The sequence below is a fragment of the Saccoglossus kowalevskii genome, chromosome 21 (assembly GCF_978046115.1).
Source record: "Saccoglossus kowalevskii chromosome 21, keSacKowa6.1, whole genome shotgun sequence".
Taxonomy (NCBI): Eukaryota; Metazoa; Hemichordata; class Enteropneusta; family Harrimaniidae; genus Saccoglossus; species Saccoglossus kowalevskii.
In genome coordinates, this window is record NC_140661.1 from 28235031 (window position 1) to 28523388 (window position 288358).

Here is a 288358-nt window from a genome sequence, read left to right on the forward strand (position 1 = left end):
ATGCATTCCAATATTGGGTAGAACAAACATAATATCATTTGTTACAAGAAATACAATGTTTATTGTCAATAATGCACAAATCAAATAAAAAGGACATTTCCTGCTTATACACAACAATCGTGTCATAAATTGCATTTGTTATCATTTGACCAGAATTCAATTTACCAATACAGCTGTTAAGAGTACTGAGATTTGCCATAAACATTGCAGTTATGATGGTACAAACGATTATGTTAAACACGCTGAATAAATCTACAATATTGATATTGAAATATTGGTTGCTGTGATTTGTATGGATGTCTTTTATGGAAATTTATATATTATTTATACAAAATTTGCCTTGAGAGACCCTCTTCATTCAAATTCAACGAAAACGCCTTTATTGCCTGTATTACTGCCATGCACGCATTGACTCGTGATTGATCAAGTTTTTTTCCAAGCGTAATTTGAAAAATTCATAAAACAGTTTATATAAAAAACATTTATCTTTCATGAAATTCGCTATACTAATTTAAATATAACATGAACTTTCCATCATAATAAGCAATTATCATACACTGACATTGTTATGCAAATTGGTTATTTGCATATTGCCTATTTTGCAAATATTTATTAAAGCAGAAGTCCCAAGCAATAACAACACATGCTGAGAATGCAAAGGCTCATGGGTAGATGCTTGTCTGTAAACAATGACACGCTATGGCCACCTGATGCATGCGTAGGTGACGACAACTCTGCTTTAAATTTGTACTGAATAAAAAGTGGCTCAAAACCATTTGTAAAGTTTACTGTGAGTGGTCTTTATGTTGCCCTTACTTCCCCACATTTAAAAATGTTATACAAAATAATGCAGCATATGGTTGCCACACTTAGTAAAACTTAGTATAAAGTATACATTTGAAATACAGTGACAAATGAGGCGATAAAAGCGAAGATTGTAAGGTTGCTTCTTATCCAACATCCTGTGCATGAGTCATTAGGGTCAACTTGAAAATGCTTGTCATGGTCATTACACAGATCGGTACCACAGCAATCATTGCATTTTGAGTCTGTTAAGATACAATTATTCATATTGACTGAGGAAATTTATATAAAAACTATCAGACTCAGGTTAGCATATAGAATGCGCTTTTGTGGGTAAACAATGTAGACGTGGATCTTTATGAATGACCCATGGAGATAAACCAGGATATTTATTTTGTGAACCATAGAAGACGGGGATTTTTATGGACCATAGAGGTAGACAGGGATTTAAATATGAATGGACCATGGAGACAGACATGGAAATCTGTAAGGGCAAACAAGGTTCTCTATGAACTATGGAAATGGACAATGATCTATTTTTTCAAACTAGTGGGATAGACAGGAATCTATAAACCTTAGAAATAGTCAAGTATCTATATGAACAAACCATTAAGATGGTGGGAATCTCTGTGAACCATGGAGATAGATAAGAATCTCTACGGACAAACCATTGGGGTAGACAGGAATCTCTATGCACCATGAAGATAGATAAGAATATATATTGGCAAACCATTGAGGTAGACAGGAATCTCTATGGACAATGGAGATAGATAAGAATATATATTGGTAAACAATTGAGGTAGACAGAGATCTCTATGAACAATGGAGATAGACAAGGATCGATATTGGCAAACCATTGAGGTAGACAGGAATCTCTATGAACCATGGAGATAGACATGGGTCGATATTGGCACACCATTGAGGTAGACAAGAATCTCTATGAACAATGGAGATAGACATGGGTCGATATGGACAAACCATTGAGGTAGACAGGAATCTCTGTGACAATGGAGATAGACAGGGATCGATATGGACAAACCATTGAGGTAGACAGGAATCTCTATGAAGCATGGAGACAAAGATCTATATGGACAAACCATTGAGGTAGACAGGAATCTCTATGAAGCATGGAGACAAAGATCTATATGGACAAACCATTGAGGTAGACAGGAATCTCTATGAACAATGGAGATAGATAAGAATATGTATTGGCAAACCATTGAGGTAGACAGGGATCTCTATGAACAATGGGAATAGACAGGGATCGATATGGACAAACCATTGAGGTAGACAGGAATCTCTATGAACCATGGAGACAAAGATCTATATGGACAAACCATTGAGGTAGACAGGAATCTCTATGAACAATGGAGATAGACAGGGATCGATATGGACAAACCATTGATGTAGACAGGGATCTCTATGGACAATGGAGATAGACAAGGATCGATATGGGCAAACCATTGATGTAGACAGGGATCTCTATGGAAAATGGAGATAGACAAGGATCGATATGGACAAACCATTGAGGTAGACAGGAATCTCCATGAACCATAGAGACAAAGATCTATATGGACAAACCATTGAGGTAGACAGGAATCTCTATGAACAATGGAGATAGACAAGGATCGATATGGGCAAACCATTGATGTAGACAGGGATCTCTATGAACAATGGAGATAGATAAGAATATATATTGGCAAACAATTGAGGTAGACAGGGATCTCTATGGACAATGGAGATAGACTAGGATCGATATGGGCAAACCATTGAGGGTGGCAGGGATCTCTTTGAACAATGGAGATAGATAAGGATATATATGGGCAAACCATTGAGGTAGGCAGGGATCTCTTTGAACAATGGAGATAGACAGGGGTCGATATTGGCAAACCATTGAGGTAGACAGGAATCTCCATGAACCATAGAGACAGGGATCGATATGGACAAACCATTGATGTAGACAGGAATCTCTATGAACAATGGAGATAGACAAGGATCGATATGGGCAAACCATTGATGTAGACAGGGATCTCTATGGAAAATGGAGATAGACAAGGATCGATATTGGCAAACCATTGGGGTAGACAGGAATCTCTATGAACAATGGAGATAGACAAGGATCGATATGGGCAAACCATTGAGGTTGGCAGGGATCTCTATGAACAATGGAGATAGATAAGGATATATATGGACAAACCATTGAGGTAGACAGGAATCTCTATGAACAATGGAGATAGACAGGGATCGATATGGACAAACCATTGGGGTAGACAGGAATCTCTATGAACAATGGAGATAGATAAGGATATATATGGACAAACCATTGAGGTAGACAGGAATCTCTATGAACAATGGAGATAGACAGGGATCGATATGGACAAACCATTGATGTAGACAGGAATCTCTATGAACAATGGAGATAGACAAGGATCGATATGGGCAAACCATTGATGTAGACAGGGATCTCTATGGAAAATGGAGATAGACAAGGATCGATATGGACAAACCATTGAGGTAGACAGGAATCTCTATGAACAATGGAGATAGACAGGGATCAATATGGACAAACCATTGATGTAGACAGGAATCTCTATGAACAATGGAGATAGACAAGGATTGATATGGGCAAACCATTGATGTAGACAGGGATCTCTATGGAAAATGGAGATAGACAAGGATCGATATTGGCAAACCATTGAGGTAGACAGGAATCTCTATGAACAATGGAGATAGACAAGGATCGATATGGGCAAACCATTGATGTAGACAGGGATCTCTATGGACAATGGAGATAGACTAGGATCGATATGGGCAAACCATTGAGGTTGGCAGGGATCTCTTTGAACAATGGAGATAGATAAGGATATATATGGGCAAACCATTGAGGTAGGCAGGGATCTCTTTGAACAATGGAGATAGACAGGGGTCGATATTGGCAAACCATTGAGGTAGACAGGAATCTCCATGAACCATAGAGACAGGGATCGATATGGACAAACCATTGATGTAGACAGGAATCTCTATGAACAATGGAGATAGACAAGGATCGATATGGGCAAACCATTGATGTAGACAGGGATCTCTATGGAAAATGGAGATAGACAAGGATCGATATTAGCAAACCATTGGGGTAGACAGGAATCTCTATGAACAATGGAGATAGATAAGGATATATATGGGCAAACCATTGAGGTAGGCAGGGATCTCTATGAACAATGGAGATAGATAAGAATATATATTGGCAAACCATTGAGGTAGGCAGGGATCTCTTTGAACAATGGGAATAGACAGGGGTCGATATTGGCAAACCATTGAGGTAGACAGGAATCTCCATGAACCATAGAGACAAAGATCTATATGGACAAACCATTGGCGTAGACAGGAATCTCTATGAACAATGGAGATAGATAAGAATATATATGGGCAAACCATTGAGGTAGGCAGGGATCTCTATGAACAATGGAAATAGATAAGGATATATATGGGCAAACCATTGAGGTAGGCAGGGATCTCTTTGAACAATAGAGATAGATAAGAATCTATATGGACAAACCATTGAGGTAGACAAGAATCTCTATGAACAATGGAGATAGACAGGGATCGATATGGACAAACCATTGAGGTAGACATGAATCTCTATGGACACTGGAGATAGCGGAGGTCGATATTGGCAAGCCATTGCATAAGACAGGGATCTCTATGGACAACGGAGATAGACAGGGGGTTGAGAATTTTTTTATATTATAAATGACAAAATCTCTGAATTATACGGACAAATCATGGAGGTAGACTAGGTGGATTTAAGCAAGGATCTATTACTATATGGATGAACCATGGCGGTAGAAAGGAGTCTCAATATATGCGGATGAACCATGAAGATAGGCAAGGATTTCTATGAATAAACCATTGAGGTAGACGCAAGGATTGGTTGAAATACTACACGTATGTGTCCCGTTTCCTCGATCTCCATATAATTGGCAATAAGTTTAATAATGCTGGCATTATTTCATTTAACCAATCACATTGTTAGTACTTTGATCGAAATTCTTATAGTTTTTTTAGGATCTCCGAAAGCTCCTAGTAGATTCTAGTCTCGCGAAGCGTCTACTGAACATGCCACGTAGCAGTCTAGCTTGCGTGAGAGAAAAATCTAACTTACAACTTAATCAAAGAAGGCGAGGGCCACGCAGGCAAACCTGCATTCAGTTCAGTCTAGTAGTTGTTTTTGATTTTTTTTCAATAAATTCATATATTATGTGAGTGTATAATGGCGAAAGCTGGGTTACCAAGAAACAACTTATTTTTTGAAAAAATAGCGAAAAAACAAACTGTAGAAAGAGACTGTATGCAAGTCTAAGGGTCAGGTTGTAACTTCACACAATTCTTTAACAATAACTTAACAATAAAAATAACTGAAAATTCTGATTATTGACAATATTTAAATTAAACGATCACTTTTCTACTGGAGGATCTGGAAATAACAATACTGAAAAAAGTCTACTTACTGTCGCCTCCAACTTGTTTGCTACATCCACAAACACATCGAGTTTCGGAGATACATCCACGTTTGAACTCAAAGGGTTCATCCACTCTATAGGTCTAAAGAGAATATAACAAATATCCGCTGCTTTCATTGTTGTTATACTTTGCGATATAGTCCTTATATATAACGTGCGTTCCTTACGTAACAAAATGTCGTGTTGTCATGACTACGTTGGTACACATTATATGAATAGGTAAAGCGATTATTTACGTACTGTAAAAAGTATTCTAAATATTCTAATAAATAATAAATTCAATTTGTCTTTGCTTACGTAACAAAAGTCCTTGTCACCCGTATACTCTTGACTGAACTTTTCCAATACAGTTCTATTTTTCTCCAGACAGTCGTTATCGTGGTCTACGTTACACACATAACACTTGAAAGCTGAACCAAATCGCAAGTTGATCACCAACACTATGAAAACCCAAAATATGTTGATATTTTAATAAGTGTTACGTAATATTATAGTAACCAGTGTCGATAATTAAAGCTATAAAGTACATTCTCGTAGTTGAGTAAAAAAAATTAATTACATTTTATACTTACATCCACAGACCAAAATAGTGTACAAATTGTTCATTGTAGATTACGAATATAGTGGCTATAACTTGGTCAGACACCTTATCTGTCTTATGTACGTATAAGTGCTTGTACGCCCAACTGACTATATACCTTGGCCAAACACCTAATGTATGTATCGCCTGAATACTACTACGGACCCTGACGTTTGGTCTAACAATCACCAATTCATCACAGTATTTATTTTAGCAACATAGACGTCGGTAAAATTGACAATTTATTGATTTATGCTCGGATTGCTTCAGTTGTCTGAGACTAAGAACATACCTGTATCCTGGATCAAGACCGCTGTGTCTCCTTCACGTCTTAGTGAATGAAATATTATTTTGTTTTTACTCCGTCATATAATACGACTTGTTGCCAAGTGTTTGTTTAGAGTTACCAAACACAAAATATTCTCAATAAATAATAATAAGCACCGACATTAGTTAACTAATACACGACAAAGTTGTATAAATTCGTACTACTAGTGCTGTCCAATAGAAACCTCTCGTTTCAGTATGAATTGTGAAATCTAGAAATATTTATAAAAATCAATAGTTTCATCAAATTGTACCACAGTGGAAGGTATTTGGATACTGAAATAAAAATAAAATGTGTACAAATGCCTTTTTCGCATCACTGACAATGTAATAAGGCTTTAGATAGATGTCCATCATTTTTGAAAACTATTATTTTTGTCTTATCATTCATTCTCCATTTGTCGCAATAGATGTTTAGTACATCGTCATCCACAAAATTTTAATAGCAAACGGAAAAGTTCCTCTAAATATTGGAAGAGTTGGACACCATGCTGATCAGTTTGTTCAAGCCCCCTAACTAAAATGAAGATAAACACGGGCTCAACATACAATCTTGTCGTACAACGATGGGTCATTCAAAATATTCAGTAAGCCAATTTCCTGTTCTCGCGTATTTTTTGTAATAAATTGTTGTACAATTGATTGTTGTGTCAAAATGCTGTCAAAAGCAGAGTAGACTTGTCTAAACTCTGACTGTGCATCACCGGTGTTGCTAAGGACCTATGCCAAAAACAACAATAACATAAACGCCTGTTTAAAATAGACGTGAAAACTCTATCAAAGATACTGAGTAGTGAGCCCATTTGTGTATATCGGAACTACTATTGCTTCAGCACATAGAAAACGTGGAGAACTTGCTGTGCATATGTGATTTAGATTATGTCTGGTATTTTCAAGAAATCAGTGACATTAATTGATTTATTTATATTTCCTTTGGAAAATTTAAAATCCATGCGCTATAAACTATACTTGTATCGTGACTTCAAAACGTTCGTTGTACGTAAGAATTGGCGCGATCAAAAGAGTCCAACGAATCTGCCAACTTTGTTATTTCAATCAAATTGAAGACGAATTTCATTTTCTCTTCGCACACTGTATCTCCCCTCTCCTTCTATTACAAACCATCTTTTGACAAATATATCCAGTTAATGAAAACAAAAGATGATGTAGTCTTAAAACAATTAGCAATTTATTTTTTCAATTATCTTTTTTATTCATTGAAAATCATACTCGAAATATCAGACTTGTATTTAAATCAATTAGTATTTATTTTTTCTTCATTTTTTGACGCACACTTACCATGTATGTATCAACTTCTATGGGTCAACAATAACCATAACGCCATATGGCCTGATTTTGCGTTGTCGATTAGTGTATACTGTATTTTCTGTGAGTGGAATGCAGAAATCTCGACTTGCAGATAAGTATTGAGGGTCTTAAAAATCAGACTAAAATATATCAAAACTTACTGAATTGACACGTATTATGTATTTTTAACGGGGCATTATTTTTAGCGTAGGTGTAACTGTAATACGTATAAATATGTGATTTCACATAGACCTGCTTCTCTTTTGCGATTCACGGACTATATTGACAAAGCGCCCTCTAGTGTCAAGCATGGTGCTGCACTCAAGTTTTTTTTTACATTTACTGTATGTGGCGATGAGGATGCAAGTAATTTAAGCATACACTTTTCAAATTTTGTTATCAAATAAAAGTGTTCATTTGGGTATTATGTAAACATTTGTGTCTTGAAGACAGTTTCCATGGAAAACAAAAATAAAGTATTATTCAATTTTATCAGTCACACTATTGTTTCACCTTATGTGACCACGCACACTTCTGAGATATGAGAAAATGATTTATTTATTTATTTATTTATTTATTTATTTATTTATTTATTTATTTATTTATTTATTTATTTATTTATTTATTTATTTCAAACATTTTTCCGAAAAACATTGATAGTTTGATAACTTCCAACTCTTTTTATATCTTAAATTCATTGCGTTGGATTTGAGTACTTTATAATGAAATTAGGTCAAAACAATAATTGTATCGATTGGTTTTCATATTCAGCATCTCCATCTTTGTGATTGATTACTTGGAAACACGAATATGAGCATAAGATCAATTAAATCTACTTTTCATTAATGGAGGTTGCGATTGCTTGAGTAATCCCAAAAAAATCACGGTACATGAATCTGTTTTATAATTGTTTATGGACGGGTGCAACTGAATGTATAAACTATTTCAGAGTTTATACTGTTACGCATACATATATGATTTGTCGAGTCATTTGTTATATCACAGTCCCTCTACGGTTATATACACACATTCTTCATTTCGCCCACAATCACATGCCATTCAAACTTTTATAACACATTTTCTTTTACTGTGAACGGCAAATACACAATCGAACACCTTCCATGATCAAAACTAATGCCTGAAGCAACATTTTGCTAAAAGGCCGGTGGTCATCCTGGGTGGTCGTCGCGCCGCGTTCTGTTCGATATGGGACGTATACAACGAGTGCAAAATACTTTGTTTATTTACACCATGGAAGGTACTAACGGAAGGAGCTACGACAACTTTCAAGTGACCACTTAAGCCTCTTAACTGGATTATTTCCTTTTGTTTCAACCCAAGTTAATCCTGATATGTTTACACGAAATTCGAACACGCGCTGCGTTGCGACCACGACCCTTTAATTAAAGTTCAATAATCTTACTTCTAATAATTATATGCGTTTGATAATAATAATTAACATAACTTATCCACCAGACAAAATATCGCAAATTGTTTAGTACATTAAAACATGGAGTATACCTCCATGATTAAAACCAAACACTCAACTTTTTCAGTTCTATATATGGTGGGAGTCCTTTGAAACTTTGATCGTAATATAAATATATAAATGATCAAAAGAAACCATATAAGCCACAGTTATGAATTATATTAATATTTACCTAGATTGTTTCAAAACTTTTATAGAAACGCATGCCGACACGTATTGTTTATGTGCCCTCTTGTTGTCACCAAGAAGTACCCGCGACACAGCAAGTGGACGAGGATAGAACTAAAGAAATGACGTCATAACATGGCGGCTTTTCATATGGACGGAAGCCGTCTCCAATATGCTCACCGAGTAACGTGAATCTCCCGTCCATTTTACTGTAGGAATACTTTTATAAAACCCATTTCAGTAGGTAAGGATATGTTTTCTTGATTCCATGTATTGTTTCCGCCTTGTGTTCAACCGATTTGCTCTGATATATAAAACATGTTTGCGTTTTTGCGGACCCGGACTTTCATCGGCACCGTTCTCCGAATGTCATTCTCTCGCATCGCCATTTCCTGTCGTGTCGACGATATCTCAGCGATGTTTAGTGATTTATCTTAACTGGTATGATCTTATTACGCGACAGTGGCTGTGGAATATTTCAACTGTTTGAGAAAAAAACTGTTAGATTTTTCTGACGTACCAGCCAATAATTATTTCAGTCGAAAAATCATTACAGAATCCGCCTTATTCCAGGTAGATATACCTTCTCCCATTTATTTCAGCTTTCAACCATTATCCAAGATATTTTGTAATATCTGAAATATAAAAAAATGTATATATATAGTTATCTAAGCAATTCCAAACGTTTTCATATTATTTGTTGCTAATATTTTTGTGTGAGAGCATGTTTTTCGAGTGAAAGTAAAATATTGCGCGACGTTTTTCTATTCGCTTTGGGGATCTTGTGTTTTCAAGGTGAAGACAACGAAGAACCCTGCTGTGGCCTCTTTTATTTAGCGCACTATGCGTCATTGATATCACGGAATTTTCTTCTTCACTCCTGTTTTGACTTGAATTTTGATAACAAATTATAAGATATTTTTAAATATATTTATTTGTATTTTTTCTTGTTTATTTGTGTGGCAATTATTTATTTGAAAGTAACACCCCCACAAAAAAAACCAAAAAAACAATTTAGAACTCCTCTGAATTCCCTTCGTTTTGTATATATACATGAAATATTTCAAATTGTCAGAATTTTTTTTGCTATAAATTTGACTACAATAATAAAATATTGCCCGGTGTATTTTTGATGGATAAATTGCTCAATCATGCAGATTATTTATGATACATATCTGGAGTGATGTGTATTTACTGTTATTTGTGTAGATTATATAAATTTTATTGTGAAGTGGTTTTCTTTCCTCTTGCTGCAAGAAAATAGAGCAAAAAGCCCACCATATTGTAGTTTTCAGACGATTGACATTAGACACTGTTGATAAAATATCTGTCTACTTGCTCTAGCTCACCACTTTAGTAACATTATACTTAACATTTTTGTGGTTTACGCTCGGAATCTGGCCACCACCTCAATTTTTTTACATATGATTATTATACGTGTTATAAACATCCTACTGTTTTGGAAAGTACCCTAATTAGGTTTTAAGGCATTAAATAAAAATGATTAGAAGTCATTAAACAACGATGCAGTGATAACCCGTCATAATAACTTTGCATTGTTCACAAATGATGTTTTTGGTGGAGTGAATATTTCTGTTATTGTTGGTAAAAAAAAGGGCTATCTTTCTTTTAAAAATAACTAGTCAGATTGCTTTGATATTGTATATACGTAGGGTGGACCTCTTTCAGTTTTATTGATTTGGTGTCAATAACTTCCATTCTCTACTTTTAGTGAATAGTTTTGTCATTTTTAGTAAAAAAAAAACTATTTCTGATGTCATTTTGAAAATAACATGTATAGATACATGTATCTTTGATGGACCAAAAAATCGCAAGAAAAACATTTAAAAAAATACTAATTGCATGATTCTGTGAAAGAATTTGTTGTGTGTGTGTGTTTGCTTTTGAGTTCAGTTTATGCAACTGAACATTTCCTAGCATCAACTGAGTTCTGTGATGCGATTGGCTAATAAAATATGTTTCACTGATGTACATTTGAAACGCACAATATTTTGTGAGGTAGATATTAAAGTTGTATACTCTTATCTTATGAATCTTTGATGTTTCAAAATAAATATTAATAAACAATTGTGTCTCTATGGTTACAATATAATTCTTTTCACTTCACAGGGATCACAATAATGAAGTGAGATGTTTGTCAGCAATAACATGTTCGTTGTCAATGGAGACAATGGGAATCTTCCCAGTGGCCAGATATTACATGAGTTGGGCTACAAGAATGAACATCATGAACTCCCTACTACTCAAATACATGAAAATCGTTCCTTAGAAATTATTGAGAGTACTTACGATCCAGACAGGAATATTGGTGCTGACAGATCCGGATCGGGTCCAGTTGCTATCCCGTACAAAATAAATATGGAAATGGATGTAATGAATAACGATATTTTGGATTTATCCAAACCAATAAGGGGGTATCCATTGAGAAAAGGTGTTTCCAATATAAGTTTAGACAGTTTAAATGATAACTATATGGATACGGTTGATACGCTTAAGACGATGTCTCAAGGTAGCGGCTCTCGTGAAGGTAGTCTGGAAAATTTACTGGAGTTAAGTCGGACGATCCAAGATTACCATACAGCTGAACAGTTCTCAGAATTTGAAAGATGGAACAATTTGGTGAATCTTAAAAAAAGTGCAACTAATTATGTCGCTGATGATCTTCATTGTGATACTGCAAGCGAAGACACAAATTTTGTTGACCTTGCCAATTCTGAGGGGCCTTGCTTAGAAACTGCACGTGAATCACTCGCCAAAAAAGAACCCCTTTTTTTTGGTGATTTTAACCAGACACAGAAATGTAGAAGTATTTCATCGCAGATACACCATCAACTTTATGGTCCACTCCTCCATTCTGCGCCGGTTGAAAATTCTTTCAGCAATTCTACTATGAGTATTACAACAACCAGTTCGCTTAAATCTGCTGATTTTGCATCAAGTCCTGAAAGCTACGAGATGCTGTACAAAAGTTTTGAGATTGCTGCCTATATGGATGAAGAGGATCGGAAGCAAGGGAGGCAGTTGTCACCTTCTGTTCCAAACATTGAAATGTTATCGCCCAAATTACAAAGACTTCGGCAAATGTGTGACGGTATGCCTACATCTCCTAAACCTAATTTTTGTTCACATCGTGAAAGTCTAGAACGGTTTGAAGAGGAAGAAGCAAAAGCCGAATTAGCTAGTCGTAAGGTGACATTTGCTGATTTAGCTCAGCAAAAGAAAAAACAAGAACAAGAAGAAGTCAGACCACAGTCACTGCCTTTCCAACCAAGCCAACATTGGACAGAACTTTTAAGTTCTTCTAGGACTCCAGACTATGCAATGCAATTTCACCAAACTGACGGATTGTCTCCAAGACGACCACATACACTTCCAATCGGACTGAGGCATGTTACAAAACCTTCCAGTCGACCCTTTCCTAAAGATGTTACTCCAGAATGTGTAAAAAGCCAGGAAAACGTTCATTGTGACAAACTAGAGTCTAGAGTATCTAGAACGTTTAGTGCCCCGGAAGGATTTACTCAATATAACCAAGACTATGGCGTAAAGAACGAAAATGATAATATGTATCATTGTTTTGAAAAACCTGGTAAGTGCCTCTACATAATTTATTCATTTATATTACCCAGTACACCCTTTTTGATGTATAGCCAGCTTTAATGGAACTGATTTTGATATAGGAGCAAAAACTAATCAACTCCAGAGAGGTCTCTTAAAATCTTCAATTACTGACTTAATAACTGCAGTTTCGCTGTGTTTTTTATGTTAAATTTATTCAGCAAGGTGTTTTCATGTATTCTCGGAAAATGCATTTTTAGTAAATCCATATTTCATGGATAATCAATACCAATGAGTGATAGAACATTTATAGCACTTAAATCGTCTGAATGTAAACAGAAATTTTGAGTGATAACAAAAACTTTGGCACCTTTAAAGCAGGAGGGCAGTCATCTGCGCACACGCGGAAATTGAATTCCAAGCGACGATAACAACACATGCTAAAAACGCAAAGGTTCATGGGTAAAACGCTATGGCCTCCTGATGTATGCGCAGGTGACGACTCCCCCGCTTTAATATACAAAAGATACTTCTTTATTGTTTTTCACAAATAAGATCCGAAAATACATAAAATTGTGGCAGAAAATTTTAGAGGGTTACTCTGTCGTTTTGCAACAGTTAACGTTTGTAGCATACCATTTTATGCTAAGCTATTTTTATCAAGAAAAACAACTGAAACATGCATGAGGATGATATATATTTAAATGACAGTACTGTACTCATTTAATGATTCCACTGGGAATAAAAAGAATATTAGCATAATCTAGCATTGCAATAAAGGTTTATATTGTCATGGCAGGTGGCTATAGATAATTTCATAATTAGATAATATATGAAGTTTACTAATTTTGTTCAAATTAGAATAGTCGTGGATATATAAATCCATGCATCACATTTGCATATAAAGTTGATTACTTGAGCTGTTTAAAATTATTTATTTTGATGGAAATAAATTAAAAATTAAAATACAGTGAAAGTCAATTACATTATGAAGTAATAAACAAAACTCAGTGTGTGTAAATTTTAGTTGAAATTAAATGATCTAAATTAAGCTGCTAAAAATAATTACTTCAATTTAATCCGAAAATTATAATAACAAAGTATTTTAGTTAATTTTGTTGAATTTTTCAGTTTTAAAATAGGATGTATAAAATCAATTTTAATCGAAAAAGTAATTAACGTTGAAAAGGAAATAAGGAAACAAAATGTTTATACTGATTTATTTTAGAGGAAGAACACTATGGCAGTGAAAGGATTAAAACATTATAGATTCTGAGATTGAGGTTGAGGTTTATTGGTTTATTCAGTCATCACAGCCCGAGGGTTATTAATGTACCTTACATCATCTGTACTTCAATTGACTTCAATATGTCAAATGCCAAAGATGATCTTCTAATGCATCATTTCAGTTTTTATTTCTCTCATATTTTCTCTATAATTATTGCTTTTTATTTGGTATACAGATACTTTTACTAAACATTTAATTTGGCAAAAGATATATTTTCATTGTTGAAGACGGCACTTCCCATGGAATGAAATTCCCATTTGAGTTAACTCATAATTCCTCCATGGTATTTTGTTTATAATAATGTCTAATATAATTTATTGCCAATGGAATATAGGTGGAATGTTCCCAGTTGAAACATTTCACAAGGATATTCACACGGTATTCATTTTTGGTAAAGACCGTAAAATTATGTTTGGAGCCATTTTATAGACAAGCATTGGTAAATTTATCTTTTAAACTTTACACATGTGCATGACAAGTTATATAACTTAAAATATGGCTGACTGGTGGCCATTTTTTACAAAATGTTAATACTAGTATTTCCCTAAAATATTCATCAAGAACTGCAGACAAAAAGAAATTATGTTCATTTGGTTCAGAATAGTGCAAAATATTATAGAAAAAAAACATAAAATAAGCAAGTTTTTGGCAGGAAATGATGGCCCTCAAATATGAAAATAATGCTGCATTTGACTGGCAATCTCAGTCATTGATGTACCTTAGTTACATGGTATCTGCATTTTACTTGGTGATACAGACATGGTGATTGGATATGAATTATGCTCTTACAATATCCCAATGTCAATAATTGTTTACTAGCTTCCTTTTTTGAATGGCCACACGTAAGAATATTTATCTACATTGCTGTTGCATGAGGCATTGGTGTTTGAGTCTAAACTACTTTTTGTGGGATGGGTACTAACTTGAGCGCTACAGCAGCCATGCAGTGTGAACAAGCAATGTATTTTACAAGCGTTGTATACTGTCACTATGAGTCCCATATCAAACATGACACAGAGTGTCAACTGTAGTGCTTTAACAAACAATAATATTATGATTTATCATAATTCAAGGAGCCATCATATTGTCAGCAGTCCCTGTATGACTTCATAGAAGGATATGTGAACAGGGGTTTGTCGAGAAAAAATGAACAAGAGGGAGCACACACAGGCGGGGGAGCGGAGTGAGAGTAGCTAGCACAGAAACAACATGGTGGATCGACCTTTAAACGCCATATCTGAAGGTTTCTGCGCCGTTTTAACGGTGTATCTATCACCATTGACATTTTTTTGGAGTAATTTTAGTGTATTTAGTGTCCAGACACATTGTCAGCTAGTGTTGTTCATGGAGAAAAATGTATTTGAGAAAAATGTCATGGTGTACGGCAGCACAGAAGTGCATGGCTCAAGAAATATATATATGACTTGAAAGTTCAATCGACAATTCGGTAAGAGAGTGCCAGCCGAGAGTATCAAGGCGCTGTGCCCCTGTTCCCCGGTTTAGAAAAACCCCTGTGTGAGTGCGATAACAGTTTATGTTTGATTAGACATAAACATAATATTTTAATTGTATGCTTGCTGTGAATCATTTCCCTCTTGATTCAAAGTAAAATACAGAATTCATCAGGTCATTAAACCTGATAAACAATTAGCTTTAAAATAACATGCTTTCTGGCTTTAGGGTTCAGCAGATCTTCTAAATAATTCTCAAAAAAAAATTTATGTGTGACCTTGCTTGGTTAAAAGATTTATAAATAATTGAATTAAAATATCAGCCAAATTGCAATCTCTGAAAATATGCCTCCCATGGATACGGGAAACATAAACAAATTGATTGTTAAAACTTATCTCAGTATTTCTAAAAAGTACACTAATCATTGGAAGATCTTTTCCTGGTTCTAGTCTAAAATTCACCAGAATTTAGTATTCCATTAAAGGGAACCTCAATCCGAACAACATAATGACCCCTAAAGAAAAAGCTCCACAAATGTAGGAGAATGCAATTTACACTTTTTTTATATCAGTTTTCATTCTCTAGATATTCAACTTTTCATCGTTATTAAGTAGTCAGCCATCTTGATTCTCAAGCAAAGGATTATGGGTAAAGTATGACATCATAGAATCTGTTGTCAGAAATTGAGAAAATTATTTCATCTATAACATGAGAAATACTGATGCGAATTAGTTCAAATTTTTGTTGTGCATATTACTCATGTATATAATTATAGTAATGGAAATTGGAATTTTACAAATACACATAAAGTGAAGATATTGTTTAAAACGTTAAAAAAATAAAAATCAATATTTTAGTTGTGAAATATAGAATGTCACTTTTTTGTCCCCTTTTTGTGCTCAACATGTGATATATCACCTATATAACCTACTGACGTTGGTAAATTGTATACAATATAAGGAAATTTTAGCATTTGGTAGAAAAACATAAAAATAAATATTTTCAGTTCTGTTTCCATGACAACTATTTTATAAGCATGGATGGCACCAGTACGTGTATGCTACCAATTTCTAAACTTTCAGCCAATTTGAAGTTCAACTTTTGAAGTTATAGATGAAATCATTTTCTCAATTTCTGACAACAGATTCTGTGATGTCATACTTTACCCATAATCCTTTGCTTGAAAATCAAGATGGCTGACTACGTAATACTGATGAAAAGTGGAATATCTAGAGAATGAAAAGTGATACAACAAAACTGTAAATTTCATTCTCCTACATTTGTGAAGCTTTTTCTTTAGGGGCCATTATGTTGTTTGGATTGAGGTTCCCTTTAAGCCTTATTTATAATATTAAAAAACTTTCTCACTAAAAATTGGACATTATGAGAAACATTCCTGTTAATTTTTTTGTGTTTGATTTTTTCCAATTTGCCGAAAGGTCATCATGCTGCATCCTGTTCGATATGGGATTCATAGCAATGTAAACAACACATGTAAAATGCATTATTTGTTTCTAGTTTGTAAATGTCATTAACAATTAATTTGTTGATTTGCCAATGAGATAATATTCATGGATTTTATTCCCCATGCTTTTAGATATGTGCTGTAGATGCCAAATGTATAAACATCTCAAACTCTCCCTTTACATGCCATCTTAGCAAGGGTAGGGTGGGGTTTATGTAGTAACAAATAACTTCAGATTCTCATAGGTGAATTGTCATTATGTTATGAGACAATACCTAGTGTAGTCCCTTTGGAGTTTACTTCAGTATATGCTTTAAAAATGCATTTGGAAAATACTGGCCATTCTGTGCTCCTTTAATTTTAAATCTTCAATTCAGTATCACAAAAACATGAATCATAAATACCGGTAATACCTAAATATTAATAATAATTACTGCTTGGTGTGTCTGAAAAAAGGTGATCATTAACATTGGCCCAATTAATATGTAACATTGTATTGTTAATTAATGTCGTCAGTTGCAATATACTTGTAACTGTTATATAATAGGATAATTTAATTAAAAATGTACATGGAATATTGTTTCGATGGTATTTACTAATTAATTATGCAATGTTGATATCAAACTGAGGACACTTTCATATTTTTCATAAATGTTGACGAAGACTTGTAGACAATGAAAAATCATGCCCTTTTGGTCAAAAATCAACAAAGAAATTATTGAAAAATGCCATCAAAGTTGCACCAAAATGTTGGTGTTAAAATGTGGCCCTGAGAAGAGCAGGTATTGTATGTTAGACAGTCTTATATGTAGTCATGACATGAATTCAAAGACTGTACATTCATAGTGAAAGCAATATCCTTAACCTGGGCCCCTTACATACTAATAACGCAATTGAAAAATGGGGGTATATCAATTCACTCGGATTTTTTTTCAATCAGGAATTTTAATTAAATTTTTTTGTTCAGTTTTGTTAAATCTGTAATCCTCGATGTATGTTTTTCAATAGAAATATGAAAATGTATTATTTTAAATTAATGCGTGGTTCAAGTTATTTTTAGAATACATGCACAGTATGCAAGATTAGTATTTGCTAACATATTAAGCTCAACTATTACTCTAATTATTGCAATAAATTAGAAAATATTGTTTTGTAACAATGTTTTTGATTAATATTATGATGTTGGATTTAAAAAGGCTCATTGTGCTGTAGCTACAGTGTTCAGCCATAGTTCATGTAGGAAACAGGAAGGCAGGTGACTAATAGGATATTGAAATCTGATATGGAAGTTATTTCTGTGCAGTCTTCATAAAGAGCTCTTTCAATTAATCAATTTTACATGGTTCAAACAAAAATGTTTATTGAAATTTATCTATTAATTGCCCTATAGACATTTTACATGTAAATAGATTGATCTATATTTATGTATGTACAGTACATATTGTGGCCCCAGTGGCTGAATAATGTCTTAAATTGAGACCTCCTTCCCATATATTTAATTGCAGCACCTTAATAGTAGGTTTTAAAAGGGAAATAAAAAAATTGGAGTCTTCATACAAACTCCTGGGCAAATTTTAAGAAAATTTTTAAGATTTATAGATGCGCAAGAATTTAGCAGAATTAAGGAAGATGCCACCTAGCCAGTCTAACTGTTTCATTTGGATTTAAATGATGCTGATTTTACATGAAAATGGTTGAGTTTATAAATATTTAATTTGATCAAGCCATGTATGAATTATGTCAGTTTGGTTCAAATTATCATTTAGAAATTACATTTAGGGGAGGTTGTCTTTTTTGCATTTCATTTGATAATCATTTGATATGAAAAATAAGGTGATATGTCTTGTTTTCTTATATATATTTATTCGCTTTATAAGGTCATGTTTTACTAATGATAGAGCAAATATTAGAGAAACATTCATTTTAATTTCTTTAAATTTTCATTTATTCAAATACACTTGATTCAAAGTGGTTTTTGAGATGAAATCATAATATTTTTCAGTGGCAACACTAAGTGGTTATTAAGTTGCAATGCTGATTGTAGTCGCTGTATTCTAGTTACCTTCTAGCTGTCTCAATTTTTATCTAATATATCAATAACGTGAAAAAGTAAAATGTTCTTTATAAGTTTGATAAAAAGGGTTATGTTGGCTTGTCCTTAGTTTTTGAAATTTGTTGCATGTACAAAGGGCACTATGTTCCAGACGACCATAACTTTTCTTCTACATTAACATTCATATCTTTATAAAGTTTGTCATTTTTGGAGAAAAATAGGCTCTGCCTCAGATTGTAGCATTATTCTGTCACTCTCTCACTTGCTAAATTATATTTTGACCACCCATGGTAAATTCTGACCATTCTCTACTTTGTGAATTGCTGGTACTTAAATCATGTCCATTAAAATAAATTATTCTAAGCCAACAGAGAAATGCTTTTAACCTAAATGACACTGCATTTTATTGTTTATGATGATTGGGTTTAACGGCCAGCACACATTATCATGAATTACAACACTACATTTATTGATGGGAATACCAGAGGTGTAATAATCACTGGTTCTACTGTCATTATTTTCCCACACTTAGGGAAGATAAGGTTTCATTACAGCCCTTAGGAATAACAAAGTTGATTTTGTACAATTCTCAAATAAAATTAATTTTGGTGCAGCGCTTTGGATATTTTTCTGCTGGTGAATGAAATGAAAATGTGTATAAAAAAATTAAACATGTATGAGATTTGTTTGGTGAAAATTGACAAATGTTGTTGCTCAAAAGGTTAAAGAGATACATATACATATAAATTGAAAATGAATTGTACTTTGTCTTCATACTTACACTTATCAACACGTAGGAGTTTAATTTATAGATTACATCATGTGTATACTGCGCTGTGGCGTCACTGTTATTATGGTTGATGTCAAAATTTGTGTTGCCAGACAATTTATAGCGAAACAAGTGCCAATTTGAAAGCTGTTTTGGAAAATAGTTTCATTTTTATTGTGTTTTTGTCTTTTTTATTTTGGCTTGAATGGGAAAATTGTTATATAATAATAGTAATATTATAGTTTATTGTATTTTTAGAATACAAGTTGTTATTGATATGAATTACAAATTATCAAAACATTTACATGAGTTTCTAATATGATAATATTTCTCATTTTATTCAGTAGGAATTTCATCCCTATAGTGCACTGTTACATTCTCAGTAACAGGAGATGTGTGAGTTTAGTTTATTGAGATCAGAGGTCAGATAACCCATAAAATCTTTAAAAATGTCTATACATCAACAAATCATGTCAAATCCTCATAAGCAGTCTCCAGGATATGTTTATTTATTTGGGGTGACCACCCTCTCAACGTACCCTCAATCAAGCATTATTACTGTAAAACAGTATTTTTCATGTATTGTAAGTGTAAATGCATTAATTAGTCACTGGGTTTTAGTTTTCCTGTAATTACTGATGAGTAAAACCTGCTTAATTAAATCCATATAAACTCGTTGTTTTCATGGCAAATTTCATGGAATTAAAAAAAATTAAATGGCATTGAAAATGAATGGTTTTACAATATAAGTACTAAATTGTCTCCAGTAAGATGTTCATGTCCTACTCCCACCCCAAACAAAAATTCTCTGTAAATTTGTAAACATTTCATTCAAAATGTCTCAAAACCAAAAGCAGTCACAGCGACTTTCTCAAAATGTCTTCCTTTCAAATGCTATATCATACTGTCAATTGCAAACAGAACTATTAATCATTTAGTATTGGTGAGATTAATGTTAGATGTGCATGATACTTGTACTAACAGCTCTTTCACCTTCAGCTTTTTGCTAACTTTCTCTTCGTATTTTATCTTACTCCCAGCCTTCTTCTCAACATCTTGTGACTCTTTAACTGAAGTTGATAATAGTAATAATAACAACTACAATGGCTTTCTGGAAAATGGTATCGTTAAGCACACTATCAAGAAGATTCCTCCTCTCAACTTTCCAGAAAACATCTCTCTTCCACCGCCACCGCTTCCACCACTTTCTTTTCCTGCCTTTGAGGATGATTTCAGTAACTGTAATTTGTTTTTGAATATGCAAGATTCCAACTCTATTGAAACAAGAGATGAGGCGGAAAACACTTGCGTTGTTCGTATAAGTCGAGGTACAACAGTTTCAAGTGCGGAATTTATGAAACCGATGAAAGTAGGACTACATCGGATTGATAGCTTAGAGGAGGAAGAGGAGGAGGATGAGGAGTCAATCGCCGTAGCAACACAAACTGAACCGACAACAACTGATGAGGGTACTCAGACTATTAAGAAACGAGTCACTATTGTACTTCCTAGAAACGGTGAAAAAGAGAACAAAACATTAAAAAGTACACCAAAATTAAAAACTAAAACTGAGGGGAAAACACAGAGGAAAGAAACTGATACTGAAACAGTTTTTACTTCAGGTATTAATAACTTTGCTTCTAATTCAGCTTTCTACGCTGCTGAGAACTGCAACCCAGTCAAAGTCAAACAAAGCCAAAAAAATCAAATTCTGGAGCAGGATTTACTGGGAGAGGTCGTGTACGTACAAAACAAACCACTCAAGCCTATTTACATGGTGGATGCCGACTACAACAGACGAAAAGGTAAATTATCATTAATTGTTTTGTTCAACATTTCTTAAGTTTATTGCATCATCATCATCTTTATTGCATTTTTAAAAATACAAATTTCTATTAGCAAATAAAGAATTAAAAAAATAATATAAGTGTAAAAATATAGATAAATGAAAACTGGATGAGATATATTGTGTTTTAAAGTGTAAGTAAACAAATAAACATACATGGTTTTTCATCGTTCATCACAAGTGCTTCTAGTGTTCTGCACATAATGTCTGTAAAATTTAAAGTGTGGCCTCCACTATGGTTGCTAGATATGAGCATGTGCATTTGAAATGATTTAGGTGAAAAATCTTTATTGGAAATTTGGTAATTTTTTGCCCACTTATTGATAACAATATTTATGAAAATGTATTTATCTTAGAACTAAATTAATTTGACAGGACTCTCTCCTCCACCTGGCCTTATCTCAGCACCAGTTCCAATACCATTACCACAACCTATAACTGGATGTCAAAAACCAGCTCTGCCTCCAAGTATTGATTATGCCGATCCACCAACTTTCTTTGGTTATGACGTCCCACCAATTGATATCCCAATCTCTGCGTATGAAGAGTTTGATAACTGCATTGAGATTGATATCTCACAGAAAAAAGGTGAGTTGTTATACAAAAAGTTATATTAAAAATTTAAAATATTTAAAGTTTTATTGTCGATAAAATTGTGGTTGAAACTTTTGACATGTTTGGGTATGTGATTCACAAAATATCTGTATCGCCAATAGCCGAACATCGCCCAGCAGTTTCGTAGCCCCGGTTGTGATTGAGTTTTCATCATCTTAGGGTGTCATCAAGTCACTGAGTTTTCATCATCTTAGGGTGTCATCAAGTCACTGAGTTTTCATCATCTTAGGGTGTCATCAAGTCACTGAGTTTTCATCATCTTAGGGTGTCATCAAGTCACTGAGTTTTCATCATCTTAGGGTGTCATCAAGTCACTGATTCATACACTAGATGCATACCACACTGTTGAGTTTTCATCATCTTAGGGTGTCATCAAGTCACTGATTCATACACTAGATGCATACCACACTGTTGAGTTGTTCTCTGAATAGCGATTAGATCCATTCTATTTGAATTTATAGGATGAATATTTTACTCGTGTTGCCACAATGTCCGACCTCAAACATCATACTTCATAGGTTAATTGTGTTTTGTTTGATTCCAAAGAAGAAATCAAACAACAATAGTTATTTTTGTGAAGACAATAAATAACAGTGGAATACATCAGGTTTTGATCAGTATATCTCTTGAATGCTATAACTGTCAGATTTGATTTGGGGCCAAGAATTTTCTTTTGAGTGTGATTGTACATTTGTACCTATTTATCTGACAAACTGTGATTATAAATATACACTTGGACATTTTTTGATGACAATGATTCACTCATTCTACTTAAATCATCAAATGATTTAACAAAGGAACTTCAATTTTTTTCAAAATCTTGTGTCTTATTTCATTTCAGGATTTGTATCTGCCATGAATTGTGCTGTGGATATTGTTGTAAATCACTTTGGTAAAACAAGAGATCCTCTTGAAAAGGTACTTCCACTTGTTATATGCCATCTTGCTGTTACCACCATTGTGGTGATTTAAGACAACCCCCAGTACCTTGACTATCAGTGATTGACCTGTGACATTGTGGGTTAACATGTCTGCCCAGTGGAGATTGCAGGTTGGGTTCCTGTGGTAGGCTGCCACACTGCTTTGGATGGTACACTGTACTTGGATGCCTACGAAAAAAACTTGCAGCATTCATATTTGGTGAAACTGGTGTTCAATCACAGTATCCACTGAGTTGCAAATTCCTGTTGTTTAACTGGAGTCTGCTCTGATCATGTTAATGTTTTATACTTTCATTTGACTTTTTTGAACTAAATAATAAAATATTGCATATTGGAATGCTTGAAAATGTAGCTCAAAAATGCCAGAACTTAGATACCTGTCAATGTTCCCAAAGTACATGTATATTCAATTTTCCATAATTTTGAGACAATTTAAGAAACATTTCTTGTATTCAAATTTCTCTCATTGGAAGTAACCTTTCTCAGTGCCAATTTTTTTTGCTTTGAACTCTAATTTTGAAACGAATCTTGAGACTATAAAAATCTATTTTAACCATGGTGTTATTTTGAAGAGGTGCATGTTTACATGCACGTTTATTTGCATGTGTGCTAGGAATATTAATTAGTCAACAAGGGTAGGTGGTTTTTATGAATTGGTTATGTTAAAGGTTGTTGAAAGTTGTCAGTAGTGTGAACTGTATTCGTTGTCTTCTTTAATAATAGAAAAAGCTGTGTATACATTCACTATGAAAAACAGAGCCAGCGGGAGATATTGTTAAGAAAATCTAACAATGGTTGGTGTGATCATAGAAAACAATCAAAGTTCTATGTCTGTCTGGGATTCTACAAGTCCAGTTACTTTTGTCCAGAAGCTTGCATGAACAAAATAACTTCAAATTCTTCAGTGAAGCTTGACACTTGGTACATGGATCACAATTGACTTAATTATAGATGAAAGTATTCAGTGTTTGGTGGATCTTTTAGGCTGGAAGTTCAGATTCTGATTCAGCTTGTCTCAATTCAACTCAGACATATTGATTCAAGCTAGTTCTACTACTGCATGTCAGTATCCTGATGTTCAAATAGTGTCTAGACGCAATTTTAATTGTATATCACACAATTCAAGATAGACATATTGACTACTTCAGTGGTTATGAAAAGAAACGTTTTTGAAATTAGGTCTCAAGTAAGCCCGCTCTATGTAGTAGATTTATTTATTAGAAAGTACATACACTCATGACCCTCCTGTTGTGTAGGTGAGTGGTGCTTTTTAATAAATTATTCACTGGAATAGTTCTAACAATCAAACTTTGTTGAGGATTTGATAGGAATCTAGGTTGATATACTGATTGATTCAGTAGACTACATGGTTGTTGTGTGTCCAAACACCATGCACCTGATGTCCATATTGTACAATACAGTGATAAATTATCATTAATAACCACATTCTTTATGTCCATATAATTATGAAATTATCATCTGATATCACTTGATTGTTGAGCTTATTGATACGAGTATTATCCACAAATCAAAGGTGTCCAGTATTTTCAATAAAAATATTATACTTATTGATATATTTTTTCAAACTAAAGTTTCATTTGGCAGTATTAAGAGTTATTGTTTTTGTATCATGTGAATAATTTGAATGTGATGAAAACATAACTATTGTATGATTATTTTTTCCTGCCTACTGTCTAATTAAGATGTGTAATATAACTATCATGATGTTTATCTCACCTAATCAGTCGTGATACTTTATCCTCCTTTATCATGTGATACATCTTTGTATCAATACCAGTTATCTTACTGAATTTCCAAGTTTCAAATTATTATAATAAACTAGTCTTTAAAAATTAATATTTTTGGACTATTTTAATTAACCTTCGAAATGTGAACTCTTGAGTACTTTATATGAACTTTTCTCTTTGAAAACCAATCTTTTTTCAACTTTCACAGAATAAAACTCCAAAAACAAATTATGACATTTAGTCAAATGTAAATTATATCCATTTGAAATTACTATGTACCGGTATGTCCATTGTTCCAAAATTAAGAAAGAAATTATGGAAAAAAAGGGCATGGAAATATGATTGCATGCAAGCTTAATTACACAGTCAACATGAATTGTCTGAATTGTGTTACTCAACACATTACCTAAATAGTTTCACATTTTATTTTAGTTTGTTTTTTAGCCCAAGAATCATCGCATACTGTTTTTGTAACCACTGATTTTTACTCTAAAAATTGGATGAATTCAACAGAGTATTGTATTAAACAAAATTTTCTAAATTTTATTTTTTTATGGTACTTCTGTTACAGTACTCATTCAACTGAAACCTCAAAGTCCATCTAAAATGCTAGAATATGCTATAAAATATTTTGTTTTGTGTTTCAGCGCAAACTTGGTGATACAGAATGTACCCCTGACATTGGTCACATGATACTGCAGTATGTATGTCCTGGAATTGCTTCCATACTTACTGATGGTCTCCAACCCTATGGACGAAGTGTTATAGTTGGGAGAATTAAAAATAACATCTGGAATGTCGTGGAAGCCACCACTAAGTTAGGTATGTTGAGATCATACTCATAAAATCTTCTGCAGGTTCCATGGTTTTGTTTGAAAGCGTCTTATTCCATGGACATGCCTTTATGTCCACAAAAAATTGAAGTCTTTCTTTTGTTCTTAATAATAATTATATAGTGTAGAATACTTTATTTTCGCTTGGAATTTATTTTCGCTATTTTCGCTGAAGGAATGATTCTGTGAAAATAAAATCCGGCAAATATACTTTTTTTCCTATATTTCACATTCAACTCATCAAGAATCAGTGAAAATAAATTCCAAACAAAACCTTTTCAGTGAAAATTAATTCCAGCTAAAATAAAGTATATTTTACAGTATTTTGCATATTTAGAATGCATATGTATCAAAAAACAAAGTTAAATTCCTTCAATTATTCACTTGCCAATTTGGAAACAACCTTGTGAGAAAATTTAAATGAAACCATGGTTTTTGTATTCATGCAAGCATATGGTATGTTACAAAATAGAAACTAATTTTAATTGCCATCCCAGCTTTCTGGACTGGTTTTTAAAATTACCACACATCAATGTAACATAATCATCAAAACACTTGAAACCTGTAGACTAGAACTGGTTAAATTTTGAGTATTAACTTTTATCTTAATTTTCTTAAACTTTTTTTATTTTTGTTACTGTTTTTTAAATTTATTACATAACAGCCTAAAATGATTTGTTAACTTTCATTATGGTTTAATAAATGAAATTATTATTATTATTATTATTATTATTATTATTATTATTATTATTATTATTATTATTATTATTATTATTATTATTATGGAGTGTTCATATAGGCCGTTGCACTGTTCACATTCTGCATGTGTATAGGTGCATGGGTGCAGTAACTGGCTGGCAAGAACTGGTTGTTTACATTTGAAGATAAAGTAAAGGCATTGTTAGCTACTGCTATTATTAATTATACATATCTGTGTTCCTGTTAATAAAACAACTGTGTCTGTGTTGATCAGTGAGCGACATTTGTTATCACACATTGACATGCTGGTGGGCTAAAAAACATATAACATCACTGTCTAACGGCATATAGAGAACTAGCGTATCTGCTTTGTGACTGTGGTGTGTTATTTGCCCTGAAAGGTAAACTTAGAGTAATCTGCAAGTCATGACAAATGACTTAGCACTAATGTGATGCGCTATGACTTATTGTGGACATGTCCATCCATCATGTACAACTACATGGCATTGACAATAGAAGCATTATTTACACCATATCCATTGGACATGTGACCTGATGGTTGCCCTAGAGATATGCTAAGGATTCCTGTGCTATGTGTAATTACTGAACAATTCATGATACTGAATCTCATCTTCAGATATTTGAGATTTAAGTGTTCAGTTTCACGTATAGTGTTATTAGTGTGCTGTCTATAAAGGAATTGTATAAAAGGTTTGTTTTTAAGACCTGAAAAGTTTCTCCTTAATCTGCACCCATTCTAGCTACACTGAGAAACACAAATTTTTAAATGTTTTGATGGGCCGCGCCTTCCCTACTAGGCATAATCCTTTCTCAAAATCAAACCACCATAGAAATCAAATTGCACTTGAATTACATTGCCGTATAATTACCCTCTTTAGTGAGAATTAAATCCATGGTGAATGGTTTCCTTATGTAGGTTCCCACACTGATTGGTTCACTGAATGAGATGATAGTTTATTTGAGCTTTGTAATACAGCCTCTTCCAAGCACTTTTTTTGAAGTGATAGTTGAAACAGTACAAAAGTCCCTGTGTTTTCCACAAAGGGTTGCAATTTTTTGCCATCCAACCTCACCTACCTTCCAAAATTATTCAAATATGCAAATAACAAAACTATATTATTGTCATGCAAATTATATGTTGATTTCATAATATCTAGCATTTAATTTATCATCTTAATGGTGTGTTTAATCAATAATGCAGAAATTACCGTTGAACACTTTTTCTAAATGCTCTTGGGTATTGCTTAAAATATTTCAATTCATGCATATATTCCTTCAATGAAGCTTAATAAATAAGCGTTTATACTAACAATCTTGGAAGGAATTTATAATAGACATTTATTTGTGGTAAACTGAGACATAAATATCCTGTAGTACTAATTATGTGTGTGATGTTGGTAGACTGCCAACACATTCATCTTTGACTTTCCTAGTCCTGTATAGAAGCAGGTATCTGTAATATGATAGGCTAAGTATTGTTCTTGTCTGTCATACTTTGTTTGCTCTTGTACAAGCATTTCATTGTACATGTATACTGACTTGCAGGATCTTCACATGTCTAGAAAACATGAGATTTGACTCAGAGTTGATTTCAACCCACTGTTATTCAAAAAAACATGTGTGAACTGATTAACCAATTTGTATAGCTTACCTCATGTTCTGCATGGTCTTGAGTTTGGTAACTCTGAGATGAAATTTGTGTGAACAAGTTTCCTGGATTTAAGATATGCCCTCCAACAGAAACTCAGTGGTTGTTGAATAGGGAATGAATGGGTGTTAAAACCACTGCAACATATGTACCTATGATAAGGAAGATTTACAAAACAACATAACCCTTCGATTGTCAGCATGTTATGAACACAGCTTTAGCAAAAGTTAAACCATATAGAAAAACCTCTGTTATTTGTGTGCTAGAAAGTGCTAGAAAAATGGAAATACAGTATTTAAAAACATTTTTGAGTTTTATTGAGTTTCAAACTGCATTAACAATTGTTTTCTCTATTTGTTTATTCCATAGGACCAGGCACTAAACAGTTGAATGATGTTGTAGCACATATAATTAACCTAAAAAACCTGACAGATTCTATGGTGAAGTTTAATGCATTCATCTTTGGTTTACTAAAGTAAGTTGACACAAATCAGAGTTTCCACTTTTCTAAAGCCGTATCTTATGATACGATATGATAATACAATATTTTCATTAGAAAGTAGAAAATTTGCAGAGCAGTATTGCTGCTCAAATTTGATCAAGACATGATGTTGAATAATAATAACTTTATTACACAACTGAACCGTCCATGGGTGCTGTATGGTAAGGATACAGATCAGAAAAAACAAACAAAAAAACAAAAGTTTCAAAATTACAAACATAACAAATAGTGAAACAAAATTATACCAAGAAATTGTTGAAGTATAAAAAGAATAAAATTTATGTTTTTTGTCATGTAGCACTGGATGTCTGGAACAGTGGCTGCTGCATTTGAATTCAAGGGAAGGTATGATTAATTAAAATATATTAGAATATATGTAAAGTTATTGGCTAACATTCAAAAATTACGTTTGATAAAATGTCAGCGTCAATATGGTTTTGATTTGTAGTCATCCAACAATGAAGTTTATATTTTCAAGATATTTTACTCTACTCCAGATGGCGTGTGACTACACAACCATACACAGTTGTCTATTTGAACGACACTGCTTTCATCCATATTTGTCATTTAGACGCGACAGAAGCACTCTGTCGCTAGAGGGTGCAATTTATGGGAATGGATTCATTGGAAACTTACTTACATTCTCATTATCTTTTCACTAGATATCTTGGATGGTTTTTACAAACCTGATGCCTTTTTGGTCCTCTGCAAATCACCATTGAAACAGCTATTTGATGACTTGGTCTTAGCCATTCTACCATTAACAATCCTACCTTTCAAACTAGACTATAAGTTTGAATACAACTACATCCAAGAGATGAAACTTCGAGACAAAGGCAAACAGAAATTACAAGAAGAGTTTGAGAAGGCAAACACCTTCTCGCCATTTCAACTGATGAAGAAGATGACACAGAAGACAAGACAGAAAATTGCCCAGTCATCGAAACAAGGTTGCACCATGCCAGATAACTTCTCAGCTAGTGATGCTAACTCTGGTGCTGGGGGAGGATGGTCTGTTGGATGGATGAAAAGCTTGGTATCATCAGGATGTAAGGAAGATGACGTTAGTCAGAAGTATCCCCCAATCACAGCTTCACCAGTGAAGAAGGGAATGTGTCTACCTAGACTAAAGGTTGATACTTCTAGTAAGATGGATCAGACACCAAAATGGAGTTTATTTGGACCAAGGTATGTATATGAACTCTGTTGATGATGGTAGATTTGTTGGGTGTTTTTTAATTGGATGAAACAAGTCACTCCTTGTGTACAACCGGCAGTTGTGTGAATGATATATGGCGGTCTTACTATTTAACGCCCGGACACGCGAGGGAGTGTTCGGGCACGCGCGGAGGCGAACAGGGGGGAATACCTAACGCGCCTCGCGTGTCCGGGCGTTAAATAGTAGGACCCATATATGGTTCATATAAGTATGTACATGTAAAACAATCAGACAATCTTTGTGTTGTTCTAAAAGGCTTTATTGTTGTTAGGAAAGTACAATTATGATTTTTGATCAGCTCGCATAAACAAACAAAATGTCTTTCTTGATTCTTTGAGAAATATGAATAAATTTAAAAACAAATATTTGTTTTACGGAAAATAATATGATCATAGTACAAGTAGATGTAAATAATTATAAGTTTTGAACAGATTTTATTTGATTGCTAAGCTACACCCTGTTCATTCACTACACAATTTACTTTTTAGTTTCAATTAGACGACAAAATTATTAGTAGTTATAAAACATGCAAGATGACATATTGTGACTCCTAAAATATATTATTGGCGATGATGCGGCAAAATCACTCCTGTATGTCTATGAATGTCAATATGTTAAATTCTTAGGTCATAAAATAACTATTATTGTTTGTTACAATTATATTTTACAGTGTTGCCAAGGCACTTAATAACATAAAAGATGACACCCCTACACTAGGCATGAAAAGTATCTTATCACTCACACCCCGTAGCAGACGCAGGATGCTTGGTAAGGAAAAAGCCATACCAGATCATTTTGCAGAAGAACTGATGGGACCACGACCTGACCCTGCGGGATCCTCTGACGGTTACTCATCGTCGCCAGAGTGGAACATATCATGTACACGCAAGGTTTTAGTTCGAAGAAAAACCAGGTCTAAGACAGCGAGGGTCGTTTAATGTTATCTTCATGTTAATACAGTGTATGCATGCATTCTTATATTTGTGTCGATATTCTGAGTACTTTCATGGGTAGTTCCTATGTTTGCTATAAAGTGAGCTTTACAACACATTAACCGGTATACAAATTTTCTCCATGTTATCGGCATGCAATGTCTTCATTGTCAGATGTAAAAAAAAATACAACTTTAAGCCTGAATCCTAATGTCATCAACTCATTAACATCTCCTGTAATAACCACTATTATAAATGATATTTGAATATAATTATATATATAACTGTTAGACAACCAAGTAGTAAAAAATACAATAATTTGACCGTGATATCTAAACTTCACCTAAGTGATGAACCCAGTGAAATGTTCACGGCTACAAACTCACGAAATCACAAATGAGAAAATGTTGTAGCGCAGTCAACATTGTACAGTAGCACATTATACTTCATTGGGCAGAGTTATGTATGTTTCATACTAGTTAGGTTCAAGTCCACATCCGTGATCATAATATCAATTTGTAGTTTTAAATAAATAATCGTAAACAGGAATATTGAGGCAGTTAGCAAATTATACTAACTATCTGGCAATTTAGTTGACATGGCAACGTGAATAAATTAACATATGTAATGAAAACTATTTTTATTATGAATATTAATGATTATGATGATTTTTTATTCCAAATGGTCCATAATTTTATATCAAATTTTTTCAAAATTTGGTTTTATGTGTTATATGTTTTGAGACAAGTGCAGGATATTATAAAATACTTTATTTTAGCTGGAATTAATTTTTGCTGAATAGAACTTTTTGGGTGTTTTGTATGGAATTTATTTTCACTGATTTTTGACGAGTTGACTGTAAAATGTAGGAAAAGAGGTATATTCACTGGATTTTATTTTCACTTCAGCGAAAATAAAATATGTTACAGTATTTATTTATGTATGACATTTGAAAAGATATTTGCTTGTACTTTGCTCTAGAAGACAAGATGATCGATGTAAATGTACATGTGTGTTGGTGAGATCGATGTGACTTTCAACTCCAAGGTGAATCATAGTACTATTCTTTATTGAGTACATATTTTGCTATGCTATGTCACCCTGTGTTGTAAGTTTTCTTGTTTCAAACAACTAATTCATGCTCTGTCCTATTGTCAGATCTTGTGAGCAAATTTAACCACATGGTTTGTTCAACTGTTATTTTATATTGTATATATTTAATGTTTCTTTGAAAGACTCAAGTGTAGGTGTTGAAGTAGTCCTCAAAATTAAGTATTAATGATATTATCATAGCAAAGAAAGAATTATGATAAAAAAAATCCCAGTACTGTACATATTTGTCTTGAATAGTAGAAAATATTAAAATTTGTTGAAATTATGTATTATTATTATAATCTGTATTCATAATTATGGTATTCAATTGAGTTCTTTTTAAATATGAATATTCAATTTCAGTCGGCGTATTTCTGAGAGTTTACTAGATTTCAATTCAATAATTTATAATGATGATAACCAGTATCATGGTAATAGCACAATTAATCAATAAATCAGCTGTGGTGATATCAGTCAGTCCCTATCATCGTTTAATAATCACATGATAAATTATTTCAGTTCATTAACATTAATTACTTTTCTTCCCTCTTAAATATTATCACAAAGTAGTTACATTTTGCAATCAAGATTTCCTGTAATGGTTGTCAGTTTCCCAAACATTCCTCCCATTTCCACTGACTGGTGTAATTTGTGAAAATCAGCTTAAACCATATACAATCAAAGTATCTCAGGCTTACCTATTTTTTGTCGAGAATATTCTCAAAAAGATTACACACAAGTCTGCTATCACGTAGAACTTTTCACTGTAGAAACTTTGTTCTTTCATAACAATAACTCATGTTTTCGCGATTATAAACAATTTATTCAAAACCTACTTTTTAATTTTACAATGTCACAATTAGTGTCACCACTGTTGAATTTGGCACTTGTATTTAGTGCTTGCTTCACTGCCAGAAATTTACTTTTGAGATTTCATGCCCACTGTTTCTGACTGCCCGGACAGCATGCTAACACTTCTCCTGGTGAAATACCCCATAGATAGTTAATATTAATATTAATTGTATATAAAAGCATCGTGATATAAAAAATTGAAATATTATTTGCTCACATTTGTATGGATATTGTCATTTATAATAATATTAGTGCTGAATTGACTATCAGGCACAGTTGCACCTGAACTTGAGATTCAATATTTTCAACACAAGTTTTGTTTCTCTACCTTAAATTTTATTTCAAATAATGCAAAAACATATTTTTACCTTATCATATTGATATTTATTCTTATTATTTGCTATATTAGTTTAGCTATTTATTAAACCCGAGTCTGACTTTTTTTAAATGTAAATAACAACAATGTATATTTTGTAATTTGTTATTTTAATTTACACTTTTTAAGAACCCAGTCACTATTTACAATTATTTGTTTCACTTACTCCTAGAGTTTCCGAACACTTTTTAATAATCTAAACAAAGAATGTATCAAGTGTGCATGTAAGAACTGTTATTAATCAATGAAAGAAATTAGAAAACCTCAAAGTTGGCGACAATTGCGTAAATTGCACTTTCGTGTGACAAAATACTTCTGATGATATGAATTGGTGAAATAAAGAGTGGTCACAGCATTTCCAGTAAAAAAAATAATGTTTTTGAAACATTTTTTGATTTCTGAATTAACGACTCACAACCAAAGAGTTTTCTCTTTGAACGGCATTATTTTCACTCATCTACAACATTAAAATTGTTTTGTTGTCAGAGGTCAAATTATTTATGTCTTATCTGTGATTGATATAACATTCAGAGATTCTAGTGGTCATAGCTGATAATATCACATTAACATCTTAACCAAGCCAAACAAATTTGTAACACAATATAATGCCTTGGCAACACAAGAAAATTATTTAATTTTTGTCTCTCTCTCTCTCTTCGTATGTATTATATTTTTGTCATGTAATGGCCAGATATTATTTTATGTATTTATTTTTTTTACGCAGTATGTTTAATAATATAACTGAAGTGTTGTAACTGATCTAATCCAAAGTAGAAATACTATATATATTACTGTGTTACTTTGATATGTGATGATGTTACACAACGAAGAGCAACTTCCTTGTGAGCATGAGATGAATACATTTCTAACAAACAGCATCACAAAATGCAGTGAAAGCTTGGAAAGGTTTGATTACATAAATAGGAATAAAAAAGATTATGTAGTACATACTTTACAAATAAGCAAGAACTCTTGCAAAACTATTGGAAACAAACACAACCAGTTCTTTCACATTAGTATTTTTAGAAATGTAATTTGTTTGTCTATTTGTATGATTGTATGATTGTCTCGCAATTCGTATGATGAATAACTCTTCATTTCTCGGGAGATTTTTATCTCGTATCACATCGTCATTTTTACACCAAATATGAAAAATGTTCATTTTGAATTTTATTTATTGCACATAACAATTCAGCATACTATAATTGTGCTATTTCCTGAAAACTAGTTTTATTAGGTTATAGCATAGATTGCAATATTGTCCATGGTTGTGACTTGATTTAAATGTCAACAAATTATAATTATGTCTTTCAGCCTATTAATAAACAGATGAACTCGAAAGCTAATGTTTTTTATGATTCTCAGTGTACGATTGTAAGTAGTTTAGCTCACTGCTGATTCAGCATAGGGGCCTAGAAAAAGGATTGAAAAATTATATCCTACTGTTAAGTAATCAGTATGCCTAGACATAGTTAGACTATGAGTCACTTCACAATTTTATCCAAGTCCCAATAGAGATGCTGACACAATACAGTGTTATTGCATCCCTATGTCATTGTTATTTATGTATTTGGAAATGGGAGTTGTCTGATAACTGTTGTGTAACACCTGTCAATCATAATTAAATGCCTGCTTTGATGACAGTCTTAATTGTTTTTGTCAATAAAGTGTGTTCTGTCGATGTTGAGAGTATTATTTAAATAAATCACTAGTCAATAAGCATCATGAGTTGACTTCATTTTCTTAGTTGTCTGTTATTTGAAATAACAGTGGGTGAGGGGGGGGGGCAGTGATGAAAGTGTTCCTTCTATGAATGATTAGTGAACGAATATAATCTTGGAAGGGTGGTGGCAGCAACTGTAAAAAAAAATTTTCTCTGTCTGAAATTGTCTATTGTTCCAGTAGGAATTTTAGGAACCACCCTGAGTTATACATGGTTAACCCTTATTGAAATGTGTAAAGGCTATTCTTTTTGGCCATGTATTGACTAGAACCAATTTAGTCTAGTTCTTATGTAATCATTTGATGAGACTTGATTTCAATGAAAATGAGTTCTTTGTGTATGTGCCTGAATGCATGTTTTTACCATCGTCACTCACAATTGTTTTTATTCTTATAAAACCGAGGTCTGTAATGTTAATAAAAACACACAACTGGTAAAATAACACTGAATGTGTGTGAGGTAATGTTTATTTGTTTTACGTGTATTTTTGAGTAAAGGGAAATAATTCACTAGAAAGACTTGGAAAGTTCTTGAATGTTCTATGTGTGGGAATCTGTGTTTTTTCAACAATGTTCAGAATGCCGTGCCATAACCTTTGGGTCAATGTATGGTCAAAGACTTGACAGGTGTCATAGTCCATTTAATAATGATCTGTGGTACTTTGTTATTAAAGGGGCTAGAACATACAGCCGTTTCATGGTATCCATGTCAATAAACTGTATTCTGACAATCATTCTGTGATATTGCGTTAAAAATATTCCAAGCTGTATTCTTGTAACGAGGGTCTAATTTTGCCCATTAACTTGGCTAACAGTTGGTTGTCGTTGGTGTTGGCCATTATCCCATAGTGTCCCTCTCTGCAAGATGGTGCGATGCGTCTCTCTTTCATAAAAACAAGGGCATGTGTAGATTTGCTGCATGATGGCGCTATACATATTACATGTCATTATGTCAACACAGGTGGCGCTATTCAGCACAGACGGTTTGCGGCGATCTGCGTGTCAATGATTACATGTGCATACTCTGCACCCATCATGAAGGAATCTATAGTTCACTCAGTTTACAATAAAATTCTTTTGTGCACAAAAATGTAAGAGTGAGAACGTTTCTGAGATTCTTTTTTTATATTGATAATGTACAAACCACAGTCCTATAGAGAGACTGCGCACTAACAAAAAGACAAGAGCCGCATTAAAACCTGGGAGGTGTTGTCTAGATTCAAAACCGATTTTCAAACAATGGCCTAATGTATTGAATAGGATAAATTTATTGAAATTTTTTGATATTTTACCTGCTTCTATAAATAGAAGGTTTCTTTGTTGAGCATAGGCAGAACAAGACTCATTACCTTCAATCTGATTTGTGTTACAGAAAAGGCATACTCGTACAGTTTCTGGCAATTGAGTATGGCGTCCTATTCCAATCATATGATGGTTATAGTACAAAGACGAAACTTCTATTGTCATTATGTCATTTTTCCGATGTACTGAAAATGCATGTGTTTTAGTTTTTATTAATGTTTTTCAATGTTGCTGATGTTATTGGATCGTGTGAAACTATTAGTGCTTTATAATTTGCATCATTGAAAATTGATTTCATTTTCATGTATGTTCCTGGAGTTGGCTATTCTATTGAAACATTGATTTGCCTATTTTTGAATGAACAATGAAATGAATCTCTACACAATTCTCTGTAAATAGCCATTTAGATTGCCATTTTCAGAAAAATCCGAGGTGTATATTGAGACATCGAACTTTCGTCACTTCATTCCTCACAACCATATTTCTAGGGTTTAGTTGAATGAGCTTGGTTATTTTTTTCTTTTAACGGAACAATGCTTTAAGACATTTTTCTTCAGTGATTTTAGTCTTTGTATTTTCTATTTAGAGTTATATTTAGGCGGGGATTTAGTGAAATATTCAACACCAATCTCATTTAATATTTCTAATATTAAGGGGCCCAGCCTTTGTTGAAAGATGTGTGAACTCTTAAAGCGCCTTTTTTCTATGAATGAGTCTTGCTAAAACTTTTTAGATCCGGAAAGTAATTACCGGTAGTTTGAACAGTTAATTAGCTGATTCAGTAACTTTGGAACTTCTCCGATAAATCGCGCCCTCGCCGAGTAAGCAATGCCGTTCATACAACATTGGCTGTTGGGTTGTGTACTCAATTACAATATAGTGAAAAAAGTATTCTGTTGATGGACGACCATAAATCAAAACATCAACGCTGTGCATCGTGTTATTTACTCCCATTTTCGCAACCGAAGTGCTAAACAATTAACATGATCTAACGGTGTATCGGTATTTGTAGAAGCAAACAAACTAAATGTACGTTGAGTTACATGTGGGATATATTTCACTGATATATCAAGTTTCTACATTCTATTGTATCAGTTTACTTATTCCCGAGATAATTTCCAGATTGATAAAGGCCATTTTTTATTGGAGAACACGCTATTGACAAGTCCCGTCTCTTCTATATTGATTGTGGTAAACGGTATTATTCAAAGTTTATTAAAAAATGGCACAGATGTGTCATTTGAATGGTTTATAAAGTTGTTAAAAAGAAAACGAATTGTACAATTTAATAGTATATATTCAATGTACAGTTCCACAAGGTTCAATCTTACGTCTTATTATAAATTTATCATATATGTAATTTCGATTCAAGTATTTGCAGACATTTTTTTTTTTTTATGTTTCTCAGATTATTTCTTTTTTTGTTTAAAAGTCATGCAGAACAGATTGATGATATATTGATAATATGAAAATTGAGAGTTGTAAGTATGGTAGATCAAGTAAATAAATTGTGGATTTCAAATTAACTTGAAAATTACAGATTCAAAAAGTGATGAAAAGTATCACACATAATTTGTATTAATTCTATTAGTTCTATCACATCTATAATAGATATTATCGGTATCGAAATCAATTTCGTGATGATCTACAATTATCTCATAAAATAGTCATACTTGCATGTACTCTACATCCTATAGAAGAGTTTTATTCAAACATTTTCCAAAAATAAGAAGAACTGTGAAGCACTGTGAACCACCTTCTTGGAAAATTTTGCATTTACAGTCTATGTACACTGGAATGTTAATATTTGATCTGAATTTTAAGAACATTTCAAGAGTTATTTCACTCATGGCCAATAAATATAGTAGTCAATAGTTATTTAGTTTAGCTATTGATTTCTCACAGGTTCGTTCTTTCATATGTAGTATAACAGTAATACTTTATGATGTAATATAAATACACTACGCCACACTACACTACATTACGCAATATACGAGTAGTTGTGGGACTCAATGTCGCCGAACCAGCTGACTGGAAAGTTTAATGTTTACATCACGTGATGAGTGACGTGATCTGTCAAAACATTCAAAATGGCGGACAAGCAGGGTGAGTATCCGTGGACTTTGTCTAGTTTTATGAACACTGTCCGCTTACCATTTCCGTCAACAGTCTACACTTTACAGTTTGACAAAACGATACTCACATAATTCGCATGATCGTGAAATAATTGATATTGTTGCAAAGAAAGTTGTGATTTTTCTTGTTGTATGATCGTTCGTTCTCAAGAAGACCGACCAATTCACAATCGCAGTATTCAATGTTAAGGTTTCAGAAGCTGCAAACGCAAACAGGCCAAACAGAACTGGTAAATATGTCTGTGACGAATAATTGACATATATGCAATACCTTACTTTTCTCTGAATTAATATTATAACATCTCAGTGAGTGTATTGTTATTTCGATTTTGTATACATTTACATTGCCATAGGAATCCCAAGAAGGAGTGACCGTGAATTCACTCTCGACTTTGTTTCAATGGAAACCCAAGAAACATTAAATCAGTTGAAAAAAAACTAAACTAAACCTATTGAAAACAGACTAACTTTAAATATTATGTATTTTCATAAATAGACTAGTAAATAGACTAATTTTACGTTTTTGTTTGCCAACTTTAGAGTCTCTCACCATGGCTACTAAGAGTTCAATAGAGACACCGTCAGAGCTTCGACCAAGCAGCGGTGGCGATAGAAACCAGAAAATGGAGAACCTGGGGCTTGTTATTGACATTAACAAACAGACAGGTGTGTTAAGAAGACCAGATCATGCAATGGAAATACTTCAAAACTTGAATGATCTCAGACAAAGCAGTGAATTTACCGATATTGTAATCTGTGTTGAGCAAGACATGTACCCCTGTCATCGGGCTGTGTTGGCTGCAAGCTGTTTGTATTTTAAAGCGATGTTCAAAAATGATTTACGAGAGCGTCATCAGGATCATGTAACTCTGACATCAATGAAATCAAACATTGTAAAACTTCTAATTGACTACTCGTACACATCAACGCTTACAGTGACGGTGGACAACGCGCAGGATCTTTTATCTGCAGCACAATTTCTACAATATGAACCTGTTGTACAGGCATGTTGTGAGTTTCTGAAAACTCAAATCCACCCCTCAAACTGTTTAGGCATTCAGTTTTTTGCTGACACCCATAATTGCCTGGACCTAGTGGAAGAGGCGAGAACGTGTGCACTCATAAACTTAGTAGACGTGGTTAAGCAGGAAGAGTTCTTTGATCTATCAGTTGAACAACTGATAAGCTATGTTTCTAATGATGAGTTGAATGTTAAAAGTGAAGAGATGGTATATGTAGCTGTGATGCAGTGGGTGAGGCATGACGTTGACAATCGTTGGTCAAAATTACCTGTCATTTTAGAGCATGTTCGCTTACCACTTATCAGCCCAGGATTTCTGATGAACCACATTGAGAATGACCCATTGGTTGAACATGATAAAGACTGTAGAAATTTAGTTGAGCGAGCTAAAACCATTCAGAAACAGGTGTGGCAGGGTCATGATGTGAGGGATCCATCTTTGAGACCTCGGCCTTCAATGATGACTGAGGTAATGGTTGTTGTTGGCGGTATAGATTCAGTTCGTCATTGGCAGCGGGATATAACTTTCTATAACCCAATTGAGAAGAAGTGGGATTCCTTACCTGATATTCCATTTTCACAAACTGATTACAGTGTCACATCATTGGATGACAACATTTACGTCACTGGGGGGTACCTGAATGACGACGCAGTAGCTGATGTCTGGTGCTTTGAACCAACTTCTAATTTCTGGATGTGTGTAACACCAATGCAGAATGCCAGGTTCAACCATGGATCAACATCTACTAACGCATGTATTTATGTCGTTGGAGGAGAGAATGATGAGGGTGATTTACAGGACATTGAGGGCTATCACCCCTTTGATGATAAATGGGATAGTCTTGGTTCAATTTATCCTACTGAGAGTAACCTAGCCGTCACTGGGATTAAGCGTAATTTATTCATTGTTGGGTGGCTTACTTACGAAAAGACATGTGCGATACAGTGTTATAACCTAGACACACAGGATTGTTGGGTTACAAATACTGTTGAACTCAATCGCCATTTATTTCCGATTGCCAGCTTGAACGGCCACGTGTACATCCTTGGCGGAAACCGTATTAAGGACACTCAAATCTATGACCCTGAAGGAGACCGTACTTGGCAAGTTGCAGATATGCTATCCAAGCGTAACCATCCTAGTGCCGCCGTCATCGATCGTAAGATATACGTTAGTGGAGGTGAACTGCGACACTACTCTGATCGAGTAGAAATGTATGACTCCTCATTGGATAGCTGGACAGTAGTTGCGGCAATGCCAAAGCCGCTTTGTTTCCATGGCTTTGTCGGTATTCGTAAATATATTGGCCCACCATATATATAATGCATGGTCTATAACAATCTGTGTCAATAACTTGTTAGGTTTTTGTGTATTACATTTAACCTACATTGGTTATTCATAAAAGATCATGCATCTTATTATTATTACTCAACAAATAAATGATTCATTGAAGATATTCACATTTGACTGAATAAAACACTCAATTCTGGCCCAAATACCATTCTATAAAAAGTCCTTAAAGGTTACTAAGTTTGTTTCAAATAACAAGTGTTCATTTCTTGTATCGGAAGTTTTCAGTTGACTTGTGTAAAGTCTTCCCCGCTTAATGCACCACATCTCAGAATATCATATAAAACATTTGTTGTATTTTACTTGAGGTGTATGCAGTTTCCAGTCATCAACATGCGCCTAATCATTTTCTGCCACAATTGAGTTTGAATATTCTTGTGCTGCATGTGGTGAATGTCTCCAGGGCTACTCTAAAACACTAGAAGTACCGGTACAAACATTTTTACCTACCTTAACCAAAACATGTTTATTCTGCTTTGTTTTCTGTGCTTTATTCAGATCCTTTTGACAGAATTACTTTGCTAATCACATTCACTCATTTCTTGTGCTGAATGTTTCATAGAAAGCACCAGTACAACACCTTCACAACATTGTTCTCACAAGTGTAGTTACTGTTTTTTTTTTGGCAATGTTTTCGTGGCTATTATTTTTTTATATGCGTTAAACAGCAATATTCAATGCTTGGAAAGATGCTACTTGGTGCATTGACTCAAACTTAAATTGTTCATATCAGAGAAGTTCTTCTGATGGAGAAAATACAGTATTTATGGATGTTACTTGTTTGTTGAGTAAATATGTATATACTGCCAGATTTCAATTTGCGAAAGGCATTGGCTTGAAAAATATTTTATATAAATAAAAAAGTAAGTCATTGCGTGTAGACAAGTCTTTAATTTAGACAGCTCTCAAGCTTAGCCAAGTCTCTTAGTTTAGAAAATTCTCCAGTTTAGACGGGCCTCATGTTGAAGAGGTCTCTAGTTTTTCCCAAGTTTCAAATAATAGACTTGTTTGCAGTTTACAAATTTTATTACCAGTTGTGTAATTACTGCTGTATCATTATGTGCTGCATTTCAATCCATGTGTTGAGAATCTGTAAATATCTCATGGTACAGTGCTCATGTTTGTGTATTACCGTACAAGTTTTTTTACGCATGTCGCATATCTATACCATATAGAACCTATATCGAACATGACACTATATGACAATGTATGTGCTTAAACTATGGCTTCCAAGACGAGAGAGAAAATGGAACAATGTGGTCTTCAATCCCCTAACCTAATCCCCTGTGTATAGCATGTACATTATACAGTGCAGTTTTTTAGAGAAACATTTTTTGTGTTTCATTTTTATTTTTTTGTGATATTATGGCTGCTTACAAATTTTACAAATTGAGGTGTAAACTATGTAATGAGTAGATTTTCTCTTTTCTCTTCTCTTTATAAGGTCTTGCTTCATTAATAAAGTTATTAAATTCTAAATAAAGTTATTAAAAATTATAATTCATATAAATTGCGAAATCTGATGCATGTTATTTGTCTCTATCTGATGTTTTGGATTTTGTGTATTTCCAATGTCATTGACTCCCATGTGCGAAGCACAAAATGGGAGTCTTTGCGGTTAGTGTGTCTGTATGTGTGTGTGTGTATGTGTGTCCGTCTGTTCCACTGGTATCTCAAGAACCATACATCAGTTTTTGATGAAACTTGGTGCATAGATGCTCTGGGCTAATGTGCAGATTTGATTAGGTTTTGGTAAAATTTCATGCATATTAATTACCTAATTTGCATGATAATAAGCTAATTTTTAGCTGTTCCATTGATATCTAAAGAACCACTTATTGGATTTTGATGAAACTTGGTACATGGATGCTCTGAACTAATGCTTGGTTTTGATTAGTTTTTGGTAAAAATTACCTAATTACTAATTACCTAATTTGCATAATGATTAGTCAATTTTTGTTTTTTCCACTGATATCTCAAGTACTAATCATCACATTTCAATGAAACTTGGTACATAGATGTCATAGGACACTGCACAGACCTGATAGTTTTTAAGGTAATGTCAGTGCATATTAATTACCTAATTTTCATAATTAATAAATTTTCAGCTTTTGATGTTTCAAGTAGTAAGCATTACATTTCAATGAAACTTGATACATAGATCCTCAAGGACTATGCAGAGATTGATTGTTTTGGGATAAATATTTGTGCGTATTAATTACCTAATTTGCATAATTAGTTAATTTTCAGCTTTTCCACAGATATCTCAAGTACTAATTATCACATTGCAATGAAACTTGGTACATAGATCCTTTAGGACTATCAAGAGACCTGATTAGTTTTAGGGTAAATAATTGTGTATATTAATTACCTAATTTGCATAATTAATTAATTTTCAGCTTTCACACTGATTTCTCAAGTACTAATCACATTTCAATGAAACTTTGTACATGGATGCTGTAGGACAATAGACAATTGTGGGTTAAAATCTGTACATATTAATTACTAATTTACATAATTAACCACTTTTAAGCTATCACACTGATATCTAAAGTACTAATTATTCCATTTCAATGAAACTCAGTGCAAAGATGCTATAGGACAAACCTGATTAGTTTGGAGTTAAAATCTGTTTATATTAATTCCCTAATTAGCATAATAATTTATAAATTTTTTTGGTTCCAATCACATTGCAATAAAACTTGGTACATAGATGGTCTGTTACATTGTGCAGACCTCATTAGTTTTCCATTAAAATCTGTTCATATTAATTTTCTGATTTGCATTATTAGTTTTCGGCTTTTCCATCACTATCACTATCTATGACAAGTAATTTTGAATTATATTTAATGTGTCTCCAATACTCTCAGCACATGGGAGTTCTTTCTAAGCTTTCTTTGATTTTTCAGATGTGGCTAAATCGTTTTAGTTGGTAGAAACACATAATTGTATTCATATACATGTCAATTTGTTTTGTTGTTGTTTATCTTTGACGACTGGTGGCCATTTTTTGTCAACATTTCAACACGTCATCAACCGCTTCTCTGATATGCTTAGGCTGATTTCATTCAAACGTAGTATTGACATCACACCCGTTGAGATGTTGATGTATGTCATGTTTCGCAATTTGATTCAAGACAACAAACTGGTGTCCTAGCCATTTCTCAAGTACATTTTTACAAATTTTATTTAAACTTTAATACAATAATGATATACATAGTAGTTGTCCTAACCGCTTTAGGGTCTGTTATTGGACCATTTATTTCAGGCTTGTTTAGCGTACAACATACTCATATGAGTACAGATGGTTCCAACAGCTTATTGTAAATAAATATCTTTTACCTGGTACCATTTTATATGTTGTGTCACAAGTTGCCTTTTAAATATAAATATCACGTTGACCTCTGTGTGCGATATGCACATTGGGAGTCTTTGTGGTTACCTGTCTGTCTGTCTGTCAGTCTGTTGCACTGATTTATCAAAAGCCAATTATAGGATTGAAATAAAATTTGGTACATAGTTTCTTTAAATTATTCACAAACCTGAGTAGCTCCAAGGTCAAATTCTTGAATGTATGCATTGTAAGTGACCAATTTTAATAGAAAAAAAAGACACCACTATATTCACTGTTACATGTAATTGCTGTGTAGGTGTTCTGGAATACTGCACAGACCTGATTAATTTTTGTTCAAAATTTGCATAAGTTAGCTAATTTTAGTTTTTGAATAGATCAACATTGAGTAGATTTAAATGAAACTGGAACAGTTGCTCCAAGATTATCCACCGCATCCACTTTGACACTGCATATCAAAATGCAGCCAATGGACATCTTGTTTAACAGTTTAATATTTAATTCTTACATATTTTTTCATGCATTCAATCGTTGTTTTTTATCACACAGGATGATCATTGTCTATGATTATTGATAGAGTGAAACAAACGAAGAAAAACAAGTGATTTATTGTAACATACTATAGAGAGCGACATACAGAGTATGCATTCTTCTCGTAGTTGCGGCGAAATTTGAAAAAAAAAATTACCCTGAACGAAAGCTTTCATAAAATACATTACGAAAAGCAATGACTTTTTGAACAATGACTGATCCTACATTGGTAGCCATTTTGAATTGAAAATTAGTCAAAATGCATACAATTAATTTACTGGATATAATTGATATTACATATGGTGGCATACATATGGAGATACATACACATTTTATATGGGAAAATATTCACTTATGATATGGCGACACGGGAATGCATACTTATTTTATTGAGGGCCAGATACGTTAGGAACACGGACAGTTCTTATGACGACAATCACCATCACGCAGGAACACGTACAATTTTTGTCTACAGCTAACTCGTCGACGAAGGTAAGACACGTCTATCACCACCAGAAAAAGGCGCACATATTTAGCAGTATATTGTTGCTGGATTATTTTGATAATATTTAAGGAGTAACCTCTGGGAACTAAAAATTTCTTTTCAATTATTACAACTGTCACCGCTGAGACCGTTAGAACTCATCAAACAGATTAAAACGACCTTCAATTCATCTCAGTAACTACCTGTCCCACGTGACCTATGTAGTTATGGAATGAAACGTCATAGACAACAATGTTTACGTCACAGTACCATAATTTTATTTGTAATTTATGACGGATCAGGGTACAGAATGAATTGCTGTATATATAACATATCAAGTGCAATACTCTGACCATTTCTTTATCAGTGTCTTCATTACAGTAAATGCAGATGATACAAAGACAAATAAATATACAAAATGTAAAAATTAAAATGAGTAAGGCTAAAAAATGTTTCTTGTCATTCTGAAATTTTCATTAAATTCATGATGTTTCATGAAAACAAATGAAAAAAAAACGCCCACGTTTTATACTGACGCGCTACTATTGTGAAATTCTCAGTCCACCAACAGCCACAGTCGCCGCTTACTTTAAAGGGCGGTGGTCGTCACGCCGCGCATGCGCGAGATATGGGTCTTGTATGAACAAAGATTGCGACTTTGACTATTGCGCACACCAACGAGTACTGAGACGTTATCAAGCTTTAATTAGGTATTTGGAAGGTATCGAAGGAGTCATCGACGGTAATTAGTGCACGTCGCACCGAGATCAAAATTCGTACTCGTGATTCCCATTAGAAGAGCCCATTGGATTGTGGGAAAAGCAATGTTTATCAACACAAATGTCGCACATGCGCGGCGCGACGACCACAGCCCTTTAAACTAACCACGTAGTTTACATTCGTTATACATGTATATATCGCATAGGACTGGGACATCATTATAACTATCCACATCGTGTTACATCATCTGAAAATGTTAAAGCGCGGTGGTCGTCGGGCAGCGCGTGTTCGAATTTCATGTAAATAAACAATGTATTTTACACGCGTTTCATACGTCGCTATGAGTCCCATATCGAACAGGACGTGGCACGACGACTGCCGCCCTTTAATTAACTAAAATAATATTCTCGCTAAAAGGACAAGTTTTGCAGTGTGCGCCCTCTAGCGGGAACGAAGCGCGTCTGTGAGATCAATACGACACTGTTCACAATGTCGATATTGTTTTGATCTATCGTAGACTATCTATAAAATGCAGTTTTTTTTCAGATTTTCTGTATTCTAGGTGACGAAATTGCCATTTTGATGGACATAGCTTATAGTCAAAGACGCGTTTTGTCGCTTGAGAGCATCAAATTATTCTTTAGAACTAGATCGATATTTAGAGTTCTTTTCGTATGAGAATCGCAATCGCTTAGATGTAGGTGGGTAATTAATACGCAGCATACTATGACGACGTAAATAAGTGGGTAATACGTAGCGTACAATTATATGACGACGTAAATAAGTGGGTATTACGTAGCGTACAATTCTATGACGACGTAAATTAGTGGGTAATACGCAGCTAACAATTCTATGACGACGTAAATAAGTGGGTAATACGTAGCATTCAATTCTACGAAGGCATAAATTAGTGGATAATACGTAGCATACAAATCTATGACGAAGTAAATAAGTGGGTAATACGTAGCATACAATTTTATGACGACATAAATAAGTGGGTAATACGTAACATGGACTGTGCATTATTTCAAAAATCTTCATGATCCATAAATATAATTAATATTTCTGCTGTATATTGCTTGGACGGATATCATCTACAAAATCCGACGTATACCGAGAACACCCGAGTACTAGAATTAGACTTGGATACAGTCTCTTGTTTATTTATTGGTGTTTTTTTCAATAAAATCAAATAGATGTATACGGGAGTGTGTAAATGGCGAAAGCCGGTTTACCGCGAAATAAACAACGGTATATTTCGCGGTAACCTGACTTTCGCCATTTATACACTCCCATATCTTATTTTATTGAAAAACATACCAATAAATAAACAAGAGACTGTATGCAAGTCTACCCGACTGTATAATAGAGTTATAAATAAACTGGCACTTTTTCCTGTGCGATTTGCTGAAAGTTGTATGACACACTCACCACAAGAAATAACTAAAAAATGGAACATTGACATATAGTGTTTTTTATGAAATTTTGCTGATGAAACACGACAACTTGTGCTGAAGTAACTGTTCGTGACCAAATTGTGATACTTTATTACCATGGTTTTGAAAATACGTGTGTATCCTACCGCGATTGAAAATGTGACAATATCATTATGAAGGTAATTTAAAATCGTCTTTCTGAATTATTTCTGGCCAAACCTTGCACTTTGTTGTTTCAAAATAATCAGCGGAAAACATTAATACATCATTCAACACAAGTGGTCCATGTCTTCTGTTCTTCTGTTCTACGGTCTGTGAATTACACTGTCAGGGGGTTTGAAATTGGGAATGCGATCTAACGTTGCTTTGGTCCTGGTCTAATGTTGAAATTTACATTGTTTACCATTCCAGTGAAGTGATAATGTTTTGTTTTTTATTTTCATCAACTTACAAGTGAATAATTACAGTTTACTACGTCAATGAAATCTAAATCAAACTTGTAGTTAGTTCATTGGGGAGATATACTAATTTTATTTTGATGACACAGTAAAGTCTAATTTGACCAAAACAAGATGTAATAGGTGATTTTCCGTACAGTTGCGAGATCTCGCGAGATACATGAAAGACGCGCGTCGAACGTCTGCCGCAAAAATCGAACGATTTGATTTTGAATTAGAATTTCTTTATTTTGTAGCTTACATTGACCGGCCGATCTTCGACAGAGGAATATTGTTTCCGAATACCCTTAATTAATCGAAATTGCCTATCATCAAATGTGGACTGCACATTATTAAGCATGGAAATGTCCCCGAAATACTTTCGCGTTTGTCGAATCCCACGCGATGTTTGACGCGACTACGACGCTATGACCTTTGTTTGTCCTGTTTTTACGTTCGATTTCACGCATAACGCGTGATTCTCGCAGTGAACGGAAAATGGTCTATTCGAGTCATCTTTAAATTGTGCTGATAACTTGCTCATATATATCTGACCATCGCAATGGGAGATGTCGTTCTCACGATTGATCAACTATGATGAAATACCGGACAAACACCGCGTACATACAGCACGACGTTTATGCATAGATTTCACAATAAAATTGAAGAGAGAGAAATACATACTAAAAAACCAAAACTTTTAATAAGATTATATAATGGTGTAGAGATGGGGTTTATTAACATACCACAAGTCCAGCTCGTCGTTTACTGTGTATATTTTATCACACTTTTATACACCGGCCACGTGATTGCTTGCGCGAGTATCCAATCAGAGTCTGCGTTACATCTAGCAGTTTTTTGGGAAAAACCATGGTGTTACTCGTCATAATTACCTACTGCAAAGTCTAAAACAGGTGGCCTGAATGTCTAATTGTTTTTTTGAGAGGTTGGAGGTATTTCATGCAGCGAAGTTGTTAATCAGAAGTGGTCCGGCTTCTGAATGGTCATGATGATGGAAATTAGAGAATGATTTGTGGATAAGGAAATTGTGTTCACCTTTGCCTTACTAGTACTCCAATTTAAAACAGCCAAGGTATGTAGCTTACACCACGAGACATCGGAGAGTTGTTGCGGGCCACGTTCTCACATTACTTCTCTGTTCCGTGGTACTGTGAAAAATGTTGAAAAAGCGACATGCAATTTTAGCGAATTGTGGTAAAATGACGTACCGGTAATAGCGAAATGTTGATTTAGCGAATCTCTCTTGTCATTATTGATTTCCTGTTTTCACAATACTTGTCTGTCGCATACTTAACAAATGCGCAGTTATCATCTCCATACAAATAAAGAAAAACTGTCAAGTGTAATTAGGGAGCACCCAGATTTTTATGTTCCAGATTACTGTATACAAATCCTCAAGCCTGAGCCATTTTGAATTTATTTTTGAATCTTGAATTAGCGAATCAGTTCTCTCGCTAAATTCGCTAAAAACACAGTCAACTGGCGCACACGTGATAATAAAATAAATACGATATTTACTATATGGGGCCGCCATCTCGAATGCTGTGACTGTGGCTAAAAAGACATGCTCGCGAAAAAGACATGTTTTACAGTATTTCCTACACTTATTTTACAACTTCCCGTAGTTCAATACACTGACTACTCGATATATTTATGAATATGTTTAATTACTAATGATTCGCTACAAGAGTGAGACTTTATCTCGGATTATAATTTGCATATTATAAAGTGATACTGGTATTTGCCGTGTTAATTTAATAGCACAATACCTTGCTAAAACCCATGAAGATATTTAAATAATTATGTATTTCGTAGTTACATTACAAAAGTACATATATTACGTCATGTCACGTAAACATGTGATTGGTCCAATCAGATAGCAGAACCGACGAATATTTAACGTGTCATAGTCTTTAGTACATTTTTCACGATGTCTTTCGAATTTCTTGAAAGAAATGAACACATGCGACCAGAAATAATACATGACGGCAAACTTTGGGAAAATTGTGTTTCTATGATGACGCAATTCTACTCAAGCACTGCTGTTGCCGTTTAGTGCTTTCTGTAATTTGTAATTATTATATGACGTCACTATAAAGACTAGAAATGCACTTAAAACAACTAATGTAGCCCCAACAATCTCAAACGGTTTGACATTGTTGTGGATGAACAAAAAGTCTAGTAAATACGAAACTACCACTTGAATATTGATCAATATGGCGACAGTGGAGGCATTCTCTAACTGCAAGCTCCGATAGATGGCGAACATCGTCAGGGAATTGAGAAGAGATTCGGCAATGACGATTCCAAGTCCCTCTGGACTGTAGACGAATAGCGGCAGTCCTTTTATAAGTAGACATATGTAGGCAATTACAAACGAGAATACAGAACGATAGAGCAGCATCACCGGAATGTTTGTCCGGGCACCGACGATTCGTCCCATCACGATTGTCAGGGAGTAAAAGAAAGCGCCCGCTATGGCAGCAACGTAGGCGAAGATCTCAGCTTGTTCTTTGGCTGAGTGGTGACCAGGCTGACTTCCGAATATGAATGTAGGGCAGGTGATCATTATAATACCGACAACATTGATCAAGGTACTTACGGCGTCAATGACCTTCCATTTTTCCCGTAGAAAGCAACATGCAAGCAACGGGGTTATAATCGGATTGCTGCCACTAAATATGGCGTTGATGTTACCAACAGGTGCACGCGTCAGCGAGTAAAAATGGAGCATTTTAGTAGCTAGACCCGGGATGGCGTTCACTATTAGCAGTAATTGTGTTCTGTTGTCCGTTACCAGTACGTCATGTCGATAATACATCACCCAGACAATAGAAACCATGGAGAGGGTTATTCCTTCAAAAAAGATTATTTGAAACTCGGAAACTCCGTATACTGTTGCTATGGCAACAAGCCCACTGACCATAGCATAGCCAGACCCATGTAAAACAGCAAGAGAAACCCCTAGAATTGATTTGACGACCTTGCAGCTAACGCATTTGAATTTTCTTGGCGCCTTTTTCGGAGGATCTTCGTTTGCAAACAAATACTGCGTGTCACTAGCTGACGTCATCTCAAACTCTTCCGTTGCCATACTGGCAGATTGTTTTGTGTGTTCTGGCCCTGTATATGTTAAACCATTTGCAAGTTTCGAATCTGTGAAAGAAAAGAAAAATGGTAAGTTTCGTTGACACGATTTGGAATATAAATTAGTCTGAGAGAAATGCAATATTACCTAGAAAAATAGTCTCGACCTCATCAGAGAAAATTCACTGCCTGTTTTTGAATAGTGGCAATATGGATTTTTTTATTCTTGCTCTGAAAATACATGTTCATAAACTACATGGATACGCGCCTGCGCTTTGAATTATTGGTACGTACTAATAACTTGAAAGTACATGCTCATTGGCGCTGTTTATCAAACGTATTTATTTTGTGGGGTATATTTTTAATAAATCAAAATATAGTGAGTAAAACAATATCGAACAAATAATCAAGATATCTATTTTTGAATCTTTGTAATTACTAATTTCTATTAAAATGTTGTCATTATTATTTTTGTCTTTTTTTTTCTGTCGTATCCCGGGGTGACATTATGAAGCGAAACGCAATTGCACGGGTGCACCTGTGCCGTCAATGTATATAGGGACCGGTCGATGGAATTTTTAGGAAGTAATTGTGTTTTTGAAAATAGATACATACATGTTGAAAACGACATCACCACCAGAATGCTAGATTTTGTTGTTGATTCAGCACATATTTGAAAAATGAAAAAAAAAAAACGATGTTGGCTTCTTAACTTCTTTATTCGTACTGCACAGACTGCCTTCAAATAGGTATAATGCTAATATCGACAATTTATATAGCTGCGTAAACATTATTCTCAAGACCGTTTTAAATATTTTCTTAGCAACCAACTACACATAATAATTTAAAAATTACAATTCATTTATTGGGGTTGGTGAAATATTCAGATACCTTACGGATGGGTGGAGATTAGACCTCGTATCTAAAGCAATAATTCACCCAAGCAATCTCGACCATTGTGAACTATTTAAAATATTGATTATTAGTTTTAGCTATTTTCAGTCACTTTCAAGCTTTTCACGAGTATTCATCGATATTAGGAATTAAATACAGATATATGTATTAGTTTGTCATCAGACTAATGGACCATAATGTACTGATACACGGTGATGATATAATCAGAGATCGTAGCAAGATATTAAATGAGCACGCCAACCCCCACTCCACCTCTTTCCATAGTTCTACGTAGTGAAACTACAGTGAAGAGCCCCATGGGCCGAAGGCGCGATCTTACTAGGAGGGTCCAGGGGCATGCTCCCCCTTAAAAAAAATGAAATTTAGACCCTCTTTTAGAGGTGCGACGCCCCCAACATTTTTTCCGAAGAGGCGAGAACCCTTTCATAAAACAGGATTTGGCGAATTTTCATTTGTTTTGGTATAATAGCAGCTACCTAATTTGCATATAGTGTGGTTAATATCCCAAGCATCATAAGTTCACATTCTAGCCACGCAATGAAAATATCATGAGAGGTTCGGGAGGAGGTTTTGGCGATCTGAGCAATCCAGCACAACGATTGTTTACAAATACTCACCAACCAGGTATATCGATGAAACCAATGCACACGACTATTCAGGTAGTCAACACAAAGTGGGGACCGCTAAGAATATTTCAATTAACCCCTCAATACGTATTTACCCATATATATATATACGTCTAAGTTAGTGATAAATGATGTCGGTATGAAATGAATTGAATAGATCATATCGAAAATGACAATTGAATATGATAATTACTTTATTACTTTAATTATTTAATAATAATTTCGAATCTAGCAATTGTGATTTTCTTTGATGTGGCTCGTCTAACGTTGTGTTTGTAATAATGAGCGTATCACCTTTGTGGAACGCCGTCATACTCTGAATGGTTAGGTCAATCACAAACGCCGTCATACTCTGAATGGTTAGACCAATCACAAAAGCCGTCATACTCTGAATGGTTAGGTCAATCACAAACGCCGTCATACTCTGAATGGTTAGGCCAATCACAAACGCCGTCATACTCTGAATGGTTAGGCCAATCACAAACGCCGTCATACTCTGAATGGTTAGGCCAATCACAAACGCCGTCATACTCTGAATGGTTAGGCCAATCACAAACGCCGTCATACTCTGAATGGTTAGGCCAATCACAAACGCCGTCATACTCTGAATGGTTAGGCCAATCACAAACACCGTCATACTCTGAATGGTTAGGCCAATCACAAACGCCGTCATACTCTGAATGGTTAGGTCAATCACAAACGCCGTCATACTCTGAATGGTTAGGCCAATCACAAACGCCGTCATACTCTGAATGGTTAGGCCAATCACAAACGCCGTCATACTCTGAATGGTTAGGTCAATCACAAACGCCTCTCCCCTGGCCAATCACATTATTAGCTTACTGACGAATTGTAAAACGATTAACATATACGCAAATTTGTTGCCGGTTGATGCCCATTTCTTTTTTATATATCGTTTCCCCGTCTTCTGAAAACACTGCTACATACAACATATTTTTCTTACAATTTCTTGTTATTTTAGTTACTTGAAGGACAACAAAATAAGACAATGCGTACACAACCAAAGCGCTAACCGAGATCAGTTCTGTCCAATCACGAACGACCGAGTTGATACTTGGCACGCAGAATAAAACCACTAAACATAAGGCACTCGTTTTGCCATCCGGTCAGTATATAAAGTATGTATTCAAACCGATCATGGACGATTCGAATTTAAATTTTACTCAATTAAATACATTACTAAACATATGTGCAACGCACCATGGGTGAACAACTCAAGTCATGCATCTACTGAGCATATGTGCAAAGAATCATGGGATAGAATGGATAATGATATAATGGAACAATATTATTTCACTGGAAATTAATTATGATTCCTATACGAACGCTTGGGGAATTACGAAATAAGACAAAAATACAAAAACAAAGCTGTTATTTACCATGACAGTTCAGATTCGAGTTTCTTGGAAATTTATTTGGCGACCTCATATTTTTTTTAATTTTCTGTATCTTGATGACATAATAACACACTAAACAATAATAACACAAGAAGAAAATTACATATTAAGTCCGAAATATAACTAACTTTAACATCGCATTGTCACTCTCAGGCTTATGAAATTAAGCATGTTGATAAGAAGTTTAGCAATCTGCAAATATATCACATATTAACTCGGACAAGACTGTGATTTATTATTAACAAAATATGACTCGCTTTAGATTACTACAAACATTTACTTCACATTAATTAATTTCCATGACAAATTCTACACGAAGTTGAATTTGAAAAAATGTACATCAAACGATTTGATTTTGATTTTAAATTAAATTAAATTAAAAGTTAGTTTATTGTACTACACCTAAATATAATATAATATTTATGCATATTTCATTACAATCTCCATAATACCCAAATTAGTATAAATACAATTAGCACATGGCCAACAGCCCTCGACCAATCAGAGTCGCGATAAAGTGTGGTTCTATTTCACCACGAATTCACTTAGATCACGGCTGTAAAAACACTAGAAAACAAAGGATTTTCATTGCAACAATTTATTTATAACACGAAGATCAGATACGAAGTATCCACTGAGTTACGCTCAATTCAACTGACACTACTGGCAGCACGTAGGCCATCGTTGTAACATTTTGACAAAATGTAACATAATGTACTAAAATGTTATTTCACAAGTTTGATTGGCTAATACGAATCTTTTCTCGAGCTGATTGGCCAGTACTAAGTCGGTTAGATCACGCCTACGGCCCTCGTTCTAATTATCATAGTCACCTCGGACCGTGATCTCACCTATACTTATAACTTCTAAATGTATGCAATCGGGCCAAAACTTTGAATCGGATGAAGAAAATGATTACTAGTAACCATAAATTCTCCATTTTGTGGAAATATCGTCCTAAGAACTCAGCGTATCTGGAAAACCACGTTCAGATAACTTTAACAATTGAAACAAAGATAGATAATAATAAAAAAAACTACTAATCAGAATCAAGTGTCGGAGCGTAAACAAATATCGATTTTCAAAATTACTGCACAAAGATAAAAATGTTAGCATGAATATTTCATGATCACGTGTCTAATGTATCTAATCGTCCCATCATCAAAATGTCTATATTTGTCTATATTTAGTGAATAATTAGAGACATCATTCCTTTGTGGATTTAATAATGTTTATGGAAAGTAATATTTCACGATAAGGACACGCCCCCAGACGCTAACTACACGATTTATCTATTCAAATACAATGGTCTACATGAACTGTTAGATTGGCTGTCTGGATGGACTATACAAAGTTGGAGACATAGTGGCTGTACAAAATATTTACTTAATACATCGTTTTTTTTGGAAGTAGGCAATATTTGCTTTCAAGTATTCGTGATGTCAACTCCGTGCAAAATAACGCCTCACTTGCCGCTCAAAGCAGAAATAATTATCATTATATGGTACTTTCATCTAAGGTGTACCATTTAAAGCGGAAGGGTCGTCACCTGCGCACACACGGGAATTGAGTCCCGCAAGCGAAGATAACAACACACGCTAAAACGCAAAGGATCATGGGTAGACGCTTGTTTGTAAACAATGACACGCTATGACCATCTGACGCATGCGCAGGTGACGACTCCCCCACTTTAACCTTTCCTATGTCGATATAAGCGTGCTTTAGCTACGTTATTTACTTCCTAGTGAGTCCGGGTATACGGCATGGATCGGACTAGATTGATTTATCCTACAATTTTATATATTTCCTCAAAATATTCTTAAGAAGATTGTCTTTCATTTATTATAATTCATTTATTATGTGCAAGCGTGGCTAAGAAATTGCACGAAAGTTACTGGACACATAAACCACACATGTGAATTGGTGTAAGCATGGAGGTAAAAAGAGATCTTTTTACCTCCATGGTGTAAGAGACAGCACAGAATAGGGTCAAACTATGTGTAAATATGTTCACACGGCAGCATTCTATCGGAGCCGAACTACTGCTCCTCCCACGGAATAACAGGAGATTATCTACAATGCGTTCATACGGTCGGGAGCCGAACGAGAGCCGAGATCTGCCAGAGTTTGATTCAGTTCGAACAGAGCCCTCGAATAATTAGTGACTGAAAACGATTTTAGTGTCGTGCTTGTGTTTTTTCTTTACATGGCACGATGCTGTTGAGCTAGGAGAAAAAAGAGCCTGAGCATGGAGGTAGAAGACACAATGACTGGTATTATGATTTAGGTACTAGTATCTCGAATAAACAGGAAACACGGCAGCTAAAATGTTCGCTCAAGTTATTGTCATGCAAAATAACCATTTTGTAACTATTCAACTGTAGTGATACTAGTATCTAAACTACTAGGAAGAATCACAGATTCTCTCTGTATATCATAGAGGGACTATGGAAGAATCCAAACCTACCAGGAACACGTCACCGTACCGCGACCGCTTCTACGATTTTTATCTTTAGTGTCTTTAAATAGTTTCCGTTCAGTCGTTCTTTCAAGTTTTTGTCGCATAATTTCGTACGCCTTTTTTTTTGTTTCCCGTTGAGCTATCAATCTATTGCAATAATTCGTTACTATATATTAGGACGCGTATCTCTTCGTCAAGCCGGGAATTGCGTGATATTAAAGATGTTGTCTCCGCCATAATTGAAATGAGAGGTTACTCAAAGAAGACGATTGAGGGCGTGATTTCGGCTCCGATAGTTGGGCCCGATGCGTTTACACGATCGGAGCCATGTCGGGACTCAACCCCATCGGAGTTCAACCCCGAGGGTTTAGTGAAGCCGAACTTGGCTCGAGCCGGCTCGAGCCGAACGCGTTTACACGGCCATTTTTGCTGGCTTGAGCCGGCTCGAGTCGTTGGGCTCCGATAAAATGCTGTCTTGTGAACATAGCAAATATGAACGGTATGAGGCAATCAGGAGGGAACAAGTGGTCATGGTGGATGTGTAGACAGTGAAGGGAAGTGTTGAAGAGAATAGAACTTTTTAAGAGGATGAGGGGAGACAAATGGTCATGGTGAATGTGTAGACAGTGAAGGGAAGTGTTGAAAAGAGTAGAACGGTATGAGGCAATCAGGAGGGGGCATGGTGCAGATGTAGACAGTGAAGGGAAGTGTTGAAGAGAGTAGAACGATACAAGGGAACGAAGAAGGAACAAGGGGCGTGTCGGAGTTGTAGACAGTGAAGGGAAGTGTTGAAGAGAGTGGAACGGTAAGAGGGGATGTGAAGGGGACGAGGGGACATGGTTGGGTTGTAGACAGTGAAGGGAAGTGTTGGAGAGAGTAGAACAATACGAGGGAATGAAGAAGGAACAAGGGGCGTGTCAGAGATGTAGACAGTGAAGGGAAGTGTTGAAGAGAGTGGAACGGTAAGAGGGAATGTGGAGGGGACAAGGGGACATGGTTGGGTTGTAGACAGTGAAGGGAAGTGTTGAAGAGAGTAGAACGATACGAGGGAATGAAGAAGGAACAAGGGGGCGTGTCAGAGATGTAGACAGTGAAAGGAAGTGTTGAAGAGAGTAGAACGATACAGGGAATGAAGAAAGAACAAGGGGGCGTGTCAGAGATGTAGACAGTGAAGGGAAGTGTTGAAGAAAGTGGAAAAGTATGAGGGAATGAGGAGGGGACATGGTTGGGTTGTAGACAGTGAAGGGAAGCGTTGAAGAGAGAAGAACGGCATGAGGGAATGAGGAGGGGACAAGGGGGCATGGTTGGGTTGTAGAGAGTGAAGGGAAGTTTTGAAGTGAGTTGAACGGTATGAGGGAATGTGGAGGGGACATGGGGCATGGTGAATGTGTAGACAGTGAAGGGAAGTGTTGAAGACAGTAGAACGGAAGAGGGAATAAGGAGGGAACAAGGGAACAATAGGACATGGTGGAGTTGTATACAGTGAAGTAACGTGTAGAAGAATGTAGAACGGTATGAGGAGGGAACAAGGGGACACGGTGGAGTTGTAGACAGTGATAGAAAAGGGACGGAGTGGAACGTTATGAAGGAATGAGGAGGGGACATGGTGGATTTGTGAATGACCGTGTGACTGACAAGGGATGTAGGAAGATAAAGAAGAATTGATGGGAAGGAAATGATAAGATTAAATTGCGAGGAACCAATGTAACAGAGAAACGCTTGGAGAGTCGATCACAATAAACCAAAAACAACTTTTTAGAAAAAAGAGGTAACCATTTCCACTTGTTCAGATTGATTGACGCATCTCCCAAAGTTTATACTACCTACCATGCAATGAGGGCGATTAATTGGGAACTCAGGTGTCGGTGATGTCTGACATTTGACGCTGTCCACCTGTGCGTGGCACGTGCATGGCATACAAAATAAACTCCATTCACCTTAAGTTGAATCGAGCTCTAATCACTCGCCAAAAAAAAGACCTCTGCCATTTCCCTATGAACATCACTAAAAGAAACCAAAATAAAAAAGTCCTACCGTATTTCAATCCTATGCGTAGGTTAAGCTGTGGATTCGGTGGATGGTTGGTTACACTGAGCCGCGCACCTGTGAAATGAAGTAAAGTCGACGCAGTGTACGAATCAGATCTATCCCATGATAATGACTGCCCATTTGGGACACACCATGTATTCATTGATTACTTTACTACGCTGTCTTTATTTTACAATAATGGCAGGGTCAATATTAGACTGGATAATTTAATACGCTCATAGTGCATTGATATTTCATATCCAATTACCATTGTTACGGGAGTCCCAATCCCTCCTTTAATTAATCCTCTCTCAGTGGTTAAATTAAAATCCACTGCAAATGAACATCGCGCTATCCATTTACTCCACAGTGACGTCATCACTCTAATGACGCCGACCATTTATAATTTTGCATGCATATTTTGTGTAATAATTTTCGCGACGTTGCCATGGTCACGAATAACCCTGCAACTTTTGATCTGATAATTGTGTAGGGGTTAGATTTTGCCTCTCAATTAAACAGTTATTGTTATTAACGTCCAATATACTAATTTATCGATAACTGATGAGAAATGCATCTTCTGAATTCGAACTCTTAGAACTTATACTTCAGTGTTAATACTGCGTATGGTAACTTTCAAACTGTACATATGCACACATATATTGACAAATCGGAAACGAAGTATTAAGGTATACACATACATTTTAGGTGGTTCTTGTCTGGGTATATAAATATATTAAGCGAAAGGCGGTGCTAAAAATTAATAAATACATGGATGAACAAACAAGTAAATATATACACAAACAAAATGAGATTAATAAACAAATGAAGTTTTTAAAAGTCAAATATTTCATTTTTCATGTTGACAACTAGATTGCGTATAATGTCTCAATTACAAAACGCTGAGCGTCGGTCGATACTCCCGCTGTACTGTCTTCGTGCATCATATGATACTTTTCGGTATCCTCGTAATAACCTCATATTATCGCTAAAACGTGTATAGATAACACGCTTCGAAAAAGTGAAACGAACCCTAACGAAGTGGTTTCTTGTACTATTAAAAAAGATATTTTCTTGCTATTTATATATTATGATTGCTGGGCGACAGGATTGTGACATACTTATTGACTCGACGATGAAGGTATTTGTAGTTATCGTGTTGCTCTTCTTTTATCAGTAATCTTCTCTTCCGAGTCTCTTTAGTAGAACTCATGATAAATGCAACTACATGTTTTGCGATTGTACGCACAATCGCTCAGACGACTACTCAAAAAATAAGCGCGAGATACCAATTCACGTCGTCAGTTTCCATGGTTGCGTCTTAAGAAATTACTCTCGTCAATATTATTTATTTCAATAAAGTCTGAACAAATAAACGTATGAAATATTTAATAGCAGATAAGCAATAATTACATTTAATAATTTAATATCATATCGGTTGAATGGTGACATTGAGTCGACAGTAATCATTTCACACAAACTGTGGTGTATTTTACTCGCCAGATTTTAACATTATTTCAGAAAATTGATCACACTCACACTGTGGCTGTAAGCGTATATACCGTTAATATTGTTGGTGTCTTTCTATTGTAATGGATAACACAAGTACTTCTTGCTAGAGTGACCCCTCAAGCTACTATTTATTTTTATATATTTTCCTATGGGATGGGACTGACTTTGGGCATGTATACATGTACATTTTGCTTTTGACCTTTTGACATTTAGTGGGTACATGCACCATACATGTACATGTGTATTAGTCTTCTGCGGGCAATACCTCAACTTTGCAGTGTGTTACCTTTCCTACGGAGTTAGCTTCGGCTAACCTTTTCGCGTGTCGACTTTCCTATTGAGGTGTACATTGGCTAACATTTCTGTGTGTTGAGTGAACCCTGGTTCTACTAATATTCACAAATGTATTTCGCAGTAAGACGTATGTAATCCTAATTATACACTCTCTATTTAATTGTTAAGCAACAAATTGGAAATTAATACACGAGTTTAATATTTTTATTTTGTAGTCACGAATCCGATATTTCCTTTATCTCATATATACGCTGCTAAAAGCTACATCGAAGAGGTGCTGACTTATTGGCATAAAGGTTTGCTGTTCATGAACACCAATTATCATTCGTTTACCCTTAGCATATTTTAGTATTTTGCATCTTTGCTCATTTCTTAGTTTGTCCATTGGCGTATTTTGTGATAATCAACTATGATGTCAACAGTTCAATCTTCTCGCATGGACCAATCAGATTACCGGGATTTGTATTGCATCGTACGGGATATAAACAAATATTACACTGTTTTATTACACTATTATGTGGAAACATGTCATCTTATTAAAATATTCACTTCTCCGTTGACTATCGTGTCTCTCTAGCCAGCAGAATTAATTGAGATCATTAAATTTATATCACCTACGGGTAATTCTTAGCATCATCATTGCATACTGAATCTGCCATGTTTGATTAGCTTCAACGATTAGATATAACAATTAATTATAATGTAAATAACTTATTCAGTTTTATTTTTATTGATTGTATTACTAGTTGGTGCTTCATAACTTCCAACTGTTCTCTCATACCTTTTCCGTTTTATTAATGAGCATTCTTTTCCATTCATTCGATGTCTGTTAATATATATTTATTCAACCATTCATTCCTCACTTAAAAGTTTATGTAAATAAGCATTGTTCTTACAAAAGAGTGATTTTTATATTAAAGCGGGGAGTCGTCACATGCGCATGCGTCAGATGGCCATAGCGTGTCATTGTATACAAACAAGCGTCTACCCATTAGCCTTTGCGTTTTTAGCGTGTGTTGTTATCGTCGCTTGGGACTCAATTCCCGCGCATGCGCAGGTGACGATCCTCCCGCTTTAAACCCAACGACGGAACGAAGAGTCACTATTGCTGTTGAAAAAAACACCCTAGAGTAGCATGTAATCCTGTCGTGCATGCACTACACATGCAATGAATCACAGAACAAGACAGAACGAGATCGGTAGAGTGTAATAATAACAATTACAGCAGAACTGAGATAAAACAGTTGTACTCTTCGAAGATAACGGTTCCGATGTGACTCTATACTTATTAGATGTTTGCACTAGTAATCTCCCGCATATAAACGAGTCAATGTAATTAACAGTTGATATAACCTGACCAATCACAATCTCTAGTCCACAACTATCTGGATTGTTGAAACATTGCTAGTTACAGAAGAATTACTGAATCAACTTGACACTAACGGAGTAATGGTTCGGGTGGGGAACGGTAAATTGTTGATTTAGGCTGGTTCGTTCAGATTTATTTCCAGCAATCGAAAAACTGTTATAAGACTTACAATGCGTGTACGTGATACACGGGTAGTCTTATCAGTAATCTTACTGCTGATGTTTTTTTTATGGCGCTGAAAAGTGATAAAATATTAGAGTCATCGCCTGTGCGGATATTTTTAAAGAGAATTTTACGTGAGGACAGCGTCTAACGTTTCATACAGTTCAAACGTTAATACATCAGTCTATTCAACGATGACCACCGAGTAATTTTTTACAAGTAAACCGAAAATTATGCCCAAGTCAACCAAAATTGGGATATTTTAGTACCAATTATTCCATGCACTACATATTACTCTAATGACGTCACTACTTCGAAGCGTTTAACAAACATGCAAGGTCCATATACTTTCGATTCAGAGTTACTGTAGGGCTAGGACAAGGAAGGAAATGGTATTGGTTGAACGGTCGTCACGTGACACATACATGCCCTTATATGGCTCGTGAGTAAGATACACATTGTTTCAATAGTTAAAGGGGAACCGCTCAATCCCATGGATTGCACCAACGAATCATGGGACACTATTGTTTATGTTGTTTACAATGTTAATCTATCTTTTGTTATCCATTGTTATTTTAATCCAGAAAGTAAATTTGTTGTGAAATTAATCTTAACTGGAAGGTGCCCCTTTAACCGTGATGCACGCGTGTGGTTAGGACACCATAACAACATCATATTTCTCTAGAAAACTGTTGAAACTTACACGATGATAGTTGATATTGAACATCTAAATTGGTGCAATCGTCGCGGTAGTACTTTGGACTTTATTATTAAAGGAGAAATTTACAACCTTGCCTATTATGAAAAATGTTCAAATATGTTGGGAGGGTATACTTTTGATAAACACAATTGTGTTTGATTTATTTTGACTACAAACACAGCATAAGTGTAATGAAAGCGTTAGAACACATGCTCCCGGATTTATTTTGTTTCACGATAAATCTGATAATATAATTAACTTTTGGTTACTGGTAATTATTATTAATTCAGAGTTCACAGTTATGAGTATTTCCATGTGTGTGTGTGTCAACATGCAAAAAAGGCCGTGCTTTCTAAAATAATAATATATCAATAAATCTTTGAAATCTATAAATCCACCAAATATCGTTTAAATGTACCAATTATTATCGGAAAATGATACATATTCCTTAGAACACAATTATACAGTATTATTTTAATTAAAATGCACAAAGTGTCTTGTCAGTCACGGTACTCGTATATAATTTGTTGATTTATGTCAGCGAGTTGTGACTGAGTGCACGGAAGCACAAATAGAGGAATTTTATTACAACAATAGTTTTCATTTTTGAGTGAATTATGAGTAGGCTCTGTTTACCTCGTTACCGTGTTATGTGACATCACGTTTGAAGTCACCAAAGTGCGAATACGTAGACAATTTACGATCAAAGAAGTGCGAAGTTGCTTTAAATTACTACGCGATTTTACGATGATAATATCCTGCTAATAAATTACACGAAGCCCACGCCATGTCAACAATATTATGCATTTTAGTCACTAACAAAAACTTTTAAAATCGTAAAATTTTCTGTTTGACGCAGTTTTGGCGTCGCTGTTACCGGGAATTGAGGGCTACTTGTTCATTGTACATTGTAAAGTTGTGTATGTTCGCGCTGAATGATGTCACTAAATGTGAAAGGCGGATTGATTTTTAATTTGGCCTATGCAATCATAGCCTGGCCCGGTACATAAAACTATAGAGTACTTCGTGCGCATGTATCCCATGGACGAACAGTAAAACAATTCTTCCAAAAAGATCTCAACCACGAAGAGAAAAGAAAAATAATATTTTGTCCAATGATTTATATTTATATACGGAATATCCAATATACGGAATACATATTTTAAAACAATTTATGAAGCGGCAGGCATTTTAATAAAATGAAATAAAATTTGGTTAGCATAAATGGAGATGACGAAAGAGACGTACCTGTTTCATATAGCTGTAGATCTGGGAGTGGATGAGATGTAACGCGTCGACCCAACCCCTACAGGGCACGTCATTCATAATTCAAAAATCAATCAATACCATATTAAATATTTGTTTCCGATATACGGTGCTTCAAATGACTATGGAGTATCGTCCAATTAAATTCTTTCATCTGTTCACGTGTGAACTATTCTCATGCATATTCATGGTATATTGACGTAAATGAAAACGGATGCTTCTCAGTTGTATAGCAATTTTCGCCTAGCCTGGATTATAATGTTTCAACTGAAAATCGCTCTTTGTTCGTGCTTTAGTTTTGCTCTGGAATCGTGCCGCGTATTTGTTAAAATGTTCGTTCCGTCATTAGGATTTATTTAATTTTATTCAACATTTAGCTAAATTATTATTAAAAAGCCGTAAGTATGCCGCATTGGGGTGCATGGCTAGTTGTCATCCTAGTTGATATTAACATGTTAAAAGGAGAACGCGCTCGTGTTAATCGCTTTTCGTATTTGAGGCTGGATTGTCTGCATAAACTACCACATAGTTGTTACGTTTTCAAGTATTGCCACGATAGTCTTGTGTGCGACTTTCCAAATTTCCATTAGTAACATTTACGAGAATTTGCCTTCTAAAGTTATGTCTTCATTGAACGTATCCACGGGAATTTACCCATATACCCCGTGCGCATGTCACATTTCAACAACAACGAACAGAACCCTCAATAAACCTCACTGTTAGTGTTTCTCACAATTAAGGGTTCAACCAAATGAAATCATAGGGTGGCTAGAAGAATTAGAAGTGCATTCTTTGTCCATGGTGTTGTATCTGTACAATGTTTAGTGAATTACTACCATACAGCAACTACTTACCGAGTTGTAAATAAGTTGCCTGACCGATAGAATTTTTTTGGGGGTAGAAATCTACTCATAATATTTGAGAATTTTGGCCTTGAATCATGTGACAATGATTCTGCCAACATACAATGTGCGCATTTCAACAAAACCAAACCCTCAAAAAAATTAAATTGTATTGTTAGTGTTTCTCAAAATTAAGGGATCAACCAATTGAAATCACGTGGGTGGCTAGAAGAGCGTGAACAGTACCATTTTTGGTCACGGTGCCGTACCTAAACATTTTTATTTTGCTTTGATGTTGCAAATTTTTTTTCTTTCGGTGTCTAGGTTGCATTTTTAAACAAATCTTTCAGTCGTCCTCATAATTTCAAATGGTCGACCCTTAATGACGCAGCCCATGAGGGAAATAAACACAACATGGACGCTCAGTGACATGGACGATACGAAGTTGTATAAGAAAGTGTTTTAGTATCTTCCAGACTTTGAAATACGCAATTGGTAACAACAAGCTCCAACTCCGATGCCGGTTGTCCAGGGCCCATCGTGATGGTATCTCAATTGTAAGAACTAAGTTTATTTTGAAGACGAGTGGATGACCGACCGTTTTCTTTCTGGAATTGGAGGAAATGAATAACATACATATGAGTAGATCGAAGACATAGTCGCGATTTATTATGTGCAGATTTTAAAATATTTCTATCATTCTGATCCGAATAGTCTTCAAATGACAATGGAAAAAAGTTTTGCACCTGTTTTCTTACCGTTTTTTTTAATTTATTTTAAAACTAATATACGAATTGCGTTTTATTATATATATTTTCAACAGTTTCTATCGTTTCCGGCATGACTAATCTATATTGTGCCCGTATGCACCTGCAAAATATTTGAACTTTCCTTACATGCAAACAAAGACTGCCAACTGTAATACTCCACAATAAGCGAGTGAATATTTCGTAACTCGAACGTGAAACGGACATTTTCAGTGAGTGCATTTGTCGTACCGGCTATTATACCGACGTGTCGTCTGCGCGATACAATTACTACATTATCTATGACAAGCTTGGGAATTCGACATCTTTATAAGTTTACCAATAGATACATCAAATTACGAAGTAAGAGACTGAATTTATTCGCCTGAGATGTCTCTAATCAAAATTAATTTCACATTTCTGAGTTATCTTATCTAAACAAAATGGGTTAAAGGTGAAAGCATTGCGATTTTCTTTGTCATCTAGAGAGTTCAACCAACGTCTGTGTTTCCCTGACTTGTTCATGTGTAGGAGATCTGTCGCCAATACATTTAAAATTACCGGTCGTCAATGAAGCCCTGGTGGGGACGCTCTCGATGATTGAATTGTTTTGATATGTTGGTCAGCTCCTAAAATCCATGCAGCGTACATTCACAGTTTGATTAAACATGAAAGTCGACATACTTTTTTCGGTACAGCGTTCGTAATGCAGAAACCTCTTTCGGTTCTCGCACAAGAAAGACAATCTGATTAAAATTCAATCTCAAATTTAGCAAAGAGTTGACAATTTATACAACTCCCCGAGGCTGCATGCATTTATACGTACAATTACTTCATGAAGAGATGATATCTTAAATCTTAAATAAAGTTATTAAATCTGCGCATGCATCGAAGTAAGGGAATTAGGATTGTTCAGGAAAACGTGTGTATAGTGCATGATGTATGAGTCTACTCCCCAAAGACAAAATGTGAAGATAATCTTGCCCGACATTTTCCCTAAACATCACAGGGATAACGGTCGATCCTTTGCTACTAGTCAAACACATGTAAGGACAGATGTACAGAACTGCTGCGACTATAATTGCTTTTGAATTGATCGGATATGATAAGACAAAATAATAATAAAATCAATTTTTCGGTGACATTCATTTCAATTACAAATAGATTGTTTTCAGTACGGGGTACATCCCGACAGAGCCAGAGAACCATCTACTATTCTAATAGCTAGAGACATATATTGTCCTAATAGCTAGGGACAATTACCGTCATGACAGCTAGAGACATCTACCGTCTTGGCAGCTAGAGACATCTACCGTCTTGGCAGCTAGAGACATCTACCGTCTTGGCAGCTAGAGACATCTACTGTCTTGGCAGCTAGAGACATCTACTGTCTTGGCAGCTAGAGACATCTACCGTCTTGGCAGCTAGAGACATCTACCGTCTTGGCAGCTAGAGACATCTACTGTCTTGGCAGCTAGAGACATCTACTGTCTTGGCAGCTAGAGACATCTACTGTCTTGGCAGCTAGAGACATCTACCGTCTTGGCAGCTAGAGACATCTACCGTCTTGGCAGCTAGAGACATCTACCGTCTTGGCAGCTAGAGACATCTACCGTCTTGGCAGCTAGAGACATCTACTGTCTTGGCAGCTAGAGACATCTACTGTCTTGGCAGCTACATCTACCGTCTTGGCAGCTAGAGACATCTACCGTCTTGGCAGCTAGAGACATCTACCGTCTTGGCAGCTAGAGACATCTACCGTCTTGGCAGCTAGAGACATCTACCGTCTTGGCAGCTAGAGACATCTACTGTCTTGGCAGCTAGAGACATCTACTGTCTTGGCAGCTAGAGACATCTACTGTCTTGGCAGCTAGAGACATCTACCATCTTGGCAGCTAGAGACGTCTAGCATCCTGAAAGCTAGAGACATCTACCGCCATGATAGCTAGAAACATCTACCATCTTGGCAGCTAGAGACATCTACCGTCTTGGCAGCTAGAGACGTCTACCGTCTTGGCAGCTAGAGACGTCTACCGTCTTGGCAGCTAGAGACGTCCACCGTCTTGGCAGCTAGAGACGTCCACCATCCTGAAAAGTAGATACATCTACTGCCATGACAGCTAGAGACATCTACCACTGTGGCAGCTAGAGACATCTACTGCCATGATAGCTGGAGACATCTACTGTCTTGGCAGCTAGAGACATCTACCATCCTGAAAGGTAGATACATCTACTGCCATGACAGCTAGAGACATCTACCATTGTGGCAGCTAGAGACGTCTAGCATCATGAAAGGTAGAGACATCTACTGCCATGACAGCTAGAGACATCTACTGTCTTGGCAGCTAGAGTTGTCTACCGTCTTGGCAGCTACAGACATCTACTATATCCTGACAGGTAGAGACATCTAACACCCTGAAAGAAAAAAGACATCCACCATCGTAGCAGCTAGATACATCTACCATATTCCAACAGACAGAGACACCTACCATCTTGGCAGCTAGAGACATTTACCATCCTAACAGCTAGAGACATATACTGCCATGACAGCTAGAGACATCTTTCATATTGGCAGCTAGAGACGTCTAGCATCCTGACAGCGAGAGATAACTACCGTCCTGGCAGCTAGAGACATCTACTTCCATGACAGCTGGAGACATCTACTGTCTTGCCAGCTAGAGACATCTACCGTCTTGGCAGCTAGAGACGTCTACCATCCTGACAGCTAGAGAATCTACTGTCATGACAGCTATAGACATCTACTGCCATGACAGATGAAGACATCTGCTGTCTTGACAGCTAGAGATGTCTACCGTCTTGGAAGCTAGAGACATCTACCGTCTTGACAGCTAGAGACGTCTACCATCCTGACAGCTAGAGAATCTACTGTCATGACAGCTAGAGACATCTACTGCCATGACAGATGAAGACGTCTATCGTCTTGGAAGCTAGAGACGTCTACCGTCTTGGCAGCTAGAGACATCTACCGTCTTGGAAGCTAGAGACGTCTACCATCTTGGCAGCTAGAGACGTCTACGGTCTTAGCAGCTAGAGACGTCTACCATCTTGGCAGCTAGAGACGTCTACCGTCTTAGCAGCTAGAGACGTCTACCATCTTGGCAGCTAGAGACGTCTACCATCTTGGCAGCTAGAGACGTCTACCATCTTGAAGGGCAGAGACATCTACCATTCTGACAGCTAGGGACGTCTACTGTCATGACAGCTAGAGGCATACTAGTATAACATCATGGCAGCTAAAGACAACTGCCGTCTTGGCAGCAAGAGACATCAACCAAACTAGACGCTAGAGACATCTGCCGTCATGACAGGTAGAGTCATCTGCCATACTGACAGCTTGAGACAGCCTATTTACTAGTTGACCAGATAGCTACTGCACTATCAGCTAGAGCGCCATACCCGTCGAGATAGAAAGTGAGAGTCGCCCAAAATTGTTTTTTTTAAAGCATGCTTCATTACTCTTGATTATATGGTTAATTGTAGATGACTGGGAAAGAGAACTGTTATGGAATGGTTTATGATCCACAAAAAGTGGTTGCTAATTGCTTTCTGAAATGCATATGTTTATAATAATATGTTTCATAGATTAACATTGACAGATCTGTGATGGCTAACAGGCTCGACTGACCTAGCCTCACGTCGACGCTGAAAACAAGAGTAAATAATTATTTTAAGGAGTAACTAAAATAAAAAAAAAGCTCTACTCGGCTCTGGCTCAGTTACATAGTTGAACCATCTTCGCTTCATTCCTAAACGCTTCCATATTTCCGGTTCAAACTTACGCAATAAATTGAAGCCGGTTTAATATTGTAGGTGGGGTGGTATGGTGGTAGATCATAGTTTCCAGATTCTTTAAATTTTAAAAGCGTCTTCCTTATCAGGGTGAAGTTTTTCACACAATTTCCTAAAAAATGTGATCATTTATTTATAAATCCGTCTAAAAAAATATCGGTTAGTTGCGAGACAGGTCTGAAGGGGGAGTCGTAAATGTCTTTGGCAGGCGCCGTTATTCCGTGACAAGGAATGGTAATTATTCAAAAAGGGGTATATTATAGTTATCCCATTTATCATGACAGTTCCATGTAATAATTTTATTATGTAGTACTGTTTTTTATTGTCAATAATGTGGTAGGTGCATTATGAACGCACATGAGGTATAACAACCATCGCATACCGCAGTTTGTGTGTAAACCATTTATTATGATTATTCGAAGTTCATTATATATTCGATGTGAATACGATAAGTACGGTTAAACACCGCTGATGAGGGCGCTTTTTATGCGACGTATGACGTAATTTATCTATCAACTGTTCGTGCGTATAAAGTAACGTCCCTGTCAGTGGGAACTGATGGTCTTTTCTACAATGATGACTATTGGTCTTTATAGCACCGAGTCAATAACTTACATAAATACTGATTACATAAACTAGTACATCATAAATCATATAGAAAAATAGTAAGTCTTTTTTGTAAATTTCACATCTTAGTTTTAAGGAATAAACTGCTACTTTTCGTAACAATTTCACGAATTATGTATTATTATATGAAGGCAGTGTAAATAATACCTTAGATACTATTTGTTCATAAGAGCATCAAAAATCAGAAAAATTAATAATAATAATTTATAGTTATCTTCAATTTCACAATAATTACCTAGAAGACATATTGGGTAATTTTTTTCAGTATCATTTTCCACATCTGTTTCTAACCTAAGACAATACGGTGGGCAATGAAAATGCAATAACATACAAATGTGAGCGATGGACAGACACGTAACATAACTATCATTCGGTTTTGTCTCCCTTTCTTTCCATTCGTCCCCAGTTTGCTTAGTTCTGAGAAAGCATGAAAAGTCATATTTATCATACGTAATAATGTAGTTCAATACTCTTGCATATTATTTTAACAATATTGTAAAGCACACTATCTCTAAGCACTGCATATTTTGGACATTTTTGTGTGGCCTAAAATATTCTACAAGCAAGACATTAGACTTTTTTAATTGATTCACGTCCGTGGTGGTCACACATTTCAGACCCACATGTTAATATATAGGCGTAAACAAACACAGAATCTCGACTAAATATGATGACAGCAGCAATTCCTTAGGCCCGAAGCCTGTAATGCAGAAGATAATTCATTTATGAAAATGAAGAAAGGGAAGACTTAACAGACATCTTTATTGTAGACCAATAGAGCAATCGAAAATCTCGGTGCGATCATTCATTGTTTTGACACGTGATTTAACGTTGATTTATTGTTAGTAATTGCTAAATAGCATTTTAAACATTCCCTTCAACAAAATGTACCATAATCTTTGACGCCCTACAAATGCTTTTGCAAAAGAGACAGTAAGAGTTTTCTCTTTTTGATTTGACATATATTTCTACACTACTGATTGTAAAATGAAAGCGTTATCAATTGTCGAATAGGTTTTTCCAAAACCTCTTCAATTCTTCCCAAGGCATCTGCATCCGCCTATTAAAAATGAATATGTATATTTTACTAAAAAACTCAGAAATGAGATACCCTGTAATTATTTTGTGAATCTGCTAAACCATGTTTGAACAGAAAATAATATCTTCAGACCTTAGAGCTTTATAAAGGTTATTTTGAACAGCTGCTCGAATTCGCCACTCTGTTTCAAATTTTTAGCATATACAACATCAGTAAACAACATGGCGGACTTGACTCGCCGGAATGCCCGGGTGTCGATCATAAAAAGTGTAGATAGCTGCTCGAATTCGCCACTCTGTTTCAAATTTTTAGCATAAACGAATATTATACAGTACAAGGATTGCTGCCGCTGCCCCGCGCGTTAGGTACCCCCCCCCTGTTCGCTTCCGCGCGTACCCGGACATTCCCACGCGTGTCCGCGCGTTAAGTAGTAGGACCGCAGAATATTATGTAATAATTAAAAATGAAAAGCCTTTGAACGGCTATCGATTGACAATTTGAACGATAAATCATACCATTTATATTCTGCAAAATACAAAATGACATTCTATAAATGTGTATTATTCAGTTTTATTTCTGAAAACGAGTCTAGATGTATCGTTTTATTGTTCACCGTGATATATATCATCTGTGTAATTCATATTTGGGGGATTTTTTAGATAATCCGTGACTGAGCATATTAACCCAGTCTATTTCAATTTATCATTTGTGTTCAAGCCTAATTATCTTCAAATACTTCCCTTGATATTTTTGTTTTTGATTTCCAAACAAATATGTGATATTATTTATACCCATTTACATAAACTGATTAAAATATACTAATTTCCCTCCTATTAGAATAAGTTTATTATTCCAAATTATCATTCTTTTTCAAAATTTTGGTTGGCTTCAAACCAGGCATCCAGACAATCTGTGGTGAAATGGCAAATATTGTGTATTAAAATCACATTTAAATAGTAGACCGCGCACTTTGTTTAGGTCACAATAGATGCATCTATGGTTTCTGTGCTCCCATGTTTAATAACGTTTTTTATAACTAAAATTCTTTGTACTTTTTCATAATAAACAAATCTTGCATTTTCAGCCCATGTTGGCTATCAATTTTCTCGCAGCTCTATCATGAACGTCTTGATTATTTCATCAGGTATAATCGCATTCAAAAGTATAAATACTAATTTAATTAACGTGGTTCTGAGATTTTTCATGGGAATGTGTAGGTTTTTCTTGCGCTTCCATTCAATTCCATAGTATATGTATATGCCAACAATCTCGATAGTGGTGGCGTGCCATTTTACCTCAAACAGTTTGTAAAGCATTTTCGCCATCTATCCAGCCATACTGCTTCAGTTTTCTCACTTTAAACATGTCTAATATTTTGGAATTTTTGTTTTAAAAAAACAACAACATGTCATGTCATCAGCAAAAGCCGATTCTTTCAAACGCAGATAATTCAATCTCTTCTAAATTGGAATGATAACAATAACGTTTCTACTACTGAGGTGAATAACATTGGGACAAGGGATGTCCTAATACCTATTTCCAATTTTAAATATTTATTGACATAACCATTATTCTTAACTGTTCTCTATATATTTCAATTTAATGCGTTGACCCATACAATAAAAGTTGGCCAAAGTTAAACTGACTTGCATGGTCAAAAAGAACATATGTATTTACTATTTTATTAACACAATTTTGGACTATTCCCGCTGCCCGTTATTGACCTCCAGGTGTGTGGCTTGAATTGTGTATTTACTTTGTCACCCCATTTAGTAATCAGGGCATTGGGAATAACCATGTAGTTGTTGCAGTGAAGTTGCATCTGATGCTGGAGGAAACACAATGTAGTGTCAGAGTGATAATGTAGACTGTAACGTAGTGTGGTATGAACTGGTGACATCGGGAAGACGAAGCATAGAGTAAAATGGTTGTCCATGGGCGTTGGCCAAACGGCCAAGCCCAGAGAGCAAACAACTAAACTCAGGCCCTGTGTCTATGTCTGAATCTATCGGAGTCTAAAGTAACACGTCTTTTTATAAGGTAATCACGTGATTCAAATTGATACATCACACGACTCAAACACCTTTTATGATAGGACAGGTATTTAATACACCCGCATAAGTTTCCGGAAAAATACAATGAAAATACCAAAAGTGATTTAACACCTCCACATCTCGCGGTGAAATGCTTTACAGGCTGGTTTGTCGCAGGTGATAATGTTTTACGAATTGTATTACCGGTAGTACACGTGATGCCATATACTATCAGCTGCCCATATACCACATACTTGCTAAAAGCGACACTGATATTGTTTTAGAAACCACGCTTGTTGATAGGCTTGATATTGTTTCAATACAAGCGTCACCTGTGGGAATTCTGACAAAGCCCATGATTGGTGTCCGTACGAGCGATATGACAGTGGGGACACCTTCTGAGCGGGAACAAGTAGACGCTTTATGTGATGGACATGATTGGTACAAGTTCAGTGGCTTACGCGGGGAGAATTTCAAAGGTAACCTAGGACTTGGTGATGGAAAAGAAAGTGTCACAAACAGAAGTTTGTCAACAGAGTGGTTATACCAAGAAGCTGTTCCAACTTGTCATAAAGGTATTAGAAAGGAGAAACAAGTCGGTACTAATCAACAAGACAACAGATGGTATCTTCTAACTAATAAGGATGATGTCAAGGAAAATAGGCAAGCTATTTTAAAGAATCGTTCACAGCGAATCAGGATACTTCACCATTTAGGGAGAATAGACGAGGAGCTACAGGTCTTCCACGTCCACCTACAATTGATGACGTCCAGAAGGCTGTAGATGAGGAAAATGCAAGGCGACAGAACCAGATGAGACACCAGCTGAGCTGGATATTTTGGTAGCCAATCTCCATCAGCTTATCACAAGAATGGAGATAATATTTGTGTTAATATTCTCACTAGTATTGGGATGTGTTTGTATATTCCATCTGGTGTCGAGATATATCCACTAGTATTAGTATTTGTGTGGACATTCCCTCTAGTACTGAGAGATAATCACTCTAGTGGTGGGATTTGTCCAGATGTCTTATGGTGGTGGAATCTAATGGTGGGATTTGTGTGAATAATCCTCGAGCAGTGGGATTTGAGTGAATACGCCCTCTAGTGCCCAAATATGCTCTGTAGTGTCGGGATTTGAGTGGTGTGAATTGAGTGGATAAACCCAATAGAGACTAGATATGCTCTGTAGTAGTGGAATTTGAGTGGATAAGCCAAATTCAGCCTAGATACTCCCTGTAATGGTGATTTGTCCATATGTCTTCTTGCGATGGGATCTGGGTGGAAATGCCCTATAATAGTGCGATTTGTGAGGATAAGCCCTCAAGTAGTGGGATTTGAATGGATAAGCCCAATAGAGGCTAGATATGGTATGTAATGATTGGATTTGAGTGGATAAGCCCAATGCAGGCTAGATATGCTCTGTAGTGATGGGATTTGAGTGGATAAGCCCAGTAGAGGCTAGATATACTCTGTAGTAGTGAGATTTGTGTGGATAAGCCCATCAGAGGCCAGATATACTCATTAGTGGTGGGTTTAGTCTTCTAGTGGAGAGACCTGGTAGGAATATATGCCATCTAGTGGTAAGATTTGTGGAAATATGCATCTAGTAGTGAGATTTGTGTGAATAAGCCCAATAGAGGCCAGACATAATCTGTAGTGGTTGGATTTGTCCAGATGTCTTCATGCGATGGGGTCTGGGTGGAAATGCCCTCTAGTGGTGCGATTTGTGAGGATAAGCCCAATAGAGTCTAGATATGCTCTGTAGTGATGGGATTTGAGTGGATAAGCCCAATACAGGCTAGATAATAATAATAATAATAATAATAACAATTTATTTACCTAGAAAATATTTCATACAATACACAAAATTGTACATACAGTCTAGGTAAAATGGAATCTGAAATAGCTTAAAAGCTAGTCGAGTCAGATCCCTGACATAACTTGAATTTAATGACTTGAGTTAAGACTGACAGTAGGTTACACATCAATATATTTCAAATACACAAATATGATAATATAATAATATATATATTTATATACATACATTTATAATAAATATTAGTTCTATTCTAAATACTCTAACATTAAATTTTCCCGTATAGAATATAAGTTTTTGTTTAGACCTTAAAGAAATGGATATGCTGTTCCAAAGTTTGGCCCGGGCCCTAAATAAGATATTGCAAATGTCCCCGCTACTGTGTTCATTCTAGGTACAAGTAAATCATTTCGACATCTTTGTCGTGTTCTATATTTATGATGTAAATACTGCAAATTATATGTTGACATTGATTGTGGAAGATTCTCATGAGTTATATCATACATAAAACTTAAAAGTAATGACTTATGAAGTTTAAAAACATCAAGAATTTGGAGAGTATTAAAAATTGTTGGAGCATGCGCAGTAAAGTCGGAAAACGTTATAATTCTGGCTATAATTTTTTGTGCGGTATGTATAACTTTAAGATTTGACGGGTATGTACTACCCCAAACTTCTAAACCATAGGTGATATGAGGCTGAATCAACGTTTTGTATAACAAAAGGAGAATGTGCCGTGGGACATAATGTCTTAATTTTAACAGGATACCCGTCTTTTTCCTAATAGTTTTATTGATCTTTGAAATGTGGTTATCCCAGGTCAGATATTTATCAATTTCCACCCTTACGAAAGTTGCTGATTCAGTCTCATATACTACGTTGTTTTTAATGGACAGGGCACCTCTTACTGTCACACACATACGCCTACCGCTGATGATCATATAATTTGTTTTTGAACAATTGATGGTCAACTTATTTGCATCACACCAGTGTACAACACTGTTTAAATGTTTGTTAATAATACGCAAATCAATATCTGCCCCTGGTGAAAAAGAATGAAACAAATTGGAGTCATCAGCAAAGAGTCGAAAGTTAAAAAAATTGGTAGAGTTTGGGAAATCATTAATGTACAAAAGAAATAAGGTAGGGCCAAGTACTGAACCTTGTGGTACACCACATGATATAGGAAGTTGCCCAGATGAAACACCATTTGAAAAATGAATTGTGATATATCTTCTAGATAACTTTTAAACCACTTATTTGGAAGCTCGCGTATACCATAATGACCCATTTTGTTCAGCAAAATTGTATGATTAATACCCGGTAGTATCAAAAGCTTTTGTAAAATCGATAAATATTCCAATAGTTGGCTTGCCCTCGTCATTTTGAAGGAGTAGTGTGTTTATTAAATTGATTAGGGAAAGCTTAATGCTGAATTTATTACGAAACCCGTATTGATGCTTGTAAAGAATTTTCTCTTTCTCCAAATAATACAGTAGTTGTTTGTTAACATTTTTTTCTAGAACCTTGCTAATAAGAGGTAACACTGAGATTGGCCTATAGTTTCCGGGATATTGTTTGGGCCTTTTTTGTAGATGGGCGTTACCTTTGCCATTTTTAATGCATTTGGAAAATGTCCCTGTAAAAATAATAAATTAAAAATAAAACAAAATGGTTTACAAATGATATCAGCTCCATCTACAAAAAGTCGTGCCGGTAAACAGTCATAGCCTGACGATTTTTTCTGATCAAGATGACTTAATGTCAAAGCTACTTCCTGTTCTGTGGTTGGTGCAAAGAAGAATCACATTGGGGTCATTAAGATAGTGATCAAAATTGTTTGGGGGATCGGTAATATGTGAGGCAAGGTTGGGTCCAATATTAACAAAGTAGTTATTGAAGGCTTCTGCAATGCAGTGGGATTGAATAGTATTTTATCGGTATTATCAACATTAATTTTTAGTTCTTTCGGTAAAGTTTGTTTTATGTTTTCAGTGGAACCAAGTAAGTCATTGATAATTTCCCAAGTTTTACCAGAATTATTATGATACTTAGTAAATAGATCCGAATAATAATTTGTCTCTGTTTTTCTTAATACACTGGTAAGCATGTTGCGATATATTTTATAGGTGGCAAATTCATGAGAGGCGTGATTACTATTTAAAACTTTGATGTACAGTTTATGTGTTTTCTTAATTGACTTTTTAATTGCCGATGTAATCCAAGGCTTTTCCTTCCAAATTGTTACACTTTACATTTTTACTCACAATGGGTGCATGTTTATTACATATCTCATTAAAACTGATGTAGAATGTGTTGTATGCCAGGTTAACACCCTGTTGTCTGTAGACCCTGTCCCAAGATTGAATAGACAAATCGTTTTTAAAGTTGTTTGACTTATAGTTTTTAAATTCTCTGTAATATTTTTTTGTACTGTGTGACTTATTAACAGAAAGTACATTTTCAAAAATAGCATATATTGGGAAGTGGTCAGTTACATGAGTTGTAATGGTGCCAAAATGTGTGCAACATGTATTAATATTGAAATATATGTGGTCAATAATAGCACTGCTGGTATTAGTAACACGAGTTGGAACACTAATAAGTTGGTATAAATAAAAACTTTCGAGGGTTGCTAAGAAATTATCAGAATGGATGTTATGTTTTGAGACATCAATGTTGAGATCACCTGTCAGTACACAGAAATATTTATCAATTTTAATTTTACACATTACGCTAACTAAACTGTTCTCAAACTCTGTAATATCTGTACCCGGCTATCTGTATATAACACCAACAACTATTTTCTTTTTACCAGACTTAATTTCTATCCACAAACTCTCTGTGTGGTTTACATTATAGTTTAAAAGTCGATAATCAATAGAATTGTGTATATAAACATCCACACCCCTTCACCTTCCATTATCTCTAATGTTATTTTCAAAAGTATATGATGGGATATGAAACAGTTTTGGATTATTAAACTGACAAATTTCTGATATTCAAATTATTTTAAATTGTAGATTAAGGCAAGTTTCGTAAAGCAGTTTGCAATTGTCAATATTTCTGTTAAGTGAACGGATGTTTATGTGAGAAACACTGAACAAACTATTGGAATTTGGATTACATTTTTCATTAAATTCAGAGGGGGAAAACGAGTCGTTTACAACATTGTGTGAGACGTGAAAATCGTCATCAAATAATGTGTGGTCCATGTTATGATATGATAATGCGTATAAGAAATTACCGTATTTTTGAGAGGTCAGCCTCATTGTTGATAATTATAGGTCTCAAACCACTGTCCTTTCTTACAAATATACGGCAGTCGTTTGTCCACAAATACTTATATTTAGCTCTCTTTCTGGCTTTATTCGCTTTCCCGAGTAGTAGTCGTGTGCTATGGTGCAGGTTTTCATTTACGAATATTGGGTTGTTAACATCAAATCCGATATTTCTCGTGGTAATATTTTTCAGTTTACGTCTTCCGTCATAGATTACATTTCTTTTCTTTCTGGTGGTGAGCCGTACGATGGTACGTCTTGGTCGATCGTTCCACTGTGAATCTTCACGCTTACCAATACGATATGTAACATCGTCAGTCGCATCGTGCTCGATAGTTTCGGGATCGATTTTCTTTAGAACATTGACTACTGTGTTTTCTGTGCTTTCATCATCACGTGTCTCTGGGATGCCAGTAATCTCCAAATTAATCCTGCGATGGTACTGATTCAGTTCATTGAGGTCCTTTTCTATAGTATTAACTTGACTGCGTAGTCGGTGATTCTCTTGGTTTAGCTCACCGTTCGCCTTCTTGAGTAGCGCAATTTCTCTCGTCATTTCTTCAAATTTGTCACTCATGAATGTTACAGATTTAATTACGCCCTCTTCTCCTGATTTTAATTCAGCAATATCCTTGCTAATACAAGACAATTCCTTCATAATTTTAACTAAGGATGGTTGTTTTTCTCCATGAACTGTCTCCAACCTCTCCAGTCGGCTACTTTCACATTTTTTTACACCATGGTATATCATCATCCGTGAGTGTTTCATTCTTTAATTTACCGCAGTCAACACATTTAGGCATGTTCGGATAATAGTTGATTACGCAATTAAGGTGTTATTGCTAGTGAATTATTAATGAAGTAACCAAGCTAGATATGATCTGTAGTGGTGGGATTTGAGAAGATAAGCCCAATAGAGGCTAAATATGATCTGTAGTAGTGGGATTTGAGAGGATAAGCCCAATATAGGCTAGATATACTCATTAGTGATGGGTTTAGTTCAGATGTCTTCTGAATATGAGATCTGGGTGGGAATATATGCCCTCTTGTGGTAAGATTTGTGGAAATATGCATCTAGTAGTGAGATTTGTGTAGATAAGCCCAATAGAGGCCAGATATAATTTGTAGTGGTGGGATTTGTCTTTTGGTGGTGATATCTAGGTGGAAAAGCCATCTAGTGGTGGGTTTTTGCAAATATGCAGTCTCGTGGTGGGATTTGTGCCTCTCGTGGTGGAATTTGAATGTATGTATAAATGAAAGATCAAATGAAACCAGCATTACAGGAACAGCTAGCACAAAATACTGTAAAATTTTCGCTGATATACCATTTCAGGCATAATCAGTGGGTTTCAAATTCACTGTTTTATCATTTAAATAATGTGTTCTTTGCTAAATTTGACATATTCACTGGGTTTTAATTTAGCGCATTGTCCAGTCAGTGAAATAAGCAAAATTAAAACCCAGTGAATAATTAACCCTTTTACAGTATAACACCTAATGGTCACTATATTTCAATGCAACCACCAAGCCATTACTTTACGTTAATGAAGATTGTCAAAGCAAGATGTCCAGAAAGTGGAAAAAAAGTATTATTAAATGAATAAAAGACACAATACAAACAAACAAAGGAAAATTTCCTGTTAGTTTATTTACACCAATCGAAGAGTTCACTGGGTGGAATAATGAATTTAACTTTCTGATACAAGAATCATTCAAAATCAAAAATTGGTTTGACCTCTGGCTTAAAGAAGGCACTGCAAATAAGCAGTATAGAAAGCTTCATCCATATAGAATAATTTTCTGGATTTGTGTGCGCATAGAAATAGAAATATATTGTATGTCTGATTGGTTGACCTATATGTTAGAACAGCTATAATTGGTTTAGATATTGGTTTGAACAGATATGATTGGTTAATTTGCCAAATTTGGTGTTATATTTACAATATTAATTGAGTTTCACCTGTTTTGGCACATTTTTAATTTCTGAAACCACCTGTCAGATTGTTTTCATATTTACCAAGTATAGTAATACAGATGGAATAAACAAAATATTGTTTGTTTTTAGTGTTTAAAGAACATAGTTGAATATTGATGAAAATACTATTTTTAATTAACCATAATCTTTGTAATATCGCTGTATAAATTAAGCCAATGTACTCGTTACCAAATAATGGAGAAGTATACATGATGTAAAGTAGCATATCCCAGAATGCATCATCAGATTGATCCAAAGGTCAAGTTACATGGAATAATTAATATGAATTATCTGTGAAATGTACATATGGAATGTTGATACAATGATGATAAGTGTGATAATTCACCATGGTTTGTAGGAATCAGTAAAACATGTACCAGATATGAAAGTTTGGACGACAGACATGTGTAATACAATACAGCTGTTGCCCAACCTGAGGCACACATTCTCGCATTTATCGCATCCAGGTCGGTGGTGAGTGAAATACACAACCCAAGGTATTTGTTCATTAAAGTGGGCATCTAAAAACCAACAACTTTCATCTTAGAAGTGATTTACGTTAAGTGTGGCTTACCCATACACATTTTACAGGTGAGTCCCCACCCCACACAAACACCTTGGCTGTTGTACTTACTTTTATACAGAGAGTATTTTTTCTTTGTGGCTGTGAACCAGTCACCCACAGATACAGTTCTCATTTTAGGGCTCAACCATATGAAATCAGGGTGGTGGCTCGGAGAATGTGACCAGTGCAAATTTATTTTTATGGTGGTTTATCTGAACATGTGCCATCCCATGCAAGTTTTTCTCTCTCTAAGTGTCAAGCTTATAATTATTTTTAACACCACCCCCATAATTTCAAATGATCAACCCCTTCACAAGAAAATCACATGATCAGATAGAACCTATACATGGTGTTTTGTTTAGCTGATATCTCACATAAGAATCGTCCAATGGAACTTGAGAATCTTGTTTCGGTCCAAACAAATTTCTAGCCATTGAGTACTCATGCTGAGGCTCATACAAGGTTTATTCAAATTGAATACTTCATTGAAAACATTTTCTGAAGTTGAACTTTGACTTTCTAGTTTGCAGATATACAATTAAATAAAAAATGAACAATTTATGTTCGCTCATTAGATAACAAACAAACAAACAAACACTACACACATACTGATACTTGGCATTTTCTTGATTTCAACTATAGAGGGTGCTATGTTCCAGCCCTGGGACCCATTCAGCTTTCTTTACCAGTTGAAACAGAAAAAGGCCTCTCAGAAACTGAGTTACTCTGTATTTGCTCAGTTAGAACGGAGTACCTAATAGAAACACAGGTATAATCAGAAAACCATGTTTAGGTCAACAACAAGTGCATACGCTTCTAATTGAGGAAATATGATAATTGATCAGAAATAGTTTTTTTCTTCTTTAAAATTGTGATCTAATTGTCTAGTTAAAAACTGTAAATACTGATTAATCACAAGAAAATGTCTTCTGTACATTGAAAATATTTTGTTTTTCTGTCCATCTAAGTTATATGAACAAATGAAGAACACTACCAAAATATGAGATAATATGAAACCTAAATCTTGCAATTGATCTTGTATATTTCATCTAATAAAAAAAAAAAAAAAAGATTTAATACTACTGTGATACTGTTTTTAATCAGATATGATTTGTAGAAATGAATTGTTAAATTAATGACAGTCAATTGTGGAAGAAGCTGAATATAGTAACTGTTAGAAGTTTCTATCATTTATTTACCAATACTAAATATAGAGGCACATATTTCAAATAAGCTAGGAGGTATGTGTGGTATTGAGAATTTACATCAAGATGAGGGGTCCAATACTGAAGTCATGTGACTGTAAACAATCAAAATAAACACACTTAATTACTAGTACCTCAAAGACAATCTGTAGAACAACGTATTTGTTTTACATCAATGCACACTGATTTTCACGGGAATACAAGTTCAATGCTAACATTTGACCAATCCGTAACAAATTTTTACCTTGGTTACATACTATTATAGGGACGTGGGGACAGAATAGCACCAAAGCAATGATGAGAACATTACTAAATGCCTGCGTTTATGAATTCTTCACCAAAAGTTTTCCTTTTAATAGTCACTATTTTTCTATATTTTCATCATTATTTTTGATGAAATGGATTTAATTTCCCACTGGCAGCAAATCGAAATATTTTACAAAATCTGGGAACAAAATATTTGAGTTTAATTTTTTGAGAAGTGACAAACGTTGACTTTGGTGTCAAAGGGTTAACATTCTTTGCAGAATATTGTATGATGTAAAACAATCATTATAATTAGAATACATGTATATGAAAAAGATTTGTGCATTTCTATGAAAAATTATAAAATTAGTTAATTTTCCAACAAATCCTGAAATATTGGAGTACTGTAGCTAACCTGCTCTGAAGGTTGTGATGTTTAATCACCAAATCAAACAAAATCTTCATTGTTATCACTCAAGTCTATACTGTTCTTCATTTACGAGATACTTCTAAATTTGATTTCAGGATTCTGTTGGATATGATTTCTCATGTACTGTACATAATCCAAAGCTTTCATAGGTCAGTTAGGGTTAGGGTTTTCTCTAGGTCATACTCACACATACATACATCACCTATGTGTTAAAATGATTTACAGTGTGCCGGTTGAAAAAGATCAGGTATTGAACTGATTATGTACAGCAGCGATGGAAACTTACTTGAAAGCAGTTGATTTTTGATAACATTTACACAATTTCTATTAACTTGAAAATTGACACAGACAAGCCAGGACAACCATGTAAATCAATGAGCCTTGATGCCACGAATTTACTGTACATGGACAGGTAGTTATTATTGGCGCTACGATATTTGCTCTATTAAGAACATATAGATACACCTCAGTTACATAGATACATCTCAGTTACTCAGATACACCTCAGTCACATAGATACACCTCAGTCACTTGAATACACCACAATTACTCAGATACACCTCAGTCACTTAAATACACCTCAGTCACTTAAATACACCACAGTTACTCAGATACACCTTAGTCACATATATACTCCTTAGTCACTTAGATATATACCTCAGTATATTAGATACACCTCAGTTACTCACGTAAGTGCATGCTATACTACCTAATAGAGCAAATACATTAGCATATTTTCAGCTTCTTAATAAACTAAAACTGTTTTTCTGCCATTTAACCATACAAGATGCATGACATGAATATCTAGGTTACACAAAAACAGTATTATTATTTGGAATGTTGAGGCTTGCACCAAATTTGAATCTCATTAAGAGAAGTTCTTGTTTGAATATCATATTTTACAGACTGCATAAATAAGTCACCCCCCCAAAAAAAAAACCCACATAGCTTGTGACTAAACATATTTAGGGAGAAGCTGTAACTTGGACAATTCACAGACAGGCATTCAAGGTAAAAAGCGCTAAATATACATGTTCCCTGGCATACAAATATAAATGATATAATAATAATAATAATAACTTTATTACACTACTAAAAACCTTCAGAGGGTTTTTGTATGGTAAGGAACGATCACTATTCCCAGAATTTTAACAGAATACAAAAAAATCCTTGTTTTTAAATGCTGATTTGTGGATTGATTCGGCCAGACGACTCTTTAGCAGAAATGGTTTGAGAAAACCTAAATATAACCTATATTATTAAGTGGAAATGAAAAAAACTATTTTTGTACTTTGGTGGTGCATGAGTGTCTTGAACGGGATAACCTACATGATATGGCAGAGATGCCAGGCACTGTAAAGCTGATAAAGACAATATCTGAAAAAAGCATATCAAACTCACACAATTTATTATGGAATACAATCCTACTCATCCATAAAATTATTTGCAGAATGTTCAAAGACTAGAATATAAACAAAATTTCCCTAGTTTGATGATTTGTGGTTGTTGGCAAAGTCAAGTCAGACAACCTGCCCTAAGGGATCAACAGCAAATTATGAAACTTTGCAATTTTTCCTACTTGAGAAATTTGTGAAAACTTATCTTTGCAAAATTAAAAAGATTTACACTTTACAGCGTTTATCGTATAGCTTGAAACTATCTGAAACAAACCTGGCTATTTCAACAGCCTCTCTATAAGAATCTGTAATAGTAATTATCAGCATCAAATCTGTGTTTGTACTAAATCTTTGAGGTCGTTGCTAGTCACTTCAATTCTAAGCAGCATTCTGTACCCGGGTAGTCTGGCAGGTTGAGTTCATACTTCTTAGCGAGGTCTGGAGGTACAAATCTTCCACCAAGATAGTGATGCTTTCCTTTGAAGTGTTGTGCACATTTCTTGGGTGCGGTAAGTGAAATGAGGAAATCTGGATTGACACCATCCGGGTTTCCTTTCTCGATGTCCCAACCTGGTGATGAAACACAAAAATATTATAACAACACTTTGTATTCTAGTCACATACTTGAAATCAAAGAAAGCTTAGAAAGAACTCCCGTGTGCTGAGAGTATTGAAGACACATTAAAAATTAATTCAAAATTACTTGTACACGATGGAAAAGCTGAAAACTAATTATGTAAATCAGGTAACTAATATGAACAGAACAGAACAAACAAATTTTGAATTATTATGCTAATTAGAGAATTAATATGAACAAGTCATTGTCAATGGCACGTCCCCGTTCCATTCATATTTGAGTGACATATACATTCAAAGCAGATCGTGACCGAAATGCACCTGCATATGTACAACACATTGTACTAAATCTGAACAAAATCCATCCATGCATAACTGAGATCCGGGTTCGGAATGGTGAAAATACGTGATTTTGATGCATTTTCGGCCTTAAAATGGCCATCATTCAGCTATTGTTAAGCGGATCATGAAACAAATGCACATATCTATTTGTGACATGATGTACCATGTGTGTGTGAAGTTTGAACTTGATCAATCCAGACATGTCTTGGATACGGATCCAGAACTGAATTCTTTAAAACAAAATGGCCGCCAGTCGGCCATTTCGAACTTGAGTCGAAAAAAAAAAGACGTGCATCAAGGTCCTATTATGTTTAATGTATGTACCAAATTTGAACAAAATCCGTCCATGCATAACTGAGATCCGGGTTCGGAATGGTGAAAATGTGCGATTTCAACGCATTTTCGGCCTTAAAGCGGCCGCCATTTGGCTATTGTTAATGAGATCATGAAACAAATGCACATACATATTTGTGACATGATGTACCTTGTGTGTGTGAAGTTTGAACTTGATCAATCCAGACATGTCTCTGATACAGATCCAGAACTGAATTCTTTAAAACAAAATGGCCGCCAGTCGGCCATTTCGAACTTGATCCCCCCAAAAAAATGACGTGCATCAAGGTCCTATTATGTTTAATGTATGTACCAAATTTGAACAAAATCTGTCCATGCATAACTGAGATCCGGGTCCGGAATGGTGAAAATGTGCAATTATGATGCATTTTCGGCCTTAAAATGGCCGCTTTTCAGCTATCGTTAATCGGATCATGAAAAAATGCATGTGCATATGTCCCATATAATGTGTGATGTATGAGTGAAGTTTGAACTTAATCGGTCCATGCATGTTCGAGATACAGGTGATCACGGACGCACGAAAGGACGGACACACACAGGGCAAAACATAAGTCCCCGTTTTTGGACTACGTCCGAACGGGGACTAATAAATTTTAACCCCAAATTAATCAGCCTTGTCTATTGTCCTAGAGCATTTATGTACCAAATTTTATTCAAATGTGATTATCAGTGTTAATTATGTTAATTAGGTGATTAATAGGCATAAATATTTACCAAAACTAATTGGGTATCTGCATAGTTCTCTTTAAAATTTTCATTAAAATCCAATGGTTCTTGAGATATCAGTGGAACAGACACAGGAGTCAATAATTAATAATATCAAATTTAAGCTATATAATTTGACAATTTAGGACTTAAAGTCAGCTGATTGTATGGAGTTTTTATGAAGTCCCTCACAACATGTCAGAGACTTGTATTTTATGTTATTTTTGATATTCTTCAATTATGCATATATTATTTTAGTTCATTCTATCTTCCACAAGGTAGATTTTTAGGGTAAGATACTGTCATTTTTTATGTGCACTGAGGACAGAAACATTACACAAAACTAACTGGATGCCATTTTCCCAACCACGAATTCTGCTGGAAAGTTCTTATCACTGCTGAGTTGGCAGCCGACCATGGAAGTCAAGCCCACAATCTCCCTAATGTTTGGTGCAAATCATTGAATCATTAGGTTTGTGTAATGGTTGCTGGTGCATGTTGTTATTCTGGTTGTTGGTGATATATTTCCTCTTATGTATATTGCGACATTTTAAATCTCAAAACATGGATATTCTCAAGATCGGACATCTGGGAATCGTCATCGCCTAGCAACCATCACAATGAAAACAAAGGCCAAAAACTCTCAGAAAACTGTACTTTGGGATAGTTGTTGAAACAGTGTAACAAGATAACCCATGCATGTCCAACATACTGGTATATAAATTTGGTTGCACAGGATTACTTCAAAATTTTTGATTTTACTGTTTTCACCAGGTCTTCGGATGGCGTTCAAAAGCAGCTCGCGGCGACCCCACAGAAAAAAATACATGGCACAGTGGTGCACAAGACAAATCCAAACTGCATACATGTAGGACCCAGACTCAACACAGTCAACAGGAATTATTTTTAGCCTGAGATAACGCGATATAATAGACGATGAGCTCACCTGATGGAACATCAATGCTGCACAGTGGTATCTTGATTTCTTTTAAAGTTTTAAGGACGTCACCGAATGGCGCTCGTATTTCACCCTTAAAACTAAATCCAAATATGGCATCCACCACAAAATTGTACGATTCATTTATAAGCTGACTATTCGGTAGGTACGACAGGAATGGAATATCCAGGGCTGCACACTGATGAGATAGATTCTTGTACAAAGGTTTATCTGGTCGTTTAGGATAAAATATAGAAGGCTGATATCCCTATAATATAGAACGCAGACAGTTAATTAGTAAAATTAATATATGTTTTGATTCGACGCAGTGTGCTATAAACTGATTCCTGTGAGACGACAACAGTTTGGTGGTTTCACCGAGTGAAAGCAAATTTTGGAGTAAACAATTAATTGACTTACAAACATCTTGAGATGCCGGGCACAGACCAATCCATCTCCGCCATTATTGCCAGGTCCTACACATAATAGCACTGTTCCACCACTTTTAGATAGTGAATTGACTGGGTATGCCTTGGCTATGGACACTGCACAGCTATATCCAGCAAGCTCCATCAACTGGTCAACGCTATACTGGTATTCCGTGAACAGTTCAATGTCTATATTCTGAGCTTCTTCTTGACTGCAAAGTTAAAGAGTAAAATATAAAATCTCTCTACAAGGAAACCATGTTTTATCAATTTTGAGTCCAAGACAATGACTAGAAACTGTTTTTTATTATTATTTCTGTAAACAGTTTTTCGTCTGCAATTTTATTTTGATTTCAATGTATGTGAATTACCTCTTCATTTTTTATAAAGATCAATATTTAACTTAATTTGTTACAACTGAAATGACAGCGCCCTCTATAGTTCAGTAGTTAAAATTGTTCCAATAGATATGGAAAATATATCAAACATTATTTAACATCATCGTTTTTGATTTTAATGCCGAATCACCATAGAAACAGACTAAGCAGCCAAACACTGACATTATACATGCATATACAAGAGAGCTATGCCTTCAATATGTGTTGTCATATTGGCTAATGGAATTCAATGAAAAACTACCATAATATTCTCCTCAAAGTTTCTCACGTACACAGCACTCAAAGACTATCTATATTACGCATTCTTAAGATACCAGTTCTCACAGTGTTATCACTTGTTATCACCCTTTAACTTAAATGTTTAGGAATTCGCAATAATTTAGTGCTAAATATCAACAGAGCAATGATGTGTTTATTTCATGAAGATACGATGCATGCAGTCCAATGAAGCTTGAAAAAACCATCAATTGCCACCTGTATGAACCGTTGCTATGCAACAAACTGTTCAAGATGGTGACTACTAGAAAAGTTCAACAGAATTATTTAATTGCTGCTCTATGTGATGGTTTGGGAGAGTAAACATTAGGAATATCAAAGGAACTTGTAATAAAAATATAACAGTCTAAATTTTGGAATTTCAAAGTACAAGAAGAATTGTTGCCCTCCTTACATTGGTCAATTAAACTCTCTCTTTAAATATAATGACTAAAAGGCATTGGCTATAAATTATTTTATATACCGTACTGGACTGCATCCTCAACTCAGAAAATCAAGATTTTCTCGGGGTGAGCACCCCCCTCGAAAAGAAGTGCAAATGACAATTTTAATTCACCATGTGACAGATGGAGGGGGATATTATGTCTTTGATGGAAAATAAAATTACGGTATTTTAACAACAAAATAAAAAAGTAATAGTGGCTCAACCACATCTCAAAAAATATGGAAACCATGTCATTCACAAAAAATTTTGCTCAGCAAATTAAATAAAGAATTCATCGTTCACATAAAAAACTATTCAGCGTGGTTTATAGAATTGATCCAATGAATAATTACGTGTATTTGGTCTAATATTAAATTTAATATTATATAATCTTGTTGGCATAAATAGTGATGGCTTACAAACAGTTGATACTTTGATGTTTACAAAGAGAAACTAATGACCTTGGAGCAAAACTTAAAAAAAAACCTGTATGGTACAACGAGATGAAAATAAAAAAGTGTTTTGCGACCACTTTTTATTTAAACTGCAATGGCCCAGGAAATGAAGCTGCTCATAAAAAAAAAACGTATCTGTCACCATAGAGACAGGTTGTTATCATGATATCATGTGACTGTGAAATGCAGAAAATGTGTTAATCAGGGGTAACCACAGAGACGACTGATACTGACAGGAAATGAAAAACTTGGTTTGATATATTTATCTTTTAACTACCAATAACCACAAATTTTATCATTTTTATGTTTCACTGTAATCAGTGCTAGCGCCATGCACCATTGTATTGGCTGTAACGGTCATTTTACTATGCTGAGTCTTTCCACCGTCTTTTTTTGTGATCCTCAAAAAAATTGATTTCATAAAAAATAAAACAAATTTTCAAACAAAGTTTTATTTAATCTTTTGGTCAAAGTCAACTCATGTCAAAATTATAGAAAAATACTTGGAAACAACTACACAAAAAAATTTAGTATGAAAACATTTAGTGATCACATGATTCAGACATTGCATTTATTTTGGACATAATCTCATAAGAGAAATATTTGTTTAAAAATATCAGGCAACAATTCTGGACTTTGAATGACACTTTTTTCTGTTCATTCCTTCCTATTTATTAGTCAGGTATTTCCAATTTAAACAAATTTCCATAAGGTGTCAATATTTCGAAAATTTGTGAACACTTACAAGAAGAATACAACATGTCTTTTTAGCTAGCATGTTATTTTAGCTATTATCGGTAATAAATATTATATATTCACTAATCCACAATTTCGCTAATTTAAGATGTTGCTAATTAGAATAGAGTATATTCTCACAGTAAGATTATTGTCACTTTAGCTAAATTAAGATTCAGTTAATTTATGCATTGCGTCAAATTCACTAAAATGGTTCGTAGCTATTACAAAGTGTTTTACAGTATAATTGAATAGCCAGTAGAGGGCGCACATCAGCTGTGAAAGTATGCCACAAAAGCGAGTTACACATACAGTATGCAGTTTTTGCAATAACTTTTTTATTCATCAATAAAACAGAAAGTATAACCCTGAAGTTGTCAGTTATCACAGAAAATGAATTTAACTATATTAGCGTATACATCATATGACAAGTTATAGTTATAGGTATGTGTAATGAGCTTTACACATAAGCTACATGCAATAAATGCACATTTTTATTAAATTCTGGTGAATAAATCAAATCAAACTAATGCATCGTTGTACAATTACTGATAGTGCGTAAATTATACCTTTTGAAAGACATGTAATATCAAATCACAAGTCTCATTATGTAAGAGTAATTATGATTATTTATATTTTGAACAGCGTCAATGTCTATTTTTACCATTTATCAAAAAAAAAATTTAAAAACCTTTGGTCAAAACTTACAATCTTACGGCCAAATTTAAAAAAAAACTTGTAAAAAAGTACATAAAAATGTTCAAAATATTGCATCAGCATTTTTGTGAGAAAAAATAAATCAAAAAAAGCCGTGTGCTCTCAGTAATTTTATTATAATAAATATTCAAACTTAATTCAAAATTTAAGATAATTTAAGATTAGCTTTTTAAACATGAAGCGTTGTGATTAATACAACTTTGCAATGTGATCCACAGTATTGTAATACTAACACAAAACCCTCATTAAAGCAATAGGAATAAATTTATTTCATTGTATACATCTCTGATTTGCAGAGCACCTATGCACTTATGTTTTCTGAGAAATTGGAAAATTGGTACAAATTTATGCATGGATTTAAAGCCTAATCTGTGGATTACCCCTGGAGCAAGTTTTAATGACATTTAATGGTACATGTACTTGTGATATCTTTGAAGGAAAACCCCCTAAAAACTTGCTAATTTATGTAAATTAGATAATTAATATGCACAGTTTCAACCCTAAACCCAGAGCACACATGTACCAAGTGTCAATTAGTTCTTGATATAATTGCAGGAAAGCTAAAAAATGGCTAATTATTAAACAATTAATACAAGTAATTGGTATACACAGATTTCAAGCAAAAACTGATCACATTTACACATATTGCATCCAGACAGATATCAGTCAATTTCCCTTGAAATGCAATGATTGGTTCTTGAGATATCAGTAAAACATACACAAATGCATACACACATACATGTAAAAGGATTAATTATGCACTGGGTTTTAATTTTGCTTATTTCGCTGACTGCGCTAAATTAAAACCCAGTGAATATGTAAAATTGAGCATAGAACACATTATCTATGATAAAACCGTGAATTTAAAACCCACTGAATATGCCTGAAATGCTAAATCAGTGAAATTTAAGCCCAGTGAAAATTAGTCATTTTACAGTAACTGCAAAGACTCCCATTGTGTGCTTTGCAAAAAAGGGTAAACAGTACTTATGTAACTAATAAATGTCTGATCTAAAACAAAATTAACAATAATTTTCATTTGAATATATACAATTATTTTTATTAATTAATTTTTTTTTTATATATTGTATTTGAAGAATATATCTTAAGTACATCTGTGTCAAACAATTACTAAATTTGGATTAATGTTTCTTGTGTGAAGTGAAAGCTTGCTTAAAGTAAGGAGATCTTATACTACAGTGTCTAATTGAATTACACAGACCTAATATCAGTCTTAAGTAATTACGTAACATTGCTTTCATCACAAGCATATCTGACAGCTGCACAATAAGTCACATTTGTTGTCTAAATAAATATTTTTTTATATACTAGCTGTCATCAATTTATTTATGAGAACATTTATTTTCCTAAATTTTATTTATGAGGATATGGAATTATATTTTTTAGGTCAACCTAACGTAGTTCAGCCGTAAGTGAATGTACTTTGATGTTACCCACCTTATTATGTCTCACTGGGGATTTTGAAAACATGTATGTTTTCGAGTAGCAAGTTTTCCTAGCGACCCAGGTGACTGACTCTGGGTCAATACTGCTCAGTCAAAAAATAAATGAATAAATAAATAAAAAATGTTGGCAAATTGTCAAAAGTTGTCTCTAAATAACAACTGCAAAACTACTTTGACCGCATTTATCACTAATTTGAAATGGAATTTGACAGCTGCAGTGGTTGAAGATAGGCAAAATCAAGAATGTTGCTGCAAACATTAATTATTTGCAGTTCAATAGTTTATTGAACAAAGAATTATTGATTATAGATCCACCATTAAACAGTCAATGAAATATTAATTATCGAACCACGGTTGAATAGTCAATAAAATATTGATTATCAATCCGTGGTTGAATAGTCAATGAAATATTGATTATCAATCCATGGTTGATTTGTCAATGAAATATTGATTATCAATCCATGGTTGAATAGTCAATGAAATATTGATTATAGATTCATGGTTGAATAGTCAATGAAATATTAATTATCAAACAACGGTTGAATAGTCAATGAAATATTGATTATCAATCCATGGTTGAAAAGTCAATGAAATATCGAGTTAACAATCCATGGTTGATTTGTCAATGAAATATTGATTATCAATCCCTGGTTGATTTGTCAATGAAATATCGAGTTAACAATCCATGGTCGATTTGTCAGTGAAATATTGAATATCAATCCATGGTTGATTTGTCAATGAAATATTGATTATCAATCCCTGGTTGATTTGCCAATGAAGTATTGATTTGCCAATGAAATATTGATTATCAATCCATGGTTGAATAGTCAATGAAATATTAATTATCGATTCACGGTTGAATTGTCAATAAAATATTGATTATCAATCCGTGGTTGAATAGTCAATGAAATATTGATTATCAGTTCATGGTTGAATAGTCAATGAAATATTGATTATAGATTCATGGTTGAATAGTCAATGAAATATTGATTATAGATTCATGGTTGAATAGTCAATGAAATATTGATTATCAATCCACAGTTGATAGTCAATAAATTATTGATCCATCATCAAATAGTCTTCTGATCAGAATTTTGTTTGTAGCTACCTAATTCATGTCTTGGGAATTCCTAGCTCCTGCCTCAAATATGGCTACTCTTGCTAATATTGAATTAAAACATTGTACAAGTCACTCTTTAGTTAAATTTGTGTACGAGGAGATTAAAGATGCTTCTCTCAGTAATTCATTTGTTTCCAAATGTATACATAAACAATTCACACATATTTAGAATATTGGCAAATGAATTAAATAGAAGCAAAAAATAAATTAATTAATCAAACAATTAAATTAGACAACATATAATGATAAAGAAATAAAAATAATAATTGAAAGACATATAACAAAATAATATTCACACATTTCCTATGATACGGGCAAACATGTCAGTCTCAACTCAATGTGAATGTAATGGAATTCAAAACCCAAGTGGCATCTGTGAATAGCGACACATGACATGAAAAAATTCACGTACATTTATTCAAATGAGATGTAATGAATACTTTGGAGTGATAACACATTCTGATCAGACTCATTTATATAAAAGAATGACCTCTGCAAGATCTGTCATTTGACTTGTCAACTCCAATAATTGCATGGACTCTGTGACTCGGTCTCAATAATGCACACACACATATTGCATGAACTCTGTGACTCTGTCTCAATAATGCACAAACACACATTGCATGAACTCTGTGACTCTGTCTCAATAATGCACACACACATTGCATGAACTCTGTGACTCGGTCTCAATAATGCACACACACATATTGCATGAACTCTGTGACTCGGTCTCAATAATGCACACACACATATTGCATGAACTCTGTGACTCGGTCTCAATAATGCACACACAAATTGCATGAACTCTGTGACTCGGTCTCAATAATGCACACACACATTGCATGAACTCTGTGACTCGGTCTCAATAATGCACACACACATATTGCATGAACTCTGTGACTCGGTCTCAATAATGCACACACACATTGCATGAACTCTGTGACTCAGTCTCAATAATGCACACACACACACATTGCATGAACTCTGTGAGTCGGTCTCAATAATGCACACACACATTGCATGAACTCTGTGACTCGATCTCAATAATGCACACACACATATTGCATGAACTCTGTGACTCGGTCTCAATAATGCACACACACATATTGCATGAACTCTGTGACTCGGTCTCAATAATGCACACACACATATTGCATGAACTCTGACTCAGTCTCAATAATGCACACACACACACATTGCATGAACTCTGTGACTCTGTCTCAATAATGCACACACACATATTGCATGAACTCTGTGACTCGGTCTCAATAATGCACACACACATATTGCATGAACTCTGTGACTCAGTCTCAATAATGCACACACACACACATTGCATGAACTCTGTGACTGTCTCAATAATGCACACACACATATTGCATGAACTCTGTGACTCGGTCTCAATAATGCACACACACATATTGCATGAACTCTGTGACTCGGTCTCAATAATGCACACACACATATTGCATGAACTCTGTGACTCGGTCTCAACAATTTTGATATTGAGAAAATTATGCAGCTTTATTTTGTGAAATGTGACAAAAATTGACTTTGGTTTTCAAAGTCAAATATCATGCAAAAGGAAGGGTTGCAATGTTTGTTTTTTTCATGGAAAAAACTATTTTGTATTTTGTCTGAAGCAACACATCTCTCACTGAGCAATTATAAATAATAAAAACAAGGTTAGGCTGTTAGATATAACAGATATGAAGAATTATAGCCTTTTTAAAATTTCTGAGAAACTGAGGTAAAACAAGCAGCCTCTCGGCTGAGATAGCTCTGCTGTTAGCAAGGCACATTTCACTTAAAGAACTGAAGATATCATTAGAAAATATGTATAGTATCTATAGCAATCGGGCTTGCGGTTTTTAACAAGAAGATCGAAAATATCACTTTTTACCAAAAATTACAAAAATATTCACCAAAATTAGAGAATTTAAGATATAATCACGAAATGAACAAATCTGAGAAAGGTCCACATGTAGTACCTATATATGTAATTTCAAAGCAATTGGACTTGTGGTTTTTAACAAGTCGTCAAAAATATCACTTTTTACCAAAAATTACAAAAATATTCACCAAAATTAGAGAATTGAAGATATCATCATGAAATGAACAAATCTGAGAGAGGTCTACTCCAGGTACATACACACCAAGTATCAAAGCATTCAGGCTTGTAGTTTTCAAGAAGAAGTCGAAAAAGTAAAACATTGACACGGATGCCGGACGCCGACAGACGCCGACGGACAATCACTCGTATGATAAGCTCCGCTCGACAGCGGAGCTAAAAACTGAACCTTTATTTAATGAATGTGAACAAACTTATTACATAGCAAATTGAAAATGAAGTGATTGTGAGTCTCAATTAGTTAACCAAAAGAATTGCTGGTCTTCATTAGTGATTGATAGTCTCTATTAAATATTAGTCAACTAAAATGATTGCTAGTCATTAGTGTTTCCTCGTATCTACTAGACAACTGAAACGATTGTTAGTTTCTACTAGTCCATTGAAGTGATTGTTAGTCATCATTAGTGATTGCTTGCCTCTACTAGTTCACTGAAATGATTGCTAGTCTCTGCTAGTCATCATTAGTTATTGCTTATCTCAAGTAAGTCGACTGAAGTGATTGCTAGTTTTTATTATTCATTTTATAGTGTCTTCAAATATTTGACTATATGTTGAGCAAGCATTTGACATAAGATTTGTTCCTCTCAAAATTCAGATATTTTCCGAATATTTTTGTAATTACTTCAGCATTAATTGTGGACAAAGCAGACAACGTTTTGACAATTTTAATAATATTTGAACCAGAAGCATAAGAAGATTATGTATGAGTATTTTGTATTCTGAGTATAACTTACAATTGCACTCTCTGAATTACATCTGCCTGTCTGTAACAATTTATGTTGAAAGTTGTTGTAGCTATTGAATCTACATTCCAGTTCTGAGAGGTCAAATGTGTTATGTAATATTGTGTATATCATAGCAAGACATGATAAGAGACTGTATTTCAAGGGTAAATGAATGCAAAGGCATTTATGAGATTTAAACAATATAAAATTTTATATCATGTGAGAAACTGTCAGATATAGACATGAATGTAGTGGGCTTCAACCAATTTCAATACCATCAAATAGTCTACCAAAATTTTAATTTTTCAATAATTTCTTTGTTAATTTTGGATTCAATTTAATCATTTTTTTTGAAAAACTAGCAGCCTGTCGGCTGAGATAGCTCTGCTATGATCAATGCACATTTCAATTAAAGAACAGAAGATATCATAAGAAAATGAACAATATGTATAGTATCAAAGCAATCAGACTTGCTGTTTTCAACAAAAATTCGAAAATATAACATTTTATCAAAAATATTCATCAAAATTAGATAATTGAAGAACAAAATCATCACAAAATGAACAAATCTGAGAGAGGTCTACCTGTATGCCTATGTAGTATATACAATATCAAAGCAATTAGACTTTTAACAAGACGTCGAAATTATCACTTTTTACCAAAAATGACAAAAATATTCATCAAAATTAGAGAATTAAAGATATCATCATGAAATGAACAAATTTGAGAGAGGTCCACATGTAGTACCTTCATATGTAATATCAAAGCAATTGGACTTGCGATTTTTAACAAGAAGTCAAAAATATCACTTTTTACCAAAAATTACAAAAATATTCAACAAAAATAGAGAATTTGAGATTTTGATACGAAATGAACAAATTTGAGAAAGAACCAACCAAGGTACTTGCATATCAAATTTGAAAATATTCTGTCTTGCGGTTTCGAAGTAGAAGTTGAAAATGTACGATGATGGACGATGACGAACGACGAGGGACAATCAGTAATATGAACAGCTCTGCTGTGTCGACTTTGTCGACAGCGGAGCTAAATATCACTTTTTACCAAAAATTACAAAAATATTCATCAAAATTAGAGAATTAAAGATATCATCACGAAATGAACAAATCTGAAAGAGGTCCACATGTAGTACCTACATATGTAATATCAAAGCAATCGGACTTGCAGTTTTTAACAAGAAGTCAAAAATATCAAAAATCCACATGTAGTACCTATATATGTAATATCATAGCAATTGGAATTGCGGTTTTTAACAAGAAGTCGAAAATATCACTTTTTGCCAAAAATGACAAAAATATTCATCAAAATTAGAGAATTGAAGAAGTCGTCACAAAATGAACAAATCTAAGAGGTCCAATTGATGTACCTACATATACAATATCAAAGCAATCAGACTAGCAGTTTTCAAGGATTGTCGAAAATTTAATTTTTTACCAAAAATGACAAAAATATTCATCAAAATTAGAGAAATGAAGATATCATCACGAAATGAACAAATCTGAAAGAGGTCCACCCAAGGTACCTACATACTGAGTAGAAGTCGAAAATATCATTTTTGACCAAAAATGACAAAAATCTTTGTTATAAATAAGACAATTGAACATGTCCACAGGAAATGAACAAATCTGAAAGAGAGAACCACCCAAGGTACCTTCCTAGAAAGTTTCACAGCTATAAAGTTTGTGGTTTTTAAGAAGAAGTCGAAAATGTAAAGTTGACGGCGACGATGGATGCCAACGATCAATCAGTAATACTATAAGCTCCGCTCGACTTTGTCGACAGCAGAGCTAAAAATGTGAGGGATAATTTTGTGAAAAATACATTAAAAGAAAAGTCAAGTCTAGCAGCATAATGCTCCAAGATGAAAGAGCTTGGCAAATGTAAGAACATGCAATTTACAGCTTTTTCAAATCACATTTCATTCTCTAGATATTTAACTTTTCATTAATTTATGTAGTCCACCATCTTGATTCTTCAGCAAAGGATTGTGGGTAAAGTATGAATATGCACAGAAATTGAGAAAATGATTTCGTCTATAACTTCAAAAGTTGAACTTCAAATTGGTTTAGAACATGGATGCATGTTCCGGTGCCAAACATGCATATAAAAATGGTTGTCACAATCCTTTGCTGGAGAATCAAGACGGCAGCCTAACATAATACTGATGAAAAGTGATATAAAAAAACTGTAAATTGCATTCTCCTACATAGAGGACTTTCTTTAATGTACTTTTTTGTGTAATTCAACATGTAGAGTTTTAAATTTTTTATTTAAGTTGTATATTCCCTTTTCACAAATTCTCTATTCAGCTGTTAATACATAAGCATGTTTTTTTTTCTAGATTACAAAAATAAGTAACAAACCGATATCAATTAAGTAATTAATGTTCATAGGGTAGAGGAGGGGGGAATCCCTTGTAGCAGAGTAATGTTTAAAACATATTCAGCATGATATAAGAATACAGCTTGCTTTATAGACTGCCTGATTATTGTTAATTATTTCTTTAAATTTAAACTAAAAAATCTGGGTTTGACAAAGCTATATCGTATTTGACTTTTGGATCTACAATTTCTCACGTATGATGTTAACAGGGTTAAAATTATGACAAACTTTAAGAAATCAACACATGAACGATAACTTTACCTTCAAAATTGTTGGTGCTGTTGTTGTTTGAATTTTTCTGTGATTTTTTAGTGTGTTCATCTGGTTCAAAATTATACGATAAGTTATTCCATATCAAATATTATAAATATACTGGTACTTGCAAAAAAGCTGGTTAAAGATGCATATTGGTATAACTGTATAACAACAAGCAGCCTGTCGGCTGAGATAGCTAAACTGTTAGCAATGCACATTTCAATTAAAGAACAGAAGATATCATTAGAAAATTAACAAATCTGAGAGGTTTCTACCTGAAGTACTTATATTATCGAAGCATTTGGACTTTTTTCTACAAGAAGTCAAAAATACCATAAATAACAAAAATATTCATCAAAATTAGAGAATTGAAGATATCATCACAAAATGAACAATCTGAGAGAGGTCATATGTATAGTATCAAAGCAATCGAATGACGATGGACAATCACTTATATTATAAGATCCACTCGACAAAGTCAACAGCAGGGCTGATAAATTCGAACGTGAACTAGGTGATGACCACTCATTTAAAGAATACCAGTAAGTCCTAACAATTTTGTTAGTAAACCTAAAAAATGCATATATTTATAATTTTTTGTATGCTCGTACAAGTTCCTTACATTCTTTAAATAATACTACACGAGTATATTTTAAAGGTTGATATTAAAATATACTATCATATTCAAAGGATTGCTTTTAAACTCACAGAAAGCATCATTATATTAACAGAATACATGTAATATTAATTATCATGAATGATTGAAGTGAAGAATGATTGACCATGTAGTCTGGAGCAACACAGAGATGGAATTGTATCATAGAATGCATCAATGGACATCATTTAACTTTTGTAAGATATCAGTTAATTCATCACTTGTATTCTCAGTTGGTTAAATTCAAGGGACATGATTACGACATGCCATATGGTATGTATAAGTATCGTACGTGTTAAAAGATGTAAAATGTACGGTATTTATAGTCATTTAAACGATCAGAATAATCATGAAGTGACTGCAATATAAATATTCACCATTTTGTATAAAGTGATTTAGGAAGCATACATATATCTTATAAAACATTCATATCTTATATAGATTTTTCACAGATTTAGAGATTAATTATTTCTAGCGATCACACAGTGATAACACTTTTATTCCATTTCAGGTCTTCAATCTGATCATAGATTCCTAAATAGTTAACAGTTTTGTGAGGGGGGGGGGGGGAGTAAATATGTGTATTTAATTATAGACAAACAAAGAGAAACTATAGCACCCAGCTACTACTGTATGTCTTTAAACTACAACTGTCAACAAGAAAAATTTAATATTTAGCAATATAATGAAATCAAACTGACATTAAATGCAAACTTGAGCAGAAATTTTTTAAAGTTATCACAAACCTATAAAACAATGATGACAGTGTCAATAATGCCAACAACAACTTTAGAAAATTGAACTTTACATGAGATAACTATTATTATTGTGGCCAAGTTATTAGTAAATTTTGCATGTTTGCATGTTTAAGACAGACACCATCTATTATCCATCGCTATGACTACAGTCATCTAGTATCATGTCATCTGACGAATTACATTTTGTGTGTGTTAGAGGGCGCTTTTTTCACACATACTTTACTGTAGAATATTTTATTTTCGCTTGGAATTTATTTTCGCTATTTTCGCTGAAGGGATGATTCCGTGAAAATAAAATCCAGCGAATATACTTTTTTCCCTATATTTCACATTAAACTCATCAAAGATCAGTGAAAATAAAATTCATACAAAACGCCCAAAAAGCCTTTTCAGCGAAAATTAATTCCAGCGAAAATAAAGTATTCCACAGTAATTTAGAAGTTTGTTAGACCATAGCCTGGGATAGTTCATACCTAGGTACATTTTCTTATCCAAGTATTGAATCTCCAAGTTAAAAAATAACACAAATCTGTGTAATAGCATAGTGTATAGAGAACATTCTAAGGTATCTAACTATGGGTAGTACTTGGCTTACAATGCAATATTATGTCTCAGAGTTTGAGGTGTAATTCTAAACAAGTGTTAACTAACAAAACCAGGTGAACCAGTATTAACAAATATAAACCAGTGTTAATGAATATAAACCATGAAAAAACAAGTGTTCATATAAACCATTGTTACCCAAAATAGCAAAAAAATATTAACCAAGGCAAACCAGTGGTAACCAATACAGTGACAATCAATATAAACAAGTCATTGTCAATGACACGTCCCCGTTCCGTTCATATTTGAGTGACATATACATTCAAAGCAGATCATGACCGAAATGCACCTGCATACATGTATGTACAACACATTGTACTAAATCTATTGTTTCTATTGTTAAGCGGATCATGAAACAAATGCACATATCTATTTGTGACATGATGCACCATGTGTGTGTGAAGTTTGAACTTGATCAATCCAGACATGTCTTGGATACGGATCCAGAACTGAATTCTTTAAGAAAATGGCCGCCAGTCGGCCATTTCGAACTTGATCTGAAAAAAAAAAATGACGTGCATCAAGGTCCTATTATGTTTAATGTATGTACCAAATTTGAATGAAATCCGTCCATGCATAACTGAGATCTGGGTCCGGAATGGTGAAAATGTGCGATTTCAATGCATTTTCGGCCTTAAAGCGGCCGCCATTTGGATATCGTTAATGGGATCATGAAACAAATGCACATACATATTTGTGACATGATGTACCTTGTGTGTGTGAAGTTTGAACTTGATCAATCCAGACATGTCTCGGATACGGATCCAGAACTGAATTCTTTAAAACAAAATGGCCGCCAGTCGGCCATTTTGAACTTGATCCGAAAAAAAAAATGACGTGCATCAAGGTCCTATTATGTTTAATGTATGTACCAAATTTGAACGAAATCCGTCCATGCATAACTGAGATCCGGGTCCGGAATGATGAAAATGTGCGATTTTGATGCATTTTCGGCCTTAAAATGGCCGCTATTCGGCTATCGTTAATCGGATCATGAAAAAAATGCATGTGCATATGTCCCATATAATGTGTGATGTATGAGTGAAGTTTGAACATAATCAGTCCATGCATGTTCGAGATACAGGTGATCACGGACGGACGAACGGACGGACGCACACAGGGCAAAACATAAGTCCCCGTTTTCGGACTCCGTCCGAACGGGGACTAATAAGGTTTAACCAGTATAAACTGATATCCACTTTTATTTTTAATTTATTTTTCAACTTAATTGCTTGAATAAAAATCAAAAATTATATTTGTTTAAAAATTGTTTTGAAATGTTACTAACAGAATATGTATAACATCTCTATTCTCAGGGGAAGAGCTACGTCATAGAGCGTTCCATGTTGCTAAGACGTGCACCACTGTACCATGTATTTCTATAGGCTCTGCACGGAACGTTGTGGAACGCTGGTCGAAGAGCTAAACTCAAGAAAACAGCACAAACTCAACTTTGAAGTAATCCTGAGCAAAAAAAATTTATATATGATGCACATGTAGGGGGTTAACTAGTTACCATGTTCAGGAGAGTCTCAGCAACTATCCAAAAGTAATCCGAAAATACAGTTTTTAGTCTTTCACAGTGATGTTTGCCAGGTGGTGAAAATGCCTGGATGTCCACCCCCAAGAATAGGACTTGTACAATGTACTAGTAAAAATACATTACTGATCTCACCATCTTAATTAATACATTGCCCTTCCTTTAATCTCTACTTAATGGTAGAGTCCATGTAATTATACTAACAGGTGCATCCATTGTGTAAAAAATTAGGGGGTTGAGAGGTTAATATACCTCAACATCATCAATGCCTGCTTTGAGGCTTCCCTTGATTCATCATACACACATTTAGGGTTCCTTCAGTGATAGATAAGGGTAATACTGTAAATTTCACTTGAAATCTAAATTTTGTGTACATGTATTAGCAAAAATTAAATACATAAGTATCAAGAAGAAATCAGTGAAAATAAAATCCAGCAAGTATCCCTTTTTTTCCCATGTTTACATTCAACTGATCAAAAATAAGAGAAAACAAAACGACCAAAAAGTCTTTTCAGCGAAAATTAATTCCAGCTAAAATAAAGTATTTTACAGTACATAAAGAAATCTTCTTTTCAGTGCTCAATGATTAAACCAAGATTATTCTGAACTAAATGATTTAAATTCATAGAAACGCTAAATTTATAATGTCTAGCTAAATTATTAATGCATTAATGGTAGAATCCAAATTTTACTTTTATACCATACATTCTGTATCGCCTGTATTTATTTATTTATTTATTTATTTATTTATTTATTTAATAATCAGTCATGTGAATGTCACCCTTAAATGTCATGAAACAAAATTATAACTTAATGTTAGAATGAACATTTACTAAATTCAAAATGGTTTTTAAAATCATGAAGTAAATTTTCAACAAATATAATTTGTTTCATATTTAAAAAAATATTGTTTATCATTTTAGCCATAGAAAATTATGCCATATTGTTTTAAAATTACCTGTGATGAAAAACAATTACAATAATCACATCTTGAGTTAGTTCTGACTACAATATTTATTCTTAAGATAAAGTAGTTTATGAAGATTTACATGTACTTTGAAACTCATACCTTAGTATTAGGTAATTGTTAACATAGTAACTCTTTTGCTAGTCTTGACTGCTATCAAGAAACTACCATGTTAATAGGTATGATTGTTAACAAGATAACTACCATGTTAATAGGTATGTTTGTTAACCAGATAACTATCATGTTGAGGGACCATGTCAAAAGATCGATGTCGGATAAAAATCTTATTTGCTTTAGTTTGGGGGTGGGGGGTTTTGACCTCAAAAAGTTTCCATCCTACAAAAACGATTTTATTTTTTAATGAAGTCAAAAAAATCCTGGAGTATTTGTAGTTCATTTTTTTTCTATCCAATCATAGACAGAAATAACAGAAAATGAAAAAAATCACACATCCAAGACGAGAAAATGGTTTGGTTCAAGTGTAAATATGTGTGTCAAATGAGATTCATTTGTAAAAAACTAAAGGAATTAAGTTTTTTATCCGACATCGGTTTTTTGACGTGGTCCCTACTAAGTATCATTGTTAACAAGATTGTGAATATACAAATGTTGTGTCTTGTATGTCAGAAAAACTGTCCTCGATCACAAACAATTTATGCATCAAAATTATTTTATGCTGATGTTGCCTGAAGGAAAATCATTTTAACATCAAACATCATTGATTCAACTTTGAATCTTTTATTGTCAAGAAAGAATGGAGGTTTAGAGACGAGGCTTTTATTATCTTTCACGACAACATCATGGAGTATATAGATATTGAATATAGTTCTTAATTCAAACTGTTTGAATTAATATGATGCAATCGTAGTGTACATTTATTTTGAAAATGATAACAAAAATTGCTTTTGGTAAAATATGTTACTTTATTTTGCAGATTTTTTTTTTAATTGAAATTTTGATACATATATGAATACCCCTTTTTAATCTACCAAAAAATGAAAAAAAATTTCTGTTTTTTAAGACCCTGGCTGATCTTTGTTACTAGCAATAATAATACATTTTAAAACTATGAATAATTATTAGATCTGTTTGTTGCAAACATAGGTTTTATTCATTGGATGTTGCCATTATTATTTCCATTTTCTCTGAGCGCATCCGACTTGACATTGCATGAAAGACGTACACATTACACTAAATGCGGTGAACGACATTACAAGTACGCAATTACCAACCAGATTGGAGCTTTTATAAAAAGCGTTAATTGCGACCACAATCAGTTTAATACAGTTTATACCTTGGGTGTGAAATAATGACAGCAGTACCATGGCAACCTCATCAATGTCCTGCATTTAAATGGTTTCTCATGGCAACCAGGTGATATGGAGCAACCACAGTGTGTCAAGGTGGACCAATCAACAAGTCTCAGAGAAATTAAGAAGGGGAAACAAATATCTACAGGGAAGTGAACTACAATAGATATGTTTGCCTGAATGTTTTATTTTTTACTCATCTAATATAGTTTTCTGATTACAACATTTTTACTGATATAATCATAAAGCTTAGAGTAGAATTAATTTCTTGAAGTAAAATCAGAAGATTTTACCACTGGGCATGATACAATGTTGAGTCGGAAACTTCAGGTTAGTATTGAAGTGTTTGTGAATATTTTTGAAATCCTTAAGTATTGAAATGTATAAATACAGGAAACATTTTCTCAATTGCGAGCTTGACGCTACATTCCATACGACAATGCGTATAACTAACTCTACAATAGCAATTTTACCGAGAGACACAGTAATATTCTGATTAGTGAATATGGTGACCATTCATAAAAAACCATGCTTTTGCTTTAGAGCTTTTGCTCAAATTACAAATTATTATTAAATTTAGACCAAATGAACAAAATTTTTCATTTGGTTCAGGTCTTGATCAAAATCATTTGAAAATTAATAAATAAATTGAAGCATTCAGAAGGTTAAGCTTAACACCCCTACACCATAATGTAAGCACCCTGTGATAATAACGTACTTGTAGTGAAAAAAGCATTTTGTGGTTTAACCTCAAGTGCAATGTTGGGTAGGGCGGGGGGCTAATGTGTTTGTTTCAGAACTAACTAAATTACGAATAAGTGTTATTTAATTGTAATGTAATGTATGCTATCGCAAGAATGGCGGCTGAATGTTACACTTACGGAACATTATTCTAAATTTGAAAACTACTTACCCATCATCAATAATGACAAAATATAGGATTAGTCCCACAGACAGGGAGATATAATAACACAGATATATCTGACAGAAAGTGTTTATTGTGTGATAAGAACGCCACAGAGGATGAAGAACAATTTATGTTAACATATAATCTTTACACACAAGAAGGCAACAACATTTATTAGTGGTTATCACCCACATTTAGAAAATAATAAGATAAAGCCATGTAAATGCATTAGTAATCTAAATATTTCACCAACACAGATATTAAAACAATCCTCTTTATTTTTCCCATTATAGTTGTTTACTTTAATTGATTTTGTTGTTTTTCCTTGCTTGTTTATTCACATTTGTATTAATTGGATGTTAATCAAAATCCTAATAAGGATACAAATGCAATAAAATTTATTATTCATATTCAAGTGAATTCACAAGTGCATGGTATGTTTGAAACAAAACTGGTGCCAAAACAACCTTTCCAATACTGCTCAAACTAGCCGAGTAAAAGTTAACATTATCAAAATCAATTCTGCCTGTGACCATAAATCACTTGATCTTCCAAAATTTTAAGATAGTTATTTGACCTATTAACAACCCTTATTCCACAATAATGGAAATATGCTGAATAGATTAACTGTCACAGATTTGTCAACTACCACAAATGGTGGACCAAAGACAACTATAATCACTATTATGACTGGTATAATCCAAATTGACAACCCAGAAACAATACAGTGACATCATAATGAGTCCTACATGTAATTAATGTAATGAGCTAGTTCAACATCATCCAATCAACAAGTCCTTCATTTTGAGTGAGTGGGTGGTGGCAGTTATTCCACTTGAAGACATTATGGATGTAGATAATATGGAGCTTTCAAGCCAATCATTACTAAATATTTGAATTTGATTGAAAGTTGTATTTACAAATTGTTATAATTATGTCTATAAATTAAGGTAAAGCTTTAATTAAAAGGCCACAAAATATGCAATTGGATGTGGTAGTGAAGAAAAACAAGAATATGAGGAAGATGATGTGAACATTGATAACTAATGATATACTTTCTAAACTTGTTATATTTATAGTTTTTTTTTTTTATTGTTGTAATTCAAAACATGTATATATCCATGTTTGGAAAATGGGTCAAAATATATTTTTATTTTTTAATAATTATTATTTGTTAAAAGAATCTATCATAATAAATGAGTAGCGTTATTTTTAAAATAGGTATATGTGCATTGTATTGTGCATACAATAATTGAATATTTGTTTTATTATTTTTATTTATTATTGGTTACCGTATATATGATATCAATTTTATTTTAATTTGATCATTGTTCAACCACATTGATAATAAATCACCCAGACATATTAACAATATCCATTGCCCCTAAACTTATCCAATGATCCCAGAATTAGCTTAAAAATAATTAAAATTAGTACATTATTAATGCAAGTACCATTGGAAGCCATTTTAGCTACCATCTTGGATTTTTAGTGAAAAATAATATGTGGGCAAGTTTGACCACATCATAGATGGATTGACACGTACATATCAAAAAATATTAAGTTGACCATAATTTTGCTTTCAGGGTAAAATCAGGTTTTGACAAATGATTATCAAAATCATCACTTGTACCAGGAATTTTCAAATGAGTTTTCTGTTTCTTTCATTAATTTAATTAATTGGTTGTAGACACTTTAAATTAATTATTCCAGCATAAAACAATTTTATGCATCATATCAAGTCGTAAGAATGTTGCTCCAACAACTATGACCTTGCTAATGTGGGTTGCTAAGGGTAACCAAGTCAAAACAAGGATTATCAGCCAGTCACAAGGCATTAACTAAATCCTGGGTGATAAATTATTTGCAAGATACAGAGAATCTTGTAATGAGCAGGTCAATTTCTGATCATGTGATGCTAACGGAATAGTAAACACCGCTGCAGAACTGGGTTAATAGAAACGTGCAATCATCTGTACTTCGTAGTATGCAGACAACCGTTCATTGTAAGACTATAACGATTGTACCTCCTGTCTCAATTACAGCTGTGAATGTTGATTACCCATCATGCTTTAATTCACAAAATATTTTCCTTCATATAATACAACCTTTCTCATGTTCAGATCATAACATATAATAAAAAACACTTATTTTTTTTTAAAAAGAGGGTACATGCATCTTGATATAATAGCTACAAAAGTAAGCCCCTTTTTTTGTTGAGTATATCCTTTGTTTATAGATTAAGCGTATTTTGACTCAGAATGGCACAAACAGAATAGACAACTAGCTTGAACTGAATATTTAATTTACAATATTCTTGATATTTGCAAGATGATTTCATGCGTATGGGTATCATCATCACAGACATATATACTTCTCCAGGCTAGGATAGCTAGGTTGGGTGGTGTTGCCATGGCGATCAGTAGTCAAGATTTCAGACATGTAGTATATTCTGCAGAAATGGCAGAAATGAAGAGTACCCTTTCATGTCAACATTTTCCTAATTTTGGTGCAATACATTTTTCATGCATGTTCTAAAATTCTTTGTTCTTTGGACTTACATTGTTGGAAATTGATGAAATTTTTTTTAAGTGGGTTTATTTTGTAAGCAGTAGCATGATTAATGCACGTAATATCAAATTCTTACTTGGTTTGTAGATCAGTTTATTAACATTTTCTGGTATTATGAATCAGAATTAAGTAATGAAACATACATGTAAGTGATATATGACTTCATTGCAAATAAATCAATGATATATTCACATTTAATGACATTATCAACCACATTTCCATATTTAATGACAATATCGACCATATTTCCACATTTAATGACATTATCAACCATATTTCCACATTTAATGACATTATCAACCATATTTCCACATTTAATGACATTATGAACCACATTTCCATATTTAATAACATTATGAACCACATTTCCACATTTAATGACATTAACAACCACATTTCTACATTTAATGACATTAACAACCACATTTCTACATTTAATGACATTAATAACCACATTTCCACATTTAATGACATTAACCACATTTCCACATTTAATGACATTAACAACCACATTTCCACATTTAATGACATTAACAACCACATTTCCACATTTAATGACATTAACAAGCACATTTCCACATTTAATGACATTATCAACCATATTTCCACATTTAATGACATTATCAACCATATTTCCACATTTAATGACATTATCAAAAATATTCTCACATTTAATGACATTATCAACCACATTTCCACATTTAATGACATTAACAACCACATTTCTACATTTAATGACATTAACAACCACATTTCCACATTTAATGACATTATCAAAAATATTCTCACATTTAATGACATTATCAACCACATTTCCACATTTAATGACATTAACAACCACATTTCCACATTTAATGACATTAACAAGCACATTTCCACATTTAATGACATTATCAACCATATTTCCACATTTAATGACATTATCAACCACATTTCCACATTTAATGACATTATCAACCATATTTCCACATTTAATGACATTATCAACCACATTTCCACATTTAATGACATTATCAACCATATTTCCACATTTAATGACATTATCAACCATATTTCCACATTTAATGACATTATCAACCAATTTCCACATGTAATGACATTATCAACCATATTTCCACATTTAATGACATTAACAACCACATTTCCACATTTAATGACATTAACAACCACATTTCCACATTTAATGACATTATCAACCACATTTCCACATTTAATGACATTAACAACCACATTTCCACATTTAATGACATTAACAACCACATTTCCACATTTAATGACATTAACAACCACATTTCTACATTTAATGACATTAACAACCATATTTCCACATTTAATGACATTATCAAAAATATTCTCACATTTAATGACATTATCAACCACATTTCCACATTTAATGACATTAACAACCACATTTCTACATTTAATGACATTAATAACCACATTTAATGACATTAACAACCATATTTCCACATTTAATGACATTATCAACCATATTTCCACATTTAATGACATTAACAACCACATTTCCACATTTAATGACATTATCAACCATATTTCCACATTTAATGACATTATCAACCACATTTCCACATTTAATGACATTATCAACCACATTTCCACATTTAATGACATTAACAAGCACATTTCCACATTTAATGACATTATCAACCACATTTCCACATTTAATGACATTATCAACCACATTTCTACATTTAATGACATTATCAACCAATTTCCACATGTAATGACATTATCAACCACATTTCCACATTTAATGACATTATCAACCACATTTCCACATTTAATGACATTATCAACCACATTTCCACATTTAATGACATTATCAACCATATTTCCACATTTAATGACATTATCAACCAATTTCCACATGTAATGTCATTATCAACCATATTTCCACATTTAATGACATTAACAACCACATTTCCACATTTAATGACATTATCAACCATATTTCCACATTTAATGACATTATAAACCACATTTCCACATTTAATGACATTATCAACCACATTTCCACATTTAATGACATTATCAACCACATTTCCATATTTATAATGACAATATTGACCACATTTATTGACATTAACAACCACATTTCCACATTTAATGACATTAACAACCACATTTCTACATTTAATGACATTAACAACCACATTTCTACATTTAATGACATTAACAACCACATTTCCACATTTAATGACATTAACAACCACATTTCCACATTTAATGACATTATCAACCATATTTCCACATTTAATGACATTATCAAAAATATTCTCACATTTAATGACATTATCAACCATATTTCCACATTTAATGACATTAACAACCACATTTCCACATTTAATGACATTAACAAGCACATTTCCACATTTAATGACATTATCAACCATATTTCCACATTTAATAACATCAACCACATTTCCACATTTAATGACATTATCAACCACATTTACACATTTAATGACATTATCAACCACATTTCCACATTTAATGACATTATCAACCACATTTCCACATTTAATGACATTATCAACCACATTTCCACATTTAATGACATTATCAACCAATTTCCACATGTAATGACATTATCAACCACATTTCTACATTTAATGACATTATCAACCACATTTCCACATTTAATGACATTAACAACCACATTTCCACATTTAATGACATTAACAACCACATTTCCACATTTAATGACATTAACAACCACATTTCCATATTTAATGACATTAACAACCACATTTCCACATTTAATGACATTAACAACCACATTTCTACATTTAATGACATTAACAACCATATTTCCACATTTAATGACATTATTTAAAATATTCTCACATTTAATGACATTATCAACCACATTTCCACATTTAATGACATTAACAACCACATTTCTACATTTAACAACCACATTTCCACATTTAATGACATTATCAACCATATTTCCACATTTAATGACATTAACAACCACATTTCCACATTTAATGACATTAACAACCATATTTCCACATTTAATGACATTATCAACCATATTTCCACATTTAATGACATTAACAACCACATTTCCACATTTAATGACATTAACAACCACATTTCCACATTTAATGACATTAACAACCACATTTCCACATTTAATGACATTAACAACCACATTTCCACATTTAATGACATTAACAACCACATTTCCACATTTAATGACATTATCAACCACATTTCCACATTTAATGACATTAACAACCACATTTCCACATTTAATGACATTAACAACCACATTTCCACATTTAATGACATTATCAACCATATTTCCACATTTAATGACATTAACAACCACATTTCCACATTTAATGACATTATCAACCATATTTCCACATTTAATGACATTATCAACCACATTTCCACATTTAATGACATTATCAATCACATTTCCACATTTAATGACATTAACAAGCACATTTCCACATTTAATGACATTATCAACCATATTTCCACATGTAATAACATTATCAGCCAATTTCCACATTTAATGACATTATCAACCACATTTCCACATTTAATGACATTATCAAAAATATTCTCACATTTAACTTTATCAATGCAAAATATTCGCAATATCATTATGTCAAAATATATATTGAATGACAACTGATTGGAATATTACACAAAAGTTTCAATAACTGCGATTTTCAAAATCTTAAAAGAATCTCTGAGCTCATTTATAATAATTTTGGTTTTATACCTGATTCCAAAAAAAAAATAATGTTATCGCAAAAACAGAGAGAAATAATCATTCCACTCACATTTTTTTCAATATGTAAATGATTCCGATAAAATGTCACCTAACTAGAATTTCTTTATCTCCACCCACTTGCAGGCACTTGGTATCCTCAAAAGTTTTACCGAGTTGATAATCACAGTCAACTCAAAAGGTCAAATTAGGTGAGATGCCCATCCTCGTAAAAGGAGTGATTTGCTACAGCAGGTATTAAAGATTGACTGTAACCTTTGAGAATAACGAGGGACAGTGTGAAGTACTGTGTTTTAATTACAGAAATCTCACAACCAAGCTCTCATCCCTGCGTGGCTTTTTATTCATCATGATTAGAACCCTTACCGTTAAACAATCAGTCCCACAATGAATCAAATTTAATCAGATTTGGAGGCTATACACTTCACCACAATATATTTTGTACAATATGTTTTTTTAAGTTAGAAATAAATCATAAAAGTGATCTCACTAATTGTAATTCAAATGGAAGATATTATAAAAATACTATGGCAACTAAATTGGTGACCTGTTCTTGTTTTACTTATTTTGAAATCAACTTGACAGAGAGTAAATGATGAGAAATAATATTAAAATTATGATTTAATGAAATTTCCAAAGAATACACTCAAATATAAATGTTTTGCATGCCATAGTATGTGTGTTGTGTAGTATGTGTCGTTGTGCGATGTGTCGTTGTGCGATATGTGTCATTGTGCGATATATGTTGTCGTGCGATATGTGTGTTGTGCGATATGTGTGTTGTGCAAAAGGTGTGGTGTGCGATATGTGTCGTTGTGCGATATGTGTCGTGCAGTATGTGTGTTGTGTAGTATGTGTGTTGTGCAATATGTGTCGTGCAATTTGTGTCGTGCGATATGTGTTGTGCGATATGTGTCGAGCAGTATGTGTCGTGCAGTATGTGTGTTGTGCGATATGCGTTGTGCGATATGCGTTGTTGTGCGATATGTGTCGTGCAGTATGTGTTTTGTGTGATGTGATATGTTGTGCGATTTGTGTCATTGTGCAGTATATGTGTTGTGCGATATGTGTTGTGTGATGTGTCATTGTGCAGTATGTGTTGTGCGATATGCATGTTGTGCAATATGTGCATTGTGCGATATGCGTCGTTGTGCAGTGTGTGTTTTGCAGAATGCGTCGTGCCATATGTGTCGTTCAGTATGTGTTGTTGTGCAGTATGTGTCGTGTGACAGGTGTGTTGTGCAGTATGTGTTTTGCAGAATGCGTCGTGCGATATGTGTGGCGCAGTATGTGTCGTTGTGCAGTATATGTGTCGTTGTGCAGTATGTGTCGTGCGATATGTGTGTTGTGCGATATGTGTGTCGTGCGATGTGTTGTGCAGTATGTATTGTGCAGAATGTGTTGTGCAATATTTGGCGTTGTGCGATATATCTCGTTGTGCGATATGTGTATTTGTGCGATATATCTTGTGCGCTATGTGTAGTTGTGCAGTATGTGTCGTGCAATATGTGTTGTTCAGTATGTGTCATTGTGCGATATGTGTTGTGCAGTATGTGTTGTGCAGTATGTGTTGTGCAGTATGTGTTGTGCGATGTGTCGTTGTGCAGTATGTGTTGTGCTATGTGTGTTGTGCAGTATGTGCAGTTGTGCAGTATGTGTTGTGCTATGTGTGTTGTGCAGTATGTGTTGTGCAGTATGTGTTGTGCGATGTGTCGTTGTGCAGTATGTGTAGTTGTGCAGTATGTGTGTTGTGCAGTATGTGTTGTGCGATATGTGTTGTGGTATGTATGTTGTGCAGTATGTGTAATTGTGCGATATGTGTAGTTGTGCAGTATGTGTTGTACAATATGTATGTTGTGCAGTCTGTGTAGTTGTGTGATATATGTTGTGCGATATGTGTCGTTGTGCAGTATGTGTAGTTGTGCGATATGTGTCGTGTGATATGTGTCGTGCGATGTGTCGTTGTGCGATATGTGTAGTTGTGCTATGTGTGTTGTGCTATGTGTCATTGTGCAGTATGTGTCATGCGATATGTGTGTTGTGCAGTATGCGTCGTTGTGCTATGTGTGTTATGCAGTATGTGTCGTTGTGCTATGTGTGTTGTGCTATGTGTCGTGCAGTATGTGTCGTGCGATATGTGTGTTGTGCAGTATGTGTCGTGCTATGTGTATTGTGCAGTCTGTGTAGTTGTGTGATATGTGTCGTGCGATATGCATCGTGCAATATGTGTTGTGCAATATGTGTGTTGTGCAGTATGTGTCATTGTGCTAAGTGTGTTGTGCAGTATGTGTCGTTGTGCTATGTGTAGTTGTGTGATGTGTAGTTGTGCGATATGTGTAGTTGTGCGATATGTGTAGTTGTGCGATATGTGTAGTTGTGCGATATGTGTAGTTGTGTGATATGTGTAGTTGTGTGATATGTGTAGTTGTGCGATATGTGTAGTTGTGTGATATGTGTAGTTGTGCGATATGTGTAGTTGTGCGATATGTGTAGTTGTGCGATATGTGTAGTTGTGCGATATGTGTAGTTGTGCGATGTGTAGTTGTGCGATATGTGTAGTTGTGTGATGTGTAGGTGTGTGATGTGTGTAGTTGTGCGATATGTGTAGTTGTGCGATATGTGTAGTTGTGTGATATGTGTAGTTGTGCGATATGTGTAGTTGTGCGATATGTGTAGTTGTGCAATGTGTAGTTGTGCGATATGTGTAGTTGTGCGATATGTGTAGTTGTGCGATATGTGTAGTTGTGCGATATGTGTGGTTGTGCGATATGTGTAGTTGTGCGATATGTGTAGTTGTGCGATATGTGTAGTTGTGCGATATGTGTAGTTGTGCGATATGTGTAGTTGTGCAGTATGTGTAGTTGTGCAGTATGTGTGTTGTACAGTACATGTATGTGATAGAATTTTGTGTGAAAATAGTTTAAATTCACACACAATCATATACATAGCATGGCTATCATACCAAGCATGGGATAATGTGGTGTATTTTAAAAAATGCAAAAAAAAAAAAGAATGCTTTCAAGTACAACTGTGTCTATAGTATACTATAATATTGTGATTTTTATACTTAGACTCGTGTTCGTACAATAATTATCTACAATGCATTATAATAGAAAACCAATGCCACAACCTGCAGAGCATTGACAGAAGTAGATAGTCCCATTGCATCATGGGTAAAAGACATTGATAGTGAATTGGTATCCCCCAGAAAGTACCAGGATGTATGACCTTTTGAGGTCATGCATACGGCCTATGAACCCTGTGTAAACATTACCCTGGGCATACGAAAATGACTTCTCAATGTAAAATTGTAAGAAACTAAAAACTGAAATGTCAAGGATGAAAGAGTAATTTAATGGCAACTCAATCTGGCATGAGAGAATTTATTGCGACAGTATTATAATTATTTTAAATTGGACATCAGAGAATGGCTTTTGATTGATTGAATGTTTAATTGACTAAATTATTTATTCATAGGCCTCAAAATAGATATAATGTATTTATGAATTTATCATCTAAATTAAAGATTTTATTTGAATTACAATTATCGAGTACAATGAAGGAAAGCAAGTTTTACCATGTACAAGCTTGCCATCACTGAAATGTGTTTTAGATATTAATAACAAATTTCTTTCTCACAACCATGATGTTAGATCAATCTTCAATGAACAGTTCAAAATGGTTTCTCTGTCAACACAAACCAAACAACACATTTATTAAAAGCTTCAAAAGCGATATATAATAATCTCCCGGTGTGAACAGCAAAAATAATCATAAAACTGTCTCAATTCATCTACCAGGTATCATGTATACAGAAAATATTGTTTCAAATAAATTTAGGCTTTGTTATAATTGATGACATTAGATATCACTGTGTAAATAGTGAATTTTTAAAGTGCAAATTGCCACATTAACCCATATTTTGGTTTTTTGCAAAATAATCTTGGGTAACCAATTGTAGTGATAAATCGCATACAGGTCAAATGTTTGGTTTGTTTACACATAACTTACATTTGAAAGCACACATGTGGGAAAACATTTAATTTTTAGACATCAAGGTGACACAAGGCAAAGTAACTGTAGTTTCACTATGTTTCATAAACTCATAACCTTGGCATAGATGTTTTATACACCCAGCCAACATTACTGACAATACAGCTGTGCGGAAACCAAATGTTGCCTCCAAATCTGATAAATCTGATCCACTGGTCTCCTGAAAGTAACATTAACCTAGCCATACTATTAGCTGATTAGCTAATAATTTTGCTGACTAGGTATATAAAACAAATTCTCATCCACAGTATATAATATATTTCAGTTTTAAGACGTTCACAAAAAAAAAATCCATTGCTGAAGACCACTATCCTTCGCTGCAATTTTAATTTGAAGAAATGTACTAGTCAAGGCCATTTTAAATCTGATCTAAAAAAAACAAAGTGACTTGCATCAAGGTCTCATTATGCCCAATGCATTTATCAAGTCTGAACACGGCCTACATTCAGTTCCAGAATTGCAGAAATGCTTGATTTTGCTGAATTTTAAGCATAAAAATGGCCGCCAGTTGGCCATCTGCATCCAGTTATTTTAATTTGGCTGCTGTCTTTATATGAATATTCATAGGTTCCAAGTAGAGACCTTGTTTCTATACAAGTACGTTTTTATTGTGATATAAATATGATCTAATCACAATGAGTAATTTATTCCATTTATTCATTTCATATAAATTCAGTACATAGTTGAGAAAAACAGTCCAGCCCTCAACAGTCCAGTCCAGAGAGGTTTATACAGACTGTTGCTGCCATCACAAACTATTGGTTGAATTTTGTTACCATAAATTTCATGTACGTTGAATGCATATAATAGCATAGCATATAATAATAATATTACAGAATAAATACAGGCATTCTCACACAAAGAGAATATGCGAATATTTTCCTGTGTTCAGACATATATATACCCATATTTCAATATTTAGATACACAATTGTGTGCAATATTTAGACAGACAGATTTGCATATTAAATATGATTGTGTATTTAGAAGTAGAAATCATAAAAATATTCATAAATCATGTTGCCATCTACTTCAAACTTTGCCAAAATATTTAATACTAATTTACATTGTATGTTGTTACTATTGATTAATGAATTTTCATAAAATGTTTGATGTAATTTTAAAACAGTCACCAAACAATATTCCCAATGCAAACACAAGCTGATTGTCTTAATATTTTTCAATAAAATATTTGTTTATTATTTTTCTTCATTGCAGACCATGTGGCTGCAGATGATGAAGAAGTAACAAAACCCAACACTGCAGCTGTCACAACCTTTCATGCAAAGATAATTGGGAATTCATGATAATTTACAACTGAAACATTTTGAATCCATCAACTGTACTATCTGTACTACCCAGTGCTGGGATTATACATACGTGCTTAATCATTTTTTAAAAATGTGACACTGGTTTTCAGATATTTCCGAGTTGACAATCACAAAACATTAACTTCCAGACTTGTAGACACTTATTCTGTTACTATGGTAATATTTGAAAGGATCATGGGATAGGACAATACTGTATGTATGTATAATATGAGGTTATTACGAGGATACCTCAAAGTATGCGCAAAGACAGTACAGTGGGAGTATCAGCCGACACGAAGCAAAGGTTGATGCGACGGCGTACTGTTTGATACATGATACATCATGGGAATGCCAAAATTCAAAAAGTTTAGAACAGAATCAGCGAACTTCTTTGTGTGGAGTCCGGTCAAACCTTGGGGCAGCCATGTTTGTTTTTTATTATTAGAGGACGCTTACGTGCGTAATCATTCCATATTTGGAATTCGCATTTCTTAATATGGTAAGATGAAAATACCCAGTGCAATACTGCAAAATTACGGCACGCTGTAACTTATGGCATTACGATGACAGATGTATAATAATATTTTTTATTAAAAGTGAAAAAAACATTGACAAAAATTAGAGAATTAAGCAAGTTTCAAAGTAATACATCTGTTGGTTTTTATCATAAGATGAATATGACAACTTTTTTAACAGTGGAGCTAAAAAGAGAGCAAAGTGGACATAATTGGTTACTGAATACATTTGGGCCAATTAAAAAACACATTTTTGTGAGCAAAATTTCACAGCCAATCAAAACCTTGCTTATAAAAAAAATTGATTCAACTCAACTTTCCACAACGCAAGGTCTTGTCTATCGATTCCACAACACACTTGATTAACCCCACCTTAAATATGCAGCCTGCAAAATGGCTTCTTCATTTTTTAAAAATATTTTGTTTAATTATTTTTTATTATTAATTTGTCTATCCTATAAGCTGACAAATGTTTTTTTGTTGTTATAAACCCCTGGTTTAAACTAGAAAATCTTGCCACAATCCAATAACATAGTTTGTATCATCTGCATAGACCTTATTTGTAAAATGCTACAACGTACGAGTTTGGTGAGAAAAGAACAAATCAAAGATCATAATTTTAATAAATTAAGTTGAACCTATTAAAACCAATATATAAAAATACAAGTACCATACAAATATGAGCCTGGATTCCGAAGCAAAAACCATTAAGACTGAAAATAATTTATAATTGGCTCCCCTGTGTGAAATAGTGTCTACCAGCAGCAGTTTGTATTATGCCACCAAGTCTATCTACCATCGGACTGCGACAACAGATGAGAAGTCTGCATGTATTCTAACATGCCTATTGAGAGGTTGTGTGTCAAATGATAAAGGTACCATTTCATCAAGTCATCTGTATTGCAAGATATGTTTAGATATTAAAATACAACTGATGTCAACTATTATTATGTTCAAAATTTTAAAATATTCAGAATTATTTATTTACTTAATTAATATACGCTACTTATATATATATATAAATAAATAAATAAATAAATAAATAAATAAATAAATAAATAAATAAATAAATAAATAAATAAATAAATAAATAAATACAAAGAAAAATATATATTAAATATTTTATATATTTTTAAAATGGATTTAATTTTTTCCATTTTTCAAAGAATAAATATTGACAAAATTGTATATTTGTTTAATATTGTTGTTTGATACTCCTTATTTATCTTCAACTACAAATAATGTATTTACACTAATTGTTATTTGTTAAATTAAAACCACTACTGGTAATTAACATGCATGTGTAGTGATTACAATTGTACATACATGTATCAAACCAGCCAGTACAAGAATACTCAGATGTGTTTATTTTATTTTAATTTTTATATTTTTTTTTTTTTGTACAACATTTTTATATAAATCTTATGTCCAACGTATCAATACACCGTCAAACAATACTAAGAATCACATCTTAAACTGTAATCAGACTGATTAGCAATAATAAGTATAAATGACTGGGTATTAAATTTAATTTCTTTTTTAAAAATAAAATGATCTTAGTATTGAAGTGAGAAGTGCAGTGAAATCCCACTCAATTATTGCAGTATGTACTACAAGCTTGTTCTTAGTAAACTGTAACTGTCAGAAAAGAAGGAAATAAAATAAACATATGCTTTACTTCAAGATCAGATTATGAGACATGATAAATCTAGAATCAACAGAGAAATTAAATACAGGTATTTGAAACATTTATAATAGTCAATATATTAAGGGAATCTTTTAGTAGTTATATTGCATGTTCTGATAGTGCAGTAATGGCTAATTTACTGTTTGAACTTTCACCTTTCTAATTACTATGTTTACATGGAAAGAAGAAGATTCATGTTCATCCTGGGTGGTGTTCTTGACAACAATTCTAACTACTTTGAATGCTCTCCACTCTCGTTGTCTTTCACAAAATAAACCTGCCTAATATTTTCCTGTTTTTTTTTCTCAAAAGTTTTGATCCAAACCTTTAGCTAATGGGACATAATGTCCATTTAGTAAATATTTTTAGAAAAAAAACTTGAAAGTGCACAAAATGTTGCACTAGATTTTTTCAAAAGAAATTTATCTTCAATTTAAATAAAGAAGTTATTTGATCATTTTTCGGATTTACTTTAAAGAGGAACAGATAAATATGAAGCAAGAAAATTTTAATAATTTGTAAAAAACACGGACAGATTTTCTGAGTTGCTGCAAGGCATCTGAAATTTTAACATATTCAGGACTCTAGACTTATGACAGGTGATACTAAAAATAGATTTGATACACAGTAACAAAATAGAGTTCATTATAATCATACTCCCTTATTCTCTTTATTGAACTCAATAAAAAGAGTGTTTTACCCCTCTCCAACACACCTATGTCCCCCATGCAGAATAATAATACTGACCATTATCCCAAAAACTATACAATAGGTTAAAATCTGCAGAAAATGCATGTTATCATTAGGAAAGCTTATGATGGTTAAACACATGGTCAGCTCTGTTGCAGATAAAGATAACAAAATGTTACCCAGATTAAATTTTCAGTTAAATCACCGGATGCTACAACCAAAATCAAATGAGCAAAAAAGTATCCATTTCCGAAATCTCTCATAAAAAATAATTGAAAAAAAAAAAATTCCAGCAACTTTCATGGGATAAATTTTAAATGTCAAACTTGCAGGAATAATTTTTGTGTACAGAAACCGCTATGAATACGCGCGTATATGCAAAGAGTTTAACCTGTACCGACACATGTCAAACATTTGAATCATGCTGAGATCATTGATGACATGGATGGATTTCCAGCTCGAAGCTAGCTGTTCCAAAACTGCAAGACAGCTGTACTATATGTTACACTGTAGTTCATAAGTGAATCTGTGTCAGTGTTACTCAAAACAGAATATAACCAAAATATCATTTTTTCCATGAATGTTTTTACAACAGTTTTTTGAAGAAGAAGAACCAAATTATATAGAATAATTTTGATAACTTAGTGTTGAAAGGGCTAGAAATTTTGTACAAATTAAATGAAATATCCAAATTATACTTGCTATAAATCTGTAATTTAATTGGTAATTAATGTAATAACTAATTAAAAAAGAAAACAATAAAGACTATTCTAGTAGTATAAACATTTAGCACAAATCTCTCTAGGAGGCTATTATCTACAAACTCATAATTAGGCAGCCAGTCTCACTAGTAAACCTAATACTCTGACCCGCAATGCAATAAATTTCCGCTGTAGAATTATTTTTTATTTGCCTTGAGGCTAACATTGTGATAAGATGTGAGAGTAGATATTCGGACCTACCCAATATAGGAAATAGGCACTATGGGAGCTTCTGTGTGGATCTCAGCAGTTGATTTCTTATCCTTATGAGGGGAGTTCTCTCCACGTTCAGATTTGTCACCCTTCAAGGTCCGTCTCTTAAAAGAGAAACGCGTTTTGGTTTTAGTCTCTGACATATTTCGGGATGTAGTCTTCCTCGATGGGTTGCGTGCAGCAGATGCGGAGGTGCGTCTTGGAAATATGTGTGAAATCAACAGGCAGGCACAAAGCGTGTTGAAGAAGACATGAATGTGATGGTCTCTAGACAGGCCTCAAACCAGCACACAACAGACTTGCTGTATGTTTTCCTCTATGGCATGGGTTACAAATCACCGTGGCGATATCACAGTAGTCCAATAAGAGCCAAACCTGATGGAGTGTTGTTTGTGAGAAATAGAACCCACAGAAGTGATGTATATCGCAAAGCAGGTCGAGAACATTGATAGGAGGAAAAATCAGAATGTCACCAATACAGGCTGCATACTGAATAATTCATACCACAGGGAATGGCACATACCATATCAATTCAGGGGTAGGCAGCTTGTCAGTAATGAGCACATATATTGATAACACAGCATTGTTTTTTGATTCACATTGCCTAATAACTCTTGTTAACATTATACAATTTATTATTTTGATTATAGAGTTTCAGTATTTGAATGTCTATAACACTATTCACTCATTCCATATTTATCTATTTTGTTCATTGTTACTGAGATAGCTGGAAGGCGTTATGAAGTTCACTGCATCAGCTTCAAATTCAAAATGATTTTTGTCCAAAAAAAATATTCTTAATATAAATTAACAATATAAATTAACAATTTTTTGCTAGTCAGGGACGGAAAAATTGTGAAATGCTGTAGCAGTGAAAACTCATGGGGTCACATATCTTGTGAGTGGGTATCAAGATAATTCCTATCGTCAAAGCTGTGTGTACTCTAGATTTGCCTTTTATTTCCCATTCAATTTTCCATTCTAATATTTTATTTATTCCACATTGAAGCTGGGTAACACCAGACATGAACTGAGTCAGCTATGCAAATTAATTAAGCTAATTAATTCCAAACTAATAAAAAAGCTATGACCTTTCAACAACTTTGCACATCGCCACCAACGATTGACCTTTTACAACAACTTTAAAAATCTAATTACTTACAAATTAATATCTATTGTCATTACAATCCACACGCTAGTTTTGGAGTTATAAAATATTCATATTCTGCATATTTTACCAAATAAAACATTTATTTCAAGTCTGACCCACATTCCAATTCAAGGATGCACAATAAATGGACCCCTAACACTCAGACAAACAACAGAAAAAGAGACGGAAAATAAATAATTACAACTTCAATTTTAGGAGTCTTCACTTAGAGCAGCCAAACAGTATGCCCCATATTTATACATGTATTAATGTAGGTAAAATTCACAGCGGCACTATTCGACTTCTTCAATGATACAGAAAAACAGCTGATAACAGTTGCATGTAATTAGTATGCAAATTAGCTAATAAACTGCAGACTATTATAAACTATTATTATTCATTTATCCACACAAACAGCATGTATGGACCATGTGCTCAATTCATTGGTATGCAAATTAGCCAATTAATATGCATAGAATGTTATAAATATTAGTCATTTATCCACACAAACAGCATGTAAATGTATGTATCTAGTTTCAATCTATTAGAGGTGTTAGGATGAAAGAAAACACAGTGGAAATGATTAATTAGTAAGAAAATTAGCTAATTAATATACATAGAATCCTAAAACCGAAATATATGTCTATTTTGAGGGGCAGAGCTACAATACAGATTGTTCTATGTGGCTTGGACACCACCACTCTACCATGTGTTTCTATGGGCTATGTGTGAGCTGTTGTGGAAAGCCGGTCTAAGAGCCGGTGAAAATAGCTAAAGACAATAAAACAGAACAAACTTAACTTTTAGGTAATCCTGAATAATTTATATACGTTGCACATGTAGGGGTAGTCTTGTTACACTGTTCATGATAGTCTTAACAACTATCCAAAAGTATCGTTTCTTGAGAGTTTTCCAGCTTTTGTTTTAAACCGTGATGGTTGCCAGGCGATGAAAATTCCAGCCCGAGAATACAAACAAGCAAGCAATCTATTTGAGCAAACTGTTTGCAAAGATTATACAGATTAATTAAATCAAAGATTAATTCAGAACTAGGATTAGACATTCAACTGAACTGAAGTTTAAGTTTCAACCTACTGCTGTGGTACAGAATAAATAAGCTGAAAACAATTAATTAGTAAGCTAATTAATATACACAGATTAATCTCAAATTATTACCAAATATTGATCTATGCAAACTTTTAATCCCCAGATTAATCTCAAATTATTACCAAATATTGATCTAGTGCAAACTTTTAATCCCCAGATTAATCTCAAATTATTACCAAATATTGATCTAGTGCAAACTTTTAATCCCCAGATTAATCTCAAATTATTACCAAATATTGATCTATGCAAACTTTTAATCCCCAGATTAATCTCAAATTATTACCAAATATTGATCTATGCAAACTTTTAATCCACAGATTAATCTCAAATTATTACCAAATATTGATCTATGCAAACTTTTAATCCACAGATTAATCTCAAGTTATTACCAAATATTGATCTTAGAAAACTTTTAATCCACAGATTAATCTCAAATTATTACCAAATATTGATCTATGCAAACTTTTAATCCCCAGATTAATCTCAAGTTATTACCAAATATTGATCTTAGAAAACTTTTAATCCACAGATTAATCTCAAATTATTACCAAATATTGATCTTAGAAAACTTTTAATCCCCAGATTAATCTCAAATTATTACCAAATATTGATCTTAGAAAACTTTTAATCCCCAGATTAATCTCAAATTATTACCAAATATTGATCTTAGAAAACTTTTAATCCCCAGATTAATCTCAAATTATTACCAAATATTGATCTAGTGCAAACTTTTAATCCCCAGATTAATCTCAAATTATTACCAAATATTGATCTAGTGCAAACTTTTAATCCCCAGATTAATCTCAAATTATTACCAAATATTGATCTATGCAAACTTTTAATCCACAGATTAATCTCAAATTATTACCAAATATTGATCTAGTGCAAACTTTTAATCCCCAGATTAATCTCAAATTATTACCAAATATTGATCTAGTGCAAACTTTTAATCCACAGATTAATCTCAAATTATTACCAAATATTGATCTATGCAAACTTTTAATCCACTTTAATCCAAACGAAACAAGATGAAAAGAGGTAGTAAGAGGTAGAGGTAGTTAGTATATGAATTAGATAATTAAACTGAACAGATTAATTAGACAATATTATCAGACAATCATTTTTACAAAGACTAATTAATGCATGTACTGTACCAAGTTTCAACCATATGGAGCAAACCACTATGATATAGAATATTCAAGCAAAAAATAGTTAGTATGCAAATTAGCTGATTATTATGAACATATTATTTAGAAGCTATTATCAGATATCTAGACAAACAACAATCAAGTGCCGATTTTCAATGTATTTGTGTAAACAGATGCGATGATACACAATGAACAGGCTAAAACTGATTATTATTCAAATTACTCTTACTATTAACTTGCACTTGCTGGTATTTGGATTTGTACCTGATCTGGTCTGGTGCTCATGATATAGTAGCTATGGACCTAGTTTCATTTCAATCCAACCAGTGGTTTTAGAGATATCAGTAGAACAGGGTTTGACATACATAATGATATACATCAGTATGATATTACCTCCTGTTTGTGCTTTGCACACACAGTAGCCAAAAAACAGTGACTGGAGAGAAAAATGGTTTACAGAAATTCTTTTTCAGATTTTTTACTGGTCATTGTGCACACAGTTTGAAATGTGCATGTCAGACTTTTTTTTTGCAAATAAATTGTGAAAATGAAGACAAATATGCACTTCACCAGCATCTTATAAATTTTGTAGATCCATACATTTTTTAAAATTTACAGTGCGCATTCTTTAATTTTTATTGTAAAATAGACATAAAAAATTTCTTTTATTGTATTCTTCTTCTGAATATATTTAAAAACAAATTTTGATCAAGACCTGTAGGCAATAATTTGTTATGTCGATTAACAACAAAATACAATGGCAAGAAAATTTAAGTCATGTATCAGAGCGCCCTCATACATGCGTATTTATATGACTTTGTTTTTATGATTTTAGATTTCAAAATGGCAGTACGCAAGATTTCAGTAAAATTTCATTCATACTTAAATTAGTATATCCATTCCATAATTATTGCAATGATGTACTGTTAACCAAGTCTGTACCAGATGGGTTGAAATTCCTGGACATGCCACATTTTTATATTTATGTTAACCATCAAATACTGGCACCCCCTATAATTAGTTCCTCGGTATGAGCATATAGAAGGTTTGGAAAAAATTCTGCACAGAACAATTGAATAGGAAAAGAATAATCAAAGAAAGCTTAGAAAGTACTCCCATGTGCTGAGAGTATTGGAGACACATTAAATATAATTTGAAATTACTTAGCTGAAAACTAATTATGCAAATCAGAAAATCAACATGAACAGATTTGATTGTAAAACTAATGAGGTCTGCGCAATGTAACAAAAACTCTATGTACCAAGTTTAATTGAAATGTGATTAGAACCAAAAAATTATGAATTATTATGCTAATTAGGGAAATAATATGAACAGAGTTTTACCCCAAACTAATTAGGTTTGTACATTGTCCTAGAGCATATTTGTACTAAGTTTCGTTAAAATGGAAATTAGTACTTTAGATATCAGTGTGAAAGCTTAAAATTGGTTAATTATGCAAATTGGGTAATTAATATGTACAGATTTTAACCCACAATTATCCAGGTCTGTCTATTGTCCTACAGCATCCATGTATAAACATTCATTGATATGTGATGATTAGTACCTGAGATATCAGTGTGAAAGTTGGAAATTGGTTAATTATGCAAATTAGGTGATTAATATGCACAAATATTTACCAAAAACTAATTGGGTCTCTGCATAATTCTAGATTCATTGAAATGTGATGATTAGTACTTTAGATATCAGTAGAAAAGCTGAAAATTAATTATGCAAATTAGGTAATTAATATGCACAATTATTTACCCTGAAACTAATCAGGTCTCTGCATAGTCCTAAAGGATCTACGTACCAAGTTTCATTGAAATGCGATGATTAGTACTTGAGATACCCGTGGAAAAGCTGAAAATTAACTAATTATGCAAATTAGGTGATTAATATGCACAAATATTTATCTGAAACAATCAATCTCTGCATAGTCCTTGAGTATGTAAGTACCAAGTTTCATTGAAATGTAATGCTCACTACTTATATCAAAAGCTGAAAATTAATTAATTATGCAAATTAGGTAATTATATGTACTGATATTACCATAAAAACTATCAGGTCTGTGCAGTGTCATATGACATCTATGTACCAAGTTTCATTGAAATGTGATGATTAGTACTTGAGATATCAGTGGAAAAACCGAAAATTGACTAATCATTATGCAAATTAGGTAATTAGTATCCACAGATTATTACCAAAAACTAATCAAAACCTAGCATTAGTTCAGAGCATCTATGTACCAAGTTTCATCAAAATCCAATGAGTGGTTGTTTAGATATCAGTGGAACAGTCATGGAACCACTAAAAAATAGCTAATTATCATGCAAATTAGATAATTAATATGCATGGATTTTTACCAAAAACTAATCAAATCTGCACATATGTTCAGAGCATCTATGTACCAAGTTTCATCAAAATCCAATGAGTGGTTCTTTAGATATCAGTGGAACAGTCATAGAACAGCTAAAAATTAGCTAATTATCATGCAACCTAGCAGATAAAGCAATCAAAGCCATGTATGCACTAAAGCAGTCTTTACCAAAAGAAACAGACTGTAAAACGTACATCCATCTGTTTAATATATGTATCAAACCAATTTTACTGTATGGATCTGAAATTTGGGGAATGGAAAATATGAGTAACAATAACTGGGACAAAACTAAAACAGAAAAAGTGCATCTAAAATTCATTAAACAACTACTTGGGCTTAATAAATACACAGCGAATAGTGCATGTCGGGGTGAAATTGGAGCATTTCCATTGATAACTGAAGTGAAAATCAATATGATTAAGTTCTGGTCCCGTGTCACAGACAAGTCACAAAATAATTATACAAAGATAGCGTTAAGCGATCAGACTTTGTCAAAAGCACAATGGGAAACATCAGTCAAAAATATCTTGAAAGATGTAGACCTCTCTAAAACATCACAACTATCACATCAAAATATTAAGGAAATTAGCAGCACTATTAAACAACAATACATAACATACTGGAGAGAGAATATGACAAATGAAAAAACAAAACTGAGAACATACATTAAATTTAAAATTAATTACAATCTGGAAAATTACATTAATGTTTTGGATAATAATCAAAGAATATCAATGGCTAGATTCAGGACAAGTAGTCACAATCTAGCCATTGAAAAAGGCAGACATACCAATCCAAAAACCCCATTAGAAAATAGAATTTGTAAACAATGTCCATTACAGGAGATCGAAGACGAATTACACTTTCTTTTAGTTTGCCCACGATATCAAACAGATAGAAATGATTTTATTTCCAATATTTTATTCCCCAAAGAAATCATTACCAACCTGCAAAAATTCACATATTTAATGAAAAGTAATGACAGAAATATAATAAAACTTTTAGGGGAATTTTTACATAAATCATTTATTTTAAGAAATGAGTTTTTTTTGGATATAATACTTTGACTCTTTTTTTCTATTTTTTACGTTATCGTACTTTGATTTTTTTAATCACTTATATATTTATTGCTGTAAACCAATAGAACATTTGTAATTCTAAGGATGCAATAAAGTTATTATTATTATTATTATTATTACAGACACACTAACTGCAAAGACTCCCATTTTGTGCTTCGCACATGGGAGTCAAAAAGTATAACATCAGCCTAAATAGATAAGGCTACAAATAAAGCTCTCTGGTTTCAAAATGCATGTGTACCCTGCAATGGCCACCAGGCAGCCACTTTGAATTGGATAGAGAAGCAAAGTGGTGTACCCTGTAATGGCCACAAGGCAGCCACTTTGTATTGGATAGAGAAGCAAAGTGGTGTACCCTGTAATGGCCACCAGGCAGCCACTTTGTATCGGATAAAGAAGCAAAGTGGTGTACACCTGTAATGGCCACCAGGCAGCCACTTTGTATCGGATAAAGAAGCAAAGTGGTGTACACCTGTAATGGCCACCAGGCAGCCACTTTGTATTGGATAGAGAAGCAAAGTGGTGTACACCAGTAATTGCCACCAGGCAGCCACTTTGTATTGGATAGAGAAGCAAAGTGGTGTACACCAGTAATTGCCACCAGGCAGCCACTTTGTATTGGATAGAGAAGCAAAGTGGTGTGCTCCTGTAATGGCCACCAGGCAGCCACTTTGTATCGGATAGAGAAGCAAAGTGGTGTACACCAGTAATTGCCACCAGGCAGCCACTTTGTATTGGATAGAGAAGCAAAGTGGTGTACACCAGTAATTGCCACCAGGCAGCCACTTTGTATTGGATAGAGAAGCAAAGTGGTGTGCTCCTGTAATGGCCACCAGGCAGCCACTTTGTATCGGATAAAGAAGCAAAGTGGTGTACACCTGTAATGGCCACCAGGCAGCCACTTTGTATTGGATAGAGAAGCAAAGTGGTGTACACCAGTAATTGCCACCAGGCAGCCACTTTGTATTGGATAGAGAAGCAAAGTGGTGTGCTCCTGTAATGGCCACCAGGCAGCCACTTTGTATCGGATAAAGAAGCAAAGTGGTGTACACCTGTAATGGCCACCAGGCAGCCACTTTGTATTGGATAGAGAAGCAAAGTGGTGTGCACCTGTAATGGCCATCAGGCAGCCATTTTGGATTAGATAGAAAAAACAACTTAAAAATCCAGGGTAGTTTTAGACTATTTTACAAATCACCAGTACTAATAATGAGTGGCTTGTCAGTCAGTCAGTAATAATTTATTAGCAAAGTATAATTGTGTCAGCCAGTTAGACATTTGTATATACATTTAAATATAATTAATAAATTGACCAACGGTGGTACAATTAATGCCATATGAGAAAATATACATTTACATATAATTATTAAAATCATAAAATCATTGACCTGCATCTAAAATAAATGTCAAAATTAGAGACATTCTCTTGGAAATGTCAAAATTAGAGACATTCTCTTGGAAATGCATTGAAAATGTGATTGAAATGTTTTCAGTGGAAAGCTAATCGATGCTAAGAGGGTACTCAGTTATAGTAAGTAGACTGTTAGCACCTTGGGGCAATGACACTCAATTGAGTATGGTTTTAGAACACTTTGAATATACTTCACTCAGAAAGAAAAGAGTAGTTTAGTAAACCAAGATAGCTGCAAATGCAATTTATAACTGTAGTACCCCCTCTAGTGGTGAAATCAGCAGTTACTTAAAATTTAAACATTGGTAATTAAACTCTGGGCTCACGCTAACCTATCACCAGTTGTCAATGACAAATTACATTCAGATAAGTCTACAACATATTATGCCACCACCAATGGATAGAACTAATTTAAATCCATGACTTAATCTGAGAAAATAGCCACCCTTTAAATACATGTCATTACCCACAGATATTCTTACAGTTTGAGATGTTTAGGGTAAATATAAAGTTTGTTTTTCAACTTACTGCATGAGTGGCTAAATAGGTTGATAATTTACTATGACAGAACACTGTAGTATTAGCCATCACTTCTAAAACTATTTTATTCTGAGTGGAAGCCCATAAATTACAAAGAAAAACAATGTCTGTTTAGTCCACTATTACCGTATCACAAAAACAAGGCATCTGCATATTCTTTATAATTGAATACAAGGAGCTAAGGTGAAGAGTCAGCAGTGACATGGAATATATTTTATTCTTTAAAATTATCAATAACATACAACATACTTGTTATATAAATGTCAAGTTCTGTTTTAAAATTTTTTAAAAAGAAATAATTTTCTGTGTGCCCGGCAGCATTGAATTTACTACTGATGAAAACATAAAAACAAATGGTGTGACAGAAATTGTTATTGAGAGCGCACAAACACATCTACGGGTCATGATATATATTTGTATCTACTATTTGTAAATAGTGACTACAATAACTAAATTTAATATAAAAATATCTTTTTTTTAAGCTTTTGTAAAAAGTCTGCAGCTCAAACTTAAAAATGAGCTTATACAGACATTTTCAGATTAAATCGCAGATACTGGTGACATACATATCCAGTTTACTTTTTGGACAAACTCAAAGTTTTACCAGTACTTCATATTTTGTATAAAAATAATAGTTGTAGTAAATAAAACAAACAAAAAAGCCATATCCAGGCCACTAGAAAGAGTCCTGCATAGTTTATCACCAGCCTGAGAAAAATGGAGATGCCAATTTGACCTTTGACCCAGAGTATATATACGACTTATTTTGATGACATTTCTAAGGAAGACTTTTGTAATCAACAAATAAGTTCACTTAAAGTGACACCACGTCATGTTGAATATGGGAATCATGTTGAAACAGAAATTGTCTATCAAAAATGTGCACAGTGGTGACAGCGCCACCTAGTGGCAAGTATCAGAAATGATATCCTTAATTGCCATGAATTGGATTGAGAATCACAAAAGCGACTTCTGATCAGCAATTCTGTCGGGTCATTCCGTCCTGAAAAGATGATCCATTAAATTGAATACAGCTGTAAGGCTGCATTTCATGACATTCAAATGAGATATCTCTACTGTATCTTAGTTTCAGATTTATTCTAATAATTGATAATTTTTTTTACTCACTCTGAAAGGGTAAATAGTAGAAAAACTTTCAAAATTATTTTTTTATTTTTAGTAGAAAAAACTGGCAAAATTTGTTCCTAATTTAGTTTTGTGCTAGATTATTTTTTTCACAGTTATGTACAAATTTCGTTTGTTGTTTTCCTCTGGATATGTGTTCTTTTAAAAAATATTTTTTTTATTTTCCCCATACATATTTTCACATCTATAATCTTACTACTTACTTTTGAAATGCACATGTACAATGGGAAAACATCATGGTCCATAGTATTGAAGTTTATAATACTAACAAAAAACTCTTATTTGAACATTTGGTAAATCTTTGGTTTGCAGTCTGTGAGAATCTAATAAATAGTTATTGAGATACAATGTAATAGAAAATTGCTTTAATTAGGCAAATTAAGTAATTAATATGCAAAGATTTTAACTCTGAACTACCTCAATCATAATACCATCACATGTGATATAATGTTTGACAAATGCCTGAAGGCATGTCAAAATATAGCACCAAGACAACATCAATTAAACAAAAAAGCCACTAGTCTACTACCAATTTGAATCACAACAAGAAAATAATGTTAGACAATGTCGACAGTTCCTGTTTTCAAACTTTGACTGGATGGAAACTGGTTTCACTTCAAATGGAGATAACCTTGCTATAGAGCAAATCCAGACGAAGTCATTCATAAAAATTGAGATAAGGTTATTTAGGTCCCATATATTACGGGATACTTGTATGAAATTTGAAGATTTAGCCTAACATATTAATGTTTCAAAATAACAAAATTAAGTTTACTATTAACATAGTGTGAGATGTATGTGCAGGAGTCTTCTGGTTAAAACATATACCATCATCCTAGCATAGGACAAATTACAAATAACACATAGGGTAAATTACAAATGAGTCTGCTTGTTTAAATACAATTTTCAAATTATTTCCGCAATAGAACAGATCATCTTTTACTTTTTCTCCAGAATACATTAATATAACGTTTATCTGAAAATTTAGGTCCGTACCCCCAATTTTTTGTTTTGTTTCACATATGACTATGTATAGCAATAAGCAATTGATTTGCAAAATAAAAAAACATTCCAAAGACTTTCATCAAACTGTATTGAGCTACCTGAAAAATATTCTTGACAGAGAGTACAGCCATAGGAACATTAAACAGTCATTAAACAGTCAGGTTGTTACGTCATGTACATACAGTGATGATGTAAAGAGAGATCAGTGAAGTGATTATGGCGTGATAACATCATCATGAATGTCCGACATCAGCATTATTACAATCAAATATTACCAAGTTTATCAAAAAAGTTATATTTTTATTTGCACATTTTAAAGTTAAACAAATAAAATTCCATTAAATCAAAATTCGCACATGATTGACAAAATGTTCAACTACTGTAGAATACTTTATTTTAGCTGGAATTAATTTTTGCTGAATAGACATTTTGGGTGTTTTGTATGGAATTTATTTTCACCAATTTTTTTATGAGTTGAATGAAAATATAGGAACAACGGTATATTTGCTGGATTTTATTTTCACTGAACCATTCTCCTTCACCAAAAATTAATTCAAAGCGAAAATATTAGACAGTAGCCAAAATTGTTGATATTGTAATTTCTGTAATTTTCACAATTCCTATTATACAATGTATGAGGTCTGCTTACAGAAAATGCAATTTATGACTCTGTATAGAAATTCAACCACACATACGATAACGTTACATACAAGAATTAATTTTTTACTAATAGATTTCCTGTTTATCTGTACATTTCACAGCTTCAACAATAACATGTATCTATTTTTATCAGCGAGCATCAATTATTTTATTCTTTTTTTCAAACATTTACAAAAAAACTAAATTAGAGATAACTTAATTAAAACATAAAATTATAGTAACAGTTTTGGAAATAATACATATATGAGGTTACCATGATAATAATGCAACAATGCATTGTGGGAATACAAAGATGTATCAACATTACTGCTCTAATGGGCGTTCTCGTGATAACGGCATTCTTATACATTTTTTCTCGCATAATTGAGTAGGAGATAACGACCCAAACCACCAACGGGAAAACATTTTTGTGATTCATGCTGCGTGGTCGTTTGAATACAGTGATGACATTCTATTTCCTTCACATGATTAACGGCCGTAACACTTTTAAGCACTTTTGAGTGGCAGTAGCAGCTAAATTCCAAATATTTTCATGGCAAAATATATAATAATATAAAATTTAAAAAATAAAATTGATTGATACATTGATCTGAGCTACATGTATTGTAGGAGCATGATGAAAGCAGTTAACTGATGATGAACCACTGAAATAAATCTCTGAATTAATGCTGCATTATGTTTGGATATTCAAGCAATTCAAAGTTGTATAATAATACTTTTACCCTTAGATACAATTGGCAATTTGCTTACAAACCAATGCATTTTGAAAATTCTAAATCATCAATTGTGCTTTGTTGTGAAATTCTGATTACTTTGATCAGCACATGTAAAGTACCATACTGAACAAAATACCTGATTGAATGCAAGGAAATAGAGGAACACTGTGTTTGTGCATCTCTCTAAGGACCTCCTATCAGATTTTGTTGAGAGTGAAAACGTACCAACAATTACAAAGCATAATAGATTTTAATAGATATTGCGACGAAAACGATTATAATATTAGTCTTGGACAACCAATGTACACATCATTCGCTGTCTTTACTAGTATGTCAGAAAAAAGTACATCCATTCAGTTTTATAAAATAAATTTTGACTCTGTACTTTTAGTCCAATATATTTCATATTATATTCAAACTATTGTAAAATCTTTTCTAGTTTGTTACACTAAGCATCAACAAAATATTCTACTAAATTTACGGATGTAATTTTTCTCCCATTCCTATGATATTTTATTATGTGCGATGTGTAACAATTGCAATACATAAAGTGTGTATCTAACATACTTTTTATATTAACTTCAGATTAAAAAATTAGTAAATTAACTGATTTTTAGTATATGTGTATCCAATATATATACACATGTACAAGTACATTAGATGAAACATGACTTAAGAGTTTGGTCTCGTTTTTCTTACAGCAACACACATTAACTCAGATTTTCTGTATTTTTATTGGCAGATACAAACTCTGTCAATTTCAGTTACAGCTGCAGAACTAATTATCCAATTATTTGTACAATAATGCAGTAGTGGGTCGAAAATATATTAATACAAATTTAAATAACAAAAATGTTCAAAGAATCTATAAAATCAATGATGTAGTGCGTGGTTTCTCAATCAAAAATCTATTCTTTAAATCACAATGATGCAAATATACACTGTATTTTAAAGAAAATAATAATGACAAAATAATAACTTTGTATATAGGAAACAATGATAGGTATGGATCATATCTAAGCTACAAATATTTTTTTATTAAAATATTATAATATTCAACAATTTCCATAGAAATACATCTAGAAAAATGAATAAGAAAAGCATAATTTATGGATAATAAGTAAGGGTACACAACTGATCTTTCAGCGTTATATACTTGTATAGACGTGATGAAGATTGCATTCAATTCTATGCATCTATCACACTTATCAGACAGGCAGACATCATAGAATGCAATGGATGCTAGAAAGGTTTAATTGTGCAAACAGAAATGAGTGAAGTAGACGCCCGTACTCAAAATGGTAAAAGTCATATCAATACCGACTGTTTAATGAATACTCATGGATACTAGAAATACAGCTTAAGATGAATACGTATACCCTTTACTTGACAGACTTAATCATTCAAATTAGTATTTTTAGAAATGTGTTAGTTTTTCTATTTTATGACCTCATGACTTCAAATGAGATCTTAAAATCTGTGATATTTAAACACAATGAGTACAAACAACTACCCGGTAATAGTGTTAAAGCGGGGGAGTTCTCACTTGTGCATACGTCAGATGGCCATAGCGTGTCATTGTTTACAAGAAAGCGTCTACTCATGAGCCTTTGCGTGTGTTCTTATCGTCGTTTGGGAATCAATTCCCGCACGTACACAGGTGACGACCCTCCGCTATAAACAGAGAAGAATTAAATTGGTTTTATGCTATACACACACAAAATTGTTCATTTTTGGCTTCTATGTAATAAAAGCCTTATTTTCTAAAAAAATATATCAGAATATAATTAACATAAGATAAGTGGAATTCTTGACAAATGTACACCTGTCTTATTCATATGAACTATATAGGAACTGTTAACCATATGTTACATAGTTTTGGGGTACAAGAAGATTTTTTTTTATGGCAACCAATGCTGAATGGATATTTGGCCTATTTCTGTGAGCAAAGTCTGGAAACAAAGTAAGGCACATTGTACAAATAAATATCAATATATTTGGCTGAATCAATATTTAGGAATAACACATTAAGTCTTGTCTTTGTAAAAATTTTGAAAATAATCTGACAAATGGTTAATATAAGAACAAATGAAAATAAAACCAACATGGCCACCAGTTGGCCATTTTGAATCAAATCACAAATTAAATTGCCAAGCTTCAGTGAGTGATGTTAATACCAAGTTTGAATAAATTTGTTCAATCATGCTGATGAGATGTTTAAATTTGAGAATTTTTCATGTTACAGATGCACAGACAGACGAACAGAACTCAGACACATGTCCCGGTTTTGGACTACACATTACAACGAATAAATTAAGTCAACCAAATAAGGTTATACGACGTAATAGCGTATTTGATTGAATCATTCACAAATGCGATTAATTATTTATAATAAAAGTAGTTTGAGTGAATCATACAAATAAACAAGTAAATAAAAATAACAGACATGCATAAACTGTATATGTTTTTTTAGCTGTTATACAGCATTGAATTAATGTTGAAATGTTCAGCTTCTTTGTGATTCACAACAAACCACAGCTAAGTAACATAAGGATTTGCTGTGTTCACATTGCAATGTTTGATTTACATGGTGAAAAACGTCTTATGGTTACGTTAGTTCTATTTTAAGTAATCTCGTAACCATGACAATCACTACGGAAGTATTAAACTATCTTAACTGTCTGAAGGAAAATGAAGAAGGCTTTCTAACTCTCTCTAGATTAAAACTACAGCGGACAATATTATTTAAATAATGGAAAATACGGTGTTTAAGACCCTGATTGAGAACAGAGGAAATTCAATCATTTCAAATATTTCTTTGATGAATGTAGAAGGAACTAACATTGGTGAACAAAAAAAAATTACTTCCAGTGCGAAAGGTTCTCAATTTCTGTGAACTGGATTAATAAAATGAGATTTTCCTTCCATACTGTGTTTGGTTACATCATAGCTACCTTGTTCACATTGCCATTAATGTTTTGGCAACAATCATTACTGAGTGTAGTTTATTTTATGAGGACTTTCAAAGGTCAGGTGACAGTAACTACATGTTGAACGTTTTCACTAATTTCTACATTGCATGCCAATAAATGGGTAATTATAGAAAATAGAAATTGATATGGCTAAAGAATGTTAAAAAGATTCATTGTACTTACTACATCAGTAAACACCAGATTAACTCACATCATCTCATGTAGTTGTACTACATCAGTAAACACCAGATTAACTCACATCATCTCATGTAGTTGTACTACATCAGTGAACACCAGATTAACTCACATCATCTCATGTAGTTGTACTACATCAGTAAACACCAGATTAACTCACATCATCTCATGTAGTTGTACTACATCAGTGAACACCAGATTAACTCGCATCATCTCATGTAGTTGTACTACATCAGTAAACACCAGATTAACTCACATCATCTCATGTAGTTGTACTACATCAGTAAACACCAGATTAACTCACATCATCTCATGTAGTTGTACTACATCAGTAAACACCAGATTAACTCACATCATCTCATGTAGTTGTACTACATCAGTAAACATCAGATTAACTCACATCATCTCATGTAGTTGTACTACATCAGTAAACACCAGATTAACTCACATCATCTCATGTAGTTGTACTACATCAGTAAACACCAGATTAACTCACATCATCTCATGTAGTTGTACTACATCAGTAAACACCAGATTAACTCACATCATCTCATGTAGTTGTACTACATCAGTAAACACCAGATTAACTCACATCATCTCATGTAGTTGTACTACATCAGTAAACACCAGATTAACTCACATCATCTCATGTAGTTGTACTACATCAGTAAACATCAGATTAAGGTAGAGATGCAGGTTCGTGGGTACTTTGGAGTGAATTTTTTTTGCTTATTATTATCCAAAAAGTCTTAGCTATAGACTGTTGAAATTTTGTAGAATTGTGAATAGTGGAACATACTCAAAAAACGATTTTAAAATATAGATAACAGGTGCAAACATTATCTCTTTTGAATGCTTAGCAAGATTTAGCAAGGCTGTACATAAATAATAAAAAAAAACATGGTGAAAAAAAGAAATGACGGGATTTTCATATTATGCACTGTATTTAACTTTTAATAAAACGATAATACATTTAAATTTGAAACTGTAACAGCCATTTTAATTATGAGCATTAGCAAACTTCTTACTGAATGAATTGTTATGCAAATTAGCAATTATCTCGGCTTCTTTTTAGTGCACATTTCAGAACTTTAAAAAAAAAATAGCTCCTAGACGCTTTGACCTTTTGTTTTGAAATTTTCACAAATGATTGACAATGTGTTTATCTTCAAAACGCTGTCGGGGCATTGTTTTTAGTTGAATAGTGTTACAGCAATCGTACAGACAACTAGCCTGGGTGTTAATTTATGCATAAATTTGAAGTAGTGAAATTTGAGCTATATATAGACTCACACCATATTTGGTTGGCTTCACACCATATTTGGTTTGCTTTACACCATATTTGGTTTGCTTTACACTATATTTGGTCAGGTATGGTACTACGTTAAAGTGGTCTACAATTGTGAGACTCATATCATATTTGATTGGCTTCACACCATATTTGGTTGGCTTAACACCATATTTGGTTGGCTTCACACCATATTTGGTCAGGTATGGTACTACTTTAAAGTGGTTTAAATTATGAGACTCACACCATATTTGGTTGGCTTCACACCATATTTGGTTGGCTTCACACCATATTTGGTCAGGAATGGTACTACGTTAAAGTGGTCTACAGTTGAGAGACTCTCACCATATTTGGTTTGCTTCACACCATATTTGGTCAGATATGATACTAAGTTAAAGTGGTCTACAATTGTGAGATTCTCACCATATTTGGTCAGCTACAGTACTACTTTAAAGCGATTTACAGTGTTGATATTATAGTTGTCATGACAACAATATAAAAATAACAGCAAGCATCTAAAAGTCTACACTATTATCTTATTTACCATCAAGTTAAAAAATAAATACAACATCAGTCAGTATTTTAAGAAGGAAATTAAAATCTATGTTTGGTCTAATTATAGCACTGTAAGACTGTTAGCAGCAGCTTATTTCTGTAATCTAGCATCAAGACTTCATCTCATTGCAGACGTACACGTACCTGCAACTCCACATAGAATTCCAGCCAAATATATAAAATTTTTAATTTTTTTTATAAAATTTTATATTTTTTTGTTTTCATCTCATTTTTAATGTTTTAATGTTTTGCTATCATAAGAAAATGTTTGATAGTTTACAACATGCAAATAAAATACAAATATACATAATCCAAAAATTAATTACCGATAAGTTTAATTTGCAACAATATTAATCTTCATCACAAAGCTTAAATTTGTATTCTTGTGATAATGTATAATAATAGAGATGTTTATTTTACTGTTTATGCTTTCCCTAGAGTAAATTTAGAAATATTAAAATCTGAAACTTGTTTTGTATGAGTAATCATTTTTATAATAATTTTATAATTAAACAGAAGTTTAATTATTTGCCATAGAAGAAATTACATATACTGAAAAATGCTTTTTATTAGTTTCGCTATAACAATGGCATTGCACATAAAATGGATGTGAATGTAGACAGCACTCAAAATTACACTATATATAATGTTGTTTGTCGAACAGTGATTATAAGTCCATGTCATTGTCCTCGTCATTTTTAATGAAAGAGTGCATGTGTACATACCTATAAATTACACGCCATGCATACATGCATTTCTTGAAATAGATTACAGCTTAGGCAAATCTTTTTGTAGATTTGAACCAAATCCATCAATGAATACCTGAATTATGGTTCCACAAACACTTGTTATTGTTACATTATTTATTCTGATTGACACTTTATATGACAGGCATAATACAAATGACAGTTGTGCATTTCCTTCCTTTAAATGTCTCTACATGATATTCATGTCTATTTTTTATTCTGACACACATTGCAGACAGGAAACTGGAGTCAGTTGTGGCTATCTAGAAACAGGTATGAAAAATCATGACATAAAGGCTCTTGTACATGCAAGATATGATGTCTGGTTAGAACATGCAATTTAGATTTAAAATGGCTGCCATTCAGACATCTTGAATCGTATGTATGTATCTATGAAGTTTAACCTTTTCACCACCCATTCCCTCTTTTCATCACAAATTCACAAAATAGTCCCATTTATAGTCTGCACTTTCCTTCAAAAGATTAGGACAAAAATAGCCAAATTCTAAAAACTGAAAATTGACACAATTTTTGTCTGTTGGCTCCAAATTTAGGGTTCCTTTCCAGAAATATTGAAGCATATAAGAAAAATGTGCAGAATAATTTTGGTGTAAAAGTCTGGTGGTGAAAAGTTTGAACTTGATCAGTCAGGGTAAGGCATGTCAGAAATATAGATTCAGAACTGTAACATTCTTCAATACAAAAAGACTGTTTTTTGGCCATCTTGAGTCAACTCATGAAAGTGCACATTTCTAATACGATGTATGACGTATGTGTTAAGTTTGAACTTGATCAGTCAGGGTAAGGCATGTCAAAAATATAGATTCAGAACTGTAGCATTCTTCAATTCAAAAAGACTGTCTTTTGGCCATCTTGAGTCAACTCATGAAAGTGCATATTTCTAATACGATGTATGATGTATGTGTTAAGTTTGAACTTGATTGGTGCTGGTACAGTATGCACAAAATATGGCTGGATATGGGCAGATACACAAAGGTCAATCCATAAGTCCTGGTCTATAGACTACACCAGAGCTATTTTAATACAAAGAAAATATTTTTCGCTGTGTTTTTATTTTATGTACCGGTATGTTTGAACACATCATTCCTTTGTTTGTATATATAATATAATAATGAATTTATTGCATCCTTAGAAATAGTTTTCATTGATTGACAGCAATAAAATGTTAGTAATAAAGTACAATACATATAAAACTAGAGTAAAAGTAAAATGTCAATTATTGTTATTTCTGATTTCAAATATTTTGTATAAGTATTCACCAACTTGTCTTATAAGTACGTCTTCTCTGAACTCATAATATATTTAAATATCTCAACATCACTTTTTAATTCTTCTGGAATATTGGTATTTTTAAATAATTTTTGTCTTTCTGTTTGGTACCTAAGACATTCCATGAAGAAATGTTCTTCATTTTCAATTTACATCTGGGGACATTGCTTACAGATTCTATCTTGTAAAGGTATTTTGAGTGTTTACATGACTGCTTATTACCAAACGCTTCAGCGTGGTATTAAGAGTTTGTTTTCAGGGGTGGGTGATACCAAGGTGGGAAATGGATGCACATATGGGGTTAATTCCTTGAATTGCAATATAGAGGGTTCAGGCTGAAATACAATATATAGTGTTTTCATGTTTCGTCTGATATTTCTGTGGTATTCTGCTGCTGTAAGTAATGCACGATTTGTTCCGAAATTCAGTATATTGTGTGTATTCCAGGGTTATTCGTTTTTTGCTGAAAACACCCCTATTTTTTAGTGGCAGAGTTTGCATAGTCTCACTCCCACTGGGAAATCTGCATTGTTGCTTGAATGTGAGTTAATTAAACACATTTTCCAGACCGGCGAAAGAGTATGCAACAGCCAATTTTAACAGCCTGTCACGTGATTTTAGTCTGAATGTCAACATGAAGAGGCTAGTCCATTTTACGCAGGAGTAATTGGGAGTAGAATATGTGAGAAATAGTATCAACAGAGATGTGTATAGTGAAAAGTAATATCTATCCTTCATTTACATCTCTGAGCATTTCTGTTTTAGTATATTGGTTTGAAAATGTTGAACTTGCATGATTTGCAATGTGTTTTTTTTAATGGGACTCCCCTATTGATCGAATCCCGGGTTTGAACGAGAACGGCACACCACGTGATTCGTTTGAATACAATGCTGATGGCAAACATGCCGTGTTACTGCGGTACTCCACTGACGGGATGACTTACTGCATGCTACAACTTCGCTTGTGATGTTGCTTGTTAGCCATGGATTACATGAATCTTGATTACCAGTCAAATGTTGCTCATTTGACGTTGGTAATCTTTATTTGGAACTGAGTAACTTCCTGGTACTTCGTACTATGATAAAAATCAGTCAACATACATCAAGTTCTCTCAATCGTAGTATTCCATGTGATGTACACCTAATATGCCAAAAATGTTGCTGAACGATTTGAACTGAATAAAAATAGCAGACGAAAATTTGTTTACAAAATAAAAATACTTCGGTTGCCAATGAAAACCGGTAAAAAACAAGCAATATGTTTTCGGCTGTTATCATGGAAGGGACATGAACGTGAAGCTAACGTCTGTTTATAACTAAAACCGGGCACCTTATACGAGGTTTGCAAAATAACATGGCAGTCATTAGAAGTCACTTTATTTTATTGTTAGGACGTATTCAGCCGTTAAATGTATAATTTCCAATCGTTTTGCGATAGTATTTTCTAGATTGGAAGCAGCATTTACATTTTATTCAAAGTTAAAAGCTGCGTTGGGATTCCGTTGACAGTGGTAACAATGTCGGCGCCGGTGATCTCTTACCAGTGCGCAACGTAGCCAAAATAAAAGGCATGATCATTTGGGCACTGCTATTACAAGACTTTGGCTGTTGCCATGGTAGCGGTGGGTCAGGATTGTTTTTCCAATTAGTGATGGTACGACCTGCCTGTCAAGTATGAACCGTGACAAAATCAGCCAAGCCAAAAAAAAAATCACAGAAGAGTTAAAAAGCCATTCCTGCTGAACAGTTACTTTAACTTCGGGTTCAACTTTCTCATTAATGAAAAAAGATATCAAAAATTCAAATAGTAACTTTTTGCCCACACTCCAGCCGAGTACAATGAGCTATGTCTGAGGTGTTGTATCACAGGGAGTTGGACAAACTTGTGTATTTTAATAAATTATTGAATAATAAAATGTTATATAACTTTTCTTTTACCCCCCTCCCCTTCCTGGTATCTATTTCAAGTATTTTTGTCAGGTTCAAATCGTTCACCAGCATTTTTGGCATGTTAGATGTACATCACATAGAATACTAGGATTGGGAGAACTTAATGTTTGTTGACCACCTGGAATCTGAGTTTTATAAATCTTGAAGGGCTCTCGGAAGATCCACCCGCTGCCTGGACCCGCAGTAAAATCTCCGATTAATATGGAGCCGCAACCATCAACATCGATATACCATGAGGTTTCTGCTGGCGACGTTGCGGCGTTACTCAGTTCCAAATAAAGATTACCAACGCCAAATTTAACCGGTAACCAAGACTCAGTCTATCCACGACAAGCAAGCAACATCACAAACGAGGTTGTAGTGTGCAGCTCACGAGTCAGCGACGACCGATTTCAACGAAAGTCATTCCGTCAGTGGAGTACCGCAGTTGCACGGCATGTTTGCCAATGCACAGATCTGTGGAGGAACTTTTAACTTCAACATCAACCGTGTATCGTAGTCGCCCAGTTTAAGTTCTGGTTCTGTCGTGGTCCCAACTAAAGGGCGACAGTCGTCGTGTCGCGTCCTGTTCGATATGGGACTCACAGCGACGTATACAACGCGTGTAAAATGCATTGTTTATTTACATGAAATTCGAACACGCGTTGTGCTACGACCACCGCGCTTAAACATCCACGAGTTATTTATTCGGACAATGACTTAAATTAGACGTCTGATTATTTTATTTTCACACGTACGGCGACATGCGTTCTACACTGACAAGCGTTGCTAGGTCGCAGCACTGTCTTGGAGCATATTAATGGGCAATTGGGTTCCCCGATCTAAATTTCTATCCCGGTTTGTTGCACGTTCTTTTTTTAATATGAAATAATCAAATATGGGACATGTGTATAATAACAGAACCCCACACCCTCCCCGTGGCTTCGCTCGTGAAAGTACGGCAGCAGAATACACCGCATCACTCGTGAAAATAACTTCCATACGCAATGAAAGCCACGGGGAGGGTATCTGTCATAATACTTCATTATCACTGAAAACATTTTCCCCTGAAATAAATTCCAGTGAATATGCCATTTCCCTCATACTATATTGAGACACAGCGCAGTGAAAATTAGATTCACATGTAATGCTTGAAAACATGTCAGCAAAAATAAATTAAGTGAAATTCTACGTGACTTCATAATAGTTGGAAATGAACACATTACACCCGACCCTACCACTCCATATACAATGTAAACTACACCCCAAAACATCCTTTCACCCACAGTTACTACCGTGTTTCACCAGTGTATTCTATTTGACGTCAGGAGAAATTGAAATAAACAAATTAATTATAATTTCAGCCTCTAGTTTACCACTGATTAAATAAACTACCTCGTCTTTATGTCAACTTGCAGTTATTCGTTGCCTACATCAGTGACTTCAAAATATATGTTTCAATCCCAGGAATTTCACTCGCTGTTAATTGCATGGGAGTGGCAGTCTTTAATGAATTTCTATTGTCATGTCAATTTCTTGCGATTACTCGAACATTAAGCTGTAACCACATACCGCCTAGGTGCTGTAATTAAATCCTGGTGTAAGCACCATATGAACTATGAACAATGCATGTGAAGCCAGCTGTGGGGTATATTCAATCCTATAGATTTCTCATTGTTTGGTAACTATTTGCTGCAAATGCAACAAAAATCAATATAAAAAATATTACCCACACAGTATTCTACAGGTTACTTGTTCATTATGATTTTTGTTTCAGATTACATAAGAGCAAATATGGTTCAAAAGTGTAACTTTATATACGTTCTCAGTTTTCTATTATCATTTGTTACACCCATGGTAAAACTGTGAGCAAGGGTATCAACAAACTGTTGTAAATATGAACACAAGTTGTAAAACACACTAAAAGAATAAATTTAGTTTTATCTTTATATAATTCCTAGATAAAATAAAATAAATTACCAGCAACTGTTTTTATTTTTGTTGTGTCTTAAGAATTGATATAAAAAAATAACATGTGAACTCAATACAATACAATGTTCAAATATATTCTGTTTTTCTCCCTGTATACAGTAATATTATTAGACTGACATGTATATGCGATTTAAACAATGTATCATAATTTAACAGTTCATTATATTAAAACTAGTCCATTTCTTGCCATTTTTAAATCTGCTTGAAAAAGAGCAATTTGTATCAGAATACTAAATTGTTATGTATTAGTCTTTGTACATAAGTTTTTTTTCATACAAGCCCATGAAAATAAGTACATACCTACATGTACTGGAGTTTAAATTTATTTATATATCCATCTATCTATAAAATTCATTCAGATCAATTTTCATCTGCTTTTAATAAATGTTATATGCAATGAAAAATACAATATGTATTGTACACTTCTGTGACAATCAATCTGCAATGAAAGATGCTTTGTTTTTAATGCAAAACACTTTATTCCATGTATGTAAAAAAAAAGAGTTTTTTGCAAAAATGATTTATGGTTCTGGGAAGCTCTCATTATATTCATAAATTATGTCATCTGAAGATGAGCATTACATGTAAATGCTTATTAAAATAAGTCATGGTTCCTGGCTTCATTAATATTCATAAATTAAGTTATGGTATCTGATCAACAGGTTTAACGAGCATTTTTAAAAGTGTTTTCAATTTTGAAATATTTTTATTTTTAATGAGGTGTCAATTAACAGCCACTCAAATGCTATTAAGGTAGCGGGACTATTATTTGCATACTTGTTTTCATCTTCTAATTGTGACTAAATGACTACAAATAGACCCGGGAAAGTATATATTTTTAGAATCGCCAGACTTCAAGCTTTTCACAAGTGTATTTTGCATGCCCGTATCTGCAATCTACGACGCGTCACTCAATCAAAGGTGAAAAATTACTTTTTCTGTAAAAAAAATAATTACGCATTTATGCTGGCGATAAGAAGTATTTTTTTCGCTTTTCCTAGTTGTTCAATAGTCTGGTAAATTGAATGTGTCTGGTTAGTGTTATTCAAGCAACGCGTTTTAAAAAATAGTGTCCTGAATTTCAATTACTGTTTTAGTCGCATTGCCCCCAACTCAAACCACAACTCGTTGGTAAATAATCGATGAAATAGTTTGTCTGGACACATTCAAGTTCCTCTCATTGTCACCTTAAAGCTGTGAAAATTTGGTGTTAATCCGACGACAATAAGTATACGTTATTTTTTGTTAAAGACCTTGTATTTTGAAAAACATAAACTCCTAGAAAACGTCCATGAAGTAACAGCAAAGATTTTCAAGCTTGTTTATTGGCACAATCAATTTGTTTTCCCATCAAGGTCTGTTTTACCATGTGTAGGGACATCCAAATGTGTAAGGCTATTGGAAACCAAAAAATATAGGAATGGGATAGCTATAATTGGATAAATTCGGCATATGAAAACACCAAAATCAATGATTTTTTTTCAGTGGCTGCTGTGTGACCTTGTGTCTGACACATTCATATGCAAATGACTAATCTGTGAAACAAACAGGGGCGGAGACAAACCACTCAAATGTTTGGAAACACTCATTGTGTGTCAGATAGCTACTGATAACACATCCTAACATTGCTTTGTCTTGAGTTAATCTTTGAAACTTATAGGCACACAGATTAAACCTGTGTTGTTGATTTTGGAAAACACTACTGAGGCTGCCTTGCTTCCCTTCTGAAAATCTATATTTTAATCAACTTACATGACATTCTATGTTATATTGACTTTATCATATGAAAGTTTATGGTGCATTTCATCAATTAATAAATAAATGTGAAAATCGTAATTTTCAACACAAGTAATGGTCTCGCTACCTTAAATTAAAATTAGTGAACCTTTCAAAAAAGCTATCTTTCACAAACTAAACCAACATACAAAATGTTTTCTACAATTTTTATTTATACCAATGGAAAGTTCTGTCAATTTGATCCAAAGTTAACAAATAATATTTAGAAAAATTCATAAATTTTTTTACAAAATTTAACACATCATTTTTGATGTGATATATCTGGCGGCATTTAAAAGTTATAATTATTGAGTTGCGTGCCAGGAAGGCAGGTTAGTTTAACTTTCAGTGTACATTTCTTATTAATGCAAGTCAATTTTTGGATGTAATAATGATTAGAAACGTGGAGATGTATGATTGGTATCACAGAGTGTACAACACTATACTGATTGCTGGCGATTAGAAACAGACGTGCACACCACAGGAAATGTTGACAGGTAACAGACAACAAGCCGAATATACCACTATTAAACCACTGAACATTTTAAATTTCTCACATTTTTTCTCACCCAGATTTAGTGTTTATAATGTTTCTGGCCAAAAACGCTTGCAAGATAGATTTCTAACTAAATTTTGATATTTCAAATTTCTTATAAAGTAAAACATAAAGGTAGTTTGCTACTATTAAAACAAAAATGACTTAAATTATATTTATTTTTATAATGTTGTTTACAAAACATAAATCTAGTCATGTCATGAAATGACAGAAAAAAATGAGATGAGTCTGCCATTTTGAATAAGAACAATTGCATGTTAATGTGTGTGACATGATTGATGTACAATGAAGTCATAAAATTTGAATGTAATCAGTCAAGGCATGTCAGAGAATATGGCTCTGACAGCCTTCATTATTACCAAATTTTTGTCAGTCATACATTTTAAACATGATCTGAATAACAAAATGTTGTGCATCAAGTTCATATTATGTTTATTATACGCACCATGTTTGGTCAATAGGTGACTAACATCTGGCTCCAGAATGCCAGAAATGCTATTTTTAACATTAAAATGGTCACCATTCAACCATCTTGAATTTAAATTTTAAACAAATGCATGCATGTGCAATGATTTGAGATTTATATATGAAGTTTTAATGTGATAAGTCAGATATACGACTCCAAAACAGCATTTTTTTTACCACCATTGTGAAGAATTGTAATAGAGTGGAGGACGTCATAAAGTTATTTTGACATGGGTCCCACACTACATGTAGAAACATATATACTCATTTGTTGTGTATTTGGATTCACCCAATATTTGAATATATGCACATGTGATAACCAGCTCTCCATAAGTGTAAGGATAACAAATAATTTGAATATATGCACATGTGATAACCAGCTCTCCATAAGTGTAAGGATAACAAATAATTTGAATATATGCACATGTGATAACCAGCTCTCCATAAGTGTAAGGATAACAAATAATTTGAATATATGCACATGTGATAACCAGCTCTCCATAAGTGTGAGGATAACAAATAATTTGAATATATACACATATGATAACCAGCTCTCCATAAGTGTAAGGATAACAAATAATTTGAATATATGCACATGTGATAACCAGCTCTCCATAAGTGTGAGGATAACAAATAATTTGAATATATGCACATGTGATAACCAGCTCTCCATAAGTGTAAGGATAACAAATAATTTGAATATATGCACATGTGATAACCAGCTCTCCATAAGTGTAAGGATAACAAATAATTTGAATATATGCACATGTGATAACCAGCTCTCCATAAGTGTGAGGATAACAAATAATTTGAATATATGCACATGTGATAACCAGCTCTCCATAAGTGTGAGGATAACAAATAATTTGAATATATGCACATGTGATAACCAGCTCTCCATAAGTGTAAGGATAACAAATAATTTGAATATATGCACATGTGATAACCAGCTCTCCATAAGTGTAAGGATAACAAATAATTTGAATATATGCACATGTGATAACCAGCTCTCCATAAGTGTAAGGATAACAAATAATTTGAATATATACACATGTGATAACCAGCTCTCCATAAGTGTAAGGATAACAAATAATTTGAATATATGCACATGTGATAACCAGCTCTCCATAAGTGTGAGGATAACAAATAATTTGAATATATGCACATGTGATAACCAGCTCTCCATAAGTGTGAGGATACCAAATAATTTGAATATATGCACATGTGATAACCAGCTCTCCATAAGTGTGAGGATACCAAATAATTTGAATATATGCACATGTGATAACCAGCTCTCCATAAGTGTAAGGATAACAAATAATTTGAATATATGCACATGTGATAACCAGCTCTCCATAAGTGTAAGGATAACAAATAATTTGAATATATGCACATGTGATAACCAGCTCTCCATAAGTGTAAGGATAACAAATAATTTGAATATATGCACATGTGATAACCAGCTCTCCATAAGTGTGAGGATAACAAATAATTTGAATATATGCACATGTGATAACCAGCTCTCCATAAGTGTAAGGATAACAAATAATTTGAATATATGCACATGTGATAACCAGCTCTCCATAAGTGTAAGGATAACAAACAATTTGAATATATGCACATGCGATAACCAGCTCTCCATAAGTGTGAGGATAACAAATAATTTGAATATATGCACATGTGATAACCAGCTCTCCATAAGTATAAGGATAACAAATAATTTGAATATATGCACATGTGATAACCAGCTCTCCATAAGTGTAAGGATAACAAATAATTTGAATATATGCACATGTGATAACCAGCTCTCCATAAGTGTAAGGATAACAAATAATTTGAATATATACACATGTGATAACCAGCTCTCCATAAGTGTAAGGATAACAAATAATTTGAATATATGCACATGTGATAACCAGCTCTCCATAAGTGTGAGGATAACAAATAATTTGAATATATGCACATGTGATAACCAGCTCTCCATAAGTGTGAGGATAACAAATAATTTGAATATATGCACATGTGATAACCAGCTCTCCATAAGTGTGAGGATACCAAATAATTTGAATATATGCACATGTGATAACCAGCTCTCCATAAGTGTGAGGATACCAAATAATTTGAATATATGCACATGTGATAACCAGCTCTCCATAAGTGTAAGGATAACAAATAATTTGAATATATGCACATGTGATAACCAGCTCTCCATAAGTGTAAGGATAACAAATAATTTGAATATATGCACATGTGATAACCAGCTCTCCATAAGTGTAAGGATAACAAATAATTTGAATATATGCACATGTGATAACCAGCTCTCCATAAGTGTGAGGATAACAAATAATTTGAATATATGCACATGTGATAACCAGCTCTCCATAAGTGTAAGGATAACAAATAATTTGAATATATGCACATGTGATAACCAGCTCTCCATAAGTGTAAGGATAAAAAATAATTTGAATATATGCACATGTGATAACCAGCTCTCCATAAGTGTAAGGATAACAAATAATTTGAATATATACACATGTGATAACCAGCTCTCCATAAGTGTAAGGATAACAAATAATTTGAATATATGCACATGTGATAACCAGCTCTCCATAAGTGTGAGGATAACAAATAATTTGAATATATGCACATGTGATAACCAGCTCTCCATAAGTGTGAGGATACCAAATAATTTGAATATATGCACATGTGATAACCAGCTCTCCATAAGTGTGAGGATACCAAATAATTTGAATATATGCACATGTGATAACCAGCTCTCCATAAGTGTAAGGATAACAAATAATTTGAATATATGCACATGTGATAACCAGCTCTCCATAAGTGTAAGGATAACAAATAATTTGAATATATGCACATGTGATAACCAGCTCTCCATAAGTGTAAGGATAACAAATAATTTGAATATATGCACATGTGATAACCAGCACTCCATAAGTGTAAGGATAACAAATAAAATTTGAATATATGCACACGTGATAACCAGCTCTCCATAAGTGTAAGGATAACAAATAATTTGAATATATGCACATGTGATAACCAGCTCTCCATAAGTGTAAGGATAACAAATAATTTGAATATATGCACATGTGATAACCAGCTCTCCATAAGTGTAAGGATAACAAATAATTTGAATATATGCACATGTGATAACCAGCTCTCCATAAGTGTAAGGATAACAAATAATTTGAATATATCCACATGTGATAACCAGCTCTCCATAAGTGTAAGGATAACAAATAATTTGAATATATGCACATGTGATAACCAGCTCTCCATAAGTGTAAGGATAACAAATAATTTGAATATATGCACATGTGATAACCAGCTCTCCATAAGTGTAAGGATAACAAATAATTTGAATATATGCACATGTGATAACCAGCTCTCCATAAGTGTAAGGATAACAAATAATTTTCACAGTTTTCTACTGCCTCACCTAACCCTCCCCTCCCCTCCCCTCCCAAATTTCACATGTCTATCAAACCCTTACCAAGAGAAAACATTTAAAAATGACAACACTAGAAATACATACATACAGACATACAGACAGGGTAACTGCAAAGACTCCCTTTTGTGCTTCGCACACGGGAGTCAAAAATGACAACACTAGAAAACACTAACAGGTAAGAAAGATGGTGATAGTCACATGCTTGCTCAAACAATTAATGTGCTTGGCTGATGTGATAGACGAAGTGATTGTGAGTCAACTGACCAAGTTAATGTGTGCTTGCAGAATTTATGGATCAATCATACAGAAAATAAGTGTTAATAATCCCTCCTCTAATCTCTTTAAACCCGAGATAATTTACTGAACAACCAGTCTATTTTAGATCTCAATGACAATTAGTACCCAGAAGGCCCATTTCTCTCACTACGGATAATTACACCTCATCGTATTTCTCAATCCTGCGTGGCAAGAATAAGGTGCTTACTCTAGGTAAGAAAAAAGTTTCTTGGTCCTTGCCAATGGCAAAGAGTCCAGATTAACGTGCATAAATGTTTCATTTTATTCTGTAATGGCAATAAAATCAACTCCTTGCAGTTAGTGAATTCAGGTTTTCAGATTATCATATTTATCTTGAAGAATAATTCAAGATGTATTGGTTATAGTACAGAAAACAAAAGACATAGATGTATATAATGTGTTGTCTACTCAACAAAATAGACACTTGTATTGAATTTGTTGTCTATCGGCATTCAACAAAATAGACACTTGTATTGAATTTGTTGTCTATCGGCATTCAACAAAATAGACACTTGTATTGAATTTGTTGTCTATCGGCATTCAACAAAATAGACACTTGTATTGAATTTGTTGTCTATCGGCACTCAACAAAATAGACACTTGTAATGAATTTGTTGTCTATCGGCACTCAACAAAATAGACACTTGTATTGAATTTGTTGTCTATCGACACTCAACAAAATAGACACTTGTATTGAATTTGTTGTCTATCGGCATTCAACAAAATAGACACTTGTATTGAATTTGTTGTCTATCGGCATTCAACAAAATAGACACTTGTATTGAATTTGTTGTCTATCGACACTCAACAAAATAGACACTTGTATTGAATTTGTTGTCTATCGACACTCAACAAAATAGACACTTGTATTGAATTTGTTGTCTATCGGCATTCAACAAAATAGACACTTGTATTGAATTTGTTGTCTATCGGCACTCAACAAAATAGACACTTGTATTGAATTTGTTGTCTATTGGCACTCAACAAAATAGACACTTGTATTGAATTTGTTGTCTATTGGCACTCAACAAAATAGACACTTGTATTGAATTTGTTGTCTATCGGCATTCAACAAAATAGACACTTGTATTGAATTTGTTGTCTATCGGCATTCAACAAAATAGACACTTGTATTGAATTTGTTGTCTATCGGCATTCAACAAAATAGACACTTGTATTGAATTTGTTGTCTATCGGCATTCAACAAAATAGACACTTGTATTGAATTTGTTGTCTATCGGCATTCAACAAAATAGACACTTGTATTGAATTTGTTGTCTATTGGCACTCAACAAAATAGACACTTGTATTGAATTTGTTGTCTATCGGCATTCAACAAAATAGACACTTGTATTGAATTTGTTGTCTATCGTCACTCAACAAAATAGAGACTTGTATTGAATTTGTTGTCTATCGGCACTCAACAAAATAGACACTTGTATTGAATTTGTTGTCTATCGGCATTCAACAAAATAGACACTTGTATTGAATTTGTTGTCTATCGGCACTCAACAAAATAGACACTTGTATTGAATTTGTTGTCTATCGGCACTCAACAAAATAGACACTTGTATTGAATTTGTTGTCTATCGGCATTCAACAAAATAGACACTTGTATTGAATTTGTTGTCTATCGACACTCAACAAAATAGACACTTGTATTGAATTTGTTGTCTATCGACACTCAACAAAATAGACACTTGTATTGAATTTGTTGTCTATCGGCATTCAACAAAATAGACACTTGTATTGAATTTGTTGTCTATCGACACTCAACAAAATAGACACTTGTATTGAATTTGTTGTCTATCGACACTCAACAAAATAGACACTTGTATTGAATTTGTTGTCTATCGGCATTCAACAAAATAGACACTTGTATTGAATTTGTTGTCTATCGACACTCAACAAAATAGACACTTGTATTGAATTTGTTGTCTATCGGCATTCAACAAAATAGACACTTGTATTGAATTTGTTGTCTATCGGCATTCAACAAAATAGACACTTGTATTGAATTTGTTGTCTATCGACACTCAACAAAATAAACACTTGTATTGAATTTGTTGTCTATCGACACTCAACAAAATAGACACTTGTATTGAATTTGTTGTCTATCGGCATTCAACAAAATAGACACTTGTATTGAATTTGTTGTCTATCGGCATTCAACAAAATAGACACTTGTATTGAATTTGTTGTCTATCGGCATTCAACAAAATAGACACTTGTATTGAATTTGTTGTCTATCGGCACTCAACAAAATAGACACTTGTATTGAATTTGTTGTCTATCGGCACTCAACAAAATAGACACTTGTATTGAATTTGTTGTCTATTGGCACTCAACAAAATAGACACTTGTATTGAATTTGTTGTCTATCGGCACTCAACAAAATAGACACTTGTATTGAATTTGTTGTCTATCGGCACTCAACAAAATAGACACTTGTATTGAATTTGTTGTCTATCGGCACTCAACAAAATAGACACTTGTATTGAATTTGTTGTCTATCGGCATTCAACAAAATAGACACTTGTATTGAATTTGTTGTCTATCGGCACTCAACAAAATAGACACTTGTATTGAATTTGTTGTCTATCGGCACTCAACAAAATAGACACTTGTATTGAATTTGTTGTCTATCGGCACTCAACAAAATAGACACTTGTATTGAATTTGTTGTCTATCGGCACTCAACAAAATAGACACTTGTATTGAATTTGTTGTCTATCGGCACTCAACAAAATAGACACTTGTATTGAATTTGTTGTCTATCGGCATTCAACAAAATAGACACTTGTATTGAATTTGTTGTCTATCGGCATTCAACAAAATAGACACTTGTATTGAATTTGTTGTCTATCGACACTCAACAAAATAGACACTTGTATTGAATTTGTTGTCTATCGGCACTTAACAAAATAGACACTTGTATTGAATTTGTTGTCTATCGACACTCAACAAAATAGACACTTGTATTGAATTTGTTGTCTATCGGCACTCAACAAAATAGACACTTGTATTGAATTTGTTGTCTATCGGCACTCAACAAAATAGACACTTGTATTGAATTTGTTGTCTATCGGCACTTAACAAAATAGACACTTGTATTGAATTTGTTGTCTATTGGCACTCAACAAAATAGACACTTGTATTGAATTTGTTGTCTATCGACACTCAACAAAATAGACACTTGTATTGAATTTGTTGTCTATCGACACTCAACAAAATAGACACTTGTAATGAATTTGTTGTCTATCGACACTCAACAAAATAGACACTTGTATTGAATTTGTTGTCTATCGGCACTCAACAAAATAGACACTTGTATTGAATTTGTTGTCTATCGACACTCAACAAAATAGATACTTCATGTATATAATGTGTTATGTCCTAAAAAAATCATTTACTAAGATTTCATTCCAGTAGAACTAATTGTTTGATTGGTTCTCTCAAACTGCAGGGATGCATAATGATTGGTTGACTCAAAATGCAGGAATGCATATTGATTGGTTTATAAAACTACTGAAAAACAACAACAAATGGGTATATTACTACAGTATCTTTGTTGTCATCTATTGCAAAGAGTAATGTAAGACAAACATCCTGAATCTAACAGGTGGTCTTGTCAGATAACTATTAAATATATCATCAGGAATCAGACTAATGAATATTGATCACCACAAATGAGATGAAATGGACAAACCTTTATGGGGCATAATGACCATGACTACAATAACAGTTGTAACCATAGTAGCACCACATAATTATGATGATTCCAATTTTTTTAAGATAAAAAGCTGTTATTGCATGATTTCAGTAGTATCTTCATCACATATCACCATGGTTACAAAAGATGCATAATTTACATTTTCACTGGGAAACATTTTCATGCTTCGACAATTTAAGACTGCTAGAAAATACAACTGTATTGTGAATTTGTCGTATTCGCAGAAAATCATTCTTCACAAAATGACAGCCGATCTGATGCCGAAACATATGGTTCAATGTATTAAGCAATGCAATATATTGCCATACCTACCATAAGGTAGAGGACTACTCGCAAGTTTTTACATGTGCATATTTTAGCGCATATAGCAGTAGCAATACTTTGTGTCAAAATCTGTCTACTATTTGTGTTAGTATTAAATAACAGTACGTGAAATTTTTTAGTTCATTGTAAATCTATTTTTTGGTGAAGTAATATGAATAAAATGCCATTTTAGCAGTGGTTTCCATTTCCTTGATAAAAATCCACTAAAAATATTGAAAATTTTTAATATATTTTTTTTACCATATGTCACAGAGCGATATTTTTTCTTCTGTGTAGCATGCCACATTAACCTTTTCACCACCAGTCCCCTCTTTTCATCACAAATCCACAAAATAATCTGGTTTATAGTCTGCACTTTGCTTCAGAAGATTTGAACAGAAAAAGCCAATTTTTTTTGAGTAAAAAATAAAAATTGACGTAAACTTTGTCTGTTGGCTTTAAAATTAAGGTTTATTTTCAGAAATATTGAAGAATATAAGAAAAAAAAAACAGAATAATTTGGGCAAAGAAGTCTGGTGGTGAAAAGGTTAAAGTTCATTTGCATACATAACATACTCATTTGCATACATAACATACTCATTTGCATACAAAACATACTCATTTGCATACATAACATACTCATATGCATATAATAACCATGTATGGTATCGATAATTGCTCGAAACGTCTAGCTATTTTTAATAGTAACTTAGGACTACGATCACCAAATATTATCTTCTATATATCACATTTATCAGTCCGAGCAGCGTTTATTAATGTATGGTTAAATGTTACTGACAACAAGACCAAATATCCATGATTTAGGTTTCACAGCATAGGACCCAGTTTGCATGATGAATATCGATACTTACTTGTACTGACAAGACTGTATACTAAAGTATTCAATAGAACCTGTCCACATGACGTCACATGGCATACAAATGTTCTAGTTTTTTTATTAAATCATGCTCGTGCATGCAATTTGTCAATTGTGAAGAGTTTGAGCCCTTGGACTAGGAGTGTATATCGTCTTGACAATCAGAAAACAAGAATAGTGACAATTCCATTTGTCGAGTAGACGTGCAGTATACATTTAACTTTACATCCTCTTGCAAATTAGATATGCCCATTAATGGGGAGATAATATATTGCTTAAGACTCAACAGCATCAGAGTAACCATGGCAACAGATGGACTTTCAAAATAGATCATTCAAACAGCTGCAGAAGACGTACGACTTAAAGTATTTGCTATGCACAGTAAACAAAATACAATCCACAAACTACTCTTAAGATAATGTTGACAGCTGATCATGGTTGCTAAGTAACAGGATTTAAAGGATAATTATCCGAAGAAGATATCAGGTGCAATATAAATAATTCCGTCTTTACTGGTGATGCTAGAGCATGCTAAAGATCATTTCCCGCAAAAAATTCTTTCGTAAAGCTTTCTGTCTGGTTGTGACATTGACTGAAACTGCAACAGGATGGAATAGAAAGAGATGATTTCAGTTTGCTAAGCAACACCACACATGAACTTAATGTGCTTCTGTGTTAATTAATTGCTAATTATGCAAATTAATTAAGCTGAATAATTCCAATCCAATATGAGATCATTTCCAATGAAAGATTTTTCTGGTCCAGGAATCTTTTGTTTTCTATTGGCATGATACAGAAAAACAGCTGATAACAGTTGCATGTAACTAGTATGCAAATTAGCTAATAAATTGCAGACTATTATAAACTATTATTATTCATTTATCCACACAAACACCATGTATGAACCATGTGCTCAATTCATTAGTATGCAAATTAGCTAATTAATATGCATAGATGTTATAAATATTTGTCTATACAAACAGTCATACAGAAAATTTTTATCTATACACAAAAAGCATACTAAAACCAATTAATTATGCATATTAGCGAATTAAAATTCACAGATCGATTCAGTCAAGAAATGACACAAACAGTATATGTGTACTAAGTTTCAATCTATTCAAGCAAACTGTTACAGTATAAACAAAGCATGTTGAAATTAGTTAATTAGTATGCAAATTAGCTAATTAATTAATTTCAAACCAGGATTAGACATTAAACTAAATACACAGTAGGTATGTATCAAGTTTCATTTCAGAAAAATTTTGCAGCGATACAGAAATAACAAGCTGAAAGTACATGTAACGAGTAGCTAATTAATAAGTAAAGGTCAACTTCAAAATAATATTAGATATTGACCTACATAATCAACCCTTATTGGGCAACGTCAAGAACGTTTCGTCAGGAAATTGTGACATTTGTACATGTATTTTTATTACAGCAATCATTGTTTCTGTATGCTGAGAACACCACAACATGCAAACCAGAAAATAGTGGAAAGGCAAGACAAAATGCTGAAACTTAGTGTCATGATTGATAGGATCAATGCCAACATCCCAGCACGCAAATTATCTATCAATGATGGGGAATAAGACTGTTACATATAATCCAGCAAAAGCTCATACGTTTGGATTTCGCTGAGATGGCATCAGAGTACGTGTTCAATTGTATTGAGCACCATGTCATAATAGATTCTTACAACACAAACATACAAATATTCGATCATCTCTATTACACCAATACGAACAGTAAAAGACCCAGCATGTCGACATACGAAAGACCTACCACAGGTAACTATTAATGAGTGAACATCAGATGTTCATAAGCATTTACCATCTACAATAAATATTTCAAAGGGGTTGATTTGAGTGATAAAGTGATAAAAAAATGGAATAAATGAGGCAGTGAATGATTTTAACAAATTAATTGACAATTCCGCTAGTCAGGTTTTCAAAAGAAAAAGAAACATTAATAAAAGGAAAACTGAACTAAAACATAGGAGGAAATGGTATGATAGAGAATGTGTAATTCTTAAAAAGGACCTCTCCAACACAGCACGCTTACTCAGTAAGTACCCATTTGATGCTAAAGTTAGAGAAATATTTTATGCCAAGAAAAAAAAATATAAGAAATTAGTTAGGAAAAAGAGATTACAAGAACAAAATTCATTAGTTACAAAATTGGCAAACTTAAAAAATGCAAATTCTCAACAGTTTTGGAAATTGATCAACCAACTTAGGGATTCAAACAAAAATAGGTCAAACCCAATTTCACCAGAAGAATGGATCAAATATTATAAACAATTAAATAACGACAATTTAAACACAAATTTACCAAATGACTTGACATCTACAATTAAATCAACAGAAACAAGTCATTGTCAATGACACGTCCCCGTTCCGTTCATATTTGAGTGACATATACATTCAAAGCAGATCATGACCGAAATGCATCTGCATATGTACAACACATTGTGCTAAATCTGAACAAAATCCATCCATGCATGACTGAGATCCGGTTCTGGAATTGTGAAAATACGTGATTTTGATGCATTTTCGGCCTTAAAATGGCCATCATTTCGCTATTGTTAAGCAGATCATGAAACAAAGGCACATATCTATTTGTGACATGATGTACCATGTGTGTGTGAAGTTTGAACTTGATCAATCCAGACATGTCTTGGATACGGATCCAGAACTGAATTCTTTAACAAAATGGCCGCCAGTCGGCCATTTCGAACTTGATCCGAAAAAAAAAAAGACGTGCATCAAGGTCCTATTATGTTTAATGTATGTACCAAATTTGAACAAAATCCATCCATGCATAACTGAGATACGGGTCCGGAATGGTGAAAATGTGCGATTTCAATGCATTTTCGGCCTTAAAGCGGCCGCCATTTGGCTATCGTTAATGAGATCATGATACAAATGCACATACATATTTGTGACATGATGTACCTTGTGTGTGTGAAGTTTGAACTCGATCAATCCAAGCATGTCTCGGATACGGATCCAGAACTGAATTCTTTAAAACAAAATGGCCGCCAGTCGGCTATTTCGAACTTGATCCGAAAAAAAAATGACGTGCATCAAGGTCCTATTATGTTTAATGTATGTACCAAGTTTGAATGAAATCCGTCCATGCATAACTGAGATCCGGGTCCGGAATGGTGAAAATGTGCGATTTCAATGCAGTTTCGGCCTTAAAGCGGCCGCCATTTGGCTATCGTTAATGAGATCATGAAACAAATACACATACATATTTGTGACATGATGTACCTTGTGTGTGTGAAGTTTGAACTTGATCAATCCAGACATGTCTCGGATACGGATCCAGAACTGAATTTTTTAAAACAAAATGGCCGCCAGTCGGCTATTTCGAACTTGATCCGAAAAAAAAAATGACGTGCATCAAGGTCCTATTATGTTTAATGTATGTACCAAATTTGAATGAAATCCGTCCATGCATAACTGAGATCCGGGTCCGGAATGGTGAAAATGTGCGATTTCAATGCATTTTCGGCCTTAAAGCGGCCGCCATTTGGCTATCGTTAATGAGATCATGAAACAAATGCACATACATATTTGTGACATGATGTACCTTGTGTGTGTGAAGTTTGAACTCGATCAATCCAAGCATGTCTCAGATACGGATCCAGAACTGAATTCTTTAAAACAAAATGGCCGCCAGTCGGCCATTTCTAACCCGATCCAAAAAAAAAAATGACGTGCATCAAGGTCCTATTATGTTTAATGTATGTACCAAATTTGAACAAAATCCGTCCATGCATAACTGAGATCCGGGTCCGGAATGGTGAAAATGTGCGATTTTGATGCATTTTCGGCCTTAAAATGGCCGCTATTCGGCTATCGTTAATCGGATCATGAAAAAAATGCATGTGCATATGTCCCATATAATGTGTGATGTATGAGTGAAGTTTGAACTCAATCAGTCCATGCATGTTCGAGATACAGGTGATCACGGACGCACGGACGCACGGAAGCACGGACGCACACAGGGCAAAACATAAGTCCCCGTTTTCGGACTGCGTCCGAACGGGGACTAAATATAGAACACATAAATAATTCATGCATACTAAACAAAGAAATAACAGATAAGGAAATAAAAATAGCAATTAGTAAACTTAAACCCAGAAAGGCAGCAGGATATGATGGGTATTGCCCTGAATTATTGAAAGACAGCTCAGATTATTTAATTAAACCTCTGAAAAAATTATTTAATAATATATTACATTCTGCTATTTACCCAGATATATGGAATATCAGTATAATTTCTCATATTTATAAAAAAGGAGACAGATCTGAACCAGATAATTACAGGGGAGTCGCAGTTTCAAGTTGTATAGGCAAAACATTTTGCACAATAATAAATATTAGGCTATGCCAATTCATAGAAAGCAAGAATATCATAAACAACAATCAGGCAGGATTCAGAAAAGGGTACCGGACAACTGATCACATTTTTGTCTTAAAAACAATAGTTCATAAATATCTGAAACAAAACAAAAAAATTTATACTTGCTTCATCGATTTTAAAAAAGCGTTTGACAAAGTGTGGAGAGAAGGATTATTCTATAAACTGCTAAATAATGGTATTACTGGAAATATCTACAAATTAATTCAAAATATGTACCAGAATACAAAGGCATGCATTCGTTTCGGTGATAAGATATCTCCGATATTTGAAACTATCACAGGTGTAAGACAGGGATGTGTTATGAGTCCAATGCTTTTCAATCTATACGTCAATGACTTAAATAGTCCAATACAAAACAATGACAAAGATCAAGTTCAACTTAATAACATCAAAATTAGCTCACTGTTTTATGCAGATGATCTAGTTTTAATATCAGAAACAAATAAAGGTCTACAGAGATCAATCAATAATTTGGAGAAATATTGCCAAAATTGGAAACTCCAAGTGAATATGTCAAAAAGTAAAATTGTAATATTTAAAAGAGGATACTTGAGAAATACTGAAAAATTTACATATCAAGGTCAAAATATTAGTTGTGTATTTTCATACAACTACCTTGGGGTATCATTACAGTCGAATGGTAAATTCAGCGACACAAGAAATAATTTGGCAGACAAAGCCACAAGAGCTTTATATGCAATGATGACTTCTGTGCCAAAAGAAACTGACTGCAAAACAATGTTACACCTATTCAAAACATGTATAAGACCAATACTATTATATGGATCAGATGTATGGGGCTTCGAAATTCAAGAAAATAATAAATGGGACATTACACCAATCGAGAAAACCCATCTGAAATTTAGTAAAAGAATGCTTGGATTGAATAAATTTTCATCAAATCTAGCTTGTAGAGCAGAAATAGGTGAACTACCATTACTAGTAGACATCAAAATAAATCTTATAAAGTATTTGGCACGGATCAAAGAACTTCCAGAATGTAATTTAACAAAACAGGCATACCATGAACAGATAAACTGCAAACTCCCATGGATTATGTCAATTTACAAAGAGTTAAATAAGGAAGATAACACATTAGATATAAAGAATATCAATGACAAATTGAATGCAACAAAACAAAATATAAAGAGAATATGAAACAATATTAAACAAAAATATATTGAATTCTGGAAGGAGACAATTATGGATAAACCTAAGTTGAGAACATATACTCAATTCAAAACAAACTACAACTTTGAAAGTTACTTAATTATACTGAATCTAAAACATAGAATTTCTGTCTCTAGATTCCGAACAAGTAATCACAGCCTAGCAATAGAAAAGGGTAGACATACCCAACCTAAAATTTCTTTGGAAAACAGGATTTGTAAACAATGTACTTTAGCAGACATAGAAGATGAAATGCATCTCCTCATCAAATGCCCAAAATATCACACACTGCGAATGGATATATTCTCAAATATACAGTTTCCTGATGAAACAAAAACTGACCAACAGAAATTTACATACTTAATGAAAAATTCTAACACAAATGTAATCAAACTTGTTGGAGAATTTATACACAGCTCGTTCTTAATGAGAAACGAGAAAGATACTTAACAAAAACACTAAAATCTATCATTTATTATTTGCTATAGTTATTTTGTTATTTTGTTTTTTAATATCTTACTTTTGTTGCTATAAACTGATGGAAACACTGTATTTCTAAGGATGCAATAAATTATCTTTATTTATTAAATTGATACTATCACCCCAGTAGACCAGCATAGAGTTGTGTTTTAACACAAGCTGAATAAAGCTAAATGCATTTCTTAACTGGGTGACTGTCCACAATGTAACCTATGAAGACATCATTTGAAATTTCATGCTACAATTGCTGAGCAGTTGATTGGAAAATCCAACGAGCAAAAACAATGTACAGATCATCATCCTGCGGCAATGATAAATGTATACAGATTGGAAAGGAATCCATCGGGAACACATCACTGATGTGGCATGTGTGCAATGAGGGGAAGATGTACGCTAACTGAAAAATGCTTGAAAATCAAATAATGTTCGTTATATGCCTATCTGTATCTATCTCAATACAGGGCTGTTTGTTGGAAGAAACATACGTGACAACATGAATAGTACATACTTTATATTCTTTTGCAATTGTATACAACAGGATTTGAGAACGGCTATTTGCAGCAGTGCAGCGCTGACTTTGTGTGACCGGCTATAGTTTGTTGAGAACATGTAACAAGATACTTCAGTGAAAAATTGCACTCATAAATATATTAGGATTAAGTGACTTTATTGTATATTATACAAACTCATGGTTATTGATAAAGTAATGAAACTCCCTGGTTTACTTAATTTTTTATCCTTAATTATTATTCCAAGTGCATAACCTATTCCCAAAAATTCTCGCAATAACAGCTTCGACTGTGGATTTGACCTCAAAAATAAATGATGGCATCTAACAATGGAGGCTTTCCGATGGCGGTGTAATAAAGTATATGTAGATCGTAACTCATTCTCAACAATCATGCAAAAAACAGTGATTGCAGTTGAGATGATTTCATAATTGAATATTGCCTGCATTGCATGGAGGCTTTCCGATGGCAGTGTAATAAAGTATATGTAGATCGTAACTCATTCTCAACAATCATGCAAAAAACAGTGATTGCAGTTGAGATGATTTCATAATTGAATATTGCCTGCATTGCATGGAGGCTTTCCGATGGCAGTGTAATAAAGTATATGTAGATCGTAACTCATTCTCAACAATCATGCAAAAAACAGTGATTGCAGTTGAGATGATTTCATAATTGAATATTGCCTGCATTGCATGGAGGCTTTCCGATGGCGGTGTAATAAAGTATATGTAGATCGTAACTCATTCTCAACAATCATGCAAAAAACAGTGATTGCAGTTGAGATGATTTCATAATTGAATATTGCCTGCATTGCATGGAGGCTTTCCGATGGCGGTGTAATAAAGTATATGTAGATCGTAACTCATTCTCAACAATCATGCAAAAAACAGTGATTGCAGTTGAGATGATTTCATAATTGAATATTGCCTGCATTGCATGGAGGCTTTCTGATGGCGGTGTAATAAAGTATATGTAGATCGTAACTCATTCTCAACAATCATGCAAAAAACAGTGATTGCAGTTGAGATGATTTCATAATTGAATATTGCCTGCATTGCATGGAGGCTTTCCGATGGCGGTGTAATAAAGTAAATGTAGATCGTAACTCATTCTCAACAATCATGCAAAAAACAGTGATTGCAGTTGAGATGATTTCATAATTGAATATTGCCTGCATTGCATGGAGGCTTTCCGATGGCGGTGTAATAAAGTAAATGTAGATCGTAACTCATTCTCAACAATCATGCAAAAAACAGTGATTGCAGTTGAGATGATTTCATAATTGAATATTGCCTGCATTGCATGGAAGCTTTCTAATGGTGATTTATTTATGTATACATGTACCTGAAAAATCAGGTGTGTATAAGTTCAAATTCAAACCCAATTAGTTTGTTTCAAAAACCAGTACAGAAACCATTTGAAATCTAAATAAAATAGGATTTTCTGAATGCCAAAACATGAATTCATAACCATGGCAATAAGCTAAATGGAGAAATTACTGAATTCTACAAAGAACATCATGAAAGGCCCCAAGACTGCATGTGAATTCACATGTCAGCATTACCCATAATTCAACAGGATATGTTCTTAAAGTAGGACTCCTAATTATTGAGTCTGAAAAGATTCCATACAGCGTATACCCTTGATAATTAAGGTTGGAATACAAATATTTCTAAGGAAAGTAATTGGTTTCATTATTGGAGTACTAAACAATAGGTAAAAAAAACACACTTTCTTTTTGGAACACACCAGCATCCAATTTTAATAAAAATTAGATTTTTTTCTAAATGAAACCACTGTGTGAAATAAATTCATTTAGTGGTTCAGACTGTCCTATTTAATGTTGGTTATATTAAAATATCAGCTACATGGAAATTATGTATTTCACTTTATAATATAAGGTTATTACGAGAATACCTAAAAGTATGCACAAAGACAGGACAGCGGCAGTATTGACCGACATGCAGTGGAGGTCGATGCGACAGCGTACTGTCTGAGTGCATACTTTGAGGTATCTTCGTAATAACCTTATTTTTATACATCTTTTCCTACCAAGGATACATCATGGGAATGCCGAAATCTAAAAAGTTTTGAACAGAATCAGCGAACTTCTTTGTATTGAATCCGGTCAACCCTGGTGGCAGCCATGTTTGTTTTTATTATGAGAGGACACTTACGCACGTGTAATCATTTCATATTTGGAATTCTCATTTCTTAATATGGTAGGATGAAAATACTACGTAAAATACCGCAAAATTACGGCACGCTGCAACTTATGGCGTTACGGTGACAGATGTATAATAATGTTGTTTATAATGTTGAAATCACTGTCAGCTTGGACATTTGTTAGGATTAACCCCAGAATGAATTTGTTGGTGATTGCAAAAATACAATTATTGTTTGTTTAAGTGACCTGGCTGCTAAGTCTACTGGGTTATTATCATTATCATAAAAACTCAAAACTAAGAAGGGGGATGAATCTCATACATAGTCATTGTTTATGACACTCTTTGCTCTTTGCAGTTGCAGAGTCTTTTAGAGATGTTAAAATATAGATATAATGTTCTCACTGCTTTATTATGCTGGAATGAATGAATTAAATGTTACTTATATTTTAACAAAAACAACATTTTGCAAGTATCAACAGGTTGGGTCTAAAACTGGAGTCGGTAATTTGACTAAAACTGAAGTCTGTAATTTGACTAAAACTGCTTAAATTCTGGCAGACAGGAAGAACATAAAGCAAGCTAGATTGACGCCAAGCAACTTAAGAACCTGACACCATTTATCACAATCAAGTGTGTGATTGACTCCTTCTGATATCAGTTAGCAAATTATCGATAATAAAAATATTAGCTTTATAATTACATTCAATCTATCATATTTGTTATTTTAATATTAACTGATGCAGTTTATGTACATTGTAAACTGATGAATTAAATAAATATTTCAATGGTTTTGTATACAACTAAGGCCAATTCCAGCTTATATGCGTTTCTAATAGACAAAATATGGTACCTCCATAAAAGCATCGTGGCCAACTAAAAAACGAAATTTAATAAATGGGGGGCTGCCCCCATTTATTAAATTTCACCAGTTATTTCACCAGTTATTCTACAGCCACTAACAATAACCATATAATTTAGTTCTTTGAGTTCTTTTATGTATTTTTCTGTTATCGGTATCATTTGTGACAAAATGAACAAAATTTGCTTTTGCCCACATTTTCAAAAAAAATATGGAAAACATATAACAAATTTTGTTTTTAATATTACAAAAACAGATTTTCAGGTTATTATTTATTGTATATTTTATGATAAAACTGAGCCTTAAAAACAGACACAGCAAGAATTTTACCATGTTTGTTTAAATATCAAATATAAAAATCATTGCTAGAATATGCAAGCTGGAATATTTATTTATTTATATGTTATACACATTGTGTCTGGGCAATAGACCATTTTTCTTTCAGAGCGAGATTCCACATTATACGTGAAATCGAACATAACAGGACAAACAAAGGTCATAGTTTTCAAGTGGCGGCAAAACACCGTGTGGGATTTGACAAATGTGAAACTAATGAGATTTGACAAACGTAAAACTATTCGGGGGTATTTCTACACTAAATAATATGCTATACACATACGATGATGGTAAATTTTGAAGCAGACGTTCGATTTATTCACACATTATGGGAAATCTTGCAGTGAATTGAAAATTATAACAGAATTAAGTTTGACAAACATAAATGAAAGAGTTATGATAGGAGATAAAAGCAGTGTCAAACCGGCAATAAGATTTACATCATATCTACTTGACATACATTTATCTTAATTTGCATGTTAAACCAATTCAGTATATACAAAAAGTATATATCCACATTGCTCATCTTGTGAAATACATTGGAATCAAATCTAATTCTTCAGATATTTCATACTCAATGAAAAGATATTCAAATTACATGAAAGCAACACCCAATGGAAATTATTTCTTGACGATACATTGCTATCATTCATAATATCAGTGTGTAGTTATTAGATTTACAAACGCTTGATGAACAAAATGTTGATTTATCATAAACACATCAACACAATATTGATATCAAATGAGAATCGGAGAATCCATATATCTATCATAATAAGGTTCCAGAATAAAATTTATGAAACACAGAAATTGCAATTACGTTCTCGACAGATGGTTGCCATGGTAACAAACTTCAATGATTAATCTTTATTGGCTGCATTTAAGTAATTATAATTCCACCATGCCATTGTATTACCTCATTATTATTAAACAAGATGTAATCTGTCATTGCTATACACACGCAACAAAAGAAGCGTTATAAGCACCTGAAATTTTCACACCTTTATACAGCCAATCAGTTTAGTAATAAATATAAAAAACATCACATTTTTTCAATTTCCTGCATTCCATATTAGATAACTACATCAAGTGCATACATGAAATAAATGAAAAACAGAAAAATTAGGTATAAATTTTGTTAATGGTGTTTGGAGGTATTTTATATTAGTTGTCATGACTCGCTCACACACTTGATTAATCTCACTCAGTTTTATTACGTAATTCATTAACTGAAATTTGATCTGAAAAAAGGCTGCTGATAAGACGTCATATGGAAAATAACAAGATTGATTCTGGAGAACATAACAATATCAAAACAAGCTCTGCATGGCACAGTCCCCGTTAGTTATCGAATTTAAGATATATAGTTTTGTTTATAGTAATATAGCTGGAATATAAACATGTCAGGAATATGATTATGATAATTGTTTAACATTTAAATGATTGACATTTGTATCTGATCGTCAAACGAGTATTGAGAGATATTGCTCTGGAACAGCATTAATCAGCCATTTTGATTACATGTATACTGAATATATAAAATTTGAACATAGTCAGTCAGAGCATGTCAGAGATTTGGCTCTAGAAGCCCATTCACTAAAACAAAAACTTTTTAGCACAAAAATGGCCACCATTCAGCCATTTTTAATAGGATCATCAAACCAATGTATCTATATATCTATGACATGATGTATAATGAATATTTCAAATTTGAACATAGTCAGTCACAGCAAGTCAGAGATATGGCACCAGAACCACATTCATTAAAACAAAATCATGTGCATCTGTCAGAAAGAAGCTTTAAGTTAGTATTCCCAGAAAACACTTGAAATATTGGTGAATAGTTTGAAACTTAATTGAAAATACAACAGAGCAGATTATACAAACAGTTGAAAAGATTTGTGTATGAATAGAACCAGTACAGTAACATCTGTATTACAAGCCACAGCTTCTATTAAAATGGTACAATGCAACAGAGGGAATGCGGCTTCTATTAGAGCATCTACACATGAGAAATGGTGAATTTTTGGGTGCAATTGTTCAAAAAGAATGAGTGTGACTTCTATTAGTAGTGCGGCTTCTAATACATATTTTCTCTCATTTTCTCTGTTAGTACACAAATTAATGATGGAATGAAATGAATTAAAGAAACTTTCACAATAACTTAGAGAATTAAGAAATTAAAATACTACGTTAAACTTTAACTCGTAACAATGTCACATTTTGTCATCTTTCACAAATAAAACTAGAATAACTTTTTCTAAAAATCAAATTTAAAAATTATAGATAAAAACAAAATATGGAAAATTTTGTATCAAATTAAAAAATTATAGATAAAAACAAAATATGGAAAATTTTGTATCAAAATGAAAAATGATGGTTAGGGAATCGTGAGATATCTTCAATTTGATGCTGGAAAATAGAATATTTTCTACTTTTATGATAATATTTTTGATTTGAAATTATTTGGATTTATTTAGAGTAAGGTGAAAATAGTTTACTTTCTATTTGTTCAAAAGGTTAATTAAAAACTGTGCATACCGATATGGCACATATTATACTGCCATGGTATTTTACATCTAATATTCAGTTCTAAAAAAGCAATCAGAAAACATGTCTAATGCAATAAAAAATAGCAATCTTGATAAACATCTGGAAGCTAAAATCATTGAAATGGAACTCTTACAATTTGCTTTCAACCAATGAGGAAAAGCAAGACATGTTTTTTATAAATGAATTATTATTTTTAGTGTTTTGATCATACTTTGAGAACATTAAAATTAAATTAATCTTGATAGTTAGAATTTGGTTGCTTCACAGAGAGATAAAATATCATTATACAGTTGTAAACAGATCAGACCTGCCTTTGTTGTTGTCAAAAGTCAAACTGATTTTATTTACCCAAAAAATTGATGAATTTTGAGTCATGAAAAACCTGGCATATTCGGCTGATAACCTCTAAAGGTCACACATACTTGCATGAAAGGTCACACATCCTGGTACTTGCATGACCGCTAAATAATGTGTGACTTTTAGGGGCAATCTCCCGCAAATTGTATCTATGGTTACAACACAAAAGCAGTGTAGCTTTTTAACTCTCAACTTATCCATAAAATTATAAGGGATTTTGCTTTAAAATATCCCAGCCTATTTTCAAAAATATGAACTCAATGATTAAATGAAATCCTTTTGTCAACTTTATAAATAAGCTATTATTATATTATTTTTCAGTATACAGAGATTACTTAAAGTTCAGGTTAATGTCAAGTGCTAGATGATTTAATCGATATTCCGGCAAGGTTTTTGTAAATCAACTGATTAATGGGAATAAAATTTAATCATCTAAATGGAGCTGCATATGGTGGCAGTTAGACAGAAAATATAATTAGGTCATAAATGGTCATGAGATGACTGTTAACACAATCTTAAATTCAAATTTACAATCTTTAGAAATACTGCAACTATAACAATGGCAACTTTTATAGAATAATTATATGTTTACTGTTTTTTAAATATCCCCTCACTCAGTAGGTCAAAGGTTATCAGATTGGAGGTTCTCAAATATTTATTGATAGGGTTATTCCTTTTCAGTAAAATTTAATTTTCACAAAATGATATATGCCCTCACATATGGAAGTCCCGGAAACTCCAATACACTCATACACTCATCAGCATATACCAGCGTGACCTAGGGCTTTTAAACAAAACTGATTTTATAGAAATCCTGAGTCAAAATAGACTCTCAAAGTCGTCTTCAAAGTAAAGATTGAATGTGGTTGTAGGTGAAGACAAAAACTGAAATTTTGTGATTCCATTTGTTTTTTATATTTACTTTGTTTTAATATTAAAATGTAAATCATTTTCCAAATCACAAATTCTATACCTATATTTTTTTTTTAAATGTCTGTTTGTCACTGGCGCTGAGCATACTAAGCATACTGAAATAGGGATCAAACCACCATTACCGGTAGCAGTATTACCATAGGCTACACTCTAGTTCATAGTATTAAAAGAAAACTGATTAAATTTGACAAAGAGCTAATGCTGCCTATCGACTCAAGGGTGGTTATTTTTCTGACAGTTATGCCAAAAATGACCTGCTAGGTTTTGCTGGGCAACTGATAAGGGACAATTTTCAGTCCAATCCAATTAGGATAATGTGACTTTCTTTTAATTTCTATTTAATCTGTTATAACACATGTTGAACCTGCATAAAAGACAAACTAGTGCCCTCACTCAATGACCTTCAAATGGAAAAATGGAAATCAAAATGGCCTCCAACAATTCATGATTAGCAGAGACTAAATTATTAAAGAGTGAAAATGTAGAAAAGCACAAATAAATCTGATCTATATTTCATTAGAAATAATTACTGAGTGATTAGAATTAATATTTCACTTTCTGCTTTATAGGCGTTGGTCAGTCAAAACTTTTTGGAATATTGTGAGTGGCAGAATTGGAAAACAAGAAACAGAAACAGAAAAAAATGTTGAGAGGAAAAATATGGCATATAGGGTAAACAAAACATTACACCAAATTTATCTTGAAAACAAAAAATTAACACAAAACTTAGCATATTTTGATATTCTGCCCAGTTTTTCTGCCATCACACCTTCCAGAGTTTCCAATGGTCCACCCCTAATATAGTTTTTATTGAAGGATTGTACATTGTGATTTAATCCATTAGCCATCATTTTTCCTCTGCAAATACATGTAATTGATGCAACACGAGTACACTTTCCATCTCAACTGTTCAGTCTTTGAAAACACAGAGAATGAAATGATGGTTGTTAAAAGCTTTCGTTTTCAGTGATGAATGTTATCAACTAGTGACGGGAATACATGTTTACATAACAACGATAAATACACATTAGTATGCCATGATTAGATTGATACCTAAAGTCCTTAAATTCCACTTGTCTTAAATCTAAATCTTTATTACAGTCTGAGATTATTTTATTTAATTTACTCATTAAAACCTCACCTCATATTATAATGTGCAAAAGACAATTCTACTACAATAGCTAAAAAGTGTAGAATATAAAACAATTCAAATACATTTCATTGATTGATTGTTTTTTCCTCTGGTGACATATATGTAGCACAATCCTGCCCAGTAAAATCACCACTTGATACCTCGCCTGCTGAGGTTCTTTTTTTCTATTCATTTTGGCTATCAGTAAAAAATGTGTTAAAAATTACACAGAAAATAGAAAAACCAAAATCAATGATATTTCAACTTTTTGTTTCTGCAGCTAATTTAAATATTAACTACCAGCTTTAATAAAATAAACATCATTTAATGGGTATTTCAAACATCAATATCATACTTTGTTGTCACAAAAACCCCTCATTCTGTTATATTAATATTTTTGTCAAAAAGATTGATCAAAGTTTGATTAATCGACAATTATTTCCACTTGGTACAAAATTAACTAGGAAATATTAGAAAAATACATAAAAATGTCTAAATGTTACACGTAAATTTGGAAGCAACAAACGTACAATGTAAATGCAGTTGACAGACAAGGGGAAATTATTTGCTTCTGAAAGGAAAATAAATCAAGACATTGTTCATTCAACCATTATTGATCTAGCTGAGAAAGCAGGATTATTAAAGAGAGTCCCAAGTATGTACATTTCAAAATACAAAATGTCAAAGTATGAAGTAACTGCAGTTTTCTAAATGCTTATGTTATTACTCATGTAAGTTATATATATAAATCATAACAGAAGATATTTTTGATTATTATCATAAAATGGGATGAATGAACTTCAACCATTTTTGTAAATTGTTTACACTTTTTTGGCGATAATATAAGACAATAAGGAAATAGACTCCATAGTGACTTGTTAAATCTATCACATTTTCAATGTACAGCCTTGCAGGTTTATTATGGTTGAATAAAGAGTCTTGCAAATATACAGCAACTTACAAAATGTAAGACTCTAAGTCTATAAGCAATTTGGTTGGCAATAGATTGAGGTCAAGCAAGCCATCAATTTGCAGTCATGTGTCATTCAATAAGTTGACAAGAAATATTACATTTTGTAACTGTCTCCAGGCTCAATTTTGAGTAAAGATTTCAAAACTGGTCCACTATAATTGTCATGTAGCTCTAACTATAAGTATTTCTTTGTAATCTAGTTGGCCATATAATGTAAAATTTATGTTTTATATCTAGGATACATTTTAGAGATATATGTATATATGTGTCATTTTTGAGGAAAAATAACATCAGAAAATGTTGAATTCTTATGTAAACTGATTGAATTATTGAATTCAAGGATCAACATTTACTTTTATTATAAATGATCAGAATGTGAATGATTGCAGGTTATGGAATTAACAATGATGGTTTATCCAAAAATAACACACTTCATACATGTACATGTATCAGGCCCAGAATAAAAGTTCTGGTGATTGCATCAGCGGGAATGTGTACATCATCACCTTTTCAAAAAATCAAAAAAAAAAAAAAAAAATCTAAATAAATGCACAATTATAATGATAATTTTGAAAATAAAAAATAAAACCTTCTACAATAGCTAAAAATAAAATGCAACAACATAAAACAAAATTGATTGGGCCTGGGGCGACCATCAGACCCCCCTCCGACCCACCCCACTTGTGGCAACATTTACTTTGTAGGCAAAGTAGAAGCTGAGGAGAACATGTTACAGACTCTAGATTTTAATGACTAAATTTTAATGTCTAACCCGAGGCATATTTCATTTAAAACACACAAGCACATGAAATAACACTGACTGATTTATCATAATGTAAACCAGTCACTAGCAGTTTTAATGATTAAAGAGTGATCAAGCTAAAAAAAAAAATATCACTTCTTGGAAAATTTTCACTTTCATTCACTTTTATTCCTCCTATTAAAAAGGATGAAAATTTGATCACAATATTTTGTTTTGAAATTGTTATTAATTATAGATTTGGACATATGCCTTAGCCTTTTGTGTGTTTTTACCTAGCACAAATCATGTTTTTAAAGAAAAACATGTTACAACATGCCAAAAATGGGCTTTTTTTGAACAATTTTCAAGAATCTTCTAATAATTTGTGAAATTCAGAATTTATAATAACTAACTTTCACCGAATGATATTTTCAGATATGACGAGATTGTTTCCCCATAGGAACCAATGTAAAACAGCTCAAACATCGCTGTTTCCATGTTTGTTTTTTTTACACAAAAAGTAGCTTTGTGACCATATGTTTTTAAGTCAACATAGTAAAAATCATAGAAATCTGAATACCTATTCTACAACATGCCAAAATTGGGCTTTTTTGGAACAATTTCCCATTGTAGTTTTGTGACCATATGTTTTTAAGTCAACATAGTGTAAAAATCATAGAAATCTGAATACCTATTCTAATACCTGAAAACAATCTTAAATGACACATTTAAAAACATTTTAAGTACGCTTGATATTCACAACCTCCAAGTACCTGCTTCTGCTATTCTATCTTGTGGGGTTTCCCCATCACACTTAAGTGCGCGGAGTCAAGGTTAATAGAAAAGTCTTAAATCAAATTTATTTAATAATCCTTTAAAGACTAGAATTGAGTATTGACCTGTCACTCTGACCAAGCCAGCTGTTAATAATACCAGTATTTCACTGCGATCAAAGAAACAAACTGTATTGCATTATGAATCTCATGAGCTGAGCGTAGTATACAATTCCTGAGAAGTGAACACTTGGTTTTTAACAGACAGGTTTGAAATACACAGCTAATAGATGTAAAAATAAAAAAAAACTTTGTGATAATATGAGGTTATTATGAGGATACTGCAAAGTATGCATACAGACAGTACAACAAGACTACCGACCAGCGTGCAGTGGAGGTCGATGCGACAGTGTACAGACATAGTGCATACTTTGCAGTATCCTCGTAATAACCTTATTATTATACATCTTTTCTTCCCAATGATACATCGTGGGAATGCTGAAATCCAAAACGTTTAGAACAGATTTACAAAACAGAATTTTTTTATGTGAGGTTCGGTCAAACCCTGGGGCAGCCATGTTTGTTTTTTATTATTAGAAGACGCTTACGCACGTAATCGTTGCATATTTGGAATTCGCGTTTCCTTATATGGTAGGATGAAAAAACCCTGAAGTCTCAATAATCTCACATTTCTCTTTCACATCATGATAATGTTGAAATAAGAACATCAATGGAATTAGATTTAAAACTACAACATATCTACTAATCATTTGGATGCAAGACAAGACTTGACAAGACTCATTCTTATTACTGGCAAATGAACATTACATATCAAATTCACAGTGTGAGTGAATATGAACAACTATTTATCCAAGCATTAATTTGTCATCTGTCTAGTAGCCCATCTGTCATACTAATATAATAATAATAATAGTTTATTCATGTACTACGAGCCACAGGACCTTCGTGCCATAAAGTGTTGTTATACATGGCTAATATAACAATCAAGTATTATACATCTGTCACTGTAACGCCATAAGTTACAACGTGTCATAATTTTGCGGTATTTTCGGGGTATTTTCATTCTACCATATTATGAAACGTGAATTCCAAATATGGAACAAGTATGCGCGTGAGCGTCCTCTGCCCCCAGGGTTTGACTGGCAGTATCCTTGTAATAACCTCATAGTATTACAACAAATATACCGGTAGTAATGTTACAGAATAACATACTCTCTTATAATGAACACATGCACAAATTATTATTTCTTTGCTGTATGCCTTGAGGTATCTTTCTCTATAAGATTTCATCATGTGTCAGTCATTCATTGTGTTGTGTATTAATTATTTGCTTTGTGTTCTTAATTACATTCTGTTTATGAATTATGATTGCATGTGATGTTATTTCTACTTTATTGAAATAAACATATAAGGGAATATTTTCAGAATATAAAGAGACCTATGACTTCACAGATCAACACCACGGGCATATATTGAAAATTAGTAATTTCCGTTTCCTGCCAGTTTCTATTGACGTGGATGATTGGGACTCGCTTCACTGATGCAAAATGAGTCACGTGGAGTAAAAAGAAAGTGGTTCTTTATGTCAATTGTAGTGTATCATGTATCAAGGTTTCTATGGTAACCAGAATATATAACAAATCTAATCTCTGCGAAGGGAATCAAGAAGACAAACATGACAATGTTCCTAAAGTGATGTCATAACATTATTACCATAATAATAAGCTAATTTGCATAAATCTGAACAACCAATCACACATTAATACGTTTTTCACTGAAAAGGGGAATCAAGGAGTCACTACAGGATGTGTAGAAACAAAACAAAGCCATGTTATTAATAAAGTCAAGAATAAATACGCAACTCTCTGATCATAATGCTTACATGTATCAGGGAAATATGCGACAGATTTGGAGGGGGTTCACCTTTTGAAAAAAAAAAGTAGATTTAATGTTTATGAAAATCAAAATAAAATCACAATCGTTTTGACAATTGACAATTTGAAAATACAAATTATTAAAAAAACATAGTTCCCATAAAATAATAAAAAAAATTAGTTCCCATAAATAATAAAAAAAACATCACAGAATAGTAAACAAAAGTGAAATAAGATGCTTAATGTATTGTCATATTATTGTAATATTAGATTCAGTATGCTCAGGAACAGTGTTTTCAAAAAAACAAAACAGCCAATCAATGTATGACAAAGATCTGGTTACAGAATTTTAGAAATGATTGATCTTGATGTGCACTGAAATGGTTCGGATTTGAAAACTGAACTTGAAAGGTTTATCACACACTAGATGAAATTAACAAATAACAAGCAGCCTCTCGGCTGAGATAGCTCCGCTGTTAGTAATGCACATTTCAATTAAAGAACAGAAGATATGTATATGTATCAAAGCAACAGGACTTGCTGTTTTCAACAAGAATTCAAAAATATCACTTTTCACCAAAAATGACAAAAATATTCACCAAAATTAGAGAATTGAAGATATCATCATGAAATGAACAAATCTAAGAGAGGTCTACCCAATGTACATATACACCAAGTATCAAAGCATTCAGGCATGTAGTTTTCAAGAAGAAGTCGAAAAAGTAAAACATTTACACGGACGACGGACAATCACTCATGATAAGCTATGCTCGACAAAGTCGCCAGCCAAGCTAATAAAGCACAAGTGATGACAAAACGTTGACATGGATTGTGATCTGTCCTAATGACTTGGTGTTGCAATGCCAACCGATTCAAACTTATAAATGGGTAAAATGAGACAGAATAATAACTTAGTTTGAATTGTAAATTGATATTTGGTTTGGATGTTGGAATAATTGATTTTTTTTCAAAAACATTTTCTGATCTCATTTCTTGGAAACAGCATACACCAGTACACTATGCACAGACAAATTGTTAGTGGTTGCAGCAATCTGTGCTCAATTGAAACAGGAAACTTTTTTTACACAAATAATTCAATGACAGGTAAGCTAATGTCAATTACCAGTGCATCATAATAACATACTGTGGAATACTTTTTTATTTTCACTGGAATTAATTTTCACTGAAAAGGCTTTTTGGGCGTTTTGTGTGGAATTTATTTTCACTGATTTTTGATGAGTTTAATGTAAATATAGAAAAAAAGAATATTCGCTGGATTTTATTTTCACGTAATCATCCCTCCAGCGAAAATAGCGAAATATAAATTCCAACAGAGGTACATTACTTGGGGTTTGTAACTACGGTGACATGATAACAAGATCCCGTTACAATCTCGCTCTCGCATAAGCGTTCCAACTCAGAAAAATGTGAATGCGCATGCCCGCGGTAACTAGGATACTGGGGTGTCCAGGTGGATCAAAATAGCTGCCCACGATATGACGGATTACGAGAATTATATTTTCTGTACATTTTCGATGTATTACATTTTTCACTACGATAGTGGCAAGAAAAGTTTTATTTTTTCATTACAAACCTTGAACATTAATATATATCATGTCAGAAGGTCGTAGCCTCAGTCTCGCTATCTACGAGAAGAGACTTGAATGGGATCTTGACATGATGTCACCATACAGTACTATGCGAGTTGCAAACCCCAAGTAATGTACCTCTGATTCCAAGCGAAAATAAAGTATTCTACAGTAATAACTATGTTTATACTGCATGCTATAGTGATGTGGCAATAACGATATCATTAGATAGTAACCACAGCTTAAAAATGCCTGAATACATTAATAAGAGGGTCTCACGAGTCGTCTCATGGAACTGTTTTTTTCATAAGGTCTATATAATTACCTTCAAAAGAGAAAGGCACATAAATTACCCTGATCAATATATGTGAGGTATTTACAAATAAATCTATATGCTTCTAATAAATCAAATACCATAACTAGAAGCACATTACCATTCAATTAACCCTCTGCCCCTTTTGATTCATACCTTAGAGAATGTTGTGATTGTGCACTTAACAAAGATTGAAATATTTTTCTAGAATAAGAAATCAAATATATTGTTATACATCTGTCACCGTAATGTAGCTACAGCGTGTCGTAATTTTGTGGTATTTTCCAGGGTAATTTCATCCTAACATATAAAGAAATGCGAATTTCAATTATTGAATATGATTACGCATGTACAATGTAAGCATCCTCTAATAATAAAAACAAACATGCCTGCCACCAGAGTTTGACCGGACTCCATACAAAGTTCGCTGATTTTGTTCTAAACTTTTTGAATTTCGGCATTCCTATGATGTATCTTTGGAAGGAAAAGATGTATAATAATAAGGTTATTACAAAGATACCTCAAAGTATGCACTCAGACAGTACACTGTCCTTGTAATAACCTCATATTATTATTCAGCTATTTCAGAAATAACAAGTACTAAAATACATGCCTAGAAGAAAACATGTGGGATGACAAATTCTACGATATTTGAATATTTTTTTTCATTTTTATTCATGAGACATTTTGTTATTCAGTTGAATTGTTGAAAACACTAGGATTAATGCATGATATTTGTACAGGAAACAACTTCAGAACACTTCACATTAATTATGACACTAATAATAGAAAGGAATATGACCCTAATTTGCATATCAATAACCAGTATTATACATACTTCTGGTGATGATTGCACCAGGGGTAATATAATTTAACTAGTATTTTATCTCCCATTACCTTATAATTATAATTATCAGTCACTACATACATTATATGTAATAGCACATTTATTTGTAACACTAAACAGTACATCATATTTAAAAGTACATTATTCGTAACAGTACATTATTCGTAACAGTACATTATTCGTAACAGTACATTATGTTACAATATTTGTAACAGTACATTATGTTACAATATTTGTAACATTACATTTATTTATTTGTAACACTAAACAGTACATTATATTTAAAAGTACATTATAAGTAACAGTACATTATGTTACAATATTTGTAACTACATTATTCGTAACAGTACATTATGTTACAATATTTGTAAAATTACATTTATTTATTTGTAACACTAAACAGTACATTATATTTAAAAGTACATTATATGTAACAGTACATTATGTTACAATATTTGTAACTACATTATATGTAACAGTACATTATGAATAACAGTACTGTTACATATAATATGTAATTATCCTAATTAATCATAAATATTTTATTGATAGAAATGTTTGAATCAAATTCAAGAGTGAAATACACTGTGACTCTCTGTCATTAGAAAGCAATGTTTACTGTAACAAACATAACTTTTCTCCAATTCAAACAAATCATTAAAATCTGTTTCTTGTGAAACTATTAAACCACTTTACAATACTTTGTATTTGATTGCATCAAAGACCTGAAATCAAATTATTTTTCACATAAATTATTTTAGAATATCGAATTGCTATTCACACCTTAGTTGTCATTTCTAATCTCTTAATCTATTATTTAATTGAGTTTGACTTTAACATTTGATTTACTCCTGACATTACTTGATATACTCATGGAATTTTAAGTAACACATTCACTGAGATGTTGATTTGAATTGTGAAAAAGCGTTCTGAAGGTACTCGATCTGCTGTCATATAATGTACATTGACAAGACACAACACAGCATGTTACTGCGTGAAGTATTGTAGTAGAAATGGACAACAGTAGGATATCTATTAAAGAAAAGGTTTTATATAACATATTAAGTCGTTTACATGCTGTTCGCCTTTGCACTACATGCAGTGTTCATTTGCAGCTAATATATAAACACAACCATGTACCGTGCTAGTTGTGAAAAAGAACATGATTTTGCTTAAGACTGCAGAGCTGATACTACATTCACTCTACTGGAAAGCTTCTCTAAAATAAGCACATATAAACCTACAATAAGCACATATAAACCTACAATAAGAACCTACAATAAGCACATATAAACCTACAATAAGCACATATAAACCTACAATAAGCTCATATAAACCTACAATAAGCACATATAAACCTAAAATAAGCACACATAAACCTAAAATAAGCACACATAAACCTAAAATAAGCACACATAAACCTAAAATAAGCACACATAAACCTAAAATAAGCACACATAAACCTAAAATAAGCACACATAAACCTAAAATAAGCACACATAAACCTAAAATAAGCACACATAAACCTAAAATAAGCACACATAAACCTAAAATAAGCACACATAAACCTAAAATAAGCACACATAAACCTAAAATAAGCACACATAAACCTAAAATAAGCACACATAAACCTAAAATAAGCACACATAAACCTAAAATAAGCACACATAAACCTAAAATAAGCACACATAAACCTAAAATAAGCACATATAAACCTAAAATAAGCACATATAAACCTAAAATAAGCACATATAAACCTAAAATAAGCACATATAAACCTAAAATAAGCACATATAAACCTAAAATAAGCACATATAAACCTAAAATAAGCACACATAAACCTAAAATAAGCACATATACAGTATATTGGTATCATAGCTAATGATGATTTGTAACTGGTTGCAATATTCAGTCTACCTTCCAAGGGATTTTACATGTACACTGATGATGTTAATGAAGTGAAAAAAAAGACTGTTACTGTGTGGTTGCTAGGGACATGGTTATGGTTGCTAAAGACACCCTCTTTATACATCTTTACCAATATTGTCCATATTCAATTGACAGCATAACCTTATTAATAACAATTTTTTTTAGAATCATGTTTATGCATACTAATAACGGCACATCTGCTGCTTACGATCAAAAACTAATATGTCGTATCAAACAGAGTACGTTCATTATGTGGTCAACAGACAAACAGTTGGCAAAATTGCAAAAGTTGAAAATTATTAAACAAACATCAAAAAACCCGTCTGCTCACCTTTAATGACCACGCAAACACATGTAAAGGGGCAACCCATTTAAAATCTAGGGGGGGGGGAAAGCTAGAGTATTTTAAAAAAAATTGATGTGGACTGAAATCAAGGAAATAAAAGAAGAAGAAAAATTGCTCTTTTTAGCGGAAATTCAACAAAAACCCTCTTATTGGAAACAAACAAAAATGTTCAAAGACACTCTCAGCAAACTACATTCATGCCAGAGTAGTGGGAAGAATACATGTAGGTATGCAATTTATCTTGAAGCTCCTCCCAATATTTCAAATAGTTCATCCATATGGACATGATAGATTACTATAATAATATCGAGTGCTAACTGACACAGTGTATGTGTCAACATATGCAGTTATTATGGCTTTATAATCAAATCTCCTGTCATACATTGTATGTATCTAGGGAAGACTGTGCAATACTCCCAATTTTTTGATACCATAGAAGATGCAATATACATCAGTTTCATTTCAGTATCGATCTATGTTGTGGAACAATTTATTTGTGCATCTAAAGAAAGCAATATTTCTATGTTTTTACATACACGGATGAGCAAAGAAACTACTAGATTTTTCTCCTAAACATCGTTTAATATAAATATTAAACACATATTTAATAATATTCAAATACACAGCCCTACAAGGCAATTCGGTTGAGTTACCAGGGCAACAAAATGGAAGATCCTCTAAAGCAAATCACATAACAAATTTGAAGGTCTAAACCAATGACCATCAAGCTATGATATAAAAACTATGAAAAGTTATTAATGAGTTATTAAAGTTAATAAATAAGATAATAAATATTTTTTCATATAATCAAATATTTATGTCATCATCAATAAACCTAGGACTCTAATAGATGTAAGCTATGTCAAAAATAAGCATGACTAAAACTTCTTATTATTACAAACGGCATCACAATCAATAATTGAAGTAAAATATTCAATAATTTATGAGAATAATGTTTAGAATGTGACTATATTAGATTTTTATATCTTTCTGTAATTACTACCGTGACTACCATACATGATTCATGAAATTCATCTAGTCTCACATAACACAGAAAATAGTATTAGATGAAATTGCAAATTAGCGTCTGGGAAGTTATTAACGATGACATGTGTTACCATAGAAACACAGTTATGACCTCAGTACATTACCCATGAGAGTTTTAACAAAAAAAGACTTGTTGTTTTTTGATTATAGAAAAAGTAAGTATGAATTACCAGTAGGTGAACTTCTTAGGTTTACTGGTATTTAGCATCTTGTTCTGTGCTGCCTTGATACATTAAATCTCAAGGCAGTCAGTTTCTACACAATTGTCTCTTTGGTGAAACAGTTGACAATGACATTTGGACATACCTGATGACCTGCCAAATGAATCACATGCACAATGACCTGTCAAATTTGAATCACATACACAATGACCTGTCAAAATGAATCAAACAATGACCTGTCAAAATCGAATCACAAACACAATGACCTGTCAAAATGAATCAAACAATGACCTGTCAAAATCAGATCACAAACACAATGACCTGTCAAAATGAATCAATAAGCACATATGTCAAAATGAATCAAACAATGACCTGTCAAAATCGAATCACAAACACAATGACCTGTCAAAATCGAATAACAAACACAATGACCTGTCAAAATTGAATCACAAACACAATGACCTGTCAAAATGAATCACATGCACAATGACCTATCAAAATGAATCACAATGACCTGTCAAAATGAATTACATGCACAATGACCTGTCAAAATGAATCACAATGACCTGTCAAAATGAATCACATACACAATGACCTGTCAAAATGAATCACAATGACCTGTCAAAATGAATCAAATGCACAATGACCTGTCAAAATGAATCACAATGACCTATCAAAATGAATCACATGCACAATCACCTGTCAAAATGAATCACAATGACCTGTCAAAATGAATCACATGCACAATGACCCGTAAAAATGTTTCACATGCACAATGACCTGTCAAAATGAATCACATACACAATGACCTGTCAAAATGAATCACAATGACCTGTCAAAATGAATCACATGCACAATGACCTGTCAAAATGAATCACATGCACAATGACCTGTCAAAATGAATCACAATGACCTGTCAAAATGAATCATATGCTCAATGACCTGTCAAAATGAATCACAATGACCTGTCAAAATGAATCACAAGCACAATGACCTGTCAAACTGATTCCCAACCAATTAACCCTTCATATGATTCCAATACCCAATGAGTAAAATGAAACAAATCTCCCAAAATGACTTGATACATGTTAACCTGTCAATATAGCATTCAAGAATGTATTAAATAATATATTGAAAGTTACAGTTACTGTGCCTTTACTATGTGGATCAGCCTTGGGAATATGAATTTACATGTATGTGTCAATCAGAGTTACAGACTGTTTTGGCAATTTCAATTTCAAGATAAAAAATGGTCATTTTGGATCAAAACAGTTATTTTGAAATTGATTATATAGGCGAAAAAGGAAATATTCAAATTTAGCAAATTAATCAGTTTATTTAAATTTCATGGATGTTGTAAGATGATTTATTCCTAATTAGAAATACACCCCAAACCCCGTTCAATGACCAGTTTTGGAATGAAAAACAAAATTGTGTTTTTCATATGTATTAAAAATCAGGAAAGATTCTGTGTTCAACAAAAAAAAAAAACTGTACTGTGCACTTTTTTTAGTTGGAATTTATTTTGACTGAAAGGTAAAGTCAACAAAAACATGTAAATGTAATTTATGAAAAATTGGAGAATCTAAATTATGAGTCAACTCAATTATTTTTCCAAATATATGACTTCATAGTACTACTACATGTATGTACATGTACAGTCACAAAGTGAAAAAATGACTTGATGGTTTGAGTTTCAAAACATGTAGTTCTCATCTCAACAATCCACTGTCTGATTTTTTCACACATTTATTTTCATTTTATATTTATGTCAGTATTAAAGTAATATCATGAAGTATTGTTTTGATAGCTTGTTTCCATAGCAACCATACCATATGTGTGAACACCATTGTCTTTTGAAATGTGTGCAACATGATGACTAGCACTTCAAATCAATACAAAACAAGTCATTGTCAATGACACGTCCCCGTTCCGTTCATATTTGAGTGACATATACATTCAAAGCAGATCATGACCGAAATGCACCTGCATATGCACAACACATTGTACTAAATCTGAACAAAATCCATCCATGCATGACTGAGATCTGGTTCCGGAATTGTGAAAATACGTGATTTTGATGCATTTTCGGCCTTAAAATAGCCACCATTCAGCTATTGTTAAGCGGATCATGAAACAAATGCACATATCTATTTGTGACATGATGTACCATGTGTGTGTGAAGTTTGAACTTGATCAATCCAGACATGTCTTGGATACGAATCCAGAACTGAATTCTTTAACAAAATGGCCGCCAGTCGGCCATTTCGAACTTGATCCGGAAAAAAAATGACGTGCATCAAGGTCCTATTATGTTTAAATGTATGTACCAAATTTGAACAAAATCCGTCCATGCATAACTGAGATCCGGGTCCGGAATGGTGAAAATGTGTGATTTCAATGCATTTTCGGCCTTAAAGCGCTCCATTTGGCTATCGTTAATGAGATCATGAAACAAATGCACATACATATTTGTGACATGATGTACCTTGTGTGTGTGAAGTTTGAACTTGATCAATCCAGACATGTCTCGGATATGGATCCAGAACTGAATTCTTTAAAACAAAATGGCCGCCAGTCGGCCATTTCGAACTTGATCCGAAAAAAAATGACGTGCACCAAGGTCCTATTATGTTTAATGTATGTACCAAATTTGAACAAAATCCGTCCATGCATAACTGAGATCCGGGTCCGGAATGGTGAAAATGTGCGATTTCAATGCATTTTCGGCCTTAAAGTGGCCGCCATTTGGCTATCGTTAATGAGATCATGAAACAAATGTACATACATATTTGTGACATGATGTACCTTGTGTGTGTGAAGTTTGAACTCGATCAATCCAAGCATGTCTCAGATACGGATCCAGAACTGAATTCTTTAAAACAAAATGGCTGCCAGTCGGCCATTTCAAACCCGATTAAAAAAAAAAATGATGTGCATCAAGGTCCTATTATGTTTAATGTATGTACCAAATTTGAACAAAATCTGTCCATGCATAACTGAGATCCGGGTCCGGAATGGTGAAAATATGCGATTTTGATGCATTTTCGGCCTTAAAATGGCCGCTATTCGGCTATCGTTAATCGGATCATGAAAAAAATGCATGTGCATATGTCCCATATAATGTGTGATGTATGAGTGAAGTTTGAACTTAATCGGTCCATGCATGGTCGAGATACAGGTGATCACGGACGCACGGACGGACGCACACAGGGCAAAACATATTAAAGTCCCCGTTTTCGAACTATGGCCGAACGGGGACTAAAAAATGAAACACGGAAACTATTTTTAGGAAAAGAAATAACCATTACGTTATCGCACTAAAATATTCTTAGTGCAGAATTTAACACGTCAAAGATACACAAAATCCAGATATTACGTCAATGCCTAGGAGAAATTGAAGCGTAATTGCCATATTTATTTCTTTTTTTATATATAAACTGAGAAGTTTTATTCATTTTGACAGAAACACTCTCAAAGCTTGGGCCATTCAAATTAAAATATATGTTTCTCATAATCGTTATTTGTGTATGAGATGTTTCTCTGAACAGAATATAACAGGAATCACAAATAATCAGATATTCAGTCATCTTATCTGAAAATTCTGCTGATACTATCCACATTTTGAAATTACACTGTTTATTGTTATGGGGTCTAAATGTTTCAATATCATGCAGTTTCATATATACATGTATTAATGTGACAGACGACCATTCTTGAGTGTAATCTCTTGATCTGTTTTTGTATTGCAATTACATGTACCAACCATAAATACATGTACATTGCAGTTTGTCATATTCCATGTTTTAGACAACATGAACAAGGCTGTGTTCCCATGTATATTTAAGGTAATGTGATAGTTCAATGTCAGCTAGGCCAAATCAAATCTTAACTGAGGTCACGCTCTTCTCTGTTATTATAATTGTTAATAATTATTGTCCCAAAAAAACATGATCAGCATGAATAGATTCTTAAAAATAATAACTTTATTCACAACAATACCATCAAGAAACTATTTAAAGTGACAAATTTTCAAAAAACACTGACAGAAAAATTGTATGATGATTGTTTTTTACAGTCAGTAATAAAATGTTTTGATTCATCAATTTGTATATGACATGAATTGAGCCAAAACAAAACTTGATTTCAAAAGGTTTTGAAACTTTCTTTTAGAAACATGTTTGCTATATTTGTACAACAGTATTTTATAGGATCCAGTCAGCTTGAGCCAAGTTTAGCTCCAATAAACCCTTGGGGTTGAACTTCGAAGGTGTATACGCATCGGGACCAACTACCAGGCCGAAATCATGCTCTCAACATCAGAGACAACATCAGTTGAAATTTTTGGCTTGTCAAAGAAGTATGCACACTAATATCTATTCGGCAGAGTAAAGAACTACTGTGATAGATTGATAGCTCAACTGGAAGCAGAAAAATGGTGTGCAAATTTATGCCACAAAAAGCGTGAAAGGATCCAGTGGAAATGAAGACACGGTAGAAGTAGTCACTGTACAGCGACATGTTCCTAGTGGGTTTACATGAAGGCTGACATCTGTTACATATATATATCACAACATGAAAATACTGTCAGTTGTATGGTTGTTCTTCAATTGCTACGTTCACACGACAGCATTTTATCGGAGCCCAGCGGCTCGAGCCAGCAAAAATGGCCATGTAAACGCGTTCGGCTCAAGCCAAGTTCGGCTCCACTAAACCCTTGGGTTGAAATCCGATAGGGCTGAGTTCCGACATGGCTCCGATCATGTAAACACATCGGGGCCCAACTATCGGAGCCGAAATCACACCCTCAATCGTCTTCTTCAAGTAACCTCTCATTTCAATTATGACGGAGACAATATCTTTCGTATGTAGTTCGGCTCTAGCAGAATGCTGCTGTGTAAATGTAGCAGTTTTTTAAAAGAACTAAGAACAGACATAAAACAAACATGGATCTTCTATCTACTTAGAATCTATGGACTATAACCTTTGTAGTAGAGATCTTTGACATGTGTATGTACAGTTGTAACTGTGAAACACTGCATGGAATAATTGATGATTTTCTAGCAGAGAACATCTCACTGGTGTCCTTAAGACAGGGTAGTCACAGTGAATATCTCACTGGTGTCCTTAAGACAGGGCAGTCACAGTGAATATCACACTGGTGTCCTTAAGACAGGGTAGTCACAGTGAATATCTCACTGGTGTCCTTAAGACAGGGTAGTCACAGTGAATATCACACTGGTGTCCTTAAGACAGGGTAATCACATTGAATATCACACTGGTGTCCTTAAGACAGGGTAGTCACAGTGAATATCACACTGGTGTCCTTAAGACAGGGTAGTCACAGTGAATATCACACTGGTGTCCTTAAGACAGGGTAGTCACAGTGAATATCTCACTGGTGTCCTTAAGACAGGGTAGTCACAGTGAATATCACACTGGTGTCCTTAAGAGAGGGACGTCACAGTGAATATCTCACTGGTGTCCTTAAGACAGGGTAGTCACAGTGAATATCTCACTGGTGTCCTTAAGACAGGGTAATCACAGTGAATATCTCACTGGTGTCCTTAAGACAGGGTAATCACAGTGAATATCTCACTGGTGTCCTTAAGACAGGGTAGTCACAGTGAATATCACACTGGTGTCCTTAAGACAGGGTAATCACGGTGAATATCTCACTGGTGTCATTAAGACAGGGTAGTCACAGTGAATATCTCACTGGTGTCCTTAAGACAGGGTAGTCACAGTGAATATCTCACTGGTGTCCTTAAGACAGGGTAGTCACAGTGAATATCTCACTGGTGTCATTAAGACAGGGTAGTCACAGTGAATATCTCACTGGTGTCCTTAAGACAGGGTAGTCACAGTGAATATCACACTGGTGTCCTTAAGAGAGGGACGTCACAGTGAATATCTCACTGGTGTCCTTAAGACAGGGTAGTCACAGTGAATATCTCACTGGTGTCCTTAAGACAGGGTAATCACAGTGAATATCTCACTGGTGTCCTTAAGACAGGGTAATCACAGTGAATATCTCACTGGTGTCCTTAAGACAGGGTAGTCACAGTGAATATCACACTGGTGTCCTTAAGACAGGGTAATCACGGTGAATATCTCACTGGTGTCATTAAGACAGGGTAGTCACAGTGAATATCTCACTGGTGTCCTTAAGACAGGGTAGTCACAGTGAATATCTCACTGGTGTCCTTAAGACAGGGTAGTCACAGTGAAAATCTCACTGGTGTCATTAAGACAGGGTAGTCACAGTGAATATCACACTGGTGTCCTTAAGACAGGGTAGTCACAGTGAATATCACACTGGTGTCCTTAAGACAGGGTAATCACAGTGAATATCACACTGGTGTCCTTAAGACAGGGTAATCACAGTGAATATCACACTGGTGTCCTTAAGACAGGGTAGTCACAGTGAATATCACACTGGTGTCCTTAAGACAGGGTAGTCACAGTGAATATCACACTGGTGTCCTTAAGACAGGGTAGTCACAGTGAATATCACACTGGTGTCCTTAAGACAGGGTAGTCACACAGTGTTTGATCTAGGCTGCGCCATTGCGCAATTTGCGCAAAAAAATCAAAGTTGACGCGTTATTCATAACACTATGCGCCAGTTTGGGCGCAACATTTTTGTCCTGCCAATTTAATGAAACAATTACGTAGTTGCGTTGTTTTTACCGTAAAGAGGCTGATTGACCTTAACGACCCATTACTTACTTCGTGGCGACATCTTTTGCGACAATAATGTCGCAAATTTCATCACGTGACCACTTCAAGTGGACCGTGTGCAAATAAACAGCATGGCGAATAAAATGAGTTCATCTTCGGGCATTAGTTCGTTCTATGAAAGAAAATGATACCCCAGAAACAGTTTCTGAGTCTTCTGAACGTTTGGAGGGCCGGATAAATATGGGATAACAGATACAACGGTAACTAGCAGTTATACTAGTTCCGATGTTAATCGGCGGCACCCACAGGTACGTAAACACAATCATAACACTGTTACGCTATTCATTGTTTTCAATGCTAATGTTATTTTAATAAATTACACTTTTACTTTGAAAATTATGACCAGCAAAAGAGCCTACTTGGTACTATACCATGTATTATCAAATCAAAGCGAAGTTGCGAAATGTTTTGTAGGTCAACATTACATTACACGTGAAACCAAAATATAAGACTATTTTTTGTAATAATAATTATCTTTATTGCGTTCGTATCTTTATCAGGATTTTGACTAAAATGCAATACAGATGTGAATAAAGATAAACAAACAATTAAAGTGAGAATAAAAATACACACAGGAAAATAAAAACTGACAAGCAAATAAAAGTAGGGAAAAAATAAATTGGGTTGTTTGTCATATTTGTGTTGGTGAATGTTTGGATTACTAATGCATGCACTGTCATGACCTTATCTTGAGATAGCTGACTATCTTGTTTTCAGTTTTTCCTCTCTAGTTTTGAAACAGTTCTCTATGTATTATTGTATGCACACACTGGGTTTCAGAATGCTTTAGTTGGCTATCAGAATTAATTTTATGGCGTGTTTTCTAAATATAATTCAAGAACTCTGGGTGATGTTGTGTTGTTTCTTATAAAAAACGCATAGGTCTTACCCAAAAACCTGTAAATTTAAAAAAAATATTTTTATTGATCTATGCAAAATGATTTACAGAAATAACAATGGTTACAATATTAGAATTTATCTTGACTCTTCCAACTTTCTTTTTCTTGCAGGAAAGGTGGTTATCCCCAGACTGTGTTAAAATAATGTAGCACCCACTGTCAGTGTCACACCAGAACCCATCCATTACCACCTGTGAAGAATTGACATTTCAATGTTATGTATAATAGTGACAAACTGTCAACACTAAGTAAAAAGCAGTGAATTGGTATCCAACAAAGTTTAACCCAGCTGATTTGATTTGTATACCCAAAAAGTGAAATTATAAGTATTCCATAGTGAAATGGTGAATATATTATTTTCTCATGCAATTTGTTGCAACATTTGTTTTTGAAGTGTCTTTCCCCAGTTGTGTTTTGTTGCAATTTATGATAAATAAAAAAATAACTGAAATACTTGCTTACATGTAGTCTTTTCTAGCAAGCACTGGAGCTTCTGCAGCTTCCATTTGTCAATGTTCCATTAATTGTCCCAGTAGGTAGATGTAAGTGGTCATGAAGAAGGTATTAGTAAAGGGTACTGTTCAGTACTATAAAAGGGAGTGTTTAATATGATGTTGTCCAATAAAAATAAAAATATCATTTTTTATGCATTCAGGCTTTTAAATGCTGGAAAATGCTTCAGACCTGCCACTAGATTGCTGTATTTCACTTATGCTCCAAACAACCCTGACAACCAGTAAACTGGTTGATTTGTGCCAAGTGAACACTTCAGGGTTATGAGCACGCCATTGATATGCCATGTCGCAGTATGCCAACTTCTGGGCCCCCAGTAATTTTTCATGGCCCTTGTTCTCATACAAGAGGGGCCCCAATGGCCCCACTTAATAAATTCCTAGATCAATCACTGGTCACAGTGAATATCTCACTGGTGTCCTTAAGACAGGGTAGTCACAGTGAATATCACACTGGTGTCCTTAAGACAGGGTAGTCACAGTGAATATCTCACTGGTGTCCTATAGACAGGGTAGTCACAGTGAATATCACACTGGTGTCCTTAAGACAGGGTAGTCACAGTGAATATCACACTGGTGTCCTTAAGACAGGGTAGTCACAGTGAATATCACACTGGTGTCCTTAAGACAGGGTAGTCACAGTGAATATCACACTGGTGTCCTTAAGACAGGGTAGTCACAGTGAATATCACACTGGTGTCCTTAAGACAGGGGAGTCACAGTGAATATCTCACTGGTGTCGTTAAGACAGGGTAGTCACAGTGAATATCACACTGGTGTCCTTAAGACAGGGTAGTCACAGTGAATATCTCACTGGTGTCCTTAAGACAGGGTAGTCACAGTGAATATCACACTGGTGTCGTTAAGACAGGGTAGTCACAGTGAATATCTCACTGGTGTCCTTAAGACAGGGTAGTCACAGTGAATATCACACTGGTGTCCTTAAGACAGGGTAGTCACAGTGAATATCTCACTGGTGTCGTTAAGACAGGGTAGTCACAGTGAATATCACACTGGTGTCGTTAAGACAGGGTAGTCACAGTGAATATCTCACTGGTGTCCTTAAGACAGGGTAATCACAGTGAATATCTCACTGGTGTCCTTAAGACAGGGTAGTCACAGTGAATATCTCACTGGTGTCCTTAAGACAGGGGAGTCACAGTGAATATCACACTGGTGTCCTTAAGACAGGGTAGTCACAGTGAATATCACACTGGTGTCCTTAAGACAGGGTAGTCACAGTGAATATCTCACTGGTGTCGTTAAGACAGGGTAGTCACAGTGAATATCTCACTGGTGTCCTTAAGACAGGGGAGTCACAGTGAATATCACACTGGTGTCCTTAAGACAGGGTAGTCACAGTGAATATCACACTGGTGTCCTTAAGACAGGGTAGTCACAGTGAATATCTCACTGGTGTCGTTAAGACAGGGTAGTCACAGTGAATATCTCACTAGTGTCCTTAAGACAGGGTAGTCACAGTGAATATCACACTGGTGTCCTTAAGACAGGGTAGTCACAGTGAATATCACACTGGTGTCCTTAAGACAGGGTAATCACAGTGAATATCACACTGGTGTCCTTAAGACAGGGTAGTCACAGTGAATATCACACTGGTGTCCTTAAGACAGGGTAGTCACAGCGAATATCTCACTGGTGTCCTTAAGACAGGGTAGTCACAGTGAATATCACACTGGTGTCCTTAAGACAGGGTAGTCACAGTGAATATCTCACTGGTGTCCTATAGACAGGGTAGTCACAGTGAATATCTCACTGGTGTCCTTAAGACAGGGTAGTCACAGTGAATATCACACTGGTGTCCTTAAGACAGGGTAGTCACAGTGAATATCACACTGGTGTCCTTAAGACAGGGGAGTCACAGTGAATATCTCACTGGTGTCGTTAAGACAGGGTAGTCACAGTGAATATCACACTGGTGTCCTTAAGACAGGGTAGTCACAGTGAATATCTCACTGGTGTCCTTAAGACAGGGTAGTCACAGTGAATATCTCACTGGTGTCCTTAAGACAGGGGAGTCACAGTGAATATCACACTGGTGTCCTTAAGACAGGGTAGTCACAGTGAATATCACACTGGTGTCCTTAAGACAGGGTAGTCACAGTGAATATCTCACTGGTGTCGTTAAGACAGGGTAGTCACAGTGAATATCTCACTGGTGTCGTTAAGACAGGGTAGTCACAGTGAATATCACACTGGTGTCGTTAAGACAGGGTAGTCACAGTGAATATCTCACTGGTGTCCTTAAGACAGGGTAGTCACAGTGAATATCTCACTGGTGTCGTTAAGACAGGGTAGTCACAGTGAATATCACACTGGTGTCGTTAAGACAGGGTAGTCACAGTGAATATCTCACTGGTGTCCTATAGACAGGGTAGTCACAGTGAATATCACACTGGTGTCCTTAAGACAGGGTAATCACAGTGAATATCTCACTGGTGTCCATAAGACAGGGTAGTCACAGTGAATATCTCACTGGTGTCCTTAAGACAGGGGAGTCACAGTGAATATCACACTGGTGTCCTTAAGACAGGGTAGTCACAGTGAATATCTCACTGGTGTCGTTAAGACAGGGTAGTCACAGTGAATATCTCACTGGTGTCCTTAAGACAGGGTAGTCACAGTGAATATCACACTGGTGTCCTTAAGACAGGGTAGTCACAGTGAATATCACACTGGTGTCCTTAAGACAGGGTAGTCACAGTGAATATCACACTGGTGTCCTTAAGACAGGGGAGTCACAGTGAATATCTCACTGGTGTCCTTAAGACAGGGTAGTCACAGTGAATATCACACTGGTGTCCTTAAGACAGGGTAGTCACAGTGAATATCTCACTGGTGTCCTATAGACAGGGTAGTCACAGTGAATATCACACTGGTGTCCTTAAGACAGGGTAGTCACAGTGAATATCACACTGGTGTCCTTAAGACAGGGGAGTCACAGTGAATATCTCACTGGTGTCCTTAAAACAGAGTAGTCACAGTGAATATCACACTGGTGTCCTTAAGACAGGGTAGTCACAGTGAATATCTCACTGGTGTCCTATAGACAGGGTAGTCACAGTGAATATCACACTGGTGTCCTTAAGACAGGGTAGTCACAGTGAATATCACACTGGTGTCCTTAAGACAGGGTAATCACATTGAATATCACACTGGTGTCCTTAAGACAGGGTAATCACAGTGAATATCACACTGGTGTCCTTAAGACAGGGGAGTCACAGTGAATATCTCACTGGTGTCGTTAAGACAGGGTAGTCACAGTGAATATCACACTGGTGTCCTTAAGACAGGGTAGTCACAGTGAATATCTCACTGGTGTCCTTAAGACAGGGGAGTCACAGTGAATATCACACTGGTGTCCTTAAGACAGGGTAGTCACAGTGAATATCACACTGGTGTCCTTAAGACAGGGTAGTCACAGTGAATATCTCACTGGTGTCGTTAAGACAGGGTAGTCACAGTGAATATCTCACTGGTGTCGTTAAGACAGGGTAGTCACAGTGAATATCACACTGGTGTCGTTAAGACAGGGTAGTCACAGTGAATATCTCACTGGTGTCCTTAAGACAGGGTAATCACAGTGAATATCTTACTGGTGTCCTTAAGACAGGGTAGTCACAGTGAATATCTCACTGGTGTCCTTAAGACAGGGGAGTCACAGTGAATATCACACTGGTGTCCTTAAGACAGGGTAGTCACAGTGAATATCTCACTGGTGTCCTATAGACAGGGTAGTCACAGTGAATATCACACTGGTGTCCTTAAGACAGGGTAGTCACAGTGAATATCACACTGGTGTCCTTAAGACAGGGTAATCACATTGAATATCACACTGGTGTCCTTAAGACAGGGTAATCACAGTGAATATCACACTGGTGTCCTTAAGACAGGGTAGTCACAGTGAATATCACACTGGTGTCCTTAAGACAGGGTAGTCACAGTGAATATCTCACTGGTGTCCTTAAGACAGGGTAGTCACAGTGAATATCACACTGGTGTCCTATAGACAGGGTAGTCACAGTGAATATCACACTGGTGTCCTTAAGACAGGGTAGTCACATTGAATATCACACTGGTGTCCTTAAGACAGGGGAGTCACAGTGAATATCTCACTGGTGTCCTTAAGACAGGGGAGTCACAGTGAATATCACACTGGTGTCCTTAAGACAGGGTAGTCACAGTGAATATCACACTGGTGTCCTTAAGACAGGGGAGTCACAGTGAATATCTCACTGGTGTCCTTAAGACAGGGGAGTCACAGTGAATATCTCACTAGTCTTCCTAAAGACAGAATAGTCACAGTGCAGCACCTCGTTCTTACCAGCAGAATAGAACAAATTGGAAACCCATTTTTTAAACTCCAAAAGAACTTCAATTGCTATATAAAAAATAAGACGACTTAAATGCTCATACGTTTTTACATTTTAGAACATTGTAGCAAGGTTTCTGCTGACCTATTAGCATCGCGATTACACAACTTTAATAAAACGCTGAATCGGCGGTACACAGTTTCCAAAGTAAAATACCAGTACGTTCACATTGTCCAAATATCAGCTATACCGTACTGACAGTAACAATGGAATTATATAACGCTATAATTCATAGCATTGTAACTATGCAACGATTTGTTTTTCTGGAGATCTCACAGGGAGTGTGTGTGAGTGAGGGTGCATAGTGGTGGTGAACTCTGCCGAGCTTCTTGGATATGGTAGCTTTGCGGATACTGAATCAGTTTGATTGTGATCACCTTAAAGCAAACAATATTTTACCAAACAAACAAACAAACTTGCTAGCTATCGCTTGTGGGTTAATTGCCAATCATTTTTAATTTTAACAAAACAAGAAAAAAATGAGGTACAGTCTATAGAAAATATGTCAATTTGGTTAAAAATTTAAATGAAATTTATGAAAAATTATGCAAAATGTTAGACTAACATATTTGTGGGAAAAATGATGGGTTCAAAAGGTTTAGAAAAAAATGACAGATTTCTGACAATATTATATTGTGTTTCCACATGGACGCTGATATTCTGATGAATAGTTAAAATTCAAATACACCTTAACAACACGTTCCGCCTGTAAGATTTACCATAATGCAACATCACTGAAGTGGAATAATTTGATAATTTTACACAAGACTTAGCAGCAGTACAAACAACCTATAATTTGACAGTAACAAAATAGTTCTCAGCAATTAATAATTTTTAGTTCCAACACATTCAATCATAATCTTTGAATTGTAAAAAAAATTTTTAGTTTTCAGTCATCTACAGTCAGTTTTGTAATTAGTATGTTCTCCTATACATGTAGTTTGGCTTATAACCATTTCACCACTGCTGGTACATTTTGTAACCTTCCACAAAGACAAATATTCCATACATTTTTGTTTCATTTTTGAGTAAATTCTGAATGAATATCAATTAAACTACAAATTTGGAATAAATTACTGATGAGTAAAAAATAATTATGATAAAATTTGCATGAACATTGTTTTAGGATTTTAGCATGGATTTAGAAGTGCAATCTGCAGAAGGAAGAAAGGAATGTGGAGGTGAATGAATCTGAAGTGTCAAGGTTAAGTCTGGAGGTGAAATTAAGTGTTGAATCTAGAAATGTGAGGTCAAACCATAGGGAAAACATTTATACACTAGTGAGATTATTATTATTATTTCATATCTCAAAATTTTGCTTGGTGACGCGGGATAAAATAGTCATACTTTGTTATTGATGAGAATTCTCATTGTTAAATTGGCAAAATGACAGCTATCTCAAATATTGGGGTTTGCGCAGTTTGTACTTCGATTAATAGATTCAACCCAGTCAATAAGATATAATTTTGTCATATTTTAAATCAACTTCACCCCAGGTTATAATATCCTGTTTTCCTTCAATGACACGGATAGGACTTCAATAATTCCCCCACAAAGATAAAACAATTATTACTATAGTTGCTTTATTTCTTCACTTCAAACAGTTATAAATAAAATGTCCTACAGAAAATAGATTATTTGTTCGACTATAAACGAATAAAATTATACATTGACGTAAATATATGCACTAATGCCTAGAGGAAAACAAAGAAAACGGAAAAGCAATAGAGACATTCAATTCCTGATGATTTACATATATTGAAAGTACTATAGTGATTAGCCATATCCAATTAAAAATAAGGGATAAGAGTATTTTGTTTCCATAGCAACAAGCATTTCATCATTCCTTCATAGTTATATCTTACTTTTTTATGTAGCAATTGGGATAAAAAAGAAGTCTCAATAGACTCATTTCAATATGGGGCTACATTATCATGCATGAAAATAATGCTTTGAATTTCTGTCAATCCTACATTTATCTTAATTTTCAGTGGTAGCAGTCTTAGATCATTCCCATGTGGTGTATTTTATAGACGATTGCTACTTTCCCTTGATACTGTGATTCAATAAAATCATGGAAAGAGAGAAAAACATTAATCTTAAATGATGTGGCTTAAAGTTTACAATTTTCGGTAACGTCTTATCCAGCTAATATCAACAACACTGTGTCCAATACATGCATGCCTTAGAATCATTTACACTATTGCCCCAGAATCATTTACATATGCCTTAGAATCATTTACACTATTGCCCCAGAATCATTTACACTATTGCCTCAGAATCATTACAGTACAACATGTATGTCTTAGAATCATTTATAATATGCCTTAGATTCATTTATAGTATGCCTTAGATTCATTTATAGTATGCCTTAGAATCATTTATAGTATGCCTTAGAATCATTTATAGTATGCCTTAGAATCATTTATAGTATGCCTTAGAATCATTTACACTATGCCTTAGAATCATTTACAGTATGCCTTAGAATCATTAACAGTATGCCTTAGAATCATGTACAGTATGCCTTAGAATCATTTATAGTATGCCTTACAATCATTTACACTATGCCTTAGAATCATTTATAGTATGCCTTAGAAACATTTATAGTATGCCTTAGAATCATTTATAGTATGCCTTGGAATCATTTACAGTATGTCTTAGAATCCTTTATTGTATGTCTTAGAATCATTTATAGTATGTCTTAGAATCATTTATAGTATGCCTTAGAATCATTTACACTATGCCTAAGAATCATTAACAGTATGCCTTAGAATCATGTACACTATGCTTAAGAATCATTTACAGTATGCCTCAGAATCATTTATAGTATGCCTTAGAATCATTAACAGTATGCCTTAGAATCATTTATAGTATGCCTCAGAATCATTTACAGTATGCATTAGAATCATGTACACTATGCTTAAGAATCATTTACAGTATGCCTTAGAATCATTTACAGTATGCCTTAGAATCATTCACAGTATGTCTTAGAATCATTTATAGTATGTCTTAGAATCATTTACACTATGCCTTAGAATCATTTATAGTATGCCTTAGAATCATTTACAGTATGCCTTAGAATCATTTACAGTATGCCTTAAAATCATTTACAGTATGTCTTAAAATCATTTACAGTATGTCTTAGAATCATTTATAGTATGTCTTAGAATCATTTATGATATGCCTTAGAATCATTTATAGTATGCCTTAGAATCATTTACACTATGCCTTAGAATCATTTACAGTATGCTTTAGAATCATTTATAGTATGCCTTAGAATCATTTATAGTATGCCTTAGAATCATTTACACTATGCCTTAGAATCATTTACAGTATGCCTTAGAATCATTTATAGTATGCCTTAGAATCATTTATAGTATGCCTTAGAATCATTTATAGTATGCCTTAGAATCATTTATAGTATGCCTTAGAATCATTTATAGTATGCCTTAGAATCATTTACAGTATGCCTTAGAATCATTTATAGTATGCATTGGAATCATTTACACTATGCCTTAGAATCATTTATAGTATGCCTTAGAATCATGTACACTATGCTTAAGAATCATGTACACTATGCTTAAGAATCATTTACAGTATGCCTTAGAATCATTTACAGTATGCCTTAGAATCATTTACAGTATGCCTTAGAATCATTTACAGTACGTCTCAGAATCATTTACAGTATGCCTAAGAATCATTTATAGCATGTCTTAGAATCATTTATAGTATGTCTCAGAATCATTTATAGTATGTCTTAGAATCATTTACAGTATGTCTTAGAATCATTTATAGTATGCCTTAGAATCATTTATAGTATGTCTTAGAATCATTTATAGTATGTCTTAGAATCATTTATAGTATGTCTTAGAATCATTTATAGTATGCCTTAGAATCATTTATAGTATGCCTTAGAATCATTTATAGTATGCCTTACAATCATTTACACTATGCCTTAGAATCATTTATAATATGCCTTAGAAACATTTATAGTATGCCTTAGAATCATTTATAGTATGCCTTGGAATCATTTACAGTATGTCTTAGAATCCTTTATAGTATGTCTTAGAATCATTTATAGTATGTCTTAGAATCATTTATAGTATGCCTTAGAATCATTTACACTATGCCTAAGAATCATTAACAGTATGCCTTAGAATCATGTACACTATGCTTAAGAATCATTTACAGTATGCCTCAGAATCATTTATAGTATGCCTTAGAATCATTAACAGTATGCCTTAGAATCATTTATAGTATGCCTCAGAATCATTTACAGTATGCATTAGAATCATGTACACTATGCTTAAGAATCATTTACAGTATGCCTTAGAATCATTTACAGTATGCCTTAGAATCATTCACAGTATGTCTTAGAATCATTTACACTATGCCTTAGAATCATTTATAGTATGCCTTAGAATCATTTACAGTATGCCTTAGAATCATTTACAGTATGCCTTAAAATCATTTACAGTATGTCTTAGAATCATTTATAGTATGTCTTAGAATCATTTATGATATGCCTTAGAATCATTTATAGTATGCCTTAGAATCATTTACACTATGCCTTAGAATCATTTACAGTATGCTTTAGAATCATTTATAGTATGCCTTAGAATCATTTATAGTATGCCTTAGAATCATTTACACTATGCCTTAGAATCATTTACAGTATGCCTTAGAATCATTTATAGTATGCCTTAGAATCATTTATAGTAGGCCTTAGAATCATTTATAGTATGCCTTAGAATCATTTATAGTATGCCTTAGAATCATTTACAGTATGCCTTAGAATCATTTATAGTATGCATTGGAATCATTTACACTATGCCTTAGAATCATTTATAGTATGCCTTAGAATCATGTACACTATGCTTAAGAATCATGTACACTATGCTTAAGAATCATTTACAGTATGCCTTAGAATCATTTACAGTATGCCTTAGAATCATTTACAGTATGCCTTAGAATCATTTACAGTATGTCTCAGAATCATTTACAGTATGCCTAAGAATCATTTATAGTATGTCTTAGAATCATTTATAGTATGTCTCAGAATCATTTATAGTATGTCTTAGAATCATTTACAGTATGTCTTAGAATCATTTATAGTATGCCTTAGAATCATTTATAGTATGTCTTAGAATCATTTATAGTATGTCTTAGAATCATTTATAGTATGTCTTAGAATCATTTATAGTATGCCTTAGAATCATTTATAGTATGTCTTAGAATCATTTATAGTATGCCTTAGAATCATTTACAGTATGCCTTAGAATCATTTACAGTATGTCTTAGAATCATTTATAGTATGTCTTAGAATCATTTATAGTATGTCTTAGAATCATTTATAGTATGTCTTAGAATCATTTATAGTATGTCTCAGAATCATTTATAGTATGTCTTAGAATCATTTACAGTATGTCTTAGAATCATTTATAGTATGCCTTAGAATCGTTTATAGTATGTCTTAGAATCATTTATAGTATTGCCTTAGAATCATTTACAGTTATGTCTCAGAATCATTTATAGTATGTCTTAGAATCATTTATAGTATGTCTTAGAATCATTTATAGTATGCCTTAGAATCATTTATAGTATGTCTTAGAATCATTTATAGTATGCCTTAGAATCATTTATAGTATGCCTAAGAATCATTTACAGTATGTCTTAGAATCATTTACACTATGCCTTAGAATCATTTACAGTATGTCTTAGAATCATTTATAGTATGCCTTAGAATCATTTACACTATGCCTTAGAATCATTTGCAGTATGTCTTAAAATCATTTACAGTATGTCTTAGAATCATTTATAGTATGCCTTAGAATCATTTACACTATGCCTTAGAATCATTTGCAGTATGTCTTAGAATCATTTATAGTATGTCTTAGAATCATTTATAGTATGTCTTAGAATCATTTATAGTATGTCTTAGAATCATTTATAGTATGTCTTAGAATCATTTATAGTATGTCTTAGAATCATTTACAGTATGTCTTAGAATCATTTACAGTATGTCTTAGAATCATTTATAGTATGCCTAAGAATCATTTATAGTATGTCTTAGAATCATTTACAGTATGCCTTAGAATCATTTATAGTATGTCTTAGAATCATTTACAGTATGCCTTAGAATCATTTATAGTATGTCTTAGAATCATTTACACTATGCCTTAGAATCATTTACAGTATGTCTTAGAATTATTTATAGTATGTCTTAGAATCATTTATAGTATGTCTTAGAATCATTTATAGTATGTCTTAGAATCATTTACAGTATGCCTTAGAATCATTTATAGTATGTCTTAGAATCATTTACACTATGCCTTAGAATCATTTACAGTATGTCTTAGAATCCTTTATAGTATGTCTTAGAATCATTTATAGTATGTCTTAGAATCATTTATAGTATGCCTTAGAATCATTTACACTATGCCTTAGAATCATTTACAGTATGTCTTAGAATCATTTATAGTATGTCTTAGAATCATTTATAGTATGTCTTAGAATCATTTACAGTATGCCTCAGAATCATTTATAGTATGCCTTAGAATCATTTATAGTATGCCTAAGAATCATTTATAGTATGTCTTAGAATCATTTACAGTATGCCTTAGAATCATTTATAGTATGTCTTAGAATCATTTACAGTATGCCTTAGAATCATTTATAGTATGTCTTAGAATCATTTATAGTATGCCTTAGAATCATTTACACTATGCCTTAGAATCATTTACAGTATGTCTTAGAATCATTTATAGTATGTCTTAGAATCATTTATAGTATGTCTTAGAATCATTTACAGTATGCCTCAGAATCATTTATAGTATGCCTTAGAATCATTTATAGTATGCCTAAGAATCATTTATAGTATGTCTTAGAATCATTTACAGTATGCCTTAGAATCATTTATAGTATGTCTTAGAATCATTTACAGTATGCCTTAGAATCATTTATAGTATGTCTTAGAATCATTTACACTATGCCTTAGAATCATTTACAGTATGTCTTAGAATCATTTATAGTATGTCTTAGAATCATTTATAGTATGTCTTAGAATCATTTACAGTATGCCTTAGAATCATTTATAGTATGTCTTAGAATCATTTACACTATGCCTTAGAATCATTTACAGTATGTCTTAGAATCCTTTATAGTATGTCTTAGAATCATTTATAGTATGTCTTAGAATCATTTATAGTATGCCTTAGAATCATTTACACTATGCCTTAGAATCATTTACAGTATGTCTTAGAATCATTTATAGTATGTCTTAGAATCATTTATAGTATGTCTTAGAATCATTTACAGTATGCCTCAGAATCATTTATAGTATGCCTTAGAATCATTTATAGTATGTCTTAGAATCATTTATAGTATGCCTTAGAATCATTTATAGTATGCCTTAGAATCATTTACACTATGCCTTAGAATCATTTACAGTATGTCTCAGTAAAATCATTTACACTATGCCTTAGAATCATTTACAGTATGTCTTAGAATCATTTATAGTATGTCTTAGAATCATTTACAGTATGCCTCAGAATCATTTATAGTATGCCTTAGAATCATTTATAGTATGTCTTAGAATCATTTATAGTATGCCATAGAATCATTTATAGTATGCCTTAGAATCATTTATAGTATGTCTTAGAATCATTTATAGTATGTCTTAGAATCATTTATAGTATGCCTTAGAATCATTTATAGTATGTCTTAGAATCATTTATAGTATGCCTTAGAATCATTTATAGTATGCCTTAGAATCATTTATAGTATGTCTTAGAATCATTTATAGTATGTCTTAGAATCATTTACAGTATGTCTTAGAATCCTTTATAGTATGTCTTAGAATCATTTATAGTATGTCTTAGAATCATTTATAGTATGCCTTAGAATCATTTACACTATGCCTTAGAATCATTTACAGTATGTCTTAGTAAAATCATTTACACTATGCCTTAGAATCATTTACAGTATGTCTTAGAATCATTTATAGTATGTCTTGGAATCATTTATAGTATGTCTTAGAATCATTTACAGTAAGCCTCAGAATCATTTATAGTATGCCTTAGAATCATTTATAGTATGTCTTAGAATCATTTATAGTATGCCTTAGAATCATTTATAGTATGTCTTAGAATCATTTATAGTATGCCATAGAATCATTTATAGTATGCCTTAGAATCATTTATAGTATGTCTTAGAATCATTTATAGTATGTCTTAGAATCATTTATAGTATGCCTTAGAATCATTTATAGTATGTCTTAGAATCATTTACAGTATGTCTTAGAATCATTTATAGTATGTCTTAGAATCATTTATAGTATGTCTCAGAATCATTTACAGTATGCCTTAGAATCATTTATAGTATGTCTCAGAATCATTTACAGTATGTCTCAGAATCATTTATAGTATGTCTTAGAATCATTTATAGTATGTCTTAGAATCATTTATAGTATGTCTCAGAATCATTTACAGTATGTCTTAGAATCATTTACAGTATGTCTTAGAATCATTTATAGTATGTCTTAGAATCATTTATAGTATGTCTTAGAATCATTTATAGTATGTCTTAGAATCATTTATAGTATGTCTTAGAATCATTTATAGTATGTCTCAGAATCATTTACACTATGCCTTAGAATCATTTATAGTATGTCTCAGAATCATTTACACTATGCCTTAGAATCATTTATAGTATTTCTTAGAATCATTTACACTATGCCTGAGAATTATTTACAGTATGCCTTAGAATCATTTATAGTATGTCTCAGAATCATTTACAGTATGTCTCAGAATCATTTATAGTATGTCTTAGAATCATTTATAGTATGTCTTAGAATCATTTATAGTATGTCTCAGAATCATTTACAGTATGTCTTAGAATCATTTACAGTATGTCTTAGAATCATTTATAGTATGTCTTAGAATCATTTATAGTATGTCTCAGAATCATTTACACTATGCCTTAGAATCATTTATAGTATGTCTTAGAATCATTTATAGTATGTCTCAGAATCATTTACACTATGCCTTAGAATCATTTATAGTATGTCTTAGAATCATTTACACTATGCCTTAGAATCATTTATAGTATGTCTTAGAATCATTTACACTATGCCTGAGAATTATTTACAGTACCATTCAAAGTTTTAACGAAACAGACCTGGTTAGTACAAATATATGAAATTATGGGGGGGGGGAGGGGGGTTGGAAAAAGATCAACAATAACATTTTAAATACTGAATATTCAAAATTGTCTAGTGCTGAGTTATGCTATAAAAATGTTGAAAAGGTTTGAATAAATAAATGAAGAGAAGTTGTTTCTACTATCATGGGTATTTGATATGCGTCCAATAAAATTTGATTTTGTAGAAACACGTTTAAGCATGTAACATCATGTGAATGCATAACGATGAATGTATCTATTTACACTGTACAAGTGGTAACAGATTATTCGTTATTTTTTAAAGTATCCTCTCTGGATAAATATATAGCAACTATGTTCTTTATGCTAAAAATAAAGATTCATAACATACACAAAATTTCACTTAAAGGGTGGTAGTTGTCGTGCCATGCATGCGGGAGATATATGGGTCTCATATAAACAAAGACTTTGACTGTTGTGCAGATCAATGAGTACAAACTGGCATGTTACCAAGCTTTAATTTGGTATTTTATTAGGTGTTTGGAAGGTATCGAGGAGTCGCGCCCAGGTCGAACCTCATACTTGTGATTTCCATTAGAAGAGCGCATTGGATTGTGGGAAAATCAATGTTTATCAACACAAATGTCGCACATGCGCAGCGCAATGACTACCGCCCTTCAAATCATATTTTTTTAGAAGAGGATATGTTTAGCAAAACAATAAAGTTATCATTAAAGATATTTGTTGGATATTTACAGAATAAAAAATTTTAACAATATAATATGATTATTATAAGGCTATTACGAAGATACCTCAAAGTATGCACGAAGACAGTACAGCGGCAGTATCGCCTGACACGCAGCAGAGGTCGATGCAACAGCGTACTGTCTGAGTGCATACTTTGAGGTATCTTCGTAATAACCTTATTATTATACATCTTTTCCCTTCAAGGATCATGGAAATGCAGAAATCCAAAAATTTTAGAACAGAATCAGCGAACTTCTTTGTATGAAGTCCAGTCAAATCCTGGTGGCAGCCATGTTTGTTTTTATTATTATAGGACGCTTACGCGCGTAATCATTCCATATTTGAAATTTGCATTTCCAAATATGGTAGTATGAAAATAACCCGTAAAATACAGCAAAATTATGGCACGCTGTAACTTATGGCGTTACGGTGACAGATGTATAATAATACATAATATTGGCCTCATTTCTGAGATTTTAGATTTTGTAAAAATAAAAGCATATTACAAATACAAACAAACTAAGACAAAGCAGAAAAAACTTGTTTACAATAAACTGTGTGTGCATCTGTAGCATACAAAACTCTGTACCAGTCGGCACAGCATTCAGTATTACCACATATTTTAATCACCTCTTATAATGCGCTCACCAGAGTGTCTAATGGTTTTAAATTTACTTCTCATCCTTTATATTGCCGCAGGTTGTATATTATTGTTATAATAATAATAATATTAAGCGGTTACTATGACAATATATGTATGAAGACTGCATGGGTATATCAACTGTGGGAGAGTATTGACCGCAAGTGGGTATTTATCGAACCGTAGGTGGTTATCAAACGTGATTAGGTAGATGCAACAGCGTATACTCAGGGTGCATACACTGATATTTTCATAAGTGCTTATTATTATAAATTTTTCTCATCTAACCATTTATGTGCGGAATCCAGGGTGGGGTAAGAAGGGTGAAGTAAGGAGGGTGGGGCAAGGATCAAGGTAGCGATAATGTGGCAAAGAGAGTGGGGCAACCATATCTTGTGAAATGAATTTACAATATTTTGAGTTGAAAACACTTTTCTGGATTCTATTTATAGAACACAATCTTGTGTCATTGCACTGGTTGACAACAAGATGTTTTGTTTGATTTCATGTTTCATTAAAAACAAAACAGATATTCATTTAGAATATTTAATTTGTTCATATTTTTCAATCCATGTAATTAAGGTAGAGATGCAGTTTACCTGACAGGTATTTTAATTAGTTAATTAGGAAACCAAGATGACCTCCCTTGTCCACAAAACTATATATTTTCGGAATATGTGTACATCTCTTTACTATGAAGAAAGTGCCGTCTTGAAAACTGTCTACCAGTTGTCAATTTTGCAGGGCAGCAGCTCAAATTTAACTACTTCAAGTTTATGCATAAATTAACACCCTGGCAAGCTGTCTGTACGATTGTTGTAATACTGTTCAACCAAAAACAATGCCCGGATGGCGTTTTGAAGATAAACACGTTGTCAATCATTTGTGAAAATTTCAAAACAAAAGGTCAAAGTGTCTAGGAGCTATTTTTCTGGGATGTGCACTAAAAAGAAGCTGAGATAATTGCTAATTTGCATAACAATTCACTCAGTAAGAAGTTTGCTCATAATTAAAATGGCTGTAACAGTTCTAAATTTAAATGTATTATCGTTTTGTAAAAAGTTAAATATAGTGCATAATATGGAGATTCCGTAATTAATTTTTTTTACCGTGTTTCTTTTTGATTATTTATGTACAGCCTTGCTAAATCTTGTTAAGCATTCAAAAGAGAGAATGTTTGCACCTGTTATCTATATTTTAAAATCGTTTTTTGAGTATGTTCCACTATTCACAATTCTACAAAATTTTAACAGTCTATAGCCAAGACTGTTTGGATAATAAAAAGCAAAAAAAAAATTTGTTACTCCCAAGTGCCCACAAACCTGCATCTCTATCTTAAGTCAAAATGAAACAAAACAAAATGGACACACATAAACAACTGGACATTGATAATTTTTATCAACTAGCTATTATCGTAAATATACGTCATGTGACAAGACATATTACCATGTGTTTACTCATTTCGTGCCATAAAGGTTATTCTGATGCAGTAATACACGTACATGGATTAAAATATTAAACAGTAAAAACACAGCTTGTGCTCAGTTTCCTGGATTTGTATTTCTATATTTAGTGGGAGCATTACAGACTCGCCGTTTTGTGACAAGTAAAATAACCTATTCCTATGACAATAACAATGCTTCAACAATATCAGTGGTTCAGAGGTCATGACCTTTGGGGATGTATATTGGAATTAATTCCTCTGCATCATCAGATGTGATTTCATGCTCTTATCAGATTGCGATATCTTGGTGTATCAGTAAATTAACATCCTCAGAGAAAAAACAGTCCAGACAAATGGGAATTTAAACTATGTCTGTTTACTGTGTTAACCTGTGACTTGTTTGTTTGTATGATGATAGACAATTGCATTTCTTGTTTGAGATGCAACTTAAAAAGGCAGCCATATTGAATAAATGATCAAGTTACTTTAAATTTATTTTAGGTTCTAGATTAATCATGATTACAATAAAAAACTGAGTTGTTCCATAAAATCTGGGGTGTTACAAGTTTACTTGAATTAGATTACTGTTTGTATAAAGTATTCACTCTAACATCAAACCACCACAAAATGACAAGACCAGGAGAAGATTTAATATTTCTCATTTGGTGAAAAATAATGTGAAATCCTTTAAACGCAAAAGTTTTTTTTTAATTTTCATTTAAAACTTTAAATTCATTTTCCACAAATACCACAAATTCATTTTCCAACTGTCTAGGTGCTGTTTACATATATAACATTTTAGATGACCACAAATTCATTTTCAAACTGTCTAGGCACTGTTTACATACATAACATTTTAGATGACTGCAAATTCATTTTCCAACTGTCTAGGCACTGTTTACATATATAACATTCTAGGTGACCACCAATTCATTTTCGAACTGTCGAGGCGCTGTTTACATCTATAATATTTTAGATGAATACAAATTCATTTTCCAAATATCTAGGCACTGTTTACATATATAACATTTTAGATGACCACAAAATCATTTTCCAACTGTCTAGGCACTGTTTACATATATAACATTTTAGATGACCACAAAATCATTTTCCAACTGTCTAGACATGATGCTCATTTAACCTTTAAGGGACCAATGTCAACTGTTGTCACAATTCAAGAATTTTAAACCCACATAATTTTTCATAATTTTTTCAAAATTTTAGACAAGACTTGGGGGCTGAGCTTTGTCACAGAACACTCTATGTTGCTAAGACGCACACTATTGTACACACGAACATGTATTTCTATGGGCTCTGTGTGAGCTGCTGTGCAACGCCAGTTGAAGAGCTGGGGAAAATAAGAGTTCAAGAAAACAGTACAAACTCAACTGAAGTAATCCTGGGCAACCAAATTTATATATGTTGCACATCTATGAGTAATCTTGTTAGAGAGTCTCAACAACTATCACAAAATAGTTTCCGACCGTTGTTTTTACTGGTTGTGGTTGCCAGGCGATGAAAAGCTTGGATGTTCGCTATTTAGAATAGGAAATTATGTTCATTTGGTTCTAAATTTTCAAAAAGAGGATAGAGAAAACCCCCCCCCCCAAAAAAAAAATGGTAAAATATTGCCTCAAATATTATGGGACAAGAACAAATTATTTTATATTTTATTGATTAATCTAGTCTGCATTAATTAGTCTACTAGCAAGATGCATCTGGTAATTTGATTTATCTATTGACTGTTACACAATCCAAGGAGGGAAAGAAAATGGTCACAAAGTACACATATAAAAACAATAGTGCCTCATATAACAAATAATAAATATAATATAATATATTGAGTAATTGAGTAAGTATATAATATATTACATGTAACACAGGTTTAACTTTAATTATACACGAACACTACATTTGTATATCTGGTCAGTTATCCTTATAATATTTGGGCATTTGATAAAGTATTAATCCCACCAAAATTTTATGACAACATTATATACAAAATTTGTAAATTTGTCACCAAAGACACAATTCATGGCCTTGCTAAACAACAGTGGTCTAACACTCCCTGTAGAAAGGTTCCTTTTAAAATAAGACAGCAACCCCAGTAAAAATGTTCTTTCACAGTTAAGTTTTGCAGTTTGTTTTCTATCATTTATAGTATAATAATTTAGCCTTAATATTATTTTTTTTCCTATAATGTATTAGCTTAGTGTTTTTTTTAAAACTTAAGTGTGTAAGTGTTAATAAAATTACTGTGTACGTTTTTACACATTTTTTCTAATTTATTTGTTAATTTTGGACTGACCAAAGGGTTATATGTTCTCACTGGCTACAGGTGTTGATAAATTTGAAAACAAAAATGCATTTTAATCTTATGAAAGGTGACTTTGCCATTTAAAAATTCAAAATATCTAGAGACTTATAATGGTTTAGTATACGTCGAATGATGACCACTGAGTCGTAAACGTGGACTGTGAGCAGTGAACAGGATGGGTATAAGCACAGTCCCTCTATCCCATTTATAGAGATGTAATGAATGACGGGTCCTAGCGATGATCTTTTACTTGTAAGTTGATTATAGTTAAATACTTTGGGCGAACTATCAACGAGTCTTGCGGTACTGTGATATGCAAATGCATTACGATGCGGCAGGACATGGGCTGACGATATGTGAAACAAAACAAACAGCGAAAGAGGGGCGGGGTCAAATGAATCAATGACCAGTAATCATAAACCAGGGTAACTAACTCTCATCGACAAATGATAAAAGAACAAGCCCAGACCAGAAGTATTTATACACGCATACAAATATTAATGCAGAGGTATGCAACAACTTACCCCAGATATTTCACTTTCTTTATGCTGGATTTCAAAGCTGAGTTGCTTGTACTGCCTGTACCACGAGCTCCGTGGCCACACTTGGATCCCGCGTTTGATGCCATCGCCGTCGTAGGTGACCAGTTAATACCAAACAACTTAAATCGTTCGTGTTGCCGTGTAATTTCTTCGGGCTTGAAAGTCAGGAAACTGCGACTGCTGACTCGTCTAGGTAGTCCACGAAAGCAACTGAGTTTGGAGATTCCCCCTGTCGAACGTAGGATCAGTGACATCAGGTAACTGATGATGTTGATTCGCTGAAAGGTGGATAATCGACCAATGGCGGAAGTATCCTGAAATTGATTCAAGCATGCGCAGTTTGCACTTGACGGTAAAATTTCATGAATGGACAAAAAAGCAGGTTTGTGATGTTGATACCTCGTGATCTATAGACTGCATTTTCAAATATCATTCATGCTGCAAAGTCGTTTACTCCGCATGCAATCTCGATCGACAGTAAAACATTCAAGTGCCAATGAATAGCGCCCTCTATCCCAATTCTTTGTTATTATTCTAGTTCTGGACCATTTTATAGTTGTAGTATTTTTGTTATAGTTGATATCTTGAAATAGTACAGTTGTAGTATAGTTGTTAGCCTATTAGAATTAATCAATTTATTGTGAGAATTTTGTTAGTTTTACAATGTAAGAAATGTAACCCTTTTCATCCTGTCCGAAGGATGTTGTGTGTTCTCAATAAATCTATGAGGATACTAAAAAAAGTCTAACGAATGATACTAGATTCTGGTGTTGATTTGTTTGTGACAGATTGTCTCAAGTCGTTGTATTAAATGATAACAATGTAATTAATAGCGTGGAAAGAACATAGCTTGCATACAAGTATTTTATATATAATTAATTATTTCGCGTGTAAAATACATTGTTTTTTACATGAAATTCGAACACGCGCTGCGCTACGACCACTACCCTTTAAACTACTATTATTAGGCAATTTAGTGGTCTCTACGCAACTACATTTGGAAAAAAGAAAACAAAATAACTTTTTCATAATAAAATGAGCTAATTTAGAAAAGCTTATAGTAAAATGAAGCTCAATATCACTCAGTAAGTAGATTTATTATCAATTTAGAATCAATTTCTTCCGCCAATTTTGTCAGTTTTGAACCATTTTATTGTCGTTGTTTTCATAGAAAATCATATCTCAACTTTATCAAGTGTCTGAGAGGGTAATGCTCGTTGTCTTACATTATTTTAAAATAGATTTAAAATTAAGCAATGTTTTGCCATATACAATACAATTACAATAACACTTTATTATCACCGTAAAGAAATTACAATCTTTTGTTGGCCATTGACTAACACCCCAATAAACAATTATTATTATTCAATGCTTATTTTGCCAATCGCCTTTTATGTTTTGTGAATATGCTTCTACCCTCAGTAACCAACCTGAGTTCTTCCTAAAGTACTCCACTGTTCATTGCACACCCAATATATACCCGTTTTTCCGTGTTCCGGTATAGCTTGTTATCTATATATATATATATATATATGCACCCTCCCCCATCACAATATTATAAGCCAGGACTCTGCGTGTCTAGTACATGAAAGACTAACCCACCCGGTGTCTAAATCCTTCATTCAGTGACATGCACTGCACACCAACGCCTGTCGACCATCAACTGAATAGTGTTCATATATGGGTCGTCTTTGTTGTAAATCCTGGTAAACGATGCCAGGTAAGAGTTGGGCGCCCAACCTTAATAATTGGATTACAATTTTTCCCATTCCTTAAATTAATAAATTCATATGTCTTACTGAAATGTCGAAAAATGTTATGGTACAAGGGTAGACCTTAGGTGGAGTGACTTGAAACATATATTAGGATATGGCGTCACTGATATAAGAAACTGTATGTGTATTAAAATGTACAAATCTTAATTTATTTAAGATTTCTATGAAAAGCAACAAGTTATACCCCTAAACGCGTCTTTTGATTAAAAATTACACCACTAAATTCACAAACCGTGTTACGTGCCTGATCAAAATATATACCCTTTACACATTTTTGTTATTTCAAGTTTACGTATCCGCTTCGTATCCCTAGTTTATATCCGGATGTGAGTGGGCGTAATTACAAATTGAAGTGGTATTGTTACCCCAGCTTATTACACAACATCTGAAATCTTAAAGTACCTGAAACCCGATGCACTGTCACGAGCTTTAGTCTGAATATATTATTGACGTAATATAAGTATTTTACTGTTGGCGGATCAGCGCACTGACATTCCGATAGACAGTGGGGGCATATGTAATGCACGTGCGCAGTAGCGTTTCAATTAGACTCTTCCACAGTCAAGCTTTCAATTTATTATCAATAACTCCCTAACCGACCATGCTATGCTCAATTGCAAACCATCGAAAAGGCATTTAGTAATTGGAAACTGGCTTGCGATATTATCGTGCCGTTTGTAGATAACCTGGCATTCATTCCAAAAAGTAGGTCGAACAGAGTTTGCAATTTAATGTCTTCCACAAAGTATTAGGGAAGTTTCCTGTTGACCCACATATAGTATATGTGTCAATACGCCAGTCACCTATGGCAACTTATAAGAAGTGCCGGGTCGATTGGAAACTTGTAATAACTAACTGTATTCAAGTTACTTGACTAAACTATTTTCTGATACAGTATGGTAAATAAAAAAAAATAAACATTACAAAACAATCTCTAAATTCCCCCGAATTTCAACAAAATTGTTATTTTATTTATAAATGTTTTTTTTTCAAGTACATTGTGAGTGCATTTCTGATGGTTTGTAATGAGGATAACATCTTTAGTCACGTGTTATTGTACTACTAAGTTCTCATTTCCGTGTCATAATTTTCTAAAATGAAATGTTTCTCATCTTCAATTTGATCCATATGCCTTTCACATTTTATCGTAATTTTTTTTGTAAATATTTCAATTTGTATTTTTTTTCGTCTGTTTTTTTTTTTCAATTTAAAACATATGGGATCGCTGGAGCCTAGTCTATTTTTATTCATTAGATACCAGCTAATACCTCCCTCCAAACAGTCTAGGTGTTTATCATATAGCTATCTCACGGGCTCCCAGTCGGAAAACCTATGCTTCTGAGTAACACGCCCAGTATCAGTAGAAACAAAATAACTTTATTTTTTCTCTGATGGTGATAGGATGCTTTATGTTTCAGTAGATTAACAAATCTTTCAAATGTAAAGTTTGTTTATACGAGATACAAAGCAGTCGTCAGGCAAATTGGTCACAGGGGTATTTTGATAAACTAACAAATTGGAAATCGAAGTCAGCATTTGAGTAAACCACTGATGCATGTGAAATCAAAGTGTTTTGATAATAATCCAATGGAACATTTGAAAAAAATAGGTCAAGGTTTTAAGGCATGTGTGTTTTATTTAAAACAAACTGCTTTGTAGATTATGCCAGCAGCAATGAAGATTGCAGTGAAACAACCAACCAAGACACACGTTGCTAGAAATAATTCACTAGAATTGAGACTCGAGTTAATTTATTTATTTATTTATTTATTTATTAATTGAAAACAGTTGTTTGCTTTAGGGTTGTGTCCAAATATGTTTATTTCAATTTCAATCACCAAAGCTAGTTGTGGAAAACACCAGAAGCGTAGACGGTGGTAAATTGCTTCGATTTCGACTATGGTAACTTGAAGTTGTTGAAAAACAAGCAATGTACGTTGCTATTAGGTCGATCTTTGGCACACCCCGAGGGAAAAGTAGTTCATCACATGCTGTAATTGTGTGGCCGTTCTCAAACGTAGGTCCCCCGTGACTCATGGTTGTCGTCACAGAATGAAATGAAGTATTAATCAGTGCGAAAAATGGATCACATACTATTGCTAATGAATTCAAACAAAACAACAGCCTTAGGAATACTGGTAATGTCTCGTAACAGTAATGCGAAGCATGTGTGCAATGGCGTACAAAGTTTCACTAAGCGATGATAAACACCCAGTAGAATTGTAATTTAGACTTCTTCCTTTTTAAAGCAACCTCAGATCGAGAACGAGTCTATCAGTGTACGTACAGCGTAATAGGTGAAGGGACCTCGGGGGACGCCAAGCAACTCGACTGAAAATCGGATAATATGCAATCTTCAGAAAATAAATAATAACTTTATATTACACAACTAAATCATCATAACAATACATAAATAAACAAATATAATAAAAACAAACAGTAAAACTGAAAAAATAAAGAAATATTAAAATAATAACTTCAAGATTCTCGCAACATTTAATCAGGGGATTTATAGATAGTATCTTTAAGGTATAGTGAAAGGGTTTTTGCATTTTGCATAAAGGGTAAAGATGTTGGCCGGGCACATTATGCATTTAGGGGCATGGATTGTTCCCAGAGAAATTTATTTGGAAACAAATCAAACACCTTATTTTAGACTTTTCTATAGCAAAATTAAAATGACTGCAACACGTTTTCTTCAGTTGCGTCATTCGTGTTGCGCGCCTTGTAGGTCTTTGTCGCTTGAAATGCCTTCAGTATTTCGTTAAGACGCCTACGGCGTTTGAAAAATAAGTGACTATTTATTAGGCCCGAAAACTGTCGACAGTCTACATTGAGATCTGGATCAGTTCGTGTTCGAATTTCATGTAAACAAACAGCGCATTTTACCCGCGTTGTGCACGTTGCTATTACCGTGTTCACACGTGTGCCACAGAGCCGGCTTGACTAACTTGGTTATCAATCGTCATTAGTGCCTTTAATTGGTCATGTTTTCATACGTGTATAAAAACTAAACTGAGCCAGCATTGTTCTCGGCCGTCAGGTTTCTTTAAAATAATTGCGAGACTGGCATTGAGGGCGTGCTTTTAAGGCGGCAATATTGTTTACGCGTGCTAAAATCCCGTTAAAACCGTTTCTGTAAATACGGGGTGCCGGTCATAACTTGCCATTTTAGGTCGTCTTAAACTAAACCATACGTGTTTCAACGCCGGCTTAATTATAAAGCTGGTCTCCAAACCGTTTTTTTTTTTTTTTTTTTTTGGCACACGCGTTAACACGGTATATGAGTCCCATATCGAACAGAACACGGTGCAACGACCACCACCTTTTAAAACTTGTATTGATAAACATTGATTTTCCCACAATCCAATGCGCTCTTCTAATGGAAATCTAATGGAGTTTTGATCTGGGTGCAACATGCACTAATTACAGCCGGTGACGCATCCGAAACCGTTCGATCATCAAACGTAACGTCTCAGTTTACGCTCGATGGTCTGCAAAACAGTCAAAGTCGCCATCTTTGTTCTTATCAATCATGTATATCGCGCATGCGTGGCGCGACGACCACTGCCCTTTAAGGAACTATAAGGAAGAACGTAAACTCAGCTGAACGTTACTATTGACTACCCTTAGAGCAATATTTGTATTCTTGCAGCATATCTTACATGTCAGATATTAACTCCTCGGAAATGCAGGCAGACAGTTTCAGTATTATCGAACAACATTAATCCAAATAAATAAGTTCATTAGTGACAAGAATAGTTCCAACTCTATACAAAGGTATCTAATTGGTTTCCAAGGAAACCGGTGATTTTCAAGAAACTGCTCTCGCTGCTGGATATTTACCCCAGCGAATCAGCAAATAAAAGTTTTGCAAACATAGTAACTAATCCTGATTCACAGCGGGTTCATTTAACATGTGTCTGCACGTGGTTTGCTTGTATTGTTGTGATAGTCATAGGATTTGGAAATCCAGCCTTGCAAATCATTGGAAAATGTTTTATGCAATAGCGCCCTCTAATTCCATACCAATACGTTTGTACATTTGTTTTTATGTGCGTTTTTCCAAGATTATGACTAAAGATTTCAAAGTTTACAGTAAACATTTAAAGGCGTAGTGTTAATAATTTCAAATGGCACTGTCAATTATTCTATATGTATATAGAATATATATGTGGTATCTATATACAGTACTCCTGTACACCAGAGTAATTGCAATGGTGTGATACCTATATACAGTACTCCTGTACACCAGAGTAATTGCTATGGTGTGATACCTATATACAGTACTCCTGTACACCAGAGTAATTGCTATGGTGTGATACCTATATACAGTACTCCTGTACACCAGAGTAATTGCAATGGTGTGATACCTATATACAGTACTCCTGTACACCAGAGTAATTGCTATGGTGTGATACCTATATACAGTACTCCAGTACACCAGAGTAATTGCTAGGGTGTGATACCTATATACAGTACTCCTGTACACCAGAGTAATTGCAGTGGTGTGATACCTATATACAGTACTCCTGTACACCAGAGTAATTGCAATGGTGTGATGCCTATATACAGTACTCCTGTACACCAGAGTAATTGCAATGGTGTGATACCTATATACAGTACTCCTGTACACCAGAGTAATTGCTAGGGTGTGATACCTATATACAGTACTCCTGTACACCAGAGTAATTGCAGTGGTGTGATACCTATATACAGTACTCTTGTACACCAGAGTAATTGCTATGGTGTGATACCTATATACAGTACTCCTGTACACCAGAGTAATTGCTATGGTGTGATACCTATATACCGTACTCCTGTACACCAGAGTAATTACTATGGTGTGATGCATATATATACAGTACTCCTGTACACCAGAGTAATTGCTATGGTGTGATACCTATATACAGTACTCCTGTACACCAGAGTATTTGCAATGGTGTGATACCTATATACAGTACTCCTGTACACCAGAGTATTTGCAATGGTGTGATACCTATATACAGTACTCCTGTACACCAGAGTATTTGCAATGGTGTGATACCTATATACAGTACTCCTGTACACCAGAGTAATTGCAGTGGTGTGATACCTATATACAGTACTCCTGTACACCAGAGTAATTGCAGTGGTGTGATACCTATATACAGTACTCCTGTACACCAGAGTAATTGCTATGGTGTGATGCATATATATACAGTACTCCTGTACACCAGAGTAATTGCTATGGTGTGATACCTATATACAGTACTCCTGTACACCAGAGTATTTGCAATGGTGTGATACCTATATACAGTACTCCTGTACACCAGAGTATTTGCAATGGTGTGATACCTATATACAGTACTCCTGTACACCAGAGTATTTGCAATGGTGTGATACCTATATACAGTACTCCTGTACACCAGAGTAATTGCAGTGGTGTGATACCTATATACAGTACTCCTGTACACCAGAGTAATTGCAGTGGTGTGATACCTACATACAGTACTCCTGTACACCAGAGTAATTGCTATGGTGTGATACCTATATACAGTACTCCTGTACACCAGAGTATTTGCAATGGTGTGATACCTATATACAGTACTCCTGTACACCAGAGTATTTGCAATGGTGAGATACCTATATACAGTACTCCTGTACACCAGAGTATTTGCAATGGTGTGATACCTATATACAGTACTCCTGTACACCAGAGTAATTGCAGTGGTGTGATACCTATATACAGTACTCCTGTACACCAGAGTAATTGCAGTGGTGTGATACCTATATACAGTACTCCTGTACACCAGAGTAATTGCAATGGTGTGATACCTATATACAGTACTCCTGTACACCAGAGTAATTGCTATGGTGTGATGCATATATATACAGTACTCCTGTACACCAGAGTAATTGCTATGGTGTGATGCATATATATACAGTACTCCTGTACACCAGAGTAATTGCTATGGTGTGATACCTATATACAGTACTCCTGTACACCAGAGTATTTGCAATGGTGTGATACCTATATACAGTACTCCTGTACACCAGAGTATTTGCAATGGTGTGATACCTATATACAGTACTCCTGTACACCAGAGTATTTGCAATGGTGTGATACCTATATACAGTACTCCTGTACACCAGAGTAATTGCAGTGGTGTGATACCTATATACAGTACTCCTGTACACCAGAGTATTTGCAATGGTGTGATACCTATATACAGTACTCCTGTACACCAGAGTATTTGCAATGGTGTGATACCTATATACAGTACTCCTGTACACCAGAGTAATTGCAGTGGTGTGATACCTATATACAGTACTCCTGTACACCAGAGTAATTGCAGTGGTGTGATACCTATATACAGTACTCCTGTACACCAGAGTAATTGCTATGGTGTGATGCATATATATACAGTACTCCTGTACACCAGAGTAATTGCTATGGTGTGATACCTATATACAGTACTCCTGTACACCAGAGTAATTGCAGTGGTGTGATACCTATATACAGTACTCCTGTACACCAGAGTAATTGCAGTGGTGTGATACCTATATACAGTACTCCTGTACACCAGAGTAATTGCAGTGGTGTGATACCTACATACAGTACTCCTGTACACCAGAGTAATTGCTATGGTGTGATACCTATATACAGTACTCCTGTACACCAGAGTATTTGCAATGGTGTGATACCTATATACAGTACTCCTGTACACCAGAGTATTTGCAATGGTGAGATACCAATATACAGTACTCCTGTACACCAGAGTATTTGCAATGGTGTGATACCTATATACAGTACTCCTGTACACCAGAGTAATTGCAGTGGTGTGATACCTATATACAGTACTCCTGTACACCAGAGTAATTGCAGTGGTGTGATACCTATATACAGTACTCCTGTACACCAGAGTAATTGCAATGGTGTGATACCTATATACAGTACTCCTGTACACCAGAGTAATTGCTATGGTGTGATGCATATATATACAGTACTCCTGTACACCAGAGTAATTGCTATGGTGTGATGCATATATATACAGTACTCCTGTACACCAGAGTAATTGCTATGGTGTGATACCTATATACAGTACTCCTGTACACCAGAGTATTTGCAATGGTGTGATACCTATATACAGTACTCCTGTACACCAGAGTATTTGCAATGGTGTGATACCTATATACAGTACTCCTGTACACCAGAGTATTTGCAATGGTGTGATACCTATATACAGTACTCCTGTACACCAGAGTAATTGCAGTGGTGTGATACCTATATACAGTACTCCTGTACACCAGAGTAATTGCAGTGGTGTGATACCTATATACAGTACTCCTGTACACCAGAGTAATTGCAATGGTGTGATACCTATATACAGTACTCCTGTACACCAGAGTAATTGCAGTGGTGTGATACCTATATACAGTACTCCTGTACACCAGAGTAATTGCAGTGGTGTGATACCTATATACAGTACTCCTGTACACCAGAGTAATTGCAATGGTGTGATACCTATATACAGTACTCCTGTACACCAGAGTAATTGCTATGGTGTGATACCTATATACAGTACTCCTGGACACCAGAGTAATTGCAGTGGTGTGATACCTATATACAGTACTCCTGTACACCAGAGTAATTGCTATGGTGTGATACCTATATACAGTACTCCTGTACACCAGAGTAATTGCAATGGTGTGATACCTATATACAGTACTCCTGTACACCAGAGTAATTGCAGTGGTGTGATACCTATATACAGTACTCCTGTACACCAGAGTAATTGCTATGGTGTGATACCTATATACAGTACTCCTGTACACCAGAGTATTTGCAATGGTGTGATACCTATATACAGTACTCCTGTACACCAGAGTAATTGCAGTGGTGTGATACCTATATACAGTACTCCTGTACACCAGAGTAATTGCTATGGTGTGATGCCTATATACAGTAGTCCTGTACACCAGAGTAATTGCAGTGGTGTGATACCTATATACAGTACTCCTGTACACCAGAGTAATTGCTATGGTGTGATACCTATATACAGTACTCCTGTACACCAGAGTAATTGCAATGGTGTGATACCTATATACAGTACTCCTGTACACCAGAGTAATTGCTATGGTGTGATACCTATATACAGTACTCCTATACACCAGAGTAATTGCAGTGGTGTGATACCTATATACAGTACTCCTGTACACCAGACTAATTGCAGTGGTGTGATACCAATATACAGTACTCCTGTACACCAGAGTAATTGCAGTGGTGTGATACCTATATACAGTACTCCTGTACACCAGAGTAATTGCTATGGTGTGATGCCTATATACAGTACTCCTGTACACCAGAGTAATTGCAGTAGTGTGATACCTATATACAGTACTCCTGTACACCAGAGTAATTGCTATGGTGTGATACCTATATACAGTACTCCTGTACACCAGAGTAATTGCTATGGTGTGATACCTATATACAGTACTCCTGTACACCAGAGTAATTGCAGTGGTGTGATACCTATATACAGTACTCCTGTACACCAGAGTAATTGCTATGGTGTGATACCTATATACAGTACTCCTGTACACCAGAGTAATTGCTATGGTGTGATACCTATATACAGTACTCCTGTACACCAGAGTAATTGCAGTGGTGTGATACCTATATACAGTACTCCTGTACACCAGAGTAATTGCAGTGGTGTGATACCTATAGACAGTACTCCTGTACACCAGAGTAATTGCAGTGGTGTGATACCTATATACAGTACTCCTGTACACCAGAGTAATTGCTATGGTGTGATACCTATATACAGTTCTCCTGTACACCAGAGTAATTGCTATGGTGTGATACCTATAGACAGTACTCCTGTACACCAGAGTAATTGCAATGGTGTGATACCAATAGACAGTACTCCTGTACACCAGAGTAATTGCTATGGTGTGATACCTATATACAGTACTCCTGTAGACCAGAGTAATTGCTATGGTGTGATACCTATATACAGTACTCCTGTACACCAGAGTAATTGCTATGGTGTGATACCTATATACAGTACTCCTATACACCAGAGTAATTGCTATGGTGTGATACCTATATACAGTACTCCTGTACACCAGAGTAATTGCAATGGTGTGATACCTATATACAGTAGTCCTGTACACCAGAGTAATTGCTATGGTGTGATACCTATATACAGTACTCCTATACACCAGAGTAATTGCTATGGTGTGATACCTATATACAGTACTCCTGTACACCAGAGTAATTGCTATGGTGTGATACCTATATACAGTACTCCTGTACACCAGAGTAATTGCTATGGTGTGATACCTATATACAGTACTCCTATACACCAGAGTAATTGCTATGGTGTGATACCTATATACAGTACTCCTGTACACCAGAGTAATTGCTATGGTGTGACACCTATATACAGTACTCCTGTACACCAGAGTAATTGCAATGGTGTGATACCTCTTTACAGTACTCCTGTACACCAGAGTAATTGCTATGGTGTGATACCTATATACAGTACTCCTGTACACCAGAGTAATTGCTATGGTGTGATACCTATATACAGTACTCCTGTACACCAGAGTATTTGCAATGGTGTGATACCTATATACAGTACTCCTGTACACCAGAGTAATTGCTATGGTGTGATACCTATATACAGTACTCCTGTACACCAGAGTAATTGCTATGGTGTGATACCTATATACAGTACTCCAGTACACCGGAGTAATTGCTGTGGTGTGATACCTATATACAGTACTCCTGTACACCAGAGTAATTGCTATGGTGTGATACCTATATACAGTACTCCTGTACACCAGAGTAATTGCAATGGTGTGATACCTATATACAGTACTCCTGTACACCGGAGTAATTGCTATGGTGTGATACCTATATACAGTTCTCCTGTACACCAGAGTAATTGCTATGATGTGATACCTATATACAGTACTCCTGTACACCAGAGTAATTGCTATGGTGTGATACCTATATACAGTACTCCTGTACACCAGAGTAATTGCAGTGGTGTGATACCTATATACAGTACTCCTGTACACCAGAGTAATTGCTATGGTGTGATGCCTATATACAGTACTCCTGTACACCAGAGTAATTGCAGTGGTGTGATACCTATATACAGTACTCCTGTACACCAGAGTAATTGCAGTGGTGTGATACCTATATACAGTACTCCTGTACACCAGAGTAATTGCTCTGGTGTGATACCTATATACAGTACTCCTGTACACCAGAGTAATTGCAATGGTGTGATACCTATATACAGTACTCCTGTACACCAGAGTAATTGCAATGGTGTGATACATATATACAGTACTCCTGTACACCAGAGTAATTGCAGTGGTGTGATACATATATACAGTACTCCTGTACACCAGAGTAATTGCTATGGTGTGATACCTATATACAGTACTCCTGTACATCAGAGAAATTGCAATGGTGTGATACCTATATACAGTACTCTTGTACACCAGAGTAATTGCAATGGTGTGATATCTATATACAGTACTCCTGTACACCAGAGTAATTGCTATGATGTGATACCTATATACAGTACTCCTGTACACCAGAGTAATTGCTATGGTGTGATACCTATATACAGTACGCCTGTACACCAGAGTAATTGCTATGGTGTGATACCTATATACAGTACTCCTGTACACCAGAGTAATTGCTATGGTGTGATACATATATACAGTACTCCTGTACACCAGAGTAATTGCTATGGTGTGATACCTATATACAGTACTCCTGTACACCAGAGTAATTGCTATGGTGTGATGCCTATATACAGTACGCCTGTACACCAGAGTAATTGCCATGGTGTGATACCTATATACAGTACCTGTACACCAGAGTAATTGCTATGGTGTGATACCTATATACAGGACTCCTGTACACCAGAGTAATTGCTATGGTGTGATACCTATATACAGTACGCCTGTACACCAGAGTAATTGCTATGGTGTGATACCTATATACAGTACTCCTGTACACCAGAGTAATTGCTATGGTGTGATACCTATATACAGTACTCCTGTACACCGGAGTAATTGCTATGGTGTGATACCTATATACAGTACTCCTGTACACCAGAGTAATTGCAATGGTGTGATACCTATATACAGTACTCCTGTACACCAGAGTAATTGCTATGGTGTGATACCTATGTACAGTACTCCTGTACACCAGCGTAATTGCAGTGGTGTGATACCTATATACAGTACTCCTGTACACCAGAGTAATTGCTATGGTGTGATACCTATATACAGTACTCCTGTACACCAAAGTAATTGCAGTGGTGTGATACCTATATACAGTAGTCCTGTACACCAGAGTAATTGCTATGGTGTGATACCTATATACAGTACTCCTGTACACCAGAGTAATTGCTATGGTGTGATACCTATATACAGTACTCCTGTACACCAGAGTAATTGCTATGGTGTGATACCTATATACAGTACTCCTGTACACCAGAGTAATTGCTATGGTGTGATACCTATATACAGTACTCATGTACACCAGAGTAATTCCCATGGTGTGATACATATATACAGTACTCCTGTACACCAGAGTAATTGCTATGGTGTGATACCTATATACAGTACTCCTGTATACCAGAGTAATTGCTATGGTGTGATACCTATATACAGTACTCCTGTACACCAGAGAAATTGCAATGGTGTGATACCTATATACAGTACTCCTGTACACCGGAGTAATTGCTATGGTGTGATACCTATATACAGTTCTCCTGTACACCAGAGTAATTGCTATGATGTGATACCTATATACAGTACTCCTGTACACCAGAGTAATTGCTATGGTGTGATACCTATATACAGTATTCCTGTACACCAGAGTAATTGCTATGGTGTGATGCCTATATACAGTACTCCTGTACACCAGAGTAATTGCAGTGGTGTGATACCTATATACAGTACTCCTGTACACCAGAGTAATTGCAGTGGTGTGATACCTATATACAGTACTCCTGTACACCAGAGTAATTGCTATGGTGTGATACCTATATACAGTACTCCTGTACACCAGAGTAATTGCAATGGTGTGATACCTATATACAGTACTCCTGTACACCAGAGTAATTGCAATGGTGTGATACATATATACAGTACTCCTGTACACCAGAGTAATTGCAGTGGTGTGATACATATATACAGTACTCCTGTACACCAGAGTAATTGCTATGGTGTGATACCTATATACAGTACTCCTGTACATCAGAGTAATTGCAATGGTGTGATACCTATATACAGTACTCTTGTACACCAGAGTAATTGCAATGGTGTGATATCTATATACAGTACTCCTGTACACCAGAGTAATTGCTATGGTGTGATACCTATATACAGTACTCCTGTACACCAGAGTAATTGCTATGGTGTGATACCTATATACAGTACGCCTGTACACCAGAGTAATTGCTATGGTGTGATACCTATATACAGTACTCCTGTACACCAGAGTAATTGCTATGGTGTGATACATATATACAGTACTCCTGTACACCAGAGTAATTGCTATGGTGTGATACCTATATACAGTACTCCTGTACACCAGAGTAATTACTATGATGTGATGCCTATATACAGTACGCCTGTACACCAGAGTAATTGCCATGGTGTGATACCTATATACAGTACTCCTGTACACCAGAGTAATTGCTATGGTGTGATACCTATATACAGTACTCCTGTACACCAGAGTAATTGCTATGGTGTGATACCTATATACAGTACGCCTGTACACCAGAGTAATTGCTATGGTGTGATACCTATATACAGTACTCCTGTACACCAGAGTAATTGCTATGGTGTGATACCTATATACAGTACTCCTGTACACCGGAGTAATTGCTATGGTGTGATACCTATATACAGTACTCCTGTACACCAGAGTAATTGCAATGGTGTGATACCTATATACAGTACTCCTGTACACCAGAGTAATTGCTATGGTGTGATACCTATATACAGTACTCCTGTACACCAGAGTAATTGCTATGGTGTGATACCTATATACAGTACTCCAGTACACCGGAGTACTTGCTGTGGTGTGATACCTATATACAGTACTCCTGTATACCAGAGTAATTGCTATGGTGTGATACCTATATACAGTACTCATGTACACCAGAGTAATTGCAATGGTGTGATACCTATATACAGTACTCCTGTACACCGGAGTAATTGCTATGGTGTGATACCTATATACAGTTCTCCTGTACACCAGAGTAATTGCTATGATGTGATACCTATATACAGTACTCCTGTACACCAGAGTAATTGCTATGGTGTGATACCTATATACAGTACTCCTGTACACCAGAGTAATTGCAGTGGTGTGATACCTATATACAGTACTCCTGTACACCAGAGTAATTGCTATGGTGTGATGCCTATATACAGTACTCCTGTACACCGGAGTAATTGCAGTGGTGTGATACCTATATACAGTACTCCTGTACACCAGAGTAATTGCAGTGGTGTGATACCTATATACAGTACTCCTGTACACCAGAGTAATTGCTATGGTGTGATACCTATATACAGTACTCCTGTACACCAGAGTAATTGCAATGGTGTGATACCTATATACAGTACTCCTGTACACCAGAGTAATTGCTATGGTGTGATACCTATATACAGTACTCCTGTACACCAGAGTAATTAATATGGTGTGATACCTATATACAGTACGCCTGTACACCAGAGTAATTGCTATGGTGTGATACCTATATACAGTACTCCTGTACACCAGAGTAATTGCTATGGTGTGATACATATATACAGTACTCCTGTACACCAGAGTAATTGCTATGGTGTGATACCTATATACAGTACTCCTGTACACCAGAGTAATTGCTATGGTGTGATGCCTATATACAGTACGCCTGTACACCAGAGTAATTGCCATGGTGTGATACCTATATACAGTACTCCTGTACACCAGAGTAATTGCTATGGTGTGATACCTATATACAGTACTCCTGTACACCAGAGTAATTGCTATGGTGTGATACCTATATACAGTACGCCTGTACACCAGAGTAATTGCTATGGTGTGATACCTATATACAGTACTCCTGTACACCAGAGTAATTGCTATGGTGTGATACCTATATACAGTACTCCTGTACACCGGAGTAATTGCTATGGTGTGATACCTATATACAGTACTCCTGTACACCAGAGTAATTGCAATGGTGTGATACCTATATACAGTACTCCTGTACACCAGAGTAATTGCTATGGTGTGATACCTATATACAGTACTCCTGTACACCTGATTAATTGCTATGGTGTGATACCTATATACAGTACTCCAGTACACCGGAGTACTTGCTGTGGTGTGATACCTATATACAGTACTCCTGTATACCAGAGTAATTGCTATGGTGTGATACCTATATACAGTACTCCTGTACACCAGAGTAATTGCAATGGTGTGATACCTATATACAGTACTCCTGTACACCGGAGTAATTGCTATGGTGTGATACCTATATACAGTTCTCCTGTACACCAGAGTAATTGCTATGATGTGATACCTATATACAGTACTCCTGTACACCAGAGTAATTGCTATGGTGTGATACCTATATACAGTACTCCTGTACACCAGAGTAATTGCAGTGGTGTGATACCTATATACAGTACTCCTGTACACCAGAGTAATTGCTATGGTGTGATGCCTATATACAGTACTCCTGTACACCAGAGTAATTGCAGTGGTGTGATACCTATATACAGTACTCCTGTACACCAGAGTAATTGCAGTGGTGTGATACCTATATACAGTACTCCTGTACACCAGAGTAATTGCTATGGTGTGATACCTATATACAGTACTCCTGTACACCAGAGTAATTGCAATGGTGTGATACCTATATACAGTAATCCTGTACACCAGAGTAATTGCAATGGTGTGATACATATATACAGTACTCCTGTACACCAGAGTAATTGCAGTGGTGTGATACGTATATACAGTACTCCTGTACACCAGAGTAATTGCTATGGTGTGATACCTATATACAGTACTCCTGTACATCAGAGTAATTGCAATGGTGTGATACCTATATACAGTACTCTTGTACACCAGAGTAATTGCAATGGTGTGATATCTATATACAGTACTCCTGTACACCAGAGTAATTGCTATGGTGTGATACCTATATACAGTACTCCTGTACACCAGAGTAATTGCTATGGTGTGATACCTATATACAGTACGCATGTACACCAGAGTAATTGCTATGGTGTGATACCTATATACAGTACTCCTGTACACCAGAGTAATTGCTATGGTGTGATACATATATACAGTACTCCTGTACACCAGAGTAATTGCTATGGTGTGATACCTATATACAGTACTCCTGTACACCAGAGTAATTGCTATGGTGTGATGCCTATATACAGTACGCCTGTACACCAGAGTAATTGCCATGGTGTGATACCTATATACAGTACTCCTGTACACCAGAGTAATTGCTATGGTGTGATACCTATATACAGTACTCCTGTACACCAGAGTAATTGCTATGGTGTGATACCTATATACAGTACGCCTGTACACCAGAGTAATTGCTATGGTGTGATACCTATATACAGTACTCCTGTACACCAGAGTAATTGCTATGGTGTGATACCTATATACAGTACTCCTGTACACCGGAGTAATTGCTATGGTGTGATACCTATATACAGTACTCCTGTACACCAGAGTAATTGCAATGGTGTGATACCTATATACAGTACTCCTGTACACCAGAGTAATTGCTATGGTGTGATACCTATATACAGTACTCCTGTACACCAGCGTAATTGTAGTGGTGTGATACCTATATACAGTACTCCTGTACACCAGAGTAATTGCTATGGTGTGATACCTATATACAGTACTCCTGTACACCAGAGTAATTGCTATGGTGTGATACCTATATACAGTACTCCTGTACACCAGAGTAATTGCTATGGTGTGATACCTATATACAGTACTCCTGTACACCAGAGTAATTGCTATGGTTTGATACCTATATACAGTACTCCTGTACACCAGAGTAATTGCTATGGTGTGATACCTATATACAGTACTCCTGTACACCAGAGTAATTGCTATGGTGTGATACCTATATACAGTACTCCTGTACACCAGAGTAATTGCTATGGTGTGATACCTATATACAGTACTCCTGTACACCAGAGTAATTGCTATGGTGTGATACCTATATACAGTACTCCTGTACACCAGAGTAATTGCTATGGTGTGATACCTATATACAGTACTCCTGTACACCAGACTAATTGCTATGATGTGATACCTATATACAGTACTCCTGTACACCAGAGTAATTGCTATGGTGTGATACCTATATACAGTACTCCTGTACACCAGACTAATTGCTATGGTGTGATACCTATATACAGTACTCCTGTACACCAGAGTAATTTCTATGGTGTGATACCTATATACAGTACTCCTGTACACCAGAGTAATTGCTATGGTGTGATATCTATATACAGTACTCCTGTACACCAGAGTAATTGCTATGGTGTGATACCTATATACAGTACCCCTGTACACCAGAGTAATTGCTATGGTGTGATACCTATATACAGTACTCCTGTACACCAGAGTAATCGCAGTGGTGTGATACCTATATACAGTACTCCTGTACACCAGAGTAATTGCTATGGTGTGATACCTATATACAGTACTCCTGTACACCAGAGTAATTGCTATGGTGTGATACCTATATACAGTACTCCTGTACACCAGAGTAATTGCAATGGTGTGATACCTATATACAGTACTCCTGTACACCAGAGTAATTGCCATGGTGTGATACCTATATACAGTACTCCTGTACACCAGAGTAATTGCTATGGTGTGATACCTATATACAGTACTCCTGTACACCAGAGTAATTTGCTATGGTGTGATTCCTATATACAGTACTCCTGTACACCAGAGTAATTGCTATGGTGTGATACCTATATACAGTACTCCTGTACACCAGAGTAATTGCTATGGTGTGATACCTATATACAGTACTCCTGTACACCAGAGTAATTGCAGTGGTGTGATACCTATATACAGTACTCCTGTACACCAGAGTAATTGCTATGGTGTGATACCTATATACAGTACTCCTGTACACCAGAGTAATTGCTATGGTGTGATACCTATATACAGTACTCCTGTACACCAGAATAATTGCTATGGTGTGATACCTATATACAGTACTCCTGTGCACCAGAGTAATTGCAGTGGTGTGATACCTATATACAGTACCCCAGTACACCAGAGTAATTGCTATGGTGTGATACCTATATACAGTACTCCTGTGCACCAGAGTAATTGCTATGGTGTGATACCTATATACAGTACTCCAGTACACCAGAGTAATCGCTATGGTGTGATACCTATATACAGTACTCCTGTACACCAGAGTAATTGCTATGGTGTGATACCTATATAAAGTACTCCTGTACACCAGAGTAATTGCAGTGGTGTGATACCTATATACAGTACTCCTGTACACCAGAGTAATCGCTATGGTGTGATACTTATATACAGTACTCCTGTACACCAGAGTAATTGCAGTGGTGTGATACCTATATACAGTACTTCAGTACACCGGAGTAATTGCTATGGTGTGATACGTATATACAGTACTCCTGTACACCAGAGTAATTGCAATGGTGTGATACCTATATACAGTACTCCTGTACACCAGAGTAATTGCAATGGTGTGATACCTATATACAGTACTCTTGTACACCAGAGTAATTGCTATGGTGTGATATCTATATACAGTACTCCTGTACACCAGAGTAATTGCTATGGTGTGATACCTATATACAGTACTCCTGTACACCAGAGTAATTGCTATGGTGTGATACCTATATACAGTACTCCTGTACACCAGAGTAATTGCTATGGTGTGATACCTATATACAGTACTCCTGTACACCAGAGTAATTGCTATAGTGTGATACCTATATACAGTACTCCTGTACACCAGAGTAATTGCAATGGTGTGATACCTATATACAGTACTCCTGTACACCAGAGTAATTGCCATGGTGTGATACCTATATACAGTACTCCTGTACACCAGAGTAAATGCTATGGTGTGATACATATATACAGTACTCCTGTACACCAGAGTAATTGCTATGGTGTGATACATATATACAGTACTCCTGTACACCAGAGTAATTGCAATGGTGTGATACCTATATACAGTACTCCTGTACACCAGAGTAATTGCTATGGTGTGATACCTGTATACAGTACTCCTGTACACCAGAGTAATTGCAGTGGTGTGATACCTATATACAGTACTCCTGTACACCAGAGTAATTGCAGTGGTGTGATACCTATATACAGTACTCCTGTACACCAGAGTAATTGCTATGGTGTGATACATATATACAGTACTCCTGTACACCAGAGTAATTGCTATGGTGTGATACCTATATACAGTACTCCTGTACACCAGAGTAATTGCTATTATGTGATGCATATATATACAGTACTCCTGTACACCAGAGTAATTGCTATGGTGTGATACCTATATACAGTACTCCTGTACACCAGAGTAATTGCAGTGGTGTGATACCTATATACAGTACTCCTGTACACCAGAGTAATTGCTATGGTGTGATACCTATATACAGTACTCCTGTACACCAGAGTAATTGCTATGGTGTGATACCTATATACAGTACTCCTCTACACCAGAGTAATTGCAATGGTGTGATACCTATATACAGTACTCCTGTACACCAGAGTAATTGCCATGGTGTGATACCTATATACAGTACTCCTGTACACCAGAGTAATTGCTATGGTGTGATACCTATATACAGTACTCCTGTACACCAGAGTAATTGCTATGGTGTGATACCTATATACAGTACTCCTGTACACCAGAGTAATTGCTATGGTGTGATACCTATATACAGTACTCCTGTACACCAGAGTAATTGCTATGGTGTGATACCTATATACAGTACTCCTGTGCACCAGAGTAATTGCAGTGGTGTGATACCTATATACAGTACTCCAGTACACCAGAGTAATTGCTATGGTGTGATACCTATATACAGTACTCGTGTGCACCAGAGTAATTGCTATGGTGTGATACCTATATACAGTACTCCAGTACACCAGAGTAATTGCTATGGTGTGATACCTATATACAGTACTCCTGTACACCAGAGTAATTGCTATGGTGTGATACCTATATAAAGTACTCCTGTACACCAGAGTAATTGCAGTGGTGTGATACCTATATACAGTACTCCTGTACACCAGAGTAATCGCTATGGTGTGATACTTATATACAGTACTCCTGTACACCAGAGTAATTGCAGTGGTGTGATACCTATATACAGTACTTCAGTACACCGGAGTAATTGCTATGGTGTGATACCTATATACAGTACTCCTGTACACCAGAGTAATTGCAATGGTGTGATACCTATATACAGTACTCCTGTACACCAGAGTAATTGCAATGGTGTGATACCTATATACAGTACTCTTGTACACCAGAGTAATTGCTATGGTGTGATATCTATATACAGTACTCCTGTACACCAGAGTAATTGCTATGGTGTGATACCTATATACAGTACTCCTGTACACCAGAGTAATTGCTATGGTGTGATACCTATATACAGTACTCCTGTACACCAGAGTAATTGCTATGGTGTGATACCTATATACAGTACTCCAGTACACCAGAGTAATTGCTATGGTGTGATACCTATATACAGTACTCCTGTACACCAGAGTAATTGCAGTGGTGTGATACCTATATACAGTACTCCTGTACACCAGAGTAATTACAATGGTGTGATATCTATATACAGTACTCCTGTACACCAGAGTAATTGCTATGGTGTGATACCTATATACAGTACTCCTGTACACCAGAGTAATTGCAGTGGTGTGATACCTATATACAGTACTCCTGTACACCAGAGTAATTGCTATGGTGTGATACCTATATACAGTACTCCTGTACACCAGAGTAATTGCTATGGTGTGATACCTATATACAGTACTCCTGTACACCAGAGTAATTGCTATGGTGTGATACCTATATACAGTACTCCTGTACACCAGAGTAATTGCAATGGTGTGATACCCATATACAGTACTCCTGTACACCAGAGTAATTGCCATGGTGTGATACCTATATACAGTACTCCTGTACACCAGAGTAAATGCTATGGTGTGATACCTATATACAGTACTCCTGTACACCAGAGTAATTGCTATGGTGTGATACATATATACAGTACTCCTGTACACCAGAGTAATTGCAATGGTGTGATACCTATATACAGTACTCCTGTACACCAGAGTAATTGCTATGGTGTGATACCTGTATACAGTACTCCTGTACACCAGAGTAATTGCAGTGGAGTGATACCTATATACAGTACTCCTGTACACCAGAGTAATTGCAGTGGTGTGATACCTATATACAGTACTCCTGTACACCAGAGTAATTGCTATGGTGTGATACATATATACAGTACTCCTGTACACCAGAGTAATTGCTATGGTGTGATACCTATATACAGTACTCCTGTACACCAGAGTAATTGCTATGATGTGATACCTATATACAGTACTCCTGTACACCAGAGTATTTGCAATGGTGTGATACCTATATACAGTACTCCTGTACACCAGAGTAATTGCTATGGTGTGATACCTATATACAGTACTCCTGTACACCAGAGTAATTGCTATGGTGTGATACCTATATACAGTACTCCAGTACACCGGAGTAATTGCTGTGGTGTGATACCTATATACAGTACTCCTGTACACCAGAGTAATTGCTATTGTGTGATACCTATATACAGTACTCCTGTACACCAGAGTAATTGCAATGGTGTGATACCTATATACAGTACTCCTGTACACCGGAGTAATTGCTATGGTGTGATACCTATATACAGTTCTCCTGTACACCAGAGTAATTGCTATGATGTTATACCTATATACAGTACTCCTGTACACCAGAGTAATTGCCATGGTGTGATACCTATATACAGTACTCCTGTACACCAGAGTAAATGCTATGGTGTGATACATATATACAGTACTCCTGTACACCAGAGTAATTGCTATGGTGTGATACCTATATACAGTACTCCTGTACACCAGAGTAATTGCTATGGTGTGATACCTATATACAGTACTCCTGTACACCAGAGTAATTGCTATGGTGTGATACCTATATACAGTACTCCAGTACACCAGAGTAATTGCTATGGTGTGATACCTATATACAGTACTCCTGTACACCAGAGTAATTGCAGTGGTGTGATACCTATATACAGTACTCCTGTACACCAGAGTAATTACAATGGTGTGATATCTATATACAGTACTCCTGTACACCAGAGTAATTGCTATGGTGTGATACCTATATACAGTACTCCTGTACACCAGAGTAATTGCAGTGGTGTGATACCTATATACAGTACTCCTGTACACCAGAGTAATTGCTATGGTGTGATACCTATATACAGTACTCCTGTACACCAGAGTAATTGCTATGGTGTGATACCTATATACAGTACTCCTGTACACCAGAGTAATTGCTATGGTGTGATACCTATATACAGTACTCCTGTACACCAGAGTAATTGCAATGGTGTGATACCTATATACAGTACTCCTGTACACCAGAGTAATTGCCATGGTGTGATACCTATATACAGTACTCCTGTACACCAGAGTAAATGCTATGGTGTGATACATATATACAGTACTCCTGTACACCAGAGTAATTGCTATGGTGTGATACATATATACAGTACTCCTGTACACCAGAGTAATTGCAATGGTGTGATACCTATATACAGTACTCCTGTACACCAGAGTAATTGCTATGGTGTGATACCTGTATACAGTACTCCTGTACACCAGAGTAATTGCAGTGGTGTGATACCTATATACAGTACTCCTGTACACCAGAGTAATTGCAGTGGTGTGATACCTATATACAGTACTCCTGTACACCAGAGTAATTGCTATGGTGTGATACATATATACAGTACTCCTGTACACCAGAGTAATTGCTATGGTGTGATACCTATATACAGTACTCCTGTACACCAGAGTAATTGCTATGATGTGATACCTATATACAGTACTCCTGTACACCAGAGTATTTGCAATGGTGTGATACCTATATACAGTACTCCTGTACACCAGAGTAATTGCTATGGTGTGATACCTATATACAGTACTCCTGTACACCAGAGTAATTGCTATGGTGTGATACCTATATACAGTACTCCAGTACACCGGAGTAATTGCTGTGGTGTGATACCTATATACAGTACTCCTGTACACCAGAGTAATTGCTATTGTGTGATACCTATATACAGTACTCCTGTACACCAGAGTAATTGCAATGGTGTGATACCTATATACAGTACTCCTGTACACCGGAGTAATTGCTATGGTGTGATACCTATATACAGTTCTCCTGTACACCAGAGTAATTGCTATGATGTTATACCTATATACAGTACTCCTGTACACCAGAGTAATTGCTATGGTGTGATACCTATATACAGTACTCCTGTACACCAGAGTAATTGCAGTGGTGTGATACCTATATACAGTACTCCTGTACACCAAAGTAATTGCAGTGGTGTGATACCTATATACAGTACTCCTGTACACCAGAGTAATTGCAATGGTGTGATACCTATATACAGTACTCCTGTACACCAGAGTAATTGCAATGGTGTGATACCTATATACAGTACTCTTGTACACCAGAGTAATTGCTATGGTGTGATATCTATATACAGTACTCCTGTACACCAGAGTAATTGCTATGGTGTGATACCTATATACAGTACTCCTGTACACCAGAGTAATTGCTATGGTGTGATACCTATATACAGTACTCCTGTACACCAGAGTATTTGCAATGGTGTGATACCTATATACAGTACTCCTGTACACCAGAGCAATTGCTATGGTGTGATACCTATATACAGTACTCCTGTACACCAGAGTAATTGCTATGGTGTGATACCTATATACAGTACTCCAGTACACCGGAGTAATTGCTGTGGTGTGATACCTATATACAGTACTCCTGTACACCAGAGTAATTGCTATGGTGTGATACCTATATACAGTACTCCTGTACACCAGAGTAATTGCAATGGTGTGATACCTATATACAGTACTGCTGTACACCGGAGTAATTGCTATGGTGTGATACCTATATACAGTTCTCCTGTACACCAGAGTAATTGCTATGATGTGATACCTATATACAGTACTCCTGTACACCAGAGTAATTGCTATGGTGTGATACCTATATACAGTACTCCTGTACACCAGAGTAATTGCAGTGGTGTGATACCTATATACAGTACTCCTGTACACCAGAGTAATTGCTATGGTGTGATGCCTATATACAGTACTCCTGTACACCAGAGTAATTGCAGTGGTGTGATACCTATATACAGTACTCCTGTACACCAGAGTAATTGCAGTGGTGTGATACCTATATACAGTACTCCTGTACACCAGAGTAATTGCTATGGTGTGATACCTATATACAGTACTCCTGTACACCAGAGTAATTGCAATGGTGTGATACCTATATACAGTACTCCTGCACACCAGAGTAATTGCAATGGTGTGATACATATATACAGTACTCCTGTACACCAGAGTAATTGCAGTGGTGTGATACATATATACAGTACTCCTGTACACCAGAGTAATTGCTATGGTGTGATACCTATATACAGTACTCCTGTACATCAGAGTAATTGCAATGGTGTGATACCTATATACAGTACTCTTGTACACCAGAGTAATTGCAATGGTGTGATATCTATATATAGTACTCCTGTACACCAGAGTAATTGCTATGGTGTGATACCTATATACAGTACTCCTGTACACCAGAGTAATTGCTATGGTGTGATACCTATATACAGTACTCCTGTACACCAGAGTAATTGCTATGGTGTGATACCTATATACAGTACTCCTGTACACCAGAGTAATTGCTATGGTGTGATACCTATATACAGTACTCCTGTACACCAGAGTAATTGCAATGGTGTGATACCTATATACAGTACTCCTGTACACCAGAGTAATTGCTATGGTGTGATACCTATATACAGTACTCCTGTACACCAGCGTAATTGCAGTGGTGTGATACCTATATACAGTACTCCTGTACACCAGCGTAATTGCTATGGTGTGATACCTATATACAGTACTCCTGTACACCAAAGTAATTGCAGTGGTGTGATACCTATATACAGTACTCCTGTACACCAGAGTAATTGCTATGGTGTGATACCTATATACAGTACTCCTGTACACCAGAGTAATTGCTATGGTGTGATACCTATATACAGTACTCCTGTACACCAGAGTAATTGCTATGGTGTGATACCTATATACAGTACTCCTGTACACCAGAGTAATTGCTATGGTGTGATACCTATATACAGTACTCCTGTACACCAGAGTAATTGCTATGGTGTGATACCTATATACAGTACTCCTGTACACCAGAGTAATTGCTATGGTGTGATACCTATATACAGTACTCCTGTACACCAGAGTAATTGCTGTGGTGTGATACCTATATACAGTACTCCTGTACACCAGAGTAATTGCTATGGTGTGATACCTATATACAGTACTCCTGTACACCAGACTAATTGCTATGATGTGATACCTATATACAGTACTCCTGTACACCAGAGTAATTGCTATGGTGTGATACCTATATACAGTACTCCTGTACACCAGAGTAATTGCTATGGTGTGATACCTATATACAGTACTGCTGTACACCAGAGTAATTTCTATGGTGTGATACCTATATACAGTACTCCTGTACACCAGAGTAATTGCTATGGTGTGATACCTATATACAGTACTCCTGTACACCAGAGTAATTGCTATGGTGTGATACCTATATACAGTACTCCTGTACACCAGTGTAATTGCTATGGTGTGATACCTATATACAGTACTCCTGTACACCAGAGTAATTGCTATGGTGTGATACCTATATACAGTACTCCTGTACACCAGAGTAATTGCAATGGTGTGATACCTATATACAGTACTCCTGTACACCAGAGTAATTGCTATGGTGTGATACTTATATACAGTACTCCTGTACACCAGCGTAATTGCAGTGGTGTGATACCTATATACAGTACTCCTGTACACCAGAAGTAATTGCTATGGTGTGATACCTATATACAGTACTCCTGTACACCAAAGTAATTGCAGTGGTGTGATACCTATATACAGTACTCCTGTACACCAGAGTATTGCTATGGTGTGATACCTATATACAGTACTCCTGTACACCAGAGTAATTGCTATGGTGTGATACCTATATACAGTACTCCTGTACACCAGAGTAATTGCTATGGTGTGATACCTATATACAGTACTCCTGTACACCAGAGTAATTGCTATGGTGTGATACCTATATACAGTACTCCTGTACACCAGAGTAATTGCTATGGTGTGATACCTATATACAGTACTCCTGTACACCAGAGTAATTGCTATGGTGTGATACCTATATACAGTACTCCTGTACACCAGAGTAATTGCTGTGGTGTGATACCTATATACAGTACTCCTGTACACCAGAGTAATTGCTATGGTGTGATACCTATATACAGTACTCTGTACACCAGACTAATTGCTATGATGTGATACCTATATACAGTACTCCTGTACACCAGAGTAATTGCTATGGTGTGATACCTATATACAGTACTCCTGTACACCAGAGTAATTGCTATGGTGTGATACCTATATACAGTACTCCTGTACACCAGAGTAATTTCTATGGTGTGATACCTATATACAGTACTCCTGTACACCAGAGTAATTGCTATGGTGTGATACCTATATACAGTACTCCTGTACACCAGAGTAATTGCTATGGTGTGATACCTATATACAGTACTCCTGTACACCAGTGTAATTGCTATGGTGTGATACCTATATACAGTACTCCTGTACACCAGAGTAATTGCTATGGTGTGATACCTATATACAGTACTCCTGTACACCAGAGTAATTGCTATGGTGTGATACCTATATACAGTACTCCTGTACACCAGAGTAATTGCTATGGTGTGATACCTATATACAGTACTCCTGTACACCAGAGTAATTGCTATGGTGTGATACCTATATACAGTACTCCTGTACACCAAAGTAATTGCAGTGGTGTGATACCTATATACAGTACTCCTGTACACCAGAGTAATTGCTATGGTGTGATACCTATATACAGTACTCCTGTACACCAGAGTAATTGCTATGGTGTGATACCTATATACAGTACTCCTGTACACCAGAGTAATTGCTATGGTGTGATACCTATATACAGTACTCCTGTACACCAGAGTAATTGCTATGGTGTGATACCTATATACAGTACTCCTGTACACCAGAGTAATTGCTATGGTGTGATACCTATATACAGTACTCCTGTACACCAGAGTAATTGCTATGGTGTGATACCTATATACAGTACTCCTGTACACCAGAGTAATTGCTATGGTGTGATACCTATATACAGTACTCCTGTACACCAGAGTAATTGCTATGGTGTGATACCTATATACAGTACTCCTGTACACCAGAGTAATTGCTGTGGTGTGATACCTATATACAGTACTCCTGTACACCAGAGTAATTGCTTTGGTGTGATACCTATATACAGTACTCCTGTACACCAGACTAATTGCTATGATGTGATACCTATATACAGTACTCCTGTACACCAGAGTAATTGCTATGGTGTGATACCTATATACAGTACTCCTGTACACCAGAGTAATTGCTATGGTGTGATACCTATATACAGTACTGCTGTACACCAGAGTAATTTCTATGGTGTGATACCTATATACAGTACTCCTGTACATCAGAGTAATTGCAATGGTGTGATACCTATATACAGTACTCTTGTACACCAGAGTAATTGCAATGGTGTGATATCTATATATAGTACTCCTGTACACCAGAGTAATTGCTATGGTGTGATACCTATATACAGTACTCCTGTACACCAGAGTAATTGCTATGGTGTGATACCTATATACAGTACTCCTGTACACCAGAGTAATTGCTATGGTGTGATACCTATATACAGTACTCCTGTACACCAGCGTAAGTGCAGTGGTGTGATACCTATATACAGTACTCCTGTACACCAGAGTAATTGCTATGGTGTGATACCTATATACAGTACTCCTGTACACCAGAGTAATTGCTATGGTGTGATACCTATATACAGTACTCCTGTACACCAGAGTAATTGCAATGGTGTGATACCTATATACAGTACTCCTGTACACCAGAGTAATTGCTATGGTGTGATACCTATATACAGTACTCCTGTACACCAGCGTAATTGCAGTGGTGTGATACCTATATACAGTACTCCTGTACACCAGAGTAATTGCTATGGTGTGATACCTATATACAGTACTCCTGTACACCAAAGTAATTGCAGTGGTGTGATACCTATATACAGTACTCCTGTACACCAGAGTAATTGCTATGGTGTGATACCTATATACAGTACTCCTGTACACCAGAGTAATTGCTATGGTGTGATACCTATATACAGTACTCCTGTACACCAGAGTAATTGCTATGGTGTGATACCTATATACAGTACTCCTGTACACCAGAGTAATTGCTATGGTGTGATACCTATATACAGTACTCCTGTACACCAGAGTAATTGCTATGGTGTGATACCTATATACAGTACTCCTGTACACCAGAGTAATTGCTATGGTGTGATACCTATATACAGTACTCCTGTACACCAGAGTAATTGCTGTGGTGTGATACCTATATACAGTACTCCTGTACACCAGAGTAATTGCTATGGTGTGATACCTATATACAGTACTCCTGTACACCAGACTAATTGCTATGATGTGATACCTATATACAGTACTCCTGTACACCAGAGTAATTGCTATGGTGTGATACCTATATACAGTACTCCTGTACACCAGAGTAATTGCTATGGTGTGATACCTATATACAGTACTGCTGTACACCAGAGTAATTTCTATGGTGTGATACCTATATACAGTACTCCTGTACACCAGAGTAATTGCTATGGTGTGATACCTATATACAGTACTCCTGTACACCAGAGTAATTGCTATGGTGTGATACCTATATACAGTACTCCTGTACACCAGTGTAATTGCTATGGTGTGATACCTATATACAGTACTCCTGTACACCAGAGTAATTGCTATGGTGTGATACCTATATACAGTACTCCTGTACACCAGAGTAATTGCAATGGTGTGATACCTATATACAGTACTCCTGTACACCAGAGTAATTGCTATGGTGTGATACCTATATACAGTACTCCTGTACACCAGCGTAATTGCAGTGGTGTGATACCTATATACAGTACTCCTGTACACCAGAGTAATTGCTATGGTGTGATACCTATATACAGTACTCCTGTACACCAAAGTAATTGCAGTGGTGTGATACCTATATACAGTACTCCTGTACACCAGAGTAATTGCTATGGTGTGATACCTATATACAGTACTCCTGTACACCAGAGTAATTGCTATGGTGTGATACCTATATACAGTACTCCTGTACACCAGAGTAATTGCTATGGTGTGATACCTATATACAGTACTCCTGTACACCAGAGTAATTGCTATGGTGTGATACCTATATACAGTACTCCTGTACACCAGAGTAATTGCTATGGTGTGATACCTATATACAGTACTCCTGTACACCAGAGTAATTGCTATGGTGTGATACCTATATACAGTACTCCTGTACACCAGAGTAATTGCTGTGGTGTGATACCTATATACAGTACTCCTGTACACCAGAGTAATTGCTATGGTGTGATACCTATATACAGTACTCCTGTACACCAGACTAATTGCTATGATGTGATACCTATATACAGTACTCCTGTACACCAGAGTAATTGCTATGGTGTGATACCTATATACAGTACTCCTGTACACCAGAGTAATTGCTATGGTGTGATACCTATATACAGTACTCCTGTACACCAGAGTAATTTCTATGGTGTGATACCTATATACAGTACTCCTGTACACCAGAGTAATTGCTATGGTGTGATACCTATATACAGTACTCCTGTACACCAGAGTAATTGCTATGGTGTGATACCTATATACAGTACTCCTGTACACCAGTGTAATTGCTATGGTGTGATACCTATATACAGTACTCCTGTACACCAGAGTAATTGCAATGGTGTGATACCTATATACAGTACTCCTGTACACCAGAGTAATTGCTATGGTGTGATACCTATATACAGTACTCCTGAACACCAGCGTAATTACAGTGGTGTGATACCTATATACAGTACTCATGTACACCAGAGTAATTGCTATGGTGTGATACCTATATACAGTACTCCTGTACACCAAAGTAATTGCAGTGGTGTGATACCTATATACAGTACTCCTGTACACCAGAGTAATTGCTATGGTGTGATACCTATATACAGTACTCCTGTACACCAGAGTAATTGCTATGGTGTGATACCTATATACAGTACTCCTGTACACCAGAGTAATTGCTATGGTGTGATACCTATATACAGTACTCCTGTACACCAGAGTAATTGCTATGGTGTGATACCTATATACAGTACTCCTGTACACCAGAGTAATTGCTATGGTGTGATACCTATATACAGTACTCCTGTACACCAGAGTAATTGCTATGGTGTGATACCTATATACAGTACTCCTGTACACCAGAGTAATTGCTATGGTGTGATACCTATATACAGTACTCCTGTACACCAGAGTAATTGCTATGGTGTGATACCTATATACAGTACTCCTGTACACCAGAGTAATTGCTGTGGTGTGATACCTATATACAGTACTCCTGTACACCAGAGTAATTGCTATGGTGTGATACCTATATACAGTACTCCTGTACACCAGACTAATTGCTATGATGTGATACCTATATACAGTACTCCTGTACACCAGAGTAATTGCTATGGTGTGATACCTATATACAGTACTCCTGTACACCAGAGTAATTGCTATGGTGTGATACCTATATACAGTACTGCTGTACACCAGAGTAATTTCTATGGTGTGATACCTATATACAGTACTCCTGTACACCAGAGTAATTGCTATGGTGTGATACCTATATACAGTACTCCTGTACACCAGAGTAATTGCTATGGTGTGATACCTATATACAGTACTCCTGTACACCAGTGTAATTGCTATGGTGTGATACCTATATACAGTACTCCTGTACACCAGAGTAATTGCTATGGTGTGATACCTATATACAGTACTCCTGTACACCAGAGTAATTGCAATGGTGTGATACCTATATACAGTACTCCTGTACACCAGAGTAATTGCTATGGTGTGATACCTATATACAGTACTCCTGTACACCAGCGTAATTGCAGTGGTGTGATACCTATATACAGTACTCCTGTACACCAGAGTAATTGCTATGGTGTGATACCTATATACAGTACTCCTGTACACCAAAGTAATTGCAGTGGTGTGATACCTATATACAGTACTCCTGTACACCAGAGTAATTGCTATGGTGTGATACCTATATACAGTACTCCTGTACACCAGAGTAATTGCTATGGTGTGATACCTATATACAGTACTCCTGTACACCAGAGTAATTGCTATGGTGTGATACCTATATACAGTACTCCTGTACACCAGAGTAATTGCTATGGTGTGATACCTATATACAGTACTCCTGTACACCAGAGTAATTGCTATGGTGTGATACCTATATACAGTACTCCTGTACACCAGAGTAATTGCTATGGTGTGATACCTATATACAGTACTCCTGTACACCAGAGTAATTGCTGTGGTGTGATACCTATATACAGTACTCCTGTACACCAGAGTAATTGCTATGGTGTGATACCTATATACAGTACTCCTGTACACCAGACTAATTGCTATGATGTGATACCTATATACAGTACTCCTGTACACCAGAGTAATTGCTATGGTGTGATACCTATATACAGTACTCCTGTACACCAGAGTAATTGCTATGGTGTGATACCTATATACAGTACTCCTGTACACCAGAGTAATTTCTATGGTGTGATACCTATATACAGTACTCCTGTACACCAGAGTAATTGCTATGGTGTGATACCTATATACAGTACTCCTGTACACCAGAGTAATTGCTATGGTGTGATACCTATATACAGTACTCCTGTACACCAGTGTAATTGCTATGGTGTGATACCTATATACAGTACTCCTGTACACCAGAGTAATTGCAATGGTGTGATACCTATATACAGTACTCCTGTACACCAGAGTAATTGCTATGGTGTGATACCTATATACAGTACTCCTGTACACCAGCGTAATTACAGTGGTGTGATACCTATATACAGTACTCATGTACACCAGAGTAATTGCTATGGTGTGATACCTATATACAGTACTCCTGTACACCAAAGTAATTGCAGTGGTGTGATACCTATATACAGTACTCCTGTACACCAGAGTAATTGCTATGGTGTGATACCTATATACAGTACTCCTGTACACCAGAGTAATTGCTATGGTGTGATACCTATATACAGTACTCCTGTACACCAGAGTAATTGCTATGGTGTGATACCTATATACAGTACTCCTGTACACCAGAGTAATTGCTATGGTGTGATACCTATATACAGTACTCCTGTACACCAGAGTAATTGCTATGGTGTGATACCTATATACAGTACTCCTGTACACCAGAGTAATTGCTATGGTGTGATACCTATATACAGTACTCCTGTACACCAGAGTAATTGCTGTGGTGTGATACCTATATACAGTACTCCTGTACACCAGAGTAATTGCTATGGTGTGATACCTATATACAGTACTCCTGTACACCAGACTAATTGCTATGATGTGATACCTATATACAGTACTCCTGTACACCAGAGTAATTGCTATGGTGTGATACCTATATACAGTACTCCTGTACACCAGAGTAATTGCTATGGTGTGATACCTATATACAGTACTCCTGTACACCAGAGTAATTTCTATGGTGTGATACCTATATACAGTACTCCTGTACACCAGAGTAATTGCTATGGTGTGATATCTATATACAGTACTCCTGTACACCAGAGTAATTGCTATGGTGTGATACCTATATACAGTACTCCTGTACACCAGAGTAATTGCTATGGTGTGATACCTATATACAGTACTCCTGTACACCAGAGTAATTGCTATGGTGTGATACCTATATACAGTACTCCAGTACACCAGAGTAATTGCTAGGGTGTGATACCTATATACAGTACTCCTGTACACCAGAGTAATTGCAGTGGTGTGATACCTATATACAGTACTCCTGTACACCAGAGTAATTACAATGGTGTGATATCTATATACAGTACTCCTGTACACCAGAGTAATTGCTATGGTGTGATACCTATATACAGTACTCCTGTACACCAGAGTAATTGCAGTGGTGTGATACCTATATACAGTACTCCTGTACACCAGAGTAATTGCTATGGTGTGATACCTATATACAGTACTCCTGTACACCAGAGTAATTGCTATGGTGTGATACCTATATACAGTACTCCTGTACACCAGAGTAATTGCAATGGTGTGATACCTATATACAGTACTCCTGTACACCAGAGTAATTGCCATGGTGTGATACCTATATACAGTACTCCTGTACACCAGAGTAATTGCTATGGTGTGATACCTATATACAGTACTCCTGTACACCAGAGTAATTGCTATGGTGTGATACCTATATACAGTACTCCTGTACACCAGAGTAAATGCTATGGTGTGATACCTATATACAGTACTCCTGTACACCAGAGTAATTGCAATGGTGTGATACCTATATACAGTACTCCTGTACACCAGAGTAATTGCCATGGTGTGATACCTATATACAGTACTCCTGTACACCAGAGTAAATGCTATGGTGTGATACATATATACAGTACTCCTGTACACCAGAGTAATTGCTATGGTGTGATACATATATACAGTACTCCTGTACACCAGAGTAATTGCAATGGTGTGATACCTATATACAGTACTCCTGTACACCAGAGTAATTGCTATGGTGTGATACCTATATACAGTACTCCTGTACACCAGAGTAATTGCTATGGTGTGATACCTATATACAGTACTCCTGTACACCAGAGTAATTGCTATGGTGTGATACCTATATACAGTACTCCTGTACACCAGAGTAATTGCTATGGTGTGATACCTATATAAAGTACTCCTGTACACCAGAGTAATTGCAGTGGTGTGATACCTATATACAGTACTCCTGTACACCAGAGTAATCGCTATGGTGTGATACTTATATACAGTACTCCTCTACACCAGAGTAATTGCAGTGGTGTGATACCTATATACAGTACTTCAGTACACCGGAGTAATTGCTATGGTGTGATACCTATATACAGTACTCCTGTACACCAGAGTAATTGCAATGGTGTGATACCTATATACAGTACTCCTGTACACCAGAGTAATTGCAATGGTGTGATACCTATATACAGTACTCTTGTACACCAGAGTAATTGCTATGGTGTGATATCTATATACAGTACTCCTGTACACCAGAGTAATTGCTATGGTGTGATACCTATATACAGTACTCCTGTACACCAGAGTAATTGCTATGGTGTGATACCTATATACAGTACTCCTGTACACCAGAGTAATTGCTATGGTGTGATACCTATATACAGTACTCCAGTACACCTGAGTAATTGCTATGGTGTGATACCTATATACAGTACTCCTGTACACCAGAGTAATTGCAGTGGTGTGATACCTATATACAGTACTCCTGTACACCAGAGTAATTACAGTGGTGTGATATCTATATACAGTACTCCTGTACACCAGAGTAATTGCTATGGTGTGATACCTATATACAGTACTCCTGTACACCAGAGTAATTGCAGTGGTGTGATACCTATATACAGTACTCCTGTACACCAGAGTAATTGCTATGGTGTGATACCTATATACAGTACTCCTGTACACCAGAGTAATTGCTATGGTGGGATACCTATATACAGTACTCCTGTACACCAGAGTAATTGCTATGGTGTGATACCTATATACAGTACTCCTGTACAACAGAGTAATTGCAATGGTGTGATACCTATATACAGTACTCCTGTACACCAGAGTAATTGCCATGGTGTGATACCTATATACAGTACTCCTGTACACCAGAGTAAATGCTATGGTGTGATACATATATACAGTACTCCTGTACACCAGAGTAATTGCTATGGTGTGATACATATATACAGTACTCCTGTACACCAGAGTAATTGCAATGGTGTGATACCTATATACAGTACTCCTGTACACCAGAGTAATTGCTATCGTGTGATACCTGTATACAGTACTCCTGTACACCAGAGTAATTGCAGTGGTGTGATACCTATATACAGTACTCCTGTACACCAGAGTAATTGCAGTGGTGTGATACCTATATACAGTACTCCTGTACACCAGAGTAATTGCTATGGTGTGATACCTATATACAGTACTCCTGTACACCAGAGTATTTGCAATGGTGTGATACCTATATACAGTACTCCTGTACACCAGAGTATTTGCAATGGTGTGATATCTATATACAGTAGTCCTGTACACCAGAGTATTTGCAATGGTGTGATACCTATATACAGTACTCCTGTACACCAGAGTAATTGCAGTGGTGTGATACCTATATACAGTACTCCTGTACACCAGAGTAATTGCAGTGGTGTGATACCTATATACAGTACTCCTGTACACCAGAGTAATTGCAATGGTGTGATACCTATATACAGTACTCCTGTACACCAGAGTAATTGCTATGGTGTGATACCTATATACAGTACTCCTATACACCAGAGTAATTGCAGTGGTGTGATACCTATATACAGTACTCCTGTACACCAGAGTAATTGCAGTGGTGTGATACCTATATACAGTACTCCTGTACACCAGAGTAATTGCAGTGGTGTGATACCTATATACAGTACTCCTGTACACCAGAGTAATTGCTATGGTGTGATGCCTATATACAGTACTCCTGTACACCAGAGTAATTGCTATGGTGTGATACCTATATACAGTACTCCTGTACACCAGAGTAATTGCTATGGTGTGATACTTATATACAGTACTCCTGTACACCAGAGTAATTGCTATGGTGTGATACCTTTATACAGTACTCCTGTACACCAGAGTAATTGCAGTGGTGTGATACCTATATACAGTACTCCTGTACACCAGAGTAATTGCAGTGGTGTGATACCTATATACAGTACTCCTGTACACCAGAGTAATTGCTATGGTGTGATACCTATATACAGTACTCCTGTACACCAGAGTAATTGCTATGGTGTGATACCTATATACAGTACTCCTGTACACCAGAGTAATTGCAGTGGTGTGATACCTATATACAGTACTCCTGTACACCAGAGTAATTGCAGTGGTGTGATACCTATAGACAGTACTCCTGTACACCAGAGTAATTGCAGTGGTGTGATACCTATATACAGTACTCCTGTACACCAGAGTAATTGCTATGGTGTGATACCTATATACAGTACTCCTGTACACCAGAGTAAACACAATGGTGTGATATCTATATACAGTACTCCTGTACACCAGAGTAATTGCTATGGTGTGATACCTATATACAGTACTCCTGTACACCAGAGTAATTGCCATGGTGTGAAAGCTATATACAGTACTCTTGTACACCAGAGTAATTACAATGGTGTGATATCTATATACAGTACTCCTGTACACCAGAGTATTTGCAATGGTGTGATACCTATATACAGTACTCCTGTACACCAGAGTAATTGCTATGGTGTGATACATATATACAGTACTCCTGTACACCAGAGTAATTGCAATTGTGTGATACCTATATACAGTACTCCTGTACACCAGAGTAATTTCTATGGTGTGATACCTATAGACATTACTCCTGTACACCAGAGTAATTGCTATGGTGTGATACCTATAGACAGTACTCCTGTACACCAGAGTAATTGCTATGGTGTGATACCTATATACAGTACTCCTGTACACCAGAGTAATTGCTATGGTGTGATACCTATATACAGTACTCCTGTACACCAGAGTAATTGCTATGGTGTGATACCTATATACAGTACTTCTGTACACCAGAGTAATTGCAATGGTGTGATACCTATATACAGTAGTCCTGTACACCAGAGTAATTGCTATGGTGTGATACCTATATACAGTACTCCTGTACATCAGAGTAATTGCTATGGTGTGATACCTATATACAGTACTCCTGTACACCAGAGTAATTGCTATGGTGTGATACCTATATACAGTACTCCTGTACACCAGAGTAATTGCTATGGTGTGATACCTATATACAGTACTCCTATACACCAGAGTAATTGCTATGGTGTGACACCTATATACAGTACTCCTGTACACCAGAGTAATTGCTATGGTGTGATACCTATATACAGTACTCCTGTACACCAGAGTAATTGCAGTGGTGTGATACCTATATACAGTACTCCTGTACACCAGAGTAATTACAATGGTGTGATATCTATATACAGTACTCCTGTACACCAGAGTAATTGCTATGGTGTGATACCTATATACAGTACTCCTGTACACCAGAGTAATTGCAGTGGTGTGATACCTATATACAGTACTCCTGTACACCAGAGTAATTGCTATGGTGTGATACCTATATACAGTACTCCTGTACACCAGAGTAATTGCTATGGTGTGATACCTATATACAGTACTCCTGTACACCAGAGTAATTGCAATGGTGTGATACCTATATACAGTACTCCTGTACACCAGAGTAATTGCCATGGTGTGATACCTATATACAGTACTCCTGTACACCAGAGTAATTGCTATGGTGTGATACCTATATACAGTACTCCTGTACACCAGAGTAATTGCTATGGTGTGATACCTATATACAGTACTCCTGTACACCAGAGTAATTGCTATGGTGTGATACCTATATACAGTACTCCTGTACACCAGAGTAATTGCTATGGTGTGATACTTATATACAGTACTCCTGTACACCAGAGTAATTGCAGTGGTGTGATACCTATATACAGTACTTCAGTACACCGGAGTAATTGCTATGGTGTGATACCTATATACAGTACTCCTGTACACCAGAGTAATTGCAATGGTGTGATACCTATATACAGTACTCCTGTACACCAGAGTAATTGCAAAGGTGTGATACCTATATACAGTACTCCTGTACACCAGACTAATTGCTATGATGTGATACCTATATACAGTACTCCTGTACACCAGAGTAATTGCTATGGTGTGATACCTATATACAGTACTCCTGTACACCAGAGTAATTGCTATGGTGTGATACCTATATACAGTACTCCTGTACACCAGAGTAATTTCTATGGTGTGATACCTATATACAGTACTCCTGTACACCAGAGTAATTGCTATGGTGTGATATCTATATACAGTACTCCTGTACACCAGAGTAATTGCTATGGTGTGATACCTATATACAGTACTCCTGTACACCAGAGTAATTGCTATGGTGTGATACCTATATACAGTACTCCTGTACACCAGAGTAATTGCTATGGTGTGATACCTATATACAGTACTCCTGTACACCAGAGTAATTTCTATGGTGTGATACCTATATACAGTACTCCTGTACACCAGAGTAATTGCTATGGTGTGATATCTATATACAGTACTCCTGTACACCAGAGTAATTGCTATGGTGTGATACCTATATACAGTACTCCTGTACACCAGAGTAATTGCTATGGTGTGATACCTATATACAGTACTCCTGTACACCAGAGTAATTGCTATGGTGTGATACCTATATACAGTACTCCAGTACACCAGAGTAATTGCTAGGGTGTGATACCTATATACAGTACTCCTGTACACCAGAGTAATTGCAGTGGTGTGATACCTATATACAGTACTCCTGTACACCAGAGTAATTACAATGGTGTGATATCTATATACAGTACTCCTGTACACCAGAGTAATTGCTATGGTGTGATACCTATATACAGTACTCCTGTACACCAGAGTAATTGCAGTGGTGTGATACTATATACAGTACTCCTGTACACCAGAGTAATTGCTATGGTGTGATACCTATATACAGTACTCCTGTACACCCGAGTAATTGCTATGGTGTGATACCTATATACAGTACTCCTGTACACCAGAGTAATTGCAATGGTGTGATACATATATACAGTACTCCTGTACACCAGAGTAATTGCCATGGTGTGATACCTATATACAGTACTCCTGTACACCAGAGTAATTGCTATGGTGTGATACCTATATACAGTACTCCTGTACACCAGAGTAATTGCTATGGTGTGATACCTATATACAGTACTCCTGTACACCAGAGTAATTGCTATGGTGTGATACCTATATACAGTACTCCTGTACACCAGAGTAATTGCTATGGTGTGATACTTATATACAGTACTCCTGTACACCAGAGTAATTGCAGTGGTGTGATACCTATATACAGTACTTCAGTACACCGGAGTAATTGCTATGGTGTGATACCTATATACAGTACTCCTGTACACCAGAGTAATTGCAATGGTGTGATACCTATATACAGTACTCCTGTACACCAGAGTAATTGCAATGGTGTGATACTATATACAGTACTCTTGTACACCAGAGTAATTGCTATGGTGTGATATCTATATACAGTACTCCTGTACACCAGAGTAATTGCTATGGTGTGATACCTATATACAGTACTCCTGTACACCAGAGTAATTGCTATGCTGTGATACCTATATACAGTACTCCTGTACACCAGAGTAATTGCTATGGTGTGATACCTATATACAGTACTCCAGTACACCAGAGTAATTGCTATGGTGTGATACCTATATACAGTACTCCTGTACACCAGAGTAATTGCAGTGGTGTGATACCTATATACAGTACTCCTGTACACCAGAGTAATTACAATGGTGTGATATCTATATACAGTACTCCTGTACACCAGAGTAATTGCTATGGTGTGATACCTATATACAGTACTCCTGTACACCAGAGTAATTGCAGTGGTGTGATACCTATATACAGTACTCCTGTACACCAGAGTAATTGCTATGGTGTGATACCTATATACAGTACTCCTGTACACCAGAGTAATTGCTATGGTGTGATACCTATATACAGTACTCCTGTACACCAGAGTAAATGCTATGGTGTGATACCTATATACAGTACTCCTGTACACCAGAGTAATTGCAATGGTGTGATACCTATATACAGTACTCCTGTACACCAGAGTAATTGCCATGGTGTGATACCTATATACAGTACTCCTGTACACCAGAGTAAATGCTATGGTGTGATACATATATACAGTACTCCTGTACACCAGAGTAATTGCTATGGTGTGATACATATATACAGTACTCCTGTACACCAGAGTAATTGCAATGGTGTGATACCTATATACAGTACTCCTGTACACCAGAGTAATTGCTATGGTGTGATACCTATATACAGTACTCCTGTACACCAGAGTAATTGCTATGGTGTGATACCTATATACAGTACTCCTGTACACCAGAGTAATTGCTATGGTGTGATACCTATATACAGTACTCCTGTACACCAGAGTAATTGCTATGGTGTGATACCTATATAAAGTACTCCTGTACACCAGAGTAATTGCAGTGGTGTGATACCTATATACAGTACTCCTGTACACCAGAGTAATCGCTATGGTGTGATACTTATATACAGTACTCCTCTACACCAGAGTAATTGCAGTGGTGTGATACCTATATACAGTACTTCAGTACACCGGAGTAATTGCTATGGTGTGATACCTATATACAGTACTCCTGTACACCAGAGTAATTGCAATGGTGTGATACCTATATACAGTACTCCTGTACACCAGAGTAATTGCAATGGTGTGATACCTATATACAGTACTCTTGTACACCAGAGTAATTGCTATGGTGTGATATCTATATACAGTACTCCTGTACACCAGAGTAATTGCTATGGTGTGATACCTATATACAGTACTCCTGTACACCAGAGTAATTGCTATGGTGTGATACCTATATACAGTACTCCTGTACACCAGAGTAATTGCTATGGTGTGATACCTATATACAGTACTCCAGTACACCTGAGTAATTGCTATGGTGTGATACCTATATACAGTACTCCTGTACACCAGAGTAATTGCAGTGGTGTGATACCTATATACAGTACTCCTGTACACCAGAGTAATTACAGTGGTGTGATATCTATATACAGTACTCCTGTACACCAGAGTAATTGCTATGGTGTGATACCTATATACAGTACTCCTGTACACCAGAGTAATTGCAGTGGTGTGATACCTATATACAGTACTCCTGTACACCAGAGTAATTGCAATGGTGTGATACCTATATACAGTACTCCTGTACACCAGAGTAATTGCTATGGTGGGATACCTATATACAGTACTCCTGTACACCAGAGTAATTGCTATGGTGTGATACCTATATACAGTACTCCTGTACACCAGAGTAATTGCAATGGTGTGATACCTATATACAGTACTCCTGTACACCAGAGTAATTGCCATGGTGTGATACCTATATACAGTACTCCTGTACACCAGAGTAAATGCTATGGTGTGATACATATATACAGTACTCCTGTACACCAGAGTAATTGCTATGGTGTGATACATATATACAGTACTCCTGTACACCAGAGTAATTGCAATGGTGTGATACCTATATACAGTACTCCTGTACACCAGAGTAATTGCTATCGTGTGATACCTGTATACAGTACTCCTGTACACCAGAGTAATTGCAGTGGTGTGATACCTATATACAGTACTCCTGTACACCAGAGTAATTGCAGTGGTGTGATACCTATATACAGTACTCCTGTACACCAGAGTAATTGCTATGGTGTGATACCTATATACAGTACTCCTGTACACCAGAGTATTTGCAATGGTGTGATACCTATATACAGTACTCCTGTACACCAGAGTATTTGCAATGGTGTGATATCTATATACAGTACTCCTGTACACCAGAGTATTTGCAATGGTGTGATACCTATATACAGTACTCCTGTACACCAGAGTAATTGCAGTGGTGTGATACCTATATACAGTACTCCTGTACACCAGAGTAATTGCAGTGGTGTGATACCTATATACAGTACTCCTGTACACCAGAGTAATTGCAATGGTGTGATACCTATATACAGTACTCCTGTACACCAGAGTAATTGCTATGGTGTGATACCTATATACAGTACTCCTATACACCAGAGTAATTGCAGTGGTGTGATACCTATATACAGTACTCCTGTACACCAGAGTAATTGCAGTGGTGTGATACCTATATACAGTACTCCTGTACACCAGAGTAATTGCAGTGGTGTGATACCTATATACAGTACTCCTGTACACCAGAGTAATTGCTATGGTGTGATGCCTATATACAGTACTCCTGTACACCAGAGTAATTGCTATGGTGTGATACCTATATACAGTACTCCTGTACACCAGAGTAATTGCTATGGTGTGATACTTATATACAGTACTCCTGTACACCAGAGTAATTGCTATGGTGTGATACCTTTATACAGTACTCCTGTACACCAGAGTAATTGCAGTGGTGTGATACCTATATACAGTACTCCTGTACACCAGAGTAATTGCAGTGGTGTGATACCTATATACAGTACTCCTGTACACCAGAGTAATTGCTATGGTGTGATACCTATATACAGTACTCCTGTACACCAGAGTAATTGCTATGGTGTGATACCTATATACAGTACTCCTGTACACCAGAGTAATTGCAGTGGTGTGATACCTATATACAGTACTCCTGTACACCAGAGTAATTGCAGTGGTGTGATACCTATAGACAGTACTCCTGTACACCAGAGTAATTGCAGTGGTGTGATACCTATATACAGTACTCCTGTACACCAGAGTAATTGCTATGGTGTGATACCTATATACAGTACTCCTGTACACCAGAGTAAATACAATGGTGTGATATCTATATACAGTACTCCTGTACACCAGAGTAATTGCTATGGTGTGATACCTATATACAGTACTCCTGTACACCAGAGTAATTGCCATGGTGTGATACCTATATACAGTACTCTTGTACACCAGAGTAATTACAATGGTGTGATATCTATATACAGTACTCCTGTACACCAGAGTATTTGCAATGGTGTGATACCTATATACAGTACTCCTGTACACCAGAGTAATTGCTATGGTGTGATACATATATACAGTACTCCTGTACACCAGAGTAATTGCAATTGTGTGATACCTATATACAGTACTCCTGTACACCAGAGTAATTTCTATGGTGTGATACCTATAGACATTACTCCTGTACACCAGAGTAATTGCTATGGTGTGATACCTATAGACAGTACTCCTGTACACCAGAGTAATTGCTATGGTGTGATACCTATATACAGTACTCCTGTACACCAGAGTAATTGCTATGGTGTGATACCTATATACAGTACTCCTGTACACCAGAGTAATTGCTATGGTGTGATACCTATATACAGTACTTCTGTACACCAGAGTAATTGCAATGGTGTGATACCTATATACAGTAGTCCTGTACACCAGAGTAATTGCTATGGTGTGATACCTATATACAGTACTCCTGTACATCAGAGTAATTGCTATGGTGTGATACCTATATACAGTACTCCTGTACACCAGAGTAATTGCTATGGTGTGATACCTATATACAGTACTCCTGTACACCAGAGTAATTGCTATGGTGTGATACCTATATACAGTACTCCTATACACCAGAGTAATTGCTATGGTGTGACACCTATATACAGTACTCCTGTACACCAGAGTAATTGCTATGGTGTGATACCTATATACAGTACTCCTGTACACCAGAGTAATTGCAATGGTGTGATACCTCTTTACAGTACTCCTGTACACCAGAGTAATTGCTATGGTGTGATACCTATATACAGTACTCATGTACACCAGAGTAATTCCTATGGTGTGATACATATATACAGTACTCCTGTACACCAGAGTAATTGCTATGGTGTGATACCTATATACAGTACTCCTGTACACCAGAGTAATTGCTATGGTGTGGTACCTATATACAGTACTCCTGTACACCAGAGTATTTGCAATGGTGTGATACCTATATACAGTACTCCTGTACACCAGAGTAATTGCTATGGTGTAATACCTATATACAGTACTCCTGTACACCAGAGTAATTGCTATGGTGTGATACCTATATACAGTACTCCAGTACACCGGAGTAATTGCTGTGGTGTGATACCTATATACAGTACTCCTGTACACCAGAGTAATTGCTATGGTGTGATACCTATATACAGTACTCCTGTACACCAGAGTAATTGCAATGGTGTGATACCTATATACAGAACTCCTGTACACCGGAGTAATTGCTATGGTGTGATACCTATATACAGTACTCCTGTACACCAGAGTAATTGCTATGGTGTTATGCCTATATACAGTACTCCTGTACATCAGAGTAATTGCAGTGGTGTGATACCTATATACAGTACTCCTGTACACCAGAGTAATTGCAGTGGTGTGATACCTATATACAGTACTCCTGTACACCAGAGTAATTGCTATGGTGTGATACCTATATACAGTACTCCTGTACACCAGAGTAATTGCAATGTTGTGATACCTATATACATTACTCTTGTACACCAGAGTAATTGCAATGGTGTGATATCTATATACAGTACTCCTGTACACCAGAGTAATTGCTATGGTGTGATACCTATATACAGTACTCCTGTACACCAGAGTAATTGCTATGGTGTGATACCTATATACAGTACGCCTGTACACCAGAGTAATTGCTATGGTGTGATACCTATATACAGTACTCCTGTACACCAGAGTAATTGCTATGGTGTGATACATATATACAGTACTCCTGTACACCAGAGTAATTGCTATGGTGTGATACCTATATACAGTACTCCTGTACACCAGAGTAATTGCTATGGTGTGATGCCTATATACAGTACGCCTGTACACCAGAGTAATTGCTATGGTGTGATACCTATATACAGTACTCCTGTACACCAGAGTAATTGCTATGGTGTGATACCTATATACAGTACGCCTGTACACCAGAGTAATTGCTATGGTGTGATACCTATATACAGTACTCCTGTACACCAGAGTAATTGCTATGGTGTGATACCTATATACAGTACTCCTGTACACCGTAGTAATTGCTATGGTGTGATACCTATATACAGTACTCCTGTACACCAGAGTAATTGCAATGGTGTGATACCTATATACAGTACTCCTGTACACCAGAGTAATTGCTATGGTGTGATACCTATATACAGTACTCCTGTACACCAGAGTAATTACAATGGTGTGATACCTATATACAGTACTCCTGTACACCAGAGTATTTGCAATGGTGTGATACCTATATACAGTACTCCTGTACACCAGAGTAATTGCTATGGTGTGATACATATATACAGTACTCCTGTACACCAGAGTAATTGCAATTGTGTGATACCTATATACAGTACTCCTGTACACCAGAGTAATTTCTATGGTGTGATACCTATAGACATTACTCCTGTACACCAGAGTAATTGCTATGGTGTGATACCTATAGACAGTACTCCTGTACACCAGAGTAATTGCTATGGTGTGATACCTATATACAGTACTCCTGTACACCAGAGTAATTGCTATGGTGTGATACCTATATACAGTACTCCTGTACACCAGAGTAATTGCTATGGTGTGATACCTATATACAGTACTTCTGTACACCAGAGTAATTGCAATGGTGTGATACCTATATACAGTAGTCCTGTACACCAGAGTAATTGCTATGGTGTGATACCTATATACAGTACTCCTATGCACCAGAGTAATTGCTATGGTGTGATACCTATATACAGTACTCCTGTACACCAGAGTAATTGCTATGGTGTGATACCTATATACAGTACTCCTGTACACCAGAGTAATTGCTATGGTGTGATACCTATATACAGTACTCCTATACACCAGAGTAATTGCTATGGTGTGACACCTATATACAGTACTCCTGTACACCAGAGTAATTGCTATGGTGTGATACCTATATACAGTACTCCTGTACACCAGAGTAATTGCAATGGTGTGATACCTCTTTACAGTACTCCTGTACACCAGAGTAATTGCTATGGTGTGATACCTATATACAGTACTCATGCACACCAGAGTAATTCCTATGGTGTGATACATATATACAGTACTCCTGTACACCAGAGTAATTGCTATGGTGTGATACCTATATACAGTACTCCTGTACACCAGAGTAATTGCTATGGTGTGATACCTATATACAGTACTCCTGTACACCAGAGTATTTGCAATGGTGTGATACCTATATACAGTACTCCGGTACACCAGAGTAATTGCTATGGTGTAATACCTATATACAGTACTCCTGTACACCAGAGTAATTGCTATGGTGTGATACCTATATACAGTACTCCAGTACACCGGAGTAATTGCTGTGGTGTGATACCTATATACAGTACTCCTGTACACCAGAGTAATTGCTATGGTGTGATACCTATATACAGTACTCCTGTACACCAGAGTAATTGCAATGGTGTGATACCTATATACAGTACTCCTGTACACCAGAGTAATTGCTATGGTGTTATGCCTATATACAGTACTCCTGTACATCAGAGTAATTGCAGTGGTGTGATACCTATATACAGTACTCCTGTACACCAGAGTAATTGCAGTGGTGTGATACCTATATACAGTACTCCTATACACCAGAGTAATTGCTATGGTGTGATACCTATATACAGTACTCCTGTACACCAGAGTAATTGCAGTGGTGTGATACCTATATACAGTACTCCTGTACACCAGAGTAATTGCTATGGTGTGATACCTATATACAGTACTCATGTACACCAGAGTAATTCCTATGGTGTGATACATATATACAGTACTCCTGTACACCAGAGTAATTGCTATGGTGTGATACCTATATACAGTACTCCTGTACACCAGAGTAATTGCTATGGTGTGATACCTATATACAGTACTCCTGTACACCCGAGTATTTGCAATGGTGTGATACCTATATACAGTACTCCTGTACACCAGAGTAATTGCTATGGTGTAATACCTATATACAGTACTCCTGTACACCAGAGTAATTGCTATGGTGTGATACCTATATACAGTACTCCAGTACACCGGAGTAATTGCTGTGGTGTGATACCTATATACAGTACTCCTGTACACCAGAGTAATTGCTATGGTGTGATACCTATATACAGTACTCCTGTACACCAGAGTAATTGCAATGGTGTGATACCTATATACAGTACTCCTGTACACCGGAGTAATTGCTATGGTGTGATACCTATATACAGTACTCCTGTACACCAGAGTAATTGCTATGGTGTTATGCCTATATACAGTACTCCTGTACATCAGAGTAATTGCAGTGGTGTGATACCTATATACAGTACTCCTGTACACCAGAGTAATTGCAGTGGTGTGATACCTATATACAGTACTCCTGTACACCAGAGTAATTGCTATGGTGTGATACCTATATACAGTACTCCTGTACACCAGAGTAATTGCAATGTTGTGATACCTATATACAGTACTCCTGTACATCAGAGTAATTGCAATGGTGTGATAACTATATACATTACTCTTGTACACCAGAGTAATTGCAATGGTGTGATATCTATATACAGTACTCCTGTACACCAGAGTAAATGCTATGGTGTGATACCTATATACAGTACTCCTGTACACCAGAGTAATTGCTATGGTGTGATACCTATATACAGTACGCCTGTACACCAGAGTAATTGCTATGGTGTGATACCTATATACAGTACTCCTGTACACCAGAGTAATTGCTATGGTGTGATACATATATACAGTACTCCTGTACACCAGAGTAATTGCTATGGTGTGATACCTATATACAGTACTCCTGTACACCAGAGTAATTGCTATGGTGTGATGCCTATATACAGTACGCCTGTACACCAGAGTAATTGCTATGGTGTGATACCTATATACAGTACTCCTGTACACCAGAGTAATTGCTATGGTGTGATACCTATATACAGTACGCCTGTACACCAGAGTAATTGCTATGGTGTGATACCTGTATACAGTACTCCTGTACACCAGAGTAATTGCTATGGTGTGATACCTATATACAGTACTCCTGTACACCGGAGTAATTGCTATGGTGTGATACCTATATACAGTACTCCTGTACACCAGAGTAATTGCAATGGTGTGATACCTATATACAGTACTCCTGTACACCAGAGTAATTGCTATGGTGTGATACCTATATACAGTACTCCTGTACACAGCGTAATTGCAGTGGAGTGATACCTATATACAGTACTCCTGTACACCAGAGTAATTGCTATGGTGTGATACCTATATACAGTACTCCAGTACACCGGAGTAATTGCTGTGGTGTGATACCTATATACAGTACTCCTGTACACCAGAGTAATTGCTATGGTGTGATACCTATATACAGTACTCCTGTACACCAGAGTAATTGCAATGGTGTGATACCTATATACAGTACTCCTGTACACCAGAGTAATTGCTATGGTGTTATGCCTATATACAGTACTCCTGTACATCAGAGTAATTGCAGTGGTGTGATACCTATATACAGTACTCCTGTACACCAGAGTAATTGCAGTGGTGTGATACCTATATACAGTACTCCTGTACACCAGAGTAATTGCTATGGTGTGATACCTATATACAGTACTCCTGTACACCAGAGTAATTGCAGTGGTGTGATACCTATATACAGTACTCCTGTACACCAGAGTAATTGCTATGGTGTGATACCTATATACAGTACTCATGTACACCAGAGTAATTCCTATGGTGTGATACATATATACAGTACTCCTGTACACCAGAGTAATTGCTATGGTGTGATACCTATATACAGTACTCCTGTACACCAGAGTAATTGCTATGGTGTGATACCTATATACAGTACTCCTGTACACCCGAGTATTTGCAATGGTGTGATACCTATATACAGTACTCCTGTACACCACAGTAATTGCTATGGTGTAATACCTATATACAGTACTCCTGTACACCAGAGTAATTGCTATGGTGTGATACCTATATACAGTACTCCAGTACACCGGAGTAATTGCTGTGGTGTGATACCTATATACAGTACTCCTGTACACCAGAGTAATTGCTATGGTGTGATACCTATATACAGTACTCCTGTACACCAGAGTAATTGCAATGGTGTGATACCTATATACAGTACTCCTGTACACCGGAGTAATTGCTATGGTGTGATACCTATATACAGTACTCCTGTACACCAGAGTAATTGCTATGGTGTTATGCCTATATACAGTACTCCTGTACATCAGAGTAATTGCAGTGGTGTGATACCTATATACAGTACTCCTGTACACCAGAGTAATTGCAGTGGTGTGATACCTATATACAGTACTCCTGTACACCAGAGTAATTGCTATGGTGTGATACCTATATACAGTACTCCTGTACACCAGAGTAATTGCAATGTTGTGATACCTATATACAGTACTCCTGTACATCAGAGTAATTGCAATGGTGTGATAACTATATACATTACTCTTGTACACCAGAGTAATTGCAATGGTGTGATATCTATATACAGTACTCCTGTACACCAGAGTAAATGCTATGGTGTGATACCTATATACAGTACTCCTGTACACCAGAGTAATTGCTATGGTGTGATACCTATATACAGTACGCCTGTACACCAGAGTAATTGCTATGGTGTGATACCTATATACAGTACTCCTGTACACCAGAGTAATTGCTATGGTGTGATACATATATACAGTACTCCTGTACACCAGAGTAATTGCTATGGTGTGATACCTATATACAGTACTCCTGTACACCAGAGTAATTGCTATGGTGTGATGCCTATATACAGTACGCCTGTACACCAGAGTAATTGCTATGGTGTGATACCTATATACAGTACTCCTGTACACCAGAGTAATTGCTATGGTGTGATACCTATATACAGTACGCCTGTACACCAGAGTAATTGCTATGGTGTGATACCTGTATACAGTACTCCTGTACACCAGAGTAATTGCTATGGTGTGATACCTATATACAGTACTCCTGTACACCGGAGTAATTGCTATGGTGTGATACCTATATACAGTACTCCTGTACACCAGAGTAATTGCAATGGTGTGATACCTATATACAGTACTCCTGTACACCAGAGTAATTGCTATGGTGTGATACCTATATACAGTACTCCTGTACACCAGCGTAATTGCAGTGGAGTGATACCTATATACAGTACTCCTGTACACCAGAGTAATTGCTATGGTGTGATACCTATATACAGTACTCCTGTACACCAAAGTAAATGCAGTGGTGTGATACCTATATACAGTACTCCTGTACACCAGAGTAATTGCTATGGTGTGATACCTATATACAGTACTCCTGTACACCAGAGTAATTGCTATGGTGTGATACCTATATACAGTACTCCTGTACACCAGAGTAATTGCTATGGTGTGATACCTATATACAGTACTCCTGTACACCAGAGTAATTGCTATGGTGTGATACCTATATACAGTACTCCTGTACACCAGAGTAATTGCTATGGTGTGATACCTATATACAGTACTCCTGTACACCAGAGTAATTGCTATGGTGTGATACCTATATACAGTACTCCTGTACACCAGAGTAATTGCTATGGTGTGATACCTATATACAGTACTCCTGTACACCAGAGTAATTGCTATGGTGTGATACCTATATACAGTACTCCTGTACACCAGAGTAATTGCTATGATGTGATACCTATATACAGTAATCCTGTACACCAGAGTAATTGCTATGGTGTGATACCTATATACAGTACTCCTGTACACCAGAGTAATTGCTATGGTGTGATACCTATATACAGTACTCCTGTACACCAGAGTAATTGCTATGGTGTGATACCTATATACAGTACTCCTGTACACCAGAGTAATTGCTATGGTGTGATATCTATATACAGTACTCCTGTACACCAGAGTAATTGCTATGGTGTGATACCTATATACAGTATTCCTGTACACCAGAGTAATTGCTATGGTGTGATACCTATATACAGTACTCCTGTACACCAGAGTAATTGCTATGGTGTGATACCTATATACAGTACTCCAGTACACCAGAGTAATTGCTAGGGTGTGATACCTATATACAGTACTCCTGTACACCAGAGTAATTGCAATGGTGTGATACCTATATACAGTACTCCTGTACACCAGAGTAATTGCTATGGTGTAATACCTATATACAGTACTCCTGTACACCAGAGTAATTGCTATGGTGTGATACCTATATACAGTACTCCAGTACACCGGAGTAATTGCTGTGGTGTGATACCTATATACAGTACTCCTGTACACCAGAGTAATTGCTATGGTGTGATACCTATATACAGTACTCCTGTACACCAGAGTAATTGCAATGGTGTGATACCTATACACAGTACTCCTGTACACCGGAGTAATTGCTATGGTGTGATACCTATATACAGTACTCCTGTACACCAGAGTAATTGCTATGGTGTGATGCCTATATACAGTACTCCTGTACACCAGAATAATTGCAATGGTGTGATACCTATATACAGTACTGCTGTACACCGGAGTAATTGCTATGGTGTGATACCTATATACAGTTCTCCTGTACACCAGAGTAATTGCTATGATGTGATACCTATATACAGTACTCCTGTACACCAGAGTAATTGCTATGGTGTGATACCTATATACAGTACTCCTGTACACCAGAGTAATTGCAGTGGTGCGATACCTATATACAGTACTCCTGTACACCAGAGTAATTGCTATGGTGTGATGCCTATATACAGTACTCCTGTACACCAGAGTAATTGCAGTGGTGTGATACCTATATACAGTACTCCTGTACACCAGAGTAATTGCAGTGGTGTGATACCTATATACAGTACTCCTGTACACCAGAGTAATTGCTATGGTGTGATACCTATATACAGTACTCCTGTACACCAGAGTAATTGCAATGGTGTGATACCTATATACAGTACTCCTGTACACCAGAGTAATTGCAATGGTGTGATACATATATACAGTACTCCTGTACACCAGAGTAATTGCAGTGGTGTGATACATATATACAGTACTCCTGTACACCAGAGTAATTGCTATGGTGTGATACCTATATACAGTACTCCTGTACACCAGAGTAATTGCAATGGTGTGATACCTATATACAGTACTCTTGTACACCAGAGTAATTGCAATGGTGTGATATCTATATACAGTACTCCTGTACACCAGAGTAATTGCTATGGTGTGATACCTATATACAGTACTCCTGTACACCAGAGTAATTGCTATGGTGTGATACCTATATACAGTACGCCTGTACACCAGAGTAATTGTTATGGTGTGATACCTATATACAGTACTCCTGTACACCAGAGTAATTGCTATGGTGTGATACATATATACAGTACTCCTGTACACCAGAGTAATTGCTATGGTGTGATACCTATATACAGTACTCCTGTACACCAGCGTAATTGCAGTGGTGTGATACCTATATACAGTACTCCTGTACACCAGAGTAATTGCTATGGTGTGTTACCTATATACAGTACTCCTGTACACCAAAGTAATTGCAGTAGTGTGATACCTATATACAGTACTCCTGTACACCAGAGTAATTGCTATGGTGTGATACCTATATACAGTACTCCTGTACACCAGAGTAATTGCTATGGTGTGATACCTATATACAGTACTCCTGTACACCAGAGTAATTGCTATGGTGTGATACCTATATACAGTACACCTGTACACCAGAGTAATTGCTATGGTGTGATACCTATATACAGTACTCCTGTACACCAGAGTAATTGCTATGGTGTGATACCTATATACAGTACTTCTGTACACCAGAGTAATTGCTATGGTGTGATACCTATATACAGTACTCCTGTACACCAGAGTAATTGCTGTGGTGTGATACCTATATACAGTACTCCTGTACACCAGAGTAATTGCTATGGTGTGATACCTATATACAGTACTCCTGTACACCAGACTAATTGCTATGATGTGATACCTATATACAGTACTCCTGTACACCAGAGTAATTGCTATGGTATGATACCTATATGCAGTACTCCTGTACACCAGAGTAATTGCTATGGTGTGATACCTATATACAGTACTCCTGTACACCAGAGTAATTTCTATGGTGTGATACCTATATACAGTACTCCTGTACACCAGAGTAATTGCTATGGTGTGATATCTGTATACAGTACTCCTGTACACCAGAGTAATTGCTATGGTGTGATACCTATATACAGTACTCCTGTACACCAGAGTAATTGCTATGGTGTGATACCTATATACAGTACTCCTGTGCACCAGAGTAATTGCAGTGGTGTGATACCTATATACAGTACTCCAGTACACCAGAGTAATTGCTATGGTGTGATACCTATATACAGTACTCCTGTGCACCAGAGTAATTGCTATGGTGTGATACCTATATACAGTACTCCTGTACACCAGCGTAATTGCAGTGGTGTGATACCTATATACAGTACTCCTGTACACCAGAGTAATTGCTATGGTGTGATACCTATATACAGTACTCCTGTACACCAAAATAATTGCAGTAGTGTGATACCTATATACAGTACTCCTGTACACCAGAGTAATTGCTATGGTGTGATACCTATATACAGTACTCCTGTACACCAGAGTAATTGCTATGGTGTGATACCTATATACAGTACTCCTGTACACCAGAGTAATTGCTATGGTGTGATACCTATATACAGTACACCTGTACACCAGAGTAATTGCTATGGTGTGATACCTATATACAGTACTCCTGTACACCAGAGTAATTGCTATGGTGTGATACCTATATACAGTACTCCTGTACACCAGAGTAATTGCTATGGTGTGATACCTATATACAGTACTCCTGTACACCAGAGTAATTGCTGTGGTGTGATACCTATATACAGTACTCCTGTACACCAGAGTAATTGCTATGGTGTGATACCTATATACAGTACTCCTGTACACCAGACTAATTGCTATGATGTGATACCTATATACAGTACTCCTGTACACCAGAGTAATTGCTATGGTATGATACCTATATACAGTACTCCTGTACACCAGAGTAATTGCTATGGTGTGATACCTATATACAGTACTCCTGTACACCAGAGTAATTTCTATGGTGTGATACCTATATACAGTACTCCTGTACACCAGAGTAATTGCTATGGTGTGATATCTGTATACAGTACTCCTGTACACCAGAGTAATTGCTATGGTGTGATACCTATATACAGTACTCCTGTACACCAGAGTAATTGCTATGGTGTGATACCTATATACAGTACTCCTGTGCACCAGAGTAATTGCAGTGGTGTGATACCTATATACAGTACTCCAGTACACCAGAGTAATTGCTATGGTGTGATACCTATATACAGTACTCCTGTGCACCAGAGTAATTGCTATGGTGTGATACGTATATACAGTACTCCAGTACACCAGAGTAATTGCTATGGTGTGATACCTATATACAGTACTCCTGTACACCAGAGTAATTGCTATGGTGTGATACCTATATAAAGTACTCCTGTACACCAGCGTAATTGCAGTGGTGTGATACCTATATACAGTACTCCTGTACACCAGAGTAATCGCTATGGTTTGATACTTATATACAGTACTCCTGTACACCAGAGTAATTGCAGTGGTGTGATACCTATATACAGTACTTCAGTACACCGGAGTAATTGCTATGGTGTGATACCTATATACAGTACTTCAGTACACCGGAGTAATTGCAATGGTGTGATACCTATATACAGTACTCCAGTACACCAGAGTAATTGCTATGGTGTGATACCTATATACAGTTCTCCTGTACACCAGAGTAATTGCTATGATGTGATACCTATATACAGTACTCCTGTACACCAGAGTAATTGCTATGGTGTGATACCTATATACAGTACTCCTGTACACCAGAGTAATTGCAGTGGTGCGATACCTATATACAGTACTCCTGTACACCAGAGTAATTGCTATGGTGTGATGCCTATATACAGTACTCCTGTACACCAGAGTAATTGCAGTGGTGTGATACCTATATACAGTACTCCTGTACACCAGAGTAATTGCAGTGGTGTGATACCTATATACAGTACTCCTGTACACCAGAGTAATTGCTATGGTGTGATACCTATATACAGTACTCCTGTACACCAGAGTAATTGCAATGGTGTGATACCTATATACAGTACTCCTGTACACCAGAGTAATTGCAATGGTGTGATACATATATACAGTACTCCTGTACACCAGAGTAATTGCAGTGGTGTGATACATATATACAGTACTCCTGTACACCAGAGTAATTGCTATGGTGTGATACCTATATACAGTACTCCTGTACACCAGAGTAATTGCAATGGTGTGATACCTATATACAGTACTCTTGTACACCAGAGTAATTGCAATGGTGTGATATCTATATACAGTACTCCTGTACACCAGAGTAATTGCTATGGTGTGATACCTATATACAGTACTCCTGTACACCAGAGTAATTGCTATGGTGTGATACCTATATACAGTACGCCTGTACACCAGAGTAATTGTTATGGTGTGATAGCTATATAAAGTACTCCTGTACACCAGAGTAATTGCTATGGTGTGATACATATATACAGTACTCCTGTACACCAGAGTAATTGCTATGGTGTGATACCTATATACAGTACTCCTGTACACCAGCGTAATTGCAGTGGTGTGATACCTATATACAGTACTCCTGTACACCAGAGTAATTGCTATGGTGTGTTACCTATATACAGTACTCCTGTACACCAAAGTAATTGCAGTAGTGTGATACCTATATACAGTACTCCTGTACACCAGAGTAATTGCTATGGTGTGATACCTATATACAGTACTCCTGTACACCAGAGTAATTGCTATGGTGTGATACCTATATACAGTACTCCTGTACACCAGAGTAATTGCTATGGTGTGATACCTATATACAGTACACCTGTACACCAGAGTAATTGCTATGGTGTGATACCTATATACAGTACTCCTGTACACCAGAGTAATTGCTATGGTGTGATACCTATATACAGTACTCCTGTACACCAGAGTAATTGCTATGGTGTGATACCTATATACAGTACTCCTGTACACCAGAGTAATTGCTGTGGTGTGATACCTATATACAGTACTCCTGTACACCAGAGTAATTGCTATGGTGTGATACCTATATACAGTACTCCTGTACACCAGACTAATTGCTATGATGTGATACCTATATACAGTACTCCTGTACACCAGAGTAATTGCTATGGTATGATACCTATATGCAGTACTCCTGTACACCAGAGTAATTGCTATGGTGTGATACCTATATACAGTACTCCTGTACACCAGAGTAATTTCTATGGTGTGATACCTATATACAGTACTCCTGTACACCAGAGTAATTGCTATGGTGTGATATCTGTATACAGTACTCCTGTACACCAGAGTAATTGCTATGGTGTGATACCTATATACAGTACTCCTGTACACCAGAGTAATTGCTATGGTTTGATACCTATATACAGTACTCCTGTGCACCAGAGTAATTGCAGTGGTGTGATACCTATATACAGTACTCCAGTACACCAGAGTAATTGCTATGGTGTGATACCTATATACAGTACTCCTGTGCACCAGAGTAATTGCTATGGTGTGATACCTATATACAGTACTCCTGTACACCAGCGTAATTGCAGTGGTGTGATACCTATATACAGTACTCCTGTACACCAGAGTAATTGCTATGGTGTGATACCTATATACAGTACTCCTGTACACCAAAGTAATTGCAGTAGTGTGATACCTATATACAGTACTCCTGTACACCAGAGTAATTGCTATGGTGTGATACCTATATACAGTACTCCTGTACACCAGAGTAATTGCTATGGTGTGATACCTATATACAGTACTCCTGTACACCAGAGTAATTGCTATGGTGTGATACCTATATACAGTACACCTGTACACCAGAGTAATTGCTATGGTGTGATACCTATATACAGTACTCCTGTACACCAGAGTAATTGCTATGGTGTGATACCTATATACAGTACTCCTGTACACCAGAGTAATTGCTATGGTGTGATACCTATATACAGTACTCCTGTACACCAGAGTAATTGCTGTGGTGTGATACCTATATACAGTACTCCTGTACACCAGAGTAATTGCTATGGTGTGATACCTATATACAGTACTCCTGTACACCAGACTAATTGCTATGATGTGATACCTATATACAGTACTCCTGTACACCAGAGTAATTGCTATGGTATGATACCTATATACAGTACTCCTGTACACCAGAGTAATTGCTATGGTGTGATACCTATATACAGTACTCCTGTACACCAGAGTAATTTCTATGGTGTGATACCTATATACAGTACTCCTGTACACCAGAGTAATTGCTATGGTGTGATATCTGTATACAGTACTCCTGTACACCAGAGTAATTGCTATGGTGTGATACCTATATACAGTACTCCTGTACACCAGAGTAATTGCTATGGTGTGATACCTATATACAGTACTCCTGTGCACCAGAGTAATTGCAGTGGTGTGATACCTATATACAGTACTCCAGTACACCAGAGTAATTGCTATGGTGTGATACCTATATACAGTACTCCTGTGCACCAGAGTAATTGCTATGGTGTGATACCTATATACAGTACTCCAGTACACCAGAGTAATTGCTATGGTGTGATACCTATATACAGTACTCCTGTACACCAGAGTAATTGCTATGGTGTGATACCTATATAAAGTACTCCTGTACACCAGCGTAATTGCAGTGGTGTGATACCTATATACAGTACTCCTGTACACCAGAGTAATCGCTATGGTTTGATACTTATATACAGTACTCCTGTACACCAGAGTAATTGCAGTGGTGTGATACCTATATACAGTACTTCAGTACACCGGAGTAATTGCTATGGTGTGATACCTATATACAGTACTTCAGTACACCGGAGTAATTGCAATGGTGTGATACCTATATACAGTACTCCAGTACACCAGAGTAATTGCTATGGTGTGATACCTATATACAGTACTCCTGTACACCAGAGTAATTGCAGTGGTGTGATACCTATATACAGTACTCCTGTACACCAGAGTAATTACAATGGTGTGATACCTATATACAGTACTCCTGTACACCAGAGTAATTGCTATGGTGTGATACCTGTATACAGTACTCCTGTACATCAGAGTAATTGCAGTGGTGTGATACCTATATACAGTACTCCTGTACACCAGAGTAATTGCAGTGGTGTGATACCTATATACAGTACTCCTGTACACCAAAGTAATTGCTATGGTGTGATACATATATACAGTACTCCTGTACACCAGAGTAATTGCTATGGTGTGATACCTATATACAGTACTCCTGTACACCAGAGTAATTCCTATGATGTGATACCTATATACAGTACTCCTGTACAACAGAGTATTTGCAATGGTGTGATACCTATATACAGTACTCCTGTACACCAGAGTAATTGCTATGGTGTGATACCTATATACAGTACTCCTGTACACCAGAGTAATTGCTATGGTGTGATACCTATATACAGTACTCCAGTACACCGGAGTAATTGCTGTGGTGTGATACCTATATACAGTACTCCTGTACACCAGAGTAATTGCTATGGTGTGATACCTATATACAGTACTCCTGTACACCAGAGTAATTGCAATGGTGTGATACCTATATACAGTACTCCTGTACACCGGAGTAATTGCTATGGTGTGATACCTATATACAGTTCTCCTGTACACCAGAGTAATTGCTATGATGTGATACCTATATACAGTACTCCTGTACACCAGAGTAATTGCTATGGTGTGATACCTATATACAGTACTCCTGTACACCAGAGTAATTGCAGTGGTGTGATACCTATATACAGTACTCCTGTACACCAGAGTAATTGCTATGGTGTGATGCCTATATACAGTACTCCTGTACACCAGAGTAATTGCAGTGGTGTGATACCTATATACAGTACTCCTGTACACCAGAGTAATTGCAGTGGTGTGATACCTATATACAGTACTCCTGTACACCAGAGTAATTGCTATGGTGTGATACCTATATACAGTACTCCTGTACACCAGAGTAATTGCAATGGTGTGATACCTATATACAGTACTCCTGTACACCAGAGTATTTGCAATGGTGTGATACATATATACAGTACTCCTGTACACCAGAGTAATTGCAGTGGTGTGATACATATATACAGTACTCCTGTACACCAGAGTAATTGCCATGGTGTGATACCTATATACAGTACTCCTGTACATCAGAGTAATTGCAATGGTGTGATACCTATATACAGTACTCTTGTACACCAGAGTAATTGCAATGGTGTGATATCTATATACAGTACTCCTGTACACCAGAGTAATTGCTATGGTGTGATACCTATATACAGTACTCCTGTACACCAGAGTAATTGCTATGGTGTGATACCTATATACAGTACGCCTGTACACCAGAGTAATTGCTATGGTGTGATACCTATATACAGTACTCCTGTACACCAGAGTAATTGCTATGGTGTGATACATATATACAGTACTCCTGTACACCAGAGTAATTGTTATGGTGTGATACCTATATACAGTACTCCTGTACACCAGCGTAATTGCAGTGGTGTGATACCTATGTACAGTACTCCTGTACACCAGAGTAATTGCTATGGTGTGATACCTATATACAGTACTCCTGTACACCAAAGTAATTGCAGTGGTGTGATACCTATATACAGTACTCCTGTACACCAGAGTAATTGCTATGGTGTGATACCTATATACAGTACTCCTGTACACCAGAGTAATTGCTATGGTGTGATACCTATATACAGTACTCCTGTACACCAGAGTAATTGCTATGGTGTGATACCTATATACAGTACTCCTGTACACCAGAGTAATTGCTATGGTGTGATACCTATATACAGTACTCCTGTACACTAGAGTAATTGCTATGGTGTGATACCTATATACAGTACTCCTGTACACCAGAGTAATTGCTATGGTGTGATACCTATATACAGTACTCCTGTACACCAGAGTAATTGCTGTGGTGTGATACCTATATACAGTACTCCTGTACACCAGAGTAATTGCTATGGTGTGATACCTATATACAGTACTCCTGTACACCAGAGTAATTGCTATGATGTGATACCTATATACAGTACTCCTGTACACCAGAGTAATTGCTATGGTGTGATACCTATATACAGTACTCCTGTACACCAGAGTAATTGCTATGGTGTGATACCTATATACAGTACTCATGTACACCAGAATAATTTCTATGGTGTGATACCTATATACAGTACTCCTGTACACCAGAGTAATTGCTATGGTGTGATATCTATATACAGTACTCCTGTACACCAGAGTAATTGCTATGGTGTGATACCTATATACAGTACTCCTGTACACCAGAGTAATTGCTATGGTGTGATACCTATATACAGTACTCCTGTACACCAGAGTAATTGCTATGGTGTGATACCTATATACAGTACTCCAGTACACCAGAGTAATTGCTAGGGTGTGATACCTATATACAGTACTCCTGTACACCAGAGTAATTGCAGTGGTGTGATACCTATATACAGTACTCCTGTACACCAGAATAATTACAATGGTGTGATATCTATATACAGTACTCCTGTACACCAGAGTAATTGCTATGGTGTGATACCTATATACAGTACTCCTGTACACCAGAGTAATTGCAGTGGTGTGATACCTATATACAGTACTCCTGTACACCAGAGTAATTGCTATGGTGTGATACCTATATACAGTACTCCTGTACACCAGAGTAATTGCTGTGGTGTGATACCTATATACAGTACTCCTGTACACCAGAGTAATTGCAATGGTGTGATACCTATATACAGTACTCCTGTACACCAGAGTAATTGCCATGGTGTGATACCTATATACAGTACTCCTGTACACCAGAGTAATTGCTATGGTGTGATACCTATATACAGTACTCCTGTACACCAGAGTAATTGCTATGGTGTGATACCTATATACAGTACTCCTGTACACCAGAGTAATTGCTATGGTGTGATACCTATATACAGTACTCCTGTACACCAGAGTAATTGCTATGGTGTGATACCTATATACAGTACTCCTGTACACCAGAGTAATTGCAGTGGTGTGATACCTATATACAGTACTCCTGTACACCAGAATAATTGCTATGGTGTGATATCTATATACAGTACTCCTGTACACCAGAGTAATTGCTATGGTGTGATACCTATATACAGTACTCCTGTACACCAGAGTAATTGCTATGGTGTGATACCTATATACAGTACTCCTGTACACCAGAGTAATTGCTATGGTGTGATACCTATATACAGTACTCCAGTACACCAGAGTAATTGCTAGGGTGTGATACCTATATACAGTACTCCTGTACACCAGAGTAATTGCAGTGGTGTGATACCTATATACAGTACTCCTGTACACCAGAGTAATTACAATGGTGTGATATCTATATACAGTACTCCTGTACACCAGAGTAATTGCTATGGTGTGATACCTATATACAGTACTCCTGTACACCAGAGTAATTGCAGTGGTGTGATACTATATACAGTACTCCTGTACACCAGAGTAATTGCTATGGTGTGATACCTATATACAGTACTCCTGTACACCAGAGTAATTGCTATGGTGTGATACCTATATACAGTACTCCTGTACACCAGAGTAATTGCAATGGTGTGATACCTATATACAGTACTCCTGTACACCAGAGTAATTGCCATGGTGTGATACCTATATACAGTACTCCTGTACACCAGAGTAATTGCTATGGTGTGATACCTATATACAGTACTCCTGTACACCAGAGTAATTGCTATGGTGTGATACCTATATACAGTACTCCTGTACACCAGAGTAATTGCTATGGTGTGATACCTATATACAGTACTCCTGTACACCAGAGTAATTGCTATGGTGTGATACTTATATACAGTACTCCTGTACACCAGAGTAATTGCAGTGGTGTGATACCTATATACAGTACTTCAGTACACCGGAGTAATTGCTATGGTGTGATACCTATATACAGTACTCCTGTACACCAGAGTAATTGCAATGGTGTGATACCTATATACAGTACTCCTGTACACCAGAGTAATTGCAATGGTGTGATACCTATATACAGTACTCTTGTACACCAGAGTAATTGCTATGGTGTGATATCTACATACAGTACTCCTGTACACCAGAGTAATTGCTATGGTGTGATACCTATATACAGTACTCCTGTACACCAGAGTAATTGCTATGGTGTGATACCTATATACAGTACTCCTGTACACCAGAGTAATTGCTATGGTGTGATACCTATATACAGTACTCCAGTACACCAGAGTAATTGCTATGGTGTGATACCTATATACAGTACTCCTGTACACCAGAGTAATTGCAGTGGTGTGATACCTATATACAGTACTACTGTACACCAGAGTAATTACAATGGTGTGATATCTATATACAGTACTCCTGTACACCAGAGTAATTGCTATGGTGTGATACCTATATACAGTACTCCTGTACACCAGAGTAATTGCAGTGGTGTGATACCTATATACAGTACTCCTGTACACCAGAGTAATTGCTATGGTGTGATACCTATATACAGTACTCCTGTACACCAGAGTAATTGCTATGGTGTGATACCTATATACAGTACTCCTGTACACCAGAGTAATTGCTATGGTGTGATACCTATATACAGTACTCCTGTACACCAGAGTAATTGCAATGGTGTGATACCTATATACAGTACTCCTGTACACCAGAGTAATTGCCATGGTGTGATACCTATATACAGTACTCCTGTACACCAGAGTAAATGCTATGGTGTGATACATATATACAGTACTCCTGTACACCAGAGTAATTGCTATGGTGTGATACATATATACAGTACTCCTGTACACCAGAGTAATTGCAATGGTGTGATACCTATATACAGTACTCCTGTACACCAGAGTAATTGCTATGGTGTGATACCTATATACAGTACTCCTGTACACCAGAGTAATTGCTATGGTGTGATACCTATATACAGTACTCCTGTACACCAGAGTAATTGCTATGGTGTGATACCTATATACAGTACTCCTGTACACCAGAGTAATTGCTATGGTGTGATACCTATATAAAGTACTCCTGTACACCAGAGTAATTGCAGTGGTGTGATACCTATATACAGTACTCCTGTACACCAGAGTAATCGCTATGGTGTGATACTTATATACAGTACTCCTGTACACCAGAGTAATTGCAGTGGTGTGATACCTATATACAGTACTTCAGTACACCGGAGTAATTGCTATGGTGTGATACCTATATACAGTACTCCTGTACACCAGAGTAATTGCAATGGTGTGATACCTATATACAGTACTCCTGTACACCAGAGTAATTGCAATGGTGTGATACCTATATACAGTACTCTTGTACACCAGAGTAATTGCTATGGTGTGATATCTATATACAGTACTCTTGTACACCAGAGTAATTGCTATGGTGTGATACCTATATACAGTACTCCTGTACACCAGAGTAGTTGCTATGGTGTGATACCTATATACAGTACTCCTGTACACCAGAGTAATTGCTATGGTGTGATACCTATATACAGTACTCCAGTACACCTGAGTAATTGCTATGGTGTGATACCTATATACAGTACTCCTGTACACCAGAGTAATTGCAGTGGTGTGATACCTATATACAGTACTCCTGTACACCAGAGTAATTACAATGGTGTGATATCTATATACAGTACTCCTGTACACCAGAGTAATTGCTATGGTGTGATACCTATATACAGTACTCCTGTACACCAGAGTAATTGCAGTGGTGTGATACCTATATACAGTACTCCTGTACACCAGAGTAAATGCTATGGTGTGATACCTATATACAGTACTCCTGTACACCAGAGTAATTGCTATGGTGGGATACCTATATACAGTACTCCTGTACACCAGAGTAATTGCTATGGTGTGATACCTATATACAGTACTCCTGTACACCAGAGTAATTGCAATGGTGTGATACCTATATACAGTACTCCTGTACACCAGAGTAATTGCCATGGTGTGATACCTATATACAGTACTCCTGTACACCAGAGTAAATGCTATGGTGTGATACATATATACAGTACTCCTGTACACCAGAGTAATTGCTATGGTGTGATACATATATACAGTACTCCTGTACACCAGAGTAATTGCAATGGTGTGATACCAATATACAGTACTCCTGTACACCAGAGTAATTGCTATGGTGTGATACCTGTATACAGTACTCCTGTACACCAGAGTAATTGCAGTGGTGTGATACCTATATACAGTACTCCTGTACACCAGAGTAATTGCAGTGGTGTGATACCTATATACAGTACTCCTGTACACCAGAGTAATTGCTATGGTGTGATACCTATATACAGTACTCCTGTACACCAGAGTATTTGCAATGGTGTGATACCTATATACAGTACTCCTGTACACCAGAGTATTTGCAATGGTGTGATATCTATATACAGTACTCCTGTACACCAGAGTATTTGCAATGGTGTGATACCTATATACAGTACTCCTGTACACCAGAGTAATTGCAGTGGTGTGATACCTATATACAGTACTCCTGTACACCAGAGTAATTGCAGTGGTGTGATACCTATATACAGTACTCCTGTACACCAGAGTAATTGCAATGGTGTGATACCTATATACAGTACTCCTGTACACCAGAGTAATTGCTATGGTGTGATACCTATATACAGTACTCCTATACACCAGAGTAATTGCAGTGGTGTGATACCTATATACAGTACTCCTGTACACCAGAGTAATTGCAGTGGTGTGATACCTATATACAGTACTCCTGTACACCAGAGTAATTGCAGTGGTGTGATACCTATATACAGTACTCCTATACACCAGAGTAATTGCTATGGTGTGATGCCTATATACAGTACTCCTGTACACCAGAGTAATTGCTATGGTGTGATACCTATATACAGTACTCCTGTACACCAGAGTAATTGCTATGGTGTGATACCTATATACAGTACTCCTGTACACCAGAGTAATTGCTATGGTGTGATACCTATATACAGTACTCCTGTACACCAGAGTAATTGCAGTGGTGTGATACCTATATACAGTACTCCTGTACACCAGAGTAATTGCAGTGGTGTGATACCTATATACAGTACTCCTGTACACCAGAGTAATTGCTATGGTGTGATACCTATATACAGTACTCCTGTACACCAGAGTAATTGCTATGGTGTGATACCTATATACAGTACTCCTGTACACCAGAGTAATTGCAGTGGTGTGATACCTATATACAGTACTCCTGTACACCAGAGTAATTGCAGTGGTGTGATACCTATAGACAGTACTCCTGTACACCAGAGTAATTGCAGTGGTGTGATACCTATATACAGTACTCCTGTACACCAGAGTAATTGCTATGGTGTGATACCTATATACAGTACTCCTGTACACCAGAGTAATTACAATGGTGTGATATCTATATACAGTACTCCTGTACACCAGAGTAATTGCTATGGTGTGATACCTATATACAGTACTCCTGTACACCAGAGTAATTGCCATGGTGTGATACCTATATACAGTACTCTTGTACACCAGAGTAATTACAATGGTGTGATATCTATATACAGTACTCCTGTACACCAGAGTATTTGCAATGGTGTGATACCTATATACAGTACTCCTGTACACCAGAGTAATTGCTATGGTGTGATACATATATACAGTACTCCTGTACACCAGAGTAATTGCAATTGTGTGATACCTATATACAGTACTCCTGTACACCAGAGTAATTTCTATGGTGTGATACCTATAGACATTACTCCTGTACACCAGAGTAATTGCTATGGTGTGATACCTATAGACAGTACTCCTGTACACCAGAGTAATTGCTATGGTGTGATACCTATATACAGTACTCCTGTACACCAGAGTAATTGCAGTGGTGTGATACCTATAGACAGTACTCATGTACACCAGAGTAATTGCAGTGGTGTGATACCTATATACAGTACTCCTGTACACCAGAGTAATTGCTATGGTGTGATACCTATATACAGTACTCCTGTACACCAGAGTAATTACAATGGTGTGATATCTATATACAGTACTCCTGTACACCAGAGTAATTGCTATGGTGTGATACCTATATACAGTACTCCTGTACACCAGAGTAATTGCCATGGTGTGATACCTATATACAGTACTCTTGTACACCAGAGTAATTACAATGGTGTGATATCTATATACAGTACTCCTGTACACCAGAGTATTTGCAATGGTGTGATACCTATATACAGTACTCCTGTACACCAGAGTAATTGCTATGGTGTGATACATATATACAGTACTGCTGTACACCAGAGTAATTGCAATTGTGTGATACCTATATACAGTACTCCTGTACACCAGAGTAATTTCTATGGTGTGATACCTATAGACATTACTCCTGTACACCAGAGTAATTGCTATGGTGTGATACCTATAGACAGTACTCCTGTACACCAGAGTAATTGCTATGGTGTGATACATATATACAGTACTCCTGTACACCAGAGTAATTGCTATGGTGTGATACCTATATACAGTACTCCTGTACACCAGAGTAATTGCTATGGTGTGATACCTATATACAGTACTTCTGTACACCAGAGTAATTGCAATGGTGTGATACCTATATACAGTAGTCCTGTACACCAGAGTAATTGCTATGGTGTGATACCTATATACAGTACTCCTATACACCAGAGTAATTGCTATGGTGTGATACCTATATACAGTACTCCTGTACACCAGAGTAATTGCTATGGTGTGATACCTATATACAGTACTCCTGTACACCAGAGTAATTGCTATGGTGTGATACCTATATACAGTACTCCTATTCACCAGAGTAATTGCTATGGTGTGACACCTATATACAGTACTCCTGTACACCAGAGTAATTGCTATGGTGTGATACCTATATACAGTACTCCTGTACACCAGAGTAATTGCAATGGTGTGATACCTCTTTACAGTACTCCTGTACACCAGAGTAATTGCTATGGTGTGATACCTATATACAGTACTCATGTACACCAGAGTAATTCCTATGGTGTGATACATATATACAGTACTCCTGTACACCAGAGTAATTGCTATGGTGTGATACCTATATACAGTACTCCTGTACACCAGAGTAATTGCTATGGTGTGATACCTATATACAGTACTCCTGTACACCAGAGTATTTGCAATGGTGTGATACCTATATACAGTACTCCTGTACACCAGAGTAATTGCTATGGTGTAATACCTATATACAGTACTCCTGTACACCAGAGTAATTGCTATGGTGTAATACCTATATACAGTACTCCTGTACACCAGAGTAATTGCTATGGTGTGATACCTATATACAGTACTCCTGTACACCAGAGTAATTGCAGTGGTGTGATACCTATATACAGTACTCCTGTACACCAGAGTAATTGCAGTGGTGTGATACCTATATACAGTACTCCTGTACACCAGAGTAATTGCTATGGTGTGATACCTATATACAGTACTCCTGTACACCAGAGTAATTGCTATGGTGTGATACCTATATACAGTACTCCTGTACACCAGAGTAATTGCAGTGGTGTGATACCTATATACAGTACTCCTGTACACCAGAGTAATTGCAGTGGTGTGATACCTATAGACAGTACTCCTGTACACCAGAGTAATTGCAGTGGTGTGATACCTATATACAGTACTCCTGTACACCAGAGTAATTGCTATGGTGTGATACCTATATACAGTACTCCTGTACACCAGAGTAATTACAATGGTGTGATATCTATATACAGTACTCCTGTACACCAGAGTAATTGCTATGGTGTGATACCTATATACAGTACTCCTGTACACCAGAGTAATTGCCATGGTGTGATACCTATATACAGTACTCTTGTACACCAGAGTAATTACAATGGTGTGATATCTATATACAGTACTCCTGTACACCAGAGTATTTGCAATGGTGTGATACCTATATACAGTACTCCTGTACACCAGAGTAATTGCTATGGTGTGATACATATATACAGTACTCCTGTACACCAGAGTAATTGCAATTGTGTGATACCTATATACAGTACTCCTGTACACCAGAGTAATTTCTATGGTGTGATACCTATAGACATTACTCCTGTACACCAGAGTAATTGCTATGGTGTGATACCTATAGACAGTACTCCTGTACACCAGAGTAATTGCTATGGTGTGATACCTATATACAGTACTCCTGTACACCAGAGTAATTGCAGTGGTGTGATACCTATAGACAGTACTCATGTACACCAGAGTAATTGCAGTGGTGTGATACCTATATACAGTACTCCTGTACACCAGAGTAATTGCTATGGTGTGATACCTATATACAGTACTCCTGTACACCAGAGTAATTACAATGGTGTGATATCTATATACAGTACTCCTGTACACCAGAGTAATTGCTATGGTGTGATACCTATATACAGTACTCCTGTACACCAGAGTAATTGCCATGGTGTGATACCTATATACAGTACTCTTGTACACCAGAGTAATTACAATGGTGTGATATCTATATACAGTACTCCTGTACACCAGAGTATTTGCAATGGTGTGATACCTATATACAGTACTCCTGTACACCAGAGTAATTGCTATGGTGTGATACATATATACAGTACTGCTGTACACCAGAGTAATTGCAATTGTGTGATACCTATATACAGTACTCCTGTACACCAGAGTAATTTCTATGGTGTGATACCTATAGACATTACTCCTGTACACCAGAGTAATTGCTATGGTGTGATACCTATAGACAGTACTCCTGTACACCAGAGTAATTGCTATGGTGTGATACATATATACAGTACTCCTGTACACCAGAGTAATTGCTATGGTGTGATACCTATATACAGTACTCCTGTACACCAGAGTAATTGCTATGGTGTGATACCTATATACAGTACTTCTGTACACCAGAGTAATTGCAATGGTGTGATACCTATATACAGTAGTCCTGTACACCAGAGTAATTGCTATGGTGTGATACCTATATACAGTACTCCTATACACCAGAGTAATTGCTATGGTGTGATACCTATATACAGTACTCCTGTACACCAGAGTAATTGCTATGGTGTGATACCTATATACAGTACTCCTGTACACCAGAGTAATTGCTATGGTGTGATACCTATATACAGTACTCCTATTCACCAGAGTAATTGCTATGGTGTGACACCTATATACAGTACTCCTGTACACCAGAGTAATTGCTATGGTGTGATACCTATATACAGTACTCCTGTACACCAGAGTAATTGCAATGGTGTGATACCTCTTTACAGTACTCCTGTACACCAGAGTAATTGCTATGGTGTGATACCTATATACAGTACTCATGTACACCAGAGTAATTCCTATGGTGTGATACATATATACAGTACTCCTGTACACCAGAGTAATTGCTATGGTGTGATACCTATATACAGTACTCCTGTACACCAGAGTAATTGCTATGGTGTGATACCTATATACAGTACTCCTGTACACCAGAGTATTTGCAATGGTGTGATACCTATATACAGTACTCCTGTACACCAGAGTAATTGCTATGGTGTAATACCTATATACAGTACTCCTGTACACCAGAGTAATTGCTATGGTGTGATACCTATATACAGTACTCCAGTACACCGGAGTAATTGCTGTGGTGTGATACCTATATACAGTACTCCTGTACACCAGAGTAATTGCCATGGTGTGATACCTATATACAGTACTCTTGTACACCAGAGTAATTACAATGGTGTGATATCTATATACAGTACTCCTGTACACCAGAGTATTTGCAATGGTGTGATACCTATATACAGTACTCCTGTACACCAGAGTAATTGCTATGGTGTGATACATATATACAGTACTGCTGTACACCAGAGTAATTGCAATTGTGTGATACCTATATACAGTACTCCTGTACACCAGAGTAATTTCTATGGTGTGATACCTATAGACATTACTCCTGTACACCAGAGTAATTGCTATGGTGTGATACCTATAGACAGTACTCCTGTACACCAGAGTAATTGCTATGGTGTGATACCTATATACAGTACTCCTGTACACCAGAGTAATTGCTATGGTGTGATACCTATATACAGTACTCCTGTACACCAGAGTAATTGCTATGGTGTGATACCTATAGACAGTACTTCTGTACACCAGAGTAATTGCAATGGTGTGATACCTATATACAGTAGTCCTGTACACCAGAGTAATTGCTATGGTGTGATACCTATATACAGTACTCCTATACACCAGAGTAATTGCTATGGTGTGATATCTATATACAGTACTCCTGTACACCAGAGTAATTGCTATGGTGTGATACCTATATACAGTACTCCTGTACACCAGAGTAATTGCTATGGTGTGATACCTATATACAGTACTCCTATTCACCAGAGTAATTGCTATGGTGTGACACCTATATACAGTACTCCTGTACACCAGAGTAATTGCTATGGTGTGATACCTATATACAGTACTCCTGTACACCAGAGTAATTGCAATGGTGTGATACCTCTTTACAGTACTCCTGTACACCAGAGTAATTGCTATGGTGTGATACCTATATACAGTACTCATGTACACCAGAGTAATTCCTATGGTGTGATACATATATACAGTACTCCTGTACACCAGAGTAATTGCTATGGTGTGATACCTATATACAGTACTCCTGTACACCAGAGTAATTGCTATGGTGTGATACCTATATACAGTACTCCTGTACACCAGAGTATTTGCAATGGTGTGATACCTATATACAGTACTCCTGTACACCAGAGTAATTGCTATGGTGTAATACCTATATACAGTACTCCTGTACACCAGAGTAATTGCTATGGTGTGATACCTATATACAGTACTCCAGTACACCGGAGTAATTGCTGTGGTGTGATACCTATATACAGTACTCCTGTACACCAGAGTAATTGCTATGGTGTGATACCTATATACAGTACTCCTGTACACCAGAGTAATTGCAATGGTGTGATACATATATACAGTACTCCTGTACACCGGAGTAATTGCTATGGTGTGATACCTATATACAGTACTCCTGTACACCAGAGTAATTGCTATGGTGTGATACCTATATACAGTACTCCTGTACACCAGAGTAATTGCAATGTTGTGATACCTATATACAGTACTCCTGTACATCAGAGTAATTGCAATGGTGTGATACCTATATACATTACTCTTGTACACCAGAGTAATTGCAATGGTGTGATATCTATATACAGTACTCCTGTACACCAGAGTAATTGCTATGGTGTGATACCTATATACAGTACTCCTGTACACCAGAGTAATTTCTATGGTGTGATACCTATAGACATTACTCCTGTACACCAGAGTAATTGCTATGGTGTGATACCTATAGACAGTACTCCTGTACACCAGAGTAATTGCTATGGTGTGATACCTATATACAGTACTCCTGTACACCAGAGTAATTGCTATGGTGTGATACCTATATACAGTACTCCTGTACACCAGAGTAATTGCTATGGTGTGATACCTATATACAGTACTCCTGTACACCAGAGTAATTGCTATGGTGTGATACCTATATACAGTACTCCTATACACCAGAGTAATTGCTATGGTGTGACACCTATATACAGTACTCCTGTACACCAGAGTAATTGCTATGGTGTGATACCTATATACAGTACTCCTGTACACCAGAGTAATTGCTATGGTGTGATACCTATATACAGTACTCCTGTACACCAGAGTAATTGCTATGGTGTGATACCTATATACAGTACTCCAGTACACCGGAGTAATTGCTGTGGTGTGATACCTATTTACAGTACTCCTGTACACCAGAGTAATTGCTATGGTGTGATACCTATATACAGTACTCCTGTACACCAGAGTAATTGCAATGGTGTGATACCTATATACAGTACTCCTGTACACCGGAGTAATTGCTATGGTGTGATACCTATATACAGTACTCCTGTACACCAGAGTAATTGCTATGGTGTTATGCCTATATACAGTACTCCTGTACATCAGAGTAATTGCAGTGGTGTGATACCTATATACAGTACTCCTGTACACCAGAGTAATTGCAGTGGTGTGATACCTATATACAGTACTCCTGTACACCAGAGTAATTGCTATGGTGTGATACCTATATACAGTACTCCTGTACACCAGAGTAATTGCAATGTTGTGATACCTATATACAGTACTCCTGTACATCAGAGTAATTGCAATGGTGTGATACCTATATACATTACTCTTGTACACCAGAGTAATTGCAATGGTGTGATATCTATATACAGTACTCCTGTACACCAGAGAAATTGCTATGGTTTGATACCTATATACAGTACTCCTGTACACCAGAGTAATTGCTATGGTGTGATACCTATATACAGTACGCCTGTACACCAGAGTAATTGCTATGGTGTGATACCTATATACAGTACTCCTGTACACCAGAGTAATTGCTATGGTGTGATACATATATACAGTACTCCTGTACACCAGAGTAATTGCTATGGTGTGATACCTATATACAGTACTCCTGTACACCAGAGTAATTGCTATGGTGTGATGCCTATATACAGTACGCCTGTACACCAGAGTAATTGCTATGGTGTGATACCTATATACAGTACTCCTGTACACCAGAGTAATTGCTATGGTATGATACCTATATACAGTACGCCTGTACACCAGAGTAATTGCTATGGTGTGATACCTATATACAGTACTCCTGTACACCAGAGTAATTGCTATGGTGTGATACCTATATACAGTACTCCTGTACACCGGAGTAATTGCTATGGTGTGATACCTATATACAGTACTCCTGTACACCAGAGTAATTGCAATGGTGTGATACCTATATACAGTACTCCTGTACACCAGAGTAATTGCTATGGTGTGATACCTATATACAGTACTCCTGTACACCAGCGTAATTGCAGTGGAGTGATACCTATATACAGTACTCCTGTACACCAGAGTAATTGCTATGGTGTGATACCTATATACAGTACTCCTGTACACCAAAGTAATTGCAGTGGTGTGATACCTATATACAGTACTCCTGTACACCAGAGTAATTGCTATGGTGTGATACCTATATACAGTACTCCTGTACACCAGAGTAATTGCTATGGTGTGATTCCTATATACAGTACTACTGTACACCAGAGTAATTGCTATGGTGTGATACCTATATACAGTACTCCTGTACACCAGAGTAATTGCTATGGTGTGATACCTATATACAGTACTCCTGTACACCAGAGTAATTGCTATGGTGTGATACCTATATACAGTACGCCTGTGCACCAGAGTAATTGCTATGGTGTGATACCTATATACAGTACTCCTGTACACCAGAGTAATTGCTATGGTGTGATACCTATATACAGTACTCCTGTACACCGGAGTAATTGCTATGGTGTGATACCTATATACAGTACTCCTGTACACCAGAGTAATTGCAATGGTGTGATACCTATATACAGTACTCCTGTACACCAGAGTAATTGCTATGGTGTGATACCTATATACAGTACTCCTGTACACCAGAGTAATTACAATGGTGTGATACCTATATACAGTACTCCTGTACACCAGAGTATTTGCAATGGTGTGATACCTATATACAGTACTCCTGTACACCAGAGTAATTGCTATGGTGTGATACATATATACAGTACTCCTGTACACCAGAATAATTGCAATTGTGTGATACCTATATACAGTACTCCTGTACACCAGAGTAATTTCTATGGTGTGATACCTATAGACATTACTCCTGTACACCAGAGTAATTGCTATGGTGTGATACCTATAGACAGTACTCCTGTACACCAGAGTAATTGCTATGGTGTGATACCTATATACAGTACTCCTGTACACCAGAGTAATTGCTATGGTGTGATACCTATATACAGTACTCCTGTACACCAGAGTAATTGCTATGGTGTGATACCTATATACAGTACTCCTGTACACCAGAGTAATTGCTATGGTGTGATACCTATATACAGTACTCCTATACACCAGAGTAATTGCTATGGTGTGACACCTATATACAGTACTCCTGTACACCAGAGTAATTGCTATGGTGTGATACCTATATACAGTACTCCTGTACACCAAAGTAATTGCTATGGTGTGATACCTATATACAGTACTCCTGTACACCAGAGTAATTGCTATGGTGTGATACCTATATACAGTACTCCAGTACACCGGAGTAATTGCTGTGGTGTGATACCTATATACAGTACTCCTGTACACCAGAGTAATTGCTATGGTGTGATACCTATATACAGTACTCCTGTACACCAGAGTAATTGCAATGGTGTGATACCTATATACAGTACTCCTGTACACCGGAGTAATTGCTATGGTGTGATACCTATATACAGTACTCCTGTACACCAGAGTAATTGCTATGGTGTTATGCCTATATACAGTACTCCTGTACATCAGAGTAATTGCAGTGGTGTGATACCTATATACAGTACTCCTGTACACCAGAGTAATTGCAGTGGTGTGATACCTATATACAGTACTCCTGTACACCAGAGTAATTGCAATGGTGTGATATCTATATACAGTACTCCTGTACACCAGAGTAATTGCTATGGTGTGATACCTATATACAGTACTCCTGTACACCAGAGTAATTGCTATGGTGTGATACCTATATACAGTACGCCTGTACACCAGAGTAATTGCTATGGTGTGATACCTATATACAGTACTCCTGTACACCAGAGTAATTGCTATGGTGTGATACATATATACAGTACTCCTGTACACCAGAGTAATTGCTATGGTGTGATACCTATATACAGTACTCCTGTACACCAGAGTAATTGCTATGGTGTGATGCCTATATACAGTACGCCTGTACACCAGAGTAATTGCTATGGTGTGATACCTATATACAGTACGCCTGTACACCAGAGTAATTGCTATGGTGTGATACCTATATACAGTACTCCTGTACACCAGAGTAATTGCTATGGTGTGATACCTATATACAGTACTCCTGTACACCGGAGTAATTGCTATGGTGTGATACCTATATACAGTACTCCTGTACACCAGAGTAATTGCAATGGTGTGATACCTATATACAGTACTCCTGTACACCAGAGTAATTGCTATGGTGTGATACCTATATACAGTACTCCTGTACACCAGCGTAATTGCAGTGGAGTGATACCTATATACAGTACTCCTGTACACCAGAGTAATTGCTATGGTGTGATACCTATATACAGTACTCCTGTACACCAAAGTAATTGCAGTGGTGTGATACCTATATACAGTACTCCTGTACACCAGAGTAATTGCAATGTTGTGATACCTATATACAGTACTCCTGTACATCAGAGTAATTGCAATGGTGTGATACCTATATACATTACTCTTGTACACCAGAGTAATTGCAATGGTGTGATATCTATATACAGTACTCCTGTACACCAGAGTAATTGCTATGGTGTGATACCTATATACAGTACTCCTGTACACCAGAGTAATTGCTATGGTGTGATACCTATATACAGTACGCCTGTACACCAGAGTAATTGCTATGGTGTGATGCCTATAAACAGTACGCCTGTACACCAGAGTAATTGCTATGGTGTGATACCTATATACAGTACGCCTGTACACCAGAGTAATTGCTATGGTGTGATACCTATATACAGTACTCCTGTACACCAGAGTAATTGCTATGGTGTGATACCTATATACAGTACTCCTGTACACCGGAGTAATTGCTATGGTGTGATACCTATATACAGTACTCCTGTACACCAGAGTAATTGCAATGGTGTGATACCTATATACAGTACTCCTGTACACCAGAGTAATTGCTATGGTGTGATACCTATATACAGTACTCCTGTACACCAGAGTAATTACAATGGTGTGATACCTATATACAGTACTCCTGTACACCAGAGTATTTGCAATGGTGTGATACCTATATACAGTACTCCTGTACACCAGAGTAATTGCTATGGTGTGATACATATATACAGTACTCCTGTACACCAGAGTAATTGCAATTGTGTGATACCTATATACAGTACTCCTGTACACCAGAGTAATTTCTATGGTGTGATACCTATAGACATTACTCCTGTACACCAGAGTAATTGCTATGGTGTGATACCTATAGACAGTACTCCTGTACACCAGAGTAATTGCTATGGTGTGATACCTATATACAGTACTCCTGTACACCAGAGTAATTGCTATGGTGTGATACCTATATACAGTACTCCTGTACACCAGAGTAATTGCTATGGTGTGATACCTATATACAGTACTCCTGTACACCAGAGTAATTGCTATGGTGTGATACCTATATACAGTACTCCTGTACACCAGAGTATTTGCAATGGTGTGATACCTATATACAGTACTCCTGTACACCAGAGTAATTGCTATGGTGTAATACCTATATACAGTACTCCTGTACACCAGAGTAATTGCTATGGTGTGATACCTATATACAGTACTCCAGTACACCGGAGTAATTGCTGTGGTGTGATACCTATATACAGTACTCCTGTACACCAGAGTAATTGCTATGGTGTGATACCTATATACAGTACTCCTGTACACCAGAGTAATTGCAATGGTGTGATACCTATATACAGTACTCCTGTACACCGGAGTAATTGCTATGGTGTGATACCTATATACAGTACTCCTGTACACCAGAGTAATTGCTATGGTGTTATACCTATATACAGTACTCCTGTACATCAGAGTAATTGCAGTGGTGTGATACCTATATACAGTACTCCTGTACACCAGAGTAATTGCAGTGGTGTGATACCTATATACAGTACTCCTGTACACCAGAGTAATTGCTATGGTGTGATACCTATATACAGTACTCCTGTACACCAGAGTAATTGCAATGTTGTGATACCTATATACAGTACTCCTGTACATCAGAGTAATTGCAATGGTGTGATACCTATATACATTACTCTTGTACACCAGAGTAATTGCAATGGTGTGATATCTATATACAGTACTCCTGTACACCAGAGTAATTGCTATGGTGTGATACCTATATACAGTACTCCTGTACACCAGAGTAATTGCTATGGTGTGATACCTATATACAGTACGCCTGTACACCAGAGTAATTGCTATGGTGTGATGCCTATATACAGTACGCCTGTACACCAGAGTAATTGCTATGGTGTGATACCTATATACAGTACGCCTGTACACCAGAGTAATTGCTATGGTGTGATACCTATATACAGTACTCCTGTACACCAGAGTAATTGCTATGGTGTGATACCTATATACAGTACTCCTGTACACCGGAGTAATTGCTATGGTGTGATACCTATATACAGTACTCCTGTACACCAGAGTAATTGCAATGGTGTGATACCTATATACAGTACTCCTGTACACCAGAGTAATTGCTATGGTGTGATACCTATATACAGTACTCCTGTACACCAGAGTAATTACAATGGTGTGATACCTATATACAGTACTCCTGTACACCAGAGTATTTGCAATGGTGTGATACCTATATACAGTACTCCTGTACACCAGAGTAATTGCTATGATGTGATACATATATACAGTACTCCTGTACACCAGAGTAATTGCAATTGTGTGATACCTATATACAGTACTCCTGTACACCAGAGTAATTTCTATGGTGTGATACCTATAGACATTACTCCTGTACACCAGAGTAATTGCTATGGTGTGATACCTATAGACAGTACTCCTGTACACCAGAGTAATTGCTATGGTGTGATACCTATATACAGTACTCCTGTACACCAGAGTAATTGCTATGGTGTGATACCTATATACAGTACTCCTGTACACCAGAGTAATTGCTATGGTGTGATACCTATATACAGTACTCCTGTACACCAGAGTAATTGCTATGGTGTGATACCTATATACAGTACTCCTATACACCAGAGTAATTGCTATGGTGTGACACCTATATACAGTACTCCTGTACACCAGAGTAATTGCTATGGTGTGATACCTATATACAGTACTCCTGTACACCAGAGTAATTGCTATGGTGTGATACCTATATACAGTACTCCTGTACACCAGAGTAATTGCTATGGTGTGATACCTATATACAGTACTCCAGTACACCGGAGTAATTGCTGTGGTGTGATACCTATATACAGTACTCCTGTACACCAGAGTAATTGCTATGGTGTGATACCTATATACAGTACTCCTGTACACCAGAGTAATTGCAATGGTGTGATACCTATATACAGTACTCCTGTACACCGGAGTAATTGCTATGGTGTGATACCTATATACAGTACTCCTGTACACCAGAGTAATTGCTATGGTGTTATGCCTATATACAGTACTCCTGTACATCAGAGTAATTGCAGTGGTGTGATACCTATATACAGTACTCCTGTACACCAGAGTAATTGCAGTGGTGTGATACCTATATACAGTACTCCTGTACACCAGAGTAATTGCTATGGTGTGATACCTATATACAGTACTCCTGTACACCAGAGTAATTGCAATGTTGTGATACCTATATACAGTACTCCTGTACATCAGAGTAATTGCAATGGTGTGATACCTATATACATTACTCTTGTACACCAGAGTAATTGCAATGGTGTGATATCTATATACAGTACTCCTGTACACCAGAGAAATTGCTATGGTTTGATACCTATATACAGTACTCCT

General features: G+C 35.3%; 4 protein-coding genes across 5 annotated transcripts; 2 read left to right on the top strand and 2 right to left on the bottom strand.

The window, feature by feature from the left end:
• The first annotated feature begins 9326 nt into the window (after nucleotides 1-9326).
• Nucleotides 9327-34843, top strand: LOC102802905 (uncharacterized). 2 transcript variants are annotated; one of them, XM_078012440.2, is made up of 10 exons: nucleotides 9327-9437; nucleotides 11324-12803; nucleotides 20840-21604; nucleotides 22021-22233; nucleotides 23102-23178; nucleotides 25597-25771; nucleotides 28520-28625; nucleotides 28951-28997; nucleotides 29315-29840; nucleotides 30542-34843. In XM_078012440.2, exons 2-10 carry the CDS (start codon nucleotides 11345-11347, stop codon nucleotides 30807-30809), a joined length of 3636 nt encoding a protein of 1211 aa, XP_077868566.2. In that variant the 5' UTR covers nucleotides 9327-9437; nucleotides 11324-11344; the 3' UTR covers nucleotides 30810-34843. The 2 variants fall into 2 exon arrangements, with proteins under 2 accessions (XP_077868566.2, XP_085351443.1); XM_085495317.1 differs by having other exon boundaries at nucleotides 21449-21604.
• A 3990-nt stretch (nucleotides 34844-38833) lies between these two features.
• Nucleotides 38834-42172, top strand: LOC100371324 (kelch-like protein 24). Its single transcript, XM_085494851.1, has one exon. It carries the CDS (start codon nucleotides 38834-38836, stop codon nucleotides 40625-40627), a length of 1794 nt encoding a protein of 597 aa, XP_085350977.1. The 3' UTR covers nucleotides 40628-42172.
• Nucleotides 42173-49285: 7113 nt separating this feature from the next.
• LOC144359212 (solute carrier family 35 member G1-like) lies at nucleotides 49286-63466 on the bottom strand. Its single transcript, XM_078012441.2, has 3 exons — nucleotides 63456-63466; nucleotides 58177-58245; nucleotides 49286-50791 (listed from the first exon to the last, which is right to left on the bottom strand). The coding sequence occupies exon 3, from the start codon at nucleotides 50727-50729 to the stop codon at nucleotides 49668-49670; it is 1062 nt and encodes a 353-aa protein (XP_077868567.2). The 5' UTR covers nucleotides 50730-50791; nucleotides 58177-58245; nucleotides 63456-63466; the 3' UTR covers nucleotides 49286-49667.
• Nucleotides 63467-79293: 15827 nt separating this feature from the next.
• LOC100371018 (NAD(P)H-hydrate epimerase-like) lies at nucleotides 79294-208265 on the bottom strand. Its single transcript, XM_085494841.1, has 4 exons — nucleotides 207958-208265; nucleotides 86823-87042; nucleotides 86412-86670; nucleotides 79294-84058 (listed from the first exon to the last, which is right to left on the bottom strand). Exons 1-4 carry the CDS (start codon nucleotides 208227-208229, stop codon nucleotides 83856-83858), a joined length of 954 nt encoding a protein of 317 aa, XP_085350967.1. The 5' UTR covers nucleotides 208230-208265; the 3' UTR covers nucleotides 79294-83855.
• Nucleotides 208266-288358: the final 80093 nt, after the last annotated feature.

What these genes read in the sequence shown, in the direction of transcription:
- LOC100371018 (XM_085494841.1), bottom strand. Translation starts at nt 208,229, where the DNA reads ATGTCACTGATCCTACGTTCGACAGGGGGAATCTCCAAACTCAGTTGC. An exon ending in AAGAAAGTGAAATATCTGGG is followed by an intron (nt 87,043 to 207,957) that starts GTAAGTTGTTGC and finishes TTAACTTTGCAG; the next exon opens with TCAAGAAGAAGCTCAGAATA. An exon ending in CCCGGCATCTCAAGATGTTT is followed by an intron (nt 86,671 to 86,822) that starts GTAAGTCAATTA and finishes TCTATATTATAG; the next exon opens with GGATATCAGCCTTCTATATT.
- LOC102802905 (XM_078012440.2), top strand. Translation starts at nt 11,345, where the DNA reads ATGTTTGTCAGCAATAACATGTTCGTTGTCAATGGAGACAATGGGAAT. An exon ending in TCATTGTTTTGAAAAACCTG is followed by an intron (nt 12,804 to 20,839) that starts GTAAGTGCCTCT and finishes TCTTACTCCCAG; the next exon opens with CCTTCTTCTCAACATCTTGT. An exon ending in TGATATCTCACAGAAAAAAG is followed by an intron (nt 22,234 to 23,101) that starts GTGAGTTGTTAT and finishes ATTTCATTTCAG; the next exon opens with GATTTGTATCTGCCATGAAT.
- LOC144359212 (XM_078012441.2), bottom strand. Translation starts at nt 50,729, where the DNA reads ATGGCAACGGAAGAGTTTGAGATGACGTCAGCTAGTGACACGCAGTAT.
- LOC100371324 (XM_085494851.1), top strand. Translation starts at nt 38,834, where the DNA reads ATGGCTACTAAGAGTTCAATAGAGACACCGTCAGAGCTTCGACCAAGC.